Raw genomic sequence first — 270731 nt, 5'->3', positions numbered from 1 at the left:
AAGGCACATTCACCCCCTGGCTCACACAGGAACTGTGTGGGAATCAGAGGGGATGGTGCCACGTCCTGGCTGTCCCCGGGGTGGCCAGGAGGGCACAGGGGCCACAGGTACTCACAATGCTCCTCATCATCTTGTCCCCGCCGCTGAAGGTCACGGCCAGCATGGAGGCACACTCCTCAGCATAGAAGGGCATGGAGCCTGTCTCATCCACAGCTCCTGGGAAAAGGGGAAAGGAAACCTGGCTGTGTGAAACCTGCTCTGCCTCAACTGCTGCCATTTCAAGGTGTTGATCCCCTAAGAGCCTCGCCTGCCAGATGTGCTCCTCCAGGGCCTGGGAGCTGGGCAGGGAAAGCAGAACCAAACCTGTATTTTCCCCACCTGAAGATCTAGAGGAAGGGCAGCCACGATAAATAATCCCTCACTGTGCTCAATACCACACAGATCTTCTGCCCCTCATGCAGCTTCTGCTCTGGAGAGCGTGGATTATGCATTTCTCCTCTAACACAAGTGATGGGAATGCTGCATTCCAGGTCATTCCCTGAACATGGCAGTGTCTGTTACAGCTTTGGGAGGGAGACCTGGACACAGGCAGGAATTTCTCTGGCCTCCTCTTGCTCTTTAGGTCAGAAGCAAACTGCAGGCCTGGGGGCTGAAGCCCAGCACACCCTAGACACTGCCAAGCTTGCTCCCAGACACTTTCCCACAGATTCCCACCATCCAGCCCGCTCCCAGCTGGGGGGGGGTTCTGTGCTTTTGGCATGACCTCACTGCTGCAGGCTGGGAAGGGAGGAGACAGAAGAGCCAGGCTCACCTATGGTGACAGTGTAGATGGAGTTGGCATATCCATCGTAGTTGCAGTTGTCACTGTGCTGGCCCCCGTTGCCGCTGGCCACCACGAAGATGCTCCCGAAGCCCCGGCGACCCGCGATCACCCCGTGCTGCAGGGCAGCCTGTGGAGAGGGACAGGGCAGGGGGGCTCTTCCCAGGTCCTTCCAGACTGGTGCCAGTGGTTTCTGACAGCAGCCAGCCCAGCACGTGTGATCAGGGCTCCCCGCACAGAGCTACTGCCCCTCTGTGAGGGCCCAGCCCCACAGACACTGGGGCTTTGCCCTTGCTAAGACACAGCACACCATGGGGAAGCACATCTCAGCCCAGACCCCATTCCCACCTAGGGAAAGGATACGTCTGATGGATGAGCAAGAACACAACCCCACTGGAAGTGACTGCCCTGCTCTCCCTCCCCCTGGCAGATGAAGGCACATTCTGCCCTCCTGAGTGCTGTGGCACACTGAGCTCTGCCCGTGCTCTGTGTCCTGGAGCTTGTTCCAGCTGTCTCTGCAGGCAGGAAGAGAATAAATTTACTTGCAGAATTGGAAACCATTTGTTATGGTGAACAAACAGCTCGGTTGTCAGCGCTGCTCTGAAGAGCACAGGAACTGCTGAGTTGTGGTTGGAAAAGCACAGCAGAAGAGCACTGGAGCAGAACCACACCCCACTGCTGGTCTGGGGGCCCTCAGTGACCCCTTGCTTCATCACGGGCAGGCTGGGTGTGTTCTGCAGCAGTTCTGCAGCACAGGAGCTCTGAGAAAATCTTAATGGCCTGGGAAGGAGCAGCCTCAGCTCTGACTCTTCCTCCCACTGCAATCCCACTCCCCTTATTTAATTCCAGGATCCAAAGGCACCATCCCTGATCCGAGAACCACCCTGAGCACAGGGAAAGCTCCTCCTGAGCAGGCAACGTCCTGCAGGCTGCTCGAGTTGTCAGTGCAACACCACAGGTTGCCAAAGAGCCTTTTCCTGCTGGAACCAGCCTCTCCTTGGAAAGCTCATCCTGCCCTGCCTGAGCGCAGCCTCTCCCAACTGCACAGGGACAGGGAAACCTCCACTGGCACCGAGGGACACACACAGACGTGCAGAGTGTCACAGCAATGTCCCTCCGTGCCTGAACAGGCAGGCAAGAAGCCATAAGCCCCGGAGGCTCCCCCAGGGCTGTTGGGGCTGGGTTTTACCTTGCCCAGTTGATGGGGGCCATCCACAGTCTTCCCATCATCATCAGGACCCCAGCTGCAAAGAGAGACACTGTGAGGTGACAGCTCCAGAGTCCCAGGCGGCTCTTCCTGCCATTACAGCAAGCTCCCAGCAGCCACCAGCTGCTCCCAGAGCCACGACTGGGACTGCAGAGCACTTCACTTTCCCACCCATCATGATGGCCCCTTGCTGCTGGGACATCGCTGTCATGTTTGCACTGTGCCCCTGGGTCAGATTCCAGTGGACAAAATGTTTGATTTTTATTTAAAAAGCAGCTTCTCACACATTCCAGTTCCCGTCACATGGCTCAGCCGGGGCTGCCTGACCACAGTGGGGAGCACAGTGTCCCCTCCAGCACAGCCAGCCCAGGGGACATGCTACAGCAGCACACAGAGGGAGATCTCACAACTGTAGGTGCTGTGCACAGCCTGGGACAGGTCTCCAGGAACAGGATTTTGGTGCCTCAGGGCTAACTGCAGCCACAGGAGGATGGGAGCTAGTGCCAGCTGTGACCCTGTCTCCAAGAAGAGCAGGGCCCACAGCTGGGAGCCAGCTCAGGGTCCCCTGGGGGCTCACCTGCAGCTGTAGATGTCGTTGATCTGATAGTGCTTGTTGAAGGCAATGGCCTCCATGCTGTCCGTGAGGGGCCCGTCCAGCACTCGGATGCCTGCAGGACAGAGGACAAGGAACGTGACTAACACGGGTCACATGAGCTGCAGAAACTGCAAACAAACTCCTGGCTCGAGGCTGCCCCGCTGTGCTCAGCTCAGCTTTGGAGGGCTGAGGCCTGAGGCAGAGCCAGGTCCCGCCTGGATCCAGGCAAAGCCTCCTGTACCCTGTGCTGTGGGCACACAATGAGCTCATCCCTGCTTCTGCCAGCTGGGAGCCTCTGCCTGCTGTGCCCTGGGCAAGCCCTGGGCACCCCAGGGACTGTGGTGTCACCAGGTATGGACAGAATCATGTAATAGTGTTGCTGTCCTCGGCCCTGCCAGGGACACATCCTGCAGGGCACAGCCTCCCTCTGCAGAGCAGCTCAGGAGCTCTGGAGACAGCTGGGGCACAGCACACATTCCCTGGCCTTGCAGGAGAGAGACACAGCACTGGCCTTTCACCCCTGTCCATCCCACAAGGCAAAGCTGAAACCAGGGGCCAGGGCAGAGAGAGGGGCTGGCCAAGATTTGCTGCCCCAGTGTCTCCAGACACAGCCTGGGCATGTCGTGACACAACTGCCTGGCTCAACCAGCATGGCACAGCTGCTCTGCCAAATGCCTGGCAGCCAGGGAGGCCAGGAACACTGTGGAAAAGCTGCCAGGAGCCAGCTCCTCTAGAGAGGAGCTCAAGCAGGCGCCAGGCCCTCCCTGCAGCAGCCCAACCGGCCCGAGCAGAGCAGCGCTGACTCAGAGCTGCTCCAGCCCATGGAGGGTGTCCCAGCCCAGGGATCGAGGTGAGGCACGCCGGGCTCCTGGCAGCCTGTGCCTGGCAGCCCGCACGTACCCGCGATGCGGCTCCCGTAGGCGACTCCCACCGTGCAGAAGCTGTTGTTCGGCACAGCCGCGATCTCCCCGGCGCAGCGGGTCCCGTGGTGGTTCCCGTTCTCCTCGTCGGGGTGAGGCATAGGGTCAGGGTCGTTGGAGTTCAAGTCATAGCTGCCTTCTGGGCTCTGGGAATAAAGCCACAGTCAGGACTGGGGCTCAGCTCTCCTCAGTTTGGGGAAAATAAGAGTTAAGAGAATGCAACATGGGCTGAAACACAGACTGGAAGTGACGGGAACTTGGAGGCTGCTTCCTCACAGGGCTGCAGCTCAACACTGCTACCTGCTGCTGTGGGGAAGGGACCAACCAAGGCAGCTCCAGGCACTGCTGCGGTCAGCTGCCTCCCACAAAGGTAGGTAACCCCGAAACCGGGGTGCAAAATCTCCCAGGGAAGCTTTGCTGCTGGCACTTTCTGCCCTGGCTGAGCCCAAGGCGACGGCGCAGGCTGGACTCTGAGCTCTCTGTCACGCTGCCCAGCCTCCAGCCTGCAGGCACTCACGTAGTTTGGCTGGATGTCCTTGATGGTGTGCTCCACGCCGTCGTCCACCACCACCACAGTCACCCCGCGCCCCGTGACGTTCCGCTCCCACACGCCCGTGACATTGATGTCCTTCCCGGGGCTCTTGCGGTTGTTCTAAGCACCAGAAAGGACAGTGAGGGGAGAGGTCAGCGCTGAAGGGACCACCTGGGTGCAATGAGTATGACGTGTGGGGCTGGGGTCAGAAGGGGAAGGACTCACAGGACAGTCAGGGGAGATGGTTTGAGGCTGACAGTGAGGTTGCTCGAGCCATGATGTGGAGAGCACAGGGTGCTCCAGCCAAACCCCTCTGCCCACCTCAGAGCACAACCAGCTGCAGGAGCTGCTTCCTCCTGTTAGCACAGCCAGCATGTGGCAGGCAGGGCGAGCTCTCAGTGAGCTCCTTCCTCACCAAAGAACAGAAAGAGGCTGGTCTGCCTCCCGCACGACAGCTCGCCCGTGGCCACACACACAGCCCAAGCCTGCGAGCATAGCAGGAGCCAGGAAACCACTCACCAGATGCCACTGCTGGGGGTATTTGGGATCGTTAAAGTGCAGGCTGCGCTTGGAGCGCTTCAGCAGCTTCTGTTCCGAGTGCCACCGCACGCTGTCGTGCTGTGCAAACAAAGTGTCCACCGACCTCCTTATTGCTTCATGCTCAGTCGCTGCGTGGCCATCGGGCTGGTAGGCAAAGAGGTAATGGCCCTTGAGCTCCCCAACACGGCCCATGTTCACCAGCCCCGCAGTCCGGGCCAGCTCCTCTGCCTGCCGCTCCAGCTCCTCCTCGGGTGCATCCAAGCTGACTGCCCACGTCAGCTTCCCGTGGCGGCCCTCAGTGTCTGGAGCGTGCTGTCCACTGCAGGCTGGTCCGGCCGGAGAGGCCAGGGGGATCCAGGCAGCGCTCAGCCAAAGGCACGTGTGGATGCAGAGCGTGGCCTCCATCCCTGCACTCCATAGCGGCGCTCCCCGCCTCCAATGCAGCATCAGACAGGCGGGCTGCAACAGCACGGGTGAAACTGGTGAGAACCCTTCCTGATGAAGAACACGGTGGCCAGGGTCTCACCTGAAAGTCCCACAGAGCCCCACGGTGCTTGCCACCAACCCGCTGCCCAGAAGATCCCCGTCCCGGGAAACCCAAGCCGAGGCGGCTTCTTCCCAGCGGTTCAGAACTGGAGGCACACCCAGGCTGGGCAGGGATCGATCCCAACCCTGCCCTGCCTGCTGGGTGGCAGCCCCGGGCCAGGAAACACCGCGCTGGGCTGGCAAGAGGAGCCGCTTCCCCCTCTCGCCTCTGAGAAGGAACCGATAAGGAACTCTTGATGCGCGGCTCCCCAGAACAAACACCACGGGCAACGCCATGGTCCGTGGGCAGCCCAGAGCCGGTTCCTCTCTTGCAGGAGCCCCACCGAACTCGTTCCTCACCTGTTCCACGGCCGGAGGAACCTGCTTTTCCCTGGCATAGGCGGAAATCGCCACCGAGCCCTGGGTTCAACCCGAGGTTCAACCCGCATTCCACAAGCCACGGCAGCGCCGAGCGGGGCAAACCCCTCCCGAGATCCCGCTCCCTTGGACGTGCCCGGAGCTCGGCCCTTTTCCTCCCTCGATTCGGTCCATTTCCCTGTGATACAACTCATCATCTGCGGCTGCTGCTGGACACCGAGCTCCAGCTTCCTCTCCCTAAAAGTCGGGCTTTAAGCGCCCCTCGATGCACCCGGGGAGCGGCACCGCGCAGCGCCCCGGGGCAGCCCCGGCTCTCCCCGCTCCGTGCTGGGCACCGGCACCAGCGACACTGCGGAGGTCACCCACGGGCAAAGCACCCCCGCTGCCCTCCGCCAGCCCAGCCTGGGCCCGCGGGGAGCCGGCGACAGCGGGGCCGGTGCTCCGCCGCCCGGTGCGCATCCCGCCGCCCGCACCCCGCCGCCCGCCGGTGCCGCCCCGCAGCGCTCACCGGGCATGAGCCGCCGCCGCCGCCGGAACCCCGGTGCCGCTGACAGCGGCGTCACATCCGCCGGGGAGCGGGGCGGAAGGGGCGGCGCGGCGGGGGCGCGGGTCGTGCGCTCCGCCCGGTGCCGCTCCGTGCCCCCCCCCCCCGGTGCCGCTCGGCCGGCCCGGCCCAGCCCCGCAGCCGCCCCCATGGCTCTGGAACAGGCGCAGGTCGATGGCCCCGATCCGCCGCGCCTCTGCGAGCCCGGCCCCGCCGCGCCGCCCGGCAGGTAAAGGGGGGGGGGTGCAGGGGGGTCGGCAGGGCGGCAGCGGGGTGGAGACGGGATGGAGACGGGATGGAGCGGGGATGGAGCGGGGATGGAGCGGGGATGGAGCCGGGATGCGGACGCTGACCGATGTCTCCGTTCCTCGCAGCGGGAGCCCGCTCTCCGCCCCGGAGAGCCCCAGCGAGGCCGGGCCCGGTGGGGATGCGGAGCCCGCGGCCGCCCCCGGCCCCGGCGGCGATGCGGAGCCCGGGGCTGGAGGTGCGGAGGCCGCGGGGCAGAACGGAGCGGCGGCCGAGGAGCCCGACGAGGATGCGGCCCCGGCCAGGCCGTCGCAGAACATCGCGGTGCAGGTGGGTGCAGCTGCCCCGGGGCTCGTGGGGTTCGTGGTGTGCGGGGCGAGGGCCCTGAAAGGCGCTCGCACAATCTGGAGGACAAAGAACTGAGTAAGTCGTGTCTGAAGGGTGAAACACATCCATACTTGCAGCTTTGCAGTCGCTGCTATGTGCCCGGTTCTCCGCTTTGAACAGTCTTCAATTAATCTTTAATTAAAACTCGATCCTAATGAGGCCACACTTGGAGTGCTGTGTCCACTTCTGGGCTCCTCAGTACAAGAAAGAGAAGGAGCTACTGGAAAAGGGTCCAGCAGAGACTGTGAAGATGATGAGGGGTTTGGAGCGTCTCTCTTATAAGGAGACACTGCAGGAGCTGGACCTGGTTGGTCTAGACAAGACTGAGAGGGGATCCCATTAATGCATATAACTATCTCCAAGGGGTGTCAGAGGATGGTGCCAGATTCTTACTGTTGGTGCCCAGCTGTAGGATGAGGAACAATGGCCATAAACTAAAGTGATAAGTTTCATCTCAGTTAAGACAGAGAGCTCCTTTGCAGAGCACTGGAACAGGTGCCCAGGGAGGGCTTGGAGTCCCTCTCTGGTCACTGCAGGGGCTGATCTCAATCATCTCCCTTCACAGACTGACTTCAAGGCGGCCGATGTGAATGTGAACACAGACCAGGACATTGAGAAGAACTTGGTGGGTATCGAAGCCCCGTGCTCAGATCTGGGCTCTGCCACTCACATCCCCAGGCAAAGGAGCTGGAGCTGTTCTTCCCACTTTTTTCCTGTCAAAATAGAATCATAGAATCATTACAGTTGAAAAAGACCTCCAAGACCATCAAATACCAGCCTTGAAGTCCTTAAGCTGTCCTTGTTACAGAGGAATTTTGCTCTCCACTGCAGGACAAGATGATGTCCGAGCGGGCCTTGCTGAAGGAGCGCTACCAGGAGGTGTTGGACAAACAGAGGCAGGTGGAGAATCAGCTGCAGGTCCAACTTAAGCAGCTCCAGCAGCGGAGGGAAGAGGAGATGAAAAATCACCAGGTATTTGGTGAAGAATTTTTTGTTTAACCTGCCCTGTAATTAATTTTAAAGTCCTTATGAGGAGGCAGGAGAACCTGCGGTCCAGAGCATCAGTCTCCTGAGTTTCCTCATAATAACCAATTTATATCTTGACTGGATCTATTAAAAATAAAGAATTTGCTGTGTAATGTCATTAACCAATTAATCAGAAAGATAACGGATTTTAAATCAAAACCATTACTTGGTAATTTTTCTCTGTCTCTGTGTGATGCTTCTTTTATTCCAGGAGATCCTGAAAGCAATTCAGGATGTTACGATCAAGCGAGAAGAGACAAAGAAAAAGATGGAAAAAGAAAAGAAAGAATTCCTGCAGAAAGAGCAGGATCTCAAAGCTGAAATTGAGAAACTCTGTGAGAAGGGCAGAAGGTATTTGTATAAAAAAGAAAGTGTTTATTTTTGGGGAAGAAGACTTTGCTTACCCGTGATATAAACCTGATGGAGCAAAGAGCTTTAAACTTTTAGGAAGCAGTGAGTATTTAGGTCAGTATATGGATGAATTTAGGATAGGCCCTGTATTTGAACTAGCACTTTCATGGAGCCATTCTGTCATGTCACAGAGGTCTGTTTTTTATTCTGAGAGCTCGGTGATGTTTGTGGGTAAAACTCCTCCAGTGATGGCTCTGAGTGCTCAGCCCTTCTCCCCCAAGTGACCATGGCAGAGCACGTGCTGGGGGAGCAGCACAGCTGCCTGCAGCGAGCCTGGTTCTGTGCCACAGCCTTTGTTCAGTGTCATGAGACAGCAGGATTTGTGCTCCAGAGGCTGTTGGCAGCCCACACACATTGCAGGGAGCCATCTCCAGCCCGTGGTGTGTGGCTGGGCCTGGGGATGTGCTGGGAGGGGGTTTGGTTTGAATGTGGGCCCTGCCCCATTGGGATTCCAGGTGTGCTGCCCCTTTTCTCCCTTGCAGGTTGCTGAAGGAGCAGGAGGAGAAGGAAAACAAGATTGCCTCTCTGATTGCAGAGCAGTCTGATGAGAAGTAAGGCTCTTAACCTACACCTGATTAATGCTGCCTAGTGCACCGTTCCTTCCTGTCGTTTTGCCTCAGAGTGAATCTGATGCTCTTGCTTGGGACAGAGTAGAGACAATGATCCAGCAGTGCTGGCCAGTTACGTGCTCTAAAGGTTTTATCTCCTCTTTCAGCATCAGGCCTCTGGATTAAATCTTTGATCCCACTCACAAGCAGACTCCTAGATACTTGTGACATAAAGATCCCATAAGATTAGAGTTTATGCTTGGTGGTTTGCCTCAGCTTGTAACTGCTACTTCTGCTTGAATTCAGCTCCCTGGAATTAGGGCAGACTGATTTCCCTGTCTGTTCCCCCCAGCTGTCCAGCTCCACTAAATTCTGGCATGCTCAGGTATTCAAAGCTGGGCAGGGATGCTCCAGACCCAGGTGTTCCGAAAGCACAGGTGGAAATGCCCAGCTTTAAACTTGTCCAGGATCAGAACAGTATAGCTCTGCCTGCTGCTCATGTTGATTCCTGGTTCAGATCTTCCCTGGGATTGGGCTGAATTTTGCCAGGGGGAATTCCCCTCATTTGGCCCAGCGTGTTTGCACACTGCTTGTTTGTGTGCTCTGGAATAGCTCACTGCTGGGATAGTGACTCACACAGCCCAGGGAGCTGGGGCTGGTGTCACATTCTGGAGGCTGCTGGTCTTGCATGGTTCCAGCCCATCCAGAGCTCCTGGGATCTATCCCTCTGCAGCCATTCCAGTGCCTGAGCCTAAGGGGACTTGTTCTGTTCTGTGTGCAGGCAGCTGTGGGAGATGGAGCTGGACAAGCTGAAGAATCAGCACAATGAAATCAACAGGAACATTCTTGAAGAGACAGAACGGGCCTGGAAAGCAGAGGTGAGCAGCTGGCTTCTTCCCTGCAAAGTGGTTGGTTTGAGATGCCAGATAGTTTAATGGACAGTTCTGTGAAATTAGGAGCAGTTGAGGACAAGGTCAAGTCCCACTTTGTGGGATAAGAGGAAAGATGGACAAGTGTCAGTGCAGTGAGCATTAGTGGGGAGCAGTGCTCAGTGCCTGATCTGACAGCAAGAAACAGGGGAGTGCAAAAACTGAGCCTCTCTCCATAGATCCTGTCCCTGGAGAGCCGCAAAGAGCTGCTGGTGTTGAAACTAGAAGAAGCAGAAAAAGAAGCAGAGCTACACCTCACCTACCTCAAGTAAGTCTGTGTCATGTCAGAAGTGGCAGGGAGAGTCACTCAGGTGTCCCTGTGTCCCATCTCCTCTTCCTGTGCTAACGCTGGAGCTTGGACTGGAATAGTTCAGGGTTTCCTGTGGTTTTCTTACTGGATCAGTGGGATTCCATAATGTCACAAAGCAAGGGTGTGTGCGGCTGTGCTTATTCCCTGTCAATGTTCATCTACCAGGCTCAGTCAGTGCTGTTGTCTGTGGTGTCCCTGTGTGTCCCCCAGATCAGTCCCGCTCCCATTGTGGGGTGCCTCACCTATCACCTAGGGGTGAGCCTTCCCACCCCACTGGAAGAGGGGAATTCAGGAGGGTGTGGGGGGTTGCTTGCTCCCACTTTGCTGCCAGTGAGAGCACAGTTGCAAATGGGAAAGTTCAGCTGTGCTTGCAGGTCTGCACCGCCCACGCTGGAGACCATGAGGCCAAAGCAAGAGTGGGAGATGAGGCTGAACAGGATACGAATGACCAAGCAAAGTGTCCGAGTAAGTTCCTGCTGACCTCTCCCAGCCTAGCAGTGAGCAGTTCACACACACAGTGAACAGTTCTTCACACACACACTGTTTCTTCCTTAAGCTCCTCTTCCATTCTTTTGTGGAACCAAACTTCTGCCACTTCAGGGCCTGCCACCCCCTGGTTTAGAGTGCCCCAAACTTGCTCAGGTTTGACAAATGTGCCTGTTTCCTTCCCTCTCTGCTAGGATCAGTTCAACGACCACATCCAGATGGTGAGGAATGGCACAAAGCTGAGCAGCCTCCCCCAGATCCCGACGCCGACGCTGCCTCCTCCGCCTTCAGAAGTGAGTGCCTCTCCAGCCCCACAGCACGGGCATTCCATGCTGCCAGGCCCTGGCACAGCCTGCCTGGTGCTGTGCATCTGTGGGATTGCCCATTCCCTGTCTGGGCTTTCTAGAGAGGAGGGGAAGGGTCTCCTTCCCTTTCCAGCTGCCAGTGCCTGCAGTTCCCACCTGGCTGGCTGGAGAAGAGGGCACTCAGCTCTGCTTCCAGGTGGTCTTACTCTAACCAGGCTTTCCCCCTTGCCCTGTTTTTCTTTCTCAGACAGATTTCATGCTGACGGCATTCCAGCCCAGCCCATCCCTGACTCCCCGGCTCCCCTTCCCCATCGGGCCCGTCCCCGTGCCCATGGTCATGCCGAGCGCCGATCCCCGGGCGCTCTCCTTCCCTCTGCTCAACCCCGCCATGTCCAGGCCCAACCAGCCCTCCCCGCCCCTTCCCGCTTCCCAAGGGAGGAACAGCCCGGTGGTGGCATCGCTCATGGGCACACACAGCCCCCACATGGCCCCCGCTGCCTCCATCCCTCCTCCGCCCGGCCTGGGCGGGGTGAACGTCGCTCCCGAGTTCCACAGGCCCCAGCCGGCCGACAAGCTGGAGAAGCTGCTGGAGAAGCTGCTGACTCGGTTCCCACAGTGCAACAAGTGAGGGGATGGTGGTGCTTTTTTGGGAGGAATGGGAGCTGGGGTCAGGGGAAGGGGGCTCCTGGTGTGAGCGGGGTCTGTGGGAAGTGAGGCAGGCAAAGGTGGTGGTCTCCATCAGGTTTGCCATTGAGCTGGGGACGGAGATCGCTGGGAGCTTTGCAGGACAGCAGGGATATCTGGGCACAGCCAGGAGCCCCCCAGCCCGTCTCTGGGGGTTCCCTGCTTTTTCCCCAGTGTTTTGGGGGGAGAAACTCCTCAGCAGGTGACTCAGCTCACTTGGAGGGTGACCACACGGCTTCCCTCAGGCAGTGGTGGCTGAGGGATCCCAGTCTGTGAGGACTTGGAACTCCTAGCAGTCTGCTGTCCACGCAGGGCCCAGCTGACCAACATCCTGCAGCAGATCAAGACTGCCCGCAGGACCATGGCCGGCCTGACCATGGAGGAGCTGAACCAGCTGGTGGCAGCCAAGCTGGCAGAGCAGCAGGAGCGGGCAGCAGCTGGTGCTCAGGTGGGACAGCATGGGAGCTGCTGAACGGGGGCCTGGGGGGCTGGGAGAGCTGTCTCTGCTCTCTGGTCCCCCACAGAGTTTGGGCTGCACGTCAGGGCTGTCCCCTGGGTTCCCTTTCCTGCTGACTGCAGCGTAACCAGGGAACGCTCTTCCCCGAGGTGACTCGGGGTGACTCCTCTCTCTTTCCCTCCGGGGCTGTTCTCATGGATGTGCCTCTGCCTTTCTGCAGCCTCTGGGCCGGATCAGGGCCCCCATGTTCTCTGCTCCCCTGCCTCAGATCAACACACCCATGTTCCTGCCCCCGGCCCAGGTCGCTTACCCAGGAGCAGCGTCACACGTAAGGACTTGGCTTCCCTGGGGAGTGGGGAGAGAGGGGGAGCCTGCCTGGGACGTGCTTGAAGGGATGAGTCTTCATCCCTGCAGCTGGGAACTGTCTCCTCACACAGCTCCCTGGGCTGCTGATGTGAAGGGGAGCATTGGGGGCACAGATCACATTGGAACAGAGAGACACAAGATGTGATGGTGGCTCTCAGGGTGTGCTGGCTGTGGGCAGAGGGGACTGGGCAGCCTGTGGCCTCAGGCTGCCCCTGAATCTGTGTTCAGAGCTGTGTGTCTGACTTCCTGCCTGCTCCTTTCTTTCCCTCACTGCCCATCCCAGACCCCAGCTGCCTGTAAGCTGTGTCTGATGTGTCAGAAGCTCGTGCAGCCTGGTGACCTTCACCCTATGGCCTGCTCACATGTGCTGCACAAGGAGGTGAGTGTGTTCTGCTGCTCGGGGCCTCCTCCTGGTCCTTCCAAGTGACCCTTCTCGAGTCCTTGTTGTTCTGACACCTTGCCAGGAGAAGGGTATGATCAATAAACGGCTTCCCTGCATCCTGTCATCCCATCCTTTCTGTACTCTTGGCTGGGCCACCCTGCGTGGTTGGTGGGTGGTGCCTTTAGGAGCAGGCTGTCCTTGTGTCCGTGAGCCTGTGCTGTTTCTGTGAGGGTTAGATGTTGGAGCAGGACAGTCTGGAAGGATCTGGAACACAGGGTGAGGGGAGAGCTGCCCATGCTGCCCAGGTGTCTGGGCTGGGGGAGACTTTCCTATCCCATGGGTCTGTGGCAGTGTGGGCAACCACGCCATCCCAGCAGCTCTGGGGCCTCCAGCAGTGGCCCCTCTAGGAAATGGAAACTCATGTTGAGGAGAGCCTGACAATCCTGCAAGGGTGATAAGGGCTCCTTCCTCATGGTGACCTTGAGGTGGAGGCTGCAAGGAACAAAGGAAACCATCCCTGAAGCAAGTGCTGTGGACAATGGTGGCACCTTTGGGTTGGGGCAGTGGCTCTTGACTAATTCTCTCTCTTCCAGTGCATCAAATTCTGGGCACAAACCAACACGAATGACACTTGCCCCTTTTGCCCAAGCCTCAAATGACAGCTGCTAGGACAACGTGGGCCCCCGGGAGGAGTTGCTGTGAATAGACAGGATCAGTTCTAAGATTTCTACAGTTCTATATTTATACGATCATGTATACACATGTACATTTTTATTATATAGGTAATGTGTGTATAGAAAGTCTGTAAACATACAAATTCATAAATAAAGTGTGTATATTATGCAGTGATTTGCTGCAGCTCCTCATTTCTTAGTCCACAGCCGTCTTCTTCCAAATGAGGGTCAGTGTTCCCTCCTTGCTGGGAACTGCCTCAGCCACCTCTTCCAACTTGGATCCCATCAGCTTCTTTCCTAGGGCCATTCCTCACCACCCCCACATCCCTGCCAGTCATCACCTGTTCTTTCCCCTCTTGCCAATGAACAAGTTGCAGACAAAGAGCAAATTCCTTGTGGTCATTTTTTTTTAATGTCGTAATAATTTACCATGTTAACATTCATTGTTCTTACATAGACACTGGGTTACAGAGTACTGGAGCCTCCAGCGACAGCCCATGGTCCCATCCCATCTCTTCCCATCCCATCCCCTGCTGCTGTCACCGGGCCCTGGGGAGGGAGCGGATGGACACGGCTGCGCTGCAGCTCAGGATAAACCAACCTGTCCAAGTTCCTGTGTCCCCCTCTCCTGTACTTCCTCCTAAAGCACGGGCTGACACACCAACCCTTTCTCCATGGATTTTGGTGGGATTGCGAGGTGCTCAGCACCACTTGCAATGACTCTCTAAAAATCTCCCCCCCCGTTCCTGGCGGTCTGCGGCAGGAATTGGGCACTGCTGGCAGCCCCTCAGCCCCGCGAGGGCAGGGGAGCAGCCCTGGGTGCTGAGCCCGCCGCAGGCCGGCTCCTCCGGCGCGCACGCACACGCTCGGGGCGTGTTTTAAGGCAGTGGTCCACAACAGAGTCTCTGGGGTCCTGGGGGTCCTGGGCAGGCACGAGGGTGGGGGGAGAACGTTGCCCTCTTGCAGGGAGTGGCTGGGTGCGGGTTTGGAGCGAGGCTGGGGCCGGGGGGCTCTGTGTGAGTGAGCAGGGGCAGTGTGGGGGCTGTCGTGGCAGTGCCCCATGCGAGGGCTGGCTGGTCTCCTGTGCTGCCTGCCTTTCCCGGCTCCCTCGCTGCTCTTCTTTCCCAAAGAAACGTGTGGCTGCAGGATTTAGTTAACAAGCTTTACGGCACCGTGATTGCTGTGGGTCCTCAGTCTGTCCCTACCTGACCCGGTGGCTCTGCAGGGCAGCCACCAGCTTGGCCCTGGCACTGCAGGTATCCCCTCTTTGTTCATGGAGGAGCGATGCCTTTTTATAGTGGAATCTCCATGTTTGAGCTCTTTCCTGTCCTGGCTGGAGGCAGAGAAGCAAGGGAATACAGCACTACCACTGCCTGCAAAGTCACATGTGTCTGCTCTGGGGAGGGGATGGTGATCCTGCAGCACGGGGAGGAGGGGTTGTCCTCACCCACTGGAAAATCCTCCCCGTGCTGCAGGAACACCACAGAGACAGAGGTACCTCCTGCGCTCAGGGTCCTTTGGGCTTGTGAGCCACTGCACTAAATGCTCCAGCCCTGCACCCCCTCCTCAAGCCAGCTGGGACCCCCTCACCGTCACGTGCTCCCACCAAACGCGCGGCTGCAGCGCAAGCCCTGGCCCTGCGTGGTGCCCACAGTGGCCAAGGACTGAGCAGAAGGCTACAAAGATTAAAAAAAACCCCAAAACAAAACAGGACCGACCCCTAATGTTGGAACAGTGGCTTTCAGGGCTAGAATTAAAAATAGAGATATATGGACATATTGTACAGGTGAGAGGCAGCCATGGTCTGTACACATGGGACCAGCTCTGTACACGCTCTCAACACGCAGCTGCACTACCAGTGACACGCTTTGTAAAAAAAAAAAAAAATTAAATAAATACAACCATGTATTTAAAAAACAATAAATGCTGCAGATCCCACAGCTGCTGCCTGTCCCCAGGATGCCAGGGTGTCCCACAGCCACATCTGGACGTGTGGAGTGAGCAGAGAGGAGCTGTGCTCTGGGATGTGCTGGCAGGGAGGTGGGGGGGCTGCAGAGGGGGCCCAGGCTCCCCTATGGCTTTTGAAGGGCTGGGTGGACTGGGGAGCAGCCAGTGCCAGGGCTGGGAACTTCACTCCTGGCACTGGCTCCTGCGTGGCAGATGCTGCTGATGCTGGAAGCGAGGGCAGGGAGTTTCCCCATCCCATGTGATGTGGGGAGAGGGTGGGTACCTGCTCCTGCCTGTCCCAGGAGAGGGTGGGTACCTGCTCCTGCCTGCCCTGGGAGAGGATGAGTACCTGCTCCTGCCTGTCCCAGAAGGGCACAGGGAGTTCTGGGGCCAGAGGCAGCAGGAGCACAGCTCAGGAAGGCAGGAAAATGCAGGGGAAATGTCAGAGTGAGCGATGTACGGGCAGCAGGGTAGGAGGGAAAGTCTTGTCTGGGCAGCCCAGGCTGGCCCTGCAGGGCTGTCTCTGAAAAGTCTGAGGCTGGATGGCTCCAGGATGACCCTGGAGTCTGGCTCAATGCAGGGAGTCACAGGGGAGGCACAGCTGCAGCACAGCTCCCTACAAGAGAGGCTCCCGGCGGGGTGAGCTGCAAAGGAATGCACAGGGATGGAAAGGGACAGGCAGGGGACGGCTCATCAGCGTCGCTCCATCAAGCTAGGCAAGGCTGGGTGGGAGAGCTTGGTCCTGTCCTGGTGCTGGAGCAGAGAAGCCTCCCCCAGCTCCCGGGATGGGGTTGCTGCACTCTCCCCAGCTGCCATGCTCTTGCTGCAGGTCCCAGATGGATGGAGACTGGACCTGGGGTTGCTCTGGCTGCTGGCCCTGACGAACACCGAGTCCCCAGGCCCCGGGCACAGGGTCTGAGCTCCCCACGCTGCTGCCACACTCCAACCCCTGGAGCGAGGCCCCTGCCCTGCTGCCTCACCTGCGGCGCCGGGGCTGCGCCAGGCTCTGCCATCACTTCAGCAAGGAGATGTCGTCGGCAAAATCGTCGTGGTCGCGCCGCAGGCAGCGGAAGCAGCGCCACTGGAACACCATGAGGCAGAGGGGCAGCATGAAGAGGGCGCAGATGGCCGCCATGACGTAGGCGATGGTCATCAGGGTGGACTCGTCCGTCTGCGGGATGTTGTAGCCGCAGTCCTCCATGTTGGAGTGCAGGTGGGGCCCGTCCACCGCGGCTGTCCTGAACTCGTCGTGCACTGTGGGGAGGGAGGCAGGGTCTGGTCACTGCCCACCCACATTCCCTCAACCCCCCATCCCCGCGGGCCCAGCTCACCGTGGCAGGCGCTGACGGCAAAGCCGATGCGCTTGCGGGCGCGGTCGAACACCACGTAGAAACCCTCCATGATCACGGCGCCCATGACGGTGCCGGTGGAGGACTGGGAGATGGCGAACTTGTAGCAGTCGTCCTGAGAGGTGGCCACGTCCTCCACCGGGCGCAGGTATTGCTGCAGGGGGAGAGGAGCCGTCAGGGAAGGGGCAGGGGAGGCAGCTGTGGCCACCCTGTGTGGTCCTGCCTCTCCAGCCCACGCTCCCGGGGAAGGCTCTGGCCAGGCCCACGCTCACCTGGGGCAGGATGGTGATCCGGAAGGACTGGTTAGTGGCCTCCCCCATCAGGTAGAGGGACAGGACCGGGAAGATGTGCCAGGGGGTGGTGCCGACCTGCCAGCAAACCAGCTGCTCCCCCAGCCAGAAGCCGTCTGGGAACTTCTCGGTCTACCAGAGGGAAAGGGAAGGTGAGCAGAGCCAAGCTGGGCAGGCAGCACAGATGCCAGGCTGGTGAGGGGCAGTCACACTGCCCACAGCCTCGTCCTGGGCCGTGCCTGTGGGGAAGGGATGGTTTCCACTGACCGAAGACGCTGTTTTGATGGATTTCACTGCAGCCTCAAACACCTTCTTTGGCAGCCTGAGGTTGGTGGTCCCGCTGTCCACAATGCTCTTGTCATAGTTGTACTGGGGGGCCAGAAGAGGACGAGTGACTGAGGTGCAGAACCCCAGCCCACTCCCCTCCCAGCCTCCTCTGACTGGTGGTGTGTGTCTCCAGTGCCCATGGGGCACGTCCACCACTGCCCCCTCACCTCTTTGCAGTCCATGTTCAGGTCCTGCCCGTTGACCTCCAGCTTGACGATGATGACCTCGTAGTACCACTCCTTGCGGATGGGGGTGTACCAGATGTCACCCACGTACAGCGAGCGGTCGATGCCACCAATGATCTGCAGAGGAGACAGAACGGCGCTGCCACCACACGCTGGCAGTGCCACGAGGGAGCCCCCCAGCCACCTGTGGAGTGCTCACCATGCTGCCTCCCACCGAGGCCACGGCCTCTGTCTCGTTGGGAGAGAAGCCTGTCCCGCACAGCTGCAGGGAGAAGATGTTGGGTACCCGTGTCTGCTTCACCAGGGAGTCAAAGAAGGGCTCCAGGCTGTCGTCGGGCTGGTGGCAGGAGAAAGCAGAGGTGGGACAGGGATGTGTCAGGGATGTCACTTCTCCAGGAACTCTCTGTGCCCAGGGTAGCTCCCCTTGCCAGCACTGCTGTGCCCCAGGGGACAAACTGGGACAAGCAGAAAGACAACTAAAGAGTTTTGGTGCTCACATCCAGGACCGTCAGTCAGGACTCACCCGGGCAATCTCGGCATACGCCAGTCCCAGGATCCCTTCCCAGTTGGAGCCGTTGATGAAGAATTTGTCTGACTCCGTGATGGCAGCGATGTTGGCTCTGACAGTGACGTTGGGGCCATGGGGAATGGTGACAAGGTCAGTGCCCAGCTCCCCTTCCCACTTGCCCTGGGTGTAGGGCACGTACACCCCTTTCCGCAGGTCATGATACGTGCTGGACCTGCAACGGTGGCAGAGGGAATGGGTCAGACAGGGTTTATGTGGATCCAGCCATTCCAGAGGCCAGGCCGTACCTGGCAGGGTCTGGCCAGACCTCCAGCAAGGAGAAGCAGTGTGCCTGAGCGGCTGTGCTCTGTGTCCCCCCAGAATACTCACAGCTGCCGCTGGTAGTATCTCCGGAGGAAGGGGTGTGGTGCAGCTCCCACAGCAAAGTTACTGCTCCCTGTGTCCACCAGGATGTTCAGCTGGAAAAGGAAGAAAAGACAGGAAGGCTCATGAGCGCAGTGGGACCCTCTTTTGTTGTGGCCAGACAAGAGAGAAGGAGGTGGTGCAGCAGGAGGCAGCAGCATCAGGGAGTTGCACAAAAAGCAAACACCATCCAGCACTGTGCAAACAGAGCATGAGCTCCTCGCCCAGCACGGCCCAGCCTCAGCCCCCAAATCCACAGGCAGGTGTCATGGGGCTGGAGAGCAGCAGCACAGGGTGCACAGGTTCCCACTGCCAGGACAGCAGATTTGCTGGCACAGCCGGTGGGAAGGATCGGACAGCCCCCACGGATCCCTGCGCCCGCTAATCGCCATCCATATGCCGAGCCCTGCCCCCGATTCATTCCTGCCTGGGCAGGATTACACGGTTTGGCAAACATCCCACTGGCAGGGCCAGGAGTGGGCCAGCCGGATCCTGCCCTAAACTGACCCGTGCCTACAGCAGCGGTGGGGAGTGGGGCCGGGGTGGGACTGCCCAGGTGGGATTGCCCAGGTGGGACTTCCCGGGTGGGAGCAGGGTTGTCTGACCCTCCTGGCTGTGCTGGGGTGAGGTCTCACCCCAGACCCAGGAGCTGCTTCACAGCACCACCCCGGGCAGCAGCACTAGGGCTTCAGCCCTTAATCTGTGGAGTCAGAGGAAGGAGGTTAATGCGCTTGTGTTAATCGCAGGAGCACCGGCTGCAGCTGCTGAGTGCTGTCCCTGACAGGGGCTGGCATGTCCTGAGTGTCCCCGGCTCCACTTTCCTGCCAAGGGGAATGTTTCAGGCCGTGAGCAAATATCAGAGCAGCATTTTCATCCTCCCAGTACCCGCCCTGGGCGGGTTCCAGCTCAGCACCCACCACACAGCCCGACCTTCTCCTGGCAACCTGTGCCATTCCCAGAGCTGTTCCCAGTTCTCTGGGTAGGTCATTAGGGGCCACCTGCTCCACACAGCTCATCTTCAATCCCCAGAGCACCCAGAGCTCTGGTTTCCCTGGAGAAGGACCTGCTGAGCTGACGCTGCAGGGAGAGGAGGCAGGGAAGGCTTTTACTGCCTCAGGCTCTGTCCTGCTGAAGGGGTCACGCACAGGACCCACGTGGAGAGGACCCAGATCCTTGAGACTCAGCCCAGCCATCCATTCAGGCCAGGACATAGCACGTGAACTGGCGAGGCCAAGACATGTGTGGCAGGGACACTGCCTGAAACCTGTCCCTGCAAGTGACAGCCCCTCCAGGCACCACAGCAGCAGCACTGGCTCTGTGCCATGCGTGTCCCTAGAGCTGTGTGCTGCTCCTGGGGCACCAAGCCTGTGCCATCTGTCCCAAAACACCGGCTCCTGCTGCTCTGCTCACCCCTCTCCCCTGTGTGTTTATGAATCAGCCCATTCTGGGAAGCCAGGGAAACCAACATGCTTGGACACATGGAATGTGTGAGCAATCAGCTGCTGACGGTGACTTGGCAGTGCAGCACAGCTCAGAACCAAAATTAAAGCACAAGGAGATACAGAAACTTCCTTGTCAGCATTGGGAAGGTGAAAAGAAAGGTGAGGAGATGGATCAGCATCTCCCTGCTGCGTGTGAGCCTTTGGGAAGGACGCATGCCACTCCCCAGGGCAAACATGCTCCCAGTTTCCTGCAGAGGCACAGCCAAACTCTTTCATATGAATCCTCTCATTCCATTGCAACGCCTGGAGGGATTTTGCACACACACACATACACAGACACACAGAGACGCAGGCACCACGTTCGCATTTGGAAGCAATCCAAGGCTGGAAGATGCTGCCCAAAAGGGTGGCTGGCTCCGGAATTCACGAGTGCCTGGGAACAGGTGGTTCACACGGAAATTATCTGGCAGCCGCGACACGTGGCAGGCAGGAGATGATGAAATCACATTTAAAACTAGACTTTAGAAATAATCTCCTCCCTTTTTTTATTCCCTTAAACACACCCTGCCAGAGCAGGCAATAAGTCGTAGGCACACAGGGACAACATAACAGTGCTCCCAGAGATCCAATTTCCATGGCAGTGGTATTGTTCCTCCATCTACATCTTGCTCCCGTTGCTCTCTCTCACCATGCACACAGAGCACAACCAGCTCGCGGGAGAAAGCCGGCCTTTATTTCAGAGCCCGTGTGGGTTCTGGCTGTTCTGGCAGTGCCCAAAAAGTGGTGATGGCCGGCATGAGGGAATGTGGCCCTGTGCTGGGAGGAACCTGGAGCCTGGATCAGCGAGCTCGACCCCAAGGCCGGACTTGTCGCTGGTGACAGCGGAGATCAGGATGGGCACAAAAGGATTTAGCAGCTGGAACCTCTGTAAAACAGGGGAGGAGCTGGTTGCCCCGTGCTGTGTGACTGGCACCTGGCCCTCAGCATTCACCCTGTCCCCAGTGTGCAGGCACACGGTGCCACACGGGCTGGGCAGCATGTGAGGGATGCTGACAAAAAGATAGAGAAGGATCAGAGCCTGGTGATGCACCAATGCCTGCTATGCCTCCCCTGTGGGCTCCCTTTCCATCCAGGCCATCCCATTTTCCTGCACTTTTCCTCCACACGCTTCCCCAACTCCTGCACAGCGACAAAAATCACAAGGTCCCTGGGAAAACCAAGCCCTTCAGGATTTCTGGAGTATTTCCCCCGGTTGGGAGCAGCACGAGGAGCCAGGCAGCAGCTGAGCCCGGGGCTGTGCTGGCAGGAGCTGCCAAGCACGGCTTGGCCGTGGGCTCCTCCGTGCCTGCATGTGCCGCTCCAGGCGGGCACGGGGCTGCGCAGCCACATCCCACTCCCCTGCCGCCCACAGCCCGCGCCAGCTCCAGCGGCATCCTTCGGCTCGGGAGCGGGGATGGAGGCAGGGAGGGAGGGATGCAGCCTGGCTCGCCCGCACAGAGGCACACGCAGCACCGTCCACCCCGCCCGGAGCGCCCGGGCAGCCCCGGGAGCGCTGGGGTCACCTTCGGCGGGCGCCTGCGGCCAGTTTTAGCCCAAAGCCAGCAGGAAAAGCATCACCGGAGCGATCAGAAGCAGGAATGCCGCCCGGGCCGTGAGGCGAGAGCCACGCGAAGCCATGGTGGCATCCGCAGCGCCTCTGCTCGGCGCCCCGCAGCCCCGCAGCGGGCCAGAGGGGCACCCGCAGCCCCTGGGAATGCAGGGCATGAGGAAGATGCGGGGGATGCGAGAGATGCGGGGACCGGCTCCCACCTCACCTTCTGCGGGGGGCTGCCCACCGTCATCTCCACGTAGTACCCCTGCCCGGACTTGCCCCGCAGGTTGTCGATCATCTCCACGAAGCTGCCGGTGCTGTCGGGCTCGATGTCCAGCGGCGCCCGGCGCTGCCGGAGTCCCGACGGCGGGGCCGCGCCGCCCCGCAGCGGCAGCCGGATGCGCGGCGGGGCCGGGAGGGCGCGCAGAACCCCCAGCCACAGCAGCAGCCAGGGCCAGGCGGGCGCCATGGCCGCGGGGAAGCCCTCGGGGGACGCGGTCAGCGGGCCCGCAGCGCCCCGCGCCTCGGCGGGGCGGCCGCGCCGGGGCGGGCGGGCGGCGCGGCGGCGGCGGGCATGGCGGCGCGCACGGACCCGCCCCGGAAAGCCCGCCCGCCGGCGGAAGCGCTCACCGAGAGACCCGCCCCGGCCCTCCCCGGTGCCCCCGGCCCTTTCCCGGTCTCCCTCCCCGTCCCCGTCCCGCCGTCCCGCCGTCCCGCCCGGCCGGGATGCTCCGGGACGCTCCGCGGGCGGTACCCACGCGTCGCCATGGCAACCGCAGCCCCCGGCGGCCCCGCCGCGGTGATGTCATTCATCCCGCCTCCCCGGCGGCCAATCGGATGTCGCGCATCGCGCCGCCGGCCAATGGCGGGGAGGGGGCGGGCCCTGGCGCAGCGGCCGCGGCGGATCCCGCGCTCCCGGCAACCGGCGGCGCCCGCGGAACGGCGGCAGCGGCGCGGGGCCCGGTGAGCGGCGGCCGGGAACGGTCCCCACAGCGGCGCTGGGCCGGGGCCGGGGCCCGGGGAGGCTCCCCTCGGTGAGCGGAGGCTGCGGGGAGCGGCCCCGCGCCGCGCGGTTCCGGCCTCCCGCCCCACGCGGGGTCTGCCGGCTCCTGGCTGTGCTCGGGTCGCGTGGGTGCTGTCGTGGTAAGGGTGGAAACGTTTTTTTTCCCTGTTTTTAAAAATGCCCCATTAAAGCTTTTTTGTCCTCCTTGCCAGCCGCTCTTTCTCCGTGGCTCGAGGCTGGCGCGGTGGCGGCTGCGCTGAGGCTTCGATTCTCTTTGCGTAGAGCTATAGAACGGTTTTTTGCGTTGGAATGGACCTGAAAATCGTCCAGTTCCACCCCCATGCGATGGGCAGGGACACCTTCCGCTATCCCAGCTTGCTCCAAGCCCTGTCCAACCTGGCCTTGAACGCTTTCAGGGACGGGGCAGCCACACCTTCTCTGGGTACACTGTGCCAGGGTCTCGCCATCCTCACAGGGAAGAATTCCCTCCACAGATCTCATCTAAATCCTGCTCTTCCACTTTAAAGGCGTTTCCCCTTGTCCCCATCTATTACAGCTGCCCCTCAAGCACTGAAAGGTCGCACTAAGGTCTCCCCATGGGTGGGGAGGCAGAGTTTCCAAGGGAGGAGTGAGCCCATAATTCATCCCTGAGTGCCAACGCCAGGGATGGGAGATGGGCCTGAGAAAGTTTTGCGGGAGGAAAATAGAAACAGAAGGCCCCGAGCGAGTTGCCCACATCCAAATGCTCTAACTGGGGACATTTGGGAGGGGGAGTGGTGTGAGCTCCGTGATTCTGGTTTGGTATGGCCATCCTGAGAATATCTTTGCCTGGAAACTGCCAGGATTAGCTGGTGCTTCTGAGACTTACTTTACATAAGAGTTATAAAACAGAGTGGGCTGAGGACACAGGGAGACGAAGAGGGCAGTGATGGCTGTGTCACAGGTGGTGATCCTGCTCTGGGTGGTTATCACTGGGGGTACCTGGCAGGTACTGCAACCCCCTGGGTCTCACGAGGAAAGCAGAGGAATGCATTTGCACGGAGAATTTGGGGGGGGATTATGCTGAAGTGCTTAACCTTGGCATTCAATTGTGTGTTTGAGCAGCAGTTGTCGTCCCCCAGTGCTTGTGCTGGGCAAATGTGGCCACACAGAGCCACAACTGAGGATGTTTGGGGTGAGGTGGGTAAATTCCAACAGTGTAAACTGGTGCTGGATGGGTTTTAAGGGCCCAGCTGTGGTGTGGTCTGTGAGTTAAATCATGAAGCATTGCTTTGGGAAAGTTCTCTTTCTTCCCTTTCTCATTCCAGCTAATTTTTTACTGGGTTAAAAAGTACCTGAAGCATCTTTCCTGTAGAAACTGGAAGGCCTGGGGGATCTGATTATAACTTTGTGCCACTTCAGCTCTGCTCCCTGTTTCCCCAGTCCTTGGAAGTGTGTGTGGAAGCTCTTTGATTAGGTTTTGCTGTGTGTGCTGCTGTGGAAAGGCCCTGCCGTGTGCTGGGGGTGAGGAGTTTGCTTTTCTGAGGGCAGTTGTGACTGTGTGCTGGTTCCTCCCCGCTGCCAGGTGTGGGATCCATGGCAGGAGCCGTGCGCATTGGGGACCAGCTCATTCTGGAAGAAGAGTATAATGAATCCTATGTTCCTAAGGAGCAAGGTGAGTGTGGCCCATCTTCCCAGGAGCTGGGAGAAGGGATTCAAGCATGCAGGTCACTTCTAGGTCTATTCAGAAAACAGGAATTGATTTCTGAAGTGGCTGCAGAGGGTAGAATACACAGGATTTTAGGAGAGGCAGAGCTGAATGTCACTTTGCAGTGTCACTCCCTGTGTCCCCGGGCAGGATGGGCTCTACAGGCACGCAGGACTTTACTGGTGGTTTTGGGCAGCTTTGTTTTGGGCTCAGGATTTCCCAGTGTGCCCACAGCTTTAGCTGAGGAGGGTGGCTCTGTTGGGTAGGCCAACTTCACAGATTTCCTCTTCTGTTTCCCCAGAAATCCGGGATTTTGCACCAACAATCGGGATTGACCCCGACAAGGAGTCGGAGCTGCTGTGGCTGGCCAGGGAGTGCCTGGTGACCCCGATGCCTCCAGAGTGGAAGGCCTGGTGAGAGCTCTGGCTGCAGCTGTGCTGGGGCATTCCCAGTGACAGGACAAGGGGAGTGGCTTCCAACTGGCAGAGAATTGGGTTAGATGGGGTATCAGGAGCTCAGGGCTTTTTGGGGTGGCAGAAGAAGGGGAAGAACTTCTTGGGAAGCTGGATATGAGCATCCTGGGAGAGCTGCTTCCCCACACTGGTACATTTTTGCCCTCCTGGAGACATCACACTCCTCTTCCCTGAGCTTCAGGTGCTCACACCATCAGCAAAGATATTCTGGCCTGTGCAGTTGTATTTTTAGCATGCTCATTCATCTATTCCTGCTGTTTTTGCTGTGCAGCCAAGATATCGCAGGTGGTGACATCTATTTCTTCAACTTTGAAAATGGCCTCTCCACGTGGGAGCATCCCTGTGATGAGCACTACAAGCAGCTGGTCATCCGGGAGAGGGAGAAGCTGCTGGCACGGGGCAGCTTGAAGAAGGAAAAGAAGGAGAAGAAGGAGAAGAAGGAAAAGAAGGAGAAGAAAGAGAAGAAGGAAAAGAAGAAGGACAAGAAGGAGAAGCAGTTCCTGAAGCAACTCCCTGTGAGTAGGCTCTGCCTGCAGTGCTTCTGGGGAGGGCTGGGCAGAGGATGAATGTGTGGCTACAAGGACACAAAGTGCCCAAAGTGCCTTGTGACCCCAAACCTGGGTGATGGGCAGTAAGTCAGCTGGGGTGGGAGCACTGAGTACAGAATCACCTTTAATTCTGGCTGTAAGACACTCTGTAGTAAACACACACTTTAGGTGTGTCTGGGAGGGAGAGGAGTGTTCAGGACCCGTTCAGATGGGCATTTGGAAAGCAAATGTGTGAGTAAATCAGATCCTGTTTCCTCACCTGTCCCATGTGCTGGGTGTGGGGTCTCAGCAGAGTTGGTCCCACAGCCCCTGCTTGCCCACGGGAGCTCCTTTTCCCATTCCAAGGTCAGGAATGTGAGGTGCACACTCTATGCTGTCCTGCCAGTGACTTCCCTGTGCTTCTCCAGCCCCCAGGCTCCCAGCTGGCCCCCATCCAGCCTCCCCTGGGCACCCTCTCTCCTCTCCGTGGCCTCACCCCCTCTTCATCCGTGGCCCTTCGTGGCTCCGTGGGCAATGTGGTGGACTCCAGCCTTATCCCCAAGGAAGGAACTTTGGTGAGGCTCCCTCTCCCCTAGGAATGTGCTCTGGGAAGTGCACTGCAAAGGGTCACGGGTGGGGGGGACACATCAATGACAGGGGTTGTGATCTTCTGTCAGTTTTGAAATACTGTTGTATGTTAAAAAACTATTTCTTCTTCTATTTCTAGGGAGCCCAGTGCTAAATTAGTGGTGAGCTTTATTCTGCTGTGTTTAGCAGATTGAAAGAATTGTTTCAATAACTGTTGATGAGGAAAAAAAGTGTTAAGTGTGAGTGTAATTTGGTGTACAAATGAAGCATGACAAACAACACAGATAATACAATTTAATCAACTATTTTCACTCTTCTATTTGAGAATAAAATTTGAAGATCTATTGTCCTGATGAATGTAAGGTTTACAACCGTGTTGGATGCTTTATTTATTGCTAAAAAGTGACCTAGTGGTCAATAAAACTTTTTAAATGGTAAGAAATTGATCCTTTAAAGGAAAGCAAAGCAAAATATATGCAAAACATAGACATAAACACCTTCAAAGATAAACAAACATGTTCAGTGGTAGGAAACCGACCTCCCTCCCAGAACCCAGCAGCTGCCCCGGGTCTCAGTGGGTCTCTATCTCCCCTTTCCTGTTTTCTGACATCTCACTTCCCTTTCTTCTGGCCTTCACAGCCTGCAGAGATCTCGAAGCCCACCAGCCGCACCAAGAACCTGCTGGGTTTGATCTGTGAAGAGAAAAGTTCCTTGAACGTGGCAGTGCCAGAGAAATGGAGAGATGAAGAGGAGGAAAGTGAAAATGAGGTATTTGTGTGCCCTGGCTGTTGCTGTAGGCAGAGTGCTGAAGCCTCCTGATACTCCCCTGGTAATAGTTATTCCATTTGCCCCTGGGCTTTCATTTGTGCTCTTTTTTCTTTGTGCTGTTTGGTCCCCAAAAAGCATCTGATCCTATTTTCACATGGTAACCCCTATAAATCCACATCTGCCACGGTGTCATTGCCATGACTGCTGCCCAATTTCACTGCTGACGAGCCCCTCCTTTGGCATTGTAGAGGTCAGAACTCAATCTTGGCCATTTATTTATTTATTTATTTATTTATTTATTTATTTATTTTAATCCTTCAGAGTTTCCATGGGACCTCAAGACTGCTAAAAAATGTGTACCTGGATGTTGAAGCCCTGGCAGGCAGCTTTGACTTTGAGGTAAGACCGTGGTGATGGGATGGGCAGGGGAGACTGCCCGGGTGGGAGAGGAGCTGTGGCACTGCAAGGGGATGAGAGTGCAGGTGCCAGAGGGATGAGTTTCCCGTGTCACGTAGGAGCAGGAGCAACCTGGAGCAGAGTGATGGAGAGGAAGGCACAGCAGCAGGGCTGGGGGGCTGTGAGAAGCCAGGTGTCACCCACAGGGCACAGTGGGGTGGGCATCGAAGGGAAATTTTGCTTGGAACGGTTGTGCTTTGGTAGCTGGGACTTGTACAGGCTGGAGCTTTGCTTCATCCTCAAATAGGAAAAATAAAGCCAGGTAGGTGAAGCAGGTAAGGGGGAAATCTGCTTTTCCAGGGAGCAGGAAAAGGTCTGTGGTCAGAGGTGCCACTTGGTGTGGGAGGAAGGCTTGGTGAGGAAGAGGCATTTCCATCTGCAGTGTTTGTCAGGGGGTGTGGAGGGAAGGCTCCTTGTCTCTGAACAGGCTCTGGGCAGAGGAGGGGAATGTCCCACATGTCCTGTGGGAATGTCTGGCTCTGTCACTCGCTTTCACAGGAATCTTCACGTGGGCTGCACGCGGCCGCTTTTCTGTGGCAGCACAAAACCCGTTTTTCTTTCTTCTCGCCCTGCTGATAAATCCCGTGGCTGAGGCACAGAGCATTCAGTGCACCCGGGGCCTTGTGCAGACACCGTGCTTTCCCTGCTCTTCCTTGGCTGGGATCAGGCTTAGGATGACAAGGGCACAATGGGAAGTGCGTTGTAAGCAGCTCTGGTGATTTAGCCTGACTGTTTGTGCTGACATTAATCCTTTCTCACCGCTTTGAAAATCCTATTCCAGTATCTGAAAGGCAAATTAATTTCTTTTAAAGTGTTTTAGAGTATTTCCCTTATCCTTTTCACAGCACACGAAAATTAAGCTGTAAAGTACTTTGCTGGAGAACCTATTCACGGTGCTGGGCAGGATCTGCAAAGGCTTATGCTAAAGTGGATGTGACAAAGAGAGCCCTGACTCTCTCATCTCCACACAACAAGCAGCCTGTGGGGGCCCAATTCCTCACTGAAATGTTAATGTGTGCGGGAACAAAGAGCTGTCTTGGCATTTCAGTGCCGCGGGGATGGGCTGGGGACGGGGCTTCGGGGATCTATTATGGAATGGCAATTGCTGCCCAACAGCCAGGCAGTGAACCCAGATGGGTGATAGCCTAGGCCTGAAAAGACAGCACTGCCCCAACTGGAAAACAGAATTCTTTCGTAGTTCCAGGAGATGGCAGTAGAAAAGCATTCCTCAGCCTGCTCCCCAGTCCTTCTCCAGCTTCCTTGCAAAACAGGAGACAGGGGTTTGTGTAGCAAGTCCTGAGGGGGAAATGTAAGCAGTAATGAGTGAAATCATGAAAAAACTGCCTTCATGTAGCCCGTGGTCAGGGTTGCATGCCTGTGCTCAAAGGAAACAGGGGGTTTTAGTGACTTGCTGAGCCAGGATGTTGGGTGGAGTGGAGGCAGCAACAGAAACAGCTCGCAGGGAGCCCAGAGCTGGGAAGAGTCTGGAGGAGCAGTGGATTCATGGAGCTGGCCGGCAGGAGAAGCAGCACTGAAGGATCCAACAGTTTGATGTTTGGGAATCTGGACCTGTGAACTCCTGAGTTCCCAGGAAAGCTGTTCAGCTGGAGAGCTGTCTGCTCTAGGGGTGCGTGTGGTAGTGGTGTGGTGACTGCTCCAGCTTAGGAGGGTGGTGTGGGGATTTCTGCAAGTGGCTGTGTCCCCCCAACTAGGAGAACAGCAAGGAGGAGCAGGAGGAGCGTGGCAGCCCATCAGCTGGTGCTGCTGATGCTGCTGAAGATGCTCCCCAGCCCCGCGGGAGCCCTGAGGAGGAAGCTGCCAGCCTGGGAGAGGTGACAGTGGCTCCTTGGCATCCCTGTCCTGCTTGCACGGTTCCACCCAGGCTTTGCATGCAGTGGGAAGCTTCTGGTGGTGTGGTGTGGGGTGTGTGTGTGTAGCTGCTTGGCTTGTTTCTGCTGTTGGTTAAAGTTTAATACTGATCACTGGAAGTAATGATTTGATGGGCAGGAGTTTCCTATCAGTTGGTGCCACTCAGGGCAGGTAGAATTGTACAGATTGTGAAAAGATCACCCAAAGCCAGTTATAACCCAAGTGACTTGTCCTGCTCTGAAATCCATAAGAAATCTACAGTCTGTTGTTGCAGGAGGAAAAACCTTCCTCCTCCTCCACCTCTGTGTCTGACTGGCACGGTTCCCTCTTCTGCAGAGTTGCATTTGTGATCATCAAAGTGTGATGCTAACAAAAGGTTTGCCTATAATTGCCATTAAAATAGGATTCTGTCAGCCAGAGAGATTATTCTGGGATATTTTAATAGCTGAGGTGAACTTGCCTGGAGAGAAGTCCTTTGGTGTGCACACCATTGTTGGTGTACTGATATATTTTGGTGTGCGTGTGATCCTGTGTTCAAACATCGGAATCCTGCTTGGCCTCGTTTGGGATATCCTGGACCCTGCCAGCTCTCCTGGTGGGATGTCCTCAGGAGAACTCTGAAGCAAGTTGTCCAAAAGGAGCATAACTTTCCAGGCACCCTAATCCCCAGAAAAGGGGAAGCACGAGGATGACTAAAGAAGTTCCCCTTGCCCACCTTCCTCTGGGTCCTGGTGTCCCCAAGGAGCCTCGTGTGGCTGGCTGGTGGCTCTGGGAACCTCTGCTGGACAGGGGCTGTGAGCTGTCAGTACCAGGGAATGGCAGGTGAGGCCCAGAGCTGCAGGATTTTTGGGAAGTGCCTGGGGGTTGGGCTCCTCTGTCCTCTCCATCCTGCTGGATGCTGGCCCAGCCCCGGGGAGGTCTGGCAGAGCAGTGACCCACTCAGACCGTGCTCCTGGAGCACTGCAGCCCCGGGCTGGGAGCTGACAGCATTCCAGAGGCACTCTGATAAAAATACACCGCTAAAATATGCGCTCAGTGTACAGAACACGCCGTGCACAGGATGCAGGGAATGTTTGACAAGACACCGTGGCATTAATAAAACAGTGAGGAAGTGGGACGTGCGAGCAGCTCTGTTTGCATGCTGATGAGGGAGCCTTCTCCTGGCTATTCCCCTCTCCATGGGCAGTGTTGTGGCCACCCCACTACTGGGACAGGCAGTTGAACCTTTGGGTGACTAAGCTTTAATTTGGGGTTGTTTTTTCCCCCATCTCTCAGCCTCCTGTGTTAGTCACGGGCTCTTTCTGAGCTCTGAGTGGTGTCTTCAGTCAGTGCCCACCCTCCAGTCTGTCCCACTGGAAAGTGGGATGGTGATCCTGCCTGCTCTCCTCTGCTTGAAATGCCAGGCAGAAGTGAAATGTCCTGTCATAATCTCTTACAAATTTCCATCTCTCACTGAACAGATCCAATGTGGAAGTATAAATGGGCCTGCTGTGGGGCAGGTGGGGTGCTCGCAGGGGCTGGTGGCCTTGCACAGCCACTCTTAGCCACTGAGACCCTGTGAATAAAAAAGCAACAGATCAAAAAAAAGAGCCCAAGAAATGAATGAGATTATGTCAGTGGAGTCCCCTGCCTTGGAATGGGACTGTATGCAAAGAAGTCAAACGGGTCTTGAAGTCACCCAAAGATTTGTGATTTTGCTGCTTGCTGTAGAAGAGCCTGTGCTGTTCCTGACTCCTGCAACCCCCAGAGAGAATATTGGGTCTATAATTGTGTCTGACTTGCTGCCTAGAAGGAGTCTTTAAAATCAAGACATCCTGAAGAAGTGCCAGAGTCTTCCTTGGATTCTGGTGCTGCGTGCCCTCCGTCCCCGGTTCAGATCCTCCCCGGAGATGCTGACAGCAGCCTGTCTGCCCAGAACAAGGAGCAGGAACTTGCTGGGGATGAAGTAGTGGACAAAGAAGATGCTGAGGTGGAAGGAGATGCCTCTGCAGCTGAGGAGCTGCCTCAGTCTGAGGGGGGAAGGAGCACAGCAGGGCTGGATGTGGTGCAGCCCCGAGCTGCCTCTCCAGCTGTGGAAGGGGATCTGCTGGCCAGCCTGGCTGCCACTGCTGACACTGTGTCCTGTGGAGAAAAGGTGCTGGATGAAGAGAGGGAAGAAGCAGCAGCTGATTCAAAATCAGAGGATGATGACAAAGTAAGAGACCTGCCTGTGTGGTTTTGGTGTTGGCTCTTCCTGTGGTCTCATCAGGAAAGCTCTTGGAGCACTGTCTGGTTTTCTGTGAATCCAGATGCTTTCCTGCTCAGCAGGGCAGTCATTCCTGGGGTGGGCATCTTCAGGACAGAGCTGGGCAATCATTCCCTCCTGCACACACCAAGTGCTGCCCAAAGCCACCGACAGGCAAAACCACGACTGCGGTTTGAGTCTGGGAGGAGGAACAGCCTCAGCTCCAGTGCTGGGCGAGCAGAGTTGCTAATGAAGCTCACGCCGAGCCCAGCTGTCCGTGCTGCTTTGTTTCTCTCCTTCTGTTGTTTCTCTCAGCTTGCTCAGAGCTGGGGCAGACGTGGAAGGAGCTGCCTGGCGCCGCGTTCGCGGCTCCGCGCGAGGTTGGAGTGGGGAAGGACGGAGCCTCAGGGCTGGTTCTGGAGCTGGAGTGGGAGCGCAGAACCTTCCAGTCCTCCCAATCTGGGAGGAGAGCTGGCCACGCTGCAGGAGCAGGGGTTCTGGCTGTGTGTCACACGCTGCCTGTGGCCTGGCCCTGCAGCTGGGCTGCCAGACACGCGCTGTCCGCTCGTGTTCGTGCTCCAGAGTGGGATCCGAGCCAGAATATGGGATCTGATGAACGATCCCTCTCCAGTCTGGCTGCCTTCCTGCTGATTTTGATGATTTCTCAAGTTCACTGATGCGTAATGTCTGTAAGAAATGATAAACTACAAAACCGAGCGTGGAAAACACGCTCTGTCCTGAGGAGCTGAGGGCGTTGCTTTCCCAAACTCCTGTGTGTGCTTTGTGCACCTGAGTTGTTCTGCTGAAGTCAGCAGGGCCACAGGGTGTTCTCATCAAGCAGTTCCCTGCAGCTGGCCACGGCTGGGAGTGCAGGAGTCCTCGCTGCACTTAGGCACAGCAAAGTGGAATTTTAAAGTGCTTTTATAGCTCCAGTGCTGTGCTGTGTGGCGGGCTGGGAGGTCTGAGAGCTGCAGAGATCCTTGCAGATGGAGAGGAAGCAAGTGGATTTTATCAGGGATGCTTGAAGAGCACTTCTTTGCCCTCCCCAGCCCTGCCTCCTGCCCTCCTGTGAAGTGGTGTTTTGTGCTTGTCCTGTGGGTCACACATCCTTGCTGTGTTCCCCATGATGTTCAGTCACCTTTTCTTCCCTGAAAGAGGCCAGACCTGTGTTGCCAGTAGCAGCTGCCGTGTTGGGAATGCCCAGGTGAAGCTGCAGGGGTAGGACCCATACAGGCTGTAATTGTGTTTTTCCTCTCAGCTTTCAAAGGCATCCAGGGCCAGTGGCTGTGAGCAGGACTTGCCTGTGTCCAGGTGCTCCGACCATGAGGTGGTTCAGCCTGTGGTGAGTCACCAAAAGCTCCTTTTTCCTTGGATGTGGGCTTCAGATTCCTCTGGGATGGTGCAGTGCCCACCTCTTGAAGTGCCCTCACAGCTGAGTGTGGCACAGGGCAGCAGTGCCACCCTGCACCTCACAGACTGGGGCTGGGGGTGAGGTAATATCCCTGGAAAAGTAGGTCACGTAGAGCTGAGAGTGTACTTGGATAATTGCAAAAAGGAAAATAACAAGCAGAATAAGAATTGTGCTTTTGGGGCTCAGCAGCTTTTGCCGAGGGGGGTGTGTGTGTGGCTGGAGACCCTGCTCTGGAGGGTCCCCAGGCAGGAGGGCAGGGTGGCCCTGGCTTGGGGGGAGATGCCCATCAGCATCTCTTCATCTCCACAGGAAGCTGCCACTGCCATCTGCCAGTGGGAGCAGAGGCAGCGTGGCCAGCAAATGGCTGAGAATATCATTATTTACGAGCCTGTGCTGGCAAGTGGCTCTGCCTTGTGTGAGCACGTGTGTGCAGGGTCCCCCAGGCTGCCAGGAGGGGGAATTGTCTCCAAGGGTGAATAACCTGTGAGGGCTGGTGGTGAGGAAAGAAATCCCTGGGAGTGTGCAGCAGTATCACAAAGGGGAGCAGTAGAGGCTGAGGAAGATGTGCTCCCTTTGGGTGTTCCTTGTGCCACCCTCTCCTGCTAAGGTTGGTGGCATGGGGGGGTGCACTGGGAGTGTGACAGTGCCCTCCCTGTGTGGCACTGGTGTCCCTTGGTCCCACAGAGAAGGGAAATGCTGCTGAGCTGCTGGCAGTGGGGTGGTGAGCGGGGATTCCGAGCTGTGTTGGGATATTGGTCTCAGGATCTCTGGTTGCTCATCTGAGACTCATCCTTTCTGCTTTCTGTTTTAGGGCTTGGACTTGAAGAACCTGCTCTCCGAGGAGGTTCTGGATGTGGGGACTGTGTCTCCTGATTTGGACAGCTCCGAGTGCAAGGTCAGTGTGAGGGCTCAGGGTGATCTGGGAACAGGCAGGTGGAAGCTTGTGCTGTGATGCTGTCAGTGGAGGCTTTGCAGAGGTGAACAGGGGTTGATGTGTGTGAAGTGTCAGGGGTCACAGCAGCACCACCCCTTTATTCTTATGCAGAGAGGAGGTGCAGGTGGCAACACAAAGATCATAAACCCAGAGTAGGGGTGGCTGGAGGGGTGTACACAGGCAAGCTCCCCTGGGTGCTCTCCCTGCCCTAACAGGAAAGCCAATAAATGGCTTTCCTGGGAAATGAATGAAGTAGAGTCTATGTTCCCTTCTTCTTTTGTGTGTATATTTGTCCTTTTCTTTCTCTTAAGCAGATGGGAAGGATTTGTGTGGCAGAACATGATAGAATCAATGGCAAGAAAAGGAGGTTAACTCCCTCTGACAGATTTTGGTAGAGGGAAGCTTATTTTTAAGCATTTGGTTGTCTTGCCTGCTTTAATGCAGGGGGGAAAGGGGCTCTTTTCAGTGAGTCTGTGGCACATGGACTGTACGTGTGCACCTGTCTGTGTCAGCCTGGGGTGCAGCACTGGTCAGGCAGCTCTGCCTGAAGATTGCTGTGCATCTCTGGTTTATCCTTGTCTTCTCAGCATGGTTTGGAGTTGGCTTGCTCAGCCCCACGTTCCTCTGGAGCCCTCCTGCTCCATCCCTGTGTTGGTTGGAGGCAGAGTCCAGGATCCAGCTGGGGTTACTCAGCCTTGCCCTGATTGTGAGCAGATCAGCTGCTCTGGAGGAGAGACCCTGAGTGGCAGACTCCCCACCTGTCCAGCAGAGAGGAGCAATCCTGTTTGCAAGGTTGTGTCTGGAGAATACACCTGTCCTCTTGTGCCTAATAATGAGCATAATCAGATGTGAAGGGAAAACAAAACATATGCCTGCTGTGCTCCCCCTCTCCCTCCCCGCAGCACAGGCACTGTGCATGCAAATGCTGCTTGGAACAGCCACGTTTGGGTTTATTACAGCCCTGTTTGGGGAGAGGTGGGTGTGAAATGGTGCTCCCTGCAGAACTGCAGCTGCTCTTTTGTGTCTGTGCACAGAGGCTCGGCTGGAAGGGCTCGGGGTTGTAGGAATGTGCCTGCTTCCATGTGAGGAGCTCGCCTTGCTTTGAATATATTGGCAAAATATTCTGTTGTTAAAAAAATAAAAAAGTAAAGGACAGCTCTGTGAGCACAGAGTTGGAGGGGTTTTGTTGGTGTGTTTTGGCAGGAGCTGTGGTGGCTGCAGAGGCTCTGTGGGATGTGTCCTGCTGGACCTGGGAGAGGGGAGGCTGCTCCTTCCCCCCTTCCCTTCCCAGCAACTGGAAGTGCAAGATGCAGAGCTGTGGAATCATAGAATGTCCCGAGTTGGAAGGAACCCACAAATATCATCAAAGTCTAACCCCTGGCCCCAGACAGACACCCCAGAATCTCACCCTGTCCCTGAGAGTGCTGTCTAAATGCTCCTGGAGCTCTGGCAGCCTCGGAGCAGTGACCATTCCCTGGGGAGCCTGGGCAGTGCCCACCCCTCAAAAAAGGCAAAGCTGTCCCAAGTGCTCAATGCTGGCACCTTGCAGCATGATGTGAGCTGATGGGAGGTGGTCTCTTGGGATCTGGGCTGTGCAGAGGGAGGAGGTGGCCCATTATCTGTCATCCTGTGTTCACACAGCTGGTTCTGTGACTTGAGCATGTGAAGTGTCCTCCAGGGATGCAGCTGGGTGGAAAACTGAGCTGCTCGGGGTTCTGGGGCCTCTGGGGCAGCAGGAGGGGCAAGGATCTGATAATTCCACAGACAAGGCTCAGAATCTGCCCTCGTTCCCTGTAGATGGGGGCTGTCTTCACCTTCCACGTGTCCAGAGGTTCCTGCAGGCCATGGTTCCTTGGACTGCCCTGGTGGGTGAAGGGGCAGCAGGAGCCCTGTGCATGAGCTCAGAGGAGTTACCTGTGAGAACTCACCCTCTTTCCAGGATGATCTCCTTCCCCATTTGTCTGGCTCCTTCCCATTCCCAGGCAGCGCTGACAGAGCCCATTTGGAGCGAGGAAACATTTGCTGAGCTCCTCGGTTCTGGGGAATTGGAGTCATCAGTTACAGGGGCAGGAGGGGGCTGGGGCTGGGGGCTCAGCCCAGGCTGATGTGATGGAAGGTGACAGCACTTGCAGGGAATCCTTCTGCTGTTTGCTCCACTGAACATTTGCATAGTTACTGCAGGTTTAATTCTGCCTTGTTTTGGCCCTGCTCCACTCACAGTCCTGCATGGCAAGGGCTGAGCTCACCTGCTGGGGTCCCCAAAAATGTATGAATGGGCCCTCCCTGCTTCCTGTGGGGCTGGCAGGTGAGGAGGGAAGTCCTTCCCCTCTTCAGGTGTCCTTGCTGCAGGGACAGAGGGATCTGGGAGCTGGCAGGTAGGGAAAGGAGCAGCTGACTATTTCACATTCAGATATTTGCTATTCGTATTTCAAGGATTTATTATGCCATAAATGAGCCAACTGAATGCTCGGTGTGCTGCCAAGGGGGCTGGCTTGCTGATGTATCCTGGAGTCAGAAATCCTTGGACTGGTGACTCTGGGTAGCCCATCACACCTTGCCCTAGAAGCTGGGTGGGAGGCAGGATTGAGTTCTGATGTGATTTTTGGTCCCAGACAATGCATCCTTTGCTTTACTGTCACAGCACTTTGTGTGTGTGACATTTCACTTTTAGGAGATTTCTCTCTTATGCTTTCCAGGGAGTTCAGTGTGACTTGGGATTGTAAAATGACCTTCAGGAAAGAAAAGCCAAACTGGGTCCCAAGTTCATAGTGCTGGCAGGGAGTTAATGTTTTATCCTGAGAAAGCTGAGCTCCCAGGCCTCCCTTCATGCTCCTGGAAGGATTCCTGGGATGGTTGGAGACCCTTGGATACCCTCAGGAGAGGAGCCTGGCACATCCAACGTTCTGGAACAGCCTGTGGGTGCCATGTGGCCCAGCTGGTTCCATGGACCTTCAGCAGAACTCCTTTGAGGTCTTTGATGGTGAAGAAGCCACAAACTCCTTACAAGCCTCTTTGCTTTTACCTGCAGGCCAAGGAGCTGGGAGAAGAGGAAAAAGACCAAAGCAAAGCCAGTGTAGAGGAGGAGCAAAGGGAAAGAACAAAAGCTGCTGAGAGGTATGGTACAAACAGAGGCACAAGGGAGGTGTGGGCAGCTCCAGCTCCTGCTGCCTTTCCTGCCTTGACCTCCCTGCTGTGCTCCCTGCAACCTGTCCAGGTGTGCCCTGCACAGCACCCCCAGGTGCTGCAGCCTCTCCCAGGGGCTTTCCCACTGAACCTCTCACTTCTGCTGCCTCCTTAGCCCTGTCTCAGCAGGCTTCAGCTTCTGGCTGGGTGGGCAGTGAAAGTGCCTGCCCATCCTTTCCCTGGGGCTGCCCCAGCTGTGGCTCTGGCCTCTGCCTCCATCACAGCTCCCACTGCTCTTGCCAGGATGGTCTCAGCCTGGTAACACCGTGTGCTGGGCCCTGGGCTGTTAAACAGGGCAGGTGTGGCCACTGGCCATTGCCTGACCTTACTGGTCCTGCTGGGCTGAGCCTGTGGCTAAAGGCTCCCAGGTGTCTATTCCTGATGCTGGGAGAGTCCAGCTGTGATGGGAACAGTGCTCTTCCTTCCACAGAGGTGGCCTTGACCAGGTGTGAGCATGAAGCTGTTTTATATCCTGGTGTGCGGACAGATCACCAGCTGTTGTCCCAAGAGGAGTGCTGGCTTCCAGACCCCAGTACCACGAGGACTGGGCTGTCTAGGGGAGCTGTTTTCAGCCTCTTTGTGGGGATTTGTTTGGAGCAGTTAGAAGGCTGTTCTGAGCAGTGAGCTCTGGGCTTCCTTGAGCTCCTCCTCTTAGGAGAGCCCCAGCCTGGCATTTACAGATGAGTCGTGTCAAAGCTCTTGGCTCCACGCGGAGTTACATGTTCTCCAGGGCACTGGGAACCAAAGAGCTGCTGACTGTGCCAGGAAAATTCATGAACAGAAGCTGCAGTCCATCTTAATGACTGGCTTTGTGGGATTTGCAGCCTTGTTCTTGGAGGAGCCGTTTGTGTGAGGGTCTCCAAAAACGTGTTCTGCCCGCAGGAATTGTCTCCTTATCACTTGGTTCCTGCTTCCCAGCTGAGCATCCTCTCTTTCTCTCTGCCTGTGAAGCTGCTCGTGCTTGCCTTGTCTCTCCTCTCTGTGCTTCTGAGATGAAGTAGGACTGTAGGTACAAGTATGCCTGCCAACACTTCCATCTGTAATTTGGACAGCAGTGTGAGTATGGCTGATAGGGCTGACGCACCTTGGGGACGTTCTCAAGGGCCTGGAAAGAGTGGGATAACCCAGGGAAGAGATCCAGCACTCTGAGGCTGATATCCATTATATCCTCAGCTGCCTGTTAGTCCAGCATGAGATGGTGGGAGTGGTGTGGAGCTTCCCTGTGGCGCTGGCAGCCCCGTGTTGGCCAGGCAGGTCCTGTTGGCAGGCATGGCTTGGTGCCTGCCTGTGTCACCTGCACATCCTTGTCCACCTGTGGCAGCCACTGGACTCTGACCTGAGCTAATCTGATCTTCTGTCCCCTCTTCTGTGCTGTCAAGTGAGAGGGGTCTCACAGCTTGTGAGATACCAGTGGAGCGCTTTGGGTTAGAAAATCCCGATGGGGAGGAGGCTGCGGAGCCAGAGGAGGGAGCCCTGGATAGCCTGGTGGATCCCGAGGAGCTTCCTGCCCCACAGAACGTGTAAGGGCTTCGTGTCAGTCCCTGGTGGTGTGACTGTGACAGCTTTTGTCCTCTTGTCCTCCGGTGGTGGCCGGAGCTGGCGTGTGAAGCGGGAGCTGTGGTTTGTGGGCACAGTGGTGCTCCAGCAGCTGTTCCCTGCCAAAGTGCCAAGTGAGCAGACTGTGCTGGGCAGGGCAGGGTGAGAGCAGCAGCTCAGCCCTCGGGGTCTGTGCCTCAGGACTCTGTGGGATGAGGGAGAGCTGTTTGCTGTCTTTGGGAAAGCCTTCCCCGTGCCAGGCTGTGAGCCTTCGCTCTCCCTGAGAAACACTTCACACACAACTTGCTGAGTGATGCTGAGCTGGGGAGAGAAGGCTAAACCCCATCAATTCACCCCGGTTTACAGCCACTGGGCACGTTGGTGGCTCTGAAATGCTGAGGGCAGAGCTCAGCTCCTGCCCAAGCCGCTGTTCTGTGCTGCTCCATGGGTGGTGTTTGTGGATTCCTACCTGCAGCTCCCTGAGACACAGGAGCTCAGTGGTTATGAGTGTGCTGACTTTGCATTCCATGTCAAATGACACATCAGCAGATGCAGCTGGAAAAAATTAGGCAGTGTGTCTCCGGGGACAGGGTGATGGGGAAGGAATCTCTGTTCTGATAGGAGCTGTGGTGCTGTGTAAACATGTGTGTGCTGCCTGGGTCTCCTTTTGAGCAAAAACTGGGGCAAAAGGAACAATGTGATAACCAGGTGGAAGTGGCTGAATTGCTCTGCAGAGCAGCCTGATAAAGGACACCTGGTGTTATGGGGGGGCACCAGTGAAGGGGGATTGTTCCAGAACCCCACTACTTTCTTCTGTCTTGTTCTTTTTGCTAATGGCTGCAGAAATGACCTTTTCTCTCCTGACTCGAGGCTGAATAACTGGGGCTGTTATTTCCCTGATTCCTGGCACAAGTCCCTCTGCCTTGCACTGCCAGTCTCACAGCATGGTGAGACCTTCCTGCTCCAGCCTTCACGAGCAAAGGACAAAAATCTTTCTTCCTAGTCTAATCTCAATTTTCCCTTCCTTCCCCTTTAGCTTCTTTCAGACCTTATAATTTTGCTGCTGTCTGCCTGAAAAAAAAAAAAAAAACAAACTTAATTAGAACCAGATTGAGTTTGAATTTTTGGAGTGCTGAGGGCTTTCTGTTGCCTGGAGCTGGCAAATTCCCAGCACAATTTAGGTTGCAATTGCAGAAAAATACCTGGTCCATGAGAAGCACCAATCCCTGGGCTGGGAGCAGGTACTGATGGCATCTGCTCCTGTGCCTGGCAGCCTGGCCAGGGCTTTTCATCAAGTGAGATTTTATTGACCTCACAAGGTGAGGCGGATCAAAATCGGAGTTACTTAGGCCTGGAGTGCAGCTGGGCTGGGTTCAATATCTTCTGGGAGTCATCAAGAGGATCCACCAGTGATCCTCAGGGTCCAGCTGAGGTCAGCAGTGAAGCTTTTGGAGCAGGTGGCTCTGAGATTTTCCGAGTTGATGCTCTGTGGATGAGGTTCCTGTTCCTTTTATGTTACTCTGTTTACTGTCACCCTTTTGCCAAAGGAGCTTTTTGTCTTTGGTAGGCAACCTGAGAAGGAAATTGAGCAGTCCTTGAACCAGCCTAAGGATGAATCCCTGGAGGAAATAGTCAAGGAGGTGGGCACAGAGCTGGAGCAAGAGGAAATACATTTATTTCAAGCAAAAGAGGAGAAAATTCAGCAATTCCAAGAGGAGATGAGGCAGGAGGAGGAGGAAGCTGAAAAGCTTCATCAGCAAAAAGAAAAAACCCTCAGGTGCTTTCCTTTTTTATTCCATCTCCTCCAAGCTTTTCCAAGGTGGGATTACTTTGCTGCTGGCCACAGACTCGTGTTGCTGTAGCCACCACCTGGGAAGTGGTGCTGCTTTGCAGAGCTGGGGGAAAGGAGCAAGATCAGGGCTCTCAGGGAGGAGGAGGAAGAGGAGGAAGGACTGCCTTCGGCACAGACAGTTCTGCGTGTGAGGATCTGCAAACTCTGGGTGGGAAGTGCCCCACTGGCAGCTCAGGAAAGGCTCTCCCACCCTGACAGGAGTGGCAGGAGAGCATCCTGCAGGATGAGCTGTGATCCCCCACACACACACAGAGCTGCCAGTTATGGTTGACCTGGGAGAAGTTTCCAGCTCAGTGCTTGGAGCTCTCCCACCTGGCAGATGTTCAAATCCTGGGCTGAATGGTGGGAACAGGACTGGAAATGGGACATTAGAAGGGATGAGGTTACCTCAAAGGAGCTGTCTGCAATTCTGATAGGGGATGTTAGACAGAGGGCTTCCAGCCAAGGCAGTAGGGCAGGGAAAGCAGGGTCTGAGAGCAGTGCAGGAAGTGGAGCAGCACTGGGAGCTGTGTCCTTTTCCTGGGGGAGTTTTTCTCTTGAGGCTTCTGTATTATCTTGCTGGACTTGATGCTTACGTTCTGAGCAGCTAGAAACATCATCCTGACATGAAACGTGTGGGGATGCAGTCTTGTGAAGGAAGGTGCAGAAATGGCACTTGAAGGGAAAAAAAAAAAAAGTGTAGGAAAAGGTATAATATGGAAATATGGAGCTTCCAGATGTGCTGATGCAGCCAGGTACCTTGCCTGGGAGCGAGCCTGCATCCATTTAATGAGAGTTGATTTCACTTACCTGCAAAAAAAAACCAAAAAACAAAACCTAAACAAACAAACAAAAAAAAACCCCAAAAAACAAAACCAAAAAACCCCAAAGAAATATAAACTATGATGATATGGCAAGTTTTAAACCCACACTGCTCAGGTTTGATGCTGGGGCTGTGTCTCCCGTGTCAGCAGCAGGTCCTGCAGGTGTGGGGGGCAATGAATGTGATGAGCTGTAGCCTTTGGAGAGGGGACTGGGAGATACTGAAGCTTCCTGAACCTCTTTTCTTCCTTTTTATTGTCTGCCTCAGTGCTCCAGAAGAGGATTTGGCAAAATCTGAGCAGGAAGAGGAAGAGTTGCTTGTCAGAGAGGAAAAAGCTGAGAGACTCGAAAAGCTGAGAGCCCACATTGCCTCAGAGATCGAGGCAGAGGAGGAGAGGATGAGGTGAGAGGCTCTGCTGCCATTCCTGGGGATATTCCTGGATTCCTGAAGTGCTGGTTTGGGAGGGAGGGGTCGGGCACATCCCCAGCAGTTGCTCAGAGGGAGGTCTTGAGCCTCCCTGTCCGGTGTGGATCCTGATTGCTGTGCTCTCCTTCCAAACCTGCCAGGGCAGAGCAGGAGGCCAGGCTGCAGAAGCTGAGAGAAGAGTGGGAATCCCAGCAGCTGGTGGAGAAGGAGAGCCTGGAGAGGAGGCAGCAGCTTGCCTTGGAGGAAATGAAGCTGGCAGCCGAGGAAGCCCGGCAGAAGGAGATGAGTGAGCTGGAACAAGAGAAGGAGCAGTTCCTGAGCGAGCTCAGGGAGAGGTTAGACAGGGAGAAGAAGAAGGTGAGATCTTTATTGCCAGGCAGAGCCAAGTGTGGGGATGAGCTCACGGCTGCAGTGCTTTAGTGACAGCTCACTCACAGCACCAGGACAGATGCCAGCTGGGCTGTTGGAGGCACAGGGAGGGGTGCAGGGGAACTCCCCAGTTGTTATTACAGTGGTGATTATCTAACAATTATTTCAATGGCCACTCTGCCTCTGAAGACAAGATAAGGATCATGGTGTGTCTGGCTGAGCTAAACCGAGCCCTGTTATCAGATCAGAACTAAACTGAGCCACTTTATCAGCTCCCAACACCTCTTTGACTGCTGCTTCAGTGCTGCAGGGACCTGGGGAGCCCTTCAACGGGGCAGTTTGCAGTCCCTCCTGCACAGCATGACAGGGATTCATCGAGATCCCTGAGAGGGAAAGCACAGAGAGAGTAAAGGCACCTTGTAGTGATCCCCTTTGGAAGGGGGAGTTACTGCTGTGCCTTTTGATGCTTTTGGATAGAATTTAATTGCAAATGCACCTTGTTCCCACACGAAGAGGTTTCCCAGCAGTCTGTTTTGCTCGTGTTTCCATAGGCAGCAGAGGAGCTGGAAGAACAGTTTGCCAATGAACTCCAGCAGCTGAAATCTGCAGCAGAAGAGAAGCACCGTGAGGTGAGGATGGTGTCCTTAGAATGTAAATAGTTGGGTTTTTTGTTCCCTCATGCTGTCACCAAAGTTGGCCAGGGAGGGTGGCATTAATTTTGTTTCCCCTCCCTAGCTGTGGTTCTGGTCTGGCTCAGTGTTTGGCTGTGCTCCAGGCAGGGGGGGGTGAGAGGTGAGGCTGTGCTGTGCTCTGTCGAGGGCATGGGATGGATGCTGTGGAAAAGGCTGATGAGTCTCTGTGGGTGGCTTTCCTGGCAGGTCATTTCCAGCCTGCAAGCCCAGCTGGCAGAGGCACAGAGCAGCCAGGAGGCCCAGCTGCGTGAGGAGCTGCAGAGAGCGGATCAGGAAGGGCAGCACAAAGCCCTGAAGGTGAAGGAATACGAGCGTGAGGTGAGCGTTGGTTCTGTGCTGAAGGCTCTTCACACGCTCCCCTCAAATGTGGGGTGAGCTCTGAGCGCCCACATCCCCTGCCCTAGGGGGAAGGACATCCCCCAGCATGTCACTTTGTGCTCCCCAGGACACAGTCTGTGACCCCACTCTGGGCTCGGGCTCTGGTGGGAGGCTGATTTTAGGGAGGCTGTTCCAGTGCAGTGCAGCAGTTTAGGGAAACCTCTTTCCCTGTGACCCCTGCAGCTCAGCGAGCTCATGAGCGACAAACGCCGGGAAGTGGAAAAGGAGCACGAGAGGAGGATGGAGAGGATGAGAGAGGAGCACCGGGAGGCCCTGGCAAGGATCCAGGAGCAGTACCAGGAGGAGGTACTGCCGAGGGGAGCTGGCTGGGGTGGCTGTGCTGGGCTGGATTTCCAGTGGGTGCTGGGTGTCCGTGCTGCATTGCTGTTGAGCCCTGTGCCTCACAGAGGTGTTTCCCTGTCTGCTGGCCCCGGCAGGAGAGGAAGCAGAGGTCAGAGCTGCTGGAGGGGCTGCGGAGCGAGGCAGCGCGGCTGCGGCAGCTCCACGACACCGAGGTGAAGGGGCTGCAGGCAGAGCTGGAGGGGAGGCTGAGCGCCCTGCAGCAGAGGCACAGGGAGAAGGTGAGCAGCAGGCTCTGCCTCTGGCCCTTGGGATTCCTGAGGGATGGCCTGGAGGCTCCCCACCTTGTCCCCCTGCACACCCAGGGGGACAGGTACCAGTGACAGGTCACGCTTCCCACTTTGTGTTTTCCTGGTGGGGGAGGAGTTTGTGCCATTTTCTTCAACTGAGTTCCCTGTGCAGGAAAGAAAACTCCAGGATTCAGAGAAGGAGCTTGAAATCCGCATGAAAAGCATCCAAGGCAGATCAGAGCAGCTCCTCAGCCAGGTGAGTCGGCCTCTTGGGCTCACAGAGCTTCCCTAATCTGTGCCAATCCCTTATGGGGAACTGCTCAGCAAAGCTCAAGGGCTTCTGCTGCCATCCCACTTCGAGGTGAAACTTTGTCCCAAGTCAGAGCAGGGCTAAGCATTCCAGGTGCTGGTGTTTGTTTGAGCTCTGGGTTTGCTCGGTGCTTTGGGGGGCAGTGAGTGGCTGTGAGAGGGATCATGGAGCAAATCTTGTGTGGTTTGGAATGGTCTTGAGACTCAGGCCTGAGTCCTGGCTCTGACATCCCCTTCCTTCTCTCCTGTCACAGGAGGAGTCCCTGCAAAGGAGAAGGCAGCTGCTGCTGGATGAGGAGGAACAGATGCAGCTAGAAAGAAATGTATGGACACCTGGGCTCTGGAGAGGGGTTGGGGCAGCACCTTAAAACTGGGGCTTTAGGAAAACCAGGTGCTGGGAAGTGGGTTAGTTCTGAGCTCTCCAAAGAGAAGGGCCAGCCCCGTTCTCCCAGGATTGGTGTGTGGTTGTGTAGCTCTGGGACCGTGTGAGCTGTGTGCCCCTTGTTTTGCTCTTGGGGAAGTGACTGTGAAGAATTTTCTGGCTTTCTTCTAGGAAGCTGCTCTAGCCTCTCAGCTGCGCCTGGAGGAGAGCAAGAAGGAGCATTCCAGCCTTGTGGAGTCTGTCAGGCAGCTGAGGAAGACCCTGGAGGAGCTGCAGGACCAGAAGGCTGAGCTAGAGTCCCAGGTGGATTTGCTGCAGAGCCGGAGCCAGAGGCTGCAGAAACGCATCGGGTGTGTGCAACAAATTTCCTCTAATACCAAAAAAATCTGCCCTGTGCCCCTGACAAAACTCTCTAACCAAGCCTGGGCCTTTCCCTGAGCTCTGTATTGGGCCGTGTTCCTTCAGAATCCTGAGGTGCCCATGGAGGGAACAGACTTGCTGGGGGCTGGTTCCAGTTTTTTTTATTAACTCAGAGTGTGAATTTGAATTTGCTCCTTCACCTCTGCATGTCAGGTTCGTTTGTCTCCTAGACTCCTGCCCTGGGAGGTTAATGAGGTGCTGTGAGAGGGGCACTGAAATGAAAAGAGGTTTTCCTGAGGTATCTGAGCTGATGAGGAAAAGTGGAAGCAGTTTTCCTGCCTAGCCAGGGCTTACACTTGGTGTAACACCACAGAGCCAGCCCTGGTGTTGTCTTGCACACCTGTGGCCCTTTCCCTGCTGGCATCTGGAGGTCACTCTGGACACCACTACAGGCTAATCAAGTGCCTCTGCTGTTGCTTTTTTCTTGTGGCAGAGAGCTGGAGAAAGCAATCAGGAGCAAGCAGGAAGCTCTGAAAGAACTGGAGGCAGAAGAAAGTGTGGAATCTCCAAGAAAGAAAGCTGAGCTCTGTGTTGAAGACCTGAGAGAAACTCCTCAAGCTGTGAGTAAAGAAGCTTGTGAAGGTGTTTGCCTTGTGAGATCTGAGGCTGAAACTCCCTTGAAAATCCCAGCATTTGTTCCTTCTGTGTGAAATCATTTGAGATGCAGAGATGGGTTTCTCTTTGCTGGTGTGTTCAGTAGTATTTGCAGATGTCTGCCTATTATTAGTAGATGGAGAGGAGTGTGGGATACTCAAATCAAAAGCATGGCTTGTGTTGTTGCCTTCAAAAATCCCATGAAGAGCACCCCTGGTGCTGTGTTTGGATCTGGGCAGTGCCACGGTGATGTCATTCCAAGCTTTTGCTCCTCATTGGATTCTTAAGGGGCCCTGTTTCCCCCATTCCTGTTTCTTAGTTTTTGCAATGTGTCACCCTCTCAGCACTCATCCAGGGATCCTTCCCCAGCCTCCCAGAGCCCCGAGGAGAACGAGCTCCAGTTTGATCGGTGAGTATCCACGTGCCAGGAAAACTTCCTGCTCTGGTTTTCCAAGCCGAGGTTTTAGCTTGGGTTTGCACGCCGGGCACTGACCACCCGTTTTTGGGGGTGCCGTGTGAGGTGTGCAGCAGCACGGGGAGCCAGGACAGCCCTGCCTGTTCCCAGCAGGGTCCAGAGCTACATCTCAGCCGAGGGGCAGTCCCTGAGGAGCGCCAAGGAGTTCCTGCTGCGCCAGAGCCGCTCCCTGCGCCAGCGGCGTTCGGCGCTCAGGGCTGCCAGCCTGCAGTGGCACCAGGACCTGCGCAGGGCCCAGGAGGCTGTGCAGGATCCCCACAGCTCCCAGCTCCTGCAGGGAATGCAGCGGAACCTGGAGGAGGTGAGCCCTGGGTGCAGCCCGTGCTGGGCTGTTGAGTGTGGCATCAACTCCTGGCTCTGGAGCTGCCCTGGCCCTGTTGGTGTGGGCTTGGGTTTGGAATGAAACCTTTGCATGTGCTCTGCTCACTGTACATTCCCCTTCCCCAGCTCTCGAGCACTCGGGAGCGATTTCACTCCAGCAGCACTCCCTGTGCTGAGCAGAACGAGGTGATGAAAGTCATCCCAACTGCTGATGTAGATTATTTCCCGTCGTTCCTGTCTAATTTCCCTCCTCGGTGTGGCTGTTGGTCTGTGCAGGAGGCAAAGGAGTTGGACAAGATGAAGTTGGCCATGCAGAAAGGACAGGCACTGCTGAAGAAGAAGGAGGAGAAGCTCAGCCAGCTGGAGTCCTCGCTGCTGGAGGAGGTAACTCCAGCATCCCTTCCCAGCTGCATTCCCCCTGCCCAGAGCTCTTGGCCTCCTTCCCCAGGCAGGGTCCGTGAGGGGCTCGTGGTTCCTGTCAGGGCTGTTCAGCTGGTGGGCCAAAGACTGGTGTTTGCCAGCAGAGCTGGATTTTGGAACCAAAAGAGAGCACCAGAGATTGCTGTGAGTGTGGCTGCAGAAAGCAGCTTGGAAAAGCTGCATGGATTGAGCCTGGAGAAAACAAGGGCAGGTCAGCTCATGTGAGCTGGGATGGAGCCTCCTCTCCTGACCAAGGCAAACCTTGGAATCTCTGGCTCTGCCTGGGACCACGTGGCCTTAGACAGGGCAGCAGCAGATGGAAGAGAACCAGACCTCTGGTGGTCAAACTCCTGGCCTTGGTGCAGAGAACCCAGCCCTGCAGGAGCTGTGAGGTTATTTACAGCACAAACCACGTTGAATCCTGCTGGAAGGGCTGGTTCATGTGGCTACTGCATTTGACCTCTTGCACTTTCAGAGCCAAAGCAATCTCTGGACATTCAGACTTTGCTGTCAGGGGCTGAAGACAAGTTTGCCTTCACTTGACCTGTGCCTGACTGCAGTCCAGCTCTGTAGAAAAGCTGTAGGCAGATTTCCAGTAGCTTTTATGTTCCAGGGATGATACAGCAGGTTTTACCTGCATTGTTTTCTTCCTCCTGACCAGCTCTCAGACGAGGATACACTGAAGAGTTCTGCATGCAAGAAGGTGGTGACCTTTGATGTGAGCACCTCTGAGGACACAAACAGCACGTCCAGTGTGAATCCGGGCCAGTCCAGGTGTAAGTGCCCAACATGTGAGGCTCCAGGCCTGTTGTGCTTTTCCCTCTCGCCTCTCTGATGTCCCCGTTTCCATTTGTGCTCAGCTGTGTCCCAGGCAGGTCTGGGACTGCTCTGTGTACCACAGCTGATTGCAAAAACCTGTTTCCTGCCTGTAGTGGCAGATAAGAGGGATGGGATCTGTGAGTGAACCTGCCTTTTAAATCTCTGTGGATTACGAAATCTCTCTGCTTTCCCTCTGATCCTGCAGAGCTCTGTTGCTCTTCTGCAGGAGTCTGGGCTTCCCCTTCCTCACATCTGTGGCAGGAGAAACTGCTGTGATTCCCTCTGTGCTGCTTGTGCTTTTTCTTGGGCTCTGGTTGCCTACAGCTGGAGTTGTGCTGGGGGAAGAAGGGCAGGCAGACAGGAGGGTTGGGCTGCTTGCTCAAAGGCTGCTCTTGTTAGGGCTTGTCCATGATCCCTTTCTTCCCCTTTCTTCCTTCAGTTGACTTGAGAACGGATTTCTGGCCTGCCCTCCAGCAGGACAAGATCCAGCACCTGAGGGACTCTGTGCAGAGCATCACCAGTGAGCTGAACGGGGTCCTGGGGCTCCTGGACTCCCTGAGCCATCACCAGCCTCCTCTGCTCTCCTCCACACCCCACAAAGGCATCTCTATTCCAACATATCCATCTCTGGGAGGTCTGCAGGGGTGCAGCTCCCTGGGGAACCCCCCCAGGGCATCTCCCCTGGACCAGTGGGCCCGGAGCAGCCGGCCCAGCTCCAGTTATTCCATCTCAGGGCAGTCAGTGGACAAGATGCTGGCAGAGAAATGGCACAGGTATTTCCCAGGTGAGTCTCCTGGCTTTGTTCCACCTGCTTTGCTGCTTGCAAGTTCTGTTTTTGCCTCACACTTGCAGTGCTGGGAAGGGTGGGTGCACTGGTGCTGCTGGTAGGAAGGGTGCTAAGGGGATAAGGGATGAAAAGCTCATTCCAGAAGTGCAGCAGATGGCTGATCCTGTCATCCTGCTCTTTAATGCACACCCAAGGAAGCAGCAAAAGAGGAGCCAGCCCCCTCCCAGTGGCACGTAGGGATCTCCATCTGTTTCCTGTGTCCGTGTGCAGGAAAGCAAACACACCCAGACACCCACAGGATTTTGTGGGGTATTTAATTTTATTTATTTATTTCCAGGTGGGTTCTCATCACTCGGTGGGAGTCCTGTGCCTCTGGACAGCAAGCTGGGATATGTCCCTGCTGAGTAAGGGCCTTTTTCCTTCAGATGTTTCACTGTGATGCTGTTGTTTCTCTGCAGTGATTATTAGGTCACTTATCACGTTATATAACAATTTGATAATTACTATGAACTACTTATTAAGGAGATATATATACCTTATTATGGTATATGTATAATACATACACCTTTTCAGTATATATATTAGAGGAGGTGGTTTTTTTCTTCAGCAGCTCATCACTTTCTCATCTCTAGGATATTTTCTTCCCAGACCTCTGTTTTTCCACACTTACCCCCTCTCTCTCTCTCACTGCCACAGTGAACAAGTCCGGCTCTTCCAGTATTCCAAGTTCACTGAGCCAGAGAAGAGGAATATTGAGGGCATGATTGAGAGCAACAAGAAATGGCTGAAAGACTTCAAGGATTCCAAAGTGTATCTTTTACCTGGGTCTGGTCTTTAATTGCATTCTTGCTTCCTGCAGATGCTAGGAGAGGGTGGCAGGAGGGGTGTGAAATGAAGAATTGAGCAGCAATTCCGAGGCCTTGGCCTCTATTCCAGTGCCTGGTTCTGCAGAGGAATGTGGTGTTTAGCAGATGGAGCATGAGTGATCTGTGTGCTGCTCTCTGAGCTGGACTTGACTGAGGAAGTTTCCCTTCCTTTCCCTGGCTGTGCTGTGATGCTCTTTAGTGATGCTGCTCAGCTGTAAAGGAGCAGTTTGAGCTGGGAGTGTGAGGTTTGAAAAAGACAGACCAAATAGTGCAGAATGGAGGATGGGGTGGGCAAGAAGGGGGTCTGGCTTTGCAGGGCTGCTTCTGGAGCCATGGATGGAGCCCTTGGCCATGGGCAGGCCCTGCTGAGCAGCCTGGGAGGAGGTGAGGACACCTGCAGATGTGTGGACTGGGCACGTGGTGGGGCAGGGAGGGCTGGGCTCCCCCCAGAGCTCTTTCTAGCTCTGTTTTGAGGAATCCTGTAGCATGGGGCTGGATCCAGAGAGCAAGACCTTTTGTGCTGTGAGCAGGGATGCTCCCAGGCTGTGTGGCACCAGCCCTGTGCTGGGGCTGTTGGTGCCTCCTCAGTGTACACTGATACTAGCAGCAAATCCCCGTGGCCTCTGTGCTGTCCTGAGCATGGTGTGACTCTGAATTCCATAATCCCCCCTCTAATTCCATTTGACTGGGGTGCAGCAGGCTAAATGCAGCCTGTGTGCACTGGGCTGGCTCAGTACCTGGTACCTGTCCTGTCTGTGCTAATTCCTGCTGTAAGCCAGGCTTTTCCTTCACCCAGCTCTCAGACCTCTCTCCCCACGGGCACAGAAGCCGCCAGGCAGCAGCCCCAGCCTCCTCCAGCTGGGACTGGATGAGAACAGAGAGATCAAGGTGTACCACTACTGAAAGGTGGGATTTTTCTCTGCAGGGATGGTGAGAGGGCCTGTGCAGTCTCCCCATGAGGGGCTGGGTTTTGGTAATGCCCACCCAGGCACCTCCACTGTGTCTGTGTGCCACGTCCTTGAAACTGGGTGTTTTTGCAAGAGAGTGGAGGAAGGAGGAAGAGAACTTCCCAGGCGGATTCTTCTAATCCTGTAATGTGTCCAAATATACTTTATAGACTGTTTAATCCAGCGGTGACATATCAGGGCTTCAATAAATCAACATTTCCCTCATTAGTATTCCAGTGATGGCAAGGCAGAGCTGTGAATCACGGAGGGCTTTGAGTAACTGGTCAAGGGGGAGGATGTGAATCCAGCTGAGGCTTTGCTGGAGGAAATGTGTCAGGAAATGAGCCTGCCCTGATGCCCAGCAAATGCTTGGTGGCAGGTGGGCCATGTCAGATGGCCTCTGGCACGTGTGAGTAGCAGAATGGCTGCGGAGTCTGGGGATAAAATCAGGGAATGGCACATTCTGTCTCTTGGGGAATGTTCTGTTTGTTTGGGGTGGAAGCAATGGGAGCTGAGCCAAGAGTGGTAGATCTGGAAGAGCCCTCCCCACTCCTCTCACGCCAGGCTGGCCAGAGCTGTGCAGCAGAACAGCTGCTGCAGCTCTGTCCCCCTGTCATGGACGTGCTGATGACTGCAGGGGGAGCAGGGATGGCAGGAGGGCATGGGGAGGGCACGGCTGAGGAGCTCCTGCGAGTGCTGAGACAGCCCCACCTGCGTCCTTCCATGCCCTGGGGACAGGGATCCAGAGCCCGGCTCAGCAGCTGGGATCTCTTTCCATACATGGGGCTGGGGAGCCCCTGCCATTAATCCTTGAGCTCAGTCTTGCTGCTCCTGCAGCAGCTCCACAGGGATCCTAGGAGAGCAGGGGAGACTGGAGAGTGGCTGAGCAGCTCCTGGACCTCAGCTGTGACAGTGGCTCGTGGCTTTGCTCCCCAGGTGCTGTGGTGTTCCTCTGGAAAGGCCGTGCATCCAGAGGGTATCCCAGCCTGCTGGGATGCTTGGAATTGGGTGGGGGTTTCACTCTACCCAGCGGGGAGGAGTCAGGCTTTCATGGAGTGTGATATTTGGTTGTCTTTGTCAGTATTTCCTCCGAGCTGACTCTAAATATTTTATGCTTTAAAAAGCTGCAGAGCCGCTCGCCGTTCTGGCTGACGAGGACGCTGCTCTTCAAGGGATCCCATCTGTGAGAAACCATCTTCAAAGCCATTCTCCTGAGACAGCTGCTGGGGGGAGGCTGTGAAACTGCTGCCCCACACCCCCCGTGCTGTGTGAGCCCCTCGGGTGGGCAGTGGAGGGAGGCAGAGCCCCCCTGTTCTGCTCCCTGGGTGCCGTGTGCTGGCACACACTGTGAGCCTGGCACGGGCATGTTTACAAGCAAATAGAAATATATTTTTTGATGAACATCATTTAAAAACTCTTAAGAATGTATGTATTTTATTTTATTCTTGCTGTTTCTGGAGGATTTTTGTAATGAATCAATCAGCCTTATTCCTTCCTAGGAAAGGAAGGATCAAAACACGGGTATCCCATCTGCTGTTGGATTGCACAAACCCCTTCCTGTAGGGAGTTTGCTTTTAGTTTTCTGGATACTCAGAGGACACATGGCAGTCCTTCCAGTCAGGGGTTTCAGAAGGGACGCCACAGTTGTGGTTGCTGTGGCCAAAGCCATATCACTGAGTCCAGTCAGTGTTTTGGGAGAAGCATGCATTAGCAATGCAGGGAAATGCCAGTTTTTTTAACAATGGCTTGGTTTGAAACCTGCTCCTTTTTCCTGTTAAAACCTGGGGTAGCAGCTGTATCTGGTTTTGTATAAATTAAACCAACATGAGCCTGTTTTGTATGATGGTGGTGGTTGTCACTCTGTTTTGTTGTAGCTGGATATCCAGCTGTACTTACCTCTCACATCTCCCCTTGTCTCTGGGCTCTCTCATGTTTTGTCTTGTCAAGGTCATTTCTGGCAGTTCCCAAGACCACTTAAGCTCACTGTGGCTTTGTTACCGTTATTCTTTTAAGTATCTGGACAGGGTAGCAAATGCAGAGGCAGAGAGAAGAAAGCTGAAAACAAAAACTACAACATAGAAACAAGGCATCACTCTGGCAGCCTGGGATGTGTTAAAAATGTCTTTCTTTAGATTGGCTGTGGCTGCTGATTTCCCACGGGTTTGGGAGCAGGCAGGAGCTGCCCCAGCATCGTGCTGGGTGCTGCTGGGATCACTGAGTAATGCTCTCACCAGGAATTAGGGAGGGTTGGTGGCGTGCTCTTCTCCTCCCATGACTTGTTCCCATCTCCTGCTTGCCCCTAGGAGCTGGAGGGCTGGTGAGGCACAGGGAGAGCAGGGTGTACATCAGCTGCTTGTGCACAAGTGGAGACTGGTAGTTTTGTCCTTAAAAAGAAAACAATCAACCACCAGGCTTTTTTTGCCCCAGTTTCTGCTGTGCCTGGGCTGCACTGCTGTGTCTTTGCCCTCTGGAGAGCTGGATAGGAGCTGCTGGAGGAGCTCTGGTGGCAGCACACGCTGTCCAGGCAGGCACTGCTGGGCACAAGTCTCCTACCCTGCTGCTGAGCAGTTCTGAAACATCCCAAATCCCAGCTGGAGTGTGGGATCCCCCTGGGTGTGCTGTGACCCTGCTGAGATGGGTCCCCCCAGAGCAGCTGTGACCCCAGGCTGAGCTGTGCTGCCTGCCCGTGCTCCCTGCGTGGTGGAGCAGAGGATTTGCCTTTCCTGGAATGCCAGCACTGTGTCTATTGGAGAAACTCTGATGAGAGGAGCAAAAGGGCAGTGCCTGATTACTTCAGCAAGCTGAGCGGAGGCTGTAAGCTCATTAAGGGGCTTGGCCTCTGCCTGCCCAAGGAGGGACACCTCAGTCCTGGGTGTGGGGAGATCCCAGCGTGCTGCTCCCACAGCTGAGGCTCCCTGGCCAGAGCCCTTGCCCAGCCCGGCCATGCTTGGCACCCTGATGACAGCGCTGTTCTTTGTGGTGAGGGTAGTCAGACAGGTGAGTCTGGGCACCAGGGAACATTCATTGCTGCACTGCTGTTCTTGCCTGGGGCAAGGACAGCAGGCAGCAGTTTCTCCTTCCCCATTAGGAATGGCTTCTGTGCCTCCTAAACCCCCCCTGGGCAGGAGGGTGGGAGCTCTGTGGGGTCGGTGTTGCCACAAGGAGTGGCAGGTGAGGGTTGTGAACTCTGGTGATGGTTGTGACTGAGCAGCTCTTTCTGTTCCTCTCCTGTCCTCTTCCCTGCTGAAAAACCTTCCCCGTGTGTAGCTGGGGACCAACCTGTTCCGTGAGGAGCCCCTGCCTTACCTGGTGTACCAGCCCCTGCCCTGGCAGATCCAGTGCGTGTCCCAGAGCCGCCGCACCAGCCGGGACAGCGAGGTGAGGGCAGCTGGCAGTGGGGGGACAGCCAGGGGAGGGCAGCTGGCAGTGGGGGGACAGCCAGAGGAGGGCAGCTGGCAGTGGGGGGACAGCGGGGTGAGGGCAGCTGGCAGTGGGGGGACAGCTGGCTCAGGGGATGGCAGTGCTGCTGCCGGGGCAGCTGTGAGCCAGGCAGCCTGGAAGTGTAGACAAGGGGGAAATGTAATGCCAGGAGGGCAGGAAAATGTTGGAGAGGTATTTGCAGACAAATTCAAACTTATTTTTAGAAATGGAAATATCCCCTGGAAGACCTGCCAGCCCAGGAGCTGCAGGTTCTTGGTGCAGGGGCTGTCTCCTTACTGGTTTGAAATGCAGATCCAGTGAGGATACCCTGTGCCAACATCCATCCATGGGCTGGAGCATCTCACAGCTCTGAGTTTGGATGCAAAACTATTTCCTGCTTCTCCTTGGAGGTCTTTTCATAAAAGCAGATGTATTAATCAGTACTCTTTAAGGGAGCAACAATAAGCATGTTCCAGTCTCCTAAAGGTAATTGAGACTGGAAAGGTTCCCAGCTGGCCTGAAAGGGACTGCCCTCACTGCCTCTGCTTGGGATAGAGCTAACTTTTATTTTATTTGTCTATCTTTCTAGAGAGGCAGGAACTCCCGGCACAACAGCATCTACTCGCTTTCTGGAGACAAAGGTGAGTGTGGAACATCAAAAAGCCCCCAATCAACACAGTAATCATTGGAACTCGTGGCTGGGACTGTGGGTGCAGCAGAAGAGCAGGCACTGCAGTACCTGCATCTTCTTGGCCTCTTCCTCCTTCTACAAATCTGTCTGTGAAATTATTAAGGGGTGTTTGGTAGTATTTGTGTGTAGCACCAGCCAGTGAAGGTCCCAGTGCTGCGAGTTGAATATATAAGCCCTCACGTGTGTCTGTGCAGATCCCCGTTCCCCTCTTCCCAGGAAACCTGCCCCACTGACTCAGGTGGGGTCCTGCTGTGCCATAAAACAGCCCCCTCCTCCTTGTTCTGGGAAACCCACCTGGCATTCTCCCCCTCTTCTCTTTGGTCCTGTGTCCAAGGCTCTGCAGTGCTCTCAAAGAGGATTTGAGTCGTTCTATTCTCGGTGCCAAGCGGATAATGGGCAGTGGGGGCTGGGGCTGCCAGCCCTCCTCATGGCCCAGGAGCTCTGCCCAGCCTGGCTGCTGGGCTGAGGGTTTCACAGCAAATAGGTGCAGCTCTGGGGCTGCCAGGGGCTGGGCCCCTCGGGGAGGTGAGTTTGGGGCAGAGCTGCACGGCCGGGGCTCACCCTGGCAGTGCCCAGCAGTGCTCAGCCTCTGCCCTTGGGCTTGGGCAGGATTCACAGCTGGCAGTGTCTTGTTGAGCAGGGCAGGGGAGAGCCCACTCCCTTCTTTTATTCATCTCTTTACTCTGCAGTTTCTTTTAGGCAGTGAAGGGAAATGGGTTCAGGCGGCAGCGGTGAGTTTACAGAGCAGCATCTGGCCCCAGGATTGCTGATGGCTGCTCGGGGGGTGCTTAGCAGTGACACACTGGCTTAGAGGAGCACTGCTGAGTGCCTTTGATGCAGTTCCTGTTGAATTTCACAATACTTCCCTAATGCCACATTAAGCAGGAGTGGGGAGGGCTCCCATTTGTCAGCGTGAGAGCTTTATTGCTGCGTGGGGCCGGGCTTTTTTTCTAATCTTATTTGTGTGTGCGAAAGTAAGTGAGCATCATACGTGGTGATTAAACGTTGGGAAGCTGCGGCCTTGGGGGAGTGGAGCTGTGTAAACAGAGGACTTAGCTCAGCCAGGGAGGCTGGGCTTTGCTTTGCCTCCCATTCCCTGCTCCTTCTGCCCTGGAGATGTCCCTGTGAGCCAGTGGAGTTGTGGTTTCGTGCTAAGAGCTCTGCAGCAAGGACAGGTGTCCTGTCTGAGGAATGGGGAGGCCACTGACCCCATGGGGGTGATGCCAGAGCCCTGCCCTGCTCATTGGAGTCTGTTCAGGGCTGCTGGCACTCTCCGTGTTCACTGTGATGCTCTGCTGCCCCTCCAGGTGATGTGAGCCCCGATGCCAGCAAGGAGAGCAAGGTCACTGACCCTTCTGAGAGGGCAGCCATCACCATCCAGACCCACTTCAGGAGGTACCAGCAGCAGAAGCAGGAGAAGAAGTAGCCACAGCAGCTACCTATGGCCTGCATTGTCCCTCCTGTTCGTCTGTTCTGTACCCCAGAGACTTTTGGGGCTGTGGTGACTGTGAGCCTGCCCCCAGTACGTAGCTCCTGGTGCAGGTGTAGGTTCTGTGCCCTTGTTTTGGTGCTCACAGGGAGTTCTCTGTCCTGCTCAGTCCTTCCCCAGGCAGCATCACTTCGTGGGCCAGGTTACAGCTGCTGAGGGGCTGCTGGGGACAGGGCACAGGTGTGACAGCACATTTGGAAGCCTTGGCCAGCCCTTGGCTGATGCTGTGAGCCCCAGAAGCTGTGTGGGTGGGAGGGGGACCTGCCCAGCAGAGACTGGTTGTGCAGACCGGTCACTGCCCAACTCGGACTTGTTTCACCCCAAGAACCCTCCCCTGTGCCTCCACCTCCTCCACTCTGCCTCTGGAGCTGGTTGGAAAAGCTGCCTTTGTCCCCTGCTCTGTCTGGCCAGCAGAGTGGCCAGCACAGTGTCCAGGGGCCAGCCTGGAGTGGCACCTTGTCAAGGGAACGTGCTGCAGGGAAGTGAGGGGAGCAGGAGGTGAGCTGGGAGATGGTCTTACCTTTTCTTGGGGTGTCCTGGTTCCAGAGCAGGCACTGGGGGGGACTCTGTCCTGAGGCTGACCCCCCTTTCCTTCCTGAGACAACTCCCTGGCCATGCTGGTGTTGGGCTTGGAGCCCCCCCAGCCCCCTGGCCTGGTCTCCTGGTGCATTTCTGAGCTTGATGTGCTGAAGGGCAGGGGGTGCAGGGGTGTGCTGGAAACTTGTGCTGTATTAAACTGTGGAAGGCCAGGGTTTGTGCCTGCTGGGGAAGGGAAGGGGGGGATCCTTGCTGAGATGTAGGAGGAAATCTGTACTAGCCAATTCCAATAAAGTTGTATTAATCTCTGTTAATCTGTTCCTCTTTTCATTTTGCTGATCTGCTTACTCTCACAGCTAAACACGCTTGCCTTTTCTTCCCGCTTCTATTTTTAATTGTGTTTTCCCCTTCTATCTCTATTCTTAGCCTGGGGTTGGTATTTTGGAGGTGCTGCCTGGCTGTGACCCTGGTTTAAGGGTTGGGCGCTTGATTTTCTTTAAGACTTGTATTATGTAATGGTTTATAAATGTTACGTATATTACAAATGCTCTGATGCCTCCCCATCAGCCTGTTTGGGAAGGGTGCTCCTCTCCATATGGGATGTTCCTTGATAGAGGTTGGTTCTGAGTGGTACCTGAATAATGGCCAAAAATTACAAAAAATGGGGAAAAGAAATTGTTTTAGCAGCTTGTTTCTCAAGCCCCAGAGGTGAACAGCTGCCAAGCTCTGGCCAAGGCACTTCCAGCTCTGCAGGATTCCAGGAGTTACCTTAGATAGGAAGAACCAGATGGCAGAAGAGGATCTGCTGACCAGCATGCCACCAGGCTGGGAAGGGCACTGCAGAGCTGTATGTGGAAGCTGCAGTAGCATCCCTGGATTTGCATGTCATTTTAATTTGGGTACTTCAATTAAAAAAAAAAATCAAGGGGAGAGAGAGAGAGGTTGAGAAAATGACCTCTGCAGTGCTTGATTATAGATGATGAATTAAACCCTGTCAAGAGGAGAAAAAAAAAAAAAAAAGGAATGGTAGAAATCTGTGTGTAGATACTCCAACTGCTTTGAGCTAAAATAGGAAATGTATCTGTTTGTAAGGAAAGAGCTGGAACCAGTTGGTAGCAAGCATGGATGGGAAAGTAATGAAAACTTGAGCTTATAAATTGCAGGAAAAAAGGAAATGAAAGAGCAGTTAGTTAATTAGACCTCAGATAGCACCAGAAGCTCCTCAGAAAGGTGAAGTTCTATTTTGGGTAACTAAGACAAGAGTTAATAATGGCCTGAGCTGTTTTTTTCCTTTGGAGCAGGTAAGGAGGGCTGGCAGCATTGGGGCTTCAAAGGCTCTGCTTTCATAGCCTTGTATGAAAGGGGGAAAGTAGAATCTGCATTTCTTTGGTCTGCTACTGGTGTGGCTGGTGGTGAAAAGCAAGGGGAAAACAAGAAGAAATTACAGGGTGAGGCAGCGCTGGGTTTCACCGTGGTTCTCTGTGCTGCCCTGTGTCCTGGGGCACGTGTGCAGTGCTGGGCAGCCCTGAGCCATGAATCAGCACAAGGCCGGGCTCTGTGCTCTCTTCCCCGGGCTCCAGGCTGTGCTGGATTCACCATGACGTGTTCCAGCTGTGACCAAGGACAGCGGTGCTCCTTCTCCTGCTCCAGGCGGGGCTGTGACACATCCCAGGGAACAAGATCCTGCTTTTGGAGTTCTGTGCCTCACTGGATGCTGGATCTGATGCTGGAGCTGCCCTGCACTTACCGTGAGCTGCCAGAGCTGTGCTGTGGCTCAAGAGGGCTTGGGCAGCCGTTCACCCCTCCAGAAGAGCTGGACCAGGAGTCCTGTTTGGCACCATGGTTTGTCCTGGGCTGGAGCTGGACTTGGTTCTGCTCTCTCAGTGCTGTGGCACACTCTGGTCATGACAGCTCTTTCCTGCTCCATGGAAGCATTCCCAGGACCCTGCTCCAATTCCTGACCCTCCTCCTGCCCCACATCTCTGCAGGTAGGTACATGCCTTATTATTCTTTAATATTTAACCTCTTGTCTCAGTATTTCTGTACTTTGGCTGCCCTGGGCTGTTCCTCTCCATCCTCCTGCCCCAGCCCTGCTCTGCCTAATTCCCTGCTCACTTCACAAACGCCCCACATATAAACATAACCTTTATTGCACACAGCGCTGGGTTTTTTTTCATAGAAAAAGGTATTAACACATAAGCATTTGCAAATTGAAGCAACTCCTGCTGTTTTCAGAACAGTAAAATAGCATGCAATGTCTTGGAGACGTTCCTTTTTTAAAACCACCGACAAGATCAGGGAGAGAAAAAAAAAAAAAGTCGCTGAGTCTTTCCTTGTGCCCCTTTCAAAATGATGTGAAATATATATATATATGTTTACATATATATTATATTTTTAAATCTGTAACATCAAATTCTTTGTGCCCTGGTTTCTTTTTCTGTTCGGAGAAGAAGAAAATAGCTTCATTTATACAAAAGAGTCCGTTATGTACAAGTTTGTTAATTAAATATAAACGGCGCGGGGAAACGAGCAGCATCCGGCAGCGGCCTTACACCAGCGTGTAGGACTTGGAGTAGGCTCCGGCACCTTGTTTTTGAGACCTGCCTACCCCCGACGTGCTCATCTCCAGCAGTGAGTCCCTGGAACCCCCCACTTTGGAGTGCGTGGGCACCCGCGCCTCGGCGGCGGCCACGGGGGGCTCGGCGGCCACGGGGGGAGCCGGGGCGGCGCCGGCGGCGGGCGCGGGTGCTGGGCCGGCCGGGCCGGGCATGGGGAGAGTCCTCTGAGGTAAGGTGGTTGCGGCGGAGGCCGGGGGAGGCAGCCCCAGGGGTTTGGCGCCGGGCTCCAGCGTCATGTGCCGGGCCTGCGCGTGGTACGCCCGGGCCAGGTTGCGGATGGAGGCTTCCCGCGGCGGCACCACCGGGCACGGCTCGTGGGCGTCGGGCTTGCGGAAGAAGGCCTCCGACTTGACGTACAGCGGGAGGTTGCAGTAGTCACCTGCCGAGGGAAGAGCAGGCAGGTAAGGCTCTGCAGGGACCCTCTTGATCCCCAGCCTCTGGACATGTTGGGGTTGGGAGATGGAGAACGGGTTGGGTTACAGAGAATGGGTTGGGCTATGGAGAACCTGGGCTACAGAGAACCTGTTCTATGAAGAACGGGTTGGGCTACAGAGAATGTGTTGGGCTACAGAGAACGGGTTGGGCTATGGAGAACCTGGGCTACAGAGAATGGGTTGGGCTACAGAGAACGGGGTCTACAGAGAATGGGTTGGGCTATGGAGAACCTGGGCTACAGAGAATGTGTTGGGCTATGGAGGAACGGGTTCTACAGAGAATGGGTTGGGCTATGGAGAACCTGGGCTATGGAGTACCTGGGCTACAGAGACTGTGTTGGGCTACAGAGAATGTGTTCTATGGAGAGAGAACACATTGTTATACAGAACAGGTCCTGCTGTAGGGAATGTGTTGTGCTATAAAGATTTTATCACATCGTCATCCCAAAACTGTCCCACTCCACGCAATGCCTGGGATGCGCCGAGCTCAAGCATTCAATGTTGCACACAGTGTCCTGTGACGCATCATGATGTAACAGTGTTAATTATATAATGCTAAATGTACAGTGATAAATATTATAATGTGTGTAACACTGAATGTAAAGCGTAATGCAGTAATTATAATGGCAATAACGTGATATGTGACAGGCACAGATCCTATTCTGTAAATGTGGGAAATGTCCCACCAGCACCCAGAAGTGGGGTGTGGTGTGTCCTGCACCTGGGCTTTATTCTCCAAGGTGAGTGGCTGTGCTGCCATAAACAACAGATTCTGCTGTCTGGTGTTATGGCATCATCTATAGTTAGTGCCCTAATTTCAGGGTTTTATGTCAATGTATGGCTAAGAGCCCGTGTTGTTATATTGGCTGTTATCGGGGTTTTATTTCTCTTCTATTACACTGCCCCCCTTGTGTTCTACAGCATCACCTCCAGCTATAGGGCCTTAATTTAAGGATTTATATGTCCACAGATGTAAAACCCTGTTATTAGCTTGCCTTTTATATTTGCAATATATAACATCTCTAGCCATAGAGCATTGCTCCTTTAATTGTACATATTGTGCAGTGTTCTGTAAGGGCACGTTCTTCTCTTCACAGGATATGGAGGGAATTATTGCAGGATCTGTGGTGTTAATAGAGGATACAGCACATATAAATGTGGGATTATATGTATTAGTACCTTCATTTGAGGAGTTATGGTTATGTGTGTATATATATATGTCAATATAAATATATATATATTTATATTTACATTAAAATTATAACTTTATATATTAAAATGTACATAAGTCTCTAAATACATATAAATTAAAATATAAACAATTCTATATACATAGGTAAACCTATATATATATATATACATAAAATTTATATGTAAGTATAGATAAAGCTATATATAAATGTAGAAATTTTTATATGGAACTACAGATTGATATATAAAATATGGAAATTTCCGTATCAATATGTAAAAATTTATATCAAGAATATAAAAATTATGTATAAATATATATAAATTTATATATTTGCATATAACTATATAAAATTATATAGTTAAATATAAATATAAACATATATAAATATAAATAAATATATATATGTATATAAAATATAAGGCCCTGCATTATTATATTGTTGCTTACAGGTGTTATATTGGTGTTATTATAGCACTATTGCCTTAAATCTTGTGTGCTTTATAATAGGTCCTGTAAATTCCATTTTTTTTAAGGTTACAATGGTGTTATACTTAATACACTCTGTGATACTTAAACTATGCCATAAAAATATGTGGTCTAATTTGCAGAGAAAGATGATCCCATTATATTGTGTGTCTTATAATCAGTAAATAAATTAACGATCAATTCTCACTTATGTATTTTTAAAATATCTTCCAGGTATTGTTCTATTTTGAGGTAATAAAACTCATGGGGGCTGGGAGATTGTTGGGGTTTTAGCACTAAGGATAGGGAAGAAATACTGAGGAATACCAAGGAATACTGATGAACACTAAAGCAGGGAGAAAAATACTGGTAAACACTGAGGAATACTAAAAACACGACAGGGAAATACTGAGAACACCAAAGAATGAAGAAGGTACTGCAAAATGGGAGGGAATAAGAAGGAATACTGATAGATATTAAAACACGGTAATGAATACTAAGGAAAGGGAAGGAAGAGTAAAGAGGTGCCAGGAATAGAAAAAAAATGGGAAAGTACAGTAAAGAGTAGCCAGGGATACTGAAAAACAGGAAAGAATAATTAGAAAAACATGGGGAAATATCAAGGGACGTGGAAAGAACAGGAAGGAATGCTAACTAATAGGAAGGAATACTGAAAAATGGGAAGGAACAGTAAAATACAGGGGTAAAAACACTAAGGTATGCGAAGGAATACTCAAGAGTGGGGGAAAAATACCAAGGAACTGGGGAAAGAAAACCTCAGAGATTGGGTGGAATACCAAGGAATGGATGGAACACAAAGGAATGAACAGAACACCATGGAAAGGATGGAATGCCAATAAATGGGAATGGATGGAATACCAAGGAATGAACAGAATACCATGGAAAGGATGGAATGCCAATAAATGGGAATGGATGGAATACCAAGGAATGAACAGAATACCATGGAAAGGATGGAATACCAATAAATGGGAATGGATGGCGTACTAAGGAATGGATGGAATACCAATAAATGGGGATCAGCATTAAACAATAGAGAAAGAACATTACAGCATGGGGAGAAATACCAATAATGCCAAGGAATACAGGACTGGGAAAGCCTCCTAAGGATTTTGAGGAGCTGAGGGGTGCTGAGGACACCCGCAGAGCCCGTGTGAACCTACTCTTGCTGGCGCGGTGTGGGATGGGCACGGCCACACCCTTGCCCCGCTCGCTGTCCTGGGGTTTGGGTGGGGAGGCGGTGAAGCGGCAGATGCCGGGCTCCGACGGGGTGCTCATGGAGGTCATGCTGTCGGCGTTGTCCGTGGTGCCCGTGGTCATCTGGTCCGAGGAGCTGTCGGAGATGAAGCACTCGGTGATCTCAAACTTGGCGTGCTGCAGCTGCTCCTCCAGCTTGGCGTGCTCGTAGGCACGCGCCAGCTCCTCGTAGGTGGACGAGGCGCTCTCTGTGGACACCATGCTGTTCCGCCCCTTGTCTGTGGGGAGAGGACGTGTCACCTACCTGCGAGTTCTCCCTGGCACGGGAATGCCTTTTTCCACGTCCTGGGAATGCCCAGGCTGTCCCTGCTGGGATGCACCTGGCCACCTTCAAGGCCAGGTTGGATGGGACATGGAGCAGCCCTGTCTAGTGGAAGGATGTAACAGGATGAGCAATAAGGTCCCTTCCCACCCAAACACTCTGTTTTTTAATGATTCTCTGCACCCATAGCTAGGCATGGCCCTGGCTGCTTGGAGCCACCAAGCTGTGGGTCCACAATCCCACCGGTAAGTTTTGCAGACACTCTGAACTCACAGTTTGGGGTCTCTGTGCACCCCAAAGCAGCAGATTCCTGCCCAAGCAGTGCCAGGGAGACTGTGGCCCTGCATACCTGTGTCCTGCGAGAGGCTGGCGCTGTAGCTGTCGCTCTCGGTGACCGTGATGCCATGCTGGGAGCCCACTGTCCTCCAGTCCGAGGTGAGGGTCCTGGCAGGGGTGGACGCCTGGCACTTGGTGAGTGTCCACTGGCTGGAGTACCGGTTGCGGGTGCTGTGCGCAGACTTCACGCTCTTCCTTGACACGGGGTCTATGGCACAAAGGTGACAGAGTCACGCTGGGTCCCTTCCACCCACAGCCAGGATGCTGGACCCTCCCTGGAGCACTGCCTACCCCTTCTGCCTTCCCAGCCAGTGCTGGAGGACAGTTCCCCCACACCTGCCCCATTTGTACAACCCCCAGCACAGCCAGCCCGACCCCATCACTCACTGGTGCCAGGGCGGATGTCGGACATGTCGATGAGGGGCCCGGTGTTCTGGATCAGGGCTGGGTGATGCAGAGACACGCCTGTGCAGAAGCTCTGGGGGTTCACTGCCTGGCTGAACTCCGTGTCGGTCACCGGGATCGTGGCTTTGTCATCCCCTGTGGGAGGGAGCTGGAGCTCAGACCTCTCTCTGGCCAGGCACTGTAGGCACCTGCTGGCCCACACTCAGTGCATCCATGGGACCCCAGCACTTTGGGGCAGCAGGGGATGGGAGCTTTGCCTGTGCTTACCCAGCTGCTTGATGCCCTCCTTGTCCTCAATGAGGAGCTGCACCCGTGGGATGTCGATGTGCAGGCGGGGGCCCTGTGGGGGCCCCTTCACCGGCGTGTCAAAGCTGCGGTTATTCTTGCTGTGAGGTGAGAGGGGACGCAGACCCACCCATTACCGGACAGAGCCCCGGCGGCTCCAGCCTGGCACGGGCTGGGGATTGCCACCAGCCAGCCCACCCGGGACTCAGCTCTGCCCAGGCACGCTCCAGTGTGGGTGCTGGGACCCTTGGGCAGGCAGGAGCAGCCAGGAGCACTGGGCTGCTGTGCTACAGAGTCACTGCCACAGCCTTCACAGGTGTGAACGTGCGAAGGTCTGAAACTGAGTGGGGGCTGCACCTGGGCTTAAAAGCAGCCACGACCACCCCCAGCACCACCTCTTCCCCTGCCTGCCCACCCAGACCCAGCCCCAGGCAGATGTGACACTCACCTGATCAACATTTCAGCCAAACTCTTCGCATCTGTGCAAGAGACAAAAAACCCAAGAAGCTTGTTGTGAGGGAGCAGTTTAGGGCACAATGAGGCAGTCCAGGAACACCGTCTGGGGACCCTTGTGCCGTGCCTCCGAATCCCATCTCACCTCGAAGCCTCTTCAGCCGCTTCTCCTTCCTCTTCTTGCGGATGATGAAGAGCAGGGCCACTCCCAGCGTGGCCAGGATCACGGGGCAGGCGATGGTGAAGAGCTTCTTCACGTCATCACCTTCCCCTTGGGCAGACTTGATTGGTGGGATGGTGCCTAGGGCAGAGCACGGGCGGGTGGGCACTCGGCAGGCCGGGACCCCCTCGGTCTGGGGGCATTTCTCCCAACCCACATCCCCACTCACTGCCATCGTAGTCCAGCGTGGCGAACTGCGTGGTCTCGTTGCCGCAGCCGGCGCTGTTGCAGGCCTTCATGCGCAGCTCGTACCAGGTGGCCTCGCGCAGCTCGGTCAGGAACACCTCGCTGGAGCTGTTGGTGCGCAGGCTCTGCCACACCCAGTTGCCCTTGGGTCGGTACTCCAGGACGATGGCGGTGATGGGGCAGCCCCCGCTGCTCCAGCCCTGCAGGTTCAGCCTGGCGTGCGTGGAGTTGATGTGGGTGAAGAGGTGCTGGTCCTTGCTGAAGGAGGGCTCTGCAGGAGAGGAGCTGTCAGGAGGGTGGGGAGGGGACCCCCGTGTCCTCTGGCGGGGCAGCGACACCAGAGGGCAGGCTCACCTCTGCCGTGGGTCTTGGCCTCGATGATCTCGCTGATGCGGCCGGCGCCGACGCTGTTCTTGGCTGCCAGCTTCACCTTGTACCAGGTGCCACACTTGAGGCTCTCCAGCTTGAAGGAGCGCTCGGAGGAGCTGATGAATACGTCCTTCCACTCCTCGCTGTTGTCCACTGAGTACTGGAGCACAAAGCCTGTAGGAGCAAGGAGGAGGTCACCTCTGGGTGTGGGGGTTATGGCTGGCACAAAGCCTGTGCCCAAGTCCAGCACAGCCTTGCAGCGCCAGGGCGCTCATCACACACCAATTCTGCGCTCACGAGCAGTGCTGGAAAAGCTGCCTGCTCTGCCCGCCACACGGGAACCACGCACAAGAGGAGCGTGGGCACACCCAGGACCTCCTGAGAGCTCTGCCAGCACCCCTGGTCACACCTCACCTGCCCCCAGCAGCCCCAGCATGGCCCCACTGCTCATTTCCACATGGGAGTGCACGCTGTGATTGACTGGTGTGAGGCTATAAAGGGAAAGCCGGAATTAAGCAGCTCCCTTGGGAGGCTGCAGGGAAGTTGCTTCTGTCATTGCACACCGCCTCCTCTCCCGTGATGAAGAGTATTAGCAAGCACACTGTGTCCTAGATGAGCAAACCTGTTACGCTGCCATCAACAAAGTGCCTGGAAACGGCTGGTCTGGGCTTGCCAGGAGAGCACAGGGACACAGGGACAGCCCCAAGGGGCATCGGGGCATCTCAGAGCAGCACGTCCCTGCTGCCCCGGCTGTGCCAACCAAACTTCCCTGGTGCACTGAGGAGTTTGGCTATTTTTGAAGGATATTTAGCCAATTCTCTAATAAAAATAGCAGAGGAGAGTAGGTTTCCTGCCTTGCTGTGTGCATGAGCTGCACAGGGCAGAGGTGGCAGGATGGCCCCGGTGCCAGCACCACCCAGGTACCACCATGGCAGTGCCAGAGGGTTCACCTGAAGGAGCTTTGTGAACACCCAGCTCCAGCTTGGGCAGAGCAGTGGGGACACTTCCCGCACCTTCCCACTGCCAAGGATTCCCTGTGCATGGTGACACCAGGACCTTCCCAAGGCCATGGGCATGTGATTACCAGCCCAGTGTCAACACCAGCCCTGACACCCCCACACCACCCTCCCTGGTGCCTGCCACTGCTTATTTATTTATTTTGTACATGCGGTGTGTTTTTAATATTTCTAATCCAATTATAACCAAATTTATCAACAGAGTCCGCTGGAGTGAAAGGCTGCTGGCTGGGGAGATTTGCTTGTAATTACTTTCATGCTTTTAATTAATTGTAAGCGAGGTCTCCTTCCTCGCTCCTCGCTCCCCCCTCTGCATGCAGCTGTTTCAACCTATAATTCATGAGATGAATCAGAGCAGAAAGGAAACTTGGGAAAGCTGAGATGCTCCTGGAGCCCTCCCAAAGCCCCCAGCCTGTCAGGGATGTGGGACAACTCCTGCTCTGGTGGTTTCAGAGTGGCACCAATGCCAGGAGACATGGAGCAGCACTGGGACTGGCCCTGGCCACCACCACCTTAGCACCCAGTGATGTGCCCTTCATTAGCTACTCCAGTCCCTGCAGCTTGTGCAAAACACCTCACAAACCCCTCATCAGGGCTGGCAGGCCCTGCTAAGAGCTCAGAGGCATCAACCTTATTCTGAAGCATTTCTGAGGTATTTTGGAGAAGGGGAAACTGGGGTGCAGATACGGAAATGTGGCATAGTGCCTGAAAACATGAGAATGGAACCAGTCATGGTTCTGGGATGAGCTGCTAGCACCAGCCCCATCACTCACAGCAGCCCTACCTCGGATGGAGCTGCCCCCATTGTCCCCAGGGATCCAGGCCAGCGTGATGGATGATGCTGAGGTCTTGGAGACAGTCAGGCGGGGCTGGTCCGGGGGCACTAGGGAGGACGGAAAGCCCATGAGCACTTCACACATGCAGAGTGCCAAACTGTGCTCCCCAAAAGTGCCAGCGAGACGTGGCACTCCTCCCTGGGCCAGCAGGAGCCCCTGGTGCAGGACAGAGCCGGGCACTGGTCAGTGGGGATGGAGCGTGTCCGTGCAGGGCAGACACGGAGCTGGGAACCCTCACCTTGCACCAGCAGGTTGATGATGATGGTGTCGAAGCCCCAGGTGTTGGTGGCAGTGCAGGTGTAGTAGCCGGAGTCCTCGGCTTTCACCGAGCGCAGCACCAGCGTCCCGTTGGCCTGGATCAGGCGGTGCCCGTCCACTGTCACCGGGATGGCAGAGTCCTCGCTGCCAGGACGAGAGGGGGCACATCAGCCGTGTGTGACACAGCCAGGGCTGGCACCAGCCCCAGCACGGCTGACAGCCGCCTCCATACCTGTCCTTGGTCCACTTGATGGCAGGGACCGGCTCCCCCACGGAGTTGCACGGCAGCCGCACGTCCTTCATCCACGGCGTGGTGACGGTGCCTCCGAAGGAGATGATCTTGGCGGGGGCTTGGGGGCAAGGAGGAGGTCAGCCTGGGGGGCAGGCCCCGTGCGCAGATCCCCCGAGGTGTAAGGAGACCTGGGACCCCAGAGCTGCCCCTCCTCTGCCCTCGGGTCACCCAGCCGTCGCTTCCATGGGCAGGGCACAGCAGAGGAGGTGTCCCCCAGGCTGGCAGCCCCCCCGTACCTTTGCCCGCAGGCTCGATGGTGACCTTCTCGCTGATGTTGCCGCGGCCAGCAGAGGTGACAGCGGCCACCCAGAGCAGGTACTGCTGCCCCCTGTTCAGGTGGGCGATGCGGTAGAAGAGCTGGTCCGGGCTGGTCTCGTACTCGCTGGGAGCCTGCGGAGTGGGACACGGGAGAAGGTGAAGTTTCTGTGAGACCCTCACCCCATCACCCTCAGCGCAGACCCGCCCCCAGCCCCTCCGTGTTTATCCCAAGCAGCAGCAGCGGCTCAGCTCCGCTCACGTCGCTCAATGCCGGGGAGAGCCGGCTGGTGTCGTGATTCCTCCAGGGAGCAGGGCTGGAGCCCGAGAACAGATGGCTGCTCCGGCATCCTTGTTCCAGGGAAAGGACGCTGCCCTGGCACCGCCGAGCTGCAGCGGGGCCAGCCTGGAGGTAACCCCAGCCGGGCTCGTCCAAACCCTCTGTGGTTCCAGCGAGAGGCCAAGGGGTCCCCAAAACTCACGTGGGGTCACTGCATCGCCCACAGCGACTGCCCCAGCCCTGTGGTGGCCCTGTGGACAGGGCAAGCACCGGGGCCAGTCCACATCACAGCGGGGACAAAGTCACCCTGCCCCAAGCATGCCACGAAGGGAAGAACTGCCTGGCACAGCACCGGGCAGGGATGGGGTTCCACGCCCCCCGTGGCACAGCACGAGTGTATTTAAACATGACTTGGCAGGTACCCGTGTGCTCACTGTCGGCACATGCGTGCCCTCGTGGGGACACGGATGTGAGTGTACCCCAAAGCAGACACACCTATGTGAATATTGTATAGTATACATAATTATTTTTTTTTACCCAAATGACAGTTTTGACAAGATGCCAAGAAAACAATATCGGATCCCAGCGGTTTTACCAGTTGCTTTGATGAAAAGATTATGTTGCCCTGGAAACCAGAGGCTCAGATAGTGAAATGAGTTTGAGAAGGAGCTTTTGATAAGCACTAGTCTGCAGACCTCCCATCAACCTCTCCCTCACCAAGGAGGGATGGGGCCAGGTTGGATCTCTATTTCATTTTCAGTCAGCTGCTGGCATGTTTCCCCCTCTGGAGCAGGGCAGATGGCAGAGGATGGGAACAGAGAGATGATGGGACCATTCCCTGGTGCACAGTGCCCATGGATGCCCTTGGACAAATCCGCAGTGCACCCCAAGAGGTCTTTGCTGCGGCTGCTGCCTGGCATCAGCTCTCCCACCCATTCCTGCCTGGATTGGTGTTTCCCAGCCCCATTCCCATCACGTACCGGCTGCCCCGAGCCGGGGCTGGAGCAGAAGATGGTGTATTTCCGAATGATGCCATTGGGCTTGGCTGGTGGCAGCCAGGACACCACCACGCTGCTGGCAGAGGATGGTACAGCCTTGATCCCAGCTGGGGGACCTGGAACTGAGGAGGGAGAGCATGGCAGAGCTGCTGCCAGGAGGTCTCCAAGGTCTCTGCCCAGCTGGGAGATGTGACAGCAGCCTGCTGTGGGGCTGGTATCCCAACCGCAGCCTGGGAAGCAGCTGCAATGGTGGTGTCACACACAGGCAGGGACAGGCCTGCCTGCAGGACACCTCTCCACGGGTGGCTCTGGCCCCCCGTGTGAGACAGAGGCAGGAGGGTTAATTGCAGCCCAAGCTCTGCTTTAGAAATCATGATTGGCTTTTAATGGCCATCTCCTTAATCTGTCAGCCGTACCCTGCCCAGCTGTGGCTCCCTCCCAGCATCTGGATCTTCCTAGGACAGGCCCAGGGATGCTCTCCTAGCGAGCTAATGGCATTAAAGTAGGGCAGGCGGGGTGTAAATATTTAAATATCTGCACTTAAGGAAAAGGGAAAAAAGGGAAAAGGAAATGTCCTGCCCATGGCTGTACACGGGGGGTTTCCCCTGTTCCCCAGCAGCTGCTGGTGTTGGTGGCAGAGCCACTTACTGTCCTCCTTGGTCTGGATGTAGAGCACGCTGCTGCGGACGCCGTCCCCCGCCTGGGTGTAGGCCAGCACCTGCACGCTGTAGTTGGTGAATTTCTCCATGCCCCGCAGCTCCACTCGCTCCCGCGTGGTCGTGATGTTCTGCATCTCGCCCCACTCTGCGGGAGACACGGCCTGTCAGCCCCTGTGCCCCCCACGTCCCCCGTGTCACCTGCTCCCCATGTGTGCTCACCTCCGTCCATGTAGAGGGACCAGAAGATGACCCGGTAGCCCTTGAGCACCCCGTTGAGGGTGCTGCGCGGAGGCTCTGACCAGGAGATCACGGCCACATCCGACGTGATGGAGATGGCTCGCACGTTCTCGGGGGGCTGGCTGGGAACTGGGCAGGGGAGGGATGAGGAGGACAATCAGCAGGAGGATGGAGACGCCAGGCTGAAGGAGCTGTGCCCTACTCAGCCACTGTGACTGCGCCCTGACTGGACCCTGCTGTGCTGCTGGAAGCCCTCAGTCCTGCCCGGCAGTGCTCTGCTTCCAACATGCAGTTTTCCTTCTCCTGGGCCAGCGAGGTGGGTGTGAACCCTGTGCTGGTGGTGACAGGGAGGATGCTTCCCAGTGAAGGGAGAGTGGGAGAGCTGGCTGGATGTGAGGTAATTAGATCCCATTGCCCCGCAAGAGGTAACTCTAATTTTTATGAGCATTTAAATGATAATACATCACCGTAATGATCCTCTTTGAAAATGATTATTGTTTCATATTACTTAGGTGCAAAAATATAAGCACCATGTAATTAGGGACAGAGTATAATAAACTAATACAGATAGTCCGTTTGAACAAAATGAAGGTAATATAATTATGGAAAAGACACTATTGCTAAAACAGGGGCCCTTGAATACCCCAGGAGGAGTGCTAATGCAGCCAGGAAACGATTGTGGTTTGACAGGCTAACGAGAGCCTTAATTAAGTATGAAAAACTGCTGAGCAAACGCACAGCAAAACTTTTTCCTCATTGTTTTTAAAACAACTGAGAGCATCAGCAGCCATGTCCCATATGGAAACCTGCTGCTTGGGCAGTGCCAAAATCCACCTCGCACCCTTTAGTTGTGGCACAAACCCCGTGCCATGGGTGTCCCTGTGCTCCCAGTTCCTTCTCAGGGAGCTGTGAGGGCGCACACAGCCACCACCCCAGACCTGCGTGGGATGGGGATCAGCTGAGGGTACCCCGGGTGGGACCAGGGTGCCTGGTTTGGTCCCTGGGCCATCCTTACCATCCTCCAGAGTGGTGGCGTTGATCTCGCTGGATGAGGGCCCCGTGCCCGCACGGTTGAATGCCTGCACCACCACCCCGTACTGCGCAAACTTCTTGAGGTTGTCCAGCGTGTAGACCTCACTGTCCCCCGTGGCCTTCATCTCCACGATGCTGTACTGCCCATTGCTGCCCGGGCTGTTCTCCCGGTAGCCAATCTGGTAGCCACGGATCACCCCGTTCTGCAGCTCCTTCTTTGGGGCCTGAGGGACAATGAGGGTAGGACAGAGTGGTGTCACAGGGGTGGGAGGCTCACAGGGCTCTGTGCACCAACCACCTCTCCTCAGTGGCTTTTCTTAAGGCTTTCAAGTTGTTCTCCCTCCCCACTTTTCACTGAGTGGCAAAATAGTGATAAAAAAGGTTCAGTGTGTCATCAGAGCTACCAGAGAAGAAAGTGCTGCCTGGACAGCACCAGTCCCCAGCTGGAGCAGGAGAAATCCCAAGTCAGGCAGCCTGAAAGGCCAGATTGAGATCAATTTTAACAATATTTCTCTGAAGCATTAAGAAATCAATAGGGTTGATTGCAAATTTATGTTACAATGCCAGGGTGATCCATCTTGCTGAAGTACTCCTAAAATGAGGTGACTTATCTTTCAAATGTATCTTACTTTTCATTAATCTGTTTTTCACTGCTTAGAGGGGAGGGGGGGAGAAGTTGGAACCCTAAATTTATTGACTTAGCAGTTCATTCCCAAGTCTTAACTTTATAATCAATTTTATTTTTCATTAGGCAGCTTTGGAAAAATAAATCCAATTCTAAGCTTTATTGATCTCTGCTCAAACACTTTGCAACCCAGCACCTCAGTTTTTACATATTTATCCTCTCTGCCCCATGGTCCCCCACGGACACCCTATGAGATAATGAGCTTGTTGTAAAACATGATTGATAAGAGCCCTGAGAAACAAGGTGAGGTGCTTGCCCAGCCTCCAGGTTTTCTTTTTCCTGGGGAATTCTTCCTGATCATTGTAACACTGATGACATGCTGGGTCTCAGGACAAGCTAGGACAGCATTTGGCCAATCCCCCACAGCCCAAAAAAGCCCACACACCATCCCTGCTTCACTCACCTTCCAGGTGACCTGGATGCTCTGGGATGTGATTGGCTGCAAGGTGACATCCATCGGAGGGCCGTCAGGAGCTGCCGAGACACAAACACAAAAAAGCACATTAAGAAAGTTCCGGAGCTCCTCACCAGGAAAACCCCTGGCTTTAGGAGAGCTGTACCTCAGCCAGCTTTCCCCCAGGCTGCAGCCCCTGTGTTCCCCCTGCCCACCATCCCACCACCCATACCAGGAGCCCAGAGCAGCACCTGCTTCCTCGGTGCTGATGGTGAGCTCCTTGCTGGGCTCGCTGCGCCCGATCTTGTTGAAGGAGTACATGCGGATGCTGTACACCGAGGCGGGGTGCAGGTCCACGATGTTCGCCTGGTTGATGGTCGGGGAGATGTTGCGCGTAGACTGCTTAAAATCCCAGGAATCTGGAGGAGCAGTGGAGCCAGGCAGAAGTGTCAGAGCCTGAATCCTCTCTAGGATCTGTAGTGCTGAGGGGGCCATGCTCAGGCAGGTGGGGTCCCCAGGCACCTCCAGCCTTTCTACCCCTGGAGAGACACTGCTTCCCTCTCTCACTGTTGTGCGTTGGGGTTCAACTTTTTGCAAATATTGTCTCTTTTAATATTCCCTTTCAAATGCTCCCATCCAACAGAAATTACCATATTTCATTAATGCCGCTCTCTCCTTTCTTCATCAAAGGAACGGGGATGCAGAATATTCCCTTGGAGGCACTGGTGGGGCAGTCCCACACCTGCCTGTGCAGGCCAGCCCCCAGCCCCACTGTGGCATGGGGAGGGGAACTCACTGTCACCTACCTGACTTGTTCTTGTACTCGATATCGAACCCGGTGATAATGCTGTTGCCATCGAACCTCTGCGTCCATCGCAAATTCATACTCCGGGCTTTCACCTCACGGATCTCCAGCTCTGGCGGGTCAGGGGGCTCTTGGGGACATGCAGGCAGGTTAGGGACACAGACAGAGAAGGCCCCCAGGAGCAGGGGGACCCTCTCAGCAAGGCTTTGCACTGCAGGGCTCACGCAGAGGGATGAAGTACCTTGGACAGTGAGCTGGATCAAGCCCCTGTCCTCGCCGTAGGAGTTGATGGCGTGACACGAGAAGAAGACGGAGTCCCCGCGGTCAGCAGGTTTCAGCTGCCAGAGTTCCAGAGAGAGGAGCCAATTGGGACCGAGCTACCCCCAGCACTGCGCCCTGCCTTCTCCTGCCATCCCTGCTCCCATCACAGCGCCACTCACTGGAGCTGCAATCCCTCCCATAACTGGGGAGTCCTAACACCCCACCCCTCTGGGCTTTGCTTTGCTACTCAGGGAGCCCAGCGCAGTGCCAGGCTCTGTGACACCCACTGGGGACCACCACGCCTTCCCTGCACCTTCCCTACTTCTCGCCAACACCCAGCGAGACCCCCGGCAGCTCAGGCAGGTGCAGGACCCCCAGACCTCACCTTGAGGGTGGAGATGACCTCGTCGCCGTTGTCCTTGGTGGTGATGGCGTAGCGCATGTTGCGGTCGGGGTCGATGACGGTGTCCCCCTTCTCCCAGCGGATGATGATGGGCCGCTCGCCCCGTGCCGTGCAGTTCAGCTCCTTGGTCTGGCCCTTGATGGCGATGGTGGTGTTGGGGTGGGAGGTGATCATGGCTGGGACTGCAGGGAGGCAAAGTGTCACCTGTGTGCCCCGGGGACGGGAAGGTGCCCCCTGTGGGTGACTGGCCCCACAGAGCCCACGGACCCACCGAGGACACGGCGCATGCGGCTCTCACCGAGAGGCCCCGCAGCCCGAAGCGGAACCGTCTCGCTGCATTATACAGCTCAGGATCATAAAATAATGAAGCAGATAAATTTTATAATGCATAGCATTACACCGGGGTAGACAATAAAACGTGAAAGACAAATAACCAAGTGCACACTATAATGAAGAGAAAGTCTCCAGTCTGAGACGTGCGGGTATGAATTATTGACTAAGGTTTTACACTCCCGAGGATGAGAGGAAGAATGTTTTCCATCATGGATTTGCATAATTCACTCGTATAAACCTGGGCAGAATACAGAGTGTGATTTCCCATCAGCAAGGCCGCCTTTGAATTGCAGAAGCCAGAGATGATTTTTTTTCCATAGCCACCCCAATATGCAAATGGAGCCAGTGGGGACATCCTGTGCAGTGGTCATCACCTGGCTGGGGTGCAGAACCCAGAGGTGCTTGAGCAGTGGGTGCAGCACAGATGGGGATGGCTGATCCGTGCTGTGAGGATGCTGTACGGATCCCTGGCCTGCCTGTTCTCTGCTCCGAGAGCCAAGCCCTTTGTGCCACCCCAGTGCCATGCAGTGAGCTGGCTGTGGCAGGCACCACACAGGAGGAACGGGCTGGCGGACCGAGGGCAGGCTGGGTAAGCAGAAAAAAATGTAATGCATAAACAAACAGCAGTGCTGAGTCCTGCAGTAATGTATGATAATGACAATCCGCAAAGGCAACACACACTGTTCTAATGGGACACAAGAGGCTCTAATGAGCTACGACTCCTCGGCTTTCTGTGGCAATGTAATTCAATTAACAGAGAAGGAAACCTCTCCGCCTGAGCTGCCAGAGTTTGAGGGGTGCAGGACAGTGCAGTGCCCAGCCTGGTGTCCCTGTGACAATCCTGCCCCAAGGGGAGCACGGCACCCCTGAGCTGCCAGGGGATGGAGGGATGTTGTGGCAGCGCAGCCGGGGCCACCAAGGGTGACAAGAAGCTGCCCAAGACTTCTCCTAACTCTGCCCTGTCCCATCCCCAGCTGCCTGCCCGTGCTCTGACACCTCTGCCTGCCTCACTCAGCCTCGGGTCAGGGACACACTGGGACGGTCCCAGCCCCAGCATCCTATGTCCCATCGGGGTGAGCACAGAGCACAGACACAGCTGGGGGCTCTTGCACTTGTCCCACAGCAGGGCTGACTGCACAGAACATCACAAGGGCACACACAGCTGCATGAGGGGCTCAGCACCCAGTCCTGGCACCATGGCAAGCCTTGCCAGGCTCCTGCCCATCGTCCCCTGTTCCTGCCATGGAAAACCACCGAGAGGCCACCCCGCTATTTGGCAAACAGGGTCACTGAGGATGTGATCCCTGCAGTCAGCTCTCATTTAGCCCAGGCTGGAGGATAGTGCAGCAGCAGAGGGTGTGTGACCCTGGGGCCGAAGGGGCAGGACAGCCCCTCAGGGCTGCAGCAGCCTTGGCTACACCAGCCCCTTCCCAGTGAGCAGAGGCCCCAGGAGAGGAGCTCTGTTTCAGGCTCTGCTTCACTGAAATGCACTTATTGATGTTTGATTAAAAGCAGCTCCTTGGATGTAAACATATCAACTTCTCTCAATTGCCAGGGTCCCAAGGGAGCTGCACGTAGTCCAGAGCAGGAAAAGAGCACAACAAACCCCAAGAAAACCCCAAGCAGCTGTGAGGATAGCACAGATTGTGGCATTGGTACCCAACGCCTGCTCTGGAGAAGCTCTGCAGCTTGCAGAGGGACCACATTGCTTGGGACTGGCTGCAGAGACCTCCAAGGGTGGCTAGTGGCTGCTCCTGACCAGTTTGTGGTCCCTTCCTGGGTGCAGAAACATCAATAATGTGCCATCAGCCACAGCTCAAGCAGCACTCTGGGCAGACAGGCTTCCTTCCAGGAACGAAGGAACGTCCCTCCAATTCCTCCTGTGCCCTCCATTCTGTGCCCACCAGGGCCCAGACCACCCACCCAGCCTCTCCCTGTACCCACGGCCTTGTTAACAAGGCCACAAGCAGAGGCTGGTCCTGCTGGCTGGGCACAGATAAGCCTGGGAACAAAGGAAGCCGACAGCCACCAGCACGCTGCCGTCCCACACCCGGCTGGGGCACGAGCCGCTTGGCAGAGCGCTGGTGACAACTGAATGAGAACAGTGACAAGGGTGACAAGGGCTGTGCCTGCCTCCCTCGCCCCCCTCTTTCTTGTTTGGAGCTGGCTCTGTGATGTTAATTTGATTGCACCCGTCTCAGCTTCCTTTCTTCACTGATTAGCTGAGTTTCACCTGAAGCATGAGATTAATTCAAATTGCATGGAAGCAATCAGTTATGCTCATGCTATGTGGCAGTGAACTTCCAAAGAGGGCTGTGCCACGACCACAGACAGAGACCCCTTTACCTGCCCCTGGCTGGACCCCTGGCATCGAGGTGCTGGCACGGAGCAGGCAGAGGATCCCCCTTCCCAGTGCCCAAGGTGCCGCCACCGTGGCAGAGCCGGCAGGACCCTCGGGGACGTGACTGTCCCCGTGCCACACGCTCCCGACACCCGGGCAGGTGTGCAGCCATGTGCTAAATGGCATTTATCACGCGCTGCTGGGCCCCTCACCTGCGCCCAGCCCAGCCTGCTGTCCCCCCGGGCACAGGCTCAGATACTCCAGCACTCCCACTCCACGCTGCAGCCCGCTGGATGCTGGACTTCCTTCCCAAAGCAGGGAAGGACAAGCTGCCATGCTGTGGGAGCCCAGGGACCGTGGCACCCAGGGTCAGGAAAGCCTCAACCCCACGGGTGACACTCCCCAAGCAAATCTGGTGGGTTTTCCCTGACAAAAGCAGCATCCAGCTGCTCCTGGCTCTGCCAAGTCCATGGAACTCAGCCACACACTGTCCAGTGTGTTACCTGGCTGTCCCTGTCACCCTTGGAGCCCCTTGCTGTGTTATCAGGGCAGGGCATGTGTGACACCAGCTGGCTTTGGCACTGCTTTCTGCCCTGCTGACCACCAGCACGTTTTGTTTGGGCTCTGATTAACTCTCACTTAACTCAGTCTGCAGTGGCCTGACTTTCAGGGAAAGCCAGTGCTGATCTCCCTTTAATTGGGCTGACATTTCACTAAACAAACAAAAACCCCAAAATGAAACAAAACAAAGAGCCCATCTAACGCTTAATTGGCTGTGGCGCTTCATCCACCTATTTATCGAAACCTTTTCAAAGGCACCGAGGGCTCCGGGAGATGCAAAAGCACTCACATAATAAGGTTATGTGCTATTCAAGTCAGCAAGCAACCTGTCCTGGGATGCAATTACAGGAGATAGCAGGGACACAGCACCAGTTCAGGCTCCCAGACTTCTCGTGCTCACTCGGGATTAATCGCCTTGACTTTGTACCTGCACCTCATTGAAGTGCCTTGTTTGAAGTCGCTGGGTTTGATTCATCAGTTGGAGGGATAAATTAAACAGCTGACAGGGAGGGGAACGGGAACCTGGGAAGGCAGAGGCTGGGTGGGGAGGGGAGAAGTCCCTGAGAGAAACAACTCCTGGTGTCAGAGAAGAAAGCACCAGGCTAGGGCCAGGGCATGGTGGTGACCAGAGAAGGCTGCACATCCCCTCTGCCCACAGCACCCTGGGTGGACAACCAGGGGGTGATGGCTTCCACAGCTTCACCAGCAGCCTCCATCCCCTCTGGCACAGTATGCTCACTGCCTCATCCCCAGCATGGTCGAGGCAAAGTTTAGTCCTTCTGAGCCCAGTCCTGGCCCCAGCTCCTGCTGGAGACACCAGGAGTGAGGGTGATGGCTCTGGACCCCCTCCACCACCTCCTTCTGGAGGTTTGGAAGCTCCCAGCAGCAACGAGCCAAATAACTAACACGGAGCTGGCAATTATACATTCTGCTGGTAACAACAGGAGAGCAATCCAATAACACACACAGTTCAAACACAGTGTCTAACAACATTTCCCAGCCCATCCCTGTCAAAGCAGCCCAGCTATTTCCTTTCCTCTTGGATGATGTAGATTGATTGCCTGGTTTTATTAAAGACAAAGTGTGTTTAATAGCAAAAGGGAAGCGGGTCCCTGGAGGGAAGGAATCAATGCCCTCCCGTGCCCTGCATTGATCGTGGGGAAGAGCAGAGCTGAGGCTGGAGCATGGCTGCTGCAGCTGGAACAGAGAAAGAGATGGCACCAGACCAGGCTCTGCTGGTGACCCCATGTCCCACTGCCACCCTCACTGTGCCCACCTCTGCTCCCCGAGTCATTGCTGTGGCCGTGCCAGGAGCAGGTGCCTGTCTCTGTGACGATGCCCTGTGGCACAGGCCTGGGTACTTACTCTTGACAGTGAGGAACATGGACTTGCTGATGTCTGTGCCCACGCCGTTGCTGGCCTGGCAGAGGTAGTAGCCGATGTCCTCCTCCAGCACGTGGCGGATGAGCAGGGAGCTGTTGGGCAGAATCTGGATGCGGCCTGTCAGGGGGATGGGGTGGTACTGCTGCGGGTTGCCACTTCCTAGGAGGGGACACAGAGACACAGAGTTCAGCTGAGGCAAAGCAGCTCTCATGAGGCTCAGAGCTGGGGTGGCCATGCCCAAGGGACTGTCCCCAGTCTGCAATGACATCCCCACACACGGCCGTGACCCATCCCTACCTTTAGCGTGCTTCCACATCACTTTCGGGGGAGGGTACCCATCAACAGAGCAGTTCAGCACCCCAGCTTTTCCATAAATGCCATCTTGGTTGTTGGGTTGGACCACAAAACGAGGAGGCACTGAGGAGTTGGGGAGAAAGGACGGTCACTGCAGGAAAATCCCCATCAGATCCCTACAACTCCCCACTCCCCATGGGCACGGGGGTGCCGTGGCTCAGCCTTGCTCCTCACCCTCCCACGTTCCCTCTGCTCCCCACTGTGCTGCCCTCCCTCCCTCCCTCTCCCACCGGGACCAGGTGGGATGCAGGTGGCCGGGTCACCCCCAGGCTCACCCCGCACGATGAGCTGCCGCTCTCGGCTGACGGTGGCAGCGTCGTTGCTGGCGATGCAGGTGTAATTCCCGTTGTGCTTGAGGGAGACGCTGGAGATCTGCAGGGAGCTCATGAACTCCTTGCTCTCGATGGTGACCCCAGAGCCAGAGAGGATGACGTGCCCGTCCTTCCTCCAGGTGATGTGGATGGGCATGTCCCCGGAGGAGACCACGCAGGGGATGTAGAGGAGCTGTCCGATGGAGGCTGGTGGGAACTCGAAGGGCTGGATCAGTGGAGGGACTGTCGAGGGGAGAGGCACAGAATGCTGGAGAGCTCATCCCAGGAAAGCTTTCCTTCAGTGGGGATGGGCTGCAGTGGGGCTTGGGGAAGATGCTGTCCCGGGAGGAAAAGCAGCCCAGAAACTAAGACAGGCTTTTGATTCCACCAGGAACAAGGCCAGGGGACAGCAGGAGATGCCATCAAGCAGGAAACAGCAGGAAGAGTTCTCCCACCTGGCAGGGCCACCCTGATGAGAATGGGATGGAGAAACGCTGACCCTGCACTGGGGAAAGCCCCGGCCACCCCCAGCACGTGCCACCCGAAATTCCACCTCAGCATTTATCCACTCCCAGAAAAGCCATTATTAGATGGATGCTTTTCTTAAAGGTGCTGGATTCAGAACCAGCCATTATCTTTCTGATAACTTAATTAGGCAACTGCAGCATCTCTGGCAATGTGGGAGGGGGAAGAAAGCGGAGAGAGGGAGACAATTAGCTTAACAAGGCTCAGCACCTGGTAGATGAGATCGTCGTTCTGCAGTCTCCATAATTAAATTAGCAGCCTGCCAATTGTCCCTTTGGCAGTAGGGAGCTGCCCTCTCATGCAGGCACGGCGACAGTTCCCTGTACCCCCACGCCCTCCCCTGGGCTCCCACCTCCACCCTGTGCCTATCCCATCACTCAGGTCTTGGCACTGCTGCCTTGTCCAGAGCACTGCAAGCAGAGGCTGTCACTGTCCCCCAGGTGGGCGCCACTGCCACAGGGCAGGCAGGTACAGGCAGGGCTGGCCCGTCCCTCTGCCGGCAACGTGGCTTGAGCTGCCAGAGCCATGGAGCCAGTGCTGCCTGTTTTCCATAATTAATGAATAATTAATTGGGAATGCACTGCAGTCTATTGCAGAGCGGGGATGGGCTTGTGGATCCGCACCTCTCCTCTCCAAACGCCCCTCTGGCCGACAGACAAGCTCTCCTTGCTCCAGCTTCCCACAAACAGCTCACAACTCCCCTTTCCTTCCCAGATCGCTTCCCGCTGCAATTCTCCTTTCTCCGAAGCTTCCAGGCTCTCGCTTGGCCACAGCCGGGAGCACCCTGCCCACAGTGCCACCACGGAGCTCATCCCAGCAGCTCTAATCCAGAGGTGACCCTGCAAGCAGCCTCTGCCTTCCTGTGCCCTGGCACTGTGTCAGCCCCATGCTCCCCAAAACGCTGCAGCCACCCAAGCAGAGCCTTGTGGGAGCCCCAGGACAGCACCAACCCACACGGGATTAATTAAAACCTTCAAAGACATCTGCAGGAATAAGGAGCTGTCAGGGCATCTTGGAAGAGGCTGGATTTTTGGATTGTGCTGCTGGGGAAGCGCAGGGATGAGGCCCCAGCAGCAGCAACCCCAATCATCAAAGCCCTACGGAGTCAGGAGGTTTGAAACTGGGATCTGGGGTTCCCTGGCTAAGCAGCAGCAGCTACACCTGGGCAGGAGTTTCCCTCAGCACGAGATGGGGGTGGTGCCTCATGAACAGGGCTGTGGCTGCCTGCTCATCCCTGTTCCTGGGGGATTGAGCAGTGCCAGAGGGAACTGTAAAGCTTTTACTTATGCAGGTCCTTCCAACCTCGTAGAACTCACTGGTGGCATTTCATGTGGTCACAAGGCACTTGGGGCTGTAAAAGCTTTATGGTGCTCCACGCCACCCCATGATCCTTGTGCTATACAGTTATGTTTATTCACTCTCTGACTCTCTTCTAAGGCCTTTGCTATTTTTCTCCACAGACCTTTTATCCAAGGGCCAGAGGAAATGAGGAATTCAGCCAGTGGGGCAGGGTGTAAATCTCCAGCAGTGGAATGAAGACATCTGGCTTGTGCTGCACTGTGCTCCAGCCTGCTCACCTTCCCCAGTACATAACCAGCCACTAATCAAGGCAGTAAATCCACACTGGGAAGCGTTCAGTAGTGGTTGCTTCCCAGGATACACCTGAACTTCAGCATCCTGCACCCTCTGAGGGCGCCTCCCAACGAATCCCATTATTTAACTGCTCACAAACAGCTTGAGATGATCTCCCCACATCAGCCCTGCCTGTCCCAGTTGTCCTAAGACAAGACCAACATCTCCGGCCTCTTTCCAAGCCCTGGGGCTCCACATGGACAGGGATTTATGTGAGGTGTGAGGAAAGCAGGGCTGGCCAAGCCCTGCAGACCCCAGGGGCAGGAAGACCTCCCCGCACTGCCCTTAGACAGGCTATCCACAGCCTCCTGTCCCCTTTGGAAGCCTTGGAGAAGAGCATTAGCTAATCAAGTGGTAGCATCTCTAATCAGCTTGATGCGCTCTCTCACTAACCTGATTCCTAATAAGAAAATGGTGGCTGGGAGGGGAGGGAGGGGGATCAGAGTAAATCCAGTGCACGAATCCCCTGCTGGGTGAGAGGCAGGATGACAATTGGCCGGCTCCGTCCCCAGCGCCGCCGTGTTTGTCTGAATGATTTACTGCAAACGCTGAGCTGGCGACGGGCAGAGGCGACCCGACAACTCCTGAGGACGGGAGATCCGGGAGCTCCCAGCACAATCTCAGCCAGGCACTGGGAAGGAATGCATCCGGCTCAATTCATTAGGACTGATAGCTCCCTCAATGGGGCTGAATAATTGATGGCCTGGAGAAGCTTTTAAGATGTTCTGTGCGCTCAGAAGACCAAGAATATTATTTTTTTAAAAGCTAGCACACACAGAAAAACATTGGTGAAGGTGATCCAAGCAAAGGTTAGATGTTTTAATACGTTATGTTTACACCATAAATCCTTGCTCCATCACTTGTAAGGGGAAATGGATACAGCACGGCTCGGGGCAGCTGCTGGTGGCAGGCAGGACCAGGTAGCCAAGCCAGCTCCCGAGGGCTGAGCTCCCATACCTGGTGACTACAGAGCATAGCCACCACCTGGCCATGCAGTTCCCCACGTGGTGCTCCTCTGTCTCCGTCCCACTGCAGGGAGATCCCAAAAGCAACCTGGATGAGCTCTCCCTGCCCTCCAGGACAAGTCCCCATCCTCTCACCTTTGACGGTGACGTGGACGCTCTGGCTGATGGAGAGCTGGGGCTGGATCAGCACGCTGCACAGATATTCTCCTTCATCCATGCCCTTCTGGACATCCATCAGCTTCAGGGTGCCATTCTCAAAGACCACTTGGCGGTGGTTATCGGGCAGCAGCAGAGAGTCCTTGTACCACTTGATGGAGTAATAGGGGTACCCGATGACCCTGCAGTTGATGAAAGTGTCCCTACCCGCGACCGCTGTAATGTTCTTCATGGCGCGGATGCTCGGGGGCCCTACATATTTGGGAGGAAGGAAGAGGCAGGCTAGGTTAATTCCGAAGGGCCATTTGCTTGAGTGCAGATCTGCTGCTATTTCGGAGCGAGCTTCACAGGCAGAGGTGACCAGGACAGCTGGGAGCCAGCCTGGTTTGGGTGAGGAGGCAGCACAAGCTCCTGTCAGCTCGTGTGGGAACAGCCACTCTCGGCTGCAACCTCCAGCTCCAGCTCCTGTCCCTCACCTACCAACAGGGCTGTGCTCCTGGGGCACAGCCACACTTCAAACAGTAAATCCCAGCCCTGTGCTGGGGGAGCTGAGCCCACACACACCACAGCTGCCCACTGCAGGAGGTTGGATGTGTCTGTGTTTCTGCACTGGGCACTGTGGCTGTCCAGGGTGCCTCCCCCTGGCTCCTCTGGCAGCACCAGAGATATGGGAGGGACAGGCAGAGCTCTCCCAGCACCACAGCCTCTCTCTGCCTCTCCCAGGAGGAAGCTGCTTGCATTGTGCCAAACATCCTTGGCAAGAACTGCTATGGGAACCTGACTTCACTGGCAAAAACGCTTCACCTCCTCGAACCCCAGCTTTCTGCGCCCCCCACTGCCAGCCTGTGTGACACTGAAAAGCCAGACAGCTACCACTTTCTGTCTGGCTTTGGAGCTGCCTGAGGACTGGGAGAACGCTGCAGGTGAGCCTTTAAACGAGAGGTTTCATGCATCAATAATTACATTGTTCTCCCAGCCGCTGCATAAAATAGCGAAGTAATCTAAAGATTAACCCTGTCTTGACTCCTCATCCTGAGGGTGTAGCAGGGTAACAGCTTAACAGGCACTCAGGATCAGCTGATGGACGGTGTTTCTCATTCTAGGACACATTAAGAAAAGGAGCAGGAAGAAAGGAATTAGCATCTCCCTCTGCAACCATGCCATGGGCCTGTCTGAGGGACATGCTCTGTGCCACTGAAAAAGAAACCCAAATCTTATCTAGTGACAGCCCATCAAGAGCTGAGAGAGGGGAAAAAGGGAGACAAGGGAACATCCTCATTGAAAACGCTGCTCTGGCTTCTCCCGGCTGAGGGATGAACTTCCTCCAAATTCAGCAGTAAATGGCAGCAAAATTCCGACTCTCCTGGGATCCCAGCCAAAAAGCCACTAGATCCATTTCAAACCTGAGACACAGACAAACACAGCCCTTCAACCCTCATTCTCAGCAGACAAATAAACGCTCCCTTATCTTGTCTCACTCCCACCTGTAAGCCTGAGAGCTTTAATTGGGGATTATTAATGGACAGGGGCTTACACCATACCCCGTGCCTGAGAGTGCTCCCTGGAACACACCGAGCAAAGCGCTGCAGCCGTAATAACACGGTGATTAACGCGGCCATGGCTTTTAGCAGACAAAGAAAATACAGACATGACAAATCAAAGCTCATTTTCCACGATTTCACGTGCTGCCTCATCATCGTTTGTCATGGAGATCCTGGTGCCACCGGGCACGGTGGCTGCCAAGGAGTGGGGCTCCTGTAGGGAACGGGGGCAGCTGGTAGAGCACAGGGGACCTGGGACACTTCTGGGCCTGCCACCTCCTTCTCCATGTGCGGGGTCCCTCAGGGGGCACCTGCCCACCCTGTGCAGACCCCAAGGCAGGGCTGGGCAGGGTGAGAGTGGACCCCAGTGTGAACAGTGCAGCCCTTTGACTCCTGCAAAGCCAAGCTCCAGTTCTCCAAGTCTCTGGAATTGCTTTCCACTTTGTTAAACTCCCTGCTTTAAGCATCAGAGAAGCTCAACCCTGCAGATGTGCGAGGCAGGTCTCAGGGTGCGAGGCTGGGGTAGCCAGGGAGACCCACACGGCCCAGAAGAAGAGGGAACAGAACCAAAACCAAAAAAGCCCAGTAAAATTCCTATTCTGATATTTAAAAGTAGACAGGCACCTCTTACGTTTATTCGCGCTTGGTATTCGGCGCTGCCCACCGAGTTCCGCGCGGTGCACCGGTACACGCCGCCGTCCTTGATTTGAGGCCCGGTCACGTTCATGTGGCTCACGGTGGTGCCATCAGACATGGTGTACTGGTTGGAGCGGTGCCCGCTGTCCCGCGGGATGGGCTCGTCATCCAGCGCCCAGGTGACGGTCGGTGGCGGGGCCCCCTTGGCGGCACACATCAGGGAGAACTGCTCCCCGGGGTTGACCACCTTCTCGCTGAAGGAGGAGACGATGCGGGGGGTCCCATCTGGGGGGCACCCAGCGGGACGGGGGTCAGGGAGCGGCAGCCACAGGCAGCAGCAGTCACCCGCCAGCAGGATGGCACTGAGCTCCACCCCAGGCTCAGCCAGGACAGGAGCCTGGCTGGTGACACACGCGCATGGCTGTGCTGGTGTCCCTGTGGCAGGCGGGTGCAGACAGGGGTGAGGGGACACGGTGGCTGATACAGACACCAGCTCGAGGGGTCACCTCCCTCAGCAGAGCCCGTCCCTTGTCCAGCACTTGGTGGGCTGGATCAGGGAGGGCTGCCAGGTGAGTGGGGTGCCCAGGGGCTGGGGATGGCAAGTCAACTCTAATTTTGGTCCTTCCACACCCCAGCCATGTCGTGCAGACAGCACACAGAGGAACAGGCTGGCAGCAGCCTCAGGACCTCCACCCCAGTGGGTCTCCCTGCCCCACAGCCATGCACAAAGCATCCCCTCAGAGAGGGGCAGAGGAAGAAGCCCCCAGCCCGGGAAGCCAGCTCACCCTCCAGCGTGATGATGGAGAAGTCCTGTGCCGTCTGGGACTTGCGGGTGGCGAAGCACTGGTAGGCCCCGGAGTGGCTCTTCTGGGCGGCCGTGATGAGGAGGGTCTCGTTGCTGATGCCGCGGATGGAGATGTAATCATCCACCGCCACCAGGTCCGTGTTGCGGTACCAGCGGATGACGTACTCGGGGGAGCCGCTGAGGGCACAAGAGAGGATGACGGTGCTGCCGATGCCTGTTTTGAGCTTCTTTGGTGTGAGGGTCACACGCAGAGGGTCTGTGAGAGAGGGGAGAGGCGTTGGCGGTGCCGGGCAGTGCAGCTCATCCCCGCTGCGCTCTCTCGGCTCCTCCTGCCCTGGGAGCGCCAGCCCGGCTGTGTGTTAAATGTCACTGCACAACAAGGCAGGTGGCCCTGCCACCGTCCTCGCTGCTGACAGCCCCAGGCCCCCAGAGGGGGTACTGTGGCGAGGTGGCAGGACGGCTGGAAGAAGATGTGGTCCATGTGACAGGGACAGTGCTGATCTGAGGACACACCAGGCTGGCTCCCAGCAGGGTGACAATGCCTAGCTGGCACCATGCTCCAGGTAAAGCAGGCACAGTGGCTCTGGTACTGCCAGGATCCTGGTGACAGGAGGAACCCCCAGGAAAACAGCACGTGATAAATATTTGGCCTGCCCAGATGGTATTTACTGTTTGGCTAGAGCTTATTTTATGTAAATCGACATAAATTTTATGTAAATCAACAAAGCAAAGCACAGAAGCACCCAACACGTCGGACACGTGCAAGACAGTGGCTTCCAGCGAGCCAAACACCGTGCCAAAACACAGGGCTCTTGTTTATACAGCTGTATAACCCCCTGAAGCTGTATATTGATGAAGGCTTTACATGTCAGAAGGCAGCAGGGCTAAGCCACCCCACTGCTCCTCCCTGCCGGCTCTCACCTATGACCGTGAGGGTCCCCGTGACCTCTGCGGAGCCGAAGGTGTTGGTCACCTCGCAGATGTAGGTGCCGCTGTCCTCCACGCGCAGGTCGCTGATGGTCAGCCCCGTGATGCGCTTGGTCCAGCGGCTGTCGGCGGGGAGCGGCCGCCCGTCCTTGATCCACCGCACGGCCGGGTTGGGGTAGCCCGAGGCGATGCAGGGCAGCTCCACCAGCCGGCCCGCCCTCACCTCCCGGGACTGGAAGCTGTCTAACATCGTGGGGATGGACTCCGCCGGGTCTGGGTTGGGAGAGGAATTGGGCTCACCCGGGGAAGAAGAGGAGGTGAGGTGCCTCAGGGACATTGGGACACCCTCTGGCATGGTGACACTGTGCGCAGTCAGCACCACCCATGAGAGACTGGCTCTCCCCATCCCCTGAGCTGGTGGTTCTGCCATACAGGAGTGCAGGATGCACCCCATTATCATTGCTGAGCGTGGGGTGCCCTGTCCCACTCGGCCAGCACAGCCCTTGGCAGCCAGGACAATGGGGAGGTGGGAGGAAAAACACATCCTAAATAGCTGATGGGAGGAATAAACTCAGCACCGGAGGAATTACTCAAGGTGACACCTAATTGGTGCAAAATACACAAATTTTGTGGCACATTTCAAAATTTACAAGCAAAAGGGCCCATCAGGCAGCTGGGAAAGGAGAAAATTAATCACTAAGTCTCAGGCGTGAAATTAAATTCCAGGGGAAAGAAACCTCTTTCATTACTCCCAAGCAGAAGTAAAACGCCGTGACGTGTAAATAATGACAGCGACCAGGAGGGGACCGGGCCAGATCGAAGCGCGTGGACCGGGGATGATACACCCGGCGACACCCACGCACCGCTGGGACATGCGGCAGGACGGGCACGGCTGGCACCCGGGACCCCGAGAAGCAAGATTAGGCAAGCCCTGCATCTCTTCCCTGCCCTCCGGGGGGTTAATTCGAGGAACCGGTGCGGGAGCACCCGAGGATGGGAACAGCATATGGCAGGGAGCGGCGCCGCGGCTGCGAGTCGGGCGAACTCCCTCCCTCCCGAGCGAAGTAATTTGGGCAGTCAGCGGAGCCGGGAGCGCCCCGAGACACCCGGCACTCCGGACTGCACTGCCTCCGCCGCAGTATCGCTTGCATGTTCGTCACATCGCGTCAGGCTGCTCACATCGCGGGCTGTCACATCGCATCGCCGTGCGCCCCGTCTCCTGCCGCTCGGGGTGACGCGCGGCGCTGGCACCGCCGCGCCCGGCCCGGGGGGGGGGGCTGCGGGCTGGGGGGCACAGCCCTGGCACTGCCAGCCCCCTGCGCAGCCCCCACGGCACCTCCCGCCCCGCACCGGGATGTCCCCTGGCTGCGGAGACGCGAGGTGGCGATGGCATTGCTTCCTGCGCGGGATGGCAGCGCTGGGGGCGGGCGGGGAAGGAAGAGAGCAGGAGTGGGGACATCGGGCAGGGCTGGGCACCCTCCCGGGCACGGGACCCGCCCCTCGCCCACGCTGAGGTGGCTCACGGGCTCACCTGAGACGGAGAGCCGGGCGCCGTTGCTCTGCCGTGTCTCCCCGCTGTACTTGTGCTTGGTGATACACCTGTAGGTGGACAAGGCATCTTCCTTCTGCACGTCCGATATGTACAAACCTCCATAAGAAGTAATAAAAAACCTATTTTCTGGAGACACAAAGGGAAGGGGAGAAGAGTGAGCGAGCCTCCCCTGGCCCCAGGCTGAGCACCCGGGTCAGGCAGACCCCCTGCATTCCGAGCCGGCACCGGAACTGTGGGAGGGGAGGAGGGACCTTCCTCCACCTCCCTGCACCTCCACCACATCGGGGTGCAGCGCTGGCTGAAGTTTCAGGCAGGCTGCCGAAGTTGGGTGAGCCACAGAAACCTTGCGTGTGCAACAGCAGCCCCGGCGTTCGTGGGCACCGCCTCCCTCCATCACTCACCCTGGCCAAGCACACACACCTGCCCAGGTGTGAAGGTGGGTTTGGGGTGTCTTCACACCCACCGGGACTCCCAGGGCTCGGATTCAGGCAGGCTGTGGCTGCAGAGGGTGAGCAGAGCTTGTGGCACGAAGCTCCGGCACACGCTGCTCCGCCGCGGTGCCACGCGCTCCATGGCAACGCGGCAATTAAAAGTGAATCGTCCCGCTGAGTTAATAATTAGCTTAAGTTACTTAGAACCATGTGAAAACAAATAAGGGCTTGAGCTGATGTTTGAGCCCCGGGAGGAGGGTGGCGGGAGAGCAGCCAGGGCAGCACGGCCCCAGCAGCGCTGCTGGAGCAGCCCCCTCAGGCCAGCAGGTTTTGGAGCCTGGCACAGGGGAAAGGAGTCTTTGGCTGGCTCCTGACCCCTGCAATTCATCATGAATTATAACAGTAATTAACACGAATGGAAAGGCCTGTGTAGTGGCTACATGGAGAGCAGGATAAGCCGAGGCTCTGGAGAGCCTCCCTGCCCACCTGCAAAGCACTTTGCCCTGCCCCTCCGTGCCAAGCAAGGCTTTCACCCCCAGCTCTGTGAGGTTTGGGGGTTTATTCCAGCACCAGTCTCAGCTGGGATGGGATGCTCCATCTGCTCGGCTGCACCGTGCTGCCAGCCAAACCTCCCCCTACCAAACCCCACGACTGCAGAAGGTAATTTAGTGCAGCTGAATACTCAGAGTGAAAACCCTTAAACCCAGCCTGTAAATCAGCAACGTCTGCAAATGGCTCCCTCAAGTCTTGCACAGCGCCTGCTAAGCCAGGATCTAGCTGATGAGGCCAAACTGCTTTTACTTCCAGTGCATTTTGGAAGCATCCGGATATTCTCAATTTAGGCAAGAAGAAAGCTCCAGCAGTGGTCAAACTCAGGAGTGCAGAATAAACACGAGTGAGAGAGGACAGGAGGCAGATGCTCCCACAGCACTCTGGCTCCCACACCCTGGGCAGGACCCCAGGCCCAATTCCCGGCAAATACTGCGGGTGACAGAGCAGCAGAAAGCAGGGATGCTCCCCCAGGGAACGAGGGAGTGTCCTGGGCACGAGCCAAGGCAGCGGCAGCGCCGAGCTGTGCTGGTATTACCCACTCCAGCCGTGGCTCAGCCAGATGCGCGTGTTTGACTCCAACTGCTCGATACAAGACAGTGAGGGACTCCAAACAGCAAAGAAACAGCAAATAATTAATCATTATGCCAGTCAACTGTGGCTAACAGAGGCACAGGCACCCTCCAGGCTGGCACCCCGTGCTGATCCTCCCTGGAAGCAGCAGGAGAGCGGGCTGGCAGCAGCATCCCCACATCTCCAGCAACCTCCCTGCAACTCCAGCCCTGCTTGGAGGGTTCTGGGGTTCACCAGCGAAAACCTCAGCCGAAACCTCCATGCTATGGCGTGTCAACACCAGCATGGCCGCGCCTGCCCCGCACCAGTCTGCAGCTGGGACCAGAGGTGCGCCTTGTGCTCCACCGCCAGCGGGAGCCGCCCCGGGATCTGTGCGACCCCCGCGGAATGGCAGGGGCAGTAGTCCCACAGCGCTGCAGTAACATGCAAATCAAACATTAATTTTTCATCTCCCATCAAACCAGTAAGCGGAGAACATCGGCTGCACTGGAATTTGAGATGGGGGGAGCCGGTTTCCACGGTAACGGGGCTGTATTTTGTGAAGCGCCGGCAGCCCCAGCCCACACCCTCACACGCGGCCGTGCCTGGGGATCCACAGCCCCGTGCTGGGCTGGAAACAAAACCTTGTGCTCGACATCCAGGCGCTGGGATGGGGCTCCAGCCATAAAAACCTCCCCAGGGACAGGAACGGGCAGAAATCCTGCAGGTGTAGGATCCACATCTCCACCGTGGAGTGACAGGAGGCGTCTTCCCCTTGCACGGTGTGGTGACACTGTGGTGACACTGTTCCATCAAGTGTGAGACCCACCCAAGCTGACAGCACAGCTTCCTTTTTTTTTTCTTTTTTTTTTTTTTTTTTTTCCTAGGAGGGGACAAGTGGCTCTGTTGAGGAAGATTCTGCTGGTTGAGGGGAGGTGCAGGGCTGTGACTGATGTAAGCTGCTCCGACAGACCTCACCCAAGTGACTTATTGCTGAGTTTGCCGGGCAGATTAACGTCGAAGGTCGCCAAATAAAATCAGATCTTTCTGCCTGCCAGGAGGTGGAAAGGCTTTACAGGAAGCAGAGGATTAAGCACATCCGTGGCCAGGCTGGAGCAATATGCCTTTAATAAATCTTCCAGCTAGACTTGAATCGCTGCCTTTGGAGACACCTCACCAAAGCCCTTGGATCAAACACAGCCAAGAGCCCACCACGAGCTAAATTCTACCTAAATTCCCAGGACCTGGCCCCTCACCTGGGGAAAAGCAGAAAGGTGAGAGGGGGGCTCTCCTGCATGTTCTCACCGAGCACACAAACACACACCTCTCCCACATCCAGCTCCAGTGGTAGACCTGAAACCCCAGCATCATTCCCAAGGGCCTCTCAATTCCAAGAGAAAGATTACAGTAGATGCAGGTTACCAGCTCCTGCTCTATCCAATATAGATTTATCAAAACAACGGGGTCAGGGCTTCAGGAGGGAGCACATTTTATAGTTCATAAGACTAATGAGATAACTTTCCCCTGGTACTGCTGGAGAATCAATAGGTGCCAGAGTTTATGAATTACCCATACTCAGAGCATGTGCATCCCAAGCATCCCGGACAAATCCAATAACTGTTTGGTGCTATTTCTGGCCATGTTTAAAGTGACAAATGCCTCCCGGGGTCGGGGAAGGCATGGAGGGGGAAGCCCCAAGGATCAAAGCCTGTAATTTTCCAGCGCTGCCACAGTGGTACTTTTCTGCTGTGGCTGCTGCTCCAGGATGCCATTTGCCTGGCGTGGAGCTTTCCTGGGGACAAGGAACATCCGCAGAAAACCCAGCCAGGATGGAAACTCCTGCCTGCCCCACGGCACTGATCACCACCTCCCTCCCTGGCACAGCCGGAGCCCTGGGACAGAGTGCCCGGCAGGGCGGGGGACACAGGGCACAGCAGCAGGCTGGCATCAGTGGCCATGCACCAGAGCTGCCTTTTATCTCAGCAGGCTGAGCCCCAGCTCTGCCACAGCAAGTGCTGAGAGCAGAGGGGGCACTGAGATTAAAGCTTCCTGCATCCCTCCCTGGTGGAGATGTTAAAGAGGAGCTGTACCCTGAGCCCAGTGCAAATTTCATAGGACCTGAACAAATCTGACAGATTTATTTACGTGTTTGCCTGCCGTGGGGATCCCAGGGGAGCTGTAGGGCCGTCGCTGCTCCCAGCCCTTCCAAAGGCAGCAGAGCTGTGAGCTCAGCCAGAGGTTCCCACCTGGAAGAGTCACGGACATTTGTAAAGCCAGTGACGCCAGCTGAGCCAGCAGCTCGGGCTCCACACCAAGGGGCTCCTCCTCTCCTCCTCATCCTCCTCTCCTCCTCTCCTCATCATCCTCCTCCTCCAGGAGCTGTGGCCCTTTTCCTGACAAAAGGACCTGATGGTTTCTGCGGGAGTCAGAGCAGAGGGAGCAGCAGAGGAGGGGTGGAAATTGGGGAGTCGTGACGGGCTTTCCACCTCCCTTCCCTAATCTCCTTTAGAAGCATGGCTCCATCTCCTCCCGTTACAGGATTAACACCCATCTCTCATTCTCCTCCCGCAACAAGATTTTATTTCTAATTACGCTGTAATAAAACTGGGCGCGCTCCCAGGGCTCCTTCCAAATGACTTGTCGACACTCGGCGAGATTGAATCCTACTCGGCCCGTTTCCGGCACCTCTGCTGGCTGTTCATTAGGCATGCATGAGGGAGAGGGTTTAAGAACAGAATTACATTTAAATGGCTTTTCTGAGAGGGAGACGTGAAACAAGAGAGAGAAGCAAAAAGCAGGAAAGGTTTACAAGGAAGGTGTCATTGTCACCTCCCTGTCACACCGCTGTCCAGCAGCTGTTGTGCCTGGTCCTCACTCCTGGTGCTGACAAGCCAAAAAATCAAAATTTTGCAACAGGATGGCAAGCAGGGACACGTGTCACTGAACACTATCACCCTGCCCTGGAGGGTGCACAGGACACTGCCCTGACTGCTGTGGTAGTGGAGAGCTTTTCCAGCAAAACCAGGGATTTTCTTGTCAGGGCTTAGGAAAACACACCAGAAGAAATACAGGATGGACATAATCAGGAGTTGGCACTGCCAATCCTTCTCCCTGCATCGAGGTGTGAGCAGCCGGCACATGGCTCGAGAGGAGCACCAGGAGCACTGTGTTTTCCAGATGTTCTCCATCCTCACTGGACTCACTGGCACTGGGCAGTTTCTGCTTCCCAGATCCAGGCTCACGAGTCAGCAAAATTGGGAAAACAGATGTTAGGAAAGATCTCTCTCTATTAGCTCACTCGGAAGTGAGGTATCCTGCAGGGCTGGCAGGAGTTATTAAATCAAGAGTCATTATTTACCCAAGGGCCAATCTTGCAAGTCATGTTCCTAGAAGTAAATCCGGAATTATGCTGCCCACGGAAATGGATTCACACGGGTATGAGGGAGAGCACAGTTTGCCTCTCCGGGTTTTAATCCACCTCTGAGTCACCGGAGTGCTTGGCAGTGAAACCCAGCGGTGTTTGGGGACACTTCGGTTTGTTTGCGTAAGAGGCTTTGGGAGTGACACACTTTCACTGAACCAGAGCACGGAGGAGGAGGAGGAGGAGGAGGAGGAGGAGGAGGAGGAAGAGGAATCCCCTGGGTGGGAGCCACGGGGCCGGGGCTTGCCCATGGAGCAGCCTCCTGTCACCAGCCACGCCGGCACTGCCAAAGGAGGAGGAATTAATCTCCCGAGGTGGTCCGGAGCCGCCTAATACCAGCAGAAAATTACAGAACAGGATGAAGAGCATTACAAAATGAATAGGAGGGGACTAGAGATTTCCATGGCTAATCCTGTTAACGAGACAATTTCTTATCAAACTCATTATGTGGAGGAAAGCAAGGGGAAGGGAGGGGCTGGAAGGGAAGCTGGGGAGGGGGAGGGCGATGCCAGGCAAAAGGCATTTCCCGAGCATCGGGACACGGGGCTGGCAGGGGAGCAGGGCAGCTCCCGAGCCCGGCTCAGCACGCCGCACGCCAGCGAGGGTTGTGTTTCTATTTCCGAGCAGAGCTGAGTATTACTAGAGTGACATTTACCACAGAATAGTGCCGTCTGCTCCGGCTCTGTCACCAGCCCTCTCCCCGCGCTGAGCTGCAGCGAGCTGGGATTACGGCAGGAATAAAAACGTATTCTCTTCTCCACCAAGCGAACACACCATTCAAAGAGGGTTTTTTGGAGCGTCGTGTTTTTTTGTTTTTTTTTTTTTTTTTTTTTTAATCTCCTGTTACGACGAGTCTGGTTTTCCTGGAGGAAGCAAAACAAATCACTGCGGTCCACAGGCTGAAGATGTGCCTGCCCTAGCACGGGATGGGTGTGTTGGGAAGGCATCCAGGGTGCCGGGGAGCCGGGCAGGGGCTCTGCCCACCGGCCCCTCCGTGCTGATTCCCGCATCCCGCTCAGCCACGCACGGGCGAAGCTGAGCAGCCTGGCGTGGAAAAACGCGGCTGTGACTGAGCGATTCCCAAAAATCCTCACCATCCCCTCCACGTCCTGCCCCCGAGAATCAAGGGAGGGGGGCTTCGCCGCTACTTTGTGCACAGCATTTAATTTTTTTTTTTTTTAATTTGCTATTTAAAAAACCGCGGAACTAGTCAGATTTCATGCTAATGAGGATAAAATCTGGATCGAGGACTGTGCAAAAATTTGCATCTCAAAGAGGAAAACAGGAAGTCTCTAAGAAAGGAAAATCCACGCAGAGGTAGCGGGTATGGCCATAATTAGGCTAATGCTGCCTGTGTTCTGTCAGCTCGTTTCCATCAGCCCCGGGGTGGCAGGGGACAGCAGACCTCCCTGCCACCACACTGTCATTCCCTGCCATTCCCAGCCCGGGAAAGGGGTGCTGAGGGATGCTGGGCACCGTGCTGGCAGTGTGGGATGGAGGGTGGCACGGAATGGAGGATGACGTGGAACGAAGGATGGAACGGGAGGGAGGATGGCACAGGATGGAGGATGGCATGGGATGGAGGATGACATGGGATGAAGGATGGAACAGGATGGAGGATGGCAAGGGATGGAGGGTGGCACAGGATAGTGGGTGACACAGGGTGGAGGGTGGCACATGCTAGGGGATAGAACAGGAAATGTAATTCCTACACCACCCTGGGAAGGACGGCTCACAGAGACTCACATCTGGAGATTCTCCAGCAGCACCAACACCACGGAAGCACCCGCACCCCAAGGAAGAAAACCCCACGTGCCCAGCCCCACGTGCCCAGCCCCACCTGCCCAGGATGAACCCCCCACCACCACCTGCCTCAGCACAGAACGAGCCACCACTGTCCCCCATCTTGAGAGGGGCTGATTTGCAGTTTTGCATCAATTTTCCTCTGATTTTTTAATTGGGTTTTGCTGCCGCTGCAGACATTACTGTGCAAACAATTCTGAATGGCTTGAACCAAGATATTTGCTCGTAAAAATCCATCACCAACACCGAGAATGACAGAAATGGAAAATGCCTAATGAAAACAAAGGGGAAAACAACAGGTACCCTGGTCCTTCGCCATCCATCACTAACCTCAGATTATTGATGGGAGGAGAAAAAAATTCTCCCATCTGCAATCAAATCTTGAGAAATCTTGAAAAGCCAAACACCACATAGGAGGAAATTCTTTGCCCCCACTTCAGTCTGCAGGAGTTTCGCCATAATTATAATAAGAGTGAGGCTGCTGGATAACACGAGAATTATTTTCCCCACTTACATTGTCAAATGATCATTTTGCCCTGCAGTGAAATCTCAATAATTATAATGCCGAACCGTGAAAGAACAAAGAAATAAAAAAAGCAGTGTTTTCTTCCAGCGAGCGGGGGGAGGGGGGAGCCGCCATTGCAGAACTCAAAGTGCATCCTTCCTCTAATTATCTTTTCCAGGGCTGTGCATCCCTCACCCTTTCCCTACGGCCTGAGCACCCCGATAACTCCGTCAGCTGGAGGGGTTCGTGTGGATGGGAGCAGCCACCTCCATGCCCAGCCAGGCAGAGCTTCCCCACTGAGGAGTGAAGCGGGTTTTGGGCTCCGTGGCATCGCACCCCGGCCCGAATCCCAGCCCCTAGCTGTGGCAGCTCCCCACAAAGGCTACCCAGAGGGTGTGGGGAGTGCCATGGCAAAGCTCAGTGTCCCTTCACACCCATCCCAACACCGAGAGCCCCTCAGCAGGGGAGAGGCAAGGAGAGAGGAGAGAAAGGGGACAGAAAGCAGAGGGGGGCACGGGGGGCTAAAGGAGGCGAACAAGAAAAACAAGACGACAGAACGCTTGCTCCACAGCCCTCGGCTAAATTACAAACCAGTTTACTGAGGTGGAAAGCTGCAGTGAGCTGAGGAGGAATATGTGGAAACCATCTGCAGATTTAAAAATAATCTATTTTACGATCACCCTCGAACATATTCTTTTGGAGAAACCAAATAGGATTTGTTGTTGTTGTTTTGTGCAAACTGTTAGGGAAAAATTACTAGAAACATGCAGGGGGTTTTGCCTTCTTGAGTACTGAGAGGCTAAATATGCCCTTCCTTATGTTTAGAATAGTAACAGTCATCTTAAAATTAACTTGGTCTGCATCAGAGCTTAAAACAGTTGCAATTCAGAGCCTGCAAAAGCAGGACAAACCTGCGCTGGGATATCTAGCGCTTGGAGCTGACAGATGTCTTCCTACATACAGTAAATATAGGTCGTCTTTTCCTACCCAGAGAACTGTAGATCTTAATTAACCAGGCCACTAGCAGCATATGTAATGATTTTTTTCAGCTTGCTAAGTAAACCTTCCCGTGATGAGATGGAAGGAAAATCAGAGGCACGTGAGAGGGACCCCCTGTCTGGGCACCGCGGTCAGCGCAGCCCTCGCGCCGCGGCGCCCGCCGTTATTTCATGCTATAAAAATCTGGCTAATGAGATGGGAAGGGTGTGGAGTGCCACATCCCCCTCTCTGTGTGCAGCCCACGGCCGTGCCCAGCTAGCCCTGAGCCCTGAGCCCAGCTCAGCTCGGCTGTGGGGCTCCGCAGAATAAACCGCGTTTCGCCTCGTAAACCACTCCGGGGTTAAACGGTATCTGGGTTTAAAGGCAAATGAGCTAATGAAATTTGTCCTGCATTATGATAAAGTTGTGCCCAGCCCTCGTGGAGGGGCAGCGGGCACTGGGGTGGGTGAGGGTGGGTGGCAGGGCCTGTCACCCCCAGGCACAGTGTCCCTGTGCTCAGGGGCTGGGCCACGTCCCAGCCCTGGCCCAGGAGGAAGGCAAGAGCTGGATGAAGTTTTACCATACACTGCCAGAAGGAGGGCACCCAGCGAGCCCCCTGCCCTCCCACCAGCTCCCACATGCAGGGTGCTCTGAACTGGTTTTTAAGAACACTGGATTGGAAGGAAGGGAGAGCAGAGCCTGAACCCACGGCCACATCCTCACACAGTCTGTGTTTCTGCAGCCAGAAGTGTGCTTGGCAGGGCAAGGACAGCACACAGAGCTCTGTAAAGAGCAAGACTGGTGCAGGCTCCCCAGAAAAAAGCTACCCAGAGACTGTGGGAAGAAGTCGAGGTCAGAAGGTCCCTCTGCAATGTGGAGAACTGCAAGAGAGCTGCACATCACTGCCCTGCACTGGCTCTGAAAGAATCCTGCTGAAGCCAAGACCTTGTTTTGATCTGATGAGAAAACCCAAAAGCCTCACAAAAGAAACTCTGCCACCTGAAACTGCCAGGGGTGAAGTGGAGCTGCCGTGGTCCCACGTGTCCATGAGACACGCGTGGTGCCTCCCATCCCCTCCTCCCCTCCCTGCTACTCACTGGGGAAAAAAATCCAGTGAACATGACTCGAACAAAGAGTAGAACTTCCTCCCTGCTCATTAGTGCTGGAAAAGCAACAGAAAAAAAATCCCCAGGACATAACCTCCTCTTCAGCTCTGAAGTCTGAGCGGCTTGGAGAGGGTGATTGGGTTTATTCTTTGCCTTTCACCTCGCTCGGAGTTGGTCTGCACGCTTTGATTATGTAGGCATGGAGAGGAGCCCACACCGAGGAAGGGACCCCAAACCCACCCACCCTGAGTGCTGGCTCTGCACGGCTGCCCTGGGGCACACGGATGCCCCCATGTGTGGGCACAGCCCCATCAGCACCTGGCTTGCAGGCTGGAGGCAGTTTGGGGTAGCTCACAGTGACCGTGCCCAGCCTGTGGGACACTCTGATCCTTCCTCCCTCTCTCCCACCCTCCAGAGGGGGTGACTCCAGAAGAAAACCACTTCTCCTTGTTTTCCCTACGGCCAGGAGTGCTCATGAGGGCTGGTGGTAGGAGGGGAGGGGCGTGTGGGGTGGGACAGGGGCGTCACCTGCCTTCACCTCCCATGTGCTCCCTGAGCACCACTAGTGAAACAGCAAACATGGAATGAAATGTGGGTGAGCCACAGCATCCCTTTGGAAAGGGGTGGGAAGAGAGCACCATCCCTGCAGCCATAAAAGCCACCAGTGTGCCACCACAAGCCCTTCTCCATTCACCCACACTCCAGTGCTGGAAAGGTTCAGAGAGGGACTGGGGGGATGCACATATTCCCGGGGGGAAGCAGCCCTGGTGTTCCATCAGAGGAACAGCACAAATCCACCCCAGAGCATCTGCCACGGGCGGGGGCTGCACCGGCAGCTGGAGGAGGAGCAGCCCCTTCCTGCACCACACATGATCCGCTGCAGCTTATCAATAATTATTAAGACAAGGCAAATGTATGTTGACCTAGTTAGACATCCAAGAAGAAAGCCAGCCCCCGTGGCTTTGTTTAGCAACCTGGCAGTCCTGATGGAGGCAGGCCTGGCACAGACCCTTCCCATCAAAATGATTCCTTCCCAGTGTTGGGGAGCCTCATGTGTGAGCACTGGGGCACCTGTGAGGAGCAGTTTAGGCTTCAAAGCCGGCAGGGAAATGCTCTGATAGCTCACAATGTGACCACAAAAATCTTTCAGGGCCAGAAGAACTTGTCAGGTGCTATGGGATGCAGCACAACACCCTGGACCCAACTCTGAGCAGCTCCTTGGACACCACAGACACAGAGAAGAGAGATCCCATGTTCTCCTGACACTGGCACAACATTCCTGGCCCAGGAGCTCGACTTAGGCAAATCCAGCCCTGCAATCAGATGTGATTTCCTAGCAACAAACAACGAGATGCTGGGGCAGCTCACCAGGAGAGCGGGGGGCCTCCACATGACTCCAAGTCCTTAAATAAGATGAGATCTTGTCACACCACGCTTTCGCCTGCCTTCCAGGTGTCCAGGGGAAAAAGGGGGCTGCCCCAGCTCCCAGCACTGCCCTTAGACTGTTCAGGTTTAGCCTGGGGAAAACACGGAGCAGAACATGAGGGCTCAGCACCCTTGGGTATCACCAGCAGGTTGCCCACTATTTTTTTGGGGGGGGAATATCCATTTGTCACCACGATGGCACAGACATGCACAGAGCCCCTGCACCCCCATGCTGTAATCCTCTTGGTTTGGGGTGATCAGGGAGAGCTGGGACCCTGTAACTGTCCGGTGACTCAGAAGGTGTGACCTGCATCTCGCTCAGCTGTCTCACAGTTTTATGTGAGGCTTGAGCTCACCGTGTGCTGCTCCTGCCTCCTCTCTGCTTCCCTGCAGTGACATTCAGGATGAATTCCCCTCATCTCGTGCAAGAACCAAAGGCTCTCGAGGTCGGAGCATGGCTCAGGGCAAGGGACGTGAGGACAGCGTGGACACTGCCTGGGGGACACCTCCTCAGCCCCTGGCCTCCTGCCCAGGGCTCCCTCCTGCTCTGCACGGTTCAGTGGTGCCTTTGCAGCATTGGCTGTGCCAGGACAGCCCGAGGGCTCAGGGCCAGCTTCAGCAGGCACGGCTGGGCTCAGGGACGGGCAGCAGCCCAGCCCAGGGAGCCACCACGGCTGGGTCCCCTGGGAGGGCACGCACAGAAGGGAGCAAGGGACACGAAGGCACAAAGAGACAGCGTGGCATGGGCTGGGCAGTGCCTCCCTGGCTGGCACGCAGCATCCAGGCTCACACATCCAGCTCCAAAGGTGACAGACCCCCTGGACACAGCCCTTCTGTCTAGGGCAGGCACCCAGATCTCCCCCATCACCAGCCTGGCAACGCTCAACACTTCTCCCCAGTCCAGGTCCCTCTGTCCCCGCAGCACTGCAGCCAGATCCCGCCTCCAAGTGCCTCTCAAATCTGACGGGATGCAAATTATTCCTCCCTTTCAGCTGCTATTCAAGCCTTGCTGGCCACCGCTCCGAGCAGCTGCTGCCTCGCACACACACGCGGGAGGGGCGGGCACAGCGCTGATTTTGGGAGCGAGGAGGGGTGAGCAGCATCCATCACAGCCACACAAAGGAGCTCCTCATCCAGCAGCGCTGAGGAAAGCAGCCCAGTGTGCTCAAGGAGCGCAGCAGAGGGCTGCGGGTTGTTGGAGCTTTCACTGCAAAAAGCGGAGCTGTCCCAGGGAGGGTGACACGGGGACAGTGGCACAGGCCAGGCCAGGGGTGCTCCTCACTGACAGACATCAGCGGGTGCACAGGCTAAAGCAGCAGGGCCAGCACCCAGCCAATTCACACATGTTTTATTCATAAAAACACTGCAAAGTTCACGCGCGTTCACTAATTACTCAACCTGCTCCTCTGTCAGGTGAATAATGAGGGGAAAAATAATCAGCAATTTGTTCAAAACCACATGGAGAAATTCCGAGTGTGTTACGGCAGGGCTGTGCTCCGCATACTGAAACCTGGGGCTGATGTGATGCTGTAAAAAAAAACCTGGGGCACTCACCAAAGGGACCCAATGTAACCAGTGCTCCCGTGCACCCCAAATCCCATCCTGTGCATCTCCAGGTGCCCCAGGGTTGCACCTCGGAGGAGAAATGTCTTTAAAAGGCACCGAGGAGCTCCTGCCTCCTCGGAGCACTCGGAAGCCCAGCCAGGCCTTGCTCTCTGCAGCGCTGCTAATTACCACGGCTTTCCAGAAGCAGCAATAATTAAAGCACCTTCCCTTTCCCTGGAGAATGAGAGCCGGAGCCTTAGTGGATGGCACAGGGAAGAGAAACCATTTCCCAAACTTCCCTGCTTTCCTCAGGAGCTGAGCCTGGCAGCGGGGCAGAGCAGCGAGGAGGCTCCTGTGGGGATGCTCCCGTCAGCACCCCAGAAATGGGGGATGGAGCCAGGGAAAACCAGCCAGCAGCAGAGAGCTGGCTGGGAAATCTCAGGCTTTTAGCTGAAGGAGCACTGAGGAGCCAGCACATCTGCTCCCAAGGAGCCACTTCAGCCAGGGGACTCCTGCCTTGGCACAGCAATTACTTTAAAATAAAATTATCCTCTGAAAAGGCATGATAGAGCATTAGCCCTGGAAGTTCCCACTTGCCCACCCAAATATCCCAATATGCTGCATCACCCTGTTGGTTTGGTGGGGAGGGGGTGGGTGTAAAGACAGGGCCACCAAGAGGGAGTTCTGTGGCCACTGAGAGCCCTCCTTTGGCCAACAGTGACTTTAGACATGGGCTCTGCAACTGCAGCAAAGTTGCAGTCAAGCATCAGCATCTCCACAGCGGCAAACGGGAGCATAATCACAGAGGGGTGAGGGGAGGGAGGAAACAAAAAGCAGCAATAAATCACTTCCCTGCTGCTACCCGAGGAGATATAATTAAGTTTATGCTTAGAGTGGCATTGCTGACAGTAGTCCTGGAATGAGATAAACACATGGCATGAGGTTAATCTGTGTGCTGAGTGGCAGGTGACACGTGTGCTCAGGAATGTCCTTGATTAGGGAGTCCCCAAACACGGGGAGAGCACCAGGAAATGTCTGAAAAGCTGCACACTGCAAGGTTCAGTCACCAGTGCACACCCAGAATGAGCTCTGCAGCCTCTGCTCAGGGCCCACTGCTCCAGTCAGCCTCACTCCAGGTGTCCCTGCCTGGGGTGTCCCCCCTTTCCTGGCACCCACCATCACCCATGGGTGCCCAGCTTGCCAGCCTGAGTCCTGCTTGTGCTTAAGCACAGGCTTAAATTCAAGCACAGGCTTAGCTTTAAGCACATGAAATGTCCATTGATCTCCAAAGGATTATTCGTGGGCTCAGCTGCACACACCAGGGGCTCAGGAGGTGCAGGGCTGGGATGCTCAGTGTCACCTCCTGGGACAAAGGGCAGAGACAAACCCTGCAAAGGGGATGTGACTGAAGTAACAAGGGGTGCCCAGCCAGCTCAGCACGGGGACAGTCACTGAGGCCAAGAACACTGTGGGCACTGCAGACCATCTTCTACTCAAACACACCTGCACATCTCCAAACGCTTTCCTTGATTCTCTTAAGAAAATTTCCACAAGCCTGTATTAATTTTCGCTTACAGAAAAGAGTTTGGTGTGGGTTTTCTTGGAGCATCCAGTAACTGAGGACAATCCCCAAACAGGAGCAAGTTTTCCTAATCTAGTCTTGCAATATATTTCAAACCTTTGTATTTTAAAGTATCTGTAGAACGCTCATTCTGCCCATACCCAGAGATTTGATGAACACATTTCTGCCGAGGGTAACGCGGCTCCCTGCGTGCTGTCCCAGGTTTTATTACCTGATGTCCCCTCCACTGAGAGAGAGGTCAGGCCTGGCCACCCACAAAGCCTGGCTTTAGCAGCTCTGGTCAAGGAGCAGAGAAGGACACCCCAAATCTAGCTGAGCATCGTTGGGGTGACATCTAAGCAAGAGCCTCTTCCTGCCCTCCAGACACTGCCACGGCCATCAGCATCCCACCTCCAGTCCCTGATCCCACCCCAGCCAGGAGGAGCCTCCAAAAGGCAGCGCACGGCCCAGCTCAGCTGAGAGCCTCCAGCTGCCATCTGGATGGATCACAGATTTTTTTTTTCCATGCAAATATGAAAGAGGGGGTGGGGGAAGGTTGAGGAGAAACGAGGCTGCAAAATGAATTCAGCATCAATTATTCTAAAATATGCATGTTAATATGGGAAGGGCTCCATGGCTGCATCCATCTCCACTTCTGTTCATTTTGAGCAGCAAAATGTGACCCGGGAAGATGACAGCATCTCGCATCTCACTTACACAAACATGAGCTGGGCAAGGGGGGATATTAAACCAGGAGACAATGCTGCATATTAAAATGCCACAGATGGAGCTTTCTGCAGCCTTTGCAGTCTGTCTCGGAGATTATTGCTGGGCCATATTGTATTAAAAAATGGGGGGTGGGTGTGTTATTTATTTAATTTTTTAAACAAATTCCATCTCCTACTCACGCCGGATGGATAAAGTGAGCTCTTGAGCACCAGCCAGCTTTGCCAGCAAACCCACATGAAAAATGCATTTTCATTAATACAAACTGTTTGCAGTAGGTAAATTAATTCTCGAAATGGTTTTCATACATGGCAAATTATACGTTCAGTGAAAACACTGGATGACACTCCACAGTCCTAATAAAAGCCCCGTGTTCCCTGTAATGAAGTGGGATTGCCAGGTATAGGCAGCGAGCTGGAACAATTAAACAAACAAATAAGTCAACAGGCGAGTGAACGCTGGTGGGACTGGGAGGTTTTCAGGCTGCTGCAGGCAGCCCAGGGCCCAGCCCCACAGGTGGAGTTTCCCAGAGAGGAGGAAGAGAGGAAGGAGCAGCCTGGGTCCCTTCCCATCACCGAGGTGAGGGCTGAGGTCCTGTCAGGGAAGCTGCTGTGGATTCTGAGGGCGCAGAAGTGACGAGCACAGCAGAGCTGGCCAAGGACCAGGGGAGGCCCTGCCAACCCTTCACCACCTCCCAGACCTTAGGAGAATAAACTCAAATATCAAGCTCTCCCCTCACAAGTTTCTCTTCTGCTCTCAGCCCTTTGAATGTCTCCTTTAACAGTCCCGTTCTGGGCGCCTGGCTGGCGAGGGAGATGATCTATAATTGATGGAGTGACGCTGTGCCACGGCCCCAGCCCCAGCCAGGAGACATCTGTTCTGCACGTAGCCTCGCTCAGGTGCTGTCACGCCGCATTTACCGCAGCGGATCACAGCCCTGTGCTAATGTGGGGCCGGCCCTGGGCCCTGACACCCTCAGCTCGGGGTGTCAGAGCCTGGAGAGGTTGTGCTGGAGGTGTTCTCCATCCTGTTTTCAGGCTTATTTCCACAAATTTCCTTCAGCAGCACCAAAGCTGCTGGGCACTTGTGACGGCAGCATGTGCCCACCCTCATTGTGCCCTTCCAGCTGCACCCCTGCACCTTCTCAGGAAAGTTCCTACTCTGCCAGCTGCTTTTCACTCCAAATTCTGACTCTTAAAACCCTGGGCTGGGCAGAAGGCCGGCACAACACCTTGGAAGTGGAGGAACTCAAAGTGATTTGAAGAGCAGAACAAATCTCCATCCCTGCATTTGTCACGGGGAACCGAACACCACGGAAGGAGGGGGCAGCATTTCATAACAGCCTGCCACGTTAGGAAACAAAGAGTGATAAAGAATCTTTTAGTCACCTCTTAATTACATATTCTGGGTGCATTAAGAAAGGAGAAATGTATCTCAGGTCACTGCCTGTCACTGCGACAAAGGCCCGTGATGAGTTCTGTATTCAAAATATTTGCACTAATTATCAGCACAGCTCCCCTTTGAAAGCGCTCGGAGGGAAGGCTGGTGTTTCACCCGAGGGAATCAGCTCGCAGCCTGTGCTGCTTTCCCTGCACTACACATAAATATACTCGTGCACGGGTATATTTTTACCAATGTGCCCGGCTATGTATCCATGGAGAAAAACCTATAAATGCCTAATGCTCGTCTTGTGGGGCTGGGGAGCGGGAGCAGCACGAGAGGGGCTCTGATCCTCTCTCCTGCAGATGCTGGCTGAGCCACGATGGGCTCTGCTGGGTTTCCAAAGGTGGGAGCAGAGACTCTCAGCCCCGGGCGATGGCTCCAGCCACGGCTTGGTCAAATGGAAAACAGCCCTCTGCCAATGCAAATGCCCAGGGAAGGAGAGAAACACGCTGAATGCAAATGGGACTGACCTTTAATTAGTGCATCAAGAGGCACAAGATGGGGAAAAGCCAGAACTTCCCTAGGCACCTTCCCTTTCTCAAGCACAGCAGGAATCACTGCACCCCCACAGCAGTGACTCTGATTTTCCAGGCAGGAGCTCCCACAGAACATCCTCCCCCTCTCTGCCTGCTCTGCTGCTGAGCCAGTGTCCCAGGAGGGCCAAGAAGAGGGTGAGAGGTGGGCAAACAGGGGTGCCAGGGGTGCCTGTAGGATCTCGTCGCAGGAACATGGGGTTGGCCTCTTCTCCCAGGCAGGTACTGACAGGACAAGAGGACACAGCCTCAAACTGCGCTGGAGAGGTTCAGGGTGGACATCAGGAAGAATGTAAAGGGTTGTTAAACACTGGGAGGGGCTGCCCAGGGAGGTTTGGAGTCCCCATCCCTGGAGGTGTCCAAGGAATGACTGGATGTGGCACTCAGTGCTCGGGGCTGGGTGACAAGTTCAGGATTGGTCACAGTTTGGACTCAATCTTAGAGCTCTTTTCCAGACAAAACAATTCTGTGATTCTGTGATCCTATTGCATGTGAGGCAAGGGAAGGGCACAGGCACCCAGCAGGTGCTGCTTGCCCCCACGTGCCCCCTGTGACCCAGCAGGACACAGCACAGCTCCTGTCTGTGGATATTGTCCCCATTTGACACAAACTGACCCACACCAAAAGCTGAACAGAGCAACCCTTGACAGCCCTGGCACTGCTCGGGGCCAGCAGCATCCTGACCCTCAGCCCTGGGTCACATCTTGGTGTCATTCTCATGGAATTCTGCATTATTTCCCTGTTTGTTGCCATCCAATAACCCAGAGAGCCCTCCCTTCGATCCCGGCCCTATGCTATGGAGCAACTCCATATCCTCAGCCAGCATTTAATCTGAGTGGACAGCAGCAAAACCATGTCAATATAAATGGGGCAAGGAGAAAATAGCACGCTTCAGGTTCCTCGGGGAAGCATATGGGACCAGGAGACTTATTAATAAATTCTTCTTTGTTCTGTATTGTCTGTGATAAATAGCCACACTCAGCATCAATAACCACAAACATCCTTGGGAAAGAGAGACATGCAGGAACCCATCATGCTGCTGAGAGCAGAGAATGGATTCAATTTCGGGGCTGAAGGCAAATTTCACAGCCCTAAACAAAATTATCAGAGGGGGCTGCTGTGGCCACACATGCAATAAATGTAAGATTATGGCTACTGAAGCAGCAGAACATCTCCCAAGAGTTGTAATGCCTTAAGTGAGAGGATAAGAAAGAATAGCCCCGTTCAGGAGGGTGCCTTTGGAAAAATAACATTTATGTTTCTCAATCAAAAGTGTTTTTATTAAGGGAACACAACACTTCTGGAATGTTATTGCCCTAGAGATTACTCAAACTCCCACCCCTTTTCTGGCATCCAAAAGTAAATTTCCACGAGATTTTAAACACTGCTGAGACCTCAATAATTTGGGAGTAGGAGGGAAAAGAGAGCAGTAGCAAGAGACATTCCTAATGGTGAAGACATGAAAAACGGAGCTTTATTTTTGATGATTGCATTAGATTTTATTTTTTTTTATCACAGAGATGAAAAATGAGCAGCTACCACCTCCTAATTCACTGCCTGGGGACTGGATTCCTCTCCACTGCCATTTGAGGAGAGGCACTGGAAGCAGCACTGAGCAGGAAATGAGTTATACTGGGGAAGAGCCTGTTCCATTGTGGAAAAACAGGGGGAAAATAGTAACCTGGTGTAGACTACGTGTACTGAGGGCAGCAGAAAGCCCAGGACTGTGCACGGGGTTGTTAAGGTTGGAAAATCCATCTGGAATAACCCAGCACTGCCAAGCCTATACCACATCCCCGAATGCCACATCTTTTAACTCTCCCAGAGACAGTGACTCCAACACTGCCCTGGGCAGCTGTGCCAGTGCCTGACAACATTTCTGGTGAGGAAATTTCCTCTAATACCCCATCTGGACCTATTCTGGCCCGTTTCCTCGTGTCCCTGACCCCTCGTGGCTGCGCCGTGTTGTCCGGGACTCGTGGAGAGTGAGGAGGTTCCTCTCGGGCTGGTCAGCACCGCGGACAGCGCCCGGCCGGCCGCGGGGACCCCCGTCCTCTCCTCAGCCCTTAAAAGCCGGGATTTTACCTTAATTATTTAATTAGCTTGGGTTTATTTATTTCCGAGAGGGCGAGGAGCTGGTGCTTCGTGCCCCAAACGCTTGGCGCGCCGTGGGCTCCGAGCGCGAAAGGATTCGGCTCCTCAATCTCCTCAACTCATCTCTGCTCATCTCATCTCATCTCATCTCCTCCCCGCAGAAACCTTTCAGCTTGCCGGCGTGTGTTCCCACCCACAGATCTGGTGACTTCCCCGGGAAGCTCCGAGGAGTAGGCAGTGCCATCCAAGGTGGCCCAGGGAAGCGTACAACCGCCCGGAGCGCGCACGTGGATGTGAGGAGACGCCAGCAACGCTTCTCGTTTTCCCCAAACAGCTTCTCCCCTGAGACATCACCAGGATATACACAAAAGGACAAGGAGAAGTGGTTTTAAACCAGACCAGGGTCGATTTAGAGTAGATGTAAGGGAGAGTTTTTTGCAATGAGGGTGGTGGAACACTGGCACTGGTTGCCCAGGGAGAGGTGGCAGATGCCCCATCCCTGGAGATGATTAAGGTCAGACTGGACAGGGCTCCAAGCAGCCTGGCCTAGTTGAAGATGTGTCTGCTCACTGTGGTGGGCTGGACTAAATGGCCTTTAAATGTCTCTTCCAAATGAAACAATTCTATGATTCCAGAAGCCCACCAATGGCCAGCTGTGTTCCTGCAGGCACAGAGGACCTTCCCTCCTGTCACTGCACTGAGTTTGTGCAGGCACCTGGGATTACCTGCCCACTGTGACCATATCAGCTCTTTCCCAACAACATTAAAAGCTCAACACTGCTGCTAATGCCCTTTGGGCAACACGAGCAAGTTTCAGGCTGTTGTCACAAAAGTGAACACATCTTGCTGAATTTGAACCTGACTGGAAAGGCACGAGTGCTCAAGGAAGCAATCTGCACAGCAGCCTTGCATCAGGGCATCCCCTTTTTCTTTCTTGTTAATCCTCTGCTCTGCAATCACCTTTCTTTTTTCCTCACGCTTTCACTTGGAGCACCGTGAGTTTGAAAGGATAAAGTACATTAGGAGTTTTAATGCTGAGGAAGATATCAGCCTGACATTTTAATAACACTAATGCTCTGGAATTTGCAACATTATCACTGTAGTGCATATCTCAACACCAGTCCCTCCACGGTGGTTCATACAAGCTCCACACCACATTAAACAACACCAGTAAAGAAATCAGCCCTTTCCATGGTGCCTGAGACAATGATTTTCCAGCACCACGTACAAAGACATCCCAGGGATTACCACCTTCTCTCCCATCAGGCTGCAGACAACTGCTCCTCACCCTCTGCCTCCCAAAGACCTGAGCTTTGACAACTAAAGCAATGATGCAGAGATATAAACACTGCTTCTAACATGATTTTTTTCATCTCAGTGCAAAACCAAGCCCTCTCAAAAACCAGTTTCCCAGCCTGCATCTTGCAGAATCACTCCCAATTCTTTGCTTCTACATCCCCCAGTTCAGCTCAGCATCACCCGATTTACTTGGTCCTTTGCCTGTGTCAAGGCTGAAATTCATCCTAAATTCATCCAGTGTGTGCAAACCATGAGGACAGGATGAAGTTTGGATGACGCAGCGAGGGACAGATGAATGGGAGGGACTCTTCTAAAAACAAAGAGGGCCATTCCTGTCCACAGAAACAGGGGGGAAAGAGACAGACACCAAGGAGCTCTGCTGTGAGGGATGGCCACCCCAGTGCTCCCCACAGCTGCACATCGGGCCTGGATAGCTGCAGGAAATTTTGGGAGCTCACAGAAAGGCAGCAGCTGCCCCATCCCTGGGTGTCCTGAGTCCTGAGTCAGCGGAACCCACACCTTCCCCCTGCTCTCACACCTTCTGTCCAGCAAGAGGAGCAGCTAAAGTGGTGTAAATCCGGCAGCAGAGACAAACAGAGAAGGGAAACACTCGGGTTCAGTACTGAAACATCCCCCATCGGCATCCTCTGGTGTCTCTGCTCCAGACACCAGCAAAGCTTTGGCCATGAAACACCCACTCAGGCCCAGGTTCTGCTTCCTCAGAGAAAACCAAATTCTGGCCTTTTCTGCCCAGATTTTATGTCTGAGTACAAAAAACCCTAAAGGGGCTACAAGCATCGATCAAATCTGATGTAAAAAAATGCAGATGTCTTAAAAAGTTACAAGCCCACAAGTCCATAAAAAAATACAACTAAAATGCAGCCAAAGCCCAGGCATTTTGGGAAGCGCAGACCTAGTGATGGGAGGGTAGAAACTACTTCCTCTGCTGACTTTTTGAAACACACACACACACACACACACACACACACACTATTCTGCAAAGCCTAATGGCAACAGGCACCAGGGGACTTTTCTGGCTTCCAAAACTCCTCTCCTGTGCATGCAGCCCACACACTGGGACTGGGCTTAATGAGCAGGAATTTGAAAGCCGACTTCGACAGAGGCTAAAAACGAGCTGAAGTTTCATGTGCAAAGTCAAATGCAAAAGTAAGTAAGTGACAGGAAGCCCGAAGAGTAAATGAGACTGTTACATCTTGTGTCTAATGAGTGACACCAGGTAACGCTGGCAAATTGCTCACCTAGAGACAGCATCAGTGAATTCCTGATGGATGAACAAGCCTTTTTTTTCCCCTCATCAGCGCACATCACAGTGAATGATGGAGCATGTTTTCCTGATGGTGCTGGAGATTGTCACAATCATTTGCTAAATCCGGTTCTGCCGGTAACTCTGTGGCAGGAGAGCAAAGTGGCGCTAAGTCAAATCCTCAGCTGGAAAAGCTCCCCAAGGGTCAGCCCAAAACAGCTGAGGGGCTCTCACCCGTGGCTTTCTACAGACAGCATCCTGAGGATAACCAAGGTGCACGAGACAGGGCGACAGCACAAATGGGCAATGCAGAAACACTGAAGAGGCTCAGAGGGACGGCTCTGCACAGGAGAACAAGCAGATCGTGGCCAACCTGCAGCCAGAATGACGTGAAAACCACAAGGTTTTGTGGGTGCTTCACCCAAAACAGGCCCTGAAAGCTCTGCCATGTCCAGCATTGGCACGGCCCATGCCCAGTGTGGCCAGGCCAGGCAGCCAGCGCTGCCCATCACGTGGAGAGGCTTCACGGCTGAGCTGCGATGCGTAAAAGGATTTACAGATGTAAAGCCACATCTCGATAACGCTTGGAACAAATCCCTGACATTCTTCACACAGCTCTGCACTAACAGGTTAGGCTCTAGCAGAGTGGAAACGGCAGCTCCCCGCGATTTCCACGATTTCCTCGTCCCCATCCCCGTTAACTGTTTGAAGCCTTCTCCCCTCGGAAGCAAGGTGGAGCTGGCTCGGTGGAGGCAGGACTCTCCGTGCTGACAATTATTCTCCATTCAGGACTAGCCATTTGCATGCAGTTCATTTGTGATGCAGAAAAGCTTGAACCTGTCATTATTGCTTGGCATCAGTACAGTGCTGTGAAAAGACACCGCTCGGAACATGCGCACAGCGCTGCACCCTATTTTCTTTAATCTAGGCTAAAATGACAATGAGGAAAAGCAGGAGGGAGGGAGGGAGGGAGGGAGGAAGACGAGAATGGGGAAAGCATCGTTTCCACAAACAGGAGCGATTCTCTGACAAGCCAGGCGTGGGTACTGCAAGCAGAGCTCCAAAGGTTTGTCCAGGGATGATCCTGGCCTGCTGAAAGCGAGGGGCTCCCCCAGTGCCAGGGCATGCAGATGACATTGGTGTGGTCACCTCTGCACAGCTGCAATCTCCTCAGCAGGACCATCCCCCAGGAAGGCTCCAGGAGCCACCATTTTGCTACAGCACCCTCTGGGCAAACAGGAGATGCCCAGGGGTTGTCCCTGACACATGCCCAGCACAGCTCCCTCCTGCTGTCCCCAAGCACAGAGAGATGGGGGTGGCAGTCAAGGCAGGGGAGCAGATGGAAAGCAAAATCCTCTTGAAAGCTCTGCTCCCCATGGCTGTTTCCTGTCTCTTCCCAACAAGCAGGGATCACAAATGCTTCCTCTCCAGGGCCACGCTGCTGCAGTGTGTGGGGAGGCAGCAGTGCCCTCCTTTGCTGAGGGGAAGGCAGCCAGGGGATGGGGATGGAATGGCTGACACCGTGGAGACGTCTGGGGGACAGTGGGGGACACTGCCAGGCATCTCCAGCCCCCAGCCCCTTCTTCAGCAAACACTCCAGCCCCTCCACTCATGCTGATATTTGTGGCCATCTGTGCTCCGGACGGTGCCAGCCCCCAGCCTCTCAACACCTCCCTCCTCTCCCCGATCCAGCACCCGACACCAGGCACAAAAGCACAAAAAATCCCAGCCTTGGCAGACGTGGACCAGCCCGAATGGTCAAAGATCAGCTCAAGCCCTGCCTGTAGCCAAGGCTTTAACAGCTCTGTCAGAGCGTCTGTCAGGAACTGTTCTCGCTCCGCAGCGTCTCCCTGTCATGTCAACATCCAATTGCTTTTGGCTAACAACTCGACCTCCGTGACTGCTTGTGGCGAGACACTCCAGATCCCCACCACAAGTGCTGTAGAAGAGCATTTCCCGGTGCTAGCGCTGGCCTGGAATCGCTCCTGTCCGTGCTACCTCACCGGAGGAGACCTCTCCGCCCCCAGCCCAGCCCACTCCGGGAGGAGGCAGCTCCGCGATGCGCAGGTGATTTAGGAGCCCAGATCCCATTACGATTCATTGCCAGCAGGGAATCCAACTCCCTTGTTACCTTTCAAATGAGCAGAGCTACACATGAATATTAAACACCACCGCGTTCTAGTCCCAGGGAAAAAAAGCCAGTCTTTGAGAATCCCTCATTAAGATGCACTGGACGCCTTGCACAGGGAGCCCGAGAGCCAATTAAGCAGGCCTGTAACAACCCTAAACGAAGTCGTACCTCGTTGGGTTCCAAGCATTTGGCAGAGCTGGTGTGGATGCTCTCCCCACAGCGCCCTGGGTGCTCCCAGACCTGCCCCCAGTCTGTCCCAGAACACGACCCCACAGCCCGAGCTACTGGCCAGGAGCTGTTTCCTACCTCCCTGCCAGGGATAAGGCTCTCCCCAGACCCGTCCTCCAGCTCCTTGCCTCCTTCTCTATATCCTGCATCTTCAACAAAGTTTATTTGCTGACTTTCAAACCCCTTTATTTCCATGCTGGATCGAAGTAACAGGATCAGACAAGTCTGGGGTGTCTCCTGACTTTGGAGGGACTCTGTGCTCCTTCTGCTCCCCATCCCCATCCCCATCCCCACCCCCATCCCCACCCCCATCCCCATCCTCCCTGCCCAACCCCTTCTGCCATCCCCCGCTCAAAATCAATTTCTATATTTCAGATACAAAGGTTGTTTTGCTTGAAAAATGAAGCTGCCCTTCACGGAGGTAATAGAGAGATCAATACTAGTTACATCGAGTTTCCTCCTGAAAACAAGGAACTGCTGGCATTTTTCTCCTCCTGATCCAACCAGGTGGGCTGAGCCTGTATTCCAGACCCAGGTGGGTGCTCTGCCAGAAAGTCCTGGTCCCCACAGACCTTGGGAGTGGCTCCTCAAGGTCCCCTCTCCCTGCCAGCGACATGAGGGGGTGGTGGGAAATGGGAGAGAAAATTGTGGATATAATTTATAATGCCTCATTAATTTGACAAATGCTGCTTCATGCGTGCTCTCTGTCAGCCCATCACTGTCCCAGAAGCCACTGGATCAGCAGCTACTTCAGATGGAAAATCTACCTGCAAACCCTGCTGTTTAGAGGATGGATTAATTGCCACTGATCCTCATGTGGCAGCTGGAGCTGCCCTGGATGGTGGCTGCTGCTCCTGCCCCAGGGCTGGGACCCCTGCACGAGGGACAGTGACTCCAGCAAGGGAGATGGGGAAGGCAAGTATCACAAACAGCTCTCAGAGAAAGCATTTGACCAGCTGTAATAGCTGCTTACCAAGGCTTTTGTATAGAAACAATCCCATAGGAAATGCTTCTTTGCCAAAATGAAGCTTTTGTGGAAACTTCTCATTTCAGTCACGCACTGAATTCAATTTTGTCTCCATCTGAGAGAAAGTTTCCTTTCTTCAAACCTCCCCTGCCCACAGACTGTTTGTTTCTCTACTGGAAAAGCAGTGAGATGGAAAGGGAAAAGGACACCGGGATCAGACGGATTCTGTCCAGTACACAGCTTCAGCTTCCCCCTTCCTGGGAGGATTCCATCAGCTCCCACTGGAGAGATGTTTTGGGCAGAGCCAATGGCAGACACAGGGGGCACCCAGGAGTGGAACCGGTCAATGCTCCCAAAGCCAGGCAGCTCCAGCTGAAATCCTACTGAGCCAGACTGAGCTTGTGCCCACACAAACGAGCACCCAGGATTCTAGTCCCACAGGGAAAACAGGAAGAGGAGGCTGCAGAAGATGTATGTACACAAGGCACCGTTAGCACAACTCCACTCACTCTGTGTTAAATAACTCTTCCAGGGCATGAGTTAAATGGCAGCACAGAGCAATCAGGGGACAATAAATCCCTGGTTATAAATTCTGGCACTAGACTGAGATGAAAATCATCATCCCTGGCCGGCCACAACTGGTCCTGGCTCAGGGAGAGGGAGCTTGGGGAGCAGGCTGGGAGGGAGGGATGTCTGCTCCACTGAGAGCCTCCCAGCCTCACTCAGCCTCCCCAGGGGCTGCTGCTCACTTTGTGCCCACTCTAAGACCCCCAAATGTCCCCAGGTGCTCCTGGGGTGGTTTCAGCACAAACAGCGAGTTAAATTCTGCTCAGCCCCATAGCAAAGAAACTGAATTCCCTTTCCAACCCCAGAGCTCCTGGGGTGTCCTGCTGGCCACGGCCTTGCTCTCACGTCCCTGCACAAACACCAGGCAGGACACAACACATTCCCAAAGGGTTTCCAGCAGAGGGAGGGACACAAGGTGCCACCGATTTACCTTGCTGCATCTCAGCTCTGCCTGCTGCAGCCTTTATTTCCTGCAAATATATTGCACTGTGGGATGCCTGCGATATTTTATAAAGTTAATAACTTTTTTTTAATTGGATGAGTTTATAGAATCGTGTGAGCAATTAACAATAATTACTTTTAAGACACTTAAATTCCAGGATGCACCACAAACACTGGAATATTAAGCTATAAAAACCCTCAATTGTACATTCAAATTACATTAAGGGTCTGTTGGAAGGAATACACTCTCAAGTTTCAAGAGCCCCACTCTGTTCTGTTTATATGATGAGCTTACATCAGATGCTGCAGCAGCAGCCCTGTCCCCATCCTCATCCAAAGCTTGAGCACCACATGGATCCCACACGGATAACACTATTCAGCAGCCCTGGTTTCTCTGGGTGGTGAGGCCCAGGATCCAGGGAAAGCATCCCCTTGTCTTTCAGCACAGCCACAGCACGGACACCGCTCCGGGAAGCGAGTTGGACCAGTGCTTATTTCATTTTAATCACCAGGTGCCAAACTAAATAATTGATGTCGGTTCTCAGTGACAGGTAAGGCATTTTATCACCGCGCCTTTAATAATGCAGGAGTCATGATCCTCAGCGCTAAAATGTCAGGCAATTCTCAGGTTGCCCTCGCCACGCCGACGATGTTTCCCCATCCTGCCCTTCCTCGCTGCCGCCGAGGGCGCAGCACCAGCGCCCATCTGCTCCCCAGCAGCACCCTGGTCACACTGCCCTCCCTGCGGGACCTGTCCCCACCTGATCAGGAGCCTGGCTGGTGGGAGAGACAGCAGGAAGGTGGCCAAGTGAGAGGAGGGATGAGCAGAGCGTGGCACCTCTGAAAACAAACCCCGAACTCCTCGCCGCAGAAGGGAAACCTGCCAAGGAGGGTACGCGTCCTCCCTGCGCCCCACGCTGCAAACGGAGCCGTTTCACACAGCCTGGCCACCAAAAGGGACAGTTTCAGAGCCACCAAGGCTCCAGGCCGAGGAACAATAGCCTGCTAATGTCTCCATTTTGAGCCGTGCACACGCAGCTGGCGCCTGCCTTCGGGAGGGAAAGGGCCTCTCCAGAGCTAGAGGGGAGGGATTCTGGGGGAAGCAGGATGTGCTCAGGAAGGGAATAGCAAGGATCGGGACATGGGCAGCACTGCAGAGATGGTCACGACTGGCAAGGACAGCTCCGGAGCCCAGGGTGGGAGAGCTCACCTGAGACAGGCTCTGATCCAGCTCAGGGGGCGAGTCCCCACGAAGCAGCAGAGCCAAGCCCAGGTGACACAAAGCAAGGGGATGACAGAACCAGTGCCAGGGATGAAGGGACACTGCCTGCAGGTCCCATGCCAGGTGCAGTGCGTTCCAGCTCCCTCCCTTGTGAGGGTCAGGGGCTGGATGAGCAGAGGTGGTCAGCACCCTGCCCTTCCTCCAGAGCCTGGCTGCATCCAGCACAGGTTTGATCCAGCCTTTGTATTCCAACAGCACAGCCTGACATTTACAGGGGGAAGTTTTATTCCTACTGTAAATAACCTCTAATAGTGTAGGTCATTACACTAATTACAGAAGATAATTAATTTTCCGATTCTTGTTAGGCCACTGCATATTCCAAGAAGAGTGCTGTTCATTATTTTCCCGTGCAATTATGACCTCCCTCTCCTTCCCCTGCCAGCCCCGCCTTCAGGATTTCAACACTTTGTCAAGTTGTTTATCATGCAGCCACGGAGCTGTTGTGAAGCTGAGGAGGCGCAGGGGCTCCTCTCTGCCTCCCACCCCACCACAAGGACCACGAGACCTCTGGGTGTGCTGCAGAACCACCCCTCTGCCTCAAACGGGCCCCCAGCAACACTCCTTGGCCACAACAGGAAGATCCCAGCAAGACCACACACCCTTCCTGCAGCTCCATCCTCTCCTGGATGCAGGAGAGGCCACACACCTCCCAGAGCCATTAGGGCTTTCCAGTGGACAAGGAGGGCACAGCCTCATCGACAGCAGGAAAACTCTGTTCAGCTGCTTGGAAAACTCCCCTCCAAGAGCCCGACCTGCTGCTGATGATTAATCTGCAGCAGACTGATGATGGTTCTCCCAGTGCAGCGCTCATTACCGAGCTCAGCCTGGGAGCAGAACATCTGCAGGACCTCACTGCACCACAGGGCTCAGTGTAGGGGCAGCTACCACTTCCCACACACAGACAGCACAACGAAAACAACTTGGCACCAGCAGCTCTTTCAACTTCATCATCCTCAACCTGCTCAGGACCATAAAACGCGGCAGTAAAACTCTGCACGGTGCAGGAGCTGAGGGATCTACTCCCCCAGGAGTCAAGATGTGGCAAAGGAAAAGCAGCTTCTCCTTGGCCAACACCTGTGGAGAGACAGCTCTGGCTGGAGGAGTGTGCCAGATCCTGCTCAGCGCTGGAGGCTGCCTGGCTTTCCAGCCACGCTGTAAATCTGGGTATCAGACAGGTTTTAGTGATAATCAATTGTAATAACTAACATGGATCCCTTGACCAGATAAGTGGAATATTATAAGTCCAGCTGCAATTAGCAGGGGCAGATGGGGGCTGAGGCAGCAGTCCGGGTGTTTTCCCTCACCACCAGCTGCTCAGTGACCACGATGCTTTTCCATTTGCTCCCCACATAAATTCACCATCAAAAGCCCGTGGCTGCAGTAACCTGAGACCCATCACCCTGCCAGAGGAGCCGGCAGAGGGAGGCTGCCTTCACCTGGCTCAGGTGACACGGGGAACTGGCTGTTACAGGACACTCAGCAGGTCTGAGGGTGCAGCCCTGAATCGGAGGGGCCTCGGCAGGGCAGCTGATAACACACACACCTGCTGTTAGAGCAGACAGAATGAATTTTTAAAAGGCACATAAACCCCTGATGCTTCAAGGCATCAGCTGAGCGCGAAGGAGGATTAGCGGGAAATATCTCCCGTGGAAAGCTTATTCCACATGAATTCCACTGAAGGGATCCTTTCATCTCCCCCTGGAGCATCTCTTCCCCTGGCCTGATGTGCCTTGGCACTTGCTGAGCTCCTGGAAGACACTGGCGGGCGGATGGCAGCCCGCAAAGGTTGACAGCTGTCTCCGTTAGGATGCAGCCTCCTGACTGACACTGATGTGACAGGCAGTGTGACACGGCCCAGACAGGACAGTTTCCCATCCCTAGCAGGACAGAGCCACCCCCGCTGTCACTAGGACACTCAGACACCTTGCCTGGCTCTGGGCAGGTGAGATGGGAACGTGTTTCGCTCCCTGGCTGAGTGGCACCGTGAGGATTTGCAGCTCAGCACGCAGCTGTCGGTGCAGCCCAGCACTGGGGGCTCCACGGAGCTCCACACTTCCCCACCATCTGCTTGGAAAGGGAATAAAACGCTGCCCTGGGCATTCCCTGGCAGCTTTTCCTGCCCAGCACTTGCCCTGCACTTCTGTGACTACAAAGAAGCATCAGCTGCCCCTTAGAGCCAGAGGAAGGGAAAGGGTTAAAAGGAATGCCATCTCCCCTCTCCTTTGCCTTGCAAGGAGAGGCGCTGAGTGCATTAAAATCTGGGTTAAAAATGGCTCTGCTCTACCTATCTTATCTTCTTTGTACTAAAAGCCCTCAAAGAGCGGCAGGTTTTCACGCAGAATTTTCCCGTCTAATCCCCTTTTGTTAGCTCTGATACTGGCATTGCAATACAAACCTCGTCCGGGCGATTTAGGAGGGATTACACGCCCTCAATCCTACAGCATGTGGGAGAAAAATGTTTCCTCAAATCAAATTTTACACAAACCAGTATTTGAAAATAATCAAAGCGCAAATCCCCACCGTGGGGATTTCTGGGGGGAGGTGAGTGGGGGTGGGAGGCAGCAGGAGCTGGTGGCACCAGCACCCAGACTCTGTGCCAGGGCACCCACAGGTCCAGACTGACAGGAACTCAGAGCACGCCAAAAAATAACCCACACTGTGACCCTGAAGAAGAGATGAGCAGAGCAAAGTGAGGGCTTGGGAGCTGTTCCTTACTCCCTTCCCCTGCCAGGTGGGTGGCAAGAGGGCATGGAAATCCAGTGCCACTGCAGCCAGGCGACAACTCTGCCTTCTGCATGGCCAAATGTGCTCTCCAGGGCTCTGCACACGTGTGCTTGGCTCGGCTTTCCCGATGAAATATTGCTAGTGCTGCTCCTGTAATATATATGTCACAGATGCAACCTCATTTTATTGATCTCTCCTAGCTGCCGTGTTATCCATAGTGGAATTAATACGTCTGTATCACCACACACACACACAAAAAAAAAAAAAAAAAAAAAAAAAAAAAAGGTAAAGCCCATCTGACAGTTTCAATTAAGGAAGCGTGAAAAGCGATTTGCGTAAGAGGCTGGGGCTCGGCGGGGGAGAGCGGGGCAGCCCGCGGGCAGCGCGGCTGTACGCTCACATCTGGGTAAGTGAAGTGATTTCCTACAGGAAGTGATGGAGGCCAGACCCGAGTCGGGGCCGTGGCCGTCTCCGCCTGACGAGCCCCCCCAGCCCGCCCCGTGCCCGCTGAGCCACCGCAGCACCCGAGCCGAGAGCGGGGACAGCGCGCCGTGCCCGGGCGAGAGAGGTGCCACAGCCCCCGGACCTCCCGGGACAGCCTCCAAGAAAGCTGCATCCAAACTAAGCATCAGGAAACAGCGCAAATACACTTTCCTGCAGAGCTGCCTGCGCTGCTCCTTCCGAACTCCTTCCCTGCACCACGTCCTGAGCATCCTCAGCCCGCAGCCCCTTCGCTGTGCCCTGGGAAAAGCCAGGAGAGGCACTGGGAAAAGCCAGGAGAGGCACTGGGAAAAGCCAGCACAGGCACTGGGAAAAGCCAGCACAGGCACTGGGAAAAGCCAGGAGAGGCACTGGGAAAAGCCAGGAGAGGCACTGGGAAAAGCCCAGCACAGGCACTGGGAAAAGCCCAGCACAGGCACTGGGAAAAGGCAGCACAGGCACTGGGGAAATGCCCAGCACAGGCACTGGGAAAAGGCAGCACAGGCACTGGGAAAAGGCAGCACAGGCACTGGGAAAAGCCCAGCACAGGCACTGGGAAAAGCCAGCACAGGCACTGGGAAAAGCCCAGCATGCTGCCCGGGGATGCCCAGGTGACCCAGCTGTCCCTCTCCAGGTATTTCAGGAAGGGCAACAGGGAGCGGGAGGCTCCAGGATCGTGGCACTTGTCAAGCAAAATTATATCCCCACATCCATTGGCTCCCGCCGGGCCCGCGGAGAGCTGTGAAATATTCATGTTTCTGCCACTCACAGGAGAAAGTCTCCTCAGTGCCTGCCCTCCTGTCCCCAGGATTTCGGAGCAGAATCAGGGAGGGAAGGAGGGAGGCAGCGCTGCCATCTCCGTGCCCTTTGCATCCAGGTGCCACCAGCTGTCCCAGGTCCTTTGAGGCTTTTCAGCTTCACTCTGAAGCAGAGTGGAAACCCCAGCTGAGCAGGGGATTTGGGGCACTCCTGCCATACACAGTCCCCTACAAACCCAGATCCCAGCCTGAGAATGCAGACACACTGCACCAGCTCATTTCCCTCCCCTTCCCCCTGATTTGGGGCAAAGCTCTTAACTCCACCATAAAATTAAAAGTCGTGTGTCCAGATAAATCAATTAAGACCTTGTTTGCAACACCTACAGCTCAAGTCCCCCTGATCCAGGGTCTGGCCAGCTGTCAGAACATTTGGCTTCTTCTCAGCAGGACACACAACAACACACGGGTGCTTAAAAGCACTCATCTACCAGAGGAGTAAAGCCCCTTCCTAATCCACTCCCCCGCTGAACGTGGGGCTGCCTGGTGGTCCGCAAAGCTGCCGGCCCCGAGGAGAGGGGAGGACAGCCTGCTGCCCCCGGGAGAGCAGGAGGAGCAGTGGGAGCTGCTGGGACCCCTCTCATCCAGCTGGGTTTCCTTTGAAACCTGCAGATCCCCCAGCTGCCCTGAGCATCCTTTGCCTCCAGCCAGCTCCTCCCCAGCAGCACTTTGCCACGTCTGGATGCTGCTCAGAGCATCACAAAGGGCTGAAAGGGTCAGCCCAGACACCACGGGCAGAGAACCAGCCCCGCTCAGCCCCTGGAAGCCAGGCTGGCACCACAGGCTGCCAACATGAACCCCCTGTGGTACCCAGGACTGTTCATCACTGCTGCCAGACCAGGAGGAATAAAGATGCAGGTGAAATAGGGATCAGACCTCATGTGGAGCTTGCTGGCTCTCCTCAGGCACAGCAAATGAAGATCCCCTCCCCAGTTTGCCTGGACTCCTGAAAAGCAGCTGAGCTCAGAGCACTGGGGTCCCACACATCACCCCTGCAGGGCATCCTCTCCCTCGTTAATGCTCTTGAGTTGTGTTAAAGCAGAACAATAAGACCGAGAATCACAGGGTGCCTGGTGTGGCCTCCTGCCCGTGCCAGCCTGGAGATGCCAAAACCAGCCCTGCACCAGGGCATGGTGAGAGCAGGGGTCTCAACATGCCAGGTTTTGGGAACCAGCCTGAAAGCTTGGGCTTCTACACAAGCTCCAGACCTGCTGCTTCTGCTGCTTCCTTAAATCCACGATTAAAACACAGCTTTACAGCTTTAACACTTGCAGAGAGTAAAGCTGATATTCCCTGAATCCATGGCCATTCCCTGCATCCAGGCACACCTCCCCTGGGAGCCTAGCAGCTCCAGGGTGCTCCCCAGCATCACCAGTGGTTTCACACCTCGGCACAGTACACCCACAAGAATTTCCTTAGTTTCAACAGTGTCATCTCTTTCCCTTCCCTCAAGTCCCCCTGTGAAACTTCCTGTGTTGGACTCCAGGGATAAAAAAAAAAAAGGGGGGGGGGAGAGAAAAAGGTAAAACACAAGCACAGAAAATCCCACAACAAACCAAAACAAAAAACCCTCACAACAAACTACGTCCCTCCTGGCAAAACCCAGAGCGCCACTTACACAACATCTTTATTTGCTCCATTATTTATAGAGCAACTGAAACATTTATTTCTACACAGAACTACTTGGCGTGCAGGGAAGGTAACACTGGAAATCCTCCTGGAAGAGGTAACTCCATGGAAATCCTCCTGGAAGAGGTAACTCCACAGTGAATCAATAAGCAGGGCAGAAAAATCACTATTAATTATTCTTGCTGGGAACTCTGTCCCACCCCAGCACTGCCTCTTTCTTCAATCAAGGAGAAGAAACGTTGGCTGCATAAAATAAACCCCATTCTGAGCACTGGCAAGAAATTAGTTTCAAAGTCAAAGCCATCAGGTTCCAGAAGTTCACATCCCAAACCAGCCACTCCAGACCCTCAACACTTGTAGGGCCACGGCTCAGAGCTGGTTCATAGGGAAAGGAAGCAAGTTTTTTCCACTGAGCCCAACCCTTTCTCCTAAGACATTGAGCCTGACCTGCCCCATCTCAAAGAGCAGGAAATGCTGCTGGGGCTCTTGGCAAAGCCTGGTGGCACTGCCATGCTCTTGTCAATACAGCTGCACCCCCTGCCCCACAAACATCTTTTTGTGGCCAAGGTTTCCAGGGCAGGATGAAATAATTACTGATGGGTTATGGGCAGGCTGGAGCCCGACAGTCTCGGAGTAAGGCTAATCAATAGCAGGTCATCAATAGGCCAATCAGTCACCTCTGCCAGGAACGATGGCCCAGGGAGGCCCAAATGCCGTTACTCGTGTCAGGGGTCAGAGCCCAGTGCTGGGTCCCCAAGGCACAGCTGGATTAAGGACAGTGTAATCTGCTCCTCGGGACACCCAGCACAGCAGCCTCGTGCCAGAGCTCACTGCTGGGCCTGCAACACCTGCGAGGAGCAGAATTAAAAACAAAATTAAATCATTACAGGGCAGGAACCTGCTCGGTGTGGGCTTGGGGAGGGTGCTGAAAATGAGGGATGTGGGGAGCAATGCACCCACACGTGCAGATGTGAGAGGGGACAGCTCTCTCCTGAAGGACACGGGGCTGTGCCGCGGTGCCAGGCAGGGTCAGAGCCATGTGCCCTCGAGTGACAGTCCCTGCTGCACTACCAGACAAGGAGCTGCACCATCAGCATCCTCAGCAGCCTCCTCCCTTCCAGGTGCCAGCGATGGCCGGTGTCCCAGGACCAGCAGGACACGCCATGCTGGAGGTCTCCCCTGTTTAATAGGATCTGTCGTCTAGCAATCTAATTTGATCGAGGAAAACTAATGAAAACAGGCCCTGGTCTGCAGCATGGATTAGCCCAATCAGCCCAGAGTGGCTACTTTATTGTTCAGCTCCCTGGCACCAGCTGTGCCTGTGTGCAATCAGCCCTAAGAGCCATCAGGCTGCATCCGCCCCAGCTGCCCCAGAGCCTCCAGTCCCAAAGCTCGGTGCAGGCAGTGCTTGGGTGCAGGGCTTTGACACCCACGTGTAAATCGGGCACAAGGACAAGCACAGATCTCACTGATAAGGAAGTATCTCGACCAGCACAGCTTTCCATTAGCTTTAAGGGATATCCCTGGGTTAAAACCAAATCCCATTACTTAGGAGAACAGCGTGTCTGGTGCTGACTGCCTGCCCTGTGAGTGTCCAGAGATATTAATGGGACAACATGTCCCATGTCAAGGCTCATCTGTCCCTTCCAGACCCCAGTGCTGCATCCCCAGGGCTCAGAGAGGTGGAGCAGATCCACACAGAGAATCACAGAGTTACCCCAGAACGGTTTGGACCTTCAATATCACCCAGTTCTGCTCCCTGCCATGGGGAGGAACACCTTCCACCATCCCAGGTTGCTCCAAGCCCTGTCCAACCTGGCCTGGAACAATTCTCAGGATGAAGCCACAGCTTCTCTGGGCAACCTGTGCCAGTGTGTGGAGGAATGGGGTGGAAGAAGACAGGAGAAGGAAGAAAAGTGTGGAAAACACCCAGACTATGGCAGTCCTGAGACTCCTCATCTGGGGACCTGCCTGGCAGCATCAGCACAGGTCCTGGGTGGGTGCCTGCTCAGGCTAGCACTCGGGGAGGCAGAGAGGAGCTGCACAGGGTGTGAAAATACCTGTACCAGCAGGGACTGTGTCCTTCTGCCTGCACACATTTGCTCACCGGAGCAGACACAGCAGATGCTCAGACTTTCAGCCCTACACGTTCAATCTCACGCACTCCGCCGGCACCAGGAACCGTGTGATGACCAGAGGTTGTGACATCTGTTTGTGGCCACCATCCAACAGGTGCCACACACCGGGGTCAGGACCGTGAGTCCCAGCCCCATTTCACACACACTGCAGAGCAGGAGGGAGCCCTGCTGGAAATGACACTGGCACTGTGGGCAGGACCTCGAGATGTGTCACCAGGTGTGTCACCTGGCACTGCCACCACCAGCAGCACCTGGGGCTGGGGTGAGTCTCAGGGCAAGGGCCAGATGTGCTGGCAGCTCAGGGGGAGTTTCTCAGCCCCAGGTCAGTCCTCTCCCCACACACTGAATGCAAACCCAGGACAGCAAAGAGGTGGGAGGATTTAACGGACAGGGAGAACCTCCAAGCCCACGGTGCTGGCAGAGAAGTGTGAAGCTTTAGGAATTACAGCCCTGAGCCACCTGGGACACGTGCGTATTGACTCAGACCCGAGCCTTTAATAAGGCAGCTAACAGCATTGCTTTTACATTCATCCCTCTTACAAGCTGAACATGCCCAGGACAAGTTCATGTTCCAGCTACAGCACTCGCTGGGCTCAACCAAGGGATTACCCAGCCTTGTAGCTACAGCTCACTCCTCTCTCCTTTCTTCCCTCTCTCTGTTCTGCCTCGGTGTCAGGTCAAACAGCTCTTCCCTCTCCATGTTTTGGTGTGTGCTCTGCCTGCAGATCACACACCTGCCCCAGGTGAGATGCTCCTGCCCTCTCCTTTTGTAGCTGCCGAGGAGCAGGGCGCACATCCCTGCTCTTTTCAAGTCCTTTTAAAGGATTCACCTGAACATTTCTGTTACTGCCAGGTGGGCCAGGAAAGCTCCCCAGAAATTCTGCACCTGCATTCCAGAGCCACTCATGCTGACGCTGCCAGCACGGCTCAGCAGATTAATGTCACTGCCGCGCCACACAAATGTCTGCTGATGGGAAAGTGATGGCAAAGGGCAGGAGGAGACTTTGCACGGACATTAACAGAGGCTGGAGTACATTAATATTATCGACGGGCTGTCAGCGAGGCTAAAGAGGCTGTGCCAGCCCTGAGCAGGGGATGGAGGCACGGCAGTGGCATGGGGACACATGATAGTGGTGTGGGGACACATGGCAGTGGTGTGGGGACACAGGACAGTGATGTGGGGAACAGGACAGTGATGTGGGGACACACGACAGCAAGTGCACTGGCTGTGGCCCGCTGGGTGCTGGGCAGGAGAGGAGCGGTGGCAGCGCACAAAGACGGTGGCCCTGGGAGCGGGGCTGTGGGGACACATGGCAGAGGGGCCGGAGGAGAGGGAGGCAGCCTGTGAGTGCCCTGACCCGTGAAGGAGCAGCCCCGGGAAGGGCCCTCGGCCGCCCACATGCTCGCTGTCAGCTCCACGAAGGCCGTGGCCCTGATGCCTTCGCCTCCCCCTCGCCAGGCTGCCCGCGGGGGATGGAGGACGATGCACGGGCACAGTGGCACACTCTGGGGAGCACCTCCCCGTGCCCACCGACCTGGGGACACATGGGGGACACCACATCCCTGTCCTGCTGCGTCCCCGGCAGCCCCAGCTTCAGGCGACGGCTCCGTGCCAGCGGCAGAGCTCGGTCCTACGGCAGCGCTGAAATACGGCAGTGGGAAGTCCCCTACTGCTCCCTGTGTAGCATTTTATCTTAATAACATTTTATCTTGGATGACAAGCCTGTATAATGTGGTTTAAAAGCCACGGCTACGCTGACACCAGAGCAGGGGGAAGGAAAAGAGCTCTTTTCTCCCGTCTCATACATTTGCTGAGGTCACAACTTGCGAACCTCTCGCTGTATCTCGCTCGCCAAGCTGGGAGCTGCTTTGTAGAGCGGCTCGGAGGCAGCGACGGGAGCTCAGCCCTGCTCCTCCCTCCCGCTCAGGGTTCCGGCTGAAAAAGCTCTGGCTCTCGCTTTCCTTTGCAGTTTTGGCTGGGGGAAGTCTTTTCTCACCCCCCTGCACCATGCAGTGAGTGCTGGAGGCTTTGAAGGGGGAATTTGCTGTGGCCCAAGGCTGGTGGGAGGCTGAGTCCCAGGGAGTGAGCTGCCTGTTCCACCTGCACCAGCAGCACAGCCCTTGCAGGCCCAGACTGCCTCCAACTCCACACTGACCACCCCAGGGCCACCACGTGGACCACCCCTCCTCCAGAGCCCAGCCCTGCAGCACCCAAATTTCCCAGGATGGTGTCCCTGCTGCGGCACGCACCGCAGTGATGCTGCACAGCACAGCATCATTAGGGAGACAGCTATTCTGGTCTAATTGCCAGTGGTTCACAGCAAACGTGGCAGTGTGTGCTCGGAACAGAACCGTGGAATCACACTAAAGATAAAGGATGCTTGAAAGAAAGAGTAAAAACTGGTATTAAACCAGAGAGGGGACAGCAGCACACAGGCTGACTTGGGGAGGGAGAAGACACTGACCCAGCAATGAGGGTTAAGCTCTTCTTTTGAGAGCTAATTTAAGGTCAGGCAAATCCTGCTGACAGATTATTTTTCACCTAGAACTTTCAGATTGGTGGCTCGGCCACCACAGCACAGCAGGACCTGCAGAGCAGCTACAGGAGCTGCTGGAAGTGCCCTGGCCCTGTCCTGAGAACAGGACAGCCCTGTGCCTGCCCAGGACCACGAGCAGCCCCCTGACCCACGCTGGGGTCCCCCTCACACCAATAGCAGCCAGAGCAGTCCAGCAGCCTTTGCCAAGACCCAGGCAAATCCCACGCTGTGCAGCCACTCTGGTGGTGCCCCAGGAGGGACAGGAGACCTCCCCCACCCCAGGCTGTCACTCTGTCACCTCTGCTTTGCTGTGACAGACAGACAAGCCCCAGCTCGCAGGACCATCAATTATTCACGCGCACTATTTCTGAATATTGATGTTAAAAGCAAATTCCCGGCTTGCCCCTCGCCTGCACCTCCAAAGGATTTTCATGCCACAAGGATTTTCCTCAGGACCCACGTTCCTGAGGAGCCATGGAGGGAGGGACACATGGAGAGACCTTCACTGCCACCAGCGAGGTCTGCTGGCATTGGGTCTGAGGTCTGCAGTTCAGGGGGGGACAAAAACACCCCAGGGATGGGGAACATCCTGTCCCACTCCTGTGGGATTCAGCCCAGCTGAAGGAGCAGGGAGGAAGGCTCAGGGAATGAAAGGATGCGTCTGTCAGAGACAAAAGGAGCTTGCTCTCTCCCTCACTCGTTCACAAGAAAATATTTGTAAACAAATGCTTCCTGCTTGTGTTTATCCAACTTTGAGAGACTTCAAATGGAAGCCTGCTCCCCATACCGTATCATTACCCTTCATTATTGCAATTTTCCAGGCTTTAGGTGGCTGGAGAAGGAAAACACAGGATAATGTACTGCTCAGAAATCTGCAGGATGTTAAACTGGGAGAGAAGCAAGCCCAAGCAACCCAGTGACATCAGGCCCACGTGGTGGGCACTGACCATGACGACCCAGCACAGCTCCTGCATCCGGGGCACGAGAGGAAGAGCCATTCTGGAACTTGGTGCCAAGAAAGAACAGCCAAGTGTCACAGCCACAGCCGCCTTGACTGGCCCAAAACACCAAGGATGCTCCAGCTGGATGTTTCTCCAGGCTGGAACACCTCAGCCAAGCCATGCCAGACCATCCTTACTGAAAAAAACCCTTCTCCCTTGGCCTAGAGGTGCTTTGGTGATGGGCTGAGTGTCCACTTATCATCAGGAGGTGCTGGAACAACCAAAGGACAGCTGACAAATGCCAGCAGGAAAGGAACACTCTTGAAACAGGGAAGGGCTCCAAAAAGAAATCTCATTTGTAGATCATTGCCTTGATATCTCAGCATTTTTTACTTCCCAATTCTGTTTTATATAGCCCTGTTTATTGCACTGATATCTCATCCTGCAGATTCATCTCAGATCATCGTTAAGGTTCGTCCCCAGCTTGCAGAGATGCCTCTGCTTATCGTAAAACTCTATGTTGAAATTTCAGATTAATTAAAAGCTGTAAATTGCAAAGCCAGATGCGATAATTCACATCTTCACTCTTCCAAAAGAAAAAAAAAACAAACAAAAAAAAACAAAGAAAAACCAAAAAAAAACACCCAAAAATCCAAACCAACCAAAAACTGGGAAAATGAGAGAAGTGTGAAAGTCTTTTGGTCCAAAGCCACATCCCTCCATCCTCCCCACGACCCAGCCAGCTCTGCCACCGAGGGTCCCCAGAGACACCTCGCACATCCCAGGTGTCCCTTCCCAGTGGCACCACGGTGCCACCCCAGCCAGGCCGGTGACGCCGGGAGCGCAGGGAAGGCGATGCTGGGAAGGATCCCCCGGGCAGGCGGGGAACCCCGCGGGCACCCAAAATTCCACCTGAGCAAGCTCCGCTGGCCGCGGCAGCCGGGGCGATGCCGGCTCCAGCCCCGCAGCTGCGGCAGCGGAGAGGGGACAGACGCCGTCCCCCCCTCCCCCGGGCCGGGGACGCTGCTCCCCGTGCCCAAGGACATTCACGCAGCCGTGACCACCATCTGCTCCCCTGCAGCACGGGCCAGCTCGGGCTCCAGCGCCGCGGCACCGCCTGAGCGCAGGCACCGGGTCAGCCCCTGCTCCCAGCACCGCCTTCCAGCACCCCACTCGCACCCCTAAAAACACCCCGAGAGGAGGAAGAAGAGGTGTTTCCTCCTCTCCCCCCACCAGTTTCCAGCTGCCCACAGCTCTTCCCGCAGGCTGGTTTGACTGGTGCTCCTCCCGCTGCCCTCATCCCATCGCTCCGGGGCGCTCCAGGAGCGGGGCAGGCAGCAGCATCCCCCCCTCGCCGAGCTCCCACTCTCTGCAGATCTCTTAATGCATTTCTTGGCCAAGGGTGAGGAGATTAAACACTCCGTAGAAGGCGAGCTGACACAAGCTGACAGACCTGAATCTTCTGCACATGCATAAGTGCCAGTCCTCATCACAAGGATGCTCATTTGCCAGCCTCATACCTATCACTTGGGCTGGGAGACAATCTAAATAAAGCAAATTCACTTGTTCTGAGGGGGAGAGGGAGTCGCTGGGCTGTCACAAGGTTGAACTCGGCTGACATCACTCTAAAGTGGAAGGTGCTGCAGGAGCAGAAAGCAGAGGGTTTCCAGCCTCCCAGGAGCGAGAGGAAGGGAGTTTTGCTTTGCTTGAAAGCAGCTGAGCCAGGAGAAACCACCAGGCTGTGAGGGGCTGGGCTGTGGAGTCACAGAATCCCAGGATCACTGAGCTGGAAAAGCCCTCTGAGATCATCGAATCCAACCTGTGCCCGATCCTTGTCACCCACTTAGTGCCCCATCCAGCCCGTGCTTGGACACCTCCAGGGATGGGGACTCCACCACCTCCCTGGGCAGCCCTATCCATGTGCCAGAGGTCAGAGAGGAGCAAAGCCTGGCGCGCAGCTGAGCTCCTGAGCCAGCCCTGCCAGGACAGCAAATTGCACTTTATTCCACTCTGACACAGAGCCCAGCCACCCCCAGAGATTCAGGGAGTGGTTTGGGTTAGAAAGAGCCTCAAAAATCATCCAGTTCCACCCCCTGCCATGGGCAGGGATACCTTCCACCAGACCAGGTTGCTCCAACACTTCCTGGGAAGAGGATCCACAACTTCTATCCCTCTCCTACCCTCCAACACTCGGTTGCAAGGATTAAGACTCATTTCCAATGAAGTTTTCATTATTTTCTGCTCTCCTTCTTTATTCCCCAACTCATTTGCATTACAAAAAAATTAAACAAAAGCTGCTTTTTTGAATCTCCACTCATTACTCCCATTACATTTGTTAACATCATTATCTTCAGCTGAAGATGGCAACTATTATCAAATGTTGCAGAGCTGCTGCAGACCTCTTGCTATATTACTCTGGAAAATTGCTTTAATGCTTATGCTTTTAGTGGTTTGAAAAAACCAGCTATAGCATTAGAAGCCATAAAGAAGATAAAAAAGTGCATCATTCGATAATACGTGCATTTTTTCCCCCTTTACACTGAAATATAAATACATGGAGGTAAGGCAAGATGCAAAAGCTCTTCCTCCTCTTCAGTGATCCGGCACAGACCCTCTGATCTGACCCTCACTGTCTCTCTCTATTCTTCAGGAAAAGTTATTATAATGAGAGCTGGGATCAAAAGGAAGTAACTCTAAGGACAAAATAGTTCAATTTTTCCAGATTTTGACAAAATATTTCTGAAAGAGGAGAAAGGCTCAGGGCATGGGTGCTGAATCCCTGGATTTAGTGGGGAAGGAAAGCCCCAAGGGACAGAGCTGAGGGTGCAGGGCAGGCTGAGGTGGCCCTGGCAGAGGGACTGTGGTGAGGAGGGGGTCTAATGACAGGGATGTGTCTCAGGATCCCACTGCCTCCCACTTCCAACTGGAAACCACCATGGATAACCCCTTGGAGCACTGGTAGCATCCTTGCTGAGCTTGGCTCAGCTCCCTTGGAGGGCATTTGAACCAAGAGGATCAAAAAAGAACGAGCTGAACATGAGTGTGCGGAAGCTGGAGAGGCAAGACTTGGCAGAACAGAACAGAACTGAGGCTGGGGCTTCCAAATCTCCCTTCCAAGGAAATGTTGCATCCCCAGGGTCACCAGGAAACCAAAAGAGACAGAAGAAATCCTTCCCTGTGAGGGTGGGAAGGCCCTGGCACAGGGTGCCCAGAGAAGCTGTGGCTGCCTCATCCCTGGGAGTGTCCAAGGCCAGGTCGGATGGGCTTGGAGCACCCTGGGATGGTAGAAGGTGTCCTACTGGACTGTGCTGGTCCTCACCCAGGCCATGGCAGCTCTGAGGATGGGACAGCACAACTCAAGAGCTGGGACCATGTACAAATCCCATGCCAGCATGGCCAGAGCTGATTTACTGCAGCTGCAGGAGAGGTCAGGGCTCGATAGGCTTTCATCGATCAGTTAATTAAACCCGAGCAAAACAAACATAATGAACGTAAAAATTTACAGCTCCTGCCATGGGTTCAGGTGCAGCTGGAGCTCAACCCACCCATCTTCTCTCCTAACAAGGCAGGGCAGCCTGGGCTTTTGAGGGTGATCCAGACCCTGCTCTGGAACGGGCAGGATGAGCTCTACTCCTACCTGCAGCACAAATAACACTCCTAATAAGAGCAAACTGCCAAAACTGAGGCTGCACAGAGGTGCTAAACCCTGCCAGAAAGGATCCCAGAGCGTGTCTGTCCCCTGGTACAGCCCTGGCACGCTTGGAGGGTGGCACGTGAAGCGTGACACCACAATGACCTGCTTTAACCACGCACCCATGCAAAACTCACACAGCCCCTGCTGCAACTTCATGCTTGGTCACACAGCCCACGAGACCCACACAAAGAGATTGAAATTATCACTTTGTTTTCCATCAGGCTTTTGGTGTTGATTTAAGCTGCCCAAACAAATAATTACGGTCTTATCTCCATCACGCAGCAGCATTAAGCACAATCCATCATTTTTAGCTTGTTTCGGGCACGGTGTATATATGGATAAATAAAGAAGGAACTCAGCCATTCCTATTTCATAGGAGCTGGCATTGCAAGATGGGCATTTGGTTAAATCTGCTCTTGACTAAAACAAAAATGTAATCTCCAAAGAACTCTGCAGGAAAGAGAAACACGTGTGCTTTTTAACAGCTTCAGGAAATGAGACCAGCAGATCTGCAGAGCTGAGGTGCAGAAACAATGCTCAGTGGGGGCACACAGGAGTGTGGTCCATACCCTGCCCTTCCCCAGCCTCAGGCAGGAGATCCCACACCACATTTCCAGCTGTGGTTACGCAGCTGCAAACTGGGGTCAGAGCCCTGAGCACCCAGAGCACTGAAGAGCCAAAACCTGGCTCACCCAGAGAGCCAGGCCGGAGTTAACGATAACTCACAGGCAATTCCCAGATAAGACACGACAGGTTATGCCAGAGCTCTGCCAAGAAAGATCACGGAGATGATTATGAAGTTAATTCTTGACACCGCCGGGCGCGTGTTGTACATCCAGTGTATGCAATAGCCATAGCTCCTGGTTAAACAGCGGGACGTGCCAGGATGTCGGGTCGATGATACAACAGCCGAGTGCAGGGAGCGCTGCTAAGCACATGGAAGTGGTCCAAGGTGCAGACAGAGTTCACCTGGGGAAGGCAGCAACACCTCCCTGATGGAGCAGCATGGCTTCAACCCTGCCTGGCAGCGGGAAATCCCAGCCAGGCACCCAAAGCCGGGCACCTGATAGCCAGCCCTCGTCCAGGGGGTGCTACCCAAACCCCGCAGCCTGTGAGCGCTGGCACTGTGGCACAGCTTTGCTCCTGGGATCCGCAGGAGTGTGAAATAAGCTGTAGAAACATCAGCGCTGCTCCTCACAGCGCTTGGGAGGCGGCTGCGAAACCGCAGCGCCAAACGCGGCTGCAGCGCCAGGCTCCGGCACCCCGAGCTCACAGGGCTGGGCTGCAGGCTCAGCACACGGGCTGCGGGTCACAGGGACGACGGATGACACAGGGGGACATCTCCCGAGCTGGCCACGGCTCCTGCAGCACGCTGCTCCTCCCCGCTGCAAAGGAGAGATGGTCTATGGGGAGAAGCAGCTCCAAGGCATCAGTAGGGGCTGGAGAAGGGTCTGGGGAATGCAAAGCCATGACCAGCACGGAGTTTTCATCTCAGCCGCTGCCAAAACTCCCCAGGGATGGGGAAACACATCCCACCCATCCCCTTGACCAGCACAGGGATGATCTCTGTGCCTTCACCACCATTTGCTTCCCCAGCCCTGTGACAGCATTTGCAACCCTCCACAGTGCCAAGCTGCAAGTACCAGGCTGGCATGGGCAGGAGAAACCACTTCTCAAGCTGAGTCTGCCTGTGAAGGGTACCCCTCACTAGGGATGCCTGGCACGGAGGGAAGAGCAGGCACGGGAGGATTGGGGAGGGGCGACAGCACTCAAGCAAAGAGGACCCAGCTGGTTGTGACATGCTCAGCCACGAAAAATTATAGTTTTAAAGCTGCTTTCAGTGGAAAGACCCAGAACAGGCAATGGAGGCTCTGGAAAGGAATATTAAGCACTGCAGAAATAAAAGGTATTGCTCAAGAGAAAACATAACAAGGCTGAAACCCAGCGTGGTGCAGCCTTCAGATGAAATGGAGATGAGCTGCGAATGAATTGCTCCCTCTTAGGGGAATTTCTGGCTTTTTAAGGAGGGAGGGCACACCGGTCCTTCCCAGCCTCGCCTGGCAGAAGGGTGAGGGTGGGGTGGGGTCCAGAGATGCTCTCCAGGGCATGTGGAAGCTCCCTGCCTCACCACGGGAATGCAGCTCCCACTGGGCCCTGCCATCCTCTCCATCACCAGGAGAGCCAGCAGGGCACCATCCCACCCCGGGGAAGCTCTGCATGCAAAAAATCCAGAGGTCAGGAGTCAGGGCAGAGCCTGGAGCCCCTGGAGCACAGCCAGGGGAGGGTAGTCACAGCCCCAAGGCTGCCACAGCTCCAGGGGTGTTTGGACAACGCTCCCAGGCACAGGGTGGGATTGTTGGGGTGTCTGTGCATGACCAGGACTTTGATGGTCCTTGTGGGTCCTTCCAGATCAGAATATTCCACAATTCTGTGATCCCCTGCAGATCCCCCAGCGCCATACAGGTGCTGCCATACCCCATCCTCTCCACATGCCCCATTTCCTGGTGACATGTTACACGAGAATTTCAGTTTCCAGTTAAAAATAACACCAGTTTCTAACCCTCGAAGGTGCAGAAAAACGTGACCTCTAAAAATCCTGAAACTGAAAGGCAAAGCAAATGAGTCCCAAATTTGTCTACGCTATAAACGTCAATTTCTTTTTGAAAGAAATGAATGTTTTTGATGAATGTTTTCTTGAATGCCTGCTTTTGGCAGTGCTGCCATCTGTGAAAAATCTCTGCCACGCTCGCTATTAAGATTTCATTTCCAAGAAGAGCTCATAGGCACTTTAATAAATGGTTAAAAGATTGTCAGGGGTCCAAAGGGCCAGCAGCTTGTTTACCACAAGTGGCTTCTGTCACCGAGCAAAGCACCTTTGACTGATAAGCTCAGAGCCCGCCAGATCACATACAGCTTCCTCCCAGCACTTGGAGAAGCACTTTAGCAATGTCGGGCACTTGGGAACTTAATCCCTATCGACTCTGAATAAGATTTAGAGTCCTGAATGGCCAGCTCGATTCTGAGAGGACCCTGGGTCAGGCCGAGCCTTGCAGAGGTTTCACTCCACATCCCCAGCCATGGGTTGGAGTGAACAACACTCATTGACAAAAAGCACAAACCCTCATTGGGTGAGCCCCCGGGATGGGCTCTGGGCTCTGAAGCAGCACCAAAATCCTTCAGAAGGGGCTGAGGGCACATCCAGCAGCCCCAGCCCGGGCTGTGCCCAGCAGCCTGGCACTGGGCAGGCCCTGCAGACACCAGACCCAGAGCAGCCCACCCCTCCTTAGGGCTGCAGACCCCGCAGGGGTCTGGGGTGTGGGGTCTGGGGTGTGTCCGTGTCACCGCCAAGGGCAGGGACCCGAGCAGCCTCCCCTGAACGTGTCAGCTCCAGGGCTCCACGGCTGATGAAATGGAGTCCTGAAATGGCTGGTGTATTTGTAGATCCTCTGCGTGACTGAATCAAGAGGAACAATAAGATCTTTTTCCAGATTCGGCAAACATCAGTATAATAAAAAAAATTAATTATATGCTTGAACACATGCACCAGAGCAATGCCCTGTATTTTCTCCTAATTGTTCTCCAAGCCTTGCAGAGCCACATTTAAATAAAAATGAAGCAGTTATTTAAACCGCAATTAAAGATGGAGCAATTTATTTTTAAACTTGAACTATCGTCAGCAGAGCAGGAGGGGGGGAAGGGGGGCTGCACTGGGACCCCTGGTGCCACACAGGGCACGTTCCACTGGCCACTGGAGCCACACTGCTCCAAGCAGGAAGGCAGAGGAACAGAGCAGAGACTTCCAACAGCCCCACAAAGGAGTGCTGGCTGCTTCCTCTCCATCCCACAGCTGCCTCTCACTGGCACAGACCACAGCAGCCCATCCCTGACCTCACAACCCTGCTGCTGCATGAAGGACGAGGATTTGGGTCGTGCCCTCTGGGAAGGCTTAGCCCTGGCTCCACAGCCAGGAGCAGCTCGTCCCCACCCGATGGGTGGGGTGTTTTGGGAGGTACCTGCACCACTGAGCTCCTTTCCTTCCAACCAAGGGCTTGTTTTTTTTTTCCAACCAGGTGCCCATCACCACAGCCCCAGGTTGTGGCCCCAAAACCAGCCCTGGGGACTCAGCCCTGTCTGTCCCAGAGAGGTGACCACCAGCCAGCATCCTGTGCCCAGAGCAGGGAGCACCCTCAGCAGCAAGAGATGACTGGGAGGGAGCTGGGGAGGGGGGAAGGAAAAGCAGCAACCACAACAAAAACCCACCCTCTCTTTTCATAAGACAGCAGAATTTATCAGCCTGCAGCCCTTCACATCTGTCTCCTCATACAAAATGAAAGAGGCTTTGAAAAACAGAGGAGATGAAATAAAGCCGTCTGTGTGAGGAAGCTGGCATCTCTGCCACTGTCACTGTCACCATGGCAGGAATAATGACCGTGATTGTTTCTGCATCTGGGGATGTGCGCGGGTGCACGGGGAGGAGGGGGAGGAAGATGCACACCCACACCACCCCCACCCCTGTCCACGAGCCCCCAGCCCCGCTCGGGATGAGCTGGCCAAGCACAGCACAAGATGTGGTGACTTCAGTTCTGCTGCAGCTCCTCTCCCTCACAGCCCGGGCGCAGCCCCAGGGGCAGGAGGCTCAGGCTCACACAAACATGTGGTTTGGGAAGAGGTTTGACCTGGACAGCTCTCACATCGCTTGGCTTTGCTGTAGCAATTACTGCCCGGGCAGGCTCTGCTCCCGGGGGAGACCTGGGGCAGCAGGACAGGAACCAGCAGCGGCTCCTCTCTCGTAGATGACATTTAAACAGAAGTATAACAGGACAAGGATTGGGGCTGGGTGGAGAACCTGCTCATGCCTGCAAACCCATTTCTCAGAGCTGGCTCTGGCATTTTGCTGGGATGATTGTCAGGGCCGACCTGTGCAGGGCAATGAGCTGGATTTCGGTGGGTCCCTTCCAGCTCAGCATATTCTGTGTTTCTATCCTGTTCTGGAATTTTCAAGTGGATTTTGGAGCATTCCATGCCCATCAGGCTGGTAGCGGAGTGCTCCGGGCACAGGGGTCACTCCCAAGACCCCCTCAGGTGAGGTGGCCCATGGCTAATCATGGGTTTCACCCCCATAGAGACTCCCCCAGTCCCCTGTGCCCAGCACCCACGTCCTGCCCAATACATGGAGTGCTGATCACAGCTTCAGCCTGAGCTGCTCCAGTGCCTTACAGAAACTCCCATCCCAGAGGATTTCAGCTCTTGGCCAGCAGGAAGGTCTTTAAAATGCACAGAAACATTCCAATTTAGCAAGTGCCCTGTGGCCAGGGAGAAGAGAGTGCGGCCCTTGTGATTCAGCAGGGACCGGGATGCTCCAGGCTCGGTTCTGGGGACAGGCAGGAGGGTGCTGGGCTCAGCAAGGTGCATGAGGCACGTGAGGCACCAGGTTTCATTACAGAGCTCAGCTCTGCTGTGAGTTGTGCCCATCAGCCTTCTCTGGGGGCTGGTGCAGAGCACTGAATCCTCTCACAGGGATGTGTGGGGCACACTCCGAGAGTCCCCGAGTGACTCCAGGGAAGCCCAGACACCTCTAAGGCTCATCAGTCCCAACCCTCTCCTGCCCACATCACTCCCCTTCTCCCCATGCCACCAGTGGGGTGCTCCAGAATTCCCTCTTGTCCCCAACTTCCTGGCCATTGCCTGAGGAACCTCAATGTGCCATTCAGTGTGAGTGGAAGGATGTGGGGTCACCCTGGGACTCAGGAGAGCTTCCACACATCCCCTCCAGCTGATCTCTTCCTCCTCCTGCTCTCTGCACTCCAGGAAGAGATTTACAACCCACCTGCCTCCTGTGGGACCTCCAGACCCTCAGGCACCCACTCCACCCTCTCTACTCACTGTTCATCCCTTCCCTATGCTCCTCAGGGTGGCTGGAGAGGCACTAAAGGATGGCGCTGGCACAGGGTGCCCAGAGCAGCTGTGGCTGCCCCTGGATCCCTGGCAGTGTGCAAGGCCAGGATGGATGGGCTTGGAGCCACCTGGCATAGTGGAAGGTGTCCCTGGCCATGACAGAGGTGGGATGAGATGGTCTGAGGTCACTTCTAGCCCAAACCATCCCGTGATTCTGTGATCCCTTTCTCTGCTCTCAGCCAAAGCTTCCCTTTCCCGCAGACGCTGCCACAGCACAGCAAAAGCTGCCGACAGCTTCGGTTTGGGACAGCCCGAGCTCGGAGTCACCAAATCCCCACTTGGGTCCTGCTGCGGGGCTGGGGAAGGCTGGGAGCCTGTGGAACCAGTGCACCAGGAGGTGACAGGGGGATGGGGCGGCCACCTCAGCTCTGGCAGCGCCCGGGCTGTTCACAGGCTGCTGTTTACTTGTTGTGGTCCCTGCGTGTGCCGTGTGTGCATGCGTGTGGAGATTGTCTCCAACGTGACTCTGCATTATCAGGGCTATAATGAGTCCTTGTTAAAGTGGATTTGATGGAATAATTATATTCCAAAAAAACCTGCGGGAAAGCGCTCTCCCCTCTTAAAGGGCAGGATCATCAAACGTTCTCGCCACATTATTTGCAGTCACACCTTCTGCTGCATCTGCTCCTTTTAAAATCTCTAACTCCAATCTGATCTGAATATATAAATCTGAATTATCACAGCAAAAGGAGATGTGCTCACACCTTTTTTTATCTGTTGCCATGGCGATTAGATAAAATTCACGCCAAGTCTCTGGGGAAGGATGAAATGATTTCAGACAGAATCTCACCCCACTTGGTGAGAATAACGCCTGGAGCTACTTCCCTCTGTAACAGGTCTGGGCACATGTCGAAGCCAGAGAGGGTGGCAAGGGGTGGGGGAGAAGCCGGGACACCTTTGGAGATCTCGAGGCCGACAGGGGAAAAGGTTTTGCAGCACCTGCAGCCAGGGAAGGACAGGACTCTGCTCGCTCCCATCACATCAGGTGGCTCCGAGCTGCAGCTCTGCCCGGCCCGGGCACGAGTGACAAAATGCAAGTGAAAAGGCCAAGCCTTGCGCCCAGTGCTCCCTCTTGCAGTGCCTGCGTGGGGCATTTCTCCCTGCACCAGCCGGGTCCCTCTTCTCTGGGAGCAGCTCAGCCACAGGGGACAGCAGGGACATGGCAGCGGGGTGTCCTCGTGCTCCATGCTCCAGCTCACAGCTTCCATCCCACATTCGGGCCAAACCAACCCAAAACACCGACCTTCAGCGAGTCCTCTCTGCCCCAGACCTCACCACCATGCCAAGCACATGAACAAGGGCACCCTCTCGCCTCGCCGTGTTTATTCTGTCCCAGCTTCCAGCTTTCTCCCAGGAACAGGAGCCTGATGTCCCCCAGAATGAGCCCATTGACACAAAAACAATGCAGAATTATCAAATTCCAGCTCTTGTGCCCCCTGGATCATCCCCCCCCGTGCCCCTTGGCACGCAGCACCCACCCAGAGGGGATTGCTGTGCCCAGAAATCCCAGAAATCCCAGAAAACCCAGAAATCTCTGTCTCATCCCTGGACTCACCACGTCCTGGGATGGATTACAGTGGGATTTGTGTGCAGTTCCACTTCTGCAGTTTCAGAGAAAAAAAACAAATGTAGCAGTGGACAGTGAGCATTTTTTGGGGGGACTGAACACACAGAACCACGAGGAAGCTGCAGCCTTTTCATTGCACACACCACTAAAGAGCTGCTGAGAGGAGTTTAAGGACCCCAGAACCAGCCTTGGGGACATCTGAGGATGGGATGGAAAGGGTCACATAGGTCAAGTGAAGCTCACAGCTGCAGCACCACAAACAGATTAATTCAGGCAGAGATATTTTGGAAACTCCTTAAAGGCTCAGCCCACAACACACTCAAAAACACCTCTAAAACTTAACAGAACTCTTTTTTTTTTTTTTTTTCAGCTCCTTCCTTCTGGCAAGGTTTACGTTTTGCTTTCCAGAGAAAAGGCTTTGTGGATAACCAGTGACTAAGTACATCCTCATCTGCACAGCCCTCAGAGGATTTGTATTAGGCTGGTGACAAAGGCAGCACCCTTAGAAACGCTGGTACCTTGACAAGTGCTCTATTTAGATTTTTTCCAACACAGCCTATCAAGTACACAACACTGAAGCAGCAAATAACAGCTCAGCCCTGGGTTTGCCAGGCTGGTAACACTCACAGCCTCCAAATCCCACTGCCCTCTCCAGCCCCAGTGCTGTTTGCCCCACTGGCACAGCCTGGGAAGGTGACATTTGTGCCCAGCAAGGCAAAGCTGGACACACTGACATCCCTGTGGCATGGTTTGGGTGTGAGTCCACGGGCACGTGTGTGCTCAGAGGGCTGCAAAAGCCAAGCAGTGCCCAAATGAACGCCTTGCAAAGCTGAGGAGGGGCTGGAATTGCTCAAACCCCACTCTGTGATGTCACGAGTAGCTCCCCGTGTTGTTTTTGCAAACTGCAGCTGGACAGGCACCCCAGGAATGCCTACACACCTGGGCTCCACACTGCCACCACTGCCACACGAAATAAACACAAAATAATGAAAGAAAAGCTGTTTACAGCATTGAGTTCTTAAAGCATCTTGCAGCAGGATTTTCTCACTCTCACTCCACGGCAAAGGGGCGAAGGGTGTGTAAAACTCTCTGCTCAGCTGTGCTCCATCCAGCTCCTCAAGATGCCACCAGATACCACCAAGATACACCAGGAGCAGCTGAGTTCGAGGTGTGACTGTCCCCCCCAGGCCCTGCCCTGTGCCAGCTCCTGCCCTCCCAGGCACAGCAGCAGAACCCTGGGAGCGGGGCTGTGGCTGTGGCAAGGCTGGAACACGAGGCAAGATTGATTCTGATGTGAGCACCAGCAAGGCAAATGGGTTTTTGAAAACCCTGTAATTTCTCTGCAACCCTTGACTTTTCTAAACACACAGCAGCACAGTCAGGTGGGCACTAAACAAAAATGAGCTGCACTAATGATGATTTACGTGTAGGATAACCTGCCATAAAGAGTTTATCTTTGATTTCGGGGTATGTTACGGTGTTGCCAAGTTAACCAAACAGCACAACTCATCACCCACACCCCGGGGAGGGAGGAAGCAGCTCTCCAGCTGGGCTCTTGCCAGCAAGGCACCACCAGGGCTCTGCACCCACCAAAAAGAGCAACAAGGTTTGGCTGAAAAAATGTGAGAGGTTGGGAGCCCTGTAATCCCAATTAATTACAAAACAAACAAAAAAAAAAAAAAGAAAAAAAAAGAAAAAAAAATGTGTCATAGAATTAAAGAATAATTTGGCTTGGAAGAAACCTTAAAGTCCTCTCCCTGCCATGGGCAGGAACACCTTCCAATGCCCCAGGCTGCTCCAAGCCCTGTCCAAGCTGGCCTTGGACCCTGGCAGGGATGGGGCAGCCTCAGCTGCTCTGGACAACCTGCCAGAGAAGAATTTCCTCCTAGAACCTGAGAAAGCTCACAGAAGGTTCCTCTCAGCCACACAAGGAGAGAGAGGTTGAGTTCACAAGAGCAGCCCCAGGGGAAACATTTGCTGCCCCTATTTCTCAGCTGCAGGTATTTTGGTTTGGTTGGGGAGAAGACATTTACTATGACAACAGTCACTTTAAAAGAGCTTTTGTGGCACCAAGAAGCCTGGATGGAGATTTTCCTTGCTCTGCATGTCAGAACTGTTCCTCCCCTGCTGCACCTCGAGCTGCTGGGAAGATGCCCAGCCTTCCACAGGGAGCACTAGAGCAAAGTTTTGGGGAAAGCAGCAGGTTTGGCACGCTGGAGTCAGCAGAGAACAGCAGAGCTGTGAGCACAGCTCAGGTGAAGTGCTGCAGCCCTTGCACACCCCTGCCCTTCTGCACAGCAGGGTCTCACTGGGCACAACCCAGCACTGTGATCAACAGGGGCCTCAGCACCACATCCAGCCCTTCTCACCTCCATCCCATTCCCTCCCCTCATCCTCCTCACTCAGAATCAGGGCAGACGCAGAGGTTCAGCAGAGGTCAGGAAAAAACATATTTTTGGTAACAGCAAAGCCAGTTTTAGCTCTAACACACCAGCAACAAAAAAAAATAAGCTTCAGGCAGATACTATATTTGTAATCCAACGGCAAAACATGTTTGCTTGTGTTGACTCCGCACTGTAACACAATTTATATGTTCTGTCTTTAGGGTAATTATTGCTTTAGAATGTTAAAATCGTTCCACCCTAATTAAATCATCATATTAAAAAATCCACTGCCACAGCAAACTTGGGAACAAGTCTGGTTAGGATCACGCGAGTGCACGGATGCTCAGTTGGCAAACCCGCTGCTGAGCCTGCTGGCCACACGGGCTCCATCCTCCCGAATCCCAGACCAAAGGATTCCCAAACCACGGAGGAAACAGCAGCCCAGGTCGTCCTGCTGATGCACCTCGTGTCCCACTCGGGACAGCCCACAGTGAGCAGAGCATCACCTGCATTGCCCAAAATGCATCAGGAGCACCCCCCCGAGCACCTCAGTGCCCCCAGGGCATGGGCACCACGAGCCCCTCGTTCCCACCCACCACTCAGAAATCCACCTCGTGCTCCCACATCCACAGAAAGGCTGGCAAGGGCACCGTGACAGTCTGTTCCCTGCCAAAAGGGTGTCTGCCCAGGTACCACCAGCACAGGTACCTCCAGGCACGTGGGCTGTGCTGGGTCATCACCTTGGCTGCGCTCAGGGGGCACAGCTCAGCAGCAAGAGCCACCAGAGACCCCAGGAGAACAGGTTACTCTCCTGCAGGTGAAGCACTTTGCTCCTTCAGCTCCTCCTGCCAGTCCCAGCCCTGCTCGCGGTGGCCTCTGCTCCCCACGGCAGCGCTGAGACACGGGGGAGCACTGAGACTTTCTGACCTGTGAGTAAATACCAAGTGCAGAGCGCTCACTTTGGGCAAAATCCTTTAATTCCCTCTGGATCCCCTAGGGGAAGCAGTTATTGATTGCTTTACTACCAGCTTACACACGCTGTGCTGGGCAGCCAGCGCTGCCATCAATAGCAGGAGCCACGAGGTCACCCCCGAACACGGGGACACGGAGCTGTCCCCACACTCTGCCCAAAAATTGCCACAGCCAGGCAGGAACACCTGCTAAAAAATCACGGGGAAACACCTGGGGAAAAACACCTGGACCTGCAGAGTTCCTGCGCAGGGGTGAGCGATGCTGTCCCTCCCACAGCCCCTTCCCCACGCATGGAAGTCAGCTCTGAGTGGGACACGGCCCAGCCTACGAGGCAGGGGTGTGGGACAGGCAGGCCAAGCAGGTTCCATCACAGGGAAAAGGGAGATTATGGCATTTTACCAGGTTACTCCCCACCGTGGTTGAATCAGTTGTGAAAATTCACAAGAAGAGGTGGAGTTTTGACTGGAGCATCATCCTGATGAGCCAAACCCCAGCCCTGACTGCAGGAGTCAGACACGGGCAGCACAGGCAGGTGCTGTCCCTGTGGTCCAAGCACCAGTGCCAGGTACCCAACACATCCTGCAGAAACCAGGACAAGACATGAGCACGGCCAAAATTACACTGAGCATCCCTCACCCTGGGGAAACACAGCCAGAGCACCCAGGAGAGCCTGGACACCACACCTCTGCTCACATCAGCAGCACTTTCCAGCCCAGAGCTGAAAAATCACCAATAAAATCCTTTTCTGGACAGCACAGGCACAGACAACAAGCAAAAAAACAGACCCTCCACGACAGCAAATGTCACACATGGCAAAACAGGTCAGATTTCCAAGAGAACAGGTGCTCTTCTCCTACCTGGGATGATAGAAACGGTGTCTTTCTCCCAGGATACAACGCTAACATATTCCTGCACTGAAGAGGGGATGAGGCACTTGAAAACAGCCACGTTTCCACGCATCGACCTTTGGTCCTCCACCCGAACGGTGTACGGTTCCCTGAAAACTGTGGAGGAAAGCAGATGGTTGGTAGCATGACAGTGCAGGAGGAAAACACACTTCCTTTTGCTAGAATCCCACGTTTCCCAAACAAACCAACCCACCCAGCCACACGCTGCTTCCATCCCAAACACCTTCCCGGGGAAGGAAGGGATTCTCTGCTGGGGACACCTGGTCCAGGTCCTGCTGCTGGGACCTGCCACGGTGCCCAGCGTCACCTGAGCTGGCCAGACTCAGCGTGGGGACCAGTGACATTTTGTAGCTGTAATGTGCATTTCACCTCTGGATGCTGAAAATGCATCCTGGGAGAGACAGCCCGTGCCACAGAGCCTGGGACCCTCATAAACCCACTGCAGGAATATTTAAGGCAAGCAGATGACAGTTTTCCAAGCCGTGCCACATGTTCCCAGCATGTGCCCTATTTCTTCAGGGAGATGCACATCCCTTTGACAGCTCCGTGCTGCTCCCTGGACCAGTAGCAATGCTCCAGGAGCACCTGCTGGGTGAGGTGGACCCACCTCAGCCTCTCCAGCAAGACAAAGAAATGCAACCAATCCCAGCAACAAAGGCACCACAAGCTCCTTAAATTTAAGTACAAAATGCAGTTGAGGGCAGCTGCCTCCTTACTGTGACAATAACTGTGCCCCGTAGGACATGGACACGATTGCCATCGTGACAAATACACATTCACTTTGTCATCTAACAACTGGCCAGAGCAGGAGCAGCTCAACAAAGCTCTCAGCAGCCCCAAAAGGAAGGTGTTTTCCCTGAGCTGGAAGTCCCTGTGGGCAGTGCATCCCACACCTCTCACAGCCAAGCCAGCACTGAGAGGGTGACAGCATTTCCACCCTGATTTCCTGGGCTTTCAGGGCTCCCTGCTCGAGATGTGCCACGAGGGCAGGGGGAGAAGCCGCCACAGAAAGGGGCTGCAGAGCCAAAGCAGATTAACCAGCAAAAGCTTCCTTAATCACCTGGAGCTGAGGTTTATTCACAGGCTTTAAAGGCCAGCAGGGACCACGAGGGGCATTCTGAGTGCTCCCTGCCACCACGAGCACCCCAGCTGGGAGCAGACCCTGGGGACAGCCCCTCTGCATCCCTGACCTGTGCCAGCCCCACAGCCAGTGCTCCAGGCTTTTCCTGCTAGCAGGAATAACCCCCAGGAGGACAACACACAGCCACAACCAGCACACTTAAACCTCTCCCCTGGCTGGTGAAATTTGCTCCATGTGCTTACCACCAGCTTTCCCAAGACTTCCCGAGATATTTCCCCCCCTCATATTTTCAGTTTCCACTGAATTTGATTTAATTGCTTGCTTTCTCCAGCTGTAATTGGCTCTCTGTGCTGCACTGCCATTAGAAAGCATTGGAGAGTGACTGGGATGTGGGATGGCCAGGAGGGAGCAGCAGCTGGGGAATGTTCCACAACCATTTCCACTGCCAGAAAGACAGAGCAGCTCCAGGAACAGGAGACATTCTGCTGGCCCCACTGGACATCCACATCTCCCGCTAACAGAGAGGGAGGCTGAGCTCCCAGCCCAACAGCAGGGGTGCATTCAGTCCTGGATGAAGAGGAGGATGAGAGCCAGGATTCCCTCTCTGTGATCCCAGGGCAGCTCTGGGCACGTGGGATCCCAGCAGAGCCAACTCTGCCGTGCCCACACGAGGAGAGCAGCAGCTCCACATTTACTACACCCCATCTGCTCCTCCACCACGCTGTGGTTTATAGGTAACCTGAGAGTGCTGGTAAATAATTCACTCTGCAGAAGGGGGTTAATACCAATTTACTCCACAGTACAAGGTATTAAAATAAAAAACCCTGTAGTCACTTCTGTCACGTTCTCTCTGCTAGCCCCACTTTTAATAGGTAACATAATGAAGCCATTCCTGGGCTATTAGCCCTCCTCAGCCTGGTCAATAATTTACTATAATGGCTTTTGGAATCAGCTCTTTGCCATATTCCTCCCCTTTTTTTTTTTTCCTTTTTTTTTTTGTTCTTAATAAGCCTTGGCAAGCTGAGGCTGGGTGCTACAAAGGGAAGGGGGCTATGGGACACTGAGGGGCCCCCAGCAGGGACAGATGTGGCCCAGCCCCTCCCACAGCTGGGAAAAGCCTCTGTAAGTGGTTGGGTGAGACAACTTCTGTTCAAAGGGAGAGGAACTCTCCTGCCACCAGGCTGCAGTCACACCATCTGGGGACCTCCAGGCTGCGCATCCCACCCAACACTCTGCCCTTCTCCCTGCTCATTCCTCTTGCAAGAACCCAAGAGAGCAGCCCTGGTTCTGCACTCCCTGGGCCAGCTGGCAGCCCATGGAGCAGAGCAGGGAGACACCGGCCCCCCGTGCAAACCCAGCACTCCTACCTGCTTTAACACGGATATTTGGGCTCCTGATTTTGCCAGCCGAGTTCTCTGCGGTGCAGAAGTAGTCGTTGTCGTGGATAAAGCTATTGAAGGCTGATGGCGAGAAGGGGTAGAGCTGCAAAGTCCCATTGGCATGGACATGCCGGATGTGGGGCACATCGTAGATGTCGTCACCTGTGGCCAGGTACCACCGAAGGATGGCGCTGGGTGACCCTGCTGCCGGGCAGGGGATCACCACCCCCACTGTGCTGGAGAAGGTGACCTGCTGCAGGGAGTCGTTCACAAAGTAGAGGCTGGTTCCAACATCTTCAGCGTGTGCTGTGGACAAAGCAGAGGCCACAACGGCGGGGGGATCACTGCAGGGATCTCCAGTCCCGATGACACAGAGAGCCCCTGGCACAGAGACCCCCTGGCACAGAGACCCTCCTGGCACAGCCACCTGAGCCCTGCGTGCAGTGGAGCAGGGGAGCGCAGGAGCATCCGTGCATGGCTGGAAGCACACAGACCACCTTCACAGGCCAGCGCTCCTGCTGCCAGCACGGATCAGGGATCACAGGCACCTCGGCAGGACAGCCAGGGGCTCTGCAGGCGAGGATGGACACCTCGGGCAGCCCCTGAGGCTTCCCCAGGGGTGCCGGGCTGGAGCCCTGGGGACACCACGCCAAGCACAGGCACCAGCGCTGCTCCTCCTGCCAACCCCGACATTCCTGTGATCACCCGGTCCAGAGCAGCCCCATCCAGCACCCCCCAGCACAGCAGTGCCAACACACCCAGTGCCCATCTCTGCCAGGCAGGGCAGAGACCTCCCCTGCCACCCTACCATGGCCTCCAAACCAGGAGAGGGGCTGGAAAACCGGGATCAGAGCTGCTCCCCTCTCCCAGAGCCGCAGGCAGGGAAGCCCAGACTGGCTCTGTCCTCAGCCTGAGCTTCTCCCAGGCATGCCTGCACCATCCAAATGAGGACTGAGGTGTGATCATGGGCACAGTCCAGGCAGAGCTTGTGGCCACCTGCATGCCCAGGAGCAGCTCTCACTGCTGGAGAACAGCACTTCCCTTCTTGGGAAGTCGGGAATGGACCTCTTCACCCAACTCCTGTGCTCCCTCCTCTCCAGGTCCCTCCAGGACCATGAGCTCCCCCTTCCCAACCCAAGCCAGTGCAATTGGCTATAAATAAGGATGAGGAGGCCCCCAGTCACTTAGATCCGCTTTCTTTTTTTAGCTGCACTCTTTCCAAGTGGGCGGAAGGACAGGGATCTGGGAAGGGCCCTCGGCGGGTGTATTAATAGCTGCGGCTGAGCGCACGCCCGTGGTGCCGCAGAGCCAATAAGCAGATCAGCACCGTTCAGAACGAGCCACGGGGGACCCTCCCTGACCTCGATTCCTTAACTTGGGGAGGAGGGGACGGCAGCAACGGGGAGAAGGAAAGCCTCATCCGCACGCCTCGGCTCCCGAGGAAGGGCTGGTTGAGTGGCCATGGCGGCTCCATCTCCATGCCAAGCTTCTCCAGGTGCCTGTCCTGCCTCGGAGTTGTGCCACCAGCCCCAGCCACACTGTCCTCAGCCGCCTCAAGATGGGACACCCTGAGACACCTGATACTGCTCGGAGCAGAGTCCTCTCCATCCTCGTCCCAGCTGGATGTACAACCTCGTGCCTCTTCCAGCACCTTACTCTTGCTCTCTGTGTGCACTGGGAAGAGTCATCCCCAAAAATGACCAGGTTTCCTCTCTGTGCCACAGAAGGGATGAACTGATCGTGAGGTCCAGCTGTGCCATCACACAAGACAACCAATTTAGAGGTCACCAAATCATCTCCTTGTCTCCCCATGCACCAATTCTCTGTGTCCACACATGGGTGGAAGGAGACAAAGCCGTTTATTTTTCCCTCCCTGGCTGACAAGCACCAAAGACGGATGGACAGAGGAGCAAAGCTCCAGCTGAGCCTTTGTAGAGCCACAGGGCCACTGCTCAGCCCTGCAGATGTCATTTTGTGACATCTCCAGGCTGGTTTGTCGTCATGAATCAGCATTTCCCTTCATCCGAGCAGTGCGGTGCTTCTCCCAAATACATGAAAGAGAAAAAAAAAAGCACATTTGCAGGCAGAGGAAGGGAAACAAAGCCTGCACGAGCAGCACAGAGCTATTTGTGGCTGAGCCTGAGCTGAGCAGAAGATGGCTGGAGCCAGGGCACAGCAAAAGGCACCTTCAGCCTGGCTTTGGACCAAGGACATCTGGCTGTGCCCTATGCTCCATCCAGGATCTATCCCCAGATTCCACATCACAGCTTGAGAAGGCTCCTGGAGCACCCAGAGCCTGCCAGGGAGACATCTTCATCCTCGGCAGCACCAGGAGGGTACAGAGCTGGACGGGTGAGGGGCTGGGGTAAGGAGTGGAAAAATACCTCATAAACAGAGAAATTCAGATTACCCATAAATCTTTTTCAGGTCAAAGGGGGAAAGGGATTTTTAATAGAAAATGGAGGTTATGGGATTGGCAATAGTTATGTGACAGACGTATAGAGTTAAATCCTCATAATCTCCTTTACCATTTAGCATTGAGCACCATCCTAATTCCATGTTTCATAAAACCGTCTCCAAATCACTGGGAGAGATTAAAAATTTAGAAATAGCACAGCAATATTTTTAAACCAGAAATCACTGCTCACATCTGGTCAGATGTGCTGACCCTAACCTACATATCGAGGGCATTAATTCACATGAACCTGAAAAGACGAGGCTGAGGGAGCTGAGCTGGAAGAGTTTCTGCTGGGAATGCAGCCTGGAGCCCAGCCTGGCTCCAGCTGGGAGCTGCACTGAGCCCAGCACAGGGCTGGGCTCTGGGGCTGGCTCTGAAAGGCAGGTGTTTTAAGTTATCAGAGCTCAATCTTCCTAAATTGTGGTAAATTACAACCTAGAGGTACTGAAATATTAATATCTCTATTCGAGCTGGGAGAACCAAGTCATTTTGCTATCATCCCTTCAGAATATTTACTAGTCTTGATGGCTGGACTTCCCAAACTCCAGCACCTTCAGTGACACAGCAAAGCACCGGGCCATTCTGCAAGCACCTGCTTGCTCCAGAGAGGGGCCACAAACTGTCCCCAGGATCTGTCACCATCTCCAGGAGAGGTGCAGGTGTGTGTGCAGCCCAAGCAGCACAGCAATGCCATCACCTTCCCAGCAGCACAAACCTGCTGGGGAAGAGCCCATCCTGTTCTAAGAAGCAGATTTAGGAGCAGTCTCAGACAAGGACCGGCTCTGTGCCAGCCAAGGGCTCTTGCTCCTGAGGTAAGAGGCTTTCCCTGCTCTCTGTGCATGTCCATCACCTGTGCTGGCAGCACACAGCCAGCCCCGAGCCCACCCAAAGCCGGCTCAGAGCTCAGCACCATCCTTTAGCTGGGTGGAAACCTGACAGAGCTGGGAAAATGCTGGAGAATTGGTGTTTCAAGGGGGTTCATGCCATCCCTTGGGCAGGCACGGGGCTGGGGTTCACATTACCCCACTGGCAGCAGCTTTTCTGAGACCTCCTTCCTGACCCTGGTAGTGTGACCACCCAGGTGCCCACCCCAGCCCTCCTCCAAGGCTGGTGAGGATCTGCCAGGGCTCCCACCCAGGAAAAACCCTACCCAAAGGGGCTGGAGGGGCTGCCAGGGTTTCCCCAGGCCTGGCTGGGCTGCAGGGATGCTGAGGAGAGCAGCAGGCTAATGGCCAGCTCCCAGCTCATTTATTATCCTCATTAAGGGTGTTTGACACCTGCCCTGTTCAAGGAGAAAGTGAACCAAAGCTTGGCACGCATGGAGCTGGGAATTACAGGTACGTGGCAAGTCCTGGGTGTTCCTCCATGCTGAGGGGAGGACAGTAATTCCATCATACACTGCCTGCACGTTCGGAATGCTGGAGCAGCCTCTGGCCTTTCCCAGGGCAAGCTTCCTCCAAGCCCCCATCCCCAGAACACCCTCATTAGCTTTGTGCTAAGGAAGGGAGTGACCTTGGAGCTGGTGGAGCGAGGAGTGGAATCTCCAAGCACCATGGAAGGGATGAGGAGGGAAGTGGCCGAGGCTGGACCCTTCCAAGGAGAGCACAGAGGTGCTTGGGAGAGCAGCACGTCCTCCTGGGATGTCACCTCCTCACTGTGTCCCAGCCCAAAGGGTTAAAACCGCACGCTGAGCCCCTCAGAGAGCAGCCTCAGGGGTGGGAATGTGTCAGGAAATGCCAAGCAGGGCCTGGGGCATGCAGCAGGTAGCCAGCACAGCAGCAGCGATGGCAGGTACCTGCCACAGCATCTTCCCTGCCCTGGCACTGCAGTTGGGCTGCCATACGAGTCCCACCTTGGTGGCACAGCCCCTCTGGCTCCAGCAGCACAGCCCTTCCCGAGCTGACAAAGCAAAGAGGGAGCAAAGGAGAACCTGCCTCTGGTCCTCTGGGTAAGGGCATGGCTCAAACGTGCTCCAAGCACCTGCTTCTTAATGCATCTGCATGGAAATTAAGGCCTGAACCACCTCCAGCAATTACGACAGCACCCAGGCTGAGGCTGTAACCCTTGCCTGGGAAAAAAAGCTCCCCCTGGCTGGATTCCTGCTTCTTGAACTTCCCGTGGCAGCTCCTGAGAGGTACCAGTCCCACCACACCATCCACGGAGGGGCTGATCCAGAGCTGGATATCCCCCAGCTCTGCCTCACCTCCTGAGCATCTCAGCCCGGGGACCCTCAGCTCTGGGGGGGAGGAACGAGCCCAAGGACCAGAGGCAAGGGCCCCTCCCTCCCCTTCCAGAGCCCACCTCCATTCTTTGGCCAAGCTGAACACAACTCCTGAGGTCCCAAGGGGACATGTGGTGACATTACCCAGCTGAATGACAGCACTGTGTCCCCAGGGAGGCCAAATGAGTGGGCACGAGGGGTGGGCAAGGGGACACCCCAGAGGCCACGCATGTCTGGCCTTGGGCTCCCTCCACAATGGCCAGGCCAGGCTACAGATGCATCACAAGCCACCCGGTGGCTTTGCAAGGTGGAGACCAGGATTCCCACCGTGCACAACACCAACAGCAGAACACCTCTGGGCAAGCTGTGCCAGGTCCTCACCTCCTCCCCATCCCCTCCAAGCTGTGCTTGCTCCCCTCTCAGGCCCAGGAGCTGTCGCAGCCCTTGCCAGGCACAGCTGGGAGCAGGCAGGAGCACGAGCCTGGAAATGGAATTCCTCAATGTTTGGTAGAGCTCTGCTGGCGGATGATGGCGGCGACACGCAGCCGGCGTGCGCTGGGGGATATTTCTGCGGGATCCACGAGCAGGGAAAGGGTGACTCCCAAGCCTATGATTATGTAAAGATCAAGAGCTGGCTCTAACCGAGATCTCAGAGGCGAGGAACGCTCTGCACCCAGAGCTGCCACCGTACATCCTCCCCAAACAGCAGCATCGCAACGACTGCAATGACTGAGCGCCTTCCTCCTTCGTGCCCACCATGGAAGTGGCACCTGTGAACGTGCCTGTGCTTGGCTGTGAGGTGCCTCCATCCGAGGCACGGCTCAGCCTCGCGTGCTGCCATGTCAGAATTCCTGCCACGAACACTTCCAGCTCTGTTCTTGCCCTCGGCTCGCCAACTGCTCCAGACAAGGACGGAGCGCTGCCCATCCATCCCCCCAGCACGGGGCCACACGGGCAGAGATCCCGGCACCCCGACACCGAGGTGCTGGAGCCACGACTGCCCCGAGCCGTGCCCCATGCTCCCAGGCAGCCCCCAGCTCCAGGAAGGGATGTTCCACAGCACACCCCTGGCACTCGCCCCTGGCACCAGGCACAGCCTCTTCCTGCAGAGGACAAACACCCAGGAACATCAGGGTTGCCTTTATCTGCTCCCCATCCCAAGGCAGGGGCAGCCCAAAGCCAGGCACAGGTAAAGGCTCTGGGCGAGCGGCCATGGTGGCTCCTGGTGCTGGGAAATTTTGGCAGGATAAACAAGCGCCAGGCACGGCGAGGAGCTGAGCACTGCAGGCTTCTCCTCCGTGCATTTAATGAGGTTTCCATGTTTCATTTCAGAGACAAACGAGCGCTGTGCCACACTGGGGGGCCGAGATGGGAGAGATTAGAAACCGCGAGCTGCACCGTTCGCTGCGCCCAACGCGGGAACATCATGTAAATATAATGCCAATATAAATCAGGAGGCAGAGCCATCCAGCAACATCTCACAGGGAGACGCTTCCCTGGCTCCCAGCCTCTCAGTTGTGACCAGTCCGTTCCTCGTCACACCACTCGCCTCCCCTCTGCCCGGCTGCTCTCCCTCGCACTGCCAGACCATCTCACTGCTCAACTCTCCGCTTGCCAACCACCTATTTCTGTTTATTTTATAAACGGGGCAGAAATAAGCAGCTACAGCCCATCAAGGGATTTCTAAACTTCAGGGGTTCCTTGGATCAAATGTTCATCTGCTTTCGGTTTCTACTTGAGCTCTTGTTCTACAGCAGGAGCACGTTAAAAGGATGTGCTTCGATGCCCAGAAATATTAAGTATCTGAAAGGTTTATCATGCATTAAGCAATTCTCTTTTTTTTATCCTACTATTCTAATGAAACTTCCATTGTATTGCTGTCCTCTCTCTGGAACCACTTCACATTAACACTTCGCATCACCAGGACTATTTGATGCTGAAGATCTCTCCCTCTTTTTTTTTTTTTTTTTAAGAAATAAAATGTAAAATGAGGCCACGAGGAGTTGTGCTAATGGAGGCTTTTAATTTGCTCTTCTCCGACGAGATAGCTCTGTGGGAAGAGATCCCTTTTCCAAGAAGCTGGGGCTGAAAAGATGCAAAAAGCAATAAACCGGTGCAGCTCTTTATTATTTTGACTATTGGGGGTCGAAAGGAATCATGGCATCCTCGACGGTTATTTGTTTCCTGGTTTGTTTTTTTCCTTTTAGCACAGTAAAAAATGCAAATGTAAGCAAAGCAGACGCTGGCACGTTCAGCTCAGCAGATCTGAAGCACAATAGCGATTTTGGGTAAAGCTCCCAAAAGCAGCTTCACCCCAGCTCGAATAAAGCAGCTATTCCATAATTAATAATTGATGGAATAATTGATCATCACTGCACAACTGGACAGGGTGCCCTATTAAACCCAGTAAATATTTTTCATTGGATTAACATTCAGCTAACGGGGTAATGTAATGGGCAGCAAGAGAGGTCTCATGAAAGGAAGCAGCTCCGTCCCCTTTCTTTCACTTTCCTCATTTCCTAAAATTTCCCCCTTGCTGTTCTCAAATGTCAGAGACGATAATTAGGGCAAATGTCATTTTACATCCTCCGAGTAGACAATTTTCCAAGAGGTGGGTGCTTCCAGCACCGCATCCGCAGGTCGGGTCGTGGGCAAAGAGGTAATTTATTACAGAAACATAATTAAAAATTCCCGCAGATCCGGAAATGGGCAATTCCTTTATGTAACATGGATCGATTGTTGTAACAAACGCAGTGGGATTTAAGTGCCTGTGCTCCACGCAGCTCCTGCCTCTTTTTAATTGCATCTAGAGCAGAGACCCGGTTAGAGTATCACCTCTCTGGATGTGGGCAGCATCCACTTAATGCCCAACTTTAAATTAATCTGTAATCTTCCAGCGTGTGTCTCCTTGACACGCTTGTTCCATGATTCTCCCCATCCCCCCCACACATATATGATTTATCTATAATCTGATTGATGTCAAGCCGTTGGGTTACACTTCACACAGCGTTCCTAGGGGGAAGGATGCGAATTTTAAGGCATCGCTGGCTTTCGCCTGCTGGCGGGATCAGGCTGAGAAGCGCTCCGGGGACGCGGAGCGCTCGGTCCCGGCGCGGCCCCACCGGAGGATGCTGCGGCCGTCGGTGCGGGGTCCCGGCCGCTGCTGCCACCGCCGCCCCGGGGGCTCGGCCGCGGAGCCGCTCCGGGATGCGCCGGCACCGAGCGGCCCCGCTCCGCGCACGGAGCCCCGCGCAGCGCCGCGCCGTCCGGGGCGAGCGCTCCGGGAGAGCGCACCGACAATCCCGGGCACTCGGGGAGGGCGCAGAGAGAGCGCGGCACCGAGAGCGGCGGAGCCACGGGCAGGGCGCACCGACAGCCCAGGAAGGCGTACCGAGAGACCCGGGACCCCGGGGAGGTTGGACCGAGCGTCCGGGGACCCCGGGGAAGGCGTATCGAGATCCCAACAGGGCTCACCGAGACCCTCGGGACCCCAGGGAGGGCGCACCGACAGCCCAGGAAAGCGCACCGAGAGCTCCGGGACCCCGGCGAGGGCGCACCGAGAGATGTTGCACCGAGAAACGGAACACCGAGAGCCCCGGGGAGGGCGCAGCCCGTGCCGCCCGCCCGGTCCCGCTGCCGGGGAACCCCGCCGCCCCTTCCCCGGTCCCCACGTACCTTTCGGCAAAGAGTACAGCAGGAGAAAAGTTACCAGCCACATGCCATACAGAGCAGCTCTGGCCCCGGGCTGCGGCGCAATTGCGGAGGTGCGGTGCCCCGGCGTGCCGCGCTCCTGCCGCCGCTGCCAGCCCGGCTGAGGTGCCCAGCGCCGCTCCCGCTCCGCCCCGCTCCGCTCCCGCCCGTGGGCCGGGCTCCCGCCCGCGCCCGCCCCCCCCGCGCCGCGCAGGGCTGGGGGCGGCCGCGGCCCCCGCCGGCCGAGCCCTTTCCTCCTCCTCCTCAAGGGCTGGCAGAGCCCCTGGCCCCCACCGGCCGCCCCCGAGCTGCGTCGCCCCCCGGGCCATCAGCCCCGGTGCAGCCCCGCGGCCGGAGCGCGGTTCTCGCTCCTCCGTCCCCGCAAAGCGGCACCGCGGAGCCTTGCCCTAGGTGAGCCCTGTCCTGGCCGCAGGGCTGCGGGTGCAGCAGCAAGCACGGCTGGGCCACCCGGGACTCGCAGCTGGCACTCCTCCTGCTCCCCGGGCCACCCGCACGCTCCTGCGGCATCCGGGGGACAAAAATAATACGGTGTTTTGGGTTGGAAGGGACCTTACGGACCATAGGGACGCCTCTCAGCAGACCGGGTTGCTCCAAGCCTTGCCCAGCCTGGCTTTGGACACTCCTGAGGATGGGAGATCAGGGTTTCGGCAGCCCCTGCTGCTCTCATGAGAGGGGACACAAGCAAGACAGGGCCAGCAGATTCATTACACATTCATGCCTCCAGCCAGCAAATAACAAACAAATACCAGCTAATGCTTTACTTTGGGGTGTATTTATCCAAGGCTTAGCTCAAGCCGAGGCTTGTACTCCCCAAGACTTAGTCTCACCAAAGCCAATTTGTCGGGACCGCTAGAGCATTCAGAGTGTCTTTTATTGAAGTGATTATAGCAGGTTTTCTTTGCTTTCCAAAACAGCCTTTACAAGCCAAATTTGTTGGAAAAATAAACAGAAAGAAAGATTAAAGCATTCAGATTTCAAACAAAACAACCAGCAGGAAAAACATTACATTCGGATTTTTTTAAAAGCACTGTTTAGATTTAATTGCAAACGCAACTATCGTCACGGAAATTGGGAAAACAACAGCCCCTTGACCATTCCCAGCCCTCGAGGATTCACTGCAAGCCTCCCACCTAGAAGTCCCCCGAAGAGCTCAGCGAAGGGGTACCCGTGGGTGGGAGGTTCCCATTTCAGAGGGGGGACATGGCCAAAGGACACGGAGAAGGGTCCTCCATGCCCACCCCAAGTCCCCTGTCCCCTCCCTGCTCCAGGCCAGCCTCACCAGACGAGGCCACTGCCACCTGACCTCGGTGCCAGCAGCAGGAACGGGCGCAAACACCGTGCCCGTTCTGTGCGGGTCTGACACACCACAGCCTTCCCTCCTCCTCCTCCTCCTCCTCCTCCTCCTCCTCCTCCTCCTCCTCCTCCTCCCCAAGGTTGTGCTTCCTCGGCGCTGCCGAGCTCGGTAACGCCGTCACCACCCCCTCCCCAGCCCGTTCCCATTCCCGGGCCACCTCAGCGGCTCGTGGGTGTCACAGCCCTCCCACGCCAGGCACGTGCCACTCGCCAGCCCCACGCCCGCAGCCCTGGCCCTGCCACCAGCGTCCCGAGAGGCGGCGAGGCAGCAGCTGATGCACACGCGGTGCCCACACATCCCTCCAGGAACCGAGGTGCATTTCAATCGCCACCTACATCGCCGTGCAGATGTTCGCTGATACTTCGCGGGGAAATTGGTATGCAGGCCCATACCCAGGCAACCAGCAAAGCCCGGGCTCTGGGGAGCCCCAGCCACATGCCAGGCATCTGCCCCCTTCCCTCCCCGGCAGCTGCTGCAGGATTGCAGCACAGCCCAGCCCAGCCTGCTCCCAGCGAGCTGCCAGCCCTGGAACCTGCTACAGCACTCTGCAAACCAGCACACAACGTGTCGGACTCAGGTGTGGTTGGTACCCTCCTACACTGGGGAGTGAATGGGACTGGGGTGCGTGGGCTGGCCGGGCACTCGCTGGCACAGCACCCACAGGGCCCCACAGATCTCTGTGTGAGGCACGTGAGCAGGGGAGTAAATGCTGCTCACTCATTTGTTTTTAGCTCCCTTGGCTGTTCCGCAGCTCTCGTGAGGTTCCTCGCCATCCCAGCTCAGAGAACCAGCTCAGCGCACTGACCTCCCACACCAAGGGCTCCTTCCTTAGGACAGGAGCTGCTGGTGAGGCAGGAAGCAGCACCAGAGTCAAAATTTAAAGCTGGCCTGGCAAGTGCTCAGCCTGGGTCACACTCGGGGAGCCCTGGCGAGTCCTTGAGCCTCCTGTGCCATTCACTCGGGCCCTGTTTGCTCCTCCGTGGATCGCCCAGCCCAGGCCCTTTGCCAGCTCGCCGAGCCTGGGCACACGTGCGGGGCTGGCAACACTGGGCAGGCAGCCAGAACTCCCGGAGCAGCAGCCCCTGCCAGCCCACACCTGGGGCTCAGCTCTTGCCCAGCAGCTGGCCAGCGTTGGGGGATATCAACCTCTTCACGGCTCCGCATTTGGATGTGCACAGGAAGCGTTTGTGTGTCGTGTCTTGCGTGCACGCTCAGCCCAGAAAGCTGGTGTCCTGCTACCAACCAGAACTGCATCGTGTGCTTCATGTGGCTGCGTTGAGGAAAGGCAGGAAGTCTCCACAGTAATTATTTCAGCAGTGCTGACCTGCACTCTGGCAGCACAGGCGGCTCGCAGGAAGCCTGGCCAGCAGTGACTCGCGAGGAGAAGCCCATCTCACGCTCTCTGTAGCCACTGCCCTGCTCACAGGCAGCCAGCAGCCTTGCCAGAGCCAGCAGCCAGCCCAGCTGCATGGCTCAAAGGTGAAGCTCACACTGAGGAATTAATTCCCTGGCCCAAATTCCACAGAAGTCACAGAAGAAATTACAGCAACACACGGCCATGCACAGTTCTGAGCCCCAATAGGCTCTGGGAGGAGGGACCCTCTGCACCGCACCACAGCAGGAATTGCACAGGGGGGTCCTGCTGCCTCTCCTGAGGGCACGGGGCATCCCACAGCCCTTTGAATAGCCCTCCCTTCAATCTCCCCCTTCCCTAGCATTTGTTCTGCCTCTGGGAAGAATTACACTCAGCTCCAGGCTGCCCCAGAGCTCTGGGGATTGCAGCAGTGCCCCGCGCTCACACACCCCGTTAGCCAGTGAGGTATTTCTCCCTAAAGACAATTCCTCCACTAATACTCGAGAACTCCACTCTCCACGCAGGCACAGAGAGGCAAACAGCCAAGAGGAGGGTCCGTACAGAGCCCCCCCATCTCCCGGGGTCAGCGCTGCACCCCGCATCCCTCCGGCCGGGGCACACCTCACCTCCCACCCGGCCCCAGCCCCGTGCCCTCGGCCGCCCTCGCAGACAAATCCCCGGAGGAAACGGTCATTAAAACAACAGGGCTACTTATCTGCCGCGAGCCGATTGCCACAAAGCACTTCCCACGCATCATCGCCAACTTACCCTCGCAGCACCTCTCCCAGCAGGGCCAGAGACAGAGCTGTGTCCTGCACAGCCACTGCTGCCAGCTCAGTCCCACCAGTAACATGGAGGACAGGCTTTGGGGGTAATTGCAGGATGGGCTTCAGCTAATTAGTGACTACACTTGGGTGGAAAAGTGCTGGGCATGCCCGGGTAGGATTCCTTCCAGCAAAACCTTTCCTGGACCCCGTGCCCTCCTCCCCAGTTGCCCCCAAGCCCAAGACTGGCCCTGAGTGGGTGCTGAGGGGGAAAGGACCCCACCTTTCCTGTGGCTGCAGCCCCCAGTGCCTCAGTTTCCCTGGTAACAGAGGGGAGCAAGCGGCTGCCACATGGAGTGGCTGCAGGATAAACGGCCTGGAGGTGGCGAGGGGCTCGTGCCTCAGTAAAGGGCTGCAAACCCTGGGCAAACAGGTGCCCATCAGGCCAATGTACCCAAAAACGACATCCTGCTTGAGCCTTTTGTGTAATGCACTACAGGAGCAGCTGTGCTTCCATAAGGGATCCCGGGAACTTATGACTGTGGACGGACAGTGTCACGAAAAGGGGGAACAGTATTAAACTTCCAGCCCAAACCATCCAGCTGTCCTGTTCTCTGCGAAGGGCTCTGCGTCCCCCGTGCCTAGAGCGCGAATCCCTTGCCGGTCAAGCCGGGATCCTCGTCTTCCCAAGGAAAAGCCTCCTTCTTTCCCGGCAAGAAGCTGGGATTTGGTTCCCTCTAGTGTCGCAGCGCTCAGTTGCTGAGCGGGGACCAGGGGAGAGGGGACAGAGGCGAGGGAGCTTCGCCGAGGGGAGACCCGAGCGGGGAAGAGAGCGGGGTCCTTGTCATCGCCGGCTCCAGGGGCTTTGCACAGTTTTCGCAAGCTCCAGGGGCTAAACAGGCTGCCCAGGACAGCGGTGGAGGGATGTAAAGCAGGGATTTAAAAGACAGATGTGTACAGATGTGACCCCTGGGGATATGGTTTAGTGCTGGCCTTGGCAGCGTAGGTTAATGGGCTTGGGTGGTCCTAGAGGGGGTTTTCCAACTTCTGTGATTCCAAGGCAGGGTCCTGAGACGCATGGACCGGGTTCATGGGGACCCTCCTTTGCTTCCAGCCACATCCCACTGTGAATCCCACCGGGAGGACCCAGCCTGTCCATCCCTGGGCTGCAGTCCCATAGCATCGCTGCCACGAGCAGTTATCCCCTAATCACCTTTGGGGCACGTGCAGCGTGGAAGTGGGGGCTGGAATGTCGTTTCCTGGGGCAGGAGGGTAATTCCAGCCCGTGGAGCGTTGCTGTTTTTGCAGAGGTGCTGCTGCTGCTGGATGTGCTGCCTTTTTGGGAGCAGAGCAGAGAGAGGCCGAGACACGTGGCTGGCTCCCTGCCAGCCCGGCCCATCTCTCCTCTCTCCAGTGCTCCTCTCTGGCTCCCTGAGTCACCATTTGCTGCTCTCCTCTTTAAACTAATGAGGAGACATTTTTCATTTGTGTTTCCTCATGGGCGAAATGCGTCCCTGGCACCACGGAGCAGTGCTGGCAGCTCCTCCCTGGCTGCTGCTGCTGCTCTGGTTCCTGCCCTGCTGTCTTATCTCCTCACATTCAGTTGGGGATGAAGCATAGGCTGGCCAGAGCTCCTCTCCTTCATACCTGTCCATCCAGAGACCGGTGAAACAAGCAGGGAATAACCAGTGCTGCGGGGAAGCTGTTTGGATCCGGAAGCCTTCCCAGAGGAAAAGGGCACTCCAGTTGTCCACTGTATTATTCACCCAATCCCCTTTGTACCGCAGAAAAGATTTACTCTGAGAAGATTAATGGCTCAAGGGGCTGTGAGAGAAATCCTCTGAGATTGCCTGGTTCAGGGGAGAAGGCAAACACCTCCTTGCCGAGGCCACACAGCACAGGGAGCACAAGGAAAGAGCTGGGGGCTGGGCTTGTCCATGGGACACCCTCTGATGGGGACAATGACTGTGGAGAGCAGGACCCTCTCATGGGACAGTGGCAAGAGGAAGGAGACACGGTGGCCTTTTCCTGGAGTGCCCCCAACTTCCCTCTCCCAAAGCTCCAGGGCTCAACATCCAAAACAAATTCCTGGGGAGGCTTGGAGAGCTGCTGTCAGCCCCTGCACCCCAGGTCAGAGAGGCCACATTTCCTGCATATCCTGTCCTGGGTTTATGTCTGTCCTCTGTTCCTGGCTCCATCCTGGAGGAACACAGAGCTGGGCTGCTCACAGCTGAGCTCTGATAAGACCCTGCCCTCCAAATGTCTCCCCCAGTGCAAGGGTTTGGGTGCTGGGGCGTGCCCTGCCCTGTCACTGTCCCCAGTGTCAGTGTCTCCAGCCCTGGCTCACCCCGGGCTGGGGTGTGGGGCTGTGCAGGTGTGGGCACACGTAGGTGTCCTCAGGCCGTGCAGAATAATGCCATTAATGCCATCTGGTGCCGAGACAGAGATCCCGAGCAGGAGCCAGACACGGCTTTTCTCTCCCTGTAATCCCTGGCCCCAGAACCACGGGGGTTCTGTCTGCGGGGCTCACGGGGAGTGAAGGGCACGGCTGCAGCCCTGGCACGCTCAGGAGCCGGGAATGAGGGGAGCCCTGGGACTCAGGGGTGTGGAACGGGCTCATTTCACACCCTGCTGCCTTCCTGCCTGCTGGGACCTTCAGCTCCTGCTTTTGGGGGACACAGCCCCAGCACACTCAGTGAGGTGTGGGCAGCGCAGTTGTGCTGCGGCCAAACCCTTCTGTGCTGTTAAACAGGCACTTTTCATAGAATCTCAGGATCATTTGGTTTGAAAAACACCTCTAAGACCATCGAGTTTAACCATTAACTATTTTCTCCCTCGGTTGAAGGAGTCTTGTCCCTGCTTGAGTTGTACAAAGCTGCAATGAGTCTTTATTAGTGGGTCACTGTCAAGTCAAAATTATATTCCAAAATAATCTCCTTACTGTGTTAAATAAGCACCTCAGATTAGACAAATTGCACGGATTTTGCCTAATAACCTTCCCCCAGTTAATCCTATTTTTCTGTCAATGTCTGACCTCGATCGAAGCCCAAACGGACCCTGGGAGTTGGTTTCTCCATCCCGGTTGTGCTGGCATGGTCGGGGTCATGAAGGCAGCTCCTTGCACACCTGAACAACCACAGTGGCTTCAGGTGAGGGGAGGAAACCCCCTGAGTTGGGGCTTCTCATCCAAATCATTCCCTGCTCAAGTTCCCCTCCAGACCGACGAGGCTGGGAGTGAGCTCCCTGCTGCATCCCTCCCCGAACCCCTCCTTCTCTGATTGTTTGGGGTGCCCCAGGAAGGATGCTGGGGACAGGCAGCCCTGTGCCCTCCCGTCACTAGGTGTCTGTGTTGGGCCAGCTCTCGCACACAGAGCGAACCTCCCTCCTCACTCTCCGCCCAATTGGGGAGAGTTTCGCTTTTTTTTTCTTTTCTTTTATTTTTTTTTCCTGGCTGAATACGAAGCCGAGAGAGGCTGAGAGCACACCCAAAGCTCCGTGCTTCATCCCAGACCCGCTCCTGACCAAGGACGCCTGGATCGCGCTCTGTGCTGCTGTGCTGGGTTGACCTTGGCTGGACACCACTGAGCTGCTCCAGCACTTCCCTCCCCAGCAGGGTAGGAAGGGATTAAAGAGAGGGAAAATCCCCCAAACGCGTGGGTCAAGAAAAAGGCAGTTTATAAAGTGAAAGCAGAGGAAGCGTGAGCACAAGGAAAGGGAAAAAGGAGCCCAGAAGGCTGAAATTCTCCACTTGCCATCTGCAGGTGATGCCCAGCCCCTTCCCGGGAAGCCCGGATCGCTCTGCAAGCCCAATGTTGTAACTCAGGAACACTCCCTTCCTCCTCCTTTCCCTTTTCTTCTGTTCCTGAGCAGGTGTCACCTGGTCTGGAATATCCTTTTGTCAATTTGGGGCTGTCCTGGCCGTGTCCCCTGCCCAGATCCTGCCCACCCCAGAGTGCTGGTGAGGGGCGGTGTTGAAAGGGCAGTTCTGCTGCTGTGGGAGCAGCAGGAACCTGAACTGGGGTGTTCCCAACACCTTCCCAGTTTCCAACACGCAGCCCAGCTCCGAGAGGGCAGCGAGGGAGAGAATTAACCCCATCCCAGCCAGACACGAGCACACAAAGAGCCCCACAGCTCTGCCAGCCGCCGCCTGGGCATCCCAAGGGCAAGGCAAATGCCGCAGCATCCAGGACCTGCAGCTGGGAGAAGAAATATCGGGAGCAAACCCAGGGTGGAGGCCGCTGCCTGCTCCGTGCCTCGGGCTGTGGAGGAGCCAGCGGGAACCTTTCCTTTCCTGGGTCTGTGGTGGAAGTCGCCTGCAGGGCTGAAAAGTGATTGGCACCGAGCCAGGAGAGTGGGCGATTCAAACGCCTCGGGCACACAGTTTAACTTCTCGGAGCTTGAACTTTATTAGCCAAGAAACTCTTGCTGGGTCTAAGAGGCGGAGAAGCACGAGGGTAATTTGCGTTCTGGCCTTGCGGGGTAAGGGATCCACTGGAGCAGGGTGAGGGGTGGCCACTGGCCAGGACTCCTGGGCTTCGGCTGGAGCTCTGCTTCCATGATGGCATTGCAGCTCTGGAGCAGGAGAGAGGGAGGATGACATGGCCAGTGTGTCCCAGCCCCTCTCCTCCCGGGACAGTCCCCCCCAGAAGTACTGCCGGGAAGCATGAGTACCCCAAAGCATCCCTGCCCAGCACAGAGAGCCTGGCTGCCAGCTGCAACCCCCTACCTGCAGCTACAGCTCCTCCTCGTTCCCTTGTCTGTGGAACAAAAAGCAAAGGGAGAAGGGTTACACTGGGAAATGTGGCTGAGAGAGGGGGGAACACGGGCTGAACCGCAGCCCTGTCAGCTGGCAGGACTGGAATAGGCAGGAGAGGTGAGGCTACCTGAAAACCATTCAATACCCACCTCCTCTTCTTCCTTCCTCCGCAGTGGAACCGCTGGCCTGGGGGCGAGAAGAGCGACTGAGGCTGAGCCTCCTCCCGCCCCATCACACCCACCCCTGCAGCCCAGCACTGCCCAGCCACAGGCTCCTGCTCGAGCTGCCCCATGATTGCAAATACTGCTGGTTTTCATGGTTTTCTCCCTATAACTAGCGGGCACCATCCTTGCAGCAGCTGTGACCATGGCAAAAAGCGGTGCTGGTACAGAGCAGTGCTGGAACACCCGGGCAGGGTCGCAGGGTGCCCTGCACACTTAGCATCGGGTCAGTCTGGGAGCTGCAGAGGTTCGAGGGCTCTGGGAGCACTGGTTACTCTCTCTGGAAATGTCAGTGTTTTCTCTGCTATTTTTAATGAGTGACCTTCCCTCTGAAGCCCTGGCGCTGGCAGGGGAACACTAAATATTTACGTGGTCTCCCTCCCAACTCGCCCTGTGCCTGGGAGCGTGCCTGGATGGAAAGTTCCCAGGCAGCCCCAGGGGCAGGCTGTGCCCACCCCCGGTGCAGTGGGGGCAGGGTTGGTGACCCCCAGCCCCCTCCCGGCCAGAGGAGGGGGATGAATGGAGCAAGGAACAGAGCCGAGGGGTGCCCGGCTCACCCAGGCACTTACTGAGGATGATGAGGAGCCCGATCACAAAAGCCACGACGGCAAAGATCAGCCCCCCGTTGCGGATGGTGTCATAGTCTGGGGAGGAGGAGAGGTCAGCCCAGCCCGAGCTGGGGCTGAGCCCGCACCACAGAGCCCATGGCAGAGTGGCAAGGGGGGCTGCCCGTCCCCCTGCCCGGGCACACACTCACCGTAGCTGAACCTGTCCTGGCCCTGCTCGGGCACTTGCTCTGAAAAGAGGAGAAATTCCAGTGAGAGCCACGTCCTCACAATGTGGAGGTGGGAGAGACCAGGATTGAGGACTGCAAGTGAGAGTGCTGTGACTGCCTCGGCACGCAGCTGAGCCAGGAAACTCCTGGGTCTCACCCCAGGAGGTTTAGAGTCCATGGCAAATTCACGGGATGCACTTGCCGGCTGCATTTGCAGGATGCTCGTGAGCCTTTGAGCTCCAGGTGAAGCTGCAGGCAGGGACCCAGCTCCACTGCCCTCGGGAAGTGCCACTGCCTGCAGGACTCCAACCATGGCTCTGTCCCCTCAGTGCATGGGACTGAGCAACCCCTCAGGCTCACACCTCGCACCAGATGCACCCCAATAACCCCCTCCGTGTGAGCAGGCTGGTCACCGTGTCTCTGCTCCAGCAACCTCACCTGACTGCACAGCCCGCTGCTGGGAGCAGCCTGCAAGCAGAAATCACCCCAAGAAGCCAACCCCCAGCTGGCACCGATGTACCACAGGGCTGTGGAGCTCTGAAGACCCATCCCCACATCTGCCCACCCCAAATCCTCATCGAGAGCTCCCCCCGTGGCGGGAGGGACCAGCGCTGCTCCTCGCATGGAGATGTCCCGTGGAGGTGTCTGTCCTTACCGTCACCCATGGCCTCGGCGCGACGTCCGGCGGGCACCTCGCTCTGCGAGTGGGCACCCACGGGAAAGCGCATTAATTGGGAGACAAACCTCATTAAACATTAATGGCCTCGGTGTAATGTTTATCGCAGTCACGAGGGGAGGCACAGGGCTCCCGCCTGCCTTTGGGAAAAAGGGAGGGGAGGGAAGGCGCAGCACCCACCGTGCCAGCCGGTGGGGAGGGCTGGGCACCCCGAGTTGCGTGTCCTTGTCCCAACCCTCCCTCCCCTTCCCATTGTCAGCCCTGCTGGGCTTCACCTCCTGCGGTGGTGACGAGCCGAGGGATGGGCTCAAATACAGGCTGTGACTGCCTTTTGCTGGAGAGGAGCGAGCAGCACGCCCCGTCCTCCCAGCCTGGCACCGAGGGTGTTCCTCGGCCGGGTCAGCATCTCCGTGCCAGCACCGAGTCACCCCGGAGCCCGACAGCATCACGGTGATGTCCGCGGGGCATCCCCACCGGCAGTGGGCACCGGGATGCTGCGCCCCTCCCCGGGCGGTGCCAGCCCCGGGTCCGGCGGGGCCAGCTGCCAGGAGAGCTGTGCAATCCAGTTTGCTCTAATCTCGCCATCAGCGACCGGGAGTCACGCGCACAAAGGCGATTAAGGCCGGGGGTGGCCGTGGGGGGAGCCGGCCCCGAGGGACGCTCCCCTTGGCAGGGCTGACACCCGGAGCCCGTCCCGGCCCCGGTGCCACGGGGTGCAGCCAAGCCCCGGGAGGGTGCAGCGTGGGGCGGCTCTGCTGTCACTGCTGTCACTGCTGTCACGGTGCCCTGGCAGGGCTCAGCATCTGCCGGACCGGCGCGCCCGTGCAGCCTGACACAGCGGCTCCCCAAAAGCTCAGGAACAAGAGTGGCCGTGGCAGAGCCCCCGCACTCCCTTCCCACGGGTCTGGCTCTTGCTGAGCTGCAGAAGGGAGCAGGAGGGGGCACAAAGCCGGGCTGTGCTGCCCAGGGCGCTGCCCCTGCTCCCTTGGCCCCAGCCGGGCCACAATGGGACGGCGTGGGAAGCTGCCAGGCTGCCCTGGGAACGCCACGGCCCTCGAGACAACGCAGGCAGGCACCGATAGAAACGATATTTTATTCCTCTCCCCTTAGGTCACAGCACAGAGCACACCAGCCCTCCAGCACAGCAGCACACTCGCCTATTTAAAAGGAGACACAATAGCTCAGTTTATTTTGCAACACTCAGGGTTTGGCCATTTTACACACCACAGGGAGCTCTTTGTTTCGTGGTAACACCGACGGCACACTAGGGACAGCACGGGCACTCCGACTGGAGGGACACACACCGTGACACTCAGGGGTCTGCTCTGCCCGGGAATCCTCTGCAACAGCCAGGACAGAGGGAAGGGACACAAAACGAGAGACACGGTCCCTCTGCCTGGCACAGATGGGACAGATCTTCCCGATGCCACCAAGTGATGCCAAGCATGCAGGGACACACGGCCCATGCCTGAGGCAGGGCCACAACAGTGGGATGGACACAGCAGAAACTCCTCTCAGAACCATCCTGGAGGAAAAACCCCCTTCCCAGTGTGGGGATGGTATGCTGAGGTGTTTCAATGAAACCCTGGGGACCCTCCACTGCTGCTCCCCACCCAAGCTGGCAGTCCCTAGCCTCAGCTAAGGTTTTGCCTGTCCATGAACTTGGGGAAGAGCCAAAAATCACAGGTTTGCCTTGGACCCATGAGAGGACACAGGGTGACGATGGCCTCTGGACTCAGCACGTTGTCACAGTGCAAGCTCAGGTGTGCAAAAGCCCCGAGAATCACTCAGTGCCACTTGCTGCTGCTCCACGGGGAAAGGGGATAGCTGGCACCGGGGGTGACATGGAACCACCACGGGACAACACAGCACTGACACGGATGGCACAGGGAGTGACAAGGTGTCAGGAGGGGCAGGGAGCACCAGGAGGAAACGGTGCTGCCCCTTCCCTGCCAGAGACAAGCACAGACAGGATCCTTTTAGCCCTCAACCTGTGTCACCCACCCAGCACTGGCTCACAGGCAGGAGCTGGTTTGTGCTGGTTAGTGGAGTCACCGCTGTGCTGCTGCCCTCATCCACACTGTCACTGTTCTGGGGACCTCACGGACTTCTCTGCCACCATGACCTTGCCTCACACTTAAAGCAGAATCCCCCAGGTTTAACCAGGGACAGAAATGGGGAGTGCCAAGCAGGAGAGCTCCCTTCAGCCTTGAATCCAGCACCCCAGTGACCCCAGCGAGAAGGGTTGAGCCATGGGATGTCCCTGCCTGACTCACACCCCACCCCCCCATGGCTGTTTTGAGGCTGGGGGCATGCAGGGGGTTATTGCTGAAATGGGGACGGGTGGCCCTGAAATGGCTGGGCAAGTCCCCAGGGCACTGCAGGTCCCCAAGCCCTGCCCAAAACCAGGAGGGCTGTGCTGCTGGCATGGCCAGGGAACGGGGGTCCCTGCCCCACAGCCCACACTCCCTGTTCCCAGGCTTGGAGGGCAGCCCAAAGGGCAGCAGCCTGCCAGTCCTACAAAGCCCGAATCACACGCACAGCACGAGAAAGGTGAAGAGAAAGTCACAATTACAACATCAGCAACAACTAGCCCTAGAGGTAATGATCATCTCACAGCAACATTACACACCACGGGAGGCAGAGTGAGCAGAGTTTAGTCGGGTTAGGAGACAGAGAACCAGTGCTGGAGCACAGAGGGGACACAGACATGGCAGCTCCGCGTCTCCTGAGAGGGACCTGCTGCTGGGGGTTCAGTTTCCTCGCAGGCTGCGGGCATCTGTGCTCCGAGCGTCTGTCCTCGGGTCTCTGGGTCTGTGTGGGAGCAGAGCAGTGGGTCAGGCTTCCCTCACACAGGGGTTGTACCCCAGCAGCACAAGCTGCCAGCACGGGCTCCAGCCTTCCCCCTCTCCAAACCAGGGCACAGTCCAGGACATCGGGGAGCTCAGAACAAGACAACCCGAGGGTTTCACACCCAGCTTTCTGAACACCCTAAAACCAAAACCACTCAGGAGTGGAGGAGCACCAGAAAAGGAAGTGCAACACAAGGGAAAATCCGGACAGATGCTTCCTTTTCCTGTTGGGCTGCCTGGGGACACTCAGGACCTCACCAGCACTGAGCTTCCTCGCTGTGGACCCCACCAGTGCTCGCCCTCACCCCAGCCCAGGGATGCAGAGCTGCCCAGCCCCACTGGTCTGCTCAGAGCCCCGCAGTCACCCCCACACGCAGCCCCAGCTGTCCCTCCCATCCTGTCCCCACCCAGCCTGGCCTGGGACTCACAGCATTGGCTCCTGCTCAGTTCTCTGCTTTCTGTGCTGCCGTTGCTGCAAAGGGAAGAGCAGAGGGGTTTGTGGCGCCTGCCCAGAGCTGGGATGGGGGCTGTGACACAGGGCAGTGCCACAGGGACCGCAGCACAGTGACCTTACCATTCGAGGTGATCAGGTTCTCTGCCTGAGCCTCCTCGTCCCCTGGAGCCCTGCAAGGAGAGGAGCACGGTGAGGGATCTGTGATCTGTGCCCCATCCTGGGAGTGGAATGCCCAACAGTGTGGTGGGATGGCCAGGAAGGTGCACTGGGAGCAGGAAGAGCTGCTCCCCCAGTTTTGGGCACCCCAAAGGGGCGCCCAGAGAGCACAGCCCCTCTGTCAGTTGTGAGAGGAAGCCCAGGAGGATCAGAGCAGAGAGGCTTGGGAGCAAGGGAGATGTTCCCCACCAGGCTGCCCTCACTCACCTGGGCTTCTGCTTGAAACTGCACCTGCACCTCCTGCCTGCACGGGGAGAGAAACTCCGTGAGTGTGGCTGAAGGGGAAATGGGATAAGGCTTTTCCCAGTGCCCCCCAGCATGAGAACAGCCCCTGCTGCCTCAGCCTGCCAGCCCAGCACCCACCACATCCCCAACTTACTGAGGATGAGGAGAATGCCCACGGTGAACAGGACCACGGCGAACACCAGCCCCCCGATCCTCAGGCTCTGGTAATCTGGTAGGGGGGAGACACAGGGCTCATTCCTGCTGGGTTCAGGGAAGGGGGCAGCTCTTTCACTGCCCGTGGCATACCCGCACCCACCCCCAGGCTCAGCCATGCTCACTCACCATAGTTAAAGGGATCCTCCTCCTCCTTGTCCTGGGTGGCCACTGGAAATGAGCAGACAAGGGTGTGTGAGCTGAGTGAGCCCCTGGCTGCTCCCCACAGACTCTGGAGCTCTGGGCTCTCATGGCTGCTGCCCCACACCCCACTGCAGCCCCCTTGGATCCACGTGGAGGCTGTTCCCTGGGGTTCCCCAGCCTTTTCCTGAGGAGTGTGTAGGAAGCACCGGGCACCTACCATCTGCCACGGCTGCTGGTACCAGCAGGGAGCACAGGAAGATGAGCACTGCCTCCATGGCTGCTGTGAGAGAGGGAAGAAGAGAGTGTCAGCACCCAGGTACCTCAGGGTGGGCACTGGGACAAGGCAGAAAGCACGGGGGAACTACAGACCACCCACAGCTGCCTGTGTGGGCAGGCAGGGCCAGCCCATGGCACAGGAGAAGGAGCCAGGCTGGTCCTAGGAAATACCCAGGGTGCCACCAGCCCAGCAGTTCAAAGGCAGGAGGGGAAGGGTTTGAGCAGACAGAGAGACTTTTTTTTGTAGGGTTCTGTGATGTATTTTTGAGCATCTCCACTTGGCATAAATCTCAGTGCAATCTCAAGTTTGCTCTGCAGGCGATGGGGCCAACACCCCAACAATCCCACCGTGGGAGCAGTGTCCAAAGACTGCTGGAGCTCTGGCAGCCTCGGGGCCATACCCATTCCCTGGAGAGCCTGGGCAGTGCCAGCACCCTCTGGGGGAAGAACCTTTTCCTAATATTCAACCTAAACCCCCACAGAGACAGAAAAAAAACCCAAAACAACAACAACAAAACTAAACAAACAAACAAACAAACAAACAAAAAACCCCCAAAAAACAAAAAACCCAAACAAAATCAAGGAGGCTGGATTTACAGTTACCCTAGTTTGCTAAAACACTCAAGCCTAAATCCTGCTGTCTTTGGGAGAAGTTGCCGTGACTTAAGCAGTTTGCTGAATGTTTCCAGCCTCCTAAACTGGGACATACTCCATTTGCACTTGGGATTATTTTTAATGTGGTGCGTTTCAATTAAAAACTTTCTCAAGAAGATTTAAGAGACGCCACGGAAGAAGAGGAAAGAAGAACAATTTTAGTTTGCTCTTTCTACATCTGCTCTTAAAACTTCATTGGTTTTGAGCATCCCAGGGCTCCTCTCAGCAGGGCACGCACCCGGCCATCAGCCCCCAGCCCGGCCCCTGATGAGGATTTGTCCCAATTAGCATAGCAATTACACTCCCGCAATGAGGCCAGTGGCCCTGGTGGGACATGAGCTCAAAGACACACTTGCCCTCCGGGCTCCCTGCAGCAGCAAGGAGAGATCATAAATAATCTCGGTGTCCCCTCCCAGCAGAGCCTGTGCCTGTCCCTTCACTGGGAACACCCGGCCGGAGCAGGACTTTTCTCCTGTGCCACTCCCTGCCACCTCGGGCGGGGGGGACATGTCCCATCTGCATTTGGGACGGGACCTTCGCTGCTGGGACCGACCCGGCAGCGCTGCTCTGCCAAGGCAGAGCATTGCTACCCACACCTGCTGCCAGCATCCCTTCTCCAGCTGCCAGGGGACTGCCAGGGGACAGCCAGGGGACAGAGGAGACCTGCTCCCTGTCCTGCCAGCTGGCACCGGGCACTGCAGAGCCGGTGGTCTGCTGGCTGCGTGCGGGGGACACCTCGCGTCAGGAGGAGAGGGCTCGGCTCATGCAGCCCCTCCGAGGGCAGGCGGTGGCAGCCTGGCTGCTGCCTCTGTGTCCCCGCAGCTGCCCCCGGGGCTCTGCCTGTTGGTGACAGCGGTGCCAGGCGGTCCCCCCGTGCCCCGGCAGCGGGCTGGGTGGCCATACATGGTCGGGAGCACGGAGAGGGCTCGCTGCCGGCTCGGGAGTGGAAGGGGGGTTATCGGGAGCCCTGCGCGGCCCCGATAGCGCCGAGTGCTACAGAGCTGCTGCAGCTGCTGCGCTGGATTAGTGCCGATAAGGAAGGGGCCCTGGACACAGCAGGAATTCAGCTCGCTGACGGATGCAGAGCCCGGCGTGCCGCCATTCAGTCCCTCCAGAGCCTGACCTGATTCTGATGCAGCCTCCACCACAGCCCACCCCCGCTGCCAGCCCCGGGGGAGGCAGCTCAGCTGCCCCAGGCCGGCTCGCCGGGACACCGAGGTCCCCCAGACCCTGCCACGGCCCCTTCTCCCAGTTTGTGCCCCACGCTCGCTGCCAGGACTGGCACGGAGCAGGCTCGGCAATGCCCACCAGCGCTGTCCCCAGCAGCGCTTGGCTCCGTGGCCTTTCCCAGTGCTGCCCATTGCACCCACAGAGGAGGCAGCCCCAGCCCCACCAACATTCCCAGAACCCGCCTTGCTCATCACGGCAAGCGACATCCCACGATAACTCCCATCCCTCCCTCTCCTTCCACGATTTGCCATTCCGAAGGCGATGTGTTTACCCGAACACTGGAGGGTTTCATCCCCCTCTGCTGCAGCTGCTGGGCTGCACAGAAGCGTGCCCAGACAAACCCCCTCGTTTGCTGAGATGCAGATTTCGGGGTAATTACCAGGTCTTAGAAACACACAAAAAGAACCCACAGCTGGTGGCACAGTTACTTCGAGATGCACATCTCCTTTCTCTCACGTTAGAGGCTGCAAAAACCAGTCATTTTCCCAGCTCACAGTCTTGTGCCACGATCAATATTCATTGGGTCCCGTATTTCTCAACAAATCATTCATCAGATTTTTGCAGTTTTGCTGCTAATTGCCTGCTAGTGGATCATTCCCTGAAGAACACACTCAGGGAATTTCACATTATTCCCTGCCCCGAGCTCCGCCACGTGGCACTGGGCCCTGCCCAGCCACACACACCCACACACCCACCCACACACACACACACACACACACACACACACATCCCCTCCACCCCTTTGCTCAGCATTTGGCTTATTTCTCGCACGTAGCACGGCAGAGTTCACCGCTGGGCCGAGCCAAGCACGCAGCACACATATGTTCTTTGTTTTTCTATCTCAATTCCTAGAATTCACACACTTCCGTGCGCTCGAACTTATCTCCGCACGAGTGAACTGCCAGGATTGGCAGCGTCCCTGCTCCAAAGGCAAACACGGTGCTCTGCAGTGCAAACGAGCCCAGCTCTCCTCCAAGGAAGCATATGCCTTGCAAAGAGCCACAGGTTTTGTGGGTTGCTGCAAGCTGGCCCACGCACTTCTTCCTGAAGCTGAAATAAAGTGAGAAGAGCTAGCACTGCTGAGGGTTTTCTGTTCTCCCTGCTCCTGCCTTCCCTCATGCTGAATCCAGCTGTGCCTCGGCACAGGAAGGAAGAGGAAAACCAGCAGCTGCCACGTCCCACAGCCCAAATTTCTCCCTGTTTTCTCCCCATTAGTGACACAAAGTTTGGAGTCACCACACTGGACACCACAGGCAGTGGCAATGCCTGCGACTTGAACCAAAACACGGGGGTTTCCTGTTAAAACTGCGAGATCCAGCGAAACACAGGGAGAGGCGGAGCGGCGCAGAAGGCGAGCTGCAGCGTCCAGAACTCCCATTCCCTCTCATCCCAGCTCAACCTGCTGCTTTGTGAGGGAAACCAGGTATCTTCCCACCATCCCTATCTCCATAGAAGAGCTGGTGGTAGGAGGAGGCAGCAGGAATTTGTGAGAGGCTCAGGGAGGAGGAAGCAGCGCCACAGATTGAGGAAGTACACAGCTTGCTGTTTTCTTGGAGGATGTGGATGAGAGTGGGTTGGGGGATTAGCCCAGGGCTGCCAGAGGCAGCCAGGGCTGGACCTGCCGCATGCTGAGGGTCAGTTCCCCCTGCCCAGTGAGGGGGTGGTGACACCAACAAGGCAGGGTGACAATGGCAGAGCCACCCTGGCACCAGGAGCTGGGAGCCACCCGCACCCGGATGATTCACACCCTGCCGCCGCCCTGCCGCGGGCACAGCCAACACTCCCTCCGTGCAGAGCACAGCCACAGCTCCTCCTCGGCCTCTTCCTCCTGGATAATCCCTCCTTGCCATTCCCACGCCAGGCTTGGTGCGTGTGCGTGCGTGGAGCCCGGGTGAGGGAGAGGAGCGGGCAAATCCGGGCAGACAGACCCAGTCCCTCCTGCCTGGCTCAGCTCTCTGCAGCACAGCAAATCCTGGCAGAGCAAGGCAGGTGAATTTGTAATGCTCCTGGATCTCCAAGTCCCCTTTTCCTTTTCATTGTTTTGCGTAGATCTGTCCTGTCAAGTCTCAGCCATCACAGCGCAATTCCGGGCAGCCTCCGCCTTCCGCCAGGAGTCCTCAGGGCATCTCCCGAAGATCAGACCTAGTTAAAATCTCTGGTTTCTGTGCAAAGCCCCCCAGACCGTGACAGCAGCGCTCCTTTGCCCGGGGCGTTTAAGAGCGTGCATGTGTGAATGGACATTTCCAGCTCTGCATAGATGTGCTCTTCTGCCATTTCACGTCAGCATCAATCTGGCTATTAATCTGCCTGTTGTTGTGCCTCGTGCTTCTAAATGAGAGAGGAGAGGAGATTTCCAGCCCTCACCATTCTGGTATGGGTGGCCCTTCCCAAATCCGGTGCTGATTCAGAGGCTGACTGGACGGGAGACGAAAAGCTGGCTTTATTGAAGTCTAATTGCTCCTTTTGCTGGTTTGGGATGTCTCTGAATGCACCGTCCCATATCTGTACCCCAGAATTCCACTTGGCTCCTGCAGGGCTTCTTCCAGCCTCATGGAACTGACCCTAAACCATTGAGGAGCCTCAACCAGGACTGCCTGGCCTGTGTGGCTCAGCACAGTTCCCAGCCCCCTGATGACACCCAATGAGGCAGCAAGGCCAGTCCTTCACTGGGGCAAACCTCCAGTACAAACCCTGCTGAGCTTAAGGCTGCCTGGCCAGGGAACCCATCCTGGGCTGCAGCAGGCAGTAAACATCACCAGCACCTCCCACAGGAGCCTGCTGATCCTGATCCCTCCTTATTTAATGAACAGATATCCAGGAGCTGTAAACCTCACCGTGCACCTGCCTGGACCATCCCATCCTCCCACCACACCCTTGTTTGGCTACACACGGGCTGAATGAGCCTGAGGCTCTGCAGGGGCATCAGCCATGAGAATCCCACAGGTGAGACAAGAAAGAGGTTCCCTGGAGGATCCTGGTGGTGAGAGTAGCCCAGACCACCAGGACACGCTGTCAGAGCAGCCTGCAAGAAGCTGTTTGAGGCTCCTGAGCGTGCTGGGTACCACAGCACTGCCACGCTCCACAGCACATCAGAGCAGACATTTTCTCCCTTCTCTCCTCTGCTGTCACCATCAGCCACGACCACTGCGAGCAGGAGGCAGACAGCAGTGCCCAGAAGCACGGCCTTTGTCCCCACCAACACTGCCACAGGCACAGAGTGATGGGCAGGTGGCACAGCCCTGGGTGGGACGGGACAGGACAGGACAGGACAGGACACCTCCATGCTGCCAGTGCCAGCAGTGCCTTCTCCATGCTCAGGGACGCAACAGCTGCAGAGCTCAGCAGCCTCTTTACACCTTGCAAACACACACAGCCTGAAAGGCAAACACGGGGGAACAGCAGACACAGAGCTGCTGGTTTGCTGTGCCAGGGAGTGTCCCCCACATCTGTCAAAGCCGTGGCTCCCCACCCCATGTTTTACCTGAGTGGGTACGCTGAGACAAAGCAGATAAAATTTCCAGGTGAGTGTGAGCCATGAAGCTGATAGGAGGAAGGTACAGGCAGACTCACACCTTGCAGGCACAGAATATCCTCCAGCAGGTCCCAAACACGCTCTAACAGGTGGCCTGGCTTGGCAGCCATGGCGCTTCAAGCTGGCAGCTCTCCACTCCGCCTTGGAACCCTGGTCCAGTTGTGCATGAGCAGGGACTCTCCGGGCTTGTCTTTGTTTCAAACTGGGAGCAAAACCACCCAGCGGGACTGAAAATCCCAGTGAGACCCAGCAGCATCTTGGAGCGCTGTGGGCTTGCCAAAATGGGTGCTCCATTCTAATCCACGCACGGCTTTCCCCGAGAGGCTGCTCCTTCACGCTGCTTATTCACATCCACACAAACCACCTGTCACTTTCCCTCCCACTGAAATATCCCTGCAAGATCCAAGTTCCACCACATGGACTCCAAAATCCGTTTCTTTGGAAGCATTAATTACACACCCTGAGAGACATGCTCTTCCCTTCCTCCGTACGCTTTCTCGGGATGAGGCGCTTGGCTGTTTACGCACGGTGTTACTACAATATTGAACAACAGGAGCCAGAGCGCTGCCAAGGACTGCAAGACAGGGATCCCCCGGCTCCCCGGGATCCCCCCCACTCCGCACAGCCCTACCAGCCTGCGGAGCACCGGGAGTGCTCCGGCTCTGCCCGCGGTGGTCTTGGTGGGTTCGCCGGGGCATCCTCCCCAGCACGGGGGGCTGGTAACCAGGCAACGGTGGGATAAGGGAATCCGCGGTACCCGGCGTTGCCATGGCAGCCGCCGGGACTGGGATGCGAACGGGTCGGGGCGAGGGGCGATGCCCCGGGGCAGCGGGGCGGGGTCCCGGCCGCCTCCCCAGCGGGAGCGGGCTGGAGCTCGGTACCGCACCCTGGTACCGGGACAGGGACCCCTCGAGCGAGCGCCCCGAGCCGCGCGATGCCGGGCGGACCCCGAGACCCCCGAGTCACCCGATCCCTCCCCTTCCTCCCCACCGGCCCCCCCAGACCCCTCTCCGGCCGGACCCACCTGAGCTGGCCGGGCGGAGCCGGGCAGAGCCGGGCTGGCCCCGCGGCTCCGGGCGGTGCCGGGGGAGCGGAGCGGAGCGCGGAGCGGGGCTGCCGCACAAAGGGGAGCGGGCGGGCGGGGCGGGGGCGGTGTTTGCGGGGCGGGGGGCGCGGGCAGCGGCGGGGGCGCGGCCAGCACGGCCCGGCCCCCGGCGGCTCCCAGATCCCCCCAGAGGAAGGCACGGGGATGCTCAGGGGGATGGAGCCCCTCTGCTCTGGACACCGCTGGAGGTGTCCAGCCTGGAGAAAAGAAGCTCCAGGGAGAGCTTAGAGCTCCTTCCAGCGCTTAAAGGGGCTCCAAGAGAGCTGGAGAGACACTTTGGACAAGGGATGGATTGGAGAGACAGGAAGGAATGGCTTCCACTGCCAGAGGGCAGGGTTAGATGGGATATGGGGAAGAAATTCTTCCCTATGTGGGCGTTGAGGCTCTGGCACAGGGTGCCCAGAGAAGCTGTGGCTGCCCCGTTCCTGGAAGTGTCCCAGGCCAAGTTGGATGGGGCTTGGAGCAACCAGGAATAGTGGAAGGTGTTCCAGGGATTTGGAACTTGATGGCCTTGAAGATCCCTTCCAACCCAAACCATTCAGTGATTCTGTGGTTCTACAAAAGTCATGGTGCCCGCAGGGCAGGTATGGAGGGGAAACGCTCACCTGGCGGTGAAACATGCCTTCCCACAGCACAGCAGGCCTGGACTCTGCCCTGAGCTGTGTGGGGAGCGAGGAACAGACTGGGGCCAGCAGAAAACACACAGAGATGAATTGGCAAACATGGCTCAGAAGCCCTGCTGCCTCCCGAGAGCTGGGAAAGGCGCTGTCAGGCTGCCAGGCCAGGTGGCCCAGCTCACAGGGCTTCAGTCACATCACTCAGCTGATCTCAGGGTCCACCCAGGTCAGGGTGGGCAGCAGGGCCCACTTCAGGTACAGCCAGGACCTGATACCTGCATCGCCTGTCCTGAATCCAGCAGCATTTGGCAGCTGCAGGAAACCAGCCCTGTTGGGAGTCACCCAGAGCAGGTCAGGAACCAGGGCACGCTTCAGGCAGCCAGGGCAAAACTCTGTGTGACACAAGGGCTGCACAAAAAGCCCTGTGAAAAGCTCTGAAAACCCTGTCACAGAGCTTTGTGGCAAAGCCCAGTTTGTTCCCATCTGACAGCCAGGCGTGTTGGGAGGAGCAAGATGGGCAGGGAGATCCTTGTTCAGTGCAGGATATCAGATGGCAACAGGGTGCTGGGGGCACTGCCAGGCCGTAGCTGGGAGCCATGGGCACCACTCTGTCCCAGGCCACATTGGCACTTCTCTGTATGCCTGGCTTCTGCTGCTGGCCTGGAGAGCCATTTCTTCTTGGAAAAACACCTCAGCAATGCTGTCACCACTGAGCTGGCTCATCCCCTGTTCACTCCAACGCATCTGAGATGGAAATCAGGCAGTGACGGCACCATTCCGCAGCCATCTCTCCTCTTCCAGTAAAACATAAAAGGAAAATAAACCAGCACTGGCATTTCAAGGCAATTATTCAAAGGGTCAAGAGATACAGACCAACACCGAGGAGCTGGAAAACATCAAGTCCCTCTAATGCATAAGGATAACAGGATAAGGCTGTCAGTTACCCTGCAGAGAGGGAGGCAGGGATCAAACCGTTGTAATCAAGTTTTGGGCTTCTCTGACCTTATCTGCTTCTGGGCTGTCATTATCCACAGCACACAGTAAAACATTCAGGTGTGACCATGCCCTGGGGGCTGCAGCAAGCATCGTGGGGCTCTGCAGAGCCCCAGGCACATGTGCCCCATGCAGCAGCAGCCAGGACACAGCTGGATGTGGCTGGATGTGCTCCCTGCTCTCCTTCCCTTTTTTTTTTTTTTTTTTTTTTTTTTTTTACAAATTCCCAGGGAGCTGCCCAAAGTGAGTAGAAACAAAAAAAAAATCAGCAGCAATTTTTATTTTTCCTGTACAAACTCAGGTAAAATAGAGACCCCAAGGTGAATGTGGGAAGGGAGGGATAAAAGCAGCTCCAGTAGTCACTCATGGGAAACATCTGCTCCTCAGAGCTGTGCTGCTGGAGAAGCTGTACCAAGCTCCAGCTTCACTTCTGGAGAAGCTGGGCCAAAAGTAATGTGCAGGCCAGGCAGGAGATGCTGATTTATGCTAATAAAGGGGCTGGTCTGGTCTCCTCAGCTATCTGAGTGAACAAGAGCATTGCCAGCAGCTCCAGCAGGGCATGATTTCATCTGAACCTGTGTCCCCTTACCCCTTTCCAGAGCTTTCCCCTCCAATTTTAAGGTATCTCCCTGTAATACTAAGCTTGGAAATTGCCTGTTCAGTGGCCCCATCAGGGGCACGGGAGGGCGGAGCAGTGACAAAAGCTGGGCTTAGCCATAAGGTTACCCCAATACCATCTGCTACTGTACCCCAATACCATCATTTTCCATCAGGTCCAAGCCATTCCCTGTGCTCTGAATCCCTGCAGGAGCAGGGATGGAGCAGTGGCTGTGCTGAAGCTCCTGCACTGCCCCGTCGAGCACAGCTCCAGCTGGAGTCCAGCGACTCCGTGCCAAGTGATGATGTTACTGACCATGGAAGGGAACCAATCCCCTACTGGAGGAAAAGCATTTTTGCAGAGAAACATCATCACTGAAACCCTATAAACAAATCTGTTTTGACACAGCAGAACAAAGAGCTATAAAAGGAGAGATCGGGAAAACCACCGCTAATGGGCGGTAATTCACGTGGTGCCTGCCAGGCTGTATTTTTGTAATTATTTTTGTAATTTGTATCCCTTTGGGATGCTGGCCTATGATTTCCAGAGCACAGAGGAACTTGGGAACGGCCCAGCCAGATGTGGGGCCGTGCTCAGCACCCCTTGTCTCAGAAGATGCTCTGGAGCAGGACATTGAGCAAGCAAAGGGCTTTACAGGTGATGGCCTGGGATGTCCCAGGGGCTCCTTGGGGCTGAGCTGGTGCCCACCACAACTCTGTTCCCCCAGGAGTGGAGGCAAAGCAGTGGCCAAGGTGTGTGCTTCATCTGCACAACATTTCGGAACAGCATGGCAGCCATGGCCAGGCTTCACGAGAAAATAATCACTCCTAATCTGCTTAGAAAACTTTATCCCTTGGGAAAACACAGCATACCTGCCTGTGGGCCTGGGAGGAGACACTGCTGGATGGCAGGTTTAGAAGAAATAAATTATATTTGTATTAGGGACTGAAGGCATTTCTCTGCTGTGAGAGACTTTCGGAAGAGCAATAACCCCTGAGGAGGAGAAATCCACAGCAGTGGAGAAGGTCCCACACATGCTGAAATGTTACCATCACTGGTCCCAGGAACACAGCTCCAGCAAGATCAGCTCTTATTTGGTTCGATTTTTGGGTTATTCCTTCTCAAAAGATCAATTTCTTCAGTAATAAACCACCAGGAGCTGCTGCTCTGCTCTGACATATCCACAGAAACCCTCAGATCACCTCTGGACAAACCTAAGCTGGGTCTGTGACTTAAGGCCCACTGAATTCCCACTTTAACCAGACCAAAGCAAAACAGGGAAGCCAGGGTCCCATCTCAAACTCAAGATCAGCTGCTTCTCTTTATGGAAAATTGTGCTGCCCTGCACACTCAGGGCAGTCACTGCAGCATGTCCAGCCTCAGTGTGCAGGGAGCAGAGCTCCCCACTCCTCCCTGGAATCCAGCAGGGTTGTCCAAGGCCCTTGGAGCAGGTTGGGAAGTGAGAATTATCTCCTGGGCCCTGCACACTCTGCTCTTCATGGGCGGCTGCTGCATCCATGGGAGGTTTCTGGGCTGCTGCTCTGAGGGATTTGAGGTCAGGCTGACTTGGCACTTCCCAAAAGGCACCAACTCTCTGTTTCAGTTCAGGTCTGGGGCAGCCACCCAGAACTGCTCCAAATCCACGAGAAGTGAAGCAAGCCCAGGAATTCACCCAGCCTTTCCCAGGTGGCAGCCCCAGTGCCAGGGAGAGGCAGGTGCTTTCTGCACACCCAGAACCGGACCAGACCTGCTGGCCCGAAATCCCGACACAAACCACAGCTGCCCATAACCTTCTCCAGGAGAAGTGGTCAGTGCTGGGAAACCAGGGGATGTTCCCAGGACCTGAGCAACAGAAAACCTCCCTTTCCTCCCAGCCACAAGCAGTAACCCAGAGGGTGATGGGCAGGAAGGGCCAATCCATCACAAGCCCCACATGCCCTCTCCCCAGGGATCCTTGGCACATTTGCTGCTTCCTTCCCAGCCCATCCCAAAGAGCCACCTCCACGTGGGGCACTACCAAAACATTTATTAGAAGAGTTCAGGGTGGCCTGGCTCCACAGGACCTCCCTGCAGCTGACGACAGGGCTGGGGAGGGGAGCAGGAATGCTCACCCTGGGCATCTCCTCGTGTGCCACAGCATCCACCAGGAGATGCAGGCGCTCGTTTCCCGAGGGAAATGTGTCCCTGCTGGGGCGTGGGTAGTGGGACAGGCTGGCTGTGCCATCCCTGCAGGCAGGAGGCAGCACTCGGGCACTGCAGAGCTCACAGCAGGGAGATGCAGGGCTGCTCACACTGGGCACCGCCCGCCAGGGTGATTGCTCTGAGCCACACTCCAGCGTGGCCTTTGGCTGCCGCTGGCTTCTGTCACAGCTCCCACAGCCACCCCCAGGGCTCAGACCTGCCCCAAACCCTCTCCAGAGCAGACTGAGAGTGGCTGCAGTCCTGGGAGAGAGCGCTGGCTCAGACCAGAGCCACAACATGGAAAAATAAACAAAGAGGCATTTCCCTCGCAGGGAGGGACATCTCGTAAAAGGCACTTCTGAAATGCCAAGGCAAACACCTCCCAGGGGGTGGAATATCCACACCTCGGGGCTCCCCTTTGCACCGGAGCCGCCAGCCTGGCCCTGGAGGTGTGGGCAGTGTGGACACGGCTGCCGCACCCTAAGGTGGCACAGCTGTGACCTGGCAAAAGAAGAGAGTTCCTTCTCCACAGGCACTGCTGGCAGCCCCTTGTCCACTGAGTGTGCCACGGCCCTGCCAGGAAGCACTCGCACACCCTGTCCAGACAGGTCTATTTACAGAAGAGCCACAGACACGGGACAAGGAGGTGTCCCCCAGCCAGCACGGCCAGCCGCTGGCATGGGATGTGTCCCCCCGGGCCTGGGTGCTGTGCCCAGCCACCACCACGTCACCCCTGGCACCAGGCGAGGGCAGGGTCGCTTTGCTGGTGCTGTTCTCAGTGCTCGGGGGCAGCCACAGGTCCCTGGCTGCACACACAGTCCAGAGAGAGGTGAGGGGTTGGCCGGTGGCATCGTGCCCTGGCAGCAGCCTGGGGCAGTGGCCCGTGCTGGCCAGAGAGGACAGGCCAGGCAAGTGTCCGTCCCTTAGTGCCCTTAGTCGTTCTCGCTCTGCAAGGGACAGAGAGAAGAGCAGGGTGAGGTGCCAGGGTCTGGGCTGGGGGTACAGCCCCTCTGCTCGGCCACCCTGCCCAGGCACGGCCCTGCCACCTCACCTCCATTTTGCTGTATATCCAGCTGAGGAGCTTTGTCACACGTGTGTACACTCCGGGCTTGTTCTTCTGGCCACATCCTGTCCCCCAGCTCGTCACCCCGGCCACATACCATCGGCCATCGTCCTCGCAGACCAGGGGCCCTCCGCTGTCACCCTGGCTCAGAGGGGCAGAGCAGTGAGGAGGGCAGACAGGAGACGCCCCTCTGTGGGGGCCCAAAATCTCCCCCGGTGTGTCCCCAGCTCACCTGGCAGGCGTCCTTCCCTCCCTGCAGGTACCCGGCGCACATCATGCGGGGGGTCAGGTAGCCCTCGTACACCTTGTCGCTGTTGCAGATCTTGTAGTCGATCAGCTTCACCTCGGCTTCCCGCAGCTTCGGGGACGTGTTATCTGCAAGGCAGGAAGAGCTGTGGGGCAGGGGGGGCTTCACCATCCCCCACCGCCCCCGGCCCCTCCGCAGCGAGGGAGGATGAGGGTTTTTCTCACAGGTCTCATTTCTGCTGGGAGGGCAATCCCGAGAATTATCCCTGCGGGAAAGCCCTCGAGGGCCACAGAAGGGCTGTGCCCGTGGGCCGGAGCTGCCTGCGGGGAGCCGCACTCCTTCCTCACCTTCATTCTCCCTGGTCTTCCCGAAGCCGGTGATGAAGCAGGACCTGCCGGTCTGGAATCGCTGGCCGTACATGGGCAGGCAGGCAGGGCGCACCTGGGCTGGATGGAGGAGAGGGATGGGAGCAGGGAGAGGAGAGGAGAGGAGAGGAGAGGAGAGGAGAGGAGAGGAGAGGAGAGGAGAGGAGAGGAGAGGAGAGGAGAGGAGAGGAGAGGAGAGGAGAGGAGAGGAGAGGAGAGGAGAGGAGAGGAGAGGAGAGGAGAGGAGAGGAGAGGAGAGGAGAGGAGAGGAGAGGAGAGGAGAGGAGAGGAGAGGAGAGGAGGAGGAGAGGAGAGGAGAGGAGAGGAGGAGGAGAGGGAGAGCTGAGTCACCTCAGAGACTCAGGAGAGAAATCCTCACAGCCCTGCAGCCAGGGAGGAGCGTGGAGCGCAGGAAAGGCTCCCCTCTCTGCCCATCCATCAGGGTCTCCCCGGCCTCATGTGGGGCTGGTGGCAGAGCTGAGCCCATGGCTGAGGCTGCCAGACCCTTCCTGGCCATAGAGCAAGCAAGGGTGGCCACAGCAGAGCTGGATGCAGCTGGCAGCAGCCCCACACACCCCATGGCTCCCAGGGCATCCAAGCGGCCTCTCAGTCCTGTCCACCTCCCTGTCCCCCAAACACCATCCAGCCAAGCCCAGATAAACTGAGACACCTCACCTGAGAGTGTCAGTGGCCTGGAGAGCTTCATGAGGGCGATGTCGTAGTCGTCATGGTCGTCGCTGTAGTTGGAGTTGATGATGACCTGGGACACAGGGATGCCCTCCATGGGCTGCTTCAGGTCTGACACCCCTCCGTACACCTTCCAGTCATCCAGGATCTTCATGCTGTTCCTGGCAGGGTGAGATGGGGCAGGAGGGAGTGAGAGCCGGGCTGTGGGGCCGGGCTGGGTGCCCGGACTGGCAGCAGCACTCACATGAAGAAGCAGTGGGCAGCGGTGAGCACCCACTGGGCGTCGATGATGGTGCCGCCGCAGATGTGGATGGGCCCGTACTGCACGCTGACCTGCCAGGGCCATTTGTTCACAGAGGTCTCCTTCCCACCAATGATCCGGCCAGAAATCCTCTGTCCGCAGGCTGGAGGGGAGAGCAGGGCTGGGAGAAAGGCTCAGGGGGGAAGGGGAGCATGGAGGGGGACACACACAACATCCCCACCACCCACAGGTACCACACTTGTCGCAGGGAATGCAATGTTGGTAGTTTTGTATCACCCAGAAAATTCACTGGAAGATGTCCCATTCGCCCAGCCCTGTGCTGAGCAGGGGGAAAATGGTCCCAAGCCTTAGGAAAGGGGCCCACCCTCAGCTGTGTCCCAGCCAGCTCTTACTTGTGCATCGCAGGGAGACGTATTTTCCAGTGAGACACTGGGAGCTGCAGGAGAGAGGAGGGAGACCCAGTCTCAGCCGCATTCCTGTGGCACCGGGGCAGGGGTGGGGCTGGAGGTGACCCAGGTACCTGTTGAGGCTCTGCTGGATGGTCTCTTGCTCATCAGTCACCATGAGGCTCTTGCCAGAGACACGCAGGGGGATGTACTCGGTCTGTGATGCGCTGTGAGGGGACAGAAGAGGCAGTGAGGGTCCCCCCACACAGGCAATGACCTCTTGGCCCCTGCATTATGCCCAGAGCAGTGCTGGACAAGCTGCCTTCCAGCAGAAAAACACAACAGTGGGGGAAACAGCACAGCAGACCCTGCTCTCAGTCAGGGCAGTGGTCTGGCAGGGCCCGAGCAGAACAACCCATCCTCCAGGAATTACTTCTGAAATCCCAGCTGCCGGCAGGTTTTCCTGGAGAAGGACTCATCCCAGTCACTGCTGCACACCGGCAGCCACTGGCTCTCCGTGCTGGAGTAGACGTGGAGCAGGGACTCCTCGGAGGAGAAGCGCACTGTGGGATGGAGCAGCAGGGTCAGGGGTGCTCCTGGGGCTCCCCTCATTCCCACCATCCCAGCTCTGGGTGCCTCACCACAGCCCAGCTCATCGCTCCTCTGGGAGCAGTCGACGACGCCGTCGCAGCGCACGGCGCTGTCCTTGCAGCTCTCTGCTGGTTCTTTGTACACGATGCCTGTCTGCGACCGCCAGAACATGACTGCAAACAGGAGAACACCACGCTGAGGCCAGGGCTGGCTGTGGGTGGAGGGCTGTGACCTACCTGGGTGGGCATCTGGAGGCATGCCAGGTACAGGAGCATTTCCAATCACTGGGTATGAGCGTGAGGTGTGTTTGAGTGAAGAGTGAAGAGCTGCTGACAAGAGGGAGGGCTGGCCACCCTGAGCACCTCCCTGTGCTGCCCAGCTGCTGCAAGCCCCTCTCCCTTCACCCACAGGAAATGAGTTCAGCCTGCGAGTGCTTCAAGCCCGTCGGCTGGAGAACGGAGCTGCATGTCACCAGGATTAAAGGGATTCCCCGGTGTCTTTTCTGCCTATGGACCATGATTTTTCTTGGGGAGGGCACTGTGGGTGTTGCTGGGTGCCCTGGTGCCCCCCAGAGTAAGCCCAGCAGAAGGAAAGCATGTTGTAGCCCCAACCCCCAAATGCTGCCACCAGCCCAGGCAGTAGATCTCCTTTTCTGCTCTCCTCAGCTCCTGTCTCTCCACCAGAGGTCAGGAACACTCAGGGAATGGGAAGTACACATCCCCGTCCCTGGGCCGGGGGTTTCCCTCTGGCACTTTCCAGTGTGGGCATCCCTAGACTCTGGAGGTCCCCTCCAGGAGCCTGGAGCCACCCGGGGCTGGGACCCCACTCACACAGCAGGATGAGGGCGATGAGCAGCACGATGAGCACGGAGACGCAGAAGATGAGCGCAAGCCGCCGCTGGCTCATGCAGGGAGCTCTGAACATGGAGGATCCTGGCAGCAGGGCAGAGGCAGAGGCAGGGTCAGGGGGCAGTTGCCTCCTCGGGGCACCCAGACCCTGCTGCCCAACTCTGGGCTGTGGGAGAACAGGGCCATGCAGACCCTAACCTTCCCTGTGCTCACTGTGCTTTCACAGTGCCCCCTACACCCCTCACAGCTCAGGGAAACACCAGCCCGTGGCTGTCTGTGCATCCCTGCCTCCCTCCATCCCTCCCCGTCTTGAGAGGGACCGGAGCCATGGATCACCCCATCCTTACGTGTGCTCTCACAGGCTGAGCAGGGGCTCGGGACAGGACCAGACTCGGGGCTGTAGGGTTTGAAGCTGATGCCCAGGACGTTCTCTCGAGGCTGCGGGGGTCGGGCACCGAAGATGCTGCTGACCTTGGAGACATGGAGGAGGCTGGGGGGGACACTGCTGGGCGAGGCAGTGGTCTGTGGGCAGAGGGGACTGTCACCAGCGGTGGCTGCTGCCCACCAGAGTCCCCCAGCTGCCACCCTGCCAGCTGGGAAGGTGAAAGCAACACAGAGATGGAGCTGAGCCCCACTGGAACCACAACGAGCCTGTTCCTTACAGAACCATGAACCTCATGGAGAGTCACCACCCCAGTGCCTGTCTCTGTGCCAGAACCTGAGCCATATCCCACCCAGGATGGCCAAAAGCCTCATTGTCACCGGGTTTGTCCCCTTCAGGCAGCTGAACTTCCCAAAGCCATCACTGTGAGTCGAGCAATCAGCCGGGTATTTGGCATCGTGACAGTCATGCCGTGGCCCAGTTCCACGGGGCCAGTGCCCCAATTTATGCATCTATCCTTAATTAGCCATTTGAAAAATACAGTGCAATTTCCAGCTGTCATTTAGTAATACTTAATAATCGGTGTTTTCCAAGCCCTGAAACGTCCTGCACCCTGGAATGTTGCTCTGCAGTTGTGTCACTCCTGATCCATGAATTCACAAAAGAATATGTATTCGTTTCCTTTCCTCAAAATACTCTCTTCCAAATGCTCCCTTAGTGACAGAAGCCAGAGCCTCTTATTTTCCTTCTGAGAGGACCTGCGAACAAATCCCAAAATAAATGCTGCTTCCTCTACCTTTTGTAGGATGGATGGGGCTCGGAGCAGCCTGGTCTGGCAGAAGGTGTCCCTGCCCATGGAAGGGGGATGGAACTGGATGAGCTTTCAGTCCCTTTCCATCCAGACCATTCTGGGATTCTGTAACAGCAGATGTGGAACGCAGGGAGAAGTGGAGCCACCACCCTGCAGGGACTGCTTAGCACCCAGAGATGGGCTCCAGCACATCCCTCTGGGAGCCTCTCTCTGATTTTTGGCCCTGCACCTTTCTCCATGATCAGAAATCATCTCTTTCCCTGCCAAGCCAGCGAGAAGCACTCGGGATGGAGCACAGATCTGGAAACGGGGACACGAGCAGCGCTGGGAGCCCCCCTCGCCCTTCCAGCGGGGTTTTCTCTCCCCTGGTGTTTCCTGCCGGGAAGCAGGAGCCCTAATGAGCAGGTCTTGAGGCTGATCGGGCTCGTGCTTTGCGAATGTGGCTGTGCCCTCCGAGGCGATGCTCTGGTGTAACTTCCTGGGCATTATCTGTGACTCACGGCCCCGGCGTGGCCACGCGTCCCGCGCGGGTCCGAGCCCAGCTCAGCGCACCGGGGACACACCTGCCCTGCTCGGGCTGTACCTGCCAAGCTCCGGCGGCCGCAGCACCCCGGGCTGCGGGAGCGGCCGGGCCAAACCCCCCGGCACAAACCTCCCACCCCCGCGGGCTCTTGGCACAGGCACCGCTAATGCCCCCCGGCCTTGGGGAGCCACCTCTCCACTCGTGTGGCTCCTGTGCACGGGGAGGAGAGGAGAGGAGAGGAGAGGAGAGGAGAGGAGAGGAGAGGAGAGGAGAGGAGAGGAGAGGAGAGGAGAGGAGAGGAGAGGAGAGGAGAGGAGAGGAGAGGAGAGGAGAGGAGAGGAGAGGAGAGGAGAGGAGAGGAGAGGAGAGGAGAGGAGAGGAGAGGAGAGGAGAGGAGAGGAGAGGAGAGGAGAGGAGAGGAGAGGAGAGGAGAGGAGAGGAGAGGAGAGGAGAGGAGAGGAGAGGAGAGGAGAGGAGAGGAGAGGAGAGGAGAGGAGAGGAGAGGAGAGGAGAGGAGAGGAGAGAGGCACTTTCCAGAGCAGAGGCACTTTCTGTTCCATCAGCCCCACTCTCACCCCTTCCCAGCCAGACAGCCCGAACAAGCCTGGATCTGCTCCAGGTTTCCCTACACCTTCATTTCCCAGCAGTGCTGCCAGCCTTGCCTTCTCCAGGGAGCCCAGGAGGGCCCCTCGGTTTTCTCCTCGAGGCTGGGAGGGCTGGAGGGTGTCCTGCAGTGCCCTCCCCTAATGAGCCTGAGCAGTCACAACACTGACGGGATTTCAGTTCTCACATGCCCACATCGTGGGGCATTCCCGAGTACCCTCAGTGCTGGCTGTGGGTGACAGCCAGAGCTGTGGCAGGTCCTGAGCAAAGCAATGCGGGGATGCCAGGGACCCTTCCTGAGAAAATAATTTCTCCTGCCTAAGTAAAAATGAGGTTTTTGTAAATACCCTTTTCCCCTGGCATTTGTGTGCTATCTCCAGACATCTGATGTGTCACATCTCACCCTGCAGCAGCCGTAACCCTTTGCTTATCAGACCAGCAGAGCTACAATCCTCCAGAGGAGAAACCCCTCCATCACACATGGAAAACACAGCCCAGCTTCCCCAGGGAGCCAGCAATGCTGGATGCCACAGCACTCCCAGCTCCAGTGTGCAAATTTATCAAATTAACACCGAAACCTGCCATAGGTGAGACTGCTCTGAGTGCTCCTCAACACATGCCCTTTCTTACACTCAGCCGAATTTTCAGCTACTTATTTCCTTAAAAGTCTAAAGTCTAAGTAATTTTTCGGGCCTGCCAGAGAAGGTAACAGAGCTCTTGCCACGGGTGAGCAGTGTAGGGATGCTGCAGCAGAGAGAACAGTGGTGGTTTTTGCAGAGGTGTTTCTCTTGAGGAGAGAGCATGACCCCAGTGAGCAAGCGACAGCTCCTGCCCACAAAACCTTTACTCATTCTTTGCTGGCTTTTGAGTAAAAGTCAGAGGCAGAGTCAAGCCTAGATCAGAGGCACTGCTGGGGTTCGAGCCCTTTCCCTGACAGCCTCTCTGCAAATGCTCCAGCTGCCACCAGTGATCCCTGCCAGGGGCAGCTGTGGGGAAGGGGCACAGCCAGCCCCTGGCTGGGGCACAGCCAGCTTGCTTTCATCCAGGACATCCAGGAGGGACACTGGGGACACTCAGGGACTCCTGGTCAGCTTTGCTCACCTCACAGACAGCCTGTGTGCAACATGAGCGCTTTGCTAAACCTGTCAGGAGTGCAAACACCACCTCACTCCCTGTCCCTGCTCCGAGGCTCGGGGCAGAGCTGGGCAAGGCACCCAAACCAAGGACAGCAGCACTGAGGTGCCCGTCCCCTTTGCACCGTGGGCTGTGACTGCAGCTCCACACCCTGATGTGGAGGGAAGGCCCCCAAACCCACGGCAGCAGAGGACAATCAGCAGGGGAAAGGTAAGCCAGGCTGGGCTGGCGAGGCTCAGTATCCAGGGACTCCAGCCAGCAGTCACCTGCAGTTTCGGAGTGGGAGGGAAAGCGGAAGCGAGGGAACACCTGAGTGTTGCAACCAGACCCAGGGCCCAGATGCGCCTTGGAGGAGCAGAAGGACACAGGAGCTCCCAAAAATCCGGAGCGTCAAGAGGGGAGAGAGGGAGGCAGCCTGGCTTAAATAAGATGGAAAGTGCTGCCTCAAATCCTCATCCCCAGCTGAGCTCAGCCCCTGCCCTCAGCATGGCTCCAGCTGCCCACAGCCCAGTGTCCATGCTGGCAACTCCTTCACCTGGTTGTGAAGCACCGATTGTCTGCCCAGAGCAGCTCAGCCAGCACACAATGGGGACATTGTGCTCGCCAGGGACAAAGACGTCCCCAGCCTGGGAGAGCCTCTAGTCCCTCTGGTGACAATGTCCTGCTCAAGTGCCACTGCTGAGTGGGGCCTACCAGGGAGGGGACAGACCACAGCCCAGAACAGGGTGAAAGGACAGAGCCAAGACCCTGATACACACAGCAAAGTGAAATCCTCAGTGCCAGCATCACTTTGCATAGAGCAGGTGACCGAGTATTGAGCCAGCCCGATGAGGCCAGGGACAGGTCATCCTGTGCCAGTGTGAGCACCTTGTGGGCACAGACCCCAGAATGCTCCAGGGGCTGGGTAAGCACTGCTCACCTCATGCCACAGAGGGGCAAACAGAGGCCTGGAAAGACAAAGGGACGCTGCTGCTATTGCAGAGCCAAGGGTGGCTCCTGACACTCCTGATGGCCACAAATGACAATGCCAAGGTGGCCCAGTGGGGTTGTCCAGTATTGGGCAATTCTCTCTTCATGTGACTGTCCCAGTTTCTGCCCCACTATCACCAAGCTGCAGTGATGCCACCCTGCTTTGGGGCCACCCAGAGCTGGGACCGCTCTGCATGTCCTCAGAGCCAGCCAACATCCAGCATGAGCCCAATGTGCCCCTGCTCCTGGCCAGCACCACCACGCCAAGGGCAGGAAGAGGACAGTGTCAGAGCTGGCTCTGCCTCCCCTGGAGCCCCATCCACGCCGTCACCACCGCCTTTGCTCCGGATGTCGCTGGCACAGCCGCCGCTGCTCGGCACGGTAATTACTCGCTGCCTCGCCTGGTGCCCAGCCGGGATGGATGTTTTCCTCATGACAGGATGCTCAGCAAAGCCCCACATCCAGGGCTGAGCAGGTCCCAGTCAGCCCAGCCCCAAAACGGCACAGGGAAAGCTGCCTGGAGAGCAGGCGAGGGGAGCAGCAGGGCTGTGCCCACCCGTGCAGTGCTGCTGGAAAGCGCCGGAGGGCTCAGCAACGTGCCAGGCGGCACCAGACCCTTCCGACAGCCCCAGCTGATCCCCTCAGCTCACAGGTCCTGTGTGGCAAAGTACCCGAGAACCTCTGCCAGCACAGGGCACGCACCAGGGATGCTGCTGGCCGCCCTCTCTCCATGTGCCAAAGGGTGCCGGAGGCAGCAGCTCCTCAGGCAGCTCCCCCGGCTCCTTCTCCCTCCTGCTGCTGTGAAGGAACACCCCGAAGAGCAGGAGGGAGAGACCGCTCCCTCCACCAAAACCCGAGGGGAGCGCATCCACCGAGCCCCGGAGGTCGAAGCCGCCCGCACTTACCGGGGAGGTTTTGCCGTCCATGGGCCGGGATCAGGGCTGGGCTGGGCTCAGAGCTGCGGCACGGCCATGCCAGCAGCGCGGTGCCGAGCAGAGCCAGCTCTGCGGGGCCGGGACAGGAGGCGTTTGGCGAGCGGGCTCGTACGTCAGTGCCAGCGCCAGGAGCAAACCTGTCGGACCTGCCGCCCGGCTCCAGCGCCGCCGGTTTCCCAACTGCTCCAGGCACAGCCTGCACAAACACCTGCCCTGTGCCGGCCCAGGGATGCGGGGCAGAGCCTGCGGGAAGCTGGGAGCAGGGAGACCTGGCCGCAGGGAACAGCAGCGTGCCGGGGTTCCCCGTTGCTCTCCTGGCTGCCTGCCCACCCAAGCCCCACTTCCTCCCCTCTGTGCCCCCCGCTCACTCATCCACAGCTCTCCTGCCCAGCCAAGTGCAGAGGAGGGGATGCACAGCCGTGCTCAACCCCAGGAGAGCCTCTCTGGTGTGATCCAGAAGTCAAGAATTCCCAGTTCCTAGGGAAATGAAATGCTCTTTCCCTCTAGTTTCTCTAGAGGCCTTTTCATTCCTTTGCTAATGGAGCGATGCTTCTTCCAGGCACCAGCAGCAGCCTCTTGCCTCCCCTGCAGGCACAACCTGGGCAATGCTCTGCTTAACCAAGAACTCGGGTAGAAACAGGTGAAAATACCCATATGAAAGGAGAAAAGCCTAGCTTCATCCTGTGCTTTCTGATAGCCAGGCCCATGGCCCTCGGTGCCACATGCTTCTCCTGGCATTATTCATGGTTTAAGTCCTTTATTCATCCAGCTACCCACACACACCTGCTCGTCAGGACAGGAGACAAGCAGGGACACCCAAGCTTGGAGGAGCCCGGCTGCAAAGCCCCTTCCTTTTGAGGCTGCAAAGCTTGGGCTGGATCCCTCTTACCCCTCCTGCTCTCAGGATCCCAGCTCACACAGGGGTTCTGAGACAGCCTTCACTCCACAGTGCACTCCTCTGTGGTTTTCACAGGCAGGAGTGGTTTCTGAGGGGTTTTGTTTGTTTTCTTGTGCCTCTGCAGGCTGCGCCTGCTGAGTTCTAGGGGTGGCCAAACACTGAGCTGCACCCCTCGACAGCCCTGAGCCAGCCGTGCCCTCTGAAGCTGCTGCATCCACTTCAGAAAGGGATTCTCAAAAAACAGCTCCAGGAATTGCTCACTGCTTGTTACAAAGCCACCTACAGAGAGCAAGTTCCAAAATACAGGGTGTGTGGCTTGGCCCCAGCAGCCTGATGGTAAATGTCAGCATGCTCACAGCTTCAAGGTGAAATTCTCACCTTCCCTGCTGGTAATGCTGCTGTGAGCCCTCCCTGCACCCTCCTGGCCTCCCAGCCATTAAAGAGGAGCTAAAACACACAGCCAGAGCTGGCTCCACCAGCTCAGGAGAGCTGCTCCAACCTCCAGGCACGAGGGAATTGGGATGAGGATCACTCTGCTGCGCTCTGTCCTGCGGCAGGGCAGTGCAGAGCCAGCCCTAAGGCCCCATCCCTCCCCTGCTCGGTGCACATCACCTGCCTGACCCTGCTGCCACTCTGGGAAAGCTTTCTGAGGGACAGCAGGGAGGGAAAGGCACAGGGCCAGGTGCTCCTCCGCTGGGTTTCTCTGTGGGGTGTGCACAGGGAGGTGTTTCAGGGTCAGCCACACCACCCCCAGCTCAAACTGTCCCCTCTCCCGTGGCGCCTGGCAGAGCTCTCCCTGCAGAGCTCAGATTCCTGCCCGAGCTCCCCTCGCCGTCCAAGCATTCTGCAGAACTCTCGTTCCTCCTCAGCCACTTTTGTTTTCCTCTGAATTGCCAACCACTTCTCCCAGGGCTCTGAACTGCCTCACTCGCAGGGCCAGCACCACAGTGGCTTTTCCACAGAACTCCCACTTTCCTGGCTTTTGGTCTCGTTGCTTTTCATTGTCATTACCTGATACAAAACACAATCTGTGGCTTTGTGTGGGACTGGCTGTGCTTCATCTCAGGACTCCTCAGCTCAGTGGCTGCCAGATGTGACTCGGGGGCCAAGAGCAGAGTGACAGGACATCAGCTGGTCTGCCCTGGGTGGGAATAAACCCAGGGCAGGGAGGGGATCTGCTGCTGCTGCTGCTGCTCCGGCCAGGCTGTGAATTTATGGAAGCCCTTGGCCTTCGTCAGGAAGGATAAAGCCAGGGAAAACAAGAGAAATCTCCCACTTCAGGCCTTTAAGATGGTTCTTCAAAGAGGAGTCTGCATGTCTGTGCCCACCATGGTGCCCTCTGAGTCTGTGCACAACACTTTTGGTTTCTCTTCTCTTTTTGTCTGCATCCTTTCCACTAATTCCCCAAAGGGAAATTCCTCTTTTTGAGGAAAATCACTCTCCATCACATGAGGGCCCTAGGAAAGCCCTCAAGCAAGCCCTGAGGCAAAGCAGAGGCTTACACACAGTCTGCTGGGTGGTGATTCAGGTCCCAGCACCAGCAGACAGGCAGGATATCACCGTGGGGCCAGACCCCACAGCCATGGGATCACAGACATACCTGGGGTGCTACCAGTACCAGTACTGGTACTACCTGTACCTGGGGTACTGCTGGGGTACTAGCAGTACCTGGGGGCTACCAGAGCCCCAGGGACAGTGACAGCCCCTGTGTCACCCTGGATTTCCAATGTCACCGCTGTGTGAGGGTGTTTGCAGGACACAGGTTGTCACCCAGCCCCAGAAATGGAGAAAGGGGAATTGCAGGCTGTGGCAGGAGGCTGAGCCCAAAGGAAGGGAAAGCCAGAACCCCTTCCTGGGACTCCAGGGCTGGTTAGAACCTGGATTCAGCTGCTGGCAGGACAGGAACGGTGCTGTGGTCAGGGAAACCCCTGTGACCTGGGCAAAGGTCATCCTCGGTGCTAACACTCACCTGTGACATGCTTTTATTGTCTCACTTCACAACAAAGCAGCCGAGGCAGAGACATCACTTACTCGTACTTGCCTTTCTCATCATGGCCCTGCTTTGCTCAGAAAAGCCCCCAGAATTCTTCCTTTCAAGCTCAGTCGGAAAAGCCCAGCCCAGGTTGAGGCTTTGGCTGGGGGTGAGTGGGTGGACAGCGAAGAGAAGTGGAAGTGGCTGCTCAGTGACTTTCCTGGTGCTGTTTGAACGCCTCCGAGACGTCACTGAGCCAGCCCCTGGAGGAAAAACGAGTGCTGAGCTCCCGCCGGGGCACAGCCCGGCCCCGCGCTCGCCCTGCTGCTACGGAGGATGCTGAGTGGCCATGGTCCCCTGTGCCACTGCCCTGGCACTGTGCCTGGCACTGCTGCTTGCCTGCCTGGCTCACGGTGAGTCTCTTGTGCCGGTTTTCATCTCCCTGCTGGCTGGGGCTGAGCCTCACGGCTCCGGGTGGGTTCCTTGGGATCGGGGATAAGATTTGAGCTGCAGGCTGGATGCCTTTGCTGGGTGCTCAGCCCTCGGATCAGCGTTTTGGAGCAGGGCTCCTGGCTCACTTCTTGCCTTTCATTGCTGGTATGGAGCCCACAGGTTCAGTGAGGGGCAGCAGCCTGTCTTGTCCCCACTGGTGTGACCGCGAGGGGACACAGTCACTGGGGACACGGTGTTGGGCTGGGTGTTTGCCAGCAGGCAGCAGCTGCCGGGGAAACCTGCAAGGGAAAGGTGGCAGATGTTATCAGCGGGACTTTTCTGCCAGGTGACAACACCAAGATCAGGCAGGAGGTGTGAAAAAGTCTGGTTTCACCCAGGCAGATGAGCAAAACAGGAAAGCTGAGTCCAAACAGAGCTGGTGGCAAACAGCAGGGGATGGGGGATGCAAATACAGCTCCGTTTTTGGGCAGAAATGCACTGAGAAACCCCAGCTGGGCTGTCCCTAAAAAAAGAGGAAGGAGAAGAGGGGGACTGAGCAAATCCTGGAAGCTGGGAAGAGAAATCTGGTCAAAGGCTCGCAGGTTTTGGGTGGTCAGTGCTGTTACATCACCCGTCCCGGGGCGATGCCGCAGGAGCCGTGCTCAGGCTCCGGTGGGGCTGGCAGGACAGGGCTGTGCAGCCCCACCTGAGCTCAGCGTGTGCCCGCAGGTGAGGGGCTGGCGAGCCCCCAGCGCGTGCGCTTTGCTGCAGAGGTGGCGTGGCACCTGCTGAGGTGGGAGCCAGGGCACGGCTGCCCCAGCAACGCCCGCTACGACGTGGAGCTCAAAGTGTGAGTAACACCAGGGGCAACACGTGGGTCCTGCCCTGCCCAGGGTCTGATTCCAACTCTCTGCTCACCCCTGGTGCTTCTCCCCACAGCTATGGCTCAAGTATCCCCTGGACAGCCATCCCAGAGTGCAGGAACACCACGGAGCTCTCCTGTGACCTGACCCACTACACCCCAGACCCGGAGCGGCGCTACTTCGCTCAGGTCAGGGCCGTGTCCGGGAACCTCACGTCCCCCTGGCAAAGGACCAGCGCCTTCTCCCCACAGGAAGGTGGGTTGGGGTCTGCCTCCACCCTGTGCTGCAGTTGGTGGGGTCAGGGTGCCAAACTGCTTGGAATGAACTGTGGGATGAATGAGAGCAGGGAGAATTTCCCTGCACACCTTCCTGGAGGGCAGGTGGGCTGCGCAGGGAGATGGGACAAGCTGAGGGTGGGTGGGACAGTCATAGCTCAGTCTGGTGCTGCAGAGGCTGAGAGCTGTGAGCAGGGAACAGCCATGACCTGCTGTTGGCACTGATTTGCTTCCAGCTGGCCTGTATCTGGTGGGCCAGAGCCTCTCCGTGGTGGGCAACTCCATCCAGGTGCGGCTGCAGCTGCCCCTCCGCCCCGGGAACATCGCCCCGGAGCACAGCGAGGCAATGACCCGGTACCACGTGTACGTCAGGAGGACACGGGACAACCACACGGTGAGATGAGCTCCTGTTCCCAATGAATGTCCCCATCTGTCCCACTCGGTGCAGCTCAAGTGGAAAACCAAATTGTTAAAGCACCATCTTCTGTAGCAGTAAATGTGTCCCACAGCCACAGCAGCACTAAGAGGTTTCTCTGCATGTTTCATGGCAGAGTTTTCCAGCTCTTGTGGGCATTTTGGATCTGGATGCTGTAGGCATTACCGCAACACACCCTGGCGACTTTCCCTAGGGGACAGCAGAGGAGGAGGAGGGAGGCAAGCAGGAGCTGGGGCTCTCAGGTGCCAGCCTGTGTTATTTGTTGCAGGTCACAGTGGTGAAGAGCAGCACGGAGTTCACCATCAGTGAGCTGTTCTGGGTCACAGAGTACTGCCTGAGCGTGGAGCCCAGCATGGCCAACAGGCCCGTCCCCAGCACGCGCAGCGATGAGCAGTGCGTCACCACCGGCCACAGGGACAGTAAGTGGCACCCAGGGAAGGGGGGAAAACGTGGAATGAAGACCCCCTCCCCAGCCTCCCGGCCCTGGGAGTGTGGGGGTCCACACCAGGGCAGCCTCTGGGTGCTGTGTGCACTGAGGAATGCCCCTCTCCCCCCTCACCTGGTCACATCCTCTCTCGCAGGGAGCACAGAGCTTCTCCTCGGCATCCTCAGCTCCTCCTTCATCATCCTGTTGCTGCTGGGCCTCCTGGGGGCTCTGCTGGCATGCACCTACATTAGGAAAACTGTGAGGACACCTTCTGTCCTGGTAAGGCAAGGACAGAGCCATGCCACCCTTTGGGGCCAGAGCAAGGGTGCAGGCTTGGGGAGCGCTGGGAGAGGCAGGAACCAAGCAGGGATGAAGCACAGCTCACTCCCCTCTTTCTCTCCCTGCCAGAAGTCCTTCATGAAGCAGAGCTCGCTCTGGGTGGACCATGAGCCCCCATCCTTGGGCAGCCTGGATGCAGACCCCATCCAGCAGCTCTTCCTGTGCCAGAAGGAGCCCTGGCCGGACAGCAGCCCTGACGGCAGCACCAGGGCAGCTCAGCTGCCCCTGGAGCAGGGCTGGAAGCTCCCAGAGGACCAACACAAGGACCAGCTGTTCCTGCTGGAGCCCACGGGGAGCAGAGACAGCAGCAGCACCAGCACCGACAGTGGCATCTGCCTGCACATCCCCTCCTCCTCCTCCTCCTCCTCCTCCTCCTCCTCCTCCTCCTCCTCCTCCCTGAGCTGCTCTGCAGGCTCCGAGCCCCAGGGCTACAGGCAGCAGCTGCCCATGGCTGAGGACAGTGGGGTGGGCTTGGAGAGCCCCTGCCCTGCTCCTGGCTGCTCCTCTGGCAGCAGCAATGCCAGCCCAGAGGAGCCCGGACTCTCCCCTGCTGCCAGCCGGGAAGATGTGGAGTTCCGGGGGTATCTGCAGCAGTCTAAGGGCACCGTGGGGCCAGAGCAGGCCCTGGACAAGGGAGTGCCCCTCTGGGGCTGTGCAGGGTCCGTGCAGGGCCTGGGCAGTTCTGACACCGTGCTGGACATGGAGTGCTCCGAGCTGGCTGTGTCCAAAGGGTATTTGAAGCAGTCCTCTCCGGAGCATCTCGTCACACAGGACCTTGCTCCATGGGGAGCCCCTGCCTGGGACTTCTCCAGCCAGCCCCAAGCCCTGACTCTGCTGAGCTGGGCAGCTCCAGGTGCTCCACTGACCTCCAAAGCCAGCCCTGATCTGAAAATTCCCTTCGACCTGAACATCTTCAACAACACTGCCTTCCTGGGGACGCTGCCGCTGGTCTCCAGCCTCAGCTCCAGCTGGATCACACCACCCATCAAACCCCTGAGCCAGCTCAGCGGGGACAGCAAGGACAGCCGCCTGTGACCGTCCCCTGGGGGCCACCAGCCCTGAAGTCTGACCCAACTACCTCGTCTGCCACTGGATAAGCTACCCCTGACCCCATGGCCCCCAGCCTTGGCCCACGAGCACAAACTGCTGTGGGCAGCCCCCGTTAATGGGAGACAGGGATGGGCTGTGCTGGAGGTGCTCATCCCAACCTCCTTGGGCCACCACGGATACACACCAGGGCACCTCTGTGCTTCCACTTCCCCCTTTCCTGGGCCAGCTGGGCTCCTCCTGCTGATGTCTACACTCCTGATGCCATCCCAGCCTTTCGCAACACAGACACCGAAAGCAGACGTCAGCCTGACATCAGCACCCTGCTGCTGGCTGCACAGGGCTCCTGCCCTGCCTGGCCCCACATGGATGGACCCAGAGACTTTCCTGGCCCTACAGAGACCCTTCAGTTTCCAGTCCCTCTGGGAGAGCCCCAGGGCAGGATATAGGATGCGCCTACGAGCCCAGCATGAGCCAGGGCAGTCCTACCCACACTATGGTCTGTGTTCTGCCACAGTTGGACACAGACATTATTTATTGCGTTTCATTTGTAAATACAGAAAGGATGTGCTGTTATTTGTTTGTTTCATTTTTCTGTTCATTCTCTCCTAAGGACAAACTGAGCTTTCTGTTTCCAGATTTGGACATTCCCCATCAACAAGAGGCAATATGCCTTTGCCTCACGTGGGGAAGAGTGTTTCCACATCACAGCTGGGAAAAAGGAGAACCAAGCGAGCTCTCCAAGAGCTCCCACACACCTGAGTTCCTGGGTGGTTGTCCCTGTGGGAACAATCACCACAGGAGCAGTAGGGAAAAGGAGCTGGGCTGCTCACAGTGATTCCACAGGGGTGCACATCCCATGGGACATCACCAGGGAAGGACAGGAGCAGGACAAGTCAAACCTGGGGGTGGAGGAATGACAACAATCAGGGCTCTGCTCAGCAGCGTGGTGTTCAGTCATAGGCTGGGCTCGATGACCTCAGAGGTCTTTTCCAAAGTAATTGATTCTGTGATGCTGTGAAGAGCTTTCATCAGAATGGAAACAGGATGAGACGAAACAGCTCACCCTGGGTCACCTTCCAGGCCCCAGGGAAGTTTTTCCAAAAGTCACTTCTTTTCCAGGAGCCTTCACGGTGGGAAGTAAAACTGATGGCAGAAACCCTCCTCGGGGAATGTGGTTTTCAGGTGAAGGGGTTTTGGGTTTATTTTCAGCTTTTCCAGTGCAGGCAGGAGGAGGGGACTGAGCCTTGCTGTGTTTCCTCCTCTTACATCTCACATGGCACTGCTCACACGTGAGATCCACCCCGGCATCCCGCAGGGAAGTGGAGGGCACTGGGAGCCTCCTCCTACCCCTCCACTGGCCCCATCTCTTCTGCCTCTGCGTATTTTGGGGGTTAAAGCTTTTTGCTTGCTTATTTATTATTTTTTTTACTTCCTCTGGAAAATGGAGTCATCAAAAGCATGGCTTTTTTTTTTATTGTTTTTCTTTTAAACGCTGCTGACGTCAGGCTCCGTGGCCGGATCCTGCGTCATGCAGGGCTCTGCCAGAACCTTCTCACCACGCAGGGCTCCCAGACCCTAGAAGGGGCACTTCCCACTCTCCATGAGCAGTCAGAGATCTCCTTCCAGCCAGGAGAAAGCTGCAGACCGCTGGGTTTAGCTTTGACAGCCGAGAGCACAGATGGTCCCTCTGACTCTCTGGAAATCCCACTCTGTCCTCACTGCTTTCCCTACACACAGCCACGAGTCTCTCACAAGTTTTTCTTTGTTTTTTTGGTTTCTTTTTTTCTGTGAGAAACTTGCAAAGAAATGGTTCCAAACCCTGCCCTGCCCTGTGCCTCTCCAGCTCCTGCTGGCCAAGCAGAACCCCTCTCCATGGCCACAGAATCTCCCCATGGCTGTTCCTGTGCTCCAGGCACTTCCACAGCCCCTTGCTCTGCTGAGACCGAAGGCAATTGGCACAAAAATTCCAGGAGGAACTCCACAGGGGCTTTCTGAGGTGCTTCCTCACATTGGCAGTGTGGAGAACTAACCTCCATGTGGGTGCAGATATTGGATGGAGGAGGAGAAGGTCTGAGACAAATTTCCCATTTCTCACAGCGTTTTCCACAGTTGCACAAATCCAGTGACCCAGTTCTGGGGCTCCTGGCTCTTCTCCTCAGCTGGCTCCCTGTCTGGTGCCAGATCTCTGGGTGTGCAGGAGCCTGGGAGGTCTCTGAGCCCTGGGGAACGTGGCTGTTTTCTCCAGGATTAGTGCTGAGGAATCCTGGGATAAGGCTGCATCCTCTCCCTCCAGCCCGAGCAAGGGGAGGCTGCACCAGTGCTGGCCCAGGAACCTGTTGTGCACCCATGGCTGCAGAGGGCCAGCAAGAGAACTGCAGGTGGAAGAGATGCCCAGGGAATTTGTGGAGTTCCCCTCTCTGGAGACATTCCAAACCCACCTGGGTGCATTCTTGTGTCACCTGCTCCAGGAGACCTTGGGCACAGGGTGGTTGGACCAGATGGCGTCCAGAGGCCCCTTCCAACCCCAACGATTCTGTGATTTTGTGAAGCGTTTTTTTTAGTAACAGAAACTGCACCTTTGCCATTTCAGTTGAAATCCGACAGTTTCAGGGGTTGTTTCTTACAGAACTGAAAATGGAGGAATTCTTCTGGCTGGTTTTGGTTGCTTTTTCTGTTGGTGCTGGGCTGTGAGTGCAAAGCAGTGAGAGGAAGCTCTGCAAGAGCACCCAGGCTCCAGCCCCATCCCTCTGCCCCATCCCAGGGACGGTGGGGAAGGAAACACAAACCAAAGCCTGTGTGGGGAGAAACCAAGACCAGAGCTCAGAGAAAGCCTCTGAAGCCCTACAGCCACAGGCAGGACTTTTGCTGGAAAAACCCTGGGACTGTCCTGAGGAAAGCTGTGATGCCCAGGGGCCACAAGGCAGCACGGAGGCTTTGAGGCACAGCACTGGGGGGCCAGGGGGATGTCCTACCTGCTCACCAGCCCAGCTCTCACCTCATGGCCCCTGGTTGTGGAAGGGCTCGTAGCCACTGCCCGAGGTGCCCAGCAAGCCACTGATACTGAACGGTGGCACCAGCTCCAGTGCCACCGACCCCAGCCCACTGCAGGGAAAGCAGAGAGGTCACCAAGCTGCCCTGTCCCCCTTCAGCCCCTGCCAGCCCCCTGCCAACAGCAGAACTGGCTGGATTTGGGACAGGGAGGGGTTGTGACACCATGGTACTGCACAAAGGGAGCTGCCAGCCTGGCCCTGGTCCCCCATGGCATCACTCACCGTGAGTGGTAGAGGTTGAAGACAAAGTCAGGCCCTGGGGAGGCAGGAGGAAGAGGAGGGAGAGGTGTTGGAGCCACGTGTTGCCATGAACTCACCTTTGCTTTGCCGTGAGTTTGTGTGGCAGGGTGGGGACTGCAGCAGGACAGCAGCAGGACATCACTGCGCATCCCCTCCCCACCTCAGAGTGCCCCAGCTTGGCCCAGAGCCCCTCTGCACCAGGGTTTCCCCATCTCCTGTGTTCCCCTCTGCCCAGTCCCTGCAGCCCCGTGCTTTGAGACCCCCCTGCCCTGTCCCCCTGTCCCCTGCCCTGTCCCCTGCCCTGTCCCCTGCCCTGTCCCCTGCCCTGCCCGCACTCACGGCGCCGGGAGTGGCCCCTGCGGTACCAGCGGACGAAGGTGTAGCCGAAACTCGCCAGGATCAGCAGTGCCAGCCCGATGCCCAAGACAACCCCGATCACCTTGATGGGCTCTTGTCCTGGAAAGCAGAGAGAGGAGGGGCTCTCCCAGAGCCCCTGGGAGGTTGGGGGTCCCGATTGTTCCCTGCAGGGGACAGGACACCTGGGAGCTGGAGTACAACTCTCCAGCATGTGCTGTCCCCACGGTTGGGAGGGACAGCATCCAGCAAGGCTGCCAGGACTGTGGCACAGATTTTTTTTCTGCCCCCAAAGCCCCGTGATGGAGATTAGCGCTGTCCCCAGGTGAGCTGACCGGTGGGCCGATTACTGGGAAGGGAGGTGGCCACCCTGACCATGCTGTATCCGCACTCCTGGTCCCACTCACGCCCTCTCGGGGTGAAGATCCTTTCCTTGTGGCGCTGGAGCCATCTCTGGGCTGGCAGTTCCCTCTAGAGGATGCTTTTGTCAGGACGAGCAGCTGCTGTCACCAGCTCCAGGCTGGTTTGGGACACGGACGGGGCTCTGCACCGCCCCACCCCTCCCCTCCGTGCCGCGGGGTCTGGCAAATTGCAGCACCGAACAATGCTCCCGGAATTGCCAGGACACCAAGGTGCCCAGCACAGCCGCGGAGCATCGATTCCCGTGCTGACAGCTCTGCTGGGGCTGCGCCAGGAGGGCACAGGGGGTTTGGGCAGCGCGCTCAGTGGAGGGCACAGGGACGGGATTCAATGCGGCACCGGGAGCGAGGAGACAGCGGAAAGGGATGACCTAAGAGCAGCTAAATTTAGGCAGATGCCAGCGGAGTGAGAACATTTCCCCTGTGGTGACAGTGTTTACACAGCGAGCAAGGTCCCGGGGCGCCCTGCAAGCCGCGGCACTCGCTCCACCTGCTGGGGCGCACAAACACCCGGGAGCCGCAGAGCATCGGCACCAGCTCCCAGGGCTCGGGCACAGGAGCAGGACCTGCCCTGCCCTGCCCTGCCCTGCCCCTTCCTTTCCCTTCCACCCGGCCCTCCTGGCACGGCTGAGGATAAATGGGTGGCCAGTATTTCTGCTGGGGCGGGGGCGAGCTGGAGCCCCGGGACCCCCGGTGTGGGCGAGGTCGGGGAGCTGCAGCAGCCGTGAGTCACGGCAGGAGCTGCGGGAAAGGAGGAACGTGGTGCAACAACCTCCCTGAATCAGCCGGCTGCCGAAACCGCCCCGTCCCCACGCCCGCTGCCTGTGGGAGGGTGACGGCGTCGTGCCCAGGCCCTGCCCCGTGCCCTGCGTGGGAGGCATCCCTGCCCCGGCACCCTCGGGAGCAGAGATCCCCACATCCCGGGGGATGGATGGCTCTGAGCAGCACTGCTCGGGCAGAGCCTCACCAGCAGTGAGCCCCAACCCCAGCTCACGGGGCAGACGAGAGGAAGAGGGTCACCAAAGCACCGCCCATGCCATGGGGAGTGGCATTCACCCACTCACCTGTCCAGGGGTCCATGTCCTGCTGCTGTGCTGCAGGAGCTGCTCTCGTTATCCAGGGCTGGAGGCTGCTGCTGCAGAGCCCTGTCCGTGCTGGAGCCTGGCACGTCCTGCCTGTCCCCTCGTCTCCTGGTGACACAGCAGAGAGGCTGGGCACCAGTCCTGGCCCACTGGTCCAACTGGTTCACAGGGAGAAAGCAGAGGAGCTGCAGCAGACACGACAGACGGCACATCGCCGTGTCCAGCCTGCCTGCGTGGGCAGCTCTGCCCTCCTGCTGCTGGAAGAGGCTGAACTGGGAGTACTGGGAGCCTGAGGGGGCAGGGACAGCGCGGACACAGGTGTGCCCAGCTCTGGCAAGGTGCCTCCAATTGCCACCTCCCAGCAAAAACCAGCAGCCAGAAATGTGGCAGAGGTCCACAAAGAACCCAGGCTTGGGGCCTCAGCCCCAGGGAACAGGGAAGGGACAGGGGTGACCCTCACCAGCTGTCCCCAGCCAGACATGTCCCATAATTATGCACTTACAACTCTGTTTGATCACCTTCTCAAAGTCCCAAACCAGAGCATCCCTTGCGAATCACTTGAGAATCAACTCCTCTTTGTAGAAAGAGGGAAAATCACCTCCTATGGCTGCAGGGAAAAATGACAAACAGGTATAACCCTTCACAGTGGGAAACTGGGCGTCCAGGGGCAGAATTCCTCCCTGCTTTGTGCTGCTTTGCCGGGCACAGCCTCTGACCCTGCCGTGCCACACATCGGTGGCAGTGGGCGGCAGGGCAGGAGACAAGCCCTGAGCTGCCCTGCCCAGGGTGAACACATCGGTGCCAAGAGCAGGGGCGATGCCTAGGGCCTGCAGGGGGGCAGAGCCAGCAGAACACAGAGGGGACAACGGGAATTGCAGCCCCCAGTGGCTGGGAGCACTCCTTGCCGGACAGTGGAGAGGACAGGGGATGGAGGTGTGTCCGTGTGCCTCGGGATGCTGGTGGTCACTCAGAGCCCTGGGTTAGCCCTGCCTGACCTCTGCCTGACCCCATTGGAGGCAGATGCCTGGAAACCTGTGTCATGCCAGGCTCTGAGAGCAGGGAAGGGTGACTGGCCGCAAATGCGGCCGCACTCCAGGAAGCAAAGCCCCGGAGGCGCGCGGGGCTGTGACACAACTTCTGCAAACCTGAGCTGCTTCCTAAGAGCCCTCGAATCCTCAAAGGAGAAGGAGCTGCTCCTACCATGCCACTGCTCCTGGGCTGCTCTCCCTTCATGGCAGCAGGGCTGGCACTGGGATGCTCTGGGGAGGTTGACAGGACCTGTCAGGTACACCAGGCCCCAAGCTCTGCCCAGCTCCCACTGCTGTAGCCTGTAAAACATTTTACAAGCTGAAATCTGCCACAGCAGCACAGGCAGCCTCCAGCTGGACCCTACATCTCGAATTCTCTGGGCATAACGTCAACCACGAGGGCTGAGGATGCAGCAGACGAGGTCCCCAGGCCTCCCAAGGGGCTGGATCCTCAGTGTGAGCGTGGGGAGCATGCTCCTCACCTGGAGAGCTGCAGGTGGATCCCTGGCCAGGCTGTGGGAGTGGGCAGGATCTCTGCTGGCAGGGGTGAGCTGGCACAATGATGGCACAGGTCCCTGAGGAGCTGTGGGTCGTGGGTGCTCCGCAGTCTCCCGCTGGCACAGCCACACACCTGGCAGCAGCAGGATCGTTGGGAAAGCTGGATTACCGCAGGAGAAGGGGGTAATTAACTGCTCGGCCCATCCTGCACACCCAGCACCTCCAGCACGAGTGAGCAGAGGGCAGCCAGCAGCCTCCCCAACCCCAGCCTGCTCCCTGGGCCACCCTCACCCTGCTGGGGCACTGGCTGCTGCACACCTCAACCTCCCTCCCATCCTGCCAGGCTAAGGCAAACCGCTCCGTCCTAGCGGGACTGATTATTCCTGGATATTCACAGGTCCACGACCCCAAACCATCCCCAAGATCACACCATGGTCCCCCCCCCTTGCAGCCTGGGGTAACCATCCATGGGCACCCACCTGCCTTCCCTTTAACTTCCCCCAGCGCTGCCTGCCGTGACCTGGGGCTGGTGGGGACACACAGACCGAGTGACCCAGAGCACAAACTCTCCTCCTTTCCTCCTCCACCTACTCGAACCTCGGTTTGACAACAACTCAGCGCAACGCGGAAGAGCCGGACAAAGAGCGGGATGGCAGTGGATCCTCTTATCATCAGGAGGAGCAGGAAAAATCAGTCCGTTCACTTCTGATAAGCTATTTGGTGACAACAGCTCCGCAGGTGAGTCACCTCCAGGGGCAGATGCTGGGGAGATTACCGCAGGTGCTGGTGCTGCTGATAGACCGGTGTTGTATTACAATACAAACCATAATTCCTGTTTCACAACTCCTCTTGTGGGTTTTAAGGAGGGCCGGGGCGGTCCTGCCCCAGTGCGAGAGCGGCGTGGGCACAGCGCAGGCACCGGGCTGCGGGAGCATCGCCGGCCGGCTCCAGGGCATCGGGGCAGCCGCAGCCTCCCCGTGTCCCGCACAGGGGACATTTGCACGGTTTCTGCCGGCAGAGGGACCACGTCGGAGCTGGATGGACATGGTGAGTCACCGGCAGCGCTGCCCACAGCCCCCGGCCCCGGGATGGGCACCAGCCCCCCGCACATCCCGTGCCTGGCAGCACTCCCAGCCTGGAGCGGTTCTGAGGTCCTGGGGCAGCCCAGGCACAATGAGCTGCTGCTCTCCAGTCCTGGCAGCAGCCAAGGAAGGGTTTTTCCCCTGTTCCTCACACGCCTCTGTGGCTGGATATGGTGCTTGGGTACCCCTGCGAGCTCTCGCTCACACACTTTTGGGGCTGCCTTTCCCTGTCCTGGCCTGGAGCAGACAAGCAAGGCAGTATCCCCATGCCAAGGGGAACAGGAACTTCTGAAGGGTCTCATCCCACTCCTGGGCATGCCTGGGTGAGATCCAGGCCGTCCCAGCCCCCAGCACAGCTCCCACTGGGGCACTACCGGTCCCTCTGCTCAGCACAGGGGAAACACCTGCAGCAACCTGCGCAGGAAAAGCCACGGCCACCAAACCCCAGGCTGGCATGCAGTCCCTCCCTGGGAGGGAGACACTTCCCCAAGAGAGCAGACACGTATGACCAAGCTCGCCGGGCACTGCAAAACCCTCCATCAGCAGCACACCGGGACATCAACCCCTCCAGGGTGGGGAACTCACTGCCTGCAATGCCTACACTCACCCACGGGTTAAATCCCTGCAGCCAAGGAGTCACCCCGGAATCTGATCACCCTGTGAACTTTGGTTTGGTTTGGTTTGGTTTGGTTTGGTTTGGTTTGGTTTGGTGAAGGAACGTGCCACCTGCTCCTGAGGGAGGGATGAAGCCCAGCTCAGCACACCCTGCACGGATTCCCCGTTGGAAGAGATGAGAAGCTTTATCAGAACTCCACTGCTCATGGGCTGGCACCCGCACAGCTGGAGCCTGGAATGGCCATGGTGACGTTAAGTGCCCGAGAAGAACACAGCAAAGGAGCTCAATTAGTTACGGTAGCACTGAGCTCTGCAGGAAATCATGTGCCTCCACTCCACGCAGGAGTGGGCACGGCCCTCGCCTTCCTTTGGGTTTAACCAGTGCAGCTCTCACTCATAGTGTGGGTTTGAGAGAAGTCGTGGAGAGGCAGCTCCAAGCTCTGAACCCCTTTGAAACAGAAGCGGTTGATGGACTGAAGAAAGGAATGTCTTGGAAAGGAGCCCAGCAGTGGATGACATGATGGAGACAATATGGGCAGTGTGGGGACAGAGGGGCAGCCGTGCTGCTGCAGTGGGGCCTGGAGGATCTGTCACAACCTGGGACCGTTCCTGCAGGGAACCGTTAGGATCCCATTATCCAGGTGGTGCCCGGCCCAGGCCCGTGGTGACACAGGAGGCCAGCATGAGGAAGGACCAGCCCCACGTGCCCTGGGCTGCCTGTGCTGGCAGATGTTGGTTACAAAACTCCCAGGCCTCCGGGAATTCTTCCCTTCTCCCCAGAGAAGTGGCTCATGAAAGGCAGCTGAGGTGGGAGATGCAGGACCCAGGTTCTCCTTCCCGCCCTGCCCTCCTGCTCCCAGCAGCTCCCTGCCACCAGGAAACAGGCTCTGCACCCCAGGAACTGAGCAGAGCCCATCCAGGGGTGGGGAATTTGGCACAAGCTGCCCACACTCAGCTCAGGTGCCAGCTGAGCCTGTCTTTGGGAGAAGGGCTGCTGGCATTTCCTCAGAGAGCCAGACACCAACATGCTGGGACACAGCCACATGGCACCAGGCAGCATCCAGTCCTCCCCTGCACAGGTCACTTCTTGTTCCCAAAACCAGCAGCCCCAGCCCTGCTGCAGGGACATGAGAGGGAGGCAACGCTTCCTGCCTCACGAAGCCAGCCTGCCTTTGTGAGCCAACCCAGGGATAATGGCTTGGCACTTGCTGTAAAATCCTGCTGGAAGAGTGTGTGTGCATGGCTAAACATGCCCTGGCACTGTGACCCAGGCAGGGAGGGCTCACCTCTCCTCTGACCTTGGCACACAGCCCCCTTCAGCTGTTCCACATCCCCAGTGCCCCCACCTGCTGTGCCAAGCCCTGGCCTCTGAGCCCTGGGATGGCACAGGGACCTCTGCTCTCATCTGACATCATCTCCAGACCTGTGCTGCTCTTGAAGTTCAGCAGTTGGAGCAAAGGCTTCCAAAGCCCAAACCCTCCCGGACTGTGTGCGTGGATCTGTGGGTTTATTACAATGTCTTTAACCTCCCTTACCTCTGTCCACGCAAAAAATTTGTCTTACCTGTGGTGGCAGAGTCCAGAAGCAACAGCAAAAGAGAAGAGCTCACTGGGACTGGCAGGGCATGGGAGGGAGCAGGCTCAGCGGAGCAGGAACACCTTTCCAAACGGCTGCTCTGTGGCACGGCTCAACCACGGCTGGAGAACACGGAACAGACACCTACAGTGCCCACCTGAGCCCTCCTGGGCTCCAGCACCTGCCCACCCAGCACGGGCTCACAGCACCTGCCCTCCCATCGCCGGGGGCTTCTCCCACAAGTTGTTTTTCCAGGAGGGTAATTTTGAGGAGCTCAAGCGGATCGATGCCTGAGTCATCCCCGCTCCAGCCCTGGCTGTGTTTATCCCGTGTCTTAGCAGCGGCACGGTGCTCCCTCCCTCCCTCCCTCCCCGCCCTGGGAGTGCTGGTTCCCCTGGCTCGGGCTGGTTCCTCCGGTGCTCCTGCAGCCCGGCAGGGAGCACTCGGGCTGTGCCATCCTGCTTCTGACCCTACTGGAGACACAACCCCCGTGGTGACACGCCCGTGTGCCACAGCCCCACAGGCGTGTGTATTTTGACTCAGGGTTTCTCTGCAGAAACCTCTTTCACAATACCTGTGATTGTTTAAGCCTCTGGCGTGTTAATGGCAGTAACTCTGTACCATTGAGAGCCAGTTACTGGAATTGCACAGGTGGTGTCTATGGGAACAAGGCAGCAGGTGACCCTGGGTGACCGCAGAGCCGGGCGTGGTCACAACAGGACCAGACACCCCTATTCCCAGCAGCTCTAAAGACACCTCAGGTGAAGGCCAGGGCAGTTTCCCTGCTCATCCCTGCTGGCCTCCCTGGGCTGTGAGCTCGCCATGAGGCCAACTACCCTCGCCACAACTGGCCCTCCTACCTTCCAGCTGCTTTTTGCCTGCAGTTTCAGCTCATAACTGGTTTTCCTCTCTGGTTTGCAGGACTCGGCCTCAGAGCGGCTCAACGGCAGAGGTAACACCGGTGGGAGCGGGGAGAGATGAGTGGTGCCAGGCTGAGCCTGGCCATGCAGGGCCACGCTCCTCTGTGTTGCAGGTCCCTGCATGAGACCCAAATCCTCCAGGGCACCGGAGTCGTTCAAGCGGGTCGGGATCCTCGTCCTGGCCGTGGTGCTCACCCTTGCCTGCCTGGTCGCCATCGGGTTCCTGGGTACAGCTCCTGATCTCTCTCTCTCCCCCGCTCTTTTCCCATGGGCACGATCAGCAAACACAGCCCCAGCTCCTTGCTGATCCCCCTGTGCCAGCCCCGAGCCTGGCCAGGACCTGGAGCTCTGTGCTGAGCCCCCCTCTCCCTCCAGTGAAATTTTACCTGGAGCACCACTACCTGTTCTGCAAGCAGCCCCTAAAGCTGGTGCCGCTGCAGCGGGTGTGTGACGGACAGCTGGACTGTCTGCAGGGCGAGGACGAGGCCAACTGTCCCCAGTGGGTCCCCGAGGGGCCACCAGCCTGGGGTGAGTGCAGGACACCCTGCCAGAGCTCAGGGGGCTGGGCTGCTGCGGCCACCCCGTGCCAAAGCTGACTTTGTGTGCGCCTCCAGCCCGCGTTTCCAAAGACAGATCCATCCTGCAGGTGCTCAACAGTCACACTGGAGCCTGGTCCTGTGTGTGCCATGACCACTTCACCCCGGCGCTGGCCAGAGCTGCCTGTGAGCAGATGGGCTACAGCAGGTACTGGGCTGCTTCCCCCTGCCTCACCTTCCCTCTTCCTTAAAAGCCCTTCTGGAGTGGGGCTCTGCTTATCTGTGAAGCACTCGGAGCTCTGCACTAATGGTTTCAGTCCATGCCCAGCACACAGAGCACTCTGTGAGTCCCCAGGAGCTGGCTCGGAGCCCTGGCAGCCTCCCATGAGAGCAGAGTGCTGTGCCCTCCTCTGCCACAGCCCATGGGCACCCTGCCCTGCTCCTGCTCTGCCTCCATCCCCCCTACCTGCAGCCCTGCCCTCCCCAGAGCAGCCACGGTCTCCCTGCCAACACAGCTCACCTGGGGAGGGAAGCTCAGGGCCCTGCACTTCCCTTTTAAGATGGGTTCTGGTTTTTGAGCTGCTGTAGGAGCCCAGGCTGAGTCAAACCTGGCATTTTCCCAGCCCAAAACCTCAGTGATTGAGGCTTTGAACAGAGGTCCCAAATGTCAGAACAGCAAGAACCCCCCCTGAGTTCTCCCAGAGCCCACCTGCCCACTCTTCTGCATAACAGGGAACAACACTCTCCCCTTCTTCAGCTGCTCCTGTCCCTGTTCCTGGGCTCAGTGTCCCCACCCTCCAGGGCTGTCACACCCCCACTTTGGCACCCCTGTCCCACAGAAGCCCTTTTATCCTATGGGATCCAGGCTCCTGAGGTGCTGAGGCACCAATGCCTGTCCTCCCCCACACCTGAAGCCCTGTCCCCCCGGTATCTTCCAGCACCCCAACATTCCAGGGGGTGGAGGTGAGCGAGGGGCAGCCGCTGCCTCCCCGTGAGGTCATGCTGAGCGACGGGAGCCTCCAGGTGCTTGAGCCAGGCAGGTGAGTTGGGGGCTGTGTGCACCCAGAGCAGGAGCCTGTGGTGCCTGGCAGGGCAGCCAAATCCAACTCTTGTCTTTCCTCTCTCAGGAAATGCCTCTCGGGGTTGGTTGTGTCACTCTTCTGTTCCAGTAAGTACCGTGATGGTGGCAGGACCTTGTGGGCATTGGGGCCTCGTCCTGCTCCAGGTGCTCACTCCTGGCACTGTCCCACGGGAGTGTGGCTCCATCCCAAGCCCATCCCGCAGGGTTTGCACGAGGAAACATGGATTACTGCTAACTAATTACTGCTAACCTCGTTAAGCCAGCACAAACCTCCCAGAAACAAAACACCTAAGGGAGGCTTACCTAGCCGCCTGCATGGGTTTACTTTTGCCACCGAATTACCCTGATTAAACTAATTATCCCGGGGGGGCTGGAGCAGTCAGGGGATGACTGGACCCCTTCCAGCAAGCCTGGGGATGAGGGGTGACAGCAGCACTGCGGGGACGAGGCACTCTGGCCACGCTCCCGTCCCTGGGAGCCTCGGTTTGCTCTGTCCCTGGTGTCCCCTCCCAGACTGCGGGCAGAGCGTGAGGACCCCGCGGGTGCTGGGGGGCAGCCCGGCTGCCATCGAGGCGTGGCCCTGGCAGGTCAGTTTGCAGTACAGGAAGGAGCACATCTGCGGGGGCAGCATCATCGGGCCCGGCTGGGTGCTGACGGCCGCGCACTGCTTCAAGTGAGTGGGCACCTCCCCGCTGGGCCTGAGCTGTGTGCTGGTCCAGTGTCCCGTAATTAACAGTTTGCACAGGGCTCTGTGCCTGTCCCTCCGGGGGGGACAAGTGGTGACAGAGCTGTCTGGGCTCAGGAACAACCCCATCATCCAGAGCTGGCGTGTCAAAGCTGGCTCTGACCTCCTGTCGGGCGCTGCCACCTTGGCCGTGGAGAAGGTGTTCCTGGCAGAGGTGACACCTGCGTCTCCCAAGGACAATGACATCGCCCTGGTGAAGCTGCGCTCTCCCGTGCACGACTCAGGTGAGCCTGGCAAAGCCCTGCTCGGGGCAGGAGTCACAAGGGTCTCCTGATGGCACTGAGCACTGGGATGGGATGGTGGTGCCTGGTGTGGCACCATTCCATGGGCACCGAGTGTTGGAGCAGGGAGTGGTGGCTGTCCCCAGCCAATCTGGGCCCCTTCCCGGTGAGCACCCCCATCACATCTCCTTTCCAGACAGCACCAAGCCCATCTGCCTGCCCTATTTTGATGAGGAGCTGGTGCCTGGCACACCCCTGTGGGTGATCGGCTGGGGCTACACAGAGGAGCACGGTGAGTGGCACAGCGTGGGGGTGACAGGGACAAGGCAGAGCCCCCCTCCAGCACTGCTGGCAGGAGCAGGATCCCTCTGAAGCCGTGTGTCACCCAGGGAAGCTGTCGGAGCACCTGCAGCAGGCAGAGGTGGTGCTCATCGATGAGCGGAGCTGCAACCTGGCCGCCTACCACGGCGATGTCACCGACAGGATGCTGTGTGCCGGCCTGCCCCAGGGTGGCGTAGACACCTGCCAGGTGGGGACCTGCGCTGCACACAGGGCAGGGGGGGTCCGTACCCACCCGTGACACGGCTCCTTCGAGGGAAGAGCTGTTTTGGGAACAGCTGCTGCGAGCGCTGTCGCTCTGCGGGGCCATCCTGAGGGCTGTCCTTTACAGGGGGACAGCGGCGGGCCCCTGCTGTACTCAGGTGGGCACTGGCAGGTCGTGGGCATCGTCAGCTGGGGCCAGGGCTGCGGCACCCCCAGCACACCCGGTGTCTACACCAGTGTCCGTGCCTACCTCGACTGGATCTCCTCCGTGCGCAGGGTCAGTGCCGTCCTGCCCGAGGGGGACAGGCAGCTGAGCTGCCTCCTCAAGGAGACAGCTGCTTTCCTCTTGCTTTTGGCTGCCCTTTCAAAGCTCTCAGTTCCTTCTGTGCCTCTCTCTCCTCACAGTCGGAGCTCTGAGACCTGCCGGAACAGGTCGCTCCTCGTCCCGAGCCTCCTGTCCCATCCCTCTGCCCTTGCTCTGGCAGCAACAGGGACACGGATCTCCAGCCATAGAAGATGAGCAGAGGCTCCCAAACCCTCACTGGCAGCTGTGATTTAGGGCACCAGAGCCCAGCCAAGGAGGCAAAGGGTGACTTGGAGTGATGGCCACCGATCCCGTGAAGGAATCTCACTGCCTCGATCTCCCTTCCGGAGAAAGATTAATTTATTGCCCTGTGATGATCCCGCTGTGGCAGGATGGCTCCTGGGGGGCCAGGCTGCTGTCAGCTCAGTGCTTTGTACAGAGAGAAATGATGTTTGTGCTCTAGAGTGTCCCCCTATTCCCATTAAAGGAAAGGATTTGTTTTTTCACGCAGCCTCCCGAGCCTTTGTCCTGCTTCCTCATGGGGTTACTTTTACCCAGTCCCCCCCCAGACACACAGCAACCCCAAACCACGGCAAGTTTCTCTAGTAAACGTAAACTTTATTTCATTCAAGGCAAAGCTAACTAAACCTCTACAGTGCAAAGATGTGCTGTAAGTCATCACACAGCCCCTGTGCTTACACGCAGGTTCCTCCCACGCAGATTTACATTTGCTTGGACACACACGTGTCTGTGGCAGCACACACCCCCTCCCCAAAAAGCCCCAGAAAGCCTCTGCAGCCCCCCCAAAGCCCCCGAGGTGACAGCAGGGACCCCACTGGTGCTGGCACAAGCCACCGAGGCAGCCCGCTCCCCCGGAGCAGCAGTGTGCACACGGAGTTACATTCCTAAAAACTGCTTGTGTGGACTTTTCCCATCAAGCCAGAGGAGTAATCCATGCATAGTGCAGCATTGCATATCCGGCGGCAAGTGGAGCTGCGTCCACGCGCCGGCTAAAAAAGGCCAACAGGTTAGGACAGCTAAAAATAGTTCTTTAAAAAACTCCCTTCCTCGCCTCACTGTCCTCCCCTGCGGGAGGGCTCCTCCAAGGACGGGCCGGGGGTCTCTCGGGGTGATTGGGAGGTCTCACACCTCCTCCCGGGCTCTCACAGGTGGCGGTGGCAGTGTCACAACACCTGGCACCAGAGCGCCTTCCACCCCGGGGTGGTGGCAGAGCCATGCAGGGCACCTCACACCTCCAGAGACGTAGCTCAGACTCGCTGTCCCCAGCTTGCAGGTGGGGACACTGAAGCACAGAGAGGTCAAGTGATTGGCCTGAGGGTCCCACAGACCCTCAGAGAGAAGTTCTCTCCCCTTGCCTGTCTTATCAACCCACTTGCTCCCACTTGCCTGTCTTATCAACAGCCAAGGGAACCTGCCTGAGGCCAGGTGTCAGTATCTGTCCCCTGTCCCGAGCACACAGCCCTGCTCTGATGGGTGCCCCTGGCCCAGCCTGGGGTGGCCAGCTTGCTGTGCACCAGCATCTCCAGAGAAAGTAGCACCCAGCCTTTCCTTGTTCACCTTGGCCACCAAATCCTCGCCCACCGCCCACTCCAGCCCCTCTGCCAGGGCACAACCCCCACAGCAAGTCATGGCTCATCTGTGAATCCCAATTTACTGTGGGGACAGGGGAGCTGCCTGTCCTGCATCTTCACTGTCAGACACCAGCTAATTGGAGAAACAGGGAACAAATCACATTTTAAAGGAGACCGTCAACCTCAGTTGTAGCTCGCTGACTTTGTCTCTCACATCCTTGTGAGTTCACTCACAAAGACCCCCGGGCTTTCTGCAGCACCCCTCATCCCCGAGCACCTCACCATCAAAGCCAAGGAAACCTCACACCCACCCCGTGAGGTAGAGCAATATTATTGTCCCCATTTTACAGATGGGGAAACTGAGGCATGGAGAGACAGAGCAACTTGCCCAGGGTTGCCCAGCAGGCCGGCGGCACAGCCCTGGCCTGGCTCCCCTCGCCAGGGCTTGGTTGTGCTCCCTCCCTGCATGGCCATGTCCAAGGGAAGTGCAATTGGCTGCTTTCCCCTGGAATCTCATACAAAATCATTCACGGAACGAGTTCAGCCTTGGCACCAGCATCAAAAGCATCACTGCTGCAAGTGCCGAGCCCCAGAGAGAGGGGAAGGGGCAGCACAAAGCCAGGGGGCGCTCCCGGGATGGCTGCCTGGTGAGAAGCCCCCCCTGCTCGGGAGCAAAGCCAGGGTGAAATGCAGCACCTCACCCCATCACGGGCCAGCAGTGGCCCTGGGACACGGCCAACCCCCACAGCCCTGCTGTGGGAGGCACCGAGGCACAACCAGGGGGCTGTCATTGATTTGGTTCTCCGGTGTGCTTATCACAGCGCTGCTTCCTCCCGTCCTCCTGCGCCATTCCATCTGCACGGCCAGCTCTGAGCATCCCCACCCTGCTCCAGAAACCTTCTGGATGCAGCAGGCAGCTCCCAGCCACCTCAGCTCAGCCCCGCCAGCACCCAGCCTGTCACCCCACCCTCCGGGCACGCCGGGACCCCCGGTGCCGAGCACCCGGCCCCAGGCACCCACCCACCCACCCGGCCCTGTCCTGCCTGCCCGGCACCCTCTTGCCTGTGCTCAGAGCGGAGCCGGCGGCTCCCTCTGCCCCAGCAGCCTCCCAGTCCGAGTCCGCGAGAAGCTCCCAGTCCCTCCGGCAGCCGCAGCCTTGTCCGAGAAGCAGTGCAGGTTGCAGGCACGTGTGTAATAGAAACATGTCTCAAGCGCTGGCAGTTCGGAAAGAAAACAAAAGGGGAAGGCTCGTCCCGTGCCCGGGCTCCCGCGGCGGAGCGGGGCAGGCGCGGGGCGCCGCTGCTTCGTTCATGCCTTTGGTGGTGCTTTTTGTTCCGCCTTGGAGCCGGCCAGGCCGTTCTCGGTGTTGTCGTTCCCTGACGAGCTCACCAGACACTCCTTCCTGCACGGGGAGAGCGCACGGGCAGCTCACGCCCCCCCCCCGACCCCGGCCCCGCGACCCCCCCTGCAGCATCCCTGCACTCACTTCCCATCCTGCGTCTTCTTGATGATGAACAGGACCACCCTCTTGATGAGCATGAAGAGGATGAGGAGGCCGATGAGCCCCCCCACCACGCCCACGATGATGAGTGTCACAGTGTTGTCCGTCTCCACCACTGCGGGAGAGGAGGTGCTGAGTGGTCTCGGGAGGCAGCTGCACATCCCACCCCAAAAACCCATGAGCTCCTCCCCCTGAGGCTCCCAGGGATATCAACCACCACCATGCACCACCCGAGGAGTCTGTCACCATGTGCTGGCATTTCCACCAGCCCAGTGACACCCCAGAGCCCTGGCCAGCACTCACTCTTATGGACCACGGTGAGGAAGATGGTGGCGTTGTGCTGGGCGTTCTTCTCCTTGGGGTTCTTGACGTGGCAGGTGTACTTGCCGGCATCGCTGAACTCCACGCCGTTCAGCACGATGGAGATGTTGTTCTCCTTCTTGGTGGTGGAGCCCACAAACTCCACCCGCGGGTTGTGCCAGATGCGGGTGGGCTCCGTGGCTTTGTTCTTGATCTTGCCGTGGTAAATCTGCAGAGGCAGGGGGGCAGGAGCAGCTGGGTGATGGAAAGGCTCAGGTTCTCCTGATGGTGCCCAGACTCAGCTCTGCACACACAGAACACCCCCAACAAATGCCCCATTACACCCCATTAAAGCAGGAATGGCTTTAATGGAGAGGAACCTGATGCACATCCTGCTGGGAAGCGGCAGATCTGACCTGCCCCGAAGCAATGGAACAGACCATGCCAGAAATGGGAGATCCCCAGAGAAAGTGAACTCCTTTGCTGGCCAGAACTGCTCCAAACCAGCCTTCCTGCTGAGGAATTGAGGAGCCAAATATTCCCAGCAGGAAGCAAATCTATACAGAACCTTTCATATCGCAGAGCAAGCGAAGGAGGAGGAAACGAGCCGTATTTTGCCCTAAGTGCAGATTTGCACCTGAACAGCCAGTTTATGAAAACAAACGAGCCCGTGGGCAGCAGCAAATCTAGAACAGCTTTGTGCCAAAGGCGCAATGTTCTGGGGTATTTGAGTCAACCCGTTTGCACAGCCTTGTCCCCGCCAGGAGCTGGTGACACTTGGAGAGAAGGGCAGCCTGCACGAGGAGAAAGGGAACCGCGAGAACCGCAGCGCTGAGCTGCACTGGGGAAGCACAACAGGACCTGCCAGGAAAGCAGAAGCAGAGCCCAGAGAGCCACCCACCAGCTCTGTCGAGTTGAAATACCATGTGAAGACCAGGTCCTGGAAGCCTATGCAGGTGGTGAAGGTGCAGGGCAGCAGGACATTGGAGTTATTCAGAGCTGTCACCGTGTTGGTCTTCCCCACCGACACCTCCAAGGCGAAGGCGATGGCGAAGACGTGCAAACCTGGCAGGGAGAGGGGAGGAGAGAGTGAGGCCAAGGCTTTGTCACCCCTTGTCCCCTTTGGCATACCAGGCTGCCACGGCAGGAGGAAAGGCACCTGTTCCCAGCCCCAGAAGGGGGGCAGAGGGGGATCTGCTCCTGCAAGAACTGGGGCTGGGTCACCCACAGAGACAGCGCGGGTTCAAAGGGAACCAGAATATTCCCACGAAAAAAGCGTGCAAATGAGAGCCCTGATTTGCATGTTATCCACAGGCCTCCAGCTAGACCTTAAAGGGGGAGAAAAAAGCCAAGGCGAAGCAGAGCTCTGTTCTTCAGGCAGGAGCTGGAGCAGTAATTAGCGTGGCTGTCCTGGCCGCCTGCCACCCGCTCGCCCTCCCACAGCCCTGCCCGGCCCTCCGGAGCAGCCCCCTCACGTCCAGCAGCGAGAGCCCCAGCTCCCTGTGGAGCTGCCAAATGACCTTCAAACTGCAGGATGCAGCTCTCCGGCTCCACACCTCCCCACGAGCAGGGAGACAGGAGCAGGTGGGAGCCCAGCTGCAGCTGAACACTCCTGGGGGCGCAGGGACTGCCATCGTGCTGGGTTGGGCCACCACTGTCCCCACAGATCCTTTCTGGGAGCACAGGGATGCTTTGGCTGTGGCCAGAGGAGCAGCCCTGCTCCCCACCCCCATCCCACCACGGCCCCGTCCCGTTTGTGTGATGTGGCATGGGAAGGATGTGGCATGGCCCAGCAAAGCACTGTCCTCCCCTTTCCCAGACCTCAGCCACCCCTGCAGAGCTTTCCCTGGGTATAAAATCTGGGGGATGCAGCTTTTCCCACGGCTACAAACAGATCCCCAGCTGCCCCAACACCTTAACTCGGACACGCTGCCCTCAGCCTGGGATTCTCCTCTCTCTGCAGCCGCCTCAGCTGCTGATTTATTCTCCCACACAAGCCGGTGCTAACAACTCCCCAGGCACGTCGCAGCCGGAGCCAAGCCCGAGAGCCCTGCATCCTGGGCTCCGGGCCCTGCTGCAGTGCTGCATTGCAAGCACTGCAGGCGAGGAGTTATTTAACTTTACACAGAAGCACTCCTCGTTTTGCTCGAGAGGCCGGAGCTAACCTCAGGGAGTGGTTCCCGGCAGATGGGATCTCCTGTAGCTGCCAGGCTCCTAGAGCAACCCTGAGGATGCTACAGAGGGGACTCCACAGGCAGGAGTGTCCCAGGGGACAGGAGTTGTCCCCCTGGAGCAGGAGCTGGCAGAGGGATGCCTGGCTCTGCAGGTACGTCTGAGCCTGCAGCGTGCTGCAAGCGGACACTCACTCACTCACAAGAAAGATGATTCCTTACAGCTTGTACCACTTTAAAAACCTGTCTGCCACCCTTAGATGCAATCTGAATTGAATGTGTGGGGTAAATCGAGGCTGACCTTGCTCCTGTCATGCTGTGCTCTCAAGAAGACAAAACTGATACGTTACCATTAAATAAAGCACCGAGGAAAACACGCTGGGGGAGTGCTGTCTGACCCTGCCACAATCAGCTCTCAGCTCTGCTTTTCTGTACCCTCCCAAAGCGGCTGCACTTCGCACCACCAGACCTCCAACCTTCAGGGCCACTTTCCTGGGGGCTCCGGGCTCCCTCCCATGCCTGCAGGCACCAGTGCCCACCAAGAGACAGCCCAGGAAGGCAGGGAGCAGCCGCTCCTGCTGCTGCCAGAGCCTTGGCTGCCTGCTCTTTGCTCTTGCAGAGGGAGACCCCCCCCACAGTGCAGGGGCTCGCTGAGCACTGTGCTCACCCCGGATTGCCACATGCGGGAAAGCTGCTTTAGAAAAACTTTCACTGCCCATAAAAGTCAGCGTGACATGCCTGGCAGGCTGGCCGGGCTCCTCTCCAGCAGGATTCAAAGGCAGGAGCTCCTTGGACAGCCCGAAGCCAGGTGCGGTGCGCTCTGGGACAGGACACACAGCCCTCACCTCTCCTAAGGAAGGGACCGTGCGTGGCTCCGTGGCACAGCCAGGGGCCCGCTGCCACTCCCAGTGGAGCACTGCATCCCCAAAACCTACAGACACAGAGAGACCCGCCCTGCACTCCCCTGCCCACCGCCCTCTCCAGCTCCCAGCCCACCTGAGCGACTTGTGGGACCTCTACACCCTGGACCCCAGACCCCCGAATGGCCTCAAGCATCTCTGAGTCTCTCCTACCACCCCACTGCCAGCTCAGGTGCCGGTACCCAAATCTTGCAGGGGGTCAGGTACTTACATGCTTTTTTGCGTCTCCAGCATCCTTTAACTTAAGCACTTTGCCCTCTAAAACGCCTCCCACGGGAGTGCCCCAGCAGCAAGCGCTGCACAGCCAGCCCTCGGTTCCGGGCTGACAGGAGGGTGACCCTCGGGAGCAGGAGTGCAGCGGGTGCGTGAGGCTGATGCAGGTGGTTGGAGCCTGCCCCAGGTGTGCAGTGGGGAGGGAACTGCCGCCAGCCCCTCCCTGCACCCTGTGGCCGGGGATCTCGGGCATCCCTGGACACAGGGCTGGGCATCATGCTCCAAGCAGCGGCCCTGCAGAGCGGGTCGGTCCCCGCGCCAGGGACAAGCACATGCGGATGATCGTTGTACCGAACGAACTGTAAGACAATGACCTGTCGGCGGGCGTGCTGGCGCTGAAGCAGTGCATGGCCTCCCCGCGGCCATCCCCCGGTCCCGGGCAGGCAGGCAGCGCGGTCCCCGCTCGCCGGGCAGCGCAGGAGCGGGGCAAAGCGGGGTGCAGCCGCAGCGCTCGCAGGAGAAGCGCTGGCGACGGGAGCGCCGGTGCGGGCAGGGCAGGGGCTGGAGCCGGGACTTCGGAGCTGGGGCTCGGCTGCGAAGTCACCTTGGCCAAGTGACTTATCCCCGGCGCTCCGGACCGTCCGTCTGCAGAGCGGAGAGCGGCGTTAGCGCCCGCGGGCGGCATCCCCGGGCGCGGCGGGCGGCGGGCGGGGTGCGGGGGCTGGGCGCTGAGCGGGGACCCCGTCCTCGGGCTGCCGCGGGTCCCCGGGGCAGGGTCCCCGCCGGGGAGCCGGGGTGGAGGGGGACACAGGACGCGGGCGGTACCCGAAGGGGTCCCCGCAGCCCCCCGCGCCCCTTACCCAGGAGCGCGGCCAGCAGGCGCGGCGCGGCGCGGTGGCGAGCGGCGGGCGAGCCCGGGGCCATGGCTGCAGCGCGGGGCCAGCAGGCGCGGAGCGGAGCGGTCCCTGCTGCCCGCAGCGCCCGGCTCTGGCCGCCCCCGCGGAGGGCGAGCGGCGCCGGGCGGGGCCGCGCCGGGCGGGGCTGAGCTGAGCCCTCCTCCGCGCTCCTCCGCGCTCCTCCGCGCTCCTCCGCATCCCCCCGCGCATCCCTCCGCGCTCCCGCCCCGCTCATCCGCCCGCCCGGGGATCGGGGAGCGCTCCCTGGACCAGCGCAGTGATGGTCCCCCTGTGCTCGGCACTGATGAAGCCGCATCCCGACTCCCGCGAGCAGTTTTGGGCCCCTCGAAAGAAGGACATTGAGGTTGTGTCCAGAGAAGGGGCTGCAGAACCAGTCGGACGAGGAGAGGCCGGGGGAGCTGTGGGTTTAAACTGGAGAAAAGGAGGCTCGAGGGGACCTTGTCGCTCTTGTCAACTCCCTGACAGGAGGGTGGAGCCAGGTGGGGGTCGGGCTTTTCTCCCAGGTAACAAATGACAGGACAAAAGGAAACGGCCTCAAGCTGTGCCAGGGGACGTTCATGTTGGATATTAGGGAAAATTTCTTCACCTAAAGGGTTGTCCAGCCCTGGCACAGGCTGCCCAGGGCAGTGGTCGCGTCATAAATTCTGGAATAGTTCAAAAACAAATGGCTGTGACACCTGGGGACATATTTTAGTGATGGTCTTGCCGGTGCTGGGTTAATAGCTGGACTTGGTCTTAGAGGATTTTTCCAACCTCAGTGATTCTGTCATGGCCTGGAAACTCTGGGCTGATGTTGCTTGGGGCCACCTTAGGAAGAGGCCAAAGTGCCACCAAGGCCTATGGACAACAAAACAGGACAAGGCTGGGGCTCAGCTCTCATTCAGGGTGCCTCAGCAGTGTTCAGGTGTCCCTGCCCTCCACCCCAAAGGCAGACAGCAGACACAGATGGGATGTGAAGCCAGACCCCGATGGCTGCAGAGGGACCCTCCCGGCGCCAAAAGGAACACTCTGAGAACTTATTTTTCTCACCCTGATTTTGTTCCGGGATAATTGGCTGCACAAAAGTTCTTGTCTCAGCAACCTTTCCCTCTCCGTCTCATCCATTAGGCCTGCCCTCGGCACACCGCATCCCAAAGGCGGCGGTGGGGGCCCTCCTAATGGAAGCCCCCGGGGCGTGGTGTGGGCAGGCAGAGCTTCACCTCCGTGCCCAGGTCCATTAGACAGCGAGCCCTGCTCAGAGAGCAGCGCTTGTGGGAGGTGACGCATCCCAAAACAGCCATGGCGGGAAGGGGAGGAGGTGCTGCCACACTCCTGGGGCACGAACGGCGCTGACTTTCTCTCTGGGCTGCAGCGACACAGGGCACAAGTCCTGGCAAAGCTCACCCCAGGGAGCAGGCATGGCTTCCCCGAACTGGATTGATCGGTTTTTGGGGTGTGAGAGCAGCTCACCTGCAGGGATGCTGCCCGCATGTCTAAGGTGCCACAGCCTGTCACCTTCAGGGCACGTTAAGGCTCCCCATCCCCACCCAGCCCCCTTTGCAGCTCTCCCGGCCAGCAGCACGAAGCAGCAGAGAGGAGGGAAAGCAGGAGGCTTTGCAGGGCACGGGGCCATCCCAGGGGAGCCTGAGACGATGCCAGCAGTGCCTGTGGGTTGAGGCGTTAGGGCTGCAGAGCTGGCAAGAGAGGCAGGAAAAATACAGGCGGAGCGGGCAGGGCAGCTCTGGCAGCCGGTGCTGCGGGAGCGGCGTGCACGACTCTGCTGATGCAGCAGAAGGTGCCTTGGCGGGCGGCTGGGATGGATTCAGGGAGGGGGTGGATTCAGGGAGGGGATGGATTCAGGGACGGGATGGATTCAGGGAGCTGATGGATACAAGGAGCTGATGGATACAGCGAGGGAAGAGGAGCCGCAGGCGCTGTGTGGAGACGGGAGGAGGAGCGCAGCGTTTGCTGGAGCATCACTAATTGTGGGAGGGCAGGCAGAGAGGTGCGAGGGGCTGCAGGGACGCCTGTCACCCCTGCAGGAATGCCTGATGGCTGCTGGGGCCAGTGACACGGGTGCAGGTGAGTCTGAGGCCAGCATCCAGCACCTGCAGCAGTGAGGACCTGGACCAGTAGCACCTCTATCCTGGTGCAGGGGAAGGTGTGAAGGAGCCCCTCCTGGGATGCTCGGGTGCCTGCCAAGTTTGTTCCCATTGGGGATGCAAGTCGGGATGCATTTGGCTAAACTGCCTCTGAGAATCTTGCCAGCAGAGCCCTAAATCCTTCTGGAGGCAGGAAGGTTGGCAAACGTGGCTGCAAGGGTTGGCCAGTAAATATGACAGAGCCCCTGCGGGTACTGGCACAAACGGGGTGCACTGGGCAGGTGGGCACACAGCTTATTCCGTGCTGGCACGGCCCTGCAGCCACGTCTCCCTGCGGAGCATCCCCGCAGAGGTGACAGCCTGGCATCCCCGTGCCCGCAGCCCCGCACGCCCGGGACAGCGGTGCCCGCTCAGCCCCAGGGCTAGGAGCGGGACTCCGGCTGTCACCAGCGCCTGATGGAGCTGTCACACTTGGCAGCTTCGGCCGATCTCCTCGGCCGACTGATCCGTGAGACATCTGCCACTGCCGCGGGCCTGCACAGGGCTCTGCTGTCCCCAGCCCGGGGCAGGGAAGGGCACTGGCAGCAGCTGGCCCGGGGATTTCGGCAGGACGCGGATGTCCGGCGAGGGATCCGGGATTCTTGCGGCTCAGCGGAAACTTGTTCTGCTGAGCCCAGCAGCAGGCTGCTGCGTCTGGTTTCAGGGAAGGCGAGCACCCTGTGCTTGGACACTGTCACCTCCCAGGGGGATAAGAAGGAAGGCTCAGGGGTGCTGCCAGCTGGCTCACAGCCTGCCGGGGGGCACAGTGGCCGCTGTGTGCCCTGAGTCCCTCTCACCTTGCACTGGAGGAGCAGGGAGGGTTAAAATGTCAGGGTGCTGCTCTCCCAGCAGGGCTCCTGCCTGTCTCCACGTGGGTACCGACCAGGTAGGGCTGAGAAGAGCAGTTGGGCTGCAGCTCCCAGCTCAACGCAGCAGGCGCAGCGCTGGCCCCGGCTGCCCTGGAGCATCCTGCCGGGGGCTGCCCCAGGAGGACAATCCCAGCCTCCTCCCAAACCTCCCCGAGCCAGACGACGCTGTGCTCCCGGACCCGGAGCGGGCAGAGCCCTCCTGCCGATGGAGGGGGAGGAGGAGGTGGCAACGCTGGAACAGAGCTTCCCATCAGCACCTTATATTTACTGCAAGGTCCTCTGGCTGTGACCTTTAAAAGACAAGGTGGCCTGGCATCCCGGCAGCTGGCAGTGGGCAGGAGGCACCGCAGGGATCGGGCTCTGCAGGACTGTCCTGGCTGGGACGCACTCTCCGGGCTGGAAGCTGAGCGAGAGGTCCCGGGCACAGACTGCGGGTGAGTACCTGGCTGCTTTTACCATTCCAGCTCTCGGCTGCCTGCAGCTCTCCCTCGGAGCGCTGCTTTCCCCTCTCCCTGCGCTGCCGCTGCCTGCTCGCCCCCGCCCGCGGAGCTGCCTGTCCTCCGGAGCGCACAGGTTCCTCACCCCCTTCCACGGGCCCTTTAAACACGCAGGGGAAGAGCCGCCGTGTCCTCCGGCAGCCACTGCAGAGCATCTGCAAGAATCGCTGAGGCAACCCTGCTGTATCCCAGGAGAAAGTTTGATCCTGACCTGGCACAGCCCGAGGCCACCTCCACCGAACCGTCCCAGCTCTGATCCCCCAGAGCTGCCCTTCACACCCCTCACTGCCCCGGACCTCACTGCCACAGGCTGCTCCCTTTCCAGGTGCCCCCTGGTTACTTCCCAGCCCCAGGAGCAGGGCAGCATAGTGGGGATTGTGGCTCTGGACTCTCCCTGAGACACCCCACAGTCCCCTGTGACTCTGTACAGGATCAGGCAGACGTCCCTGCCACCTCCCACCTCCTCTCTCGCTCTTTGACACTCGTAATCCCACCTGGCCCAAGGAAATGGTTGTGTTTCATAACAAGGAATGTCCATGGTTCTGGAGAATCCTTGAAGCCCCAGTGCTGGGGGGTTGCTGCCACTGCCCTCAGTCCCCTGCAGTGAGGAGAACTCACCCTTGTTGTGTCCCACGGGGTTTCCTCTGCGATCCCCACTGCTCTCCTCAAGTTTTTTGCCAGCAACACTCTAACAAGCATCCCGAAAGTGCCAAGGGGTCCCCCCATCCCCTTTGACTCTGGCTGCATTTGATTCACGAGGCTGGGTGGGAATAACTCCATGCCCTCCTCCGGGGAGATGCTCCTCCCTGTGCAGCAAAGTTGTTCTCTGCCACAGGCCAGGGATCGATTGGCTGCACCCCCGGCAGCAGCCCAGAACTGCAGGACTGTGTCAGCAGGACAGTGGAGGTGATTTGGGTGCCCTTCCTCAGGAAGGGACAGGTGCCGTGGGAAGCTGGAAGTTTTCTGCAGCGCTGACCCCACGCACATCCAGGCATCCAGGGCACAGGGACGGCGTCACTGGGAGAGCTCATCCCACTGACGCTGCTGCTGGGCTGAGGAGGGGGCAAGTCAGGGCCGGAAGGTGGAAAGAGGTGGTGGCAGTGCCCTGGAGCAGTGTGTGGCCAGAGACTGCTTGTGTGAGGAATTGGGATGCACCGGCGCTTGGCGGCCCGGAGTGAAGGGCAGCAGGGAGAGGCATGGTGGAGGGCGGCTGTCAGAGCTTCCCTCGTGTCTCCACGGTGGGTGAATTGATGGATGTGCCTATTAACTGTGCCCCAGTTGTGTCGTGCTGCTCTGGAGCATCCCCACGGTGCTGCTGGAGCAGGAGAACAGCCGGTAACCGGTGTCCATCACCTGGCACGTGCTGCAGGCTCTGCTGGAGACTGCTGAGCCTTACCTGCCCTGGGCAGCCATCAGTCCCAGCTCTCTGAGAAGCACAGATGGAGAAGCTGACAGGGCACAGGTTCTGGAGGCCCCACAATGGGTGTGGAGCACCCCTGAAATATCCCTGTGGGAAGGCTGGGGCAGCACTGGCCACGCTCCCACCCCCAGCACTGCCCTGGCTCTGTGGCAGCTCCCAGGGACCGAGCTGAGGACACACAGGGTATCCTGGGCTTCCTCAGCACCCAAAGCACTTCAGCAGGACCAATCTCCACTCCGGAGCAGGCTCATACCCCCAGACAGAGCCTGTCCTGCCCCTCCAGGCTGCGGCACAAAAGCATCGAGGGCAAAGTCGGTGTTTTGTTGTTCTTTTGTTTGTTTGACTGTACAAAGAGCAATAAAAACATCCCACACTCGGCAGAGTGCTCGGCAGGAGAAGCCCAGGGGAAGGCGCACAGCCACGGCCACACCACGACCCACAGCAGCCCCTCCTGTGTGTACAGATCTGTATTTTTGTATTTGTTGGCTCTCCGCTGTGTACAGCTATGTACAGACAGATGCATTGGCAAGTTGCAATCCAAGGATAGTGCACAAAAAGAAATGAAAGGCAGATGCAAGACTAGTCATGTGCAACACTCCGAGGCCTCTGTGCCCCCGAGGTGCTGGCTCAGTCCCACCAGGAGCTGGGGACAGCCCGGCTCTGGCAGAAGGCGGCGCGGGAGCCCTGCGGCACCGGGCACCGCTGGCACTGTGCGGGGTGTGGGGACAGCCTGGCCCTCCCCGGGCAGCAGGGCCCAGGGGAAGGGAGCCACGCGTGGGACACGGCACATTCCTGCTGCGGATGGGAGGGGAGCAGCGTGGAGCTCAGCGGGGTCCAGTGGGATGGACAGGGCATGTGGGGTCAGGGTGGAAAGCGATGGGGCAGAGCAGGGAGGGCACATCTGTCCCGCCATCCCTGGGGCCTGATGGCATTGCCAGGATGGCACCTACACAGGGACATGGCAAAAGTGTCCCTTCTCTGCACAGGGACACTGCAAAGGTGTCCCCTCTCCCCTGGCAGTGCAGCTCGTGGGTGATGAGACCTCCATCACCTGCCCCTGGGCAGTGTCCCCTGTGGCTCTGTGCACTGTCCCCCTCCTGGCAGCCACGGGAGAAGAAAAGCTCAGGCCCGGTGCCACAAGGGACACTGCCCTGGGTCATTCCCTGCCTGAACCCCCGGTGCTGCAGCTCACCTGCCAGGTGAGGCAGGTGGCACACGGGGCTGGGCACGCTGGCAGTGCATTGCCATGGCAGTTACAGTGTGCAGTGCTCTGCAGGGAGGCTGGAGGAGGCAGTCTCAGCATCACAGGGCTGCTCCAGGGTGACAGAGCTGTCCTAACTCTGGGCCTGCTGCTGTGCCTAGTCTCTCCCAGCAAGTGCCCAAAAGCTGCTCTCCCTTTCAGCAGCTCTTTGTCCCGAGCAGCGTCGCCCCAGCACTCCCCAGCACCTCAGTCTGACACATCAGCAGGGCATTTTGCACCACAATCACCCTCCCCAAGAAGGAAACGAGCACAAGACAGTCAGCCCAGTACCTTGGGCTGAGATGCTCAGACCCACAAACAGCCCGAGAGCAGAAGGGTCCAACCCTTGCACACCAAGAGCTGTCAATGGTTCCAAAACACAAAGCTCCAAGACACTGGGCGGGCTCATGGCCTTGGCCACTGACATCTGAGCAGCCTGGGACAGTCCCTGAGGAGCACGAGCTTGCAAGGAGGAGTCTGGCAGCTACTGGGATCCCTTGAGGTGGGAACACCAGTGCCAGTGGCCCAGACACAGCAGGAGCACCTCGGGGTGAGCTGTGACCCCCAAGGACAGACTGCTGGCCCCTGCTTGCATTTTCTATGGGGACAGAGAGCAGACAATAGGGCATGGGGCTGCCCAGACCCCTCTGCCCCTCCTGGCAGCCCTGCAAGTCCCTCTGTGTGGGGGACTGCACAGATCCCCCCTCACCCGCCCCAGCCTGTCCCCAGCACCTCCTCACAACTCTGGCACTCAGAGCAGGGGACAGGCTGGTCCCAGCTCAGCCTCAGGGGCTTCAGCCCCTCCTCCCCAGCCCTGCCCAGCACAGCCAGGCTCCGGGGACCTTCTCTCTGCGCCCTGCTCCGGCTGGGTTGGGTGTTTGGATGGAAGGAGGGATGCTCTGGGGAGACAGAAATCCTTGCTCTGGGAAGCACATCAAGTGGGTCACGCTGTACAGGGGAGAGGAGGGAGGGGCGGGCAGGGGGGCGTTACTTGGTGCCCTCGTCCGGGTTGCCTTCGCCGTCCGTCTTCCCTTCCTCCTCTGTCTTCTGGTCGTCCGTGTTGAGCCTCTGCTGCTTTTTCCGGCGCACACATTTCACCACCATCAGCACCAGGATCACCACGGCCAAGAATCCGCCCACAGAGGCGCCCACGATCACGGCCACCGTCGAGTCGTGCTTCGGGGGCTCTGGGGACACAGGGCACGGGCTCAGGGCATGCAGTGTCCACTGGGAACAGCTGGGAACAAGCCCTGCACCCATGGGTGCCCCACAGCACAGGGGACCACTGACCTTTGGTGAGCACCTTCAGGCTGATCTTGCCGTGGCCCCGGTGCCGGTCTGGGGGGTTCAGGACGTAGCAGTTGTAGGTGCCCTCGTCCTCCAGCTGCACGTTTTTGAGGGTGAAGGACACGTCGTACTTGGCGGGGTTGCCAGTGAACTCCACGCGGTTCCCGAAGCGGTCCAGCTGCTTGTTCATGATCTTTGTGCGGAACTGCAGGAACTGGGCAGCCGTGGGGACAGAAGGTGAGGCAGCGTCTGGCACCCCACAGGCTCACTTCCCAGCCGGGCACCCCCTCCCTGCACATGCTGCCCTGTAAGAAACCCTGAGGACCACCCTTTGAGCTGGTCCAGGACCCCCAGCTGATCCCCAGGCAGACTCACCAGCTCCTCCGAGCAGTTACTGCACTCCTGGTACGTCCAGTTGAGGGAAAACTGCTTGTTCTCCACCTTGTAGCAGGAGTTGAAGGTGCAGGAGAGCTTCACAGAGGAGCCATTCAAGGCATTGATGGTGGCAGGGGCCATGACCTCCATGCCCAGTCTCGGGGGTGCTGCCAAATGCAGATGAATTTGGGGGGTGTCACAGGCAGCCAACCTGGCAGCTGAGCCCATGTCCCCACGCTGCCCTGCCTGCACAGAGCTCTCCCTGGGGCCTGGCATTGCCTTCCAGGCACATCCACACACTCTGCATGCAGCCAGGACTGGAATTTCCCTGCCCAGCAGGAACAAGGAGAGCAGCCCCAGGCCTGGCACTGTCCCTTGGCTGGACATCGTCCCTGCTCTGCCAGGGCTGATGACCCTCCTGTGCCATCCCCGGTGCTGAACGCTGCTGACTGCAGGCCAGCCCTGCTCCCTGCTGTCCCCCGAGGCCGTGCTGCTGCGGGATCGATGGCGCTGTGCGAGGCTGCAGCATCAGCACGCGGGGCCGGCGCCACAGCTCCACGCAAATTATGGCTGAGTTCATCACATTTCATTCCCAGCAGGACACAGCTACGGCAGCGAGGGCTGGGATCTGCCAGGGATGGTCCCAGGGGCTCCGAGGGGAATGCAGATGCTTTCCCCTGCCAGCAGTGCCCACGCAAGGATTCTCCAGCTGGAAATGACCAGAGCAAGATCCCGATCGATGCTGGGGGAACAAGGCCAGTCCCTGATCCCTGGCCTTGCTGAGAAAGAGGGGCATTACCTGGTGCAGCTAGCAGGGCTCACCTGGGGAGTGGGCCAGGATGGGGTGTCTGTGGCCTGGTCCCTCCTCCACTCCTTCTCTGCAGTTCCCCTCAGCAGCACCCAAGCCCAGCACCTGCATCCAGCACTGTCCCCAGGCTGGGCAAGGGGAACAGGCTCCTGTGCAGCCAAGCTGGCTGCAAACACGAGGCCAAGCCCTGAGAAGCACAGGGACACGGGGACAGAGAGCTCTGGGAGGAATCAGAGTGTCCTGGGGGGCCGTGACACCCTACAGGGTGGGCACAGTGACACGCCACCAGGTGCTTTTATGATCACCTCACCTCTCCCCTTGGGCTGCTGCTCTTTGCTCTCAAACCTTCTTCCTGAGGCCAAGCTGGGTGCATGTCAGGGCTGCTCCGCTGGCCGCTGCGTCCGCCTGCAAGCAGGGCAGGAAAGGGGCCAGGCTCTGCAGCCAGGGACAAGAGCCTTTCCCAAGCTGCAGGTACAGCCGTGCTGAGCCCCAGGTCCCACTGCCAGGTGATCCTGAAGCTCCCTGGGGGCAGAGCGGTGCCCTCGGGTATGGCCAAGCCCTGGGCATGGCTCCTTGCTGTGCTGGCAGCCATGGGGAACAATCTCCATCCATCTCCAATGAAGGGAGGGCTCCCACAGAGACTGGGGACACAGGGATGGGCACAGCTGGTGTGTGGGGACGACTCACAGCACCCAAGGCAGGAAGAAGTGTCTCGAGCCAGTGACAGCCTTGCTGCCCCATGGCATCTACCACCTTTGATGCCTCCAAGAAAATCTTGCAGGGATGGGAGAGAAGAGCCAGGAGCTGGCCTGTCCCAGGAAGAATGGCTGGAGGGAATCCCTGCATGGAATCGTTATCTGAGTGCCCCTCACACTGAGTGCCCCTGTGTGCCTGCAGGTGGGTGGCGTGGCCTTGTCCCATTGTCCTCGGGGCTCCCCAGGGCTCTACAGAGGGATGAGGTGCCTCCAGCAGCAAACCTGTCACCCCAAGCAGGGACACCGTGGCTTGGCAGGACCTAGGAGCACCCATGTGTGTGGGTCCAAATTTTGCCACTGGCCAGGCACTCAGCCCTGGGGGACAACAGAGGTGGGGGTGGGGGGGGAGAGAGAAACCCCCAAAACCCCAGGGAGCATCCAGGCCGTGTCCTGCGGCGCTGCGCAGGCTCCCAAACGCTCCGTCATGCTGCACCCAGGCTGGGGGGGTACAATTAGAGCTGCCTCTACAGCAGCCCTGACTAGGTTCTGTACCCTCCTTTCCCAGGCTCTCTCCTCGGGGAAAAGCCCATCAGGAGCTCCAGGACAGCACTTCAAAGGAGCGCTGCGGTCCCGGCCGTGATCGATGCGGCCGCGGAGCTGCTGACACAGCGCTGCTGCTGCTGCTGCTGCTGCTGCTGCTGCGGGGCCGGGCAGCACGCACGGACCACGGCCACCAGCACGGCCACCAGCCCAGGATAGCCACAAGCCAGCACAGCCCACCTGCCAGCACCCACAGGACAGCCACAAGCCAGCACAGCCCACCTGCCAGCACCTTCCCAGCCCTGTCCCCACGCTCCTCTGCCCGGCATGCAAAGGGCTCTGTGCTCCGCACCCAGCGAGCAGGATGCAGGGTGTTTTTAGGAGATGCAGTGGCACCGTACCCCCCACCCTGCCCAAAAGCAGGTCACCCTGGCTGGTGGCTCTCTGCAAAGCCAGACCACCTCTGTCCCCATCCCTGCGGCACGGCGCTCCCCGGGACAGGGGGACTCCTGACCAGGGACACGGGTGTCTCCCCAGCTGGGCACATGCAAGGGGGCTCAAGCCGACACTTACCCAGCGAGAGGAGCAAGGTGAGGCCAGTGAGGAACAAGGTGGGCTGCGGGAGCCAGGCTTCCAGGCTCATTTTGACGGACTTTTATGTGTGGAGAGGACGTGGTGTTGGTGTGGATTGTGGAGGTGGTGGAGGTGCTTTTTCGAACGCCCGGGTTATTTGCAGGTGACATAGAACATTAGAGCCGCTTTCTCCCCACAGCCCAATATGGCTGGAGCGGTGCTGGGGCGAAAAAAAGCAGTAAATGCTGTGGTTGGTGGATTGCAGCCGCCGGAGTGGGAGGGCGGAAAAATTTTCCCCTGAACTGCAGGCGACAGCTCCTGGCACTGCCGGCTCCCTGCTCCGTGCACGGGCTTGTGGCACACGGTGGGTTCCTGCGGCCCCCGCAGCCCCCCGGTTCAGTGGGGACATGCAGGGGTGTCCCCTGTGCCCCACTGGATGCTGGCGCCCAGCCCTGCTCACACCATCCACGGCAGCAGTTCCTGTTCTGGAGAGCCCAGCGGGGCCCAGGAGGGTTGGGAATGCCCTCCTAGAGCCAGGCAGAGAGCAGAGGGGCTCTGCTCCAGGCTGGGAGCAGCAGAGGGGCCCCAGCAGCCCAGCCAGGATGCCCCAGGTAGGCTGCAGCAGGTAGAGGTGCTCCTGGTCACCTGCCCACTCCTGGACAGCTCCATCACTTCCCAGGGCTGCCAAACTGCTGGAGGCTCCTTCCCCTTCTCCAGCAGCATCTTCTCCCAGGATTACACCTCTCCTCAGGCTGACTTGACATGGGGAGGGTCTGCCCAGCAGTAACAGGGTTGGGCAAAGTCTTTGGTCCCATTGGCACCATTGGGCAAGGAAGCCTTTGAGTCCCGGGCTCCAAACCCAAATTCCAGCTGCAGAGATGGGTGCAGGAAAGACAAGGCACGACCTCTTGGAGAGCAGAGAGGCGGTGACAGAGCTGTTCAGGCCCCGGGACACGGGGTGGTGGCGTTTGCTGGGACAGCATCACTGGGGTGAGAGGTGAGGGATGCCCCAGAGCCAGGGCACACCTCGGTTCCTGCGAGGCAGAGCCAGGGGGAGGCAGGAGGGATGCAGAGGGGCTCTGCTGCCTGACCAGAGTCAGGAGGGGAAGCAGGACAGCCGGGAGAGAAGGCACGGGAGTGTCCCAGCAACTCTGCTCGACAAACACTCACTGCAAGCGCAGCACTTCCCCACCCGCCCTGGGCAGGCAAAGCCCGCTCTGCTCTGCTGCTACAGCTGCCACTACCCTACAAAATCGCTGTGCCATCCCCTGGCTCCCCCAAACCCAGCTCCGGGGGCTGGTTCCTCCTAAATCCCCGTCCCGCGGCTGCCTGCGGGAAAAGAGAGCAGGGTGTCAACGAGAACCAAGGAGCGCAGCGCGGCGCTGCAGTGTGCCGGCAGCGGTGGGAGGTGGAGGGTCCCGGCTCCCTCCGCACCTGGAGGTGTCAAACATCTATAGATAGCGCCTGGCACCCAGAGATAGCGCCCGGCACCCAGAGATAGAGCGGGAGCAGCGCCAGCGCCCTCCCAGACGCTGCCGCGGGGGCCCGGGAGGGGTGGCCGGGCTCTCCCCGGCCAGCGCTGCCCATCACCCGGCTGGCTGCTCACCCATGGCCGGGGGACACACCTGGGGGTCCCCACTGCTCCCCTCAGTCCCCATCCTGCTGCCAAGGGATCCCTTGTTTCTCCCGTTTGGCTTTGGTCCCGCCTGGAGCCAGCGGGACTGGCGGGTGTCCCGTGCGAGGCCGCACTTGGGTTTCGGGGGGTCCCAGGCAGATTTTGGAACCCTTGGACATCACATGCTTAGGCAGGAGGTAAGATGAAGACAGCGTCAGGGAAGACTCCCTGAGTTTTATTATCTACAGGAAAATACCGTGACAGCTCTGGCTGCATCTCCCCCTCTGGGGATCCTTATCCTGGGCCAGGATCAAAGCTGGAGCTGGAGCTGAGGCTGTGCCCACTCTCTCCAGAGTCCAGGGGGCAAGAGCCAGAGGGACAGATGTCCCCTGGTCCCCTGCAGATAGCTGGGGTGGGCTGTGCCCCAGCAGTGCCCTGGCACAGGGCACACAGTGGCAGGTCATCAGCTCTCAGTCCTCAGAGGGACAAAGATGTTTTGGACACAAGGGGCTGCCATGCCACAGCACAGCTATTTCTGCCACTCTGGAAGCTGGGGAAGTGCCTCCTCTGGCCTGCTGTGGGGCTCCTGACTCTGTCCATCCCCCTGTGTTCCCTCTGCCATCCATTCTGTCGGGATCGCCCTCTTGGCCAGCTCCACGTAGACACCATTGTCCCGACAGTGAGATGGGTGCTGCAGGGAGCAAGGGACAAGGTGTGAGCCTCACCAGGGTACCAGAGTGTGCTTGGAGAGGGCAGGGGGCACGGGATGTTGGGGTCTGGCACAGGGAGTGGGGCCCTGGATGCCGTGACCCTGGTGAGGGGGGCAATGATGCACGCCTGCTGCAGCTCCTCACCATGGTTATGTACGTGTCCTCAGCTCTCCTCTTCTTCTTTGCTTCCTGCTCAGCCTTGGGTATCTCAGCTCCAGGGATTGAGGAGTAAATTGCTTCCTGAGAGGGGTGGGTCAGGGTGTTTGGAGCCGAGCAGCCCCCAAACACACAGGGGCTGCCTGAGCCCAGCCACAAGGCAAGCAACAAGAGCCATGGCTGGAGCTGGCCAGCAAATGACCCCTCGTGTCTGCAGTGTGGGATCCCCTCCCTCAGCCTCCCCAGCCCTGAGCCCAACACCCAACCCCAGTGACCCCTCCAGCCTCAGCTCTCACCTCTTCTTTGCCCTTGCTGCTGCTCTTCCCCATCCTCTCCAGGGCTGTGATGTTTGCAAACCTTGAGGGAAGGAGCAGCAGTGTCACTTCTGGTGAGAAGCATCGCTCACACCTCCTGTCCCCCAGTCCCTCTCCCAGGACTCTGACACCCCTTTGCACATGCCTGGGCCAGGATATCCCTGCTGCTGGCACAGCCCAGGAGATTTGGGAGCCGAGGGGACACCGGCCGGGGCAGGGTGACACTAGATGGCAGCAGGAGGCTGCACCCCAGCACCTGGGGAGCTGAACCCTCCCACCTGAGACCACCAGGGCAAAGCTTGGCCAGGCACAGCAGCGCAGGAGAGCTGCAGGGAGGTGCTTCCTCACCCCCGTAAACCCAGAGCCAGCCTCGGTACCTCTTCCTCACGCAAAGCCCGGCCAGGAACGCCACCACCACGGCCACGCAGCCACAGCCCACCACGGCCGGCCACAACCCGGAGTCTCTCAGGGGCGCAGCATCCTCGGGAGCTGCTGTTCCTTTTCCTGCCGGGGAGACACCGAGGCAGCAGGGGATGGCACCGCGGGGACCCCCGGAGCCGCGGGGGATGCTGCGGGCGCAGGGCACGCACCTCTGGGCTCCGAGCTGACCAGCAGCTCCGTCTGGCTCTTGAAGATGTTGCTGTCCTCCAGCAGCCGCAGCTCGCACTTGTAGGTGCCGCTGTCGTTGACCCGCAGGTCCTGCAGCCGGATGGAGCCATCCCAGCGGGACACGTTCCCCTGCCACTGCACCCGGCTCTTGAAGCGGCCCACGGGGACGCCGTGGTTGCTGTAGTAATAAAACACCATCTCCTCCTGCCAGGGCACAGACGGTGTCAGGTGGAGAATGTCAGGTGCCTGTCCCTCCTCAAGAGCTCTCAGTTCACACCTTCTCCCTGTCCCGTGGGTTGTTCTCCTTGCACGGAGCCCGGGACTCTGAGGGAAAGCCCCAGGATGCAGCACCCAGAGCACCGGTGCTGCGAGTCCTGTCCCCACGCGGGGACCCTCCTTCTTTTCATGGAAACTTCCCCTCCTCATGGCCTGGCCACAGGCGGATGGGCTTCCTCACAGCCTCTCCAGGATTGCTTCCCCACAGCCTCCCCAGAGCTGCCTTTTCCTCCTTCCCTCCCCACCACCAGCCCCATGTCCGCTCCCCTGCCACCCCGTCCCGACCCACCTGAGTGCCAGCTCCTGCCTTGTGCAGCCAGTCCACTTTGTGCAGGGTCCCTCCCTTCCTGTCCGGGTCTAGGAAGATGCACCTCAGCAGCACAGAGTCGCCAGCCCTAGCTCGGAGCTGGGGCTCCATGAACACCCCGGCAGCCCAGCTGCATCGCTCTGCTGGGGACAAGGACAGCAGGATGAGCCCGGGGAGGATGGCCAGGGCCAACCTGCCTGTCCCCATCGCTATCTCCTCTCCAGGGAAGCCTGGGGCTCACGGCCCTGACCGGTGCAGAGGCCAAGCCCGTGCCTGACCCCTGCTCGTGGCGCGCCCTGGATGTGGGGCAGCACATCCTCCCGCCGCCGCACCACGGGCTGCTGCCGTGTGATCCAGCCGAAGGGGACTTGGGAAGCACAACCCCTGCCCTCCACGCCTCGGAGCCAAAGCCTGCAGCTCCTGCAGGGCTGTGCTTGTGACTCACTGGCTGGGAGAACCTGTGCTGCTCTCATCTGTACCAGGCCAGCGGCAATTCAAGCGCTTCGCCTGAATTTCAGTTCCTCCCTCACTGCCCATTTGGCTTCCTTCCCCTTTGCTCATAGGCTCCAGAGCTGTGTTTGTACTCGTCTGGCCACATAACCACAGCTTGGGGTTTCTAGAGAAGCTGGACAGTGGGAAAAAAAGCAAAGCAGGGGAACATCAAAGAGGACAGAGCTGACAATGCGCACGAAGCAGCTGCCGGCTCACTGGGCTGCAAAGCGTGCGGCAGGAAGGGGATTAAAGATCTTCTCTGAACTAAAAGATTCTCTGAAACGAGCGGGGCAGAAAATGCCACTGGAGCTCGTCAACCCCACCTGCACCGGCCTGCAGTGGCACTGCAAAGGACGCTGAGGCTCTGGCTGCTGTTTGCTGAGAGCTGGCTGAGCTGATTCAGCGGGGAGCTGCTCAGACAGGTAGGCACGTCCTCGTGGCCGAGCCACTCTGCTCAGCCTGTCCACAACCACCCAGGGCTGGGCCCTGGCCAAGCACCAAGTGTTTGTTTGAAACCCTGTGAATAATGAATGCAAAGTGCTGCAGCTTCCCAAACAAGTTCTGTTGATCTTGACCAGCTGAGGAGCTGGAAATGACAAACATTTGCCAGCGGAGAAGACCAAGGGAGCTGCCTGCCTCGAGCAGAGCCAAAATCAATACCTTGGAAACCTGTCCCTGTATTTAGACTTGGTGAAGCAGTTCTGCTTCGTTCAAAGCCTTGGAGCCTCAATACGGGACACATGCAGGGATGCCAGTGCAGTTTGCAGCCTATATATAGGGGAGGTCTGCATTAAGGGGGGATGCAGCACACCGGGGCCAGAGGAGGGACTGGCACCCAGGAGAGGAGCAGCTCCACGGGCTTCTCACAGGAGGAGAGTAGCTGATGGGTTTTAGAGCAAAGGCAGAGGGGAAAGCAGAGGGGAATAAAACTTAGAGCTTACCCGGCCATGTCAGCAGCAGGGCCAGGCTCAGCAACAACTTCACCTCCATCTGAAAAGAACGGCAGAGTGACACATGCTCCAGTGTCCCCTGAGGCCGGACACAAGGACTGGCAGCCAGCTAAAGATCAGAGGAGCACTGAGCCCCTTCGTATTTTCCCCTAAGCCACGGATCTTTCCGGTGGTTTGGGGGTCGAGCCTCTGAATGTGAGCCGAGATGTTCACAGGTGTTCACTCTGCTCCTGAAGCAATCAGATGTTTTTAATAGGACAGAATCAGAGAAGTTTGGTGCTAAAACACAGACCCCCTACTCCAGATTGAAATCTTTTTCCCTGGGTGCTGCGCATGTTGAGAGATTCCGCTGGATCTGGTCTCTGGATTCAGCTTGACCTGCTCCACACGTCTCAGAATAAAGCTGACATCTTTCTGCCTACAAAAGGATGGATATGAAAATCCTTTCATAGATTTATCCTGCAGCCCAGGGAAGGACTGGCTGTCACCACCAGGAATGTGCCAGCCAGTGTCCAAAGGAAGGCAAGAGTCAATGTCCTGCTGCCCTGCCCCTGTTCCATGATTCTCATTCATTTTAGGGTAAATAGTTACTGAGAGCAGCTCTCCTGCCCAGACAACCCTCACATGAAGCTGGAATGAGACTGCCATTGCCAGCATGTGTTTTCCAATACTGCAGAAATGAAAGAGAAATAGAAGGACAAGAGCTGAATCATCTCTGGCATTTTGGGGCCTTCCCTCTTTTAGCTCTACTATGCAATTGAGAGACTCTCTGGGTCAGCCTCAGACAGGGATTCCAGGCCCAAAATCAGCTGCTGGGGACCCTTGCATCAGTTCTAGGTTGAGAAAATCACTACAGCTTTGTACCTTCATCACCCTGCCTTTCCACAAACAAAATAGCCTGAGAAGTGGCAGCAAGCCTTCTGGAATTCTCTGCCATCTGCCTCTCAAAGCACAGGACCACTCTGGGGTTGGGTTTTTGCGTGGTTTGCTGTGCTCTGTGCAGCTCTGCCACGACACACTTCGCTGCACAGCCTGGCTGGGGCACACCCGACCTACAAACACAGCTCCTGCTCAGCCCCAGGGCCAGCACAGCTCAGGGCAGCAGGCACAGCTCTCCCAGAGACGCTGCCAAAACCTGCAGAGCTGCATCCTCCCAGGACCACCCCCGTGCAGCAGCCAAAATAGCAGCCAGCTCAAAAGCCTGTCCTGTCCGGGTGCTGAAAGCTGCGATTTCTATACCCAGAACTTCCAAAAGCTGAGCTGCTGGGGCTCTGGGCCTTACTTGCCACCAGGTCCTTGCTGGATCTATTGCCCTGGTTTTGAGAAGGATTTCAGGTCCTGGCTGGGAACACTTTTTTTGCAGGGTCTCTCCTTGTGACACACAGCACTGAGAGGGTGTTGGGAGGCACCAGCTGGAGCCAGCACCCACTCACCAGGCTGTTCTGTGTGTGCCAGTGCTGACACATCCAAATCGCTTTTCCCAAACAAGACTGGGGGAAAAGGGGCACAGACACCATGTGGCCTTCACATTCCCCTGCTTTTGCACATGTTGCTCCCCTGGCTCTCTTCTCAGGAAAAAAAAAAAAAAAAGAAAAAAAGAAAAAAAAATCCAGAAATAAACATTGCAGCAAAAAGTACTCACCTAGTGTGGCCTAGAGAAGTCAGCCTGTCTTGAACGAAAGGTTCTTCAGTGACTGATTCGGATCCGAATCCGTTGCTAAATCATCTCGAGGTTGCATGTGCAATGTTCTGGTTCCTTCTCTCCGGTTGTGCCTGTCTGCAGTAACTTTCACCGTGAGAGAAAGCAGAACAAGAAATTCGGATGTTCAATGGAGAGAGGAAACCAGCTGCAGACACAGGAGGAGAAATGGGGCAGCCTCAGGAGGTGCCTCACAGGGATGAGCTGGGCTCAGGCCCAGAGCGAGGGACTGGCCTGACCAGTCACACTGACCAGTCCAGGACACAGAGACTCCTGGAACGCTCCCTGAGCTCCCTCCTGCTTTGTTTTCGGGGACCAGAGCTGCCTAGAGAGCTGTCACTGCTGCGCCCTGGATCTTGTCCCAGTGGGGCAGCAGCAGCACTGAGTGATGTGGCTGTGCCTTCCCCTGGTGCTGCCAGGGCCCCTGAACCTGCCTGGCACGGCATGGGCAGCTGCCTCCTTCTGAAACACACACCAGCCACTGATCTTCTCTGGTGCAACCTCCCTGGCCATGGTCAAAGCCAGATGGACATTTTCACCCTTCCTCTTTCCCTGAAACACCAGAGCAGCTCCTGTTCTCCATTCCAGCATCTCACTATTCTCCATCCCAGTACCTCCCTGCTCTCCATCCCAGTATCCCACTCTTCTCCATCCCAGCATCTCCCTCTTCTCCATCCCAGCATCTCCCTCTTCTCCATCCCAGCATCCCCCTCTTCTCCATCCCCGTATCTCCCTCTTCTCCATCCCAGCATCCCCCTATTCTCCATCCCAGCATCCCCCTATTCTCCATCCCAGTACCTCCCTCTTCTCCATCCCAGCATCCCCCTCTTCTCCATCCCAGCATCCCCCTATTCTCCATCCCTGTATCTCCCTCTTCTCCATCCCAGCATCCCCCTATTCTCCATCCCAGCATCCCCCTATTCTCCATCCCAGTATCTCCCTCTTCTCCATCCCCGTATCTCCTTCTTCTCCATCCCAGCATCCCCCTATTCTCCATCCCAGTCTCAGTGGATTTGATGGTGCACCAAGAAATTTCCACATGGGTGGCTGAGGAAGAGAAAGCTCAGCACCAATCACAGCTCCAAGGTGGCAGCTCAGCTTTCACACGAGAAATGTTTGCCCAGGATCCAGCACACACATGACCAAGGAGCCAGAGCTGAAATTCAGCATTTTACAGCAAAAAAATAGCCTTTGGTTCCCCAGGGGAAGTCGTGTGGTGTGTGAGAATGGAACAGCAAAGCCACTTCCCCAGTTTGCATGATCCCACAACCAGCCTTTCCCAGGAAAGTTTTGGCTGACAGAGATGTTGTAGCACCAGGGAACACAAGCATTTAAAATAGTAGACAGGAGAAAAATGTCTTTATGTGAAGGCACAGATCTCCAGCTGACCTATTTGCCAATGAGAGCTTCACCACACCTGAAAGCTGTAGGCAGCAGAGATGCTGAAGGAGGACCTGGTACCTCTTCCCTTTGGGTTAAATCTGCTCCCTAAAAGCCTTTACCCATCATCACATGACAATTTTTACACCTCAGGATGGCAGTTTCATGAGTTCAGCTGTATTTAGCCAAATAAAGAGACCCACAGGCCAGAATGGAATAATGCAATTTATTGAATTGCACAGCAAAATCAACAGAAAACCTGGAGCACATCGGTGAAAGGAGACTATTTGACTGATACAGGAAGAAAGCAGCTTTTTAGGGATTGAGTGGATTAATTCCACTGCTATTCATTGTTGGATAAGGCTGGTGAAAGAGGAAATGCACTTCATCGAGGGGAAGTAATGCTGCACAATTAACCATTTCCCTAAAATGAGTCCAGAAGAAGGGAGGAAGAAAACAACTACTGCAAACAGAACATTCCTTTGGGCAGTGCTTGAGTCCATGGCTGAGGTAGATGGGGTTGTGTGTCCCCAGAAACAGAGTCCCCATTTGCATTTCTGATTTTAAAAAAGAGAAAAAAAAGTTGTTTTCTATGAATTGTGCTTCACTTCTACAAGCAGAAGGAGAGGTACCCAGTGGTGCAGCTGAATTTTAAAAATACTTCAAAAGCAGTAGGTTCTCTTCACTCCAAGACAGAGGATGCCAGATATCACTTCATCAAACTGGTGTGAGTCAGTATGTTCCAAAAAACCTGAGAAAAACTTGTCAGTGCCCAGACGTGACCAGCTCAGAGAGCTGGTGCAGCCTTTCCTTCAAAAAAAGTTGGATTTCCAGGGCTCAGGAAAAGAGGGATGTCACACCAAAAAAAAAAAAAAAAAAAAAAAAAAAAATCAAACCAATAACCCAAACCAATCTGTAGGAAAACCAAGGCACGCTGGCATTGTAGGCACTGAGGCTTTGCAGATCTCAGGGCAAGAGATTTTCTTTTCCTCAATAAATTAGAACGATTTTTAGAAAACCATTATTTTGTGCTTAAATAGAAGTGAGTTTTCCCATCAGCATTATTCTTCCAATCCACCGAGAGCAGGGCACATCCTTCAATCTGCACTGGTTACCCAGCAGCCTCTTGAAGGATCTAACCATGACTTTTTTTGGTAATTTTAGTGTTTTTTCCACAGCTTCAGTCTTCCATCAGTATGGATCTTCCTCATCTGTGTCCTAAATGGGGAACATGGAGAGAAACTGAGATTATGTGTGAAGAAATGAGTCAAGTCATGAGTTCAGGCAAATGCTGAGCCTGGCTGGGCTTCTGGCAAGAGCCTAAATGCATCTCAAAAATGCTGCTTTGCTGGAATAAGCCAGGGGACTTGCAAAAACAAGTCTATTATACATATACTTACACAGTGGTATAAATATAAAAAAAAGAGAAATATAAAAAAAAGAGAAATATAAAAAAAAGAGAAATATAAAAAAAAGAGAAATATAAAAAAAAGAGAAATATAAAAAAAGAGAAATATAAAAAAAGAGAAATATAAAAAAAAGAGAAATATAAAAAAAAGAGAAATATAAAAAAAAGAGAAATATAAAAAAAGAGAAATATAAAAAAAGAGAAATATAAAAAAAAGAGAAATATAAAAAAAAGAGAAATATATAAATAAACAAACATAAATACATTACATCTCTTTGACTTCTCCCAGACACAATCACCAGGGTATAACCCACACATGAAGTGTATTTTAAGAAAAGCAGCAGTTAAAGATGAACGAGAAAGTGCAGTAACAGCCCTGAGCAGTGCAAATTAATTTTTTTTTAGCCTGACAAAAACCCACCTTCAGAACCCCAAAGTTGCTGTAACCACAGCAGCTCTGCAGCTCTGAGCTGGGAGCTCACCCAAACACCTCAGCTCTGCAAGGGAAATCTCACTGACACTCCAGACATTTTGAGTCTAAAGTGATTTTCCATTGGCTTTGCAATTGTAATTGTTTGGTCACATATGAAGCATGAAAAAGCACATTAGAGAAACCTCAAAAATGCAGACTCGTTAGAGGGCAGCGTCCTCAGAGAGCTGATCAGATAAATATTTCGGTATCAGACAGCAAAGGATCAAACCTGACTAAACACTCTACATGAAAGCAGCAGGATTTTATCATTCCAATTTGACTCCCCCCAAAGGATGAGAGGACATTTTTCAACATTTAAGATCTCCCATGCCCTGACAGCATCTCCTCACCAAACTGGGGCTCCATCCTTTCCCATCTCCTCTCCCTGATTCCCAGAACGTCACCTGGAGCAGCCCTTGCCCTTCCCAAGGCAGCTCTGCCTTTGGCACGAGGATTTCCTGCTTCCCGCACCTCTCCAAATCCTCGTGCCCAGCCCTGCAGCCCTGTGCCTTCTGTGTCTAACGCAGAACTGTAAATATTTTATGTCCAACTTGCGTAATCGCCTGCTTTTCATCCTGTATCTAATGGAAACCATCAGCACACGCCTGTCTGAAGGCTTGGGCATTTAGGACATTCTAAATCACTGACATTAGGAGAGTGAATCAAGCTACACATATTTATTTAAATCCTCCTTAACTCACGTCCTGACTGCGTACACGAGAGGCAAAGGTGCCCCTGAGGTAAACCTGCTCTGTAGGACCCGGTGGAAGAATGAAAGCCCTCTCGAATTGAGGCATTACTCTGGAATGTGGAGCCGATTCCAGCACACAGGACTCAAACAAAACCAGGGCAAAAGCACTCGGGGGAGCTGGAGCAGCTGATTAACAGGAGCTGCTGCTGGGGTGGGAAGGGAAGCAGCAGAATTAGAAGGCAGCCACAGCTTCAGAGAGCACCACTAACAAAAAAAAAAAAAAAAAAAAAAAAAAAAAGCAGAAACAAACAAACAAACAAACCTCGAGCGAGTTTAGCAATGTCCTTTTGTAATGAAAAGGAGGTAAAAGGAGGAAGATCTCCACCACCAGCTCTGCAAAAACACAGAGGGGTGAGGGGTCACCGCCTGCCTTCCCCACCACAGCACTGCCAACCCCAAAGTGCTCATGCAGAGCCCCAGAGAAACCCCACAGCAGCTTCAACCCTGATCTGTCATCCTCAAATGACAGCTTTGATTCCAACCAAGCCCAATGAAAAATCAGTTTGATGGATCTCATGGCAGCTACCCCACCAGTACAGCCAGCAGCTCTCACTCCCTCCAGCTGGGAAGCTCCAAGGAGCCTTGGGGACACACCTTGGGCACCCAGAGGTGTTAGGAGCCTCCACCTGCTGCTCTCAGCACCTTCTCTGAGCACACATGTTGGCAATCACTGTGAAAATACCAACTTTGACTTACCACACAGTTCAGGCACCACTCCTTGATTTTCCCCCTGCAGCCAGCTGTGTCTGTGTGCTCAGGCCTGCAGGAAAAGCAGGGGATCAGGTTGGACTTTTCTCCCCAAATGTTCCAGTACCTCCTCTGGACTGTGAATTCTGGTTATGCCACACAGAACTGAAGGTTTTGCGTTGTGAGGAAAAGCCTTTAAGTCTGCACAGCAAAGCCAAAAGGACTGAAATTTGCCAGATGCCTCATTTTGAAAGTGGCACTTCACAAAGATTGAGACAAGAGCTGCTTTTTGGCTGGTAAATCTTACACCACCAACGAAAACATTAAACGACTTCATTAGAAAAAAGTCATTCTGCAAGGAATTGAGCAGAAGGGAGCTCAGTCTCCAAGGGTCCTTCAGTTCCTGGCATCTCTGCTCAGGCCACCACAGCCAGCACTGTTGTGTTTATTTTGCTGTTTTGGAGACTTCACCCCAAAATGCAGCACACAGAGCTCACATATGCATAACATCCTGCAAACTCAGCCTCAAATAAACCTCATTAGAGGAGTGAAATATATCTGACCCTAAACCGCTTCAGTTCCATGGTGTTCCTCAGCGAGTGACAGAAAAAAGGGAATGTGCAGCTCTCCATGGGGATTTCCCAGAGCTTTCTGCCTGCTGGGTGAGCAGCAGATACCAGTGACTGAACTGCAGTTTATGCTGAAGGACAGTGGGGAAATCATCCCTCGTGCCTGTGCCAACACCCCAAAGTGGAAATACAGGCTCCACCTGCAGCCAGGACTTACTCATCAGACACTTCAATGGAGGATTTCTTGTAGCCACATTTTCCTTTCTCCTTCAGCTCCCGGAATTTCCTCCCCATCCTCACCAGCAGCAGAATGACCACGAGGACAGAAGGGAGGAACACCAGGATGGACAGCAGGGATGCTGAGCTCAGCTGGAAGGCCAGGCCTGAAACACAGGGAGACACGGCTTGGCTAAACCTCTGGGACAAAGGCTCAGCCAGGGCACGGCTTGGTGGCCCTTCCATGTGAGACACGGGGCTGGCAGGCTGGAAACAGCCTGTGCCAACATCAGCAGGGCTCCTGGCCCCAAACCCGTGGTCCCCAAATCTGTGGGGTACCTGTCCCCAAACCTGTGGGGCTCCTGTCCCCAAACCCAGCCCAGGCAGGCTGAGAAGGAGGGAGCTGCAGAGGAAGGAAAGGCACGACACAGTTCTAGCAGCACGACACAGTTCTAGCAGCACGGCTGAGCTGGGAATTTGGGGCAGGGCTGGCACGCAGAGCAGATGAGGAAATTATTACTGACAATCAGTGCTTGTGATGTGGGGATTATTTTTAGGCCAGCGTTTCCTCAATGTTTAACTTGTTCTGCCGCAATTTGTGGAGGCTGAAACTTCTGAACAAAGGGACACTTTTGATTCCTGTTATCACCAGAGCTCCCCCTGTCCCAAATCAATTCAGGAGTTCTCAAAATACTGAGCTCAGAGAGCAGGGCCGAGGTAACCTCTGCTGAAACTCCAGCGTGGAAGTCCAGGGAGCATTTCCCACGTGATGCACGGAATCTCAAGATCCCACAAAGCAAACTCAGTCACACGGGTGAGGTCAGAGTATGGGTAGGGAACCTTACCCCGCTCTGTAACCTCCAGCACTGTCTGGGGAAGGTTGTGGAAAACATCTGGAGGGTTCTTCACGCTGCAGATGAAAGTGCCGTTGTCACTGAGCGCTGGACTTTGGATAGCGATGGAAGCATCACCATTAGCAACATTCCCAGCCCAGAATATCCTGCCTTTGAACTTCCCCGATGCTGTGGGGTATGGGATGGACTGATAATGAAAAATCTGCAAGGAGGGAAAGGCAATAATCCTGGCAATAAAACACTCACATGAGAAAGCAGAGTGAACTGTTTTTTGCACCGCAGAAATAAAGGTGTAATGACATTAAGAAGTCAGGAAGAGCATATTTTCTATTTAAGAGAAATAAAGCTACCAACAAACCTTTACAGTCATTCTGTGCAGTGCACAATGCAGCACCTGTGACAAACCCCCAGATTTATGTAATGCATATTTTGTATTTACCTATAATACTTTCTCACCCAGAGAACACCAAAGGAATTTTACAGGGGGAAGAAGCCAACAACAAGACTCCCAAACTGCAAAATGAGGCAGCAGCCCAGCAAAGCAAAGAGAAAATTCAGATTTTCAGCAGGCCCAGAGGCCTGGCCCTGTTCCACCTACTCTCTCCATCTGGCCCCCAGTGAGGGGACGGTAGGTCCAGTCCACCAGCAGGTTTTCCGTGATGGGGGAGCTGGATTTGAAGGAGCATTTCAGCAGCGCTTGCTCACCCACAAAAGCTCGGACTTTAGGACTGGCTTTAATTTCCAGGGAAAGAACATTGCAGACACCTGATGGAATAGGCACAAAAGGCAGGGAGGGATTCATTCCTTGTTACCTGTGAGATGCAAAATTGTCCCCAAAATACCGAGACATGTGCAGGTCAGACAGAATTCCAATACTAAAGCAGTGACTCCCTCCCCAAAGCTGAAATTCGCCGGAAAGCAGAAAACCTCCCTAACCTATCCCCTGTGGGACTGGAACCGGCTCCAGATAAGGCAACCAGGCAGTACCACAGATGTTTAGATGTGGAGGCTAAGAGCTGAGAAATGGAATCAGCTGGGTCCCTGACGAGTTGCGAAGTAGCAGCTTGAGGCACTTCAAAGCAATTCTGCTCTGCAGTTTCTGGCCACACAACCTGAGTTTTCACACGCGTCGGGTCAAAAGTCTCCCCACAGCGCCAAGCGCCCTCAGTTCTTGTTTCCTGTGCGGCCGCTTCTGCCCCGTCCAGCTGCGCGGTGCCGGATCTCCGCCCGGGCGCATCCACCGCTCCGGGGACACCGGAGCTCCCACCGCTCCCGGACGGCTCTTCCCGAGCTTCCCACCTCCCCCCGAGCATGGACCACCGCGGGGCCACCCTTCCCGAGCCTCCCTCTGCCCCGGGACCATCCACAGCTCCCGGAGCCGCATCCCGAGCGCTCCCGGCCCGGTTCCCACGCGGGACGCTCCGGCGCACCGCGAGCACCGCCGCTCCCATCCCATCCCATCCCATCCCATCCCATCCCATCCCATACCGAGCAGCAGTAGAGCCCCTCGCGGGAGGAGGAAGAGGAGGAGGCGGCCGCCGGCCCCCGCCGCCCCTCGGCGCCGCATCCCGGCCGGGCTCAGCCCCGGAACATGGCGCTCACCTGGCGCAGGTGAAGGCGGGGCTGCCCCGAAATGGCCGCGGCGCCTGGGTGGGTGTATCTGGGCACACCTGGGTACATCTGGGCACACCTGGGCCGCCGTGCTGGCTCCGGGATGGCGCGGCCACCGGTGGTGTCCCCAAAGCCCCGAGCAGCTCCTGTCACCTCCAGCCTGCTCTCTGCGCTTTTTTTTTTTTTTTTTTGGGTGCTGCCGCAAAATGAGGAATGTGTCGGGATTATATTAAGTCAGGATGATCCTCGCTATGAGATCTCTGCAGATTTTCAAGCACAATCAGAAAAAAAAAAACCTAATCAGGAGAACAGACAGCAGCCACATTCCTTAGCCAAGGACACCCTGAACTGACAAGTTTTAGGGATGTAATAAATCAAGATGTTGTTGTGTCTGTGCGTACATTGCTAACTGGGCAAAACACCAGAGGTTTATATATCCTAGAGCTGAACTATCTTGGTAATAATAGCAAAAATCACAGCTGCAGTTCAAAAAGACTCTGGCCAGGTGAAGAGCCTGCCCCTGAGCAGGGGCAGAAGTTGGCTGGGGTGACATAAGTTGTATGAGATTTAATAACCCATCATAAGAGAGGGGCTGTACTTGCAAAGTTACTAACTCTGGATTTCTGTGCATAAATAATGGGGGCAAAAGTCCAGTGGGATGTGGTGGATTTGTGGGACATCTCTGAGCACCCAGGCTTGGGCTCCTCTGAAATCAATAATCAACATCTCCCTCAAGTATTTAATTATTGCTTTGTTGCACACCAGGTAACAAATCCGATTTTGGGGACAAACAGTGCAAATCTGCTCATTCGAGGTGACAGAGCCTCCCAGGTCACACTCCCCCCCTCCACACCAGCACAGCTCTCAGCAAAATGCCTTTATTTACAACACAGGTGAGTGAAAATCAAAACAGGCAGGCAGGTAACAGCCAGAGAACACGGCTGGCACATCACAGGTTGTAAAGCCATAAAGTCAGTCTACAAACAAACTTTGATTTGAGTCTGGGTAAATACTGCAACAGGATCGTTTTGGGGCTGGCTAGATGCTATTAGAGCTCTGTGGTTCCAGTTTTGAGAATGGAGGGGAGCACTGGGATAGCGAGATTGGGAATAGAAATAGGAGGGAGCTGCTGAACCCAGGCAGAAAACTCCCCTCAGCCCCCAAGTTCCCCCAAAGCTGCACGAGGTGGATGTGAAAACCACGCTGGCTGGTGAATGTTATCCCTGATAACAACCAGCACAGCTTGCCCAGCTCTAACACTGTCCATCTAACGTAGAAAAGGGATTCCAAGGATGTTTGTTGTGCCAGCTGAGACCTCAGTGCTCAGTCTTCCTTCTCAGGATGTCAGGGAGGATTCTCGGGGAGTAGAACCAGGGCAGCACAAAGGCAGGCTGTGGTTTCTAAGGTGCAAGAGTGCATCTGCTCAAACACCTCCCAGCCCTCCCTTCAGTCAGTCTTGGCACTTTCATCTTCCAGAGAAGCCGTGCTCACATTTCACAGGTGAGAAGATGAAGGAAAGTTCTTTGTTCACGGGGCAAGATCCTCTTGCTTTGCTTCACTGAAGGGAATTCACAACTCATGTAAATTCACCCTCTTTCTATGCAGGACTTTCAGGTTGAGCAGAGGAACCACACCGGCAGCGTGGGGCATCTGTAATCCAGCTTTGTTCTAACACCCCAAATTACAAGCTTTCACCAGCTGCTTTGGAAGCACCTGAGAGGAAAGACTGTAAGAAAAACAAACATCCATTACTCAGGGTTATTGTCAAAAACCAAAATAATAGAGGTGACTGCTGACCTCAGAAGCTGTGGGTAGAATTTATGCTGACACATTTAAGCGAAGACAGTGAGTATGGAAACAGTGCCAGTCTTCCTGCTGCAATTTTAAAACAATAGAGGCTAAAGGAATCAAAAAGCAGATTCAAAACCGACAAAAGGGAAGTAATTTATTCCTCTTCATCTACAAAGCAGGAATGCCATGGAAAGCAGCAACAATGGCTTTCTTACAAATGCTCCTCAACACCAGGGTGGAGAAATCTCTTGTACATTTAAGAGGCTGTGATTGTTCAGCTGTCTCTGAAGGATCCTCAACAGCAAAGTATGTCTGTGGCCTCAGTTCTGACTGTGAACAGCAGGGAAATACCAGAGGGAATCTGTCTTGGAGAGACCACAGGAGCACCGAGGCATTAATTAGAGAAGATTTGGATGGGTACCTGCATTGTGTACACCAGCAAAAACCTTTAATCTTCCAATGGAATGGGCTCCTTTTCTTCCCCCATCTTCAGGCTCTCCTTTTCTTTGCTGTTATAAAAATGAGAGGAAACAAAAAGAGCCCAAATCAGTGTCGCGCTGAGCAGCAGGAGGTCCTGGGTCACACACGGCACATGCAAGGTGAGATGGTCAGTGTGCCACTCGTGGTGACCACAGCTCAGGGGCAGGCTGCTCATCTGCCTGCCACCACCACAGCAGCTGCGTCCTTCTCTGCACGAGGAGCTGCTGAGAAGGGCAAGGGGCAGATGAGAACTCCAGAACTTGCCCATCCTGGGGCTCCGCTCTGCCTGCACGCAGCCGATTATCGCTAATTGGGTTGGCAGTTTTGCATTGTAGATGCTCCGGGCAGGGTCCAAGCCAATAATTCAGAAAGGCCGTGCAGATAAACTCGTCAAGCTCTCCCAGGAGCCTCTCCCTCCCTGCCGTGTCCTCACCGCTCAGTGTCTGCCACCTCCAGCCTCTTGTCTCGCGCCTTCCTGCGACGCTGTCGACAGATAATCGCAGCTGCCACCACGATGATCATCAGGACAGAGGCAGATCCGATGGCCACGGCCAGGAAATGGATTTCTGAGAAATTCACTGTGTGGGGAGAGACAGAGCAATGAAGCAGAGGGACACACAGGAGGAATGAGGCTGGGATCCTGTGTGTGTGAATAAAACCTTTCCTCAGGCTCCTCTTTTTCCCCTCGTGCTTTCTACTTACAACCCCTTTTCTCTCATAATTGTCCCAGAAGTGGCAGAAGGCCACTCTGGTTAAATCCACACAAGCTCTGGGGGTGTTCCTTGGCCTCTCACCTTTCTGCACGACCCGGAGCCGCACCTCCCCGATGGTGCCATACACATCTGGCCAGTTTGTCACCTGGCAGGTGAAGGTCCCGTTGTCACTGGGCTGCAGGTTCCAGATGATGATGGAAACATCGTTACGCTCAGTGTTCCCATCCCAGGTGACTCGGTCCTTAAACCTCCCAGAGGGGGGCTTGTAGGGCTCCTTCTGGTAGTAAAATACCTACAAAAATCACAGAAACGTCGAATGGTCTGGGTTGGAAAGGACCTGGAAGGTTCCCGAAGTCTTGTCAGGTGCAGGACGTCACCTAAAGCTCGGTTGTGGTGTCAGCAGGTCCAGTTTTGCAAAACCACAAATATTTTAACCCTGACCACCCAAGACTAAACACAAAGAGTGTTTTTTAGGCAGGGTCTACAAACAGGACTGGGATTAATCACTACAAGTGATGAAAGCCCAAATGTACTCGTGGGTTTGGGGTGTGCCTGTACCCACTCACTGCTCCCCGGGTGCTGGGGCAGGGGGAAGCCCTGGAACGGAGCGCAGAGATCTCACTCACCAGCTCATGAGAGCTCAGGTCCTCGGGTTGGAAGTTCCAGCTCACGGACAGCTGCTGGCTCACGGGGCTGCTGCTGGAAAAGGTGCATTTCAGCCGCTGGTTGGTCCCGTTCACGGCCACCACCTCCTTGGCGGTGTGAACTTCCACTGCTGCCGCCAGCCACAGCGCTGCAGGGCAAGCACAGGGGAAAATCACTGTCTGCAGCGAGCTTATCACCGCTCCTTATCGGCTTCAGCTCCCTGCCAGCCTTCTCCGTGCCGGCAAGGGATAGCCTGAGTGTCGCAGGCAGTAAAACCCTTCTGAAACCCACCCGTTAATTGCTATTTCCCATGCTAGAACTTCCCTTTATGCGTTTTTCACTCAGCCTCATGCACACCACGGTGAAACTGCTCTTGCTGGTACATCCAGAGCCAGTTTTAGAGGATTTATAGCCCAGCTGGGCAGCTGCAGGTAAATTCAGTCAGGCTGAAGAGTTCTAGAGGAAATCCTCAAGGTAAGAGCGGATTTGTTTTTCCGAGAAACATCCCCACAACCACCATGGCTGCTGCTTTATAAGAAGTGAGCATCCCTCACTTGATGCTCCCCTGGAAGAGGGACACCCGACAGGAGGGAGTGCAAGGAAAAGAAAGGAGGAAAATGGGAAAAAAAAAAAAAAGAAAAGAAAAATGAATAGTTTGCTGGTGAAGGAAATAGAAAATATCAATATCCTGTCACATAAGGAAGTTAACTCACCCCAGTGTGCATCAAGCCAAAAAAAAAAAAAAAAAAAAGGCTTATCTAGGGTTGTCAATTGTAAACTTCATAATAAAGATTTGGAAACAATTTATGACTAGATACTTTCTACCAAATAATTCCTTATCTCAAAGGGAAAAAAACACATGGAATGCCAAAACATTGAAGGTGTTCACACATGAAAAATCTCATTGGCAGAGATCACGTTGCTCATACACGGATTCGGTGCCAAATCTTTTCATTCTAAACTCCTTGAAAAGAACAAAGCGAGAAATAAAACACTTTTTTTTTTTTTTTCCCAAGGCAGATTACATCCGTGTGCTCATGCATTTGGGAAAGGAACATGCTTTATTCTTAAAATCCAGGTGTTTTGATATAAACCACTGAAAATTCAAGCGAGTTTCGTGTCGGTCTGGAACTTTTGCTGTGTGAGGGACCTGGAGCCGGGGCACCTGGACAATCCCTGATTGTTTAGGGACAAAGGTAGCAAAATAATAATAAAAAAAAAGGCTGGGGGTAAAGTTCAGATTCTTAGCAGGAGAGAAAAAGACGTTGAAAGCCGAGCTGAGGAGGCGATCAGTGGAGGAAGGAGATCGGTGATCTTCGCTCGAATACGCCCAAACCTGTTGGGCAAGAAACTCAACCACTCGGTGCCACTTCCAGCGAACTCCGAGCGGAAAGAATCGCAGCGAGCACGGGGGAAAAGCCTCTGCCTTGGGGATAATTCCAGGGATCAGAAGAGGAAAGTGAGGACAGGTTTCCTTACCTCGGAGCTGCGCCCCAAGGACGAGCGCAGCGCCCAGCCAGGTGCGGCCGCGCATCGGGGACACAAATCCGGGGCTGCAAAGACAAATCTGCTTCGTGCTCTCCGTGACCGGGTAAAAAATGAGTTTGTCAAAGTCTTCCCAGCCCAGCGGGGCAGATTCCTTGCCCTCAGCTCGGCCTGCCCGAGTCAGGGCGAGCTCCTTGCCAAGGTGCGCCCTGCCCAGCTCAGTTGTGCCGTAAATCAGCAAGATTCCCAAGGTAAGATTAATTTCTTCTCCCTCCCATATTCCCCTGCTCTTTTGTGTTGCAATCATTCCTCCTCCCAGCCGCCACCCGAAACCACTCCCCTCCTGTGGGACGTAAGAGAACTTTTGCCTGGAGGTGTTCATAGGTGGTTCGAAGGAATGAGGGCCATTTGTTTTGCAAAAAACCTGCAAACGATCCGAAAAAAAGCAGCCCAAAACTGACGGTCCGTGGCCGCAGTGCGGGCCCTCATCCAGAGGATGGAAACGTCCCTCCGAACAACCCTAAAATGACTTGAACCTTCCTTGGTTGTAGCCAAGTATTGGGAGCCTGGTGCTTGGGAAGCTCTTGGAAAAATCAAATGGAAAATGGGTCCAACCCGGCCGTACTCCAGGCACAATTCCAGGAAACCCCGCCGTGCTCCGCAGGTGACAAATTCCGTGGGACACAAAATATTCCGCGGGAGGCACGTGGCAGATGTGAGAGTGTGAAATCAATCTGAGCCTGTGCGCTGGCAAAATGAGGATGTTTGCATTCGAGGGCCATAAATCACCGGCCGTGGCTGTGTTGATGCCTGGGTCACGATCCCGTCCCCAGAAGCCACCCCAGGTCACCGGCTGCAGTTCTGCCTGGTGCCGATTTCCTTTGCAGGGGTGCGAGGGGAGGGTGCCCGAATCTCTGAGTGTTTGGGGGTCTCCCTTCAGCGATTTGGCGATGGAAAAGCAGCACTGAGGCCGTCAGCTCCCTGGACTGTCCCCAGAACAGAACAGCGAGTCCTGCGTGCGCTAACGCATCCCGCTCTCCGCTCCGGGACTCCAAGCATCTCCATTTTCCTGGAAAGGATTTGGTCCCGTGTTAGCCCTTCATCACTTCATCTCCCCACATTTCCACTCAGTTACTATTCCAACATTTCACCTCCTTTTGTTTCCTCGCCACCGTGAATATTTATCACTCCGGGGCTTTGTTCAGGTTGTTTTTAACCTTTAGCAGCCAATTTGCTGCCACTTCCTAATGCGGTTTCTGCACAGCGCTGGGAACAGCCCCTGCTCCCACCTTTACCTGCAGACTTTGCTGATCTTCAGCTTCTTCCGAAACATGGGAATTCCAGCTTTTAAGTGAAGATCACGTCCCTGGAGCACTCACCAGTAAACTAAATTCTGTTGTTTCACTTAAAAACACAAAAAAGGAAAAGAAAGGCCAAAGAGAGCACCCCAATAAAGGAAACGGGGCACAGCGACATCCCCTCTGTGTCCACGGCAGCATCCCTGCGGGCAGCAGAGCCCGGGATGCCCCTGGCCCCGTCCCCCGGGGGTCTGTGGCTGCCCCAAGCCCCGGCTGGGAGGGACCGTGCCCGGCGTGCGGCGCTGGCCGGGCCAGGAGCCCCCTCTAGTGGGGCCAGGACTCTTCTCCCGAGCGGGACAACCTCCCAAAAATGCTGCTGGGAGATCTCCAGGAGGGCCCTGGAGAGGGTTGAGCGCAGGGGATGGGCAGGGAGCCCGAGCTCGGTTCTGTGCCCCTGCAGGGGCTCTGGGTGCTGAGCTTTGGGTGCTGATTCTGGTCCCTTCATTCCAACCTGCCCGTGCCTGAATGGGACCTGCAGGGAAGATGGAGAAGGGCTCTTCGACAGCAGCTGTGGAATACAAACAAGGGGGAATGGGTTCAAACTGCCCGGGGCAGGGTTGGATGGGATATTGGGAAGGAATTTTCCCCTGGGAGGGTGGTGAGGCCGTGGCACAGGGGGCCCAGAGAAGCTGTGGATCTCTGGAAGTGTCCAAGACCAGGTTGGACAGGGCTTGGAGCAGCCTGGGATGCTGGAAGGCGTCCCTGCCATGGCAGGGGTAGAACGGGATGGGCTTCATGGTCCCTTCCCACCCAAACCATCCTGTGATTCCACATGAAGTTGTTTGCTGCAGTTGGAACTTCTCAAGATCTCACTTTGAGGAGCTGTTGGGAAGGTCGTGATGGCAAATCCGATCCAGCTCGTTTCTCTCTCCAGGAGCTGTCCCGAGCCCTGCAGAGCAGAGCAGAGCAGAGCAGAGCAGAGCAGAGCAGAGCAGAGCAGAGCAGAGCAGAGCAGCCACCCCTCGCTGGAGGTGACGTCCCATGAAGACATTTTGAGCCTCTGCACTTCCTGACCTGGCTTTACTTCACGTGTCTGGGTCTGCCCTGCCTGCTCTGGAAAGAGTGAGTCCCCCAGCCCTGCTTGGCTTCGTAGCAATTCTGGGAAAAACAATCCAGGGCCTCTTTCTAGAAAAGGCACCGTGTTTTTTTTTCCTGCCGCAGCCATGCCAGTCTGATGTGGTGGAGAGGAGCAGCAGGAACGTGAGGATGAGGCTGGAGCAGTCCCTGCCCCTCCTGGGGCTCCTGCTGTGTGCAGGTGAGTCCCCAAACCTCAGGCAGCAGGGTGGGAGCTCGGTGCAGTGTGAGCTGGAAGGTTCCACGCGCTTAATTTTGGTTTTATCCCTCATCCGCGCACTTTTCTTAAAGCCTTTAGTGATCCTGGGTAAATAACTTCAGCCTTGGTGGGGTACCAGGGGTGGGCTGGCAGTTCCCACCTGAGCAGTCGGAATGCTCAGGTTTAGGATGAAGTGAAGAGCACCTGTAAAGGCTCTAAAGAAGGAGAGGTTAGTGTGCAAGGTAATCCATTAGGAGTTGTTAGTACAACAATAACTACTCTGCCAAAGTGCTGTAAATACCAATTTCTGTGAAGACAGAAAACCGTGTTTTATCAGTGGTCTGTTATTTCTTTTTAATATTTAAATTTATCCATGTAAAATAAAAAAGCATCAGGCCACCTTCTCTCCAGCCAAGTCCCGCTCTCTGTGGAATTCAAATCTGCAATCACTTATTTACGTTAGTTTTTGCAGAAAAAAAAAGAAAAATGTTTTTAAAGGAAATCACAAAACCGATTCACACCTCCTAAAATCTTTTTCTTTAATATTCCACCTCCAAAGCCTTCCATGGAGAAAGTTGTTTCCTACAAGGCAGAAAACTACACAGATAAACTGTTTTACAGTTGATTAAACTAATTTCAGGGAGTTCTCTTGCAGAGGACAGAGGTTTTTACCAGGATTTTCCAGCAGTGTTTGCTCCATGACAGTAAAGCAGAATTTTGGGGTTTGCACCTTGCAATAACAACCCTTTTTCTGAGCTGGGTTGGAAAATGATTCAAGTTTCCATTCTGCGTTAGGCTGTGTTAAAAATGGCTTCCAAGTTCAGAATAACATCCTGTCTTATCACCAGAATATTTCTGATGCCTTCAGCACGAGTGTGGGATTATAAACAGCTCTTTCAAGCAGCTGAGTTCAGAAAGGAGGTCCTGGGAGTAGGAAAGCTGTGTGATGTCTGTAGCTCAATTAATTAACATTTCTTATTCATTTTTTTTGCAGTTGGCATCACAGCTCAGGAGGGTAAGTGTATTTTACTGAAGTCCTTAATTATTAATCATGCTAAAAACTCCCAAGTATGCCTCAAAAGTGAGGACTAAGAGTCAAATAGAAAGATTTTAATTTTGTAAACATTGCAGGATAGAAAAATTTGCTGTTCATTAATTGACAGTGATCTTACTGATTGCAGAAATTGGTCCCTTATTATCACCAGTGTTGGGCATTTCCAACAGCACCAAGCAGTGAGGCAATGGTGAGATGATTTTTTAACACTCCTTATTTTTTTTTTTGCAGATGAAGAGCTGCAGGGTAAGTGAATTTTACCAGCATTCTTTAGTGTTTAGCGGGATATAAAGACTGTAGCTGACTAAAATTGGGCAGAAATATTTGATTTTTGCCCTTGGTTTCCCTTCTCACTGGTGCGTCTTCCCAAGGGGAATTCCTGGTGGAGATTTCTGGCACCACGGTGACAATCACATGTCCCTTTGAGGAGGAGGAGATCCGATGGGAGCTGTCTGGGAGAACAGAGAGCACCAAGGAGAGGAAATTCATTCTAAAGGACCATGACAGCACTCCTGCCAACCTGACCTGCTCCGTGGACAATCAGAGACGCCAGCTGTACCTGAATGCCAGAGGTGAGTGCACAGCCCTCACCCCGCTCCTTCCACTGGCAGGTTTTGGGAGCTGACACTCGGTTTTCAGTGCTGCCTGTGGGCTCTTTGCTTCCACGTTATCGCGTTCCTCAGGGATTCTTTCTTATTCTGAATGAGGCAGAGAGATGGGAGTTTGGGTAGCTTAGAAAGCGTGGTTTATTTTTCTGATTTTCTACCGGAAACGTGAGTTTTTGTTACAGGTATTGAGAGCTTGACCAGAAGTCACGAGGTTTTTATGGTTACAAGATTTTTTAAGGACTTATTAACCAATAAAATACTACCAACAAAGATATTTATGTTTCTAATCCAATACCAAGAAATTTTGTTTAATTACAGTGTGACCTTTCTCAGCCAATCCTGTTTGGACACACAAACCTATTCTGTCACCTTTGCAACTATTTTATTCTTTCTATATCTTAAACTTGTTTCTACTTAACACATCTCTGCTTTAAACTTTAAATTTACATTGTTATTTCCAGTATCTAAACATGGAAGCTTTTCCCAAGGCCTCAGTTCAAATCCTGTGTTCTTTTCCAAGTCTGGATTTGCAGTTTTGAGAATTTCTTGCACTCTTCAATCCTGCACTGGCGTGGGCGAATGTGGTGCTGCCCAGGCTATTCCCTCTCTGTGTGGGCAGTGACAGAGCCCTGGAGATGATTTTTGGGATCTCCCCTTTCCTCTCAGTTTGCCCTTTTCCCCATAGCCCTGTTCCAGCTCTCAGGTGAGCAGGAGCTGGGCTCTCCTGGCTCTGAGCATCCCCCTGCCCTCATCCCTGCAGTGTGTGCCAACTGCGAGGAGCTGGATGCGCTGATGGTGGCAGGGATCATCACTGCAGACCTCCTCATCACCCTGGGGGTGCTGATCCTGGTTTATTACTGCAGCAAAGGCAGGAAGGGACGAGCCAGCGCCTCTGGGGACCGTCGGCCACGAGGTGAGAGCCGTTCCCTGCTCCCCGTGCCATCCTCTGAGCACCCAGTGAAACCCTCATCCCCACGGCGTGACGGGGCGTCCTCTGCTCCCCACGAGCTTCCAGCCAATGCTCCTGCTTCCCACGGGTGCTCTCCAGGCTGCCTTTGTGCAGGGATGGCAGTGGCCGCTGTGCCAAAGCTTCCTGCGCATAGGAACCCATTTCCCAGGCTGTTCTGGAGCCCTCCAGCTCCTGGCAGCAGTTGCCTCTTCAAGAGCTCAGAATAAACCCATGGGAGATGATCCATGGTGTGCCTGGCCCTGGGAGCAGCCTGGAGGTCCCTCGTGGCAGGAATCCCCAAGGATTCACCCTCTCTGTGCCTCTGTTTCAGGTCAGAAGACGCAGCGTCCTCCCCCTGTGCCAAACCCAGACTATGAGGTGAGGAACTCTCCCTGAGTTTTCCATCCCTGCTGCCTGGGGAGGGACAGCCAGGGCTGGGGCTGGGGCTCATAGCCAGGTCATTCATCCTTGAAGAAGGTCCAGGTTTTCCTGGCAGTGGAGGAAAAAGATGGTGAGGGTGCAGCCCATTTTCCTGGTGCTGCACAGCGGTTTGTCTGGGAGCAGAACTGCAGCTCCCTGTGCTCTGCCCCTGCTCTGTTGTGCTTTTCTGCACGTGTTGTGTGGGCTCAGGTGAGGATTCCTGACCTGAGCCCTCTGCTGTTCCCACAGCCCATCCGAAAAGGCCAGCGGGAGGTGTATGCAGGTCTGGAACACAGGGGCTTCTGAAATTCCCAGGGATGACAGGCTGGAAGCAGCAGCACTGGGGCTAAAGGCTTCTGTCCAGCTTGTTCCCAGCTCTGCTGAGGCTCTGGCATTTTGGGATAAGCCACAGGACAGGGATGCACCATCCCACCCTGGGGTGTGCTTGGGTTTGCCATCAGGGAACAGAAATGGGCACGCTGGCAAGAGATTTCCTTCTCATTAAAGGACTGCAGCCTCACTGGTGGTTCCTGGTCTCCTTTTCCCCTCAACATTTCTTTCTGCTCCTGTGGCTTTTCCCTCCAGTTTAATTTCTGCCCTGAGTGCCCTCACTTGCTTCTGGTGCTTCCCTAGGCTGAGAGCTGATCCTTCTCAGGGGGATTTGCCTCTGACCTGGTCCTGCTCTCACCTTCACAGCCTGACCTTCATTTGCAGGCAGTAAAAACCACCCCCAAAAAACGGCCCAGCAGCAATGGCACAGGTGAAGAAGGGCCATGGGTTGTTTTGATGCCTGTTTCAGGTTGAAGCCACCCCCGTTCCTGGCCCTGAGCAGAGGAAGCAGCAGCAGAGCAGGGGCTGGGGTGGTTTAGCTGCAGCAGGATGCAGGAGGACCCAGCAGCTCCAGGATGCGGTTTAGAGGCACAGCTGGGTTCATTTACCACAACAGCACCTACACCCCAGCAGGGAGATGGTGAGATACACACAGCACCAGCCCCCAGCAGCTCCTAAACCACTCAGGGCCATGTTCTCGCCTCCTGCAAGCCAGTGCTGCTGCAGGGATGCCTGCTCAGCCCTCCAGTGGGGTGGGAGAAGCTTGGAGCACTCTGGGTGTACAGGGCCTGGATTTTGCTTCAACAAAACCCCTAAAATTTGCTACGCCCCAGAGCTTCTACCAACATTTTTGGGGTACTTCAATGCACAAGTTTGCCCCAGCCAGTGCCATCCCACACATTGCTTGTCTCAGCAGGATCAGCACAGAGTGCTTCCCTGCACCAGGGGAATATTTCTTTGTCCTTCCAAGGGTGAGGCAATGCCTGCCTGGTGTCTGTGTCTTGTTTTGGAGACTCAGACTACATGAGCTGTTTCTGCTTGGGGCTGGGGAGTGCAGACCTGGCCTTCCCAATGACCAAATCCCATCCCATGTGCACCTTATGAGACACCAGATCCCATCCCATGTGTGCCTTCCCCAGCACCTGGACACAACAGATGGGGCAGGGAGGCTGTGGGACAGGCTCATCTTTAATGGCAGGAATACAGGAGTGCAAGAGGTCATGGAATGAGCACAGGGCTACAAGCAGCCCATCCTGGAGGGACCTCCAATCAAAACCAGCATGCTGATGAAGGCAGTGTCAGAGCCTCAGAGTCTTCCCACTTCACTTGCGGGCACGGGTGGGAGCCAGCCGGCTGTACTGCTCATCCTCCCGATCCCCCAGGGGCTGGGAGGGGGAAAAAAGGGAGAGATGAGCCAAAACTGTGCCTGCCCATCCCTGGGAGGATGAGCTGGATCAGCCTTTGGAAAGATTTTCGCCACACTGAGGTGCTGAAGGTGCTCACACACACACACAGGGGTACTGAAGGTGTTCACACACACACACAGGGGTACTGAAGGTGCTCACACACACACACACACACACAGGGGTGTTGAAGATGCTCACACACACACACAGGGGTGCTGAAGGTGCTCACACACACACACAGGGGTACTGAAGATGCTCACACACACACACAGGGGTGCTGAAGGTGCTCACACACACACAGGGGTGCTGAAGGTGCTCACACACACACACAGGGGTGCTGAAGGTGCTCACACACACACACAGGGGTACTGAAGGTGCTCACACACACACACACACACAGGGGTGCTGAAGGTGCTCACACACACAGGGGTACTGAAGGTGCTCACACACACACAGGGGTACTGAAGGTGCTCACACACACACACACACAGGGGTGCTGAAGGTGCTCACACACACACACACAGGGGTACTGAAGGTGCTCACACACACACACACACACAGGGGTGCTGAAGGTGCTCACACACACAGGGGTACTGAAGGTGCTCACACACACACACAGGGGTACTGAAGGTGCTCACACACACACACACACACAGGGGTGCTGAAGGTGCTCACACACACACAGGGGTGCCCCCACACTCACCTGGTAGAGCTCATTGGCGATCAGGTTCTGCCTGTCAGAAGCTGAAGGAAGAAAGAAGATCAAGGTCAGGGATCAGGGGAGACACATTTACAAACAAACCCAGGAGCTGGCTGCGGCGCCTGGGTGCTACACACAGCCCTCAGAGGTGCCAGGCACAGCCCTCGGGTTTCTCCTGTCCCTCACCTCGTGACGTGTGGCCCCTGTCGTGGCCAGTGATGCAGTACACGGCCACTGCCAGGAACAGAGTGGCCAGCACATCCGCGATGACGATGCCTGAGATGGTGGGAGCGTCCACCTCGATGCAGTTCTGGCACACTGGAAGCCCAAAAGGACACGGACATTGAGGGCAGGGGCACATGCACAGTGCTCAGCCAGCTCTGCCAGTCCAACAGCAAGCAGCTGGTTTTGCTGTGTGACCCAGGGCAGTGGCACGAGCTGCCACGTGTCCCCCACTGCCACACCCAGAGTGGGGCTGGAGCAGCAGGTCATGGCACTAAATAAGGCTGCAGAGCTGTCCCAGTGACCACATGCAGAGGAACCTGCAGCAAACCAGTGGAGACAATTCCCAGACGAGGGGAAATTCCCTCAAGACTTGGCTTAGGTGAAAACTCTGAGCAGGTCTGGCTCTGGAAAAGCAGGTGTGCAACACTTACTCCGATAGTGCACCTGGAGGCTTTTCCTTTGCCCTCCTGTTTCACACACGTAGAGACCTCTGGGGTCGTCATAAGCTGTGCTCAGGTCCAGATGTGCTCCGTGTCCAACAGTGCTCCCATCCTTCCACCAGGTGATGTTCTTGTTGCCTTGGCCTTGCACACATTCCAGGAACACCTTCCCACTGAATTCCTTCACATACACCTGCCCTGGAAAAGGAGAAGAGAGCAGAAGGATTCGCCTGTGAGTTACGGACAGCAGTGCAGAACTCAGAGCTCCTTCATGGGGATGAAGCATCACATCAGGCTGTCCAAAAAAAACTCTGGGCAAAATAGGCTGCTCCATCCTTATTGCACTGATTCCTTTTTCCCCATCGGCCTTCCAAACCTTCCCGGGTGGAAAACCTCACCGAGCCTTGGGGCTCCTTCCCAGCATGTCCAGGGACCACAGCGAGTGTCCGGCCACTGACCCCACACCTGCAGACTCACCTCGGACCCCCCAGCTGGCCATGGCCAGACCGGCCAGCAGTGCCCAGGCACTCAGGACCCTTCCCCTGGCCATGGCCCGGCTGTGGTGGCTGTGTCCCCGCTCTCTCACAGGACGTGGGGAGGGAGAGCTGCTCACCACGAGGCACCAGCCGCCCGGGCTGCGTCAGGTACCGGATGCTGGTGGCTGATCCTCCCTCCCCCGGCAGCTGGGGATGGATGAGGTGCCCTGTGAGGGCAGGGAGGATGTGGGGAGCTGAGCTCCGGGTCCTCCAGCAGCCAGGAACCCTCTGCAGCCAAGGGCTTCCAGCAGCCACGGACCCCCAGGAGGCAAGGATCGCCTGCACAGCCACAGAACCCAGCAGCATCCACGGGTCCCCCAGCATCCATGGAGCCCCTCCAGCATCCATGGAGCCCCTCCAGTATCCATGGAGCCCCTCCAGCATCCATGGAGCTCCCTGGCATCCATGGAGCCCCTCCAGCATCCATGGAGCCCCTCAGCACTTACAGAACCCTGCAGAAGCCACTGAGCCCCCACCATCTCCCTGTTCCCCTGCAGCCATGGACCCCTGCCATCTACAAGTTCCCCCTCAGCCATGAAACACTGCAGGGCTGGGGAGTACCCACAATTTCCACGTCCCCCTGCAGTCACTGGTCCCCCACAGCCACGGAGCCCGGCATCCACTGGTGTCCGCTGCTAGCCACAGACCTCCAGCAGCCACAGCGCACGCTACCCACAGAACCCTGCAGCAGCCGCAGAGCCCCCCAAAATCCCCGAGCACCCCGGCATCTCAGTGTCCCCGCGTCTCCGCTTGTCCCCGCGCAGTCTCGAACCCGCGGCCCGTCCATCGAGCTCCGCGCCGCGGTCCCGTGTCCCTCGCGGCCGCCGTAGGGCGCGCAGCCATGGCGGCACGGGAGGGCTCTCTGGTGGCGGCCGTGCTGGAGCACTCGGGCCGGCTCGACAAAGAGCACCTGGGAGTCCGCGTCGGGCGCCTCTCCCGCCGCGTCGAGGAGCTCAAGGCAAGGGACGGCGAACGGAGAGGGCGCGGGGAGAGACGCGGGGTTGGTGCTGCGGCGGAGCCGGACAGGACTGGGTGTCCAGCCCTGGGTCAGCTCGGGTGTGCAGCCCTGGTTTGGACCGGGTGTACAGCCCTGGGTCAGCTGGACCAGGGTGTCCAGTCCTGGTTTGTCCCGGAGTGCTCAGCTCTGGTCTGGGAGTGCCCAGCCCCGGTCAGGGGGTGCCCGGGCCCTGCTCCATCCCGGGGTGCCCCGGCCCTGCTCCATCCCGGGGTACCCCGGCCCTACTCCATCCCGGGGTGCCCCGGCCCTACTCCATCCCGGGGTACCCCAGCCCTGCTCCATCCCGGGGTACCCCGGCCCTACTCCATCCCGGGGTGCCCCGGCCCTACTCCATCCCGGGGTACCCCAGCCCTGCTCCATCCCGGGGTACCTCGGCCCTGCTCCATCCCGGGGTACCCCGGCCCTACTCCATCCCGGGGTACCCCGGCCCTACTCCATCCCGGGGTACCCCGGCCCTGCTCCATCCCGGGGTACCCCAGCCCTGCTCCATCCCGGGGTACCCCGGCCCTGCTCCATCCCGGGGTACCCCGGCCCTACTCCATCCCGGGGTGCCCCGGCCCTGCTCCATCCCGGGGTACCCCGGCCCTACTCCATCCCGGGGTGCCCCGGCCCTGCTCCATCCCGGAGTGCCCCAGCCCTGCTCCATCCCGGGGTACCCCGGCCCTGCTCCATCCCGGGGTACCCCAGCCCTGCTCCATCCCGGGGTGCCCCGGCACTGCCAGGCTCTCTCTCCCCATCCCTGCGGTCCTGTCCCTCTGCCCCCGAGGTGACGCTGTCCCACTGCTCGCTGTCCTCAGGGAGAGGTGTGCACCATGATCAACAAGAAGTACACAGACTTCCTGCCCAGCGTTCGGGGAGCAGAGGACCTGGTGGCACAGGTGGAGGGGCTAGCCAGCAACATCGACCAGCTCAAGGCACACATCGAGAACGAGGTGACTCCAGGGGGACATTCTGCTCCATTTCATCCCAAATCTAGAGTCCCCACCTCATCGTGGGGTGTTTGGTCACTGCCCTAAACCTGCCAGAGCTCAGGGAGTGTCTGGACAACACTTCCATGGTGGGATTTTGGGGCTTGTGGCAGCACTCGATGATCCTGGGGGTCCCTTCCAGCACAGGAGGTTCTGTGAATTTTGTGACTAAGAGCCCTGGGTGATAATGATGCCTTGGGTTTTAGCTTTTATATTTTTCAGAGTCTCTCCTTCTTAGTGTGTAACTCTGAAACTTCATATCAGGTGTTAGTAAGTTCTCTTCACAGGGTAGTTGGACAAAACAATCCCTTCGTAGATAGAAAATCAAGGACAGCTGGTACCCAAAAAGCAGAAACAACAGCAAGGGAAAGTGGGCAAGCCAGGGGGGCTGAGACTTCATAGCCTGGGGCTGTGGGTTGGACAATTGACCCCAATATGTAGATGAACCAAAACTTAGAAAAGTGTTAAAACTCATGACCAGGTTGGATCTTGGATTTGATTTGGGTGTAGCCCTGGCCGGGCTCTTGCACTGCCCAAAGTGTATCCTTTCAATAAATGAGCTCTAAGGAATGCCTTGGAGTGACACTAGGGTGTACATTAAGAGCTGTCATTAAGGGCTTGTCACTTTTGTGTGGGTGGAAAAGTGTGTCACAGTGTCCTTCAGAAGGACCAGCCTTGGCTGTGGCAGAGGGTGTGACACAGGAATAAAAGGGATGGAGTTTTTTCCCTCCTCGCCAAATTATTCTATGAACAGAAATAAATGATAAATTAAATGTAAGAGGAAAATGTGTGTGCTAACAACTGCTGTCAATGAACTGAGAAATGTTGTTATTTTAGGTCCAGCGAGATCTAAATGTTGCTGGTGCTGAGTTCACAGAGCTGAAGCAGCAGCTGGAGAGGGACACGCTGGTCCTGAGTGTCCTCAAAAAGCTGCAGGAGGTGAGGAGGGGTGAGGAACAAAGGACTTCTGAACAACAAATCAATGTGATTATGCAGAAGCTGATTCATTGTTTACCTTGTACCCTACTTACACATTCTAAAACTACTCTCCATGCTATCATGCATTTTTTTACTTGTTGCCTCTATCTTGTCCACAAGCTCTGCACACACCTTGAAGGAAGTATGATTAGGTTACAGTCCAGTGCTTCACTGCCCACCTTTATCTTGGTTCTTCTAATCTTGCTGTTCTGTTTTTCAGCTTATTCTCTCCCATTTTAGCGCAGTTTACATTTCAGTAGCCTCGACGAATTCAAGAGTGTTTGATAAAACAGCAGAAAAAACAGCTAAAAATTGATAGGCTGGTGCACCTGGTATAAACTATGGCCCAAACTATTCAAAATACATTGCTACAGAGGGGGAGCAAAACAATCCTGCTCCTCAGTGCGAGGCATTATTGTGGGCTTCTGTTTTGGATGAGCGTGTTTTGGATGTAGCTTACAGATTTGGGTGGGTGTCTGTGGTGTAAGAGCAGAGCTGCAGTGACTCCTGCGTGTGTTTTGCAGTTTGATACAGCTATCAAAGAGTTCCATTCTGCCCTGCTGGAGGAGCAGTACGTGACAGCAGCCCAGCAGCTGGAGAAGGTACCAGTGAGCCCTTGGCAGTGCTGATCAGTGCCCTGGGTGAGTTCCAGAGTTTCACTGGTAAGGGCAGTGCTTACCCCAGCTGTGTTTGCTCTCCCCTGCCAGGCACGGAGCAGCCTCAGGATCCTGGAGTCCCGCAAGGGCTTTGAGCTGAAGATCCTGAAGGCCCTGGGCAAGGAGCTCATAGTGCAGACACAAAACATAATCTACCATCTCTGGCAGGAGTGGCAGAAGCTCATTGTGTGGAAGCTTCCCCCTTCCAAAGGTGCTCACAGGGTTTTTTTCACTCTTTCTACCCCACTGATGTGCCTGTTTTCACCTGCAAGGTGGGACATGCACTAAAACTGTTGGGCTGAGGAGGTTGGACGAGCTCTTGCTCTGGGGAGGGGGTAGATCTTTGCTTCTGCTGTGACACTGTGACAGCCCTGGGTGTGCTTTGGTGCAGGAAGCAGCAGCCTGGAGGCCGTGGTGCTCTCGGAGCTGCACTTGCACACGGTGCCACCCCAGGACAAGGACACTGCTGTCCCACCCGTGGCTGCTGTGCTGCAGGCCTTGGCTGTCCTGGGAGAGCTGCACTGCAAGCTCAAAGATTTTGGTAAGACAGACCCCAGAAACAGCCCCAGTAGCTCGGGGGGATTAACTGAGGGTTGTTTTAACACAGATAGTGAGATCCACTTCACTCCAGCAGGACACTGGGAAACTTCTTCCTCTCCTGGCCTGTGTTTCCCACTGAGGTGAATGCTGTAGCTCTTATTAACAGGAAAATATTTATTCCCATTATTTACCTGGAGTTATTTATCCTTTTCCTGACAATTCAGTGTACTTTTAATCTATGACTACGTGGTTTCATAGTCTGATGCTTGAAGAGTTTTACCTCATTATTAATTCCCTGATAGAGCTGATCAAGGGATTGTTCCTTCTGATTCTTGCAGTCTCTGAATCCAGAACAGTCAGGGCTGGAGCTCACTGGAGCAATCTGCTGTTGGAAAACCTCTGTTTTTCCCTTTCCTCAGGCCATTTTTTGCTGCAGTACATCCTGAAGCCACTGATCTTGCACCCATCTCTGGAGCCAGACCCAGAGGAACAGCCAGATGTGTTCATCCTGAGGTTCAGGTCCCAGGAGCTTGCCTTGGATGAGGCCTCTCCTATGGAGGTGTTTGACAAGATCAAGTTGGTTTTTGAAGTTCTGCAAAAATACCTGCTAAGTAGGTAGTTCCTCTCTTTTGGAATTAGTTATGATCAGTACCTTGTTCATTTAAGGAGAGTTTTCTAGAATAGCTAATTGTTCATCAGCATTATGTGCAAGGAGAATGGAGGAAAAGCTTTTGAACTGATGGAGGGTCTGGCCCAGGAAGCAGCTGTATTAAAATCCCATTTTTCTTCTCTGGAATGCAGATGTGGCTCTGGAGCAGCCTGGGGAAGGCAGAGTCACCCTGGCAGAGCTGCTGGGGGAGCTCATATGGGAGGAGCTCTCAGACTGCCTCATCCACAACTGCCTGGTGAAATCCATCCCAACCAACAGCAGCAAACTGGAGCAATACAAAGAGGTGGGTCCCAAAAACCCCCTCAGGTTTGAACACAGAACCCAGGCACTCCAGTGTGATGGCATGCCCTGAAAACCTTGTTCATCCTTTGCTTTTGCCTTTTATACCCAGTTTCACATTGTTGCCTGATTTTAGGAGACTCTGCTAACATAGAGCACATCTGCTCTCCTCAGGTGATCAGATCCACAGAGGAATTTGAGAAAGCCCTGAAGAATATGCAGTTTTTGAAGGAAGACACAACTGCCTTGCTGAAATACGCCTGCAATGTCAATTCCCACTTTGCCAACAAGAAGTGCCAGGATGTGATCATGGCAGCCAGGAACCTGATGACCTCAGAAATACACAACACTGTGAAGGTGACTGGGGATGCCTCACACAGTTTTTCCATCTGGAGAACAATCTAAATATTTTTTAATAGTGTTGCAGTGTTGTGTTTACCTTGAGTCTTAAATCTCTGCCATTCAGTGCTTTCTAATCTTGCAGATTCTCCTTTCAGAGCTCCAAATTCTGTTACCCTCTCTCTTGTTTTCCCTTAGATCACACCTGATTCCAGAGTACCCCTCCCAGAGCTCCCTGATCCTGGGTCAGGGGACCACTTGAAAACACACAGACCCTCCAACCTGCACAGTGGGATGGTGAATTTGGGGAGTGAGAGCAGGCTGAGCCCACTCACCCTGTCCCTGCCCACCTGCCGCATCAGCTCCTCTGTGCAGCAGCTCGTGGAGCTGGCTTATCACACCCTGCTGGAGGCCACAGCCAGCACAGATCTCTGGTAGGAATTCTTTGGCATTTATTAGTTATCGTTATTTATCAAGTTGATATTTATTTAGTAACTTGTGTGTCAGCCTCTAGCAGCACAAAACATCTGGCAATAGACTTAAAGAACTTTAAAGAATAGAAAATACTAAAGACTGGACTCAGTTATTACTCTTGTTTTGGCTGGAGGATGTGCCCCTGGGTTTGGGCAGGAGGCTGACACTGCTGCAGGCTGTTCCTTCAGGTTCAGCAGTCCTTGGAGTTCAGGTGTTTAGAAGAATCAAGCCCATCTCTTTTTTCCCAAACCAAGTGCTGGCCTCACTGTGAAAAGAGTTCTTGCTTTGTGCCAGTGAAACCAAAGAGCTCCAGCCCTTGGGGAAAAACAAACAGGATCCACATAAACTTGACTTTAACAGGCAGAGACCACAGCCCTGAAGCAGGAGAGTTGCCCAGGTAACAGCTGCCCTCAAGGGGCAGAGAGAGGGCTGAGTGTTCCACACACCTGGAGGGGCAGGGACAGTGTCCCCTTTGTTCTGGGCTTTCCTGTCTCCCTTCCACACTGAACCTGGAAGCACCACAGCCTTTGTGAGTTTTTCAGAATGTTGACAGTGCTGTCATTGATCCTGACAATCCCCTCTTTGTGCCAGTGCTTCATTGCTCATAAAACCTTGTTGTGGGGCAGGTTGAGGGTCAGCAGTGAGCAGGACATTAATGCCAGACTGACAGGATGCCTCTTTCCCTTGTAGCTGTTTGCAGCTCTTCAACTGTGTCAGGGACATCTTCCAGCTCTTCTGTGAGGTAGTGCCCATGTACCACAGGTGAGCGTGTCCATGTTTCCTCTTCTGAGGGGGAATACTGCTGTTGGAACAGTCCCACTTGTCCCCTACAGCCAGGGGCTCCATCAGTAAAAATCAGCTGTTCAGTCTCTTATTAGACCATACCTGTGCAAAGCAGGTGCTTGAGAGTTTCTGTGAGGTCATTCTTACGATCAGGGGTGTGGTTGAAGTTCTCACACAGCTGTATTTGTTTCCAACCGTGTAACTTTGACCTCGGATGTGATGCACACATTTTTCATGATGTTTTTCCTGTGAAAAAGAGAGCAGCAATGAAGATGGAGAGTTCACAATCCTGTCAGAGAACTTCGATTTTGCTCTAACAATATATATTCCTGTTTGAAAGTCCATGGCTGGAAACAGTGTGGGATAACACAGGGATCAAATGCCTCAGTGCTATTTCAGACTGTTTTCCTGACAGTTCCTGTGGGCTTGGGAGAGGTTCAATGTTTTCCCTCTGTCAGTCAGGCCTTGCCAGCACCATCTGCCAGACTGTGCGTTCCTGTAGGATACACACAACTATATTTTTAACAGAACCAGCCCTAAATAAACCCATTTCTCCTTTTCCCTTCTTGCTGGGCCAGGGAGAACCTGCAGAAGCTGCCCCAGCTGGCTGCCATCCACCACAACAACTGCATGTACATCGCCCACCACCTGCTCACCCTGGGCCACCAGTTCCGCTACAGCAGCGCCAGCGTGCTGAGCAGCGTGGCTGTCACCTTCGTGGACCTGGTGCCTGGCTTCAGGAGGCTGGGTAACTTCCCACCTTCCCCTCTTGCAGTGTGCTTGTGGATCATGTGGGAATTCACCCCGGCACTCGCTGCTGAAAGGTTTTGTGGAGGTGTGGCTGCTCACTCGGTGCGAGCAGTGGATGGGTGTTTTTTGGACAAGTGGCAAAAACATTTTCTTTTCGAAGAACATTTGGCTCTTTGAAACCTGTATCTTCTTATTCTCCAGAGCAGTTTAGTATCCTGCAAGATGTAGCACTGTGTTTTGGGATCTGCTGCTCAGTCCTTTGATATTTCCATTAGTTATTCTACACAAATGAGTTCAGAGATAAGTTTGTGTGAGCTAACAGGAATCATCCACAGCTCGTTCTGCTGCCTTTTTTTTTTTTCCCCAGCAGTGTTGTAGCTGCACAAGAGCTCACTGGTTAAACTGGCTCTGGGAGACTGGAGACTGCAAATTTGATTAAAAATAAAACATTATAGCAAGTTCATTCTTCAGCACTTACAGTCATAAATAGGCAGAGCAAATTTAGTAATTGCTTAATTGCTTCTCCCTGCTTATTTTGCTGCTAAAGGGGTGGAGTGTTTTCTGGCCCAGATGCGAGTGCAGAAGGGAGAAATCCTGGAGAGGCTCTCGAGTGCCAGGAATTTTTCCAACATGGATGATGAGGAGAATTACCGTGCAGCAAATAAAGCCATAAAGCAGGTAAGGAAGGCAGAGAAAGAACATCCCAGTGCCTGCAGGTATCCTGAGGAGGGTGCAGTGTGTCATGCCAGCCCTGACAGCTGTGGAACTGCTAAAAAACCTGCTTTCTGACATGGTGGTTTGGGTTTTTTTTGTCCTGGGCTGTGTCTTCAGCAGGATTACACCATTGTTCCTCCCCATTTGTGCTCACCTGATCCCTTTGTTTGCCAGGGTTCTGTCTGTTGTCACACTCAGCTGTTGCCTTGCAGGTGCTGCACCAGCTGAGGAGGCTGGGCATGGTGTGGCAGGATGTGCTCCCTGTGAACGTGTACTGCAAGGCCATGGGGACCTTACTGAACACAGCCCTGGCAGAGATTGTCACCAGGATTGTAGCCCTGGAGGTAACAGCTATGGGGGTGCTGGGGACAGCATCTGTCACCTCCAGAAACTCTCCCCACAATCACATTTCAGGGGAGCAGTTCATTCGCACAGAAATTATGATCGTGTATCCGCAGAAAATGTTCACAACCCAAATTTTCCATTTCACTTGGCACTTCAAAAATAAACCTCACCTGTGCTCTGTTCATGTTCTCCCCTTTCCAGGATATCTCTGCAGAGGATGCAGACAGGCTGTACTCACTCTGCAGGATCATGGTAGAGGAGGGACCCCAAGTTTTCACCCCTCTCCTTGAAGAAGACAAAAATAAGAAGTACCAAGAGGAAGTTCCAGTCTATGCACAGAACTGGATGACGTTCAAGGAGCTGATGATCATCCTGCAGGCCAACCTCCAAGAAATTGTGGATCAGTAGGTGTTCTTCTTTCCAGCTGCTTCTCCAGACCTGTGCCAGGGAGCTGGAGTTGGCAGGACTGCTAACAAGGGTCAGGATCAGCTCCTGGCACAGGTCCTTGGAGACTTGAGGTGCCATTTCTGGGCAGGTTACTGACATAAAGCTCTCCCTGTCTCCCATCCAGGTGGGCAGATGGCAAGGGGCCTCTGGCAAAGGAATTTTCAGCAGCTGAGGTGAAGAGTCTGATCCGAGCCTTGTTCCAGAACACGGAGAGGAGAGCAGCAGCACTGGCCAAGATCAAGTGACTCCACTTTGCACCTCTGGCTTGTGACACAGCACAAGTAAACTAACTCTTGAAAATATGTTTTTTAATTTCATCTTTCTTATTTGTACTGGTGTGAAAAACTTTGGGGTTGGGTAAGTGTTGCAATTATGTTGAGACAGACTGGACTGGCTTCACCAGCAGTCCTTTATTAGAAACCTTTTCCTGCATTCTTTTAGTGAACTTTCTGACAGCTCCAACTCCTTTTCCTACAGGCAGCTCCACACAGCTCTGACTCATTTTCTTTTCTCTGCAAGTTCCCTTCTTCCTTTCACATAACTGGTTAACCCCAGCCTGTCCTTTTCCCAGCCATCTTACCCTTTCTGTCCCTCACACAACTGCATGTCCCTTCCTCCTCACAGCACACTCCATCCCAAACTGCAGCAGGCTCAGTCTCTAACTGCAGCTGGTGGCCAGCTAACCCACTCTTTTATAGCACCCAAATCCATTGGGCAGGCAAGGCTGTTTGCACTCTCAATAACCAGTACAGCTGTAATCCATTAGGAGGAATTGCTTTCTGTACTATCCTTTCAACCTGTCTTCCCACAGGTGAGTGCTTCCTGGAGCTTGGCTGAGGGAAAGGAGCATTCCTGGCACAGTGTTTGTGTAACCTCATCTCAGGCTGGGCTCGGGGCATTTTCAGTGCTCAGCTGGGACTCTTCTATGCAGTTCTACATCAGGGGACCTGCAGCCCCTCTGTGACCTCTTCTGTCCCTCAAACCACAAGTGGAACCCACAGACTTGGAGAGCTTTTGATATCTCTCCATGAAGTGCCAAACTTTCCCACCTCAGCTTCCCCTGAGGAGCAGACCTCGAGGGAGAGATGCTTTAGAGAGGGATTTGGGGGAGGGAGATCCTGTGCTGAATGTGGTCAGGGCACAGGATTTCTCACAAGTGGGAAATTTCTCCTATTCTTCATGGAAAATAACTTCAAACTGATTGAGAACTTCTCAGTGTCTGTAGAAGCTGGTTCAGCTCCTTCCTTTATGTTTCTGTTGGGTGTGAACTGTGTAATTCTGGTGTCTTTCTAGTGTTGTATTTTCTGTCCTTCAAGAATTATGAGAAATGTAAATCAATATAAAAAGGGAATGAAAGGTGCACTCAGAGCATTGAGTCACACGAGGCTGTGTTTGACACTTGGATTATTGTACATTTCTTTGAATTGAAAAACTCAGAGCATTTTAGCCCAGAGACCAAGGTGCTGCACACATGGAGCAAAGTCCTTCTTGCCCTGTAGTGCTTAGAAGAGTTCCAGTCAGGAATTTAATGTTTTAATCTGTCCTCTCCTGTTGTCTTCTTGTCATTGGCACTTTTGTCCCACTCCTGTTCCCATTTCCAGGCACTTGTGCAGGGGCTGATGCTTTCATTCCACCCCAGTCCTTGCAGAACTCTTCTGTTTTTATTTTTCCCCCTTTGAGTGTTCCCAGAACACTGGCATCTCATGGGATCCCCTGCCCCTTCAAACAGTAGTAGAAAAATTTTGAAAAACACTTCTCCCCTGTTGATTGTTCACAGAACTGTAATTTGCTATTTTCTTTAATAAACTATTTATACTGAGCACGTTTGGGAGTCTGTTTGGGTTACAGTGAGACGGGGGACCCAGTCCTGGACTGTTCTTCACTTGTGGGAAGGGCAGAGTGTTGCTGTGTGGAGTCAGTCCTTGCCTGATTTCTAGTGGACCTAATAAAATCAATTTTAAAAGGAAACAAAAAAAGCAACCCGTACCATGAAGTAGGTTGTCCTAAAGGCTTGTGCATGCAGGGAAGGAGTTCAACAGGACAAACCTGGGATTTGTCTGAGAACAGATGAGGCTGGGCACAGAGCTGGACTCACCTGGGTGACCTGGTGGATCCAGGGCAGCAGCTGAGCCACGTTGGTGTAGACCCCGGGGTGGTTGGGCTCAGCACAGCCCCGGCCCCAGCTCACAATTCCCACCAGGCGCCACGTGGATCCGTCCCAGCACACCAGGGGCCCCCCACTGTCCCCCTGTGGGGCACACCACGGAGTCACAGCCTGCTCTGGGTCCTGAAGGCTCACCCAGTGCCACCCCCAGCCAGGTGCCACCACCCCAAGCCCCGTCCAACCTGGCCTTGAGCTCTTCAGGGAGCATCCAAACCTCAGGGCAGCCTGTGCCTCCCCAAGGGTGTCCCCAAGGGGGCCGCAGGCACCCCCAGCCCTACCTGGCAGGCGTCCACGTGTCCCTGTAGGTGTCCTGCACAGAGCATCCTGGCCGTGAGCTCACCCTTGTACACACAGGAGCTGTTGCACCTCCGGGTGCCAATCAGGGGCACCAGGGCCTCCTTCAGCGTCCCGGCCACCTGTGCTGGGGACAGGGACAGAGAGAAGGCAGGAGGGAAACCCAAGGGAGAGAAGGGGACAGCAGGGGACGGTGGCACTGCCTTAAGGGATGAAATACAGATGGGATTAAGGCAGGGCGAGCATTTGGGATGGAAGCGGCTGGACAGGGCTGGGGAAAAGCTCCAGGCAGTGCCGAGGGACTCAGGGGAGGAGCTCACCTTGGCCAGGTGTGGTGTAGCCCCAGCCCGACACCCAACACTGCGTGCCCTGCAGCAGGTCCTGCGGGGAGGGCGGCAGGCACGCGGCTCGGATGGCACCTGGTGACAGGGACAGCTCAGAGGGGACAGCTCCGGCAGGACGGGCTGCAGAGCCCTCAGCCTGGCTCGGGGATGGCAAAGGCTCCTGGTCCAGCAGCTGTGGCACTGCCACCTCCCAGGAGCTGCCGGCTCTGGGCACGCTGTGCCTGCCCCGTGCCAGCCCGAGTGTTCTGCAGGGGACAGGGCCAGGCTGGACATTGGGGCTTGGAGCACCCCGGGACAGCTGGAGGTGTCGCTGCCATGGTGGGGGTGGAACTGGGTGAGCTTTAAGGCTCTTTCCCACCCAAACCATCCTGGGATTCTGGTTCTGCGAGAGGCTCAGGCTCAGAAGAGGCTGGGTTTGGGCAGCTTTTCACTGGGGGTAGGACAGAAAACTCCACAGAAGGACACGGGAGCACCAGGACAGCACCAGGACAGCCCCTGACCTGAGAAATTGAGGGGCACTTGGAGCCTCATCAGGGCGATGTCGTAGTCGAGGTTGCTGTCGTTGTAGAGCGGGTGTGGGATGATTTCCCGGACTGGTACCCCGGCCTCGGGCGCCAGGGAGCTGCGAGTGACAATTCCTGCAAAAACCTGCCAGGATGGGGCTGGCAGCTGCCTGAAACCGAGCAGGACGGGCACTGCCCTGAGTGTGGGGCAACGAGCACCGAGGTGTGGGCTAGCAGTGGGCACAGGGAGCCAGGGATGGGCACAGGGAGCCAGGGATGGGCACAGGGAACACGGGGATGGGCACAGGGAGCCAGGGATGGGCACAGGGAGCCAGGGATGGGCACAGGGAACCCGGGGATGGGCACAGGGATCCTGGGATGGGCACAGGGAACACGGGGATGGGCACAGGGAGCCAGGGATGGGCACAGGGAGCCAGGGATGGGCACAGGGAACCCGGGGATGGGTACAGGGAGCCAGGGATGGGCACAGGGAACCCGGAGATGGGCACAGGGAGCCAGGGATGGGCACAGGGAGCCAGGGATGGGCACAGGGAACCCGGGGATGGGCACAGGGAGCCAGGGATGGGCACAGGGAGCCAGGGATGGGCACAGGGAACACGGGGATGGGCACAGGGAGCCGGGGATGGGCACAGGGAGCCAGGGATGGGCACAGGGAACCCGGGGATGGGCACAGGGATCCTGGGATGGGCACAGGGAACACGGGGATGGGCACAGGGAGCCAGGGATGGGCACAGGGAGCCAGGGATGGGCACAGGGAACCCGGGGATGGGCACAGGGATCCTGGGATGGGCACAGGGAACACGGGGATGGGCACAGGGAGCCAGGGATGGGCACAGGGAACACGGGGATGGGCACAGGGAACACGGGGATGAGCACAGGGAACCCGGGGATGGGCACAGGGAACACGGGGATGGGCACAGGGAACACGGGGTACCTGTGCACACAGTGAGCTGCTGTGAGGATCCACCCGGGGGCCAGCACGGAGCCTCCACAGCGGTGCTGGGAGCCCTGGCACACACTGACCTGCCAGGGCCAGCGCCCGGGGGACACGTCTGTGCCCCCCACCACCCTCACGGCCCCCGCCTGCAGCCCGCACTCTGCAAGGAATGGAGGGAGAGGCTCCAGCCCTTCCTGCTGGAGGGCGAGGGAAGCAGGGGAAATGGGAGGAGAGAAGCTGCTGCATCGAGGCAGGGATCCTGGGGACACAGGGGAGGAGGGAATCACTCACCTGAGCACTGCAGAGCCACAATTCGACCGGACTGGCAGCTGCTCCTGTGTGGAGCAGGTCAGAATAAACATCAGCCAAAATCCCCGCAGAGCTCCAGGGCGGCTGCAGCAGTTCCCAAGGGGGTGTTTGCTACACAGCACCTGCTCACCTCTGGGCTTCAGCCTGAGACAAGGCTCCAGCAAACCCTGCTTGCCCCAGAGCTGCCCTTACCTGACCTGCCACGTGTCCTCCAGGCTGCCCTCCTGCCCGGGTCTCACCTGCAGAACTGCTGCCCAGCGCCCACCTGCACATCCGTCAGATTCACTCCCTTCTGCTGGGTCATGCTGCAGGAGCGACAGGAAACGTCCCAGAAGGGGTCAGGGATGTGACCCTCCCACGGGAGTGTCACAGTCCCTCAGCTCTGGCAGCTGGGAATGAACTTCTTGGCTGGCAGGACCTTCTGGAGCCCAGGGAATGGTGTGGCCTGGCTCTGCTGCCCTGACAGCCCCCCCAGCTGCTTTTGCCAAGACCAGTCCCCTTGGGAAGGGCAGCAGCTGCTGCCTGTGCTGTGCCCACCTGAGGTACCCGAGCTGCTGGCAGAGCAGGGTGCCCAGGGAGGGATCCCAGTGCCCGTGGCACACCAGGAGCCAGCCAGGATGTGCCTCCACCCGTGCTTGCAGCAGGGAATTCACTGTGTTGATCCTGAAAGACACTGAAGCCATTCCATTGCAGACAAGCTGTGTGTTCCCAATCTCTGTGCCGGATCATGCAGAGCCAAAGAGGAAAAAATACACCCTAAACCCCAGAAAAAATCCACTTCAGGAATTAGAAACTCTAAATGAACCCAGTCAGAGGGGTCACAGGCAAAGGAGTCATGAAAGAGTTGCCTTTGCTGGGGGATTCCTCCATGCAACGAAGCTGCAGTGCTGAAGGGTCCAGCAGGACTTCAGAGAAAAGCAAAACTGCAAAATGCAGCAGACAGTGATCTTTCAAGAGCCTCTTTTCTTGCCAGGCCTGGCTCCCCTCTCCCCACCACTGTGACATCAATCAAAGGTGCAAACCTGTGCTGGGAGCCCCCCGGACCACGGGCTCTTCCTCCTCACCATCATCACACGCTGGGATCACATCCAAATCCTGCTCCTGGGGGAAGCCCTGCTCTGTCTGGGGCTCCTTCCTGTGCTTCACTTCAGGAGACAGAGAAGGTGCTGAGGGTGGGCTCACACAGCCCAGAGATGCCCAAAAGTGGGCACAATCCTGCCCACTGCAAGAGGTGAATGAGCCTCTCCAGGAGCACAGCTTTGCCCCTCCCCGAGCCAGGGCTGAGCAGGGAGCTCCCATCGCCCCACCCCACTGCTGGCACCCCAAAATCACTCTCGGAGTGGCAGCAGGGCTGTCCTGGGGGGGACACTGACCGAGCAGCCACGTCCCAGCCGCCATCCCTGCCAGCAGCCCGGCCACCCCCAGCAGCAGGAGCATCCTCCTGGCGGTGCACAGAGCCCCAAGGGACACCTCAGCAGGATCTGCAAGGGAGGCAGAGAGGCTCAGCGTGGTCTGTGCGTCTCTCCCAGCTCTCCCAAACCCCTGGTGAAGGCCCTGGAAGGTCGTGCACTGATTTCCAGGGCTCGCCTGCTCCTTTCCCAAAGGAGGAGCTGAGCTAAGCCCTGGATTCTGCCAGGGCTCAGGACGCAGAGCCCACCCCGCTCCCAAAGGCCACAAGCAGCTCACCCACCGTGCCCTGGGCAGGGCTGCGTGCCCGGTGCTCCCCTCCTGCGCTCGGCATCCTCGGCGTGGCTCGGGCTGCAGGGACAGCGGCAGAGCCCCGAGCAGCTCGGTGCCAGGGCCGGGTGTTCGGGAAGGGGCTGAGCTGTGGGATCCCTGCTCAGCATGGCAGGAGCAGCAGAGCCCAGCTCAGCTCCCCAGGAGCCAGCTCAGGTTCCTGTGCATGCGCTGAAGGCGCTCCCTGTCCCCAAACCCCCCTTCTCCTGCTGCCAGGGCTCTGCAGGGCTGGGGCCACGGCTCAGCCCCCCCACCCCATCCCCCGATATTCCAAGGGGACTCTCCTGTCCCTCTCTAGAGCTGCACCGAGCTGGAGCAGCAGCTGTGGGGCTGCCTGAGCCCCCGGAGCCATCTCCCACCTGCTGCCCCCCTTTCCCCTCCTGTTCCTGCCACATGAGAAGCCCCAGGAACTGCTGGGGCTGCCAGCACTGACCTCCAAGTCCTTTGGGAATCAAAACTTCCTGGAATGGGGAGTAAAATCAGAGAAAATCCTGGAGCTGCTTTTTCCCACCCGCACATCTCCTGCCAGCCGTGGCAGGTGAAGGACAGGTGAGGGCTGGTGGGGCCCCATCGCTCCATGAATCCCCCCAGGGAATCAGCCCCACCTTCCCAGGAGCTGGATTTCACCCCCTGGGGCACACAAGGAGCAGCAGAGGACAGGCAGCAGCTCCCAGCTGGCTCCCAATTCTCTCTCGTTGTGAGTTTCCACCCTGTGGCTGGGCTGTGTTGGGACAGGAGATGATTTTCTTAGCACAGCAGAGCTCTGGTGGAACTAAATCCCTCGGGCTGCTGCATCCCCTCATCCTCCTCTGCCCCAGCCCCCAAAACCAAGAGCAGCTGAACAGACTGGAAGAGCTGTCCCATGGAATAAAGGCTTTTTTTTCCCTTAACTTCTCCATCCCTGACAGACACAGCTGGTGCCTCGGAACACTGATGAATTTTTAACGCTATTTAACCAAAGAAGATCCCATGAATGTTTCATGACCTGTCCTGCAGGTT

At 56.3% G+C, this 270731-nt stretch overlaps 19 protein-coding genes across 23 annotated transcripts in view; 6 read left to right on the top strand and 13 right to left on the bottom strand.

Annotated features, from left to right (window-relative positions):
- PCSK7 (proprotein convertase subtilisin/kexin type 7) overlaps window positions 1–5061 on the bottom strand; it is a 12508-nt gene extending 7447 nt beyond the window's left edge. The window contains exons 1-7 of the mRNA XM_062508699.1: window positions 4594–5061; window positions 4060–4194; window positions 3523–3688; window positions 2605–2695; window positions 2010–2064; window positions 812–950; window positions 116–216 (exon numbers count right to left, since the gene is read on the bottom strand). Of these exons, the coding sequence (XP_062364683.1) occupies window positions 116–216; window positions 812–950; window positions 2010–2064; window positions 2605–2695; window positions 3523–3688; window positions 4060–4194; window positions 4594–5061 (1155 nt within the window). The remainder of the gene's footprint in view (window positions 1–115; window positions 217–811; window positions 951–2009; window positions 2065–2604; window positions 2696–3522; window positions 3689–4059; window positions 4195–4593) is intronic.
- A 1141-nt stretch (window positions 5062–6202) lies between these two features.
- Window positions 6203–13443, top strand: RNF214 (ring finger protein 214). Its single transcript, XM_062508700.1, has 15 exons — window positions 6203–6290; window positions 6436–6637; window positions 7260–7319; window positions 7526–7666; window positions 7932–8071; window positions 8614–8682; window positions 9461–9557; window positions 9788–9876; window positions 10293–10383; window positions 10599–10697; window positions 10957–11333; window positions 11706–11841; window positions 12071–12178; window positions 12500–12595; window positions 13192–13443. The coding sequence occupies exons 1-15, from the start codon at window positions 6211–6213 to the stop codon at window positions 13255–13257; spliced, it is 1851 nt and encodes a 616-aa protein (XP_062364684.1). The 5' UTR covers window positions 6203–6210; the 3' UTR covers window positions 13258–13443.
- A 2762-nt stretch (window positions 13444–16205) lies between these two features.
- On the bottom strand, window positions 16206–21800 carry BACE1 (beta-secretase 1). Of its 4 annotated transcripts, none has more exons than XM_062508610.1 (9): window positions 21555–21800; window positions 18266–18354; window positions 17894–18110; window positions 17570–17707; window positions 17353–17487; window positions 17126–17227; window positions 16841–16990; window positions 16551–16722; window positions 16206–16473 (listed from the first exon to the last, which is right to left on the bottom strand). In XM_062508610.1, exons 1-9 carry the CDS (start codon window positions 21798–21800, stop codon window positions 16232–16234), a joined length of 1491 nt encoding a protein of 496 aa, XP_062364594.1. In that variant the 3' UTR covers window positions 16206–16231. The 4 variants fall into 4 exon arrangements, with proteins under 4 accessions (XP_062364594.1, XP_062364595.1, XP_062364596.1 ...); XM_062508611.1 differs by having other exon boundaries at window positions 17570–17632; XM_062508612.1 differs by having other exon boundaries at window positions 18026–18110.
- A 2109-nt stretch (window positions 21801–23909) lies between these two features.
- On the top strand, window positions 23910–49395 carry CEP164 (centrosomal protein 164). The gene is made up of 31 exons (XM_062508745.1): window positions 23910–23988; window positions 24323–24434; window positions 24766–25009; window positions 25450–25596; window positions 26249–26377; window positions 26699–26776; window positions 28546–28665; window positions 30492–30896; window positions 32185–32268; window positions 33149–33232; window positions 36300–36385; window positions 37834–37974; window positions 39558–39767; window positions 40912–41046; window positions 41211–41427; window positions 41991–42068; window positions 42318–42449; window positions 42693–42815; window positions 42947–43090; window positions 43272–43355; window positions 43663–43731; window positions 43962–44140; window positions 44644–44770; window positions 45149–45213; window positions 45373–45580; window positions 45877–45984; window positions 46682–46796; window positions 47279–47623; window positions 47964–48030; window positions 48323–48436; window positions 49296–49395. Exons 1-31 carry the CDS (start codon window positions 23910–23912, stop codon window positions 49393–49395), a joined length of 4329 nt encoding a protein of 1442 aa, XP_062364729.1.
- An 8729-nt stretch (window positions 49396–58124) lies between these two features.
- Window positions 58125–150964, bottom strand: DSCAML1 (DS cell adhesion molecule like 1). The gene is made up of 33 exons (XM_062508644.1): window positions 150919–150964; window positions 142553–142870; window positions 140054–140200; window positions 86489–86635; window positions 84952–85230; window positions 84011–84286; window positions 83214–83510; window positions 81028–81300; window positions 77735–78013; window positions 77403–77522; window positions 77088–77264; window positions 72470–72669; window positions 72065–72161; window positions 71825–71953; window positions 71270–71437; window positions 71028–71098; window positions 69923–70163; window positions 68890–69036; window positions 68660–68815; window positions 67994–68133; window positions 66715–66868; window positions 66419–66536; window positions 66167–66330; window positions 65877–65975; window positions 64062–64250; window positions 63691–63978; window positions 63447–63602; window positions 63297–63327; window positions 62831–62949; window positions 62546–62698; window positions 62172–62366; window positions 61467–61778; window positions 58125–58573 (listed from the first exon to the last, which is right to left on the bottom strand). The coding sequence occupies exons 1-33, from the start codon at window positions 150959–150961 to the stop codon at window positions 58125–58127; spliced, it is 6132 nt and encodes a 2043-aa protein (XP_062364628.1). The 5' UTR covers window positions 150962–150964.
- Window positions 150965–159158: 8194 nt separating this feature from the next.
- FXYD2 (FXYD domain containing ion transport regulator 2) lies at window positions 159159–160927 on the bottom strand. The gene is made up of 5 exons (XM_062508749.1): window positions 160834–160927; window positions 160161–160199; window positions 159973–160047; window positions 159332–159368; window positions 159159–159183 (listed from the first exon to the last, which is right to left on the bottom strand). The coding sequence occupies exons 1-5, from the start codon at window positions 160925–160927 to the stop codon at window positions 159159–159161; spliced, it is 270 nt and encodes an 89-aa protein (XP_062364733.1).
- A 2551-nt stretch (window positions 160928–163478) lies between these two features.
- Window positions 163479–165233, bottom strand: FXYD6 (FXYD domain containing ion transport regulator 6). Its single transcript, XM_062508748.1, has 7 exons — window positions 165176–165233; window positions 164944–164985; window positions 164756–164830; window positions 164584–164620; window positions 164281–164330; window positions 164135–164178; window positions 163479–163668 (listed from the first exon to the last, which is right to left on the bottom strand). The coding sequence occupies exons 1-6, from the start codon at window positions 165231–165233 to the stop codon at window positions 164150–164152; spliced, it is 291 nt and encodes a 96-aa protein (XP_062364732.1). The 3' UTR covers window positions 163479–163668; window positions 164135–164149.
- Window positions 165234–177076: 11843 nt separating this feature from the next.
- TMPRSS13 (transmembrane serine protease 13) lies at window positions 177077–185941 on the bottom strand. The gene is made up of 13 exons (XM_062508554.1): window positions 185921–185941; window positions 180941–181115; window positions 180576–180677; window positions 179796–179918; window positions 179588–179717; window positions 179289–179381; window positions 179161–179204; window positions 178751–178910; window positions 178495–178667; window positions 177802–177900; window positions 177440–177582; window positions 177196–177348; window positions 177077–177091 (listed from the first exon to the last, which is right to left on the bottom strand). Exons 1-13 carry the CDS (start codon window positions 185939–185941, stop codon window positions 177077–177079), a joined length of 1431 nt encoding a protein of 476 aa, XP_062364538.1.
- Window positions 185942–189169: 3228 nt separating this feature from the next.
- On the top strand, window positions 189170–192627 carry IL10RA (interleukin 10 receptor subunit alpha). Its single transcript, XM_062508775.1, has 7 exons — window positions 189170–189233; window positions 189982–190102; window positions 190192–190370; window positions 190627–190784; window positions 191095–191245; window positions 191408–191532; window positions 191662–192627. Exons 1-7 carry the CDS (start codon window positions 189170–189172, stop codon window positions 192625–192627), a joined length of 1764 nt encoding a protein of 587 aa, XP_062364759.1.
- Window positions 192628–195638: 3011 nt separating this feature from the next.
- Window positions 195639–197785, bottom strand: SMIM35 (small integral membrane protein 35). The gene is made up of 4 exons (XM_062508814.1): window positions 197770–197785; window positions 196272–196388; window positions 195915–195948; window positions 195639–195744 (listed from the first exon to the last, which is right to left on the bottom strand). The coding sequence occupies exons 1-4, from the start codon at window positions 197783–197785 to the stop codon at window positions 195639–195641; spliced, it is 273 nt and encodes a 90-aa protein (XP_062364798.1).
- Window positions 197786–200102: 2317 nt separating this feature from the next.
- Window positions 200103–209722, top strand: LOC134053533 (transmembrane protease serine 4-like). The gene is made up of 16 exons (XM_062508553.1): window positions 200103–200360; window positions 203507–203537; window positions 203619–203732; window positions 203881–204033; window positions 204120–204249; window positions 204980–205081; window positions 205169–205209; window positions 205636–205795; window positions 205925–206091; window positions 206285–206380; window positions 206478–206617; window positions 206759–206908; window positions 207693–207853; window positions 208105–208229; window positions 208785–208841; window positions 209349–209722. Exons 1-16 carry the CDS (start codon window positions 200352–200354, stop codon window positions 209720–209722), a joined length of 2010 nt encoding a protein of 669 aa, XP_062364537.1. The 5' UTR covers window positions 200103–200351.
- A 113-nt stretch (window positions 209723–209835) lies between these two features.
- On the bottom strand, window positions 209836–214556 carry SCN4B (sodium voltage-gated channel beta subunit 4). 2 transcript variants are annotated; one of them, XM_062508781.1, is made up of 6 exons: window positions 213631–213885; window position 212689; window positions 211230–211393; window positions 210332–210557; window positions 210014–210143; window positions 209836–209929 (listed from the first exon to the last, which is right to left on the bottom strand). In XM_062508781.1, exons 1-6 carry the CDS (start codon window positions 213883–213885, stop codon window positions 209836–209838), a joined length of 870 nt encoding a protein of 289 aa, XP_062364765.1. The 2 variants fall into 2 exon arrangements, with proteins under 2 accessions (XP_062364765.1, XP_062364766.1); XM_062508782.1 differs by lacking the exons at window position 212689; window positions 213631–213885 and adding an exon at window positions 214493–214556.
- A 7126-nt stretch (window positions 214557–221682) lies between these two features.
- On the bottom strand, window positions 221683–225143 carry SCN2B (sodium voltage-gated channel beta subunit 2). Its single transcript, XM_062508764.1, has 4 exons — window positions 224974–225143; window positions 222358–222524; window positions 221986–222196; window positions 221683–221882 (listed from the first exon to the last, which is right to left on the bottom strand). Exons 1-4 carry the CDS (start codon window positions 225041–225043, stop codon window positions 221683–221685), a joined length of 648 nt encoding a protein of 215 aa, XP_062364748.1. The 5' UTR covers window positions 225044–225143.
- Window positions 225144–233774: 8631 nt separating this feature from the next.
- On the bottom strand, window positions 233775–240101 carry LOC134053615 (myelin protein zero-like protein 3). The gene is made up of 6 exons (XM_062508719.1): window positions 239927–240101; window positions 239037–239203; window positions 238430–238640; window positions 237586–237751; window positions 236809–236872; window positions 233775–234699 (listed from the first exon to the last, which is right to left on the bottom strand). The coding sequence occupies exons 1-6, from the start codon at window positions 240003–240005 to the stop codon at window positions 234673–234675; spliced, it is 714 nt and encodes a 237-aa protein (XP_062364703.1). The 5' UTR covers window positions 240006–240101; the 3' UTR covers window positions 233775–234672.
- A 2187-nt stretch (window positions 240102–242288) lies between these two features.
- LOC134053675 (myelin protein zero-like protein 2) lies at window positions 242289–245212 on the bottom strand. The gene is made up of 5 exons (XM_062508811.1): window positions 245158–245212; window positions 243660–243826; window positions 243115–243325; window positions 242754–242898; window positions 242289–242349 (listed from the first exon to the last, which is right to left on the bottom strand). Exons 1-5 carry the CDS (start codon window positions 245210–245212, stop codon window positions 242289–242291), a joined length of 639 nt encoding a protein of 212 aa, XP_062364795.1.
- Window positions 245213–247561: 2349 nt separating this feature from the next.
- LOC134053618 (T-cell surface glycoprotein CD3 epsilon chain) lies at window positions 247562–251345 on the top strand. Its single transcript, XM_062508723.1, has 8 exons — window positions 247562–247583; window positions 247683–247776; window positions 248789–248809; window positions 249080–249094; window positions 249220–249420; window positions 250217–250369; window positions 250737–250783; window positions 251075–251345. Exons 2-8 carry the CDS (start codon window positions 247728–247730, stop codon window positions 251129–251131), a joined length of 543 nt encoding a protein of 180 aa, XP_062364707.1. The 5' UTR covers window positions 247562–247583; window positions 247683–247727; the 3' UTR covers window positions 251132–251345.
- Window positions 251346–252356: 1011 nt separating this feature from the next.
- Window positions 252357–254528, bottom strand: LOC134053636 (T-cell surface glycoprotein CD3 gamma chain-like). The gene is made up of 5 exons (XM_062508746.1): window positions 254404–254528; window positions 253918–254124; window positions 253448–253579; window positions 253265–253305; window positions 252357–252540 (listed from the first exon to the last, which is right to left on the bottom strand). The coding sequence occupies exons 1-5, from the start codon at window positions 254474–254476 to the stop codon at window positions 252478–252480; spliced, it is 516 nt and encodes a 171-aa protein (XP_062364730.1). The 5' UTR covers window positions 254477–254528; the 3' UTR covers window positions 252357–252477.
- A 775-nt stretch (window positions 254529–255303) lies between these two features.
- ZW10 (zw10 kinetochore protein) lies at window positions 255304–264557 on the top strand. Its single transcript, XM_062508730.1, has 17 exons — window positions 255304–255420; window positions 256278–256412; window positions 257286–257387; window positions 257951–258028; window positions 258134–258293; window positions 258474–258623; window positions 259042–259233; window positions 259424–259575; window positions 259746–259928; window positions 260109–260344; window positions 261075–261146; window positions 261746–261915; window positions 262465–262595; window positions 262844–262975; window positions 263178–263380; window positions 263548–263704; window positions 264235–264557. Exons 1-16 carry the CDS (start codon window positions 255304–255306, stop codon window positions 263666–263668), a joined length of 2334 nt encoding a protein of 777 aa, XP_062364714.1. The 3' UTR covers window positions 263669–263704; window positions 264235–264557.
- Window positions 264558–265356: 799 nt separating this feature from the next.
- On the bottom strand, window positions 265357–270303 carry TMPRSS5 (transmembrane serine protease 5). The gene is given in 15 exon segments (XM_062508552.1): window positions 265357–265365; window positions 265519–265671; window positions 265866–266008; window positions 266202–266300; window positions 266726–266894; window positions 267677–267846; window positions 267978–268021; window positions 268188–268239; window positions 268242–268300; window positions 268533–268710; window positions 268844–268918; window positions 269018–269140; window positions 269369–269476; window positions 270166–270193; window positions 270244–270303. Coding segments are annotated over 15 exon segments (1470 nt in total).
- Between the last annotated feature and the right edge of the window lie 428 nt (window positions 270304–270731).

Source organism: Cinclus cinclus, chromosome 25 (assembly GCF_963662255.1).
Source record: "Cinclus cinclus chromosome 25, bCinCin1.1, whole genome shotgun sequence".
Taxonomy (NCBI): domain Eukaryota; kingdom Metazoa; phylum Chordata; class Aves; order Passeriformes; family Cinclidae; genus Cinclus; species Cinclus cinclus.
The sequence above is the reverse complement of the archived record's forward strand: the minus strand, read 5'-3'. Positions and strand labels throughout refer to the sequence as shown.

Coding starts and splice junctions, on each gene's coding strand:
- RNF214 (XM_062508700.1), top strand. CDS start 6,211: ATGGCTCTGGAACAGGCGCAGGTCGATGGCCCCGATCCGCCGCGCCTC. Junction 10,384..10,598: donor TGACCAAGCAAAGTGTCCGA/GTAAGTTCCTGC, acceptor CCTCTCTGCTAG/GATCAGTTCAACGACCACAT. Junction 12,596..13,191: donor CACATGTGCTGCACAAGGAG/GTGAGTGTGTTC, acceptor TCTCTCTTCCAG/TGCATCAAATTCTGGGCACA.
- LOC134053675 (XM_062508811.1), bottom strand. CDS start 245,212: ATGCGCGGCCGCACCTGGCTGGGCGCTGCGCTCGTCCTTGGGGCGCAG. Junction 242,899..243,114: donor GCTCCGGGTCGTGCAGAAAG/GTGAGAGGCCAA, acceptor CTCCCCACACAG/TGAATTTCTCAGAAATCCAT. Junction 242,350..242,753: donor GAGGTGGCAGACACTGAGCG/GTGAGGACACGG, acceptor TTTTTATAACAG/CAAAGAAAAGGAGAGCCTGA.
- SMIM35 (XM_062508814.1), bottom strand. Junction 195,949..196,271: donor CAGGGGCCACTCCCGGCGCC/GTGAGTGCGGGC, acceptor CTGCCTCCCCAG/GGCCTGACTTTGTCTTCAAC. Junction 195,745..195,914: donor TTCAACCTCTACCACTCACG/GTGAGTGATGCC, acceptor CTTTCCCTGCAG/TGGGCTGGGGTCGGTGGCAC.
- FXYD2 (XM_062508749.1), bottom strand. CDS start 160,927: ATGAGGTTTGTCTCCCAATTAATGCGCTTTCCCGTGGGTGCCCACTCG. Junction 160,200..160,833: donor CGCCGAGGCCATGGGTGACG/GTAAGGACAGAC, acceptor TCCTCTTTTCAG/AGCAAGTGCCCGAGCAGGGC. Junction 160,048..160,160: donor CCAGGACAGGTTCAGCTACG/GTGAGTGTGTGC, acceptor CCTCCTCCCCAG/ACTATGACACCATCCGCAAC.
- LOC134053533 (XM_062508553.1), top strand. Junction 203,538..203,618: donor AGAGCGGCTCAACGGCAGAG/GTAACACCGGTG, acceptor TCTGTGTTGCAG/GTCCCTGCATGAGACCCAAA. Junction 206,909..207,692: donor GGATCTCCTCCGTGCGCAGG/GTCAGTGCCGTC, acceptor TGTCTGTGGCAG/CACACACCCCCTCCCCAAAA.
- BACE1 (XM_062508610.1), bottom strand. CDS start 21,800: ATGGCGCCCGCCTGGCCCTGGCTGCTGCTGTGGCTGGGGGTTCTGCGC. Junction 17,708..17,893: donor CGTATGCCGAGATTGCCCGG/GTGAGTCCTGAC, acceptor TCCTGCCACCAG/CCCGACGACAGCCTGGAGCC. Junction 16,474..16,550: donor TGCCGTCAGCGCCTGCCACG/GTGAGCTGGGCC, acceptor CCCTCCCCACAG/TGCACGACGAGTTCAGGACA.
- SCN4B (XM_062508781.1), bottom strand. CDS start 213,885: ATGCCCGAGATCCCCGGCCACAGGGTGCAGGGAGGGGCTGGCGGCAGT. Junction 210,558..211,229: donor ATTTCAACTCGACAGAGCTG/GTGGGTGGCTCT, acceptor CTGCCTCTGCAG/ATTTACCACGGCAAGATCAA. Junction 210,144..210,331: donor CCTCACCGTGGTCCATAAGA/GTGAGTGCTGGC, acceptor CCTCTCCCGCAG/TGGTGGAGACGGACAACACT.
- LOC134053615 (XM_062508719.1), bottom strand. CDS start 240,005: ATGCGGCGCCGAGGGGCGGCGGGGGCCGGCGGCCGCCTCCTCCTCTTC. Junction 239,204..239,926: donor AGGGGCTCTACTGCTGCTCG/GTATGGGATGGG, acceptor CTATTCCATCAG/GTGTCTGCAATGTTCTTTCC. Junction 234,700..236,808: donor AGTGGTGCCTGAACTGTGTG/GTAAGTCAAAGT, acceptor TTCCCCATTTAG/GACACAGATGAGGAAGATCC.
- LOC134053618 (XM_062508723.1), top strand. CDS start 247,728: ATGAGGCTGGAGCAGTCCCTGCCCCTCCTGGGGCTCCTGCTGTGTGCA. Junction 247,777..248,788: donor GGGGCTCCTGCTGTGTGCAG/GTGAGTCCCCAA, acceptor TTTTTTTTGCAG/TTGGCATCACAGCTCAGGAG. Junction 250,784..251,074: donor TGCCAAACCCAGACTATGAG/GTGAGGAACTCT, acceptor CTGTTCCCACAG/CCCATCCGAAAAGGCCAGCG.
- FXYD6 (XM_062508748.1), bottom strand. CDS start 165,233: ATGGAGGCAGTGCTCATCTTCCTGTGCTCCCTGCTGGTACCAGCAGCC. Junction 164,621..164,755: donor GGGCATTCTCCTCATCCTCA/GTAAGTTGGGGA, acceptor CTCCCCGTGCAG/GCAGGAGGTGCAGGTGCAGT. Junction 164,179..164,280: donor GAACCTGATCACCTCGAATG/GTAAGGTCACTG, acceptor TTCCCTTTGCAG/CAACGGCAGCACAGAAAGCA.
- ZW10 (XM_062508730.1), top strand. CDS start 255,304: ATGGCGGCACGGGAGGGCTCTCTGGTGGCGGCCGTGCTGGAGCACTCG. Junction 259,929..260,108: donor AAATACACAACACTGTGAAG/GTGACTGGGGAT, acceptor GTTTTCCCTTAG/ATCACACCTGATTCCAGAGT. Junction 261,916..262,464: donor GCCTGGCTTCAGGAGGCTGG/GTAACTTCCCAC, acceptor TTGCTGCTAAAG/GGGTGGAGTGTTTTCTGGCC.
- CEP164 (XM_062508745.1), top strand. CDS start 23,910: ATGGCAGGAGCCGTGCGCATTGGGGACCAGCTCATTCTGGAAGAAGAG. Junction 39,768..40,911: donor CAAAAAGAAAAAACCCTCAG/GTGCTTTCCTTT, acceptor TGTCTGCCTCAG/TGCTCCAGAAGAGGATTTGG. Junction 41,047..41,210: donor GCAGAGGAGGAGAGGATGAG/GTGAGAGGCTCT, acceptor CAAACCTGCCAG/GGCAGAGCAGGAGGCCAGGC.
- DSCAML1 (XM_062508644.1), bottom strand. CDS start 150,961: ATGTGGCTGGTAACTTTTCTCCTGCTGTACTCTTTGCCGAAAG. Junction 86,636..140,053: donor CACCGTTTCTATCATCCCAG/GTAGGAGAAGAG, acceptor TTGTGTCTCCAG/AAAATAGGTTTTTTATTACT. Junction 62,699..62,830: donor GGAGGGCATCAAGCAGCTGG/GTAAGCACAGGC, acceptor TCCCTCCCACAG/GGGATGACAAAGCCACGATC.
- TMPRSS13 (XM_062508554.1), bottom strand. CDS start 185,941: ATGGACGGCAAAACCTCCCCG. Junction 180,678..180,940: donor CTCAGCCTGTGAGAGCACAC/GTAAGGATGGGG, acceptor CCCTGCTGCCAG/GATCCTCCATGTTCAGAGCT. Junction 179,919..180,575: donor CATCGCCCTCATCCTGCTGT/GTGAGTGGGGTC, acceptor TCCTGTTTGCAG/TCATGTTCTGGCGGTCGCAG.
- LOC134053636 (XM_062508746.1), bottom strand. CDS start 254,476: ATGGCCAGGGGAAGGGTCCTGAGTGCCTGGGCACTGCTGGCCGGTCTG. Junction 253,580..253,917: donor CCTCCAGGTGCACTATCGGA/GTAAGTGTTGCA, acceptor TTGGGCTTCCAG/TGTGCCAGAACTGCATCGAG. Junction 252,541..253,264: donor TCGCCAATGAGCTCTACCAG/GTGAGTGTGGGG, acceptor TCCCCCTCCCAG/CCCCTGGGGGATCGGGAGGA.
- IL10RA (XM_062508775.1), top strand. CDS start 189,170: ATGGTCCCCTGTGCCACTGCCCTGGCACTGTGCCTGGCACTGCTGCTT. Junction 189,234..189,981: donor GCTTGCCTGCCTGGCTCACG/GTGAGTCTCTTG, acceptor GTGTGCCCGCAG/GTGAGGGGCTGGCGAGCCCC. Junction 191,533..191,661: donor TGAGGACACCTTCTGTCCTG/GTAAGGCAAGGA, acceptor TCTCCCTGCCAG/AAGTCCTTCATGAAGCAGAG.
- SCN2B (XM_062508764.1), bottom strand. CDS start 225,043: ATGAGCCTGGAAGCCTGGCTCCCGCAGCCCACCTTGTTCCTCACTGGC. Junction 222,197..222,357: donor GTAACTGCTCGGAGGAGCTG/GTGAGTCTGCCT, acceptor ACGGCTGCCCAG/TTCCTGCAGTTCCGCACAAA. Junction 221,883..221,985: donor CCTGAAGGTGCTCACCAAAG/GTCAGTGGTCCC, acceptor CTGTGTCCCCAG/AGCCCCCGAAGCACGACTCG.